At 40.1% G+C, this 203,784-nt stretch overlaps 3 protein-coding genes across 4 annotated transcripts; 2 read left to right on the top strand and 1 right to left on the bottom strand.

Annotated features, from left to right (window-relative positions):
* Positions 1-1,235: 1,235 nt before the first annotated feature.
* LOC120536016 (hamartin-like) lies at positions 1,236-65,239 on the bottom strand. Its single transcript, XM_039764301.1, has 20 exons — positions 65,154-65,239; positions 28,354-28,675; positions 23,838-23,941; positions 23,374-23,526; positions 17,872-18,016; positions 17,372-17,526; positions 17,152-17,225; positions 16,250-16,413; positions 15,900-16,000; positions 15,676-15,811; positions 15,354-15,469; positions 14,597-14,660; positions 14,402-14,497; positions 10,955-11,537; positions 9,826-9,869; positions 9,082-9,248; positions 8,043-8,225; positions 4,347-4,457; positions 2,916-3,038; positions 1,236-1,442 (listed from the first exon to the last, which is right to left on the bottom strand). The coding sequence occupies exons 2-20, from the start codon at positions 28,460-28,462 to the stop codon at positions 1,251-1,253; spliced, it is 2,820 nt and encodes a 939-aa protein (XP_039620235.1). The 5' UTR covers positions 28,463-28,675; positions 65,154-65,239; the 3' UTR covers positions 1,236-1,250.
* Positions 65,240-84,835: 19,596 nt separating this feature from the next.
* Positions 84,836-130,416, top strand: gfi1b (growth factor independent 1B transcription repressor). 2 transcript variants are annotated; one of them, XM_039764302.1, is made up of 7 exons: positions 84,839-85,020; positions 95,335-95,457; positions 108,997-109,167; positions 117,185-117,411; positions 117,542-117,679; positions 129,579-129,744; positions 129,858-130,416. In XM_039764302.1, exons 2-7 carry the CDS (start codon positions 95,358-95,360, stop codon positions 130,034-130,036), a joined length of 981 nt encoding a protein of 326 aa, XP_039620236.1. In that variant the 5' UTR covers positions 84,839-85,020; positions 95,335-95,357; the 3' UTR covers positions 130,037-130,416. The 2 variants fall into 2 exon arrangements, with proteins under 2 accessions (XP_039620237.1, XP_039620236.1); XM_039764303.1 differs by lacking the exons at positions 129,579-129,744; positions 129,858-130,416 and adding an exon at positions 125,642-126,652 and having other exon boundaries at positions 84,836-85,020.
* Positions 130,417-177,552: 47,136 nt separating this feature from the next.
* On the top strand, positions 177,553-201,930 carry gtf3c5 (general transcription factor IIIC, polypeptide 5). The gene is made up of 11 exons (XM_039764304.1): positions 177,553-177,817; positions 184,638-184,872; positions 190,341-190,536; positions 190,668-190,863; positions 193,847-193,951; positions 196,737-196,851; positions 197,807-197,887; positions 198,015-198,112; positions 198,359-198,441; positions 200,950-201,092; positions 201,365-201,930. Exons 1-11 carry the CDS (start codon positions 177,638-177,640, stop codon positions 201,523-201,525), a joined length of 1,593 nt encoding a protein of 530 aa, XP_039620238.1. The 5' UTR covers positions 177,553-177,637; the 3' UTR covers positions 201,526-201,930.
* The last annotated feature ends 1,854 nt before the right edge of the window (positions 201,931-203,784 follow it).

Here is a 203,784-nt window from a genome sequence, read left to right on the forward strand (position 1 = left end):
CTTTAAACTGACACATTTACCACAAAAGGAATACTTTAATAAACAGAACATAATAATTCACTCTTAGCATAAATTTTAACAACACACTGGTAAATAAGGTACCTGCTGTATTAGTTATTCAAAGTTACATTATGCTAGGTTCCCCGTGGGAGCAAAATGACAGATGCACCACCAAAGCTAATATGGGTGTGTAATGTCTTGCCAGTATTTAGCTTTAAGGTGTCATTTTACTCCTGCTAATCTTACCTTTTTAATCACCGACTTTGACTCGGTGCCTGCTGCACTAAAATATGTAAAAACCAGAAACTTGAAGCTACAATATAGGGGGGCAGACGTTTGTGGACACCTGACCATCACACCTATGCGAGCTTTCAGAACTCCAGATTCCATAACATGGGCATTAATATGAAGTTGGCTTCCTATAATAGCCTTCATTCTTCTTCCCACAATATTTGTGGAAATTTCTGCTCATTTAGCCAAAAGAGCATTTCTGAAATTTGGCTCTCAATCGGCATTCCAATTCATCCCAAAGGTGTTCCGAGTCAAATTGCATTAGCCGTTAACTGAGAAATTGATTCGTGTTCTTAGTTATTTTTTTCTGGGAAAAAAATGAAGGAAACATTTCTAACCACCACCAAATCAAGAATCCAAGCAGTTATTTCAGCTCAAGTCCTCAGGAACCCCATTGACTACATGCTGAAATCCTGAAACTTTAAAGGACTATAAATAAAATTCCGGCCAATTTCAAAATTATCAGCTCATTCTTACTTTTATCTCACTGTTTAGTAAACTATCCTTTTAAATTCTTAAATTTAAAAAATGTGCTTTTGCCAAAACTTAACCATTTCAAATTTTCCTCTGACATTATCTTTTTAATTCATCAGTTTCTAGAATTTGCTCCCCTAATTGTATCCAAACACTGACAGAACTTAAAGGTGAGGAGTTTTTTCAGTGCCAGATTTACTTGTCTACTTACTGGTAAGAAATATTTCTTAAAGGACAAAAAAATGGGTCCTCAATAGCATTCAATAACTTATGCACCCGTGTCTGCACAGTCCAAAGCTCAGTGCTAAGAACAATGTATGATCAAGACTGAAATTTATATATTTTTTTTCAGTTCATTCACGAAAATCCCATAACAGGAGTTAACTTTTATTGGGGGGGCCACTGTTGACGGTGAGCGAATCTCTCTCTCTCTCTCACATTCAAAGTATGCCATGATACTTCACGAAGGACTACAGAGTCGAGTACTACCTGGCCTGACTCTTGAAGTCCTCTAGGTATTTCTTCTGCTCCATTAAAAGATGTTCTTTCTTTGTGAACTGTGTCTCAAGTTCCACAATACGCCTCTGTGAAGCTTCCAGCCTTTGGCTCTGCTGTATAGCATTGAACCTCAACTTTTCATTTTCCTTTTCATAGGCTATTTTTAGCATTTCTTCTTCCTGTTATAAAAATGAAAAAGAAAGAAGACTTCAGTCATTCACTCTTTCAAGACAGATATTACAGGGCACATAATGCAATGAAGGAAAGCCTTTGTTAGGCAGCTAAGGTTTTGCAAAAAATTTGACCATCACTAAGCCCCCTGCTAGTCTAAACAATTTACCGAGTTTTAAATGTATTAAGCTTCTTCAGTCTTCAAATAGGTAAGCTCAACGAATTCATCAGGAGAGGTGAATGACAAAAAGCACAGGGTAAACTGGTTCACTATCACAGACAACTTTACTAGATGGATGGAAAAAAAGATTTCAACCAATACTTTAAAAAACTTTATGACCAACACCCTCCTAACCCCACCTCTTTACCCCCCCCAAGCACACACTCACCTAAACCCCCACCACCCTCCTATCTAATTTTGCTATATATTGCCTTTGATTCTTGTATGTCTATTCATTATCCTCTGATGACGGCTCCTGGAAGGAGCTGAAAACTCAGGAATAAAAACTACTTTATTATACGTGATTCATTTTCTCCCTTTGTGGATCTCCAACTACAAATAAATAAATATATTTTTTTCTTTTTTGCCCGCACCTTTGCAGAGTGAATTCAAAACAATGATAATACATAAAGATTCTAAAACATATTCACCTTCATTGGACTTTTTCATCTTTAAATTGTTTTACAACACTCAATCACCGTAGATTGAATTGGTCTTTTGGCAACAATGATCATCAGAAAAAGCCTCTAAAATGTCAATGTAAAAACAAATTTCTACAAATAAACGTGTTCCATTTAGACAAAAACAGAACATAATTGTCTACCTGTTCAACCTCTTCTAGTCACTATTTATTGTGTATTTAGATCATGAGCAGTGCCACTTAGGACTAGGCAATTGAAGATCATCAAATTTCTGTCAAGTAAAATATTACTTCAGATTTCTGCTTTTGAGGCTGATCTCCAATATACGCTCCTATAATTATGCAGGCATGTATTTCTTGTTCATTAGATACCATTGTTGCACTGATGAATTTAACTTTTTGCCCTACCTTTGATTGGTCAGTCACCTGGATCAGGCATACACACAAAATGCTCACACAATATATGTATGATTTATTGCTTTTATGGATTATCAGCTACTTGCATTTATATACCTGTGCTTACCTTTTATAAGCTATTTAGATTAAAGAGGTCTACTAAAATGTAAAGGTAAAGTACTTGTTTTCAGTTTAAGACACAAAAAGAAAAAAATAAATAAAAAGCGGCCTGACCTGAAGAATTTTTTCAGTGCCACCCGATACAATTTGATCTAACCAGATGTGGTTCGCAATTGAAGAATAATTTAAAAAGTTTTCACACAAATGTAACAAAATGCACTGCAATGGAAACCCCCCGACAATTCCGCCTCCTCAAAACACACACCATGTCAATACCACCACTCAAAAATTTACAAGCGGTTATTTGATCACAAGGTGCCTAACCTTGCTGTTATCAGGAGACGACTGCCTCAGCTCTTCCATGTATAGTTCATTCACTTCACCCAGGAGAAGCAGCTGCTTGTTGAGGAATTCCATCTGCTGCTGAACCGTCTCACTGTTGGTCAGCTGGACAATACATAACATTTGTGACATTCACAGTTAAAATTTCAAGGCCGTGGACACTTTAGACAACTGTAAAGATGCTGACAGGGCAGATGCAAAAATGACACAATCCAAGGTCAAGGACAGCAACTGTGGAACTTATTTATCTTGTTAAATTACAGTACGACCACAGCTTCTGCATTTAATCAAAGCAAAATACAGAAAGTAACTAGATAGGAATAATATGATAATATTGGCATTTGACTTTAAGTAAGCCATAGCAGAAAAAAAAAAAATCTGGCACTTGAAAGCAAAGTTTAAAAATGAGTGTACAGTATTAAAGAACACATCCTAAAAGTTGTTTTAATCTAGACTAAAATTTCTAAGTGACCTTTCAAAAATACTATGTTAAATGCACTGATTTCTGCCTCTGTGAGTCTTGCTACATAACGGGTCACTCATACATTGATCTGGTAGGATGAATTCCTCTAAAGTAACAACTAAAGACTTCTCTCTCTTAAATTCTTTCCCTCTCATACCCTCGACTTCACCACCAAACCTTTGCCACCTTACCACTTAACTTCAGTTTCAACAAACTAACAGAAAAGAGCCTTTTTAAACTACACACTGGGGTTACTTGCAGCACGAACACTGGCCTTTAAATCCCAGGGCCATGTGGTCAGCACTGGCCTCGGGCAGTCTGCAATACAACCAATCCCGAATACCCTTTCTTGCAAAGGAGTCTTATTTGTTCTCAGTAAAACGCTCCCTTTCTTCTGTGAGGCCTGCCTATTGTCATCTAGTCTACTCGTCAAAAAAAAAAAATCACAAATCCTCCCACTCGGCCATGACCTAGTTCATGGTGCAATGAATACAGACCCCCTCTTTTCCAAAGTAAACTTTACAGGTGCATGGCTTACCACCCTTTTGGTAGAACCTGCCTCACCACAATGACTTGTAGAAAAGTTTCAGTAAGGATTTGTTATTCTTAATGTCCCACTTACCAACAAGAACCACTTGTTGCCAGACAATCACTAACAACATGTGAGGCAAATATGTTATGACAAATATTAGGAGTACAAAAATTTTGGGAAGATAGTTATGTTGCCTTACACACCCAAAAAGATTAAAAAAAAAAAAAAACTGCACAAAGTTTACAACAGTTCAGCAAGGCTGGGTATAAACTTTGATTAGATTCAATTGGTGCAAGACTTTTCTATTCAGATTCCTTGTTTATATACAAACATTTGCTGAGGATTTAGTTTTAAATGAGTAGTCACAATCACAAAAACTGACATAAGATACAAATGCAAGAGTCTGTAGAGATCTGACCTTTTGCCGCAGCTGGTTGAGGAGATGGCCAGTGTTACAGATTTTGTTATTAGCCTTCTGGAGCTCAACCCTTAGGTCACCAGCTGCCTTCTTGTACTCCATTAGCTTGCTCTATTACAAAATCCAAAACAGAAACAAAGTGTTATTAAAAAAAAAAAACTTTTTTCTTCTAAATGTACTGTAATATACTCACAAAAGACTCATTTTTTTTAATAGCTGCAGTCTTCCAGGATGAATGGGAACATTTCTCATTTACAAAAGCTAGTGGATACTTTCCAAACGACATTACTGGATGGTATTTGTGAACGAAAGGGATGCCACATATAACTTCTTTAGTTTTCTTAGAGAGAGCTAGATGAGGCTCTGCCATGAATACTTTTTCTTTCATGCTTGAAGCTAAGCTAGACCATTGCAATATACTGTACTGTATAGCTAATATGTAGATAACATGTAATACCATACATAACTAAAGAAAGTAACACAAACCATTTAACGTGCAATACAGTGGCATCACATGGCTAAAATGTTGGCTTACAAAATACAAAGTATTAGGTTGTGCTGTGATCACATGTTATGGGACAGATGTGGAATGCAAAAACTTCTCAGTGGCAAAATTCAAATGAAGACTCTCATTTAGTAGGACTATTTGGAAATAACATTATTACTCAAATTAGCTAAGTTATGACCAAATGCTAACCTCGGAGTTCATTTAATTATATGGAGGAATTTAAAAAACGCAACAACAGGTCAACCAGAAATGGGATGTCTGTAGTCAGTTTGTACTGGGACCTAAGTGGTACATGGGGACACAAATGGAAACTTATGGGTAAATTTCACACAAACATTAGGAAGTTTGTCTTTACACAAAGAACAGGCACATGGAATAAGCTACTACGGTAAGTAGTGCAGTAGACAATAAGACTTTAGGAACTTTCAAAACTAGACTTGATGCTATTTTGGATGACTTAAGTGGATAGGACAGGCGAAATTTGTTTGGCTGAATGGCCCGCTCATGTCTTGATTGTTCCAATGATAAACATGTTTAACACACTTTGTTGCCTTTTATTGTCACAAATAAAATTGCAGCTAAGTATTGATTTTCGTACAGACAGAGCACACAATCGACAGCAACATGGTGCTTCTCCCAAAACACCGATATGAAATTAAAATTAACACAATGGAGTGGTTGCTTTGAAAATTTCCTTAGTATATTAGTACAGTATTAAATGCCATTTCATCAGAATGGGACACTGAACAAGTTGCTTCAACTGTTCAAACTGTAGAAATATTTATGCAAAAGTGTTATACAGGCAGTCCCCGGGTTATGTACGAGATAGGGACTGTAGGTTTGTACTTAAGTTGAATTTGTATGCAAGTCAGAACAGGTACATACATTTAATAAATGTTATTGTTGACCGACTTGTAACCTATCTGACCTTTTTATTATTTCTACTTTATTTTCAATGGTGATGGTTTTTCTCTTCTTTACTGTATCACCAGCACTTGCATCAGATTTGTTGAAGGGTGAAGACAAAAGATTAAGATGAGCTCTTCTGCACAGCACTGTACCCGCTATCACAGCAAGGCGGCACCGGTCGTCAACACGTCTGATGTACTGTCAAGAGACAAGTTCCTGCTATGTACGTAACAGTACAAGCAGGCTTGCTATCGAGAATGACTGGGGACATCGACGGGCGGTTCATCACCAGCCCACCTCACAGTCACCTCCACTACAGTATGCTGCCTGCAACGTCCGCCCACTGAGAACGTACACAGTGCGTTCAAAGGCAGGTAGCGAATCGCACCCATTCAATAGGCAGTCATCCGATGTACACTACAATGCTACCCCAAGCCGCCCCGTTCACCCTCAATGGCCTCCGTTTAGCCACAACCAGGTCACCGCTTGCAGCATTACCGACTGCCCCGATCATTCTCGGTGGGTGGGCAGTGAAACCGCTTGCCACAGGGAGCCGCCTGAGGGACACTACACTACATGAGCAGCGAAATCGCCCACCTCCAGCCTCCGTCCAGCCACCGCTTGCTGCATTACCAGCCACCCACCGAGAACGAACAGGGCAGCCGTGTGTAGTGGGCGGCCAGTGAAACCGCTTGCCTCCAGGAGCTGCCCGAGGAACACTACACTGAGCGGGCAGCGAAATCACCCCCTCCAGCCTCCGTCCAGCCACCACTTGCAGCATCCCCAGGCCGAAGATGACAGAGCGGCAGATACTGAGGCGCATGCATTGCAGTTGAGGCCCTACATAAGTCGTAGGTCGGATGTCCGTAACCTGGGGACTACCTGTACTTATAAAGCACTTTTGTTTCAACTATGAAAAGAATGCTCCAATGAGAATTAAATTTTTTTTTTTTAAAAAGATATTTTAAATAGAAAAAAGGAAAATCAGAATGTGCAAGCAATCAATTTCACCATGTGTCAGAACACACTCTTCCAAGACCATTATACTACTATTTCTTTCAGCTGCTCCCGTTAGGGGTTGCCACAGCGGATCATCTTCTTCCATATCTTCCTGTCCTTTACATCTCGTTCTGTCACACCCACCTTCATGTCCTCTCTCACTACCATCCATAAACCTTTTCTACGGCCTTCCTCTTTTCATCTTGCCTATCAACTCTATCCTTAACATACTCCTCTCCCAATATACCCAACATCACTCCTCTGCACATGCCCAAACCAACGCAATCTTGCCTCTCTGGGTTTGTCTCTCAACTGTTCAATCTGAGCTGACCCTCTAATGTCCTCATTTCAAATCCTGTCCATCCTCGTCACACCCAATGCAAATCTTAGCATCTTTAACTTTGCCACCTCCAGCTCTGTCTCCTGCTTTCTGGTCAGTGCCACCGTCTCCGACCCATATAACAAAGCTGGTCTCACTACTGTCCTGCAGATCTTCCCTTTCACTCTTGCTGATAACAGTCTGACACAAATTACTCCCGACAGCCACTCCTCCCTGCCTGCATTCTCTTTTACACTTCTCTTCCACAATCCCCGTTACTTTGTTCTGTTGATCCCAAGTATTTAAACTCATCCACCTTCGCCAACTCTACTCCCTGCAACCTCACCATTCCACTGACCTCCCTCTCATTCACACACATGTATTCTGTCTTGGTGTTCCTACTGACCTTCATTCCTCTCCTCACCTCTCCAGTGTCTCCTCCACCTGCTCCCTACAGATCACAATGTCATCAGCAAACATCATAATCCAAGGGAAATCCTGTCTAATTTCATCTGTCAACTTGTCCATCACCATTGCAAATAAGGGCTCAGAGCCGATGTCTGATGCAATCCCACCTCCACGTTGAATGCATCCGTCACTCCTACCGCAGACCTCCAAAACCATCATACTACAATGACATAATTGATTACAGTAGCCTCATTTTAGTCCATATTGTATAGTGGCCTTTATGGAATGCCGTGTAGTAATCATATTTCAGTGATATACATCTTACTCTCATGTAATAAGTGAGCTTTGGTAACAGTAATCAATGCTGATCAATAGAAATATTTTTCTAATTTCACTCAGAGAAGCTTGTGGAAGAAATAGGTGAGATTTTGGAAGACCAACAAAACTCCTGTTTTAAACAAAAACCACCCATTTTAAAATCTCAATTAATAAAGTAAATATCACTGTATTCTTTTATACTTTATATAAAATAAAAACAATCCCAGTCCATTACCTGTAACTCCTGATTTGCTGTAGAATACTTATCACATCCCTGCTGGAGCTGGCGGATCTGAGTGTGCAGTTGAGACACCATGGTTTCATGTTCTTCACGGAGTTTTTTGTTTCGGGCCTGTTCCTCCGACAGACTGGCTTTTAAAGACTGAATGTCATCCTCTTGCAGTTTAAGCTGATCTTTCTGTGTTGATTCAAAAAGAAAAAAAATGAAAGAAGTCAGAAAGTGGTTTTAGTTAATCCAAACATCTTAAACCTAATTTAGGATTTAAATTTAGAATGATAGTACTCAAGGATGTCACAGAAAAATAATGTTGGCAGGTTTTTAATCATGATCATATTTTAAGTCAGAGATCAACCTCTCCTATTTACTAAAATCTAATAAAGCTTCTATATCTGGTTTTGCACCCCATGTGAATTTAGACCTTCGAAATCTTATGTTGAGTTAGAAAATATTAATTACTACTATTATATACCTGACTGATTAAAATATTTTTACAGAATAGTCTTTTTCTCATGGTCACCATTTGTCCCATTTCTGTTAACACAGCAAGTGACGATGAGTTAGAAGGTATGAATCGAAATTTACAATTGCTCTTTCCCAAGGCAAAACAGGTTACAGAAATGAGTGGTGGTCTAAAGGGTCCAATAAAGTGCAAGACACTAATTTGCCACATCTGATCACTTTGCAGTAGTTATTTAGAAAGAAAGGAGGACAGCACAAATAGTCATTATCTGAGAATATGGAGAGGGCAAAAAAAAAAAAAAATCAAGGCTACACACCTAAATCATTAGTAAAGCACCTTCTTCAGATAAGACTATTAGTTGGGATGTCAGGTCCCCACAGACCAAATTATCCCCAAAAATCAACGAAGAATTGGCAAAAACATGATCCCTCTTAAATATACAACTCTTTAACAGATCAAAAATCAAAGACAAAAATTATTCGACTAACTACAAAATAAGCAAAGCTATAGTTCTTTAAAATACACCAAATATCTCCTGACCCTCATGCAAGAATCTAGCAGAAAAGATGGTACCATAGCATTGTTCTGCTCTTCCAAAGCAGTAGCATTGATGATGCGGCGGAGCAGACGTCTGTTTCGGACTGCATGCTGTTCCCGTTTGTAGCGTTCATATAATAATTGATTGTGCAGCAGCAGTAACTGGCTGCGCAGGGTCTGAATTTCATCTGATGGGGGAGAACCTAGAAAGAAATAAGAACATGGCGTTAACAGGACTGGTGTGGAAGTTATAACTTGCCTCAACAACAAAAAAAAAAAAAAAGGTAGTATGGTAAAGACAAGTGAAAGCTAGAGAATAAACTGGTTTAAAATGTACCCTTATAGAGGTGGGGGACAAACGAGAAAGAAGTCCAAGAAGAGATTTTAAAGCAAATGTTGGAAAATTGTGCAAAAATAATGAATTTGTCACACAAGCTAGAGCAAAAACATAGCAAGTGGAGAAAGGAAATTTGGGGAGCAAACAGAAATCTAGTAAGCTCAGACATGATCTTTTAATGAAGAGATGCTCGTTAATGTTTGTGCAATACCACTTATCTTCCTGATCAGTTCTCATAATATTTAGGCAACTTTAAGCAGCACACAAATTGACTGAACATCTTAACTAATTAAATTGGTAAGCCCGTGAAGTGAACTAGGAACAGGAACAAAAACACACAACCTGTGGATTTCCTCTTCAGAACTACTTTAGTAAAAGCAATAATGTAAGAAAATAAGAAAATTTATAGGCCCCTGAGATGAGAAATTGTAACAACATTCTACCTCCATAATGCGTCCAATCTGCAGACTTGCTTGGCAAAGGCAACCTGCCCAAAAAAAAACAACAAAAAAAACACATTAAATAAGAAAGCCTTAAACTTCTTAAATAAAGAATAAATACAGCTAAAAACTAAGGTCTCCAAATAGAACAGGACAAGGAAAAAAAAACAGCATCTCTCCTTGGACGGCAGCTATAGTTTTTAGTTGTAATGAACTCCATTAGTCCTGTTAATTATATTTAAAATGTTACACTGGATCTGTGCTATTATTATTATACACTATTACATTTATTCATTACTAAGCAGAGACAGAAATCACACTTCCTTAACAATGTATAGATCAGGTCAAATTACCAGCTGTAGAGCCTTTAGTGTGGAGCTGTTTTTCCCGATGCTCTCATGATTTCTCACTCAACATTAAACACAAGTTAGTTAGTTAGTTAATTATGAAGATTGAGTAATCTAAATTGGTCTGCCATTAGTTAAGGGTAAGTGTGAACAGGAGTGTGCTCAATGATGGACCAGTATACTTCCTAGGTTAGCACCAGCCTGAATATACAGGGATATACTACAGCTCTAAGCAGGTATTTACAAGATAAGTAAATTATAGAAAATAGGGGTCTTTATACAGATAATCGAAAAAAAAAAAACTGATCATAGAATTCTTCAAACTGAACTCTGGTACGGGCAGGGCCATGCACAAAGTGATTTGGTGTTGAAGACTGTCACTAGAGACACCACATTAACTACTGTCAGTTCAAGTAAAGTGTGATTATTCTATTTACCGCACCTCTGAATAAGGCTGTCATGTTTACCCTGTAGTTTTACATAAATTGCTTGTAATTGTTAAAATGAATTTGTACAATTGGTACAATTTTGAAAATACATGTAGCTTTTATAAAAGTAGCTTTAAAAAAAAAAAAACAAACAAGTTTTTCAAAACCTCCCTCTCACTGGAGCAGCTATCAATGACTCCACTATGGATTTAAAAAGGCCATAACCGATATATTCCATTTAGTCAACCAACAAGACCACCCCACTTGCACAAGGCCTGACGTTTTTTACTAACATGTTAAGTATTCTGTTCTGATTTCAATGCTCTACTTGCAACATTTATTCAGGAAGTTAGTTACCTGTTAAGCTCCCGAACATGAGCATCCTTGCCCTGCTGGATCAGACAATCCAACACTTCCAGGGGAGAGGTTGAGACGTGCCCCTTGCCATCATCTTCAATTGGGTACTTTGCACCAACCCTCTGTGCTGCTTCTGCTGTCTTTCTGGCCACAAAAAGAGCAGCAGCCTTAGGTAATGCCAATTCAAACAGTGCCTCATAGGGGGCAGTTTGCGCCTTACACGGACTGGGGGTGAATAAGGGTTTTTGTCTCTCTTCTGAAGCAACGCCAAAATGACCTTCTGATATCTGGAGGACAGGCCGGTCAATTGGGGTGAACACAGGTTTGAAAGGGAAAGCCCCCTGGTTATCGGTCCTTGTTGTTGCTGCAGGGACCAGTTTGTCAGGTGTGCAAAGGGCATTGTCAGATGACGGCCCACAGCTGGATGCTGCTATCAAGGCTGGATGTGCTGGAATTGCGTGCTTTCTCTCACCATCAGTGAGGGTCTCTGTGGTTCTGTAGAAAGGAGAGTCAAAGCCACCGCGTGGACCTGGCGATTCAGACTTTCCTTCAGTGATATTGTAAAGTTCCTCCCTGATAGCATCTGTAAGGAAAAGCATCAATACTCTGCAGATACCAGCAACGTCAGAAGCCAATAAAAGAAAACTGGTACGATTCTCAATTTAAACATACTGTATCATTCTTCACTTTAGAAAATTCCATGTTATTGTTTTAAAAATCAAACCAAATGCAGTAGGGCTAACAAGCAGATTATAATCTTTTTAAACCAGCAGCATATTACATGATTCTAGTTGGAAAACATGTCAGACTTAACGACTGAATTTTCTGGATTTTGTCATCTTGAGAATGTCAAGAGATGTCTCCAAAGTATTGCAAGAGCTCATGACATTCTGAAAGGCAATTAAAGGAATACTCCACTGAAAAATTGCAATTTTTTTAAATGTTACTTACACCATTAACTTTGTAGTGATGGCTGATAAATTAAGCTCATGTTTTCATGCAAAATACAGAGGAAAAAAAAATTATAATAGAAGCCCCTGCTGACCAATGACAAATGTGAAAAACATCTATGGGGAAAATTTGGGGTGGGGGTGGGGGGCGGGGGCTGTAGAATCCTGTTCCTGGTGTCAAATAATCCATATATCTGTTACCCAGTTGTATGCACAGCATTATGAAAAGGCATTTCCCATTTCTGATGAGTGATGAAATATTTAATACACAACATGCGCACATTTTTCAAAGTTTGAGCATATGGGTTCCATTATAATATACAGTGCATCCGGAAAGTATTCACAGCGCATCACTTTTTCCACATTTTGTTATGTTAAAGCCTTATTCCAAAATGGATTAAATTCATTTTTTTCCCCTAAGACTTCTACACACAGCACCCCATTAATGACAATGTGAAAAAAGTTTACTTGAGGTTTTTGCAAATGTATTAAAAATAAAAAAACTGAGAAATCACATGTACATAAGTATTCACAGCCTTTGCCATTAAGCTCAAAATTGAGCTCAGGTGCATCCTGTTTCCCCTGATCATCCTTGAGATGTTTCTGCAGCTTGATTGGAGTCCACCTGTGGTAAATTCAGTTGATTGGACATGATTTGGAAAGGCACACACCTGTCTATAGAAGGTCCTACAGTTGAAAGTTCATGTCAGAGCATAAACCAAGCATGAAGTCAAAGGAATTGTCTGTAGACCTCCAAGACAGGATTGTCTCGTGGCACAAATCTGGGGAAGGTTACAGAAACATTTCTGCTGCTTTGAAGTTCCCAATGAGCCCAGTGGCCTCCATCATCTGTAAGTGGAAGAAGTTCGAAACCACCAGGACTCTTCCTAGAGCTGGCCGGCCATCTAAACTGAGCGATCGAGGGAGAAGGGCCTTTAGTCAGGGAGGTGACCAAGAACCTGATGGTCACTCTGTCTGAGCTGCAGAGGTCCTCTGTGGAGAGAGGAGAACCTTCCAGAAGGACATCCATATCTTTAGCAATCCACCAATCAGGCCTGTATGGTAGAGTGGCCAGACGGAAGCCACTCCTTAGTAAAAAGCACATGGCAGCCCACCTAGAGTTTGCCAAAAGGCACCTGAAGGACTCTCAGACCAGGAGAAACAAAATTCTCTGGTCTGAGGAGACAAAGATTGAACTCTTTGGTGTGAATGCCAGGCGTCATGTTTGGAGGAAACCAGGCACCGCTCATCACCAGGCCAATACCATCCCTACAGTGAAGCATGATGGTGGCAGCATCATGCTGTGGGGATGTTTTTCAGCGGCAGGAACTGGGAGACTAGTCAGGATAAAGGGAAAGATGACTGCAGCAATGTACAGAGACATCCTGGATGAAAACCTGCTCCAGAGCGCTCTTGACCTCAGACTGGGGCGACGGTTCATCTTTCAGCAGGACAACGACCCTAAGCACAAAGCCAAGATATCAAAGGAGTGACTTCAGGACAACTCTGTGAATGTCCTTGAGTGGCCCAGCCAGAGCCCAGACTTGAATCCGATTGAACATCTCTGGAGAGATCTTAAAATGGCTGTGCACCGGCGCTTCCCATCCAACCCGATAAAGCTTGAGAGGTGCTGCAAAGAGGAATGGTGAAACTGGCCAAGGATAGGTGTGCCAAGCTTGTGGCATCATATTCAAAAAGACTTGAGGCTGTAATTGCTGGCAAAGGTGCATTGACAAAGTATTGAGCAAAGGCTGTGAATACTTATGTACATGTGATTTCTCAGTTTTTTTTATTTTTTATAAATTTGCAAAAACCTCAAACTTTTTTCATGTTGTCATTATGGGGTGTTGTGTGTAGAATTCGGAGGAAAGAAATGAATTTGATCCATTTTGGAATAAGGCTGCAACATAAAATGTGGAAAAAGTGATGCGCTGTGAATACTTTCTGGATGCACTGTATATCAGAATGCCCAATGAACAAAAGCTTGCATTTGAGTGTCCAGGGTTCAAGCTGTCCATAAAAGGGCTGACGAAGAAAGGCCGTAAGAAGCACAAAGACAGACATAAGAGTTGGAATATCCATTTAACAGAGATTCATAAAATGCAGGAAGCAAAAAAAACAGACAGGACTTACGAGTTTACCATTAAGCCCATTTTAGTAATGAAATTATGCTAGTATGTATGTAAGCGTGTACATACACATATACATGTGTGTGTATGTACTGTATATCTGTTATTCTATTTCAAACTTTTCTCTTTGGCATTAAAAAAAAAAAATCACTTTTAGGTGGAGTATTCCTTTAACGTACTGTAGCCTACAGTACACCATGCAACAAATGTACCACAATTGAAATAATCAGTTCTTACAAAAGGTGCTATAAAAGGTGCTCCATCCAGGTACCATCGATACAATGCAGATGCAAGAAATTTTTTTGTGGACTTAACAAGTATTTTTAATCTGAACTACTAAAAACTTTTGGAACTTAAGAGCCACTAACCATCTTCTCGCTCCTTCTGATCCTGTTGTTCAAGCTCTTTGATGAATTGGGGAAGGTCATCCAAAGTCATGGTGGTCTTGCTTTCAATTGCATCACCTAGCAGCAATAAAAACAGATATATGAAAAAGACCTACAGGATTTTTTTTTTTTTTTAAAAAGGGGGGATAAAACATCAAATAGAGTCCATCAACCGACCTGAGCCTCCAATCACCTCTGAAGATGCCCCATCATAGTCATGGCTGTGTCCTGGCCTCATATCCTGAAAGTAAATGCCTCAGTAACTCTAGGAATACCACCACATACAGCGCCACAATTCTAAAGCACATTACAACAAACAAACAATCAATCACCTCAACCCTGGTAGGGTGCCCCTCATTTGTGGTTAAATTAGTTAAAAATACAAGACACGTCTTTAAGGAAAATGTGAGACTAATAACTAAAGCCTGTATGAGCATCAATAACATTTTACATATGTCCCATAGTAAAACAAATGACAAATATGTAAACATATGTATGATTAAAAGTTGCATAACTCCTATAAAGTATTAAAGTATTTTATAAAGATAACGATGCTGGGGTGGTTGGGGGTTTATTGTAAAACGAATACTCCAGAATAAGGAGAAGTATTAAATTTGTCAAAAAATGATTCAAGGTGCAAGCAGCAGTTCAAAAAATGTAAGGAAACTGGATCAATAAAAACAGGAACAGATTCTGCAGATCATCTATAACAATTCAGTGAATCAAAACTGAGTCTTTTCTTAATGATAATCTTTGTAGAAGACCAAAAATTTAAAGGCAAAAGACGTCAACCTTGTTATTATTTTTCATTGATCAAATGTTTGCAGCCAAACAGCATGTCACAGTTGACCAAAAATTTATTTAAGAAGAAAAGTGATGCACATAACTGTAAAACTGATTTAAGAATCTAGAAGAATGTGGCCTGGTGTCTTACCTTGTGGGTTGGGGTGATGGCCTGTGGTTGGACAGAAATGTTCACATATTCATCTGAGCAAAAATGAGGAGGAGAAGAGGTGGCAGGTGTATTGGAAATGGTACATTTGCTCCCAACTTTATATTTAAAAAAAAAAAACAACACACAGCAGGTTAGACTTTAAAAAGGGTGAAACATCACCATGGCAAACAAATGAAGAATATTCTGCGCTTTTAACCACAGCACTTTTAAACTCAAAGTGGAAATCAAAATATATGCACTACAAAACATAGGCTACAAGTATGAGCTTTTTGTACATGTACAGAAAGGTGCAATGGCATACCAGGTGTGTTATGAAGCCTGCATGGTAGATTGGGAGCACTGTGAGACAGCTCTGATGCAACATTTGTAGGGGAAATTCCACGTGATGATGGGGGTGTGGACATCCCACACACTGTGGAAGGGCTCCAAAATACATCCTATGGAGGCGACAGGAATGCAGTGTTCAGGAAAGATCATCATAATACAGAACAGGAAATTCAATTAAATGAAAAATATTTTTCTTACCCGATTGGGATCATTGGAACACCGTAATGTCTGAGGACTGCGACAAGATGGCTGTGCCATGGTTTGGCGGGGTGTGGTGAATGGGGTGGATGAGGCACTCGCTGCAAAACAGCAAATCGTCAGGATACAATATGCTATCTGGCATTTATTTGAAAAGCTGTATAAGAGAATGATAACTGATAAGGTGGACATGCATTTTTAGGTATGGCACACAAAAGCTGCCATCATACAAGAGTAACAGTATAATGCTAAGATGACTCAAAATGAAGAATGGAAGGAAGTACTCAAGATGCAAACCAATACCAGTGTTTATGAGTAGGGTACTTAGCAACATGTCTGGGTTGACTTACTGTAACAGCTGTGGGGGTCAGTAATGTCAGTCTGTCGGTGCTGGAGATGCGTAGTGAAATGCTCTGGAATGGAGGAATACCCCTCCTCACAGGAAGCTTCTTTTGGGTCCAGAGACACTTTGGCACATTCAATTACAATGTCATGTATTTCAAACCTTTTCCATCTTTAGCAAAAAAAAAAAAAAAGGTCTTATCACTCATCTGAGTTTACAGAGGTCTCAAAACAGACCACTCCATTATCACCAGTATCAAGACTACCTTCAAACAAGCTAAACTACACACATTTTAAGGGAAGACCTAATTGAAACAATCTCATTACCCCTTCTTCAAATGTTCTTTCATGTATTACAGTAGTCCTTGTGAGGATTATGCATCCAAGAACACACAGAATGAGCTTGGGACAGACATATATTCCAAAAGCAGTATTTGCATAGATGATAGATGGATAGAGACTTTATTAATTCCAAGGGGAAATTCATAGCATAGTAATTATGAAGTCCCATTGGATATTTTTATTGACATTCTATGCAATCCTCATTTTTGTTTACTGCATGCACTAGGACGCGGTCTTATTTTATTAAACCTTACAGCAGACACCTTCAATGATGTTGCTGCATTTTGTTCAACTGGACATTAAATATTGTTTTCCAGAATAGAGTGTTTCACAACACATCCATTAAGAGAACAGATCATAAATGTGAACTGAATGATCTCATTCTGCACTGCCATAGAATTCACTGTAGTAAAAGGCAGTCTGCTCCACATTTGAACTGTACAGTGCACTCAGCACAGAGTTAAAAATCATACCATAATATTGCCCCAGGCTCACAGCAGTTACAGATAATACATACCATATATTCTTTAATAATGTTTTTTTTGTTTTTAATATGTAGTTGAAGTACCTGGTTGGGTCCAGCTCATGGTCTTTGGTCCCTGTCACTAGTTCAGGGTGGATCCTTACATGCTCCAACATTGGCTAAAAATGTGAAAACACATAATGACTCCACACCGAAATCATGACTCTTGAATACATACTTGACTAACAAAGGCAACCTACAAAAACAAAACCTGCAACACATCCCCCATTTTTGGTTCTACCACCAATAAAACTTCAAAGCTCACCTTCACCACCTCCTCAAAAGTCTCCATGTTCTCTTTCATGCTATAGTGTGAGCGAAGGTATGACACAAAGTTGCAAGGGTACATCCCATAAAGCCGATGAAAGAGTGCATAAACGCTTACGTGTAAATGGATTAAATAAATCTCAGGCGTATTCCCTGTTACAAGCAGAAAACACAAGTTAATCCTATTTGCAAGTGAAATAAGTTTGTTTTAGTGTGTTATTAGCTTAAAAATAATAATGTACTCTCTCCAATTAGAATGAGACTCATTTAAATGCATTTCAAAAACTGTTGTCCAGCATTTTATTAGTGACATTTGTCTCATTTTATTTACATTTGGAATTTGATGTAATGTCCTGCTAAATTTTAACCACAACCTGCTGATCTCGGATTAAGTGCGTACAGTGAAGTCTTATAGCTGATTCAGCAAGGGCTTTGTGGTGTGGCTCACAATTGAAAATGGATACACTTCTGACAAGTTTATTTTAATAAGGCATTTACCTGGAGTTTTCAGGTTCCAGGAAGCTAAGCGACCAAAGATGTCAAAAAACTCGTAGAGGTTTTGTTTGCCGGGCTGTGGGATCATCGGTAGAAGGATAATTAACACAAGGACTCCCGTTATTAGAACCACAATGTTGGTATCAGTCTGGAAAGAAAATTAAACTGGTAAAACTCATAAGTTTTTAATACACAAAAAAACAACAACTCTTACCTAATGAATATGAAGCTACTTTACATTTCAGTTAAATGCATACAAGGTAGCAATCACTAAAAATTACAGCCCATTCTGGAGGATTTAAATGAATACAAGAAATCCTTCATCTATGAACACAGAATATCAGCTTACTTGAAAACCATCCTCACTTTTTAAAGAAAATGTATATAGTTAAACCTTCACCTTCAAATCAAATACGTGGACTTAAATTGTTTAGGAAATTGAATTGAAATCAACTTTATTTATAATCTGTCTAAATGTCTGTACAACATGAAAATAAATGTGATTTATAAACAGAGACAGACTGAAGTCTACTGTGGGTTCAAGTACCACTTCATGGCCTCCAAAGATCAAGCAAGACGACAATTTCACCTCTGGGATTAATAAAATACATCCAAAAAATAAATAAAAAGCAAACAAACAATACAAAGGCAGAGTCAGCAAGCAATTGAACAATTTGATAGATAAAGGAATACATTTTTTTCAAATTTTTCTTAAATTTAAAAACAAAAAACTAGTAAGGACCAAAGAGTGATCAGAGTGTTGAGCACTTTCAGGTGCAACTCTTGTGCATAAGTACCCTTCATTACAAAGTATTTTATAGCACAGGTTTTTACAGGTGCTGGACTTTCACTAAATAAGTCCCACAGGCCCTGTGGCAAGCTGAAGAACATAATAATCCAGGAGGAACTTACAAAAGATCTGCGGCATTTGTGGGTTGAGTGTGATCATTTAATGGCTTTGAAAATCTAGAGAGGGTGCACCTTGTCAAATTATCCATGGTAGGTGCACGGGAAGAACAGCACACAGTAAGAAGACACAGCACAGTTTGTAAAGATCCTCACTTTTCTTGGGTCTGAGAACAGCAACATTCAAACGAGCTGAAAGTGTTGCCCTAGTTAGAGAACTCTTAACTGAGCAATAGTCTGTTGTCACCTCTGCTCTCCTAAGGAAATAAACTGAAAATGAAGCAAATTATATTCTTCTGAATGCTATGAATTTTCAGTCTAGTGGAAGCTCTACAAAGAGGAGATCAGTTCTTGGCATATGAGACATACTAGACTAGACTCCATTAAAGATGTAGTATTCCCAATTACAAGACATGGGCAATGTCGACTTCATCTTTTATTTGTCTGAAGTATTTGTTCCATACAAACAAGCAGGTTCACTTTATTCAGTAACCTTTTAAAGTAAAACTCAAACTGGTAACCTGCAATTTTCAAAACAATGTCCATATGAAAGACAATCAAAAAGGCTACAGATTAACAGGTATCTGTTTTATTCATTGTACAAAAGTGTTACTTTGTTAAAATTTCACCTTTTCACTTCAACAATGAGGCTCCTTACTTTCAAGTAATTAACAAATCATGTATAATTTATATTGGAGTTGCATGTGTGTCTCTATAGATTAAAGCCCAGCTCCAATACCCCTGAGACACAAAAATTAAACGGCTGAAAATACCAGAGGTTGCACTGTGAGATTCTTTAAGTATTTCCTCCTCACTTTAACTGTTTATATTTTGAATAGTTAGTTTATATTGTCATTAGTAATAAACAGGCTTAATCTAGAAGTGACAAGGATTTTTAATTGATTTTATTAAAAACGAGTACAATTCCATACAGTCAAGCTTAACCAAACTAAATTAAACCCCCCACCCAAGAGAAACAGGGTAAGGCCAACAGCCAGAGTAAAACTTTAAAAGTAGAAAAGAGGAAAGAGAATCCTTTTCTCAATATAAATGCTTATTCTAACATGTTATTGAACAGATCCTGTTAGGTTCTAAAAAAAACTTTTGAACAGACTGACTAAGTGAGAAATTGATTTTTTCCAATTTGAAATAGTATAGAACATCAGTTACCCACCGACTTAAAAGTGAGCTAGGATTCTACCAGTTGAGCAAAATAAGTTTACGTGCTAGTAGTGAAGTAAAGGGAATAACAATTTGTTTGTTCTTCTCCACTTTATGACACAAAACACAGCTTTAATGGATTAGGAGTGATTGAAACACCAAGACTGTCTGATAGGCATTTAAAGATTTTGGTCCAGAATGATGTTAATTTGATACACGACCAAAACATCTGACCCAGTGAGGCTGGAGCTTGAGTGCAATGTTCACAGGTTGGATCTTGCCCTGGAAACATTTTGGACAATTTTAAACTAGACAGATGTGCTCAATGAAAGATAAGTTGAACAATTGTATCCTTTGTGCATATGGACTTAGAATAAATTCTAATGATGGTTGCCTTCCACTCCTTTTCTGAAATGTTGAGTAAGATCTTTTTCCCACTGTACTCTGGGATCTTTGAAAGGAAGGGACTTTAAAATTTTTTTATATATATAATAGAAATGCTGTCCGAGTCTCCAAGACTGATCAATATTTCTTTTGGAATGGAGCGAAGTAGGAGGTTTGGGAAATTGGGCAGATTCCATTGAGCAAAGTTTCTAATTTGAAAGCAGTGGAAAAATTGTGTTGAGATGAATTTGAAGAATGCTTTTCGTGAGATGCAAAGACATTATCTATATACAAATCTGTGAATGAAGGAATATTGGGATGTTAGTATATTGATGATAACTCGTATGTATTGGGGTACAAAGCAAGGAATATAAATAAAGTACTACAGGATTTTAGATCTTTTGTGGACCAAGCTTGTGTGGTTTATCAACTTGTGTCAATATCCAGGTTTTTTATTTGCTTCTGCTTTAGATTGTTGTAAGGTTGCTCTTTGGATGCATGGATGTTTCGAATCCAGATAAATGAGGTTATGGTTGAATCTAATGTCTTAAAATCTGATTTGAGAATGTATATGGGGATGCTTTGAAATGGAAAAATCAGCTTGGGAAGGATATTCATCTTGACAGTGTGGATTATCCCTGCTAATGTGAGTTGGAGGGTAGAGCATCTATGCACATCTTGTTTTAAGTTTTTCTATCCAAACAGCAAAAATTTGTTGAGAAACAGCTTTATATTTTCTTGTCATGTTTACCGCCAAGTATTTAAACTGATCTGCAATGACAAATGGGAAGGTTTCCAATCTAATATTGTATGCTTGTGAGCTCACTGGAAAAAGCACACTTTTATTCAAATTAATTTAAAGTCCAGATATCTTGAAATTCTGCTAATGCTTTAAGGACTGTTGCCACAGAATTTTGTGGGTCTGACATATACAGTACCATATCATCTACATCGACAGCTCAAGTACTCTAATAATCCTCTTTATCTCAGAGGCATTTTGAAAGTGAACAGTCAGTGGCTCAATTGTGATTACAAAGAGCAGTGGTGACACGGGGAAATCCTTGTCTAGTATCACATTCTAGTATGAAGCAGTCTGAAATAATGTAAATAAACAGAAGCTTCTGGACTGTTACACAATAGTCTGATCCATGCACATATGTTTGGGCCAAACCCAAATTTGTACAATGTGGTAAACGGGTATTCCCATTCAACAATATCAAATGGTTTTTCTGCATCCAATGAAGATCTCCAGAGTGTTACAACTTTATGGGTGAATACATTACATCACACAGACATTGAAGATTGGAAGTTAAGGGTCTACCTGTAATAAATCCACTTTAGTCTTGTGATGTCACCGAAGGAAGCACTTTCTCAGTCCTTCTAGCTAGAACTGTGAAGAGTATCTTAACATCATTATTCAGAAGCGAGATTGGTCTGTAGGATGCACATTGTAATAAGCCCACTTTTCTTACAAAAGATGGTAATTAATGCTTGACCAAAAGTTTGGGGCAGAATTTTATTGCCTTTGGCTTCTATAAATATCAATAGTAAGGGAGCTAACTTAATTGAATTTGTTTATAAAATTCAGCAGGGCAGCAATCAGGACCTGCTGCATTCCCACTATGAAGTGAGTTTAGAGCATCTAGTAATTCTGAGAGTGTCAGAGGTTCATCCAGTCCTACTGCACTCAACGTATCTAGCTGTGGTACCTGTAATGTGTGTGTGTGTGTATAAAAAACGCATTAGATTGTGTCTTATCTTCTTTAAGCTGAGTAGACTATAAGGACTTATAGTACTCTCTAAATGTGTGCATTATATTTTTATGGTCAATGACTTTCTCTCTCTGTGCTGGTAATTACTGATAGTGCACTATTAACTTCCTGCTTGTGGATCTGTTGAGCTAAGACCTCATTAGCCTTCTCTCCATGTTCATAGTAATGATGCCACAATTTGTCATCAAGAGATTGAATTTTGATTTCAAAGGTTGTCTTTCCTATAAAGTGCCTCATTTGGAGACCTGGCTTGTTCTTGGTCAATTCTGGTAATTTCACCGATTAACTCGGATGCCTTCCTGGTTTCCAATTTATTTTTGTGGGAGAGAGATGAAATAATCTGTCCTCTTAAAAATGCCTTCAGAGTTCCCCAGTATATTCCTGTAGATACCATTGAGGATGCATTTGTCTCTAAAAATTAATCAGTCTGCTTAAATGTAAATTCTTCTGATGTTTAAATCATGAGTGTTAACATTTACAAAACAGGAATCTACACTGAGGATTTCTCTATCACACACAATATACAGTATTTGTGATGGCGACTGTGTTATATTTTTTGTATCTCAAAACCCACCAAACAGCAGATGTGGCTTATTTGCACGTGAGCTACATTTTGAAATCCAGCGAATCTGAAGTGCAACCGACAGAGAATTAAAAGGTGGAGCAAACAAACTTATACAAAATATAAACTTGACTGAAATAAACTTTGTACCCAGAGTGACCCTGCACAAACACAAAGATGAAACACATAACGAAATTGATCTGGTACTCAAGCACCATGTATTTAACAGGGATTGTTTTACACAGAAAGTGTCCTTATTTCTTAAAAAAAAAAAAAAGGAACTCTTTAGCTCCACTACAACTATACGCTTTCTGTCTTTTACAGGAGAAGATTATAGTAACATACCGATTTACTTTCAGTCACCTTGCAACTTGGCAATTTTTTTACATTTTTTTTTATCCCGTCCTAGTTTAGATTTTCTGTCACCTTCAATTCAAGTCCAGTATTAATTTATTACTCTTAATAAGCCACAGGACAAAGCTGATGCCTAGGGGACTGTATTGGACTTATTCTTCAAGTAGGATTGGTGCACCCCTAATATAAATCCAGTTTACATTCTCAATTTGTAGCTGAACTAAATGCTTGGGGAACTCTGCCTCCAAATGATAGAAAGAGCAGACATCAACAAGCAACACATACCAGGTCGCCCTAGCCTAAAATCTAAGTCCACACAAGCATTAAACATACATTTTAAATAAGCCCTTATATCCCAATGCATACCTTTAAACATTTCAATAAAGCTTGGAGGATTGGGGCACGAGATACTTTGTGTATCCAAGGTGGTTGTTTCCGGATGACATGTTCTAGTAGTGTGAGAGTAGCCAGACGGCAGGCAGACTTGGTCATACAATCATTCAATTTATCAAGAAGGTGCTATGAGAGAGAGAGCAGAGGCAGATTTAATAAATAAAAATAAATAAATAAATAAATAAGTTTTTTTTTTTAAATTAACAAAAAACATCGATACTACTCATTTTTATATTCTGTTGCATACAATTCACAACATCTACTATGCATACTGAGATGACCGATGGTATGCATATCACTTTTTTACATACATACACATTCATATAATTATATTAAAATATATATATATTTTACACACACACATTCTTTTTTTCTCAAAAGCATTTTTCACAATGCCTTAAAATAACCTCCACTTCTTAAGCCTGCTAGTTCCTTACCTTATCATGTGGCTCCCTGACAGAGGATAGGATGTGCAAAGCCTGCCTGGAGCTGGTTTCTAGGTAATAGTCCACCAAGCTGTTTAGGAAAATTGACCCTCGATCTGAAAGGCCAAAAAAAAAAAAAATTATTCAGATAGTGTGGGAGATAAAGGAAAGCACTGGCTCTCAAAGCTTTACCTTTCTATCACAGTTTAAAAAGAAAAAAAATTTTGGGGGAGGTCTGCCACCTTTCACATGAACCCGAACCCGAACCCAAGCCCAAGAACCCCTCCAAATCATCTTGGACTTGCATTTAAATCTTTTAGGAGGCTATTAAGAGATTTCTTAACACTTTACATAGATTCTGTGAAGAGGAAAAGCAGAAACACACACATTATCAAGCCACATTGCAAATGAACGTAAGTGGTAGTGAATGTATTTGCAGCCACCACAACACCATTATTATCAAATATATAGTATATTTATGGATAATTGAGAGGAATTACAAATTCAGTACCCTGAAGTTTGATTAGCTGGATGTCTTAAATGTAAATGCCAAAATTAATGAGAACAAACAAAATAAAACAGATTCAATTACTGATTCTCTCCTTAATTGCCTTTTTCTTAAATACAGAAAACATTGTGCAAATAGTTTAATGATAGTGGCTGCTGTGAAAGGCATTATGTATAATTTACACAGAAGTTTACAGTTAATTTCATAAAAGTGTTTCTGGTCAAACAGCAACTGCCAAAAAACAAAACCGAGTTGAATATACTCTGAAATATTCTACTGCTGACGGTTCATTTTTTTCAATGGATGATCTGAGCAGCCATATAAGCTAAACAGAGAATTGTAACTGAAAATGGCATGTATGAGAACCAGGATCCATGTGCATTTTTTTGGTAGTTTTACTTATGTTGGCTATTCCTTACAAAAAAAGGAATGATGAGACTAACGGTTTAAATATCTTTTGACCATAGCACTATAACATAGCACAGGGGTCGGCAACCTTTCAGTAGTGTTGTGCCGAACCTAAGTTACAATGTTATTCTGTGTGCCAACATAATTCTATCAATTTTGTTATATATAGTATCAAAATTGGTCTGGTTTTAATGGGCTTCAAAAGTATATACTTTTGAAACCCATAAAAACCAGACCTTATATTATTGCTCATTCAACATTTTAAAAATACACAGGATATGTGAAAAGAATGTTTTGTCTAATTTTTTATAACTACATTCAGTGGCTTTATTTTTAGTTCTAATTAGTTGAATAAAATAAGTAGTTTTTTTCTTAAAGTGTGAAACAGCCCTTTTTATAGATTCACTTTTCTCAGAGTTTTTAAACGTGGACTGATGTTTAGTTTGATAATGTCCTTGTACACTTGACATATAACACACGACACTTTCACAGCATAATGTACACACAGCACTAAACATGCTTTCCCTTTACATGCAAGTCACATATGTAAAACATAGGTGGGGACGTGGAGCACAAATGCATGCACTGTAATTAAAGTATAACAACAACAGGTTGGTTTTAATGTTCCATGGCCTGCACTGAAAACATGGTTTCCATTTACATGTGAGTCGCAGACACAAAACGTAGATGAGGGCGCAAGTGCATGCTCTGTGATTACATTTTTTTTTTTTTTTACTATATTCAATTCAATCAGAGTGCCATTGAAAATCGTTCTGTATGCCATGCTTGCCTACCCCTAATATAGCACATAACAGCTCTATAATATGTAGTCTGAAATAGCAGCTTAGTTTGACGGGCTCAAAATGCAGATGATTTTTGTAGCATATGATCAGAGTTCAAGCTTCAACTTTAGTTTTTCCACTAAACTGAAGTAGTAATGCTATCTAGCAAGCAATCTTGACTTTTTGCAAATTAAATAATATAAAATCAAAAATGCAAACACTGAATTCTGATTGAGGAAAAAAAATTACTTTTGTGCCATTTTCTTCTTTGCTATTGTAACATTACATTTATGTCCACCAGGCAAGTAATATGTATTTAAGAAACTTTCTAATCTAACTTGGGTAGAGGCATTACCTTTAGCTATAGGTCACACAAACTATAGCATAATCTACTAATCAATATCAGAAAAGCCCCATTCTTAGAATTTACGTATATCAAGGCTGAAGACTCTTGTTTTGACATATACAATTGCTAGAGGATCTCCTGAGGTGGTTTCATATTACTCACTTATAATGCTTTTTAAATCTGCTGGAGTAATCATTTTTAATTTATTGTTTACCAAGTCTTCTATCTAAATGAAAATTTCACTATTTACACATGGAATGAGCGTTTTCTGAATTCTGCTGACCAAAGACTGTTGTAATATAGTACTAAAAGTATCCTCCATATGTAAATGTGTAAGCCCAGAAAATTTGTAAAAACATTTTTATTGCTAATATTTTAATTCAGTATTCTTTAAACATATGCATGAGAACTTGGTTTTTCTACCGTCCTCTTTTTTATTTATTTATTTTATATATATATATATATATATATATATATATATATATATATATATATATATATATATATATATGTGTGTATATATGTGTATATATATATATATATATACAGTCATGTGAAAACATTAGGACACCCTTTGAAAGCATGTGGTTTTTTGTAACATTTTTAATAAATGGTTATTTCATCTCCGTTTCAACAATACAGAGATTAAAGTAATCCAACTAAACAAAGAAAACTGAAGAAAAGTCTTTTCAAGATCTTCTGTAAATGTCATTCTACAAAAATGCCTATTCTAACTGAGGAAAAGATAGGACACCCTTGCCCCTAATAGCGAGTGTTACCTCCTTTGGCTGAAATAACTGCAGTGAGCGGTTCTTGTAGCCATCTACCAGTCTTCGACATCGGTCTGAGGAAATTTTACCCCACTCCTCAATGCAGAACTTTTTCAGCTGTGAGATGTTTGAGGGTTTCTTGCGTACAGCCCTTTTCAAGTCACCCCACAGCATCTCAATGGGATTCAAATCTGGACTTTGACTTGGCCATTCCAGGACTCTCCATTTCTTCTTTTTCAGCCAATCTTTGGTTGATTTACTAGTATGTTTTGGGTCATTGTCATGTTGCATGGTCCAGTTCCGCTTCAGCTTTAATTTTCTAACTGATGGTCTCACATGTTCTTCAAGCACCTTCTGATACACAGTAGAATTCATCGTGGATTCTATGATGGTGAGCTGACCAGGTCCTGCTGCAGCAAAGCAGCCCCAAACCATGACACTTCCACCTCCATGCTTCACAGTTGGTATGAGGTTCTTTTCTTGGAATGCTGTGTTTGGTTTACGCCAAACATGTCCTCTGCTGTTGTGTCCAAATAATTCAATTTTGGACTCATCTGTCCAAAGAACATTATTCCAGAAGTCCTGGTCTTTGTCAACTTTATCTCTGGCAAATGTCAGTCTGGCCTCGATGTTTCTCTTGGAAAGCAAAGGTTTCCTCCTTGCACACCTCCCATGCAAGTTAAACTTGTACAGTCTCTTTCTGATTGTAGAGGCATGTACTTCTACATCAACAGTAGCCAGAGCCTGCTGTAGTTCTCGAGATGACACTTTAGGGTTTTGGAGACCTCTTTTAGCATCTTGCGGTCTGCTCTTGGGGTGAACTTGCTGGGGCGACCAGTCCTGGGCATGTTGGCAGTTGTTTTGAAAGCCCTCCACTTGTAGACTATCTTCCGGACAGTGGAATGGCTGATTTCAAAATCTTTTGAGATCTTTTAAATCCCTTCCCAGACTCATAGGCTGCTACAATCTTTTTTCTGAAGTCCTCTGACAGCTCTTTTGTTCTCACCATGGTGCTCACTCTCACTTCAACAGTCAGGAGCACACCAAACTAAATGTCTGAGGTTTAAATAGGGCAAGCCTCATTCAACATGCAGAGTAACGATCTACTAATTATGTGCACCTGGTGTGATATACCTGTGTGAGATCTGAGCCAATTTAAGAGGGAATACATGTGAGGGTGTCCTATCTTTTCCTCAGTTAGAATAGGCATTTTTGTAGAATGACATTTACAGAAGATCTTGAAAAGACTTTTCTTCAGTTTTCTTTGTTTAGTTGGATTACTTTAATCTCTGTATTGTTGAAACGGAGATGAAATAACCATTTATTAAAAATGTTACAAAAAACCACATGCTTTCAAAGGGTGTCCTAATGTTTTCACATGACTGTATATATATATATATATACATATACATATATATATATATACATACATATATATACACACACACATACATACACACACACAATTTTTACCAAATATACAGTATATAATCGCGGACAAAGTACAGCAGAAAGTCAAAAAGAAAAGTTTTAACTAGTCTTCTCCAGTACTTGATCTTTAACTGAGTAAACATGCAAATTTATCTAAAAAATTCATCTCCAAAGAAGAAAAATGAAAACAAATAGCTGAAGAAAGTAGATTTATCTTAACTGCCAATTGATCTTTTATTACAGAAACTAATCATTTCATTTTAATAATGCCAAAACATTAAACCTGTGTTAAGGTGCTCATTTATAGCAGCCCTGACTTCTTCCAGTTCATGTAGGTCAGACGTCTCTAGAAGATGGAGGAGATCCCCCACATTGGGCTGTTCCTTCGCCATCCTCTTTGAGGTGTCTTAAGTGTGGCAGGTGGGTTTATTGGGGTGGGTAGTGGGGAAGGGGGTGTTTTCTAAGGGAGCAGCTGCAAGGGTATGACACACCAGGAGAACTGGTTTCCGTCACCTGCTAGGGTGGGGAGGGGAAGGGAAGGGGGGAGGGAGGGCCACTCTTGCTGTTCACTCCAACAGCTTCCAGCCTGAACCAAGCAACACAACCTGCAGAAAGAGAAACAAAGAATAATTAGAAATGCATTTTAGCAGTTTTACTTCAAACACCAACAAATTAATCTAAAGAAAGCACCTCCATGATGAAGAAAATATTAAAATTTCAGCCATAAGGTGGCAGTAGCAGAAATGATTAGTTTGGAGAAGACCTTCACAAGGCATACATAGGTGTGAAACAGTGGACAGATGGAATGACCACAAATGAGCAACGCTGTATTTAATACTGTTGGCCCAACACATTAAGAACTGGGTTTAAATACTGGCACTTTCACGATCATCTGGCATTTTCAACACCTTTCCAAGTATTTATTGCCTTTCTTCCATATCACAAAGATGTGTGCATTATATTAATTACTACTTTAAACTGGCCAAGCACAAGTGTGTGTATAGGTGACGGTGCTGCTGATAAAGAGTGGTGCCCATGTCTAGCTATGCTCTGCCTCTGTTCAGTGTTGCTGAGACATGTTCTCCGCAAACTATAATTGGAACAACTGGGTTTAATACATGGATAGATATATGTAGGAAAGTCACATCTACTTAACCTTTTGAGAGAAAAAAAAAAAAAAACTAAAATATGAAAAAGCAATAATGAAAATCAGCTCTCTTACAATTTATAAAACATGATTCTGAAGAAGAGCAGAAAATTGAAATAAGTAACTGAAGAGTCATATTACAACTTTGTTAACGATTTGGAATGTAATATCAACACCACAACATTTCTGAGACAGTTAAAATTTAATACAAATGCATTCTTCGGACTATTCATTCAGTAAAGGTGTTCTACCAGCTAAAACTGAAGCACAGTATTATAGGAATGCTTTAGTTTCCTGTTTATGATGTATGCCGATTTTTCCCAAAAGTAGCTATTAATATTTTAGGAAAAAAAAACGTGTTTCACAGGTTTTCAGAATAAGACTGGATAATAGACATGAAAATTATACAAGACAAGTAACAAAGGGGATTTTTTTTGTCTTTTCCATGGATGTTTGTCTGTAGTTGTACAGCATTTGTCTCCTCTGGGTTCTATTACATCTTAAAACTCGCTCTCATTCTGCAAGAAAACTATTTTTCTTGGCCATCACCACAAACTACACTGGGGTAAGACTAAAAAAAATACTTTTGGATGGAGTATTCATTTAACAGCAATTAAATCACTTTTTGCTACTCTCCTGCATCTCTATGTTTTTTTCAGTCATAAATTAAGAACATGTGGAATGAATCACCTATTACATACAGTGCATTTTACAAGTCCAGCAGAATATTGGCTTGGCTTTGAAAGCTCTAGTAAAATGTAAAAATAAAAAAAGGTTATTTAAATGTAGCAAAGGAAAGAAGGTTAAAGACATAACATTTCGCCTATATAGCCTTCAGGCAGAGCACAGATATACTGCAACAGAAAAAGTGCCTGATTTTTCAGGGACAGTCCCTAAGTGAAAGTGGTCAAATAACACTGGTGCTATTAATAATTTCAGACTGCCAGTCTCCTAAAGACATATGAACAGGTAAGCACAGGTATTCATCTTTACAGCATTTTATGTTTAATAAGTATTGTGAATGGAAACCATCACCTTTTAAAAGAAAGCAACATCGTAATTTTTTTTTTTTTTATACCTGATCCTGCTCAGGAAAGGTTTTGTTTCCAGTGACAGCATATTGGACTTGAGAAAATATATATTTTTGACTTATTTGCCTATACATTATAATCAAACATTTTGCAAGCTACCATTTATGCATTTACACTATTGTTTTGTGTTAATTAGCTAATTTAGACGAACAGGTGATTGACAGCACTTGAAAAACTTGTAAAAGATTTTTAAAGAAACTATAGGAAGGATGCAAAAGAAATAAGTAGCTAATTGAATCATTAGAGGAACACAGTCACTTCCTTAAAACAGCTCTATATCAAGTAAAAAATACCTGAATTATCCACCACAAAAATACAGTGGAGTATTGCATTAGGCTCAATGATTTCACTTTAATTTCAGTTTTTCACTTTGCCATCTCATTATTAGATGACTTGCCTTATTTACCAGATCCGTGTCTAAAAAAATTGTCTTAAAAATAACTTGGTTATTGCAATGTGTGCACAGATGAAGAACTGGCAGGTTAAAAAGACAGTGCTGGATTCACATACGCTTTCCAGTTTACCACCTTAGTCTCAAATGAGCACGACTAAACTTTTGCTTGGCAACAGTCTCCTAAATATGGGAGATCAGCAGTGATGTCTACAGATATGTGATCCTGAATGCATCTATCCACTTGCTAATTGACTTATGCAGTTTAAAAAAGATGATTCACCTTGCACCGTATGCTGTCAGGCCATGTTGTGGACCTGGACAGGTCACCAGGCCATCAAAGGGTTGCTCCTCAATAGTCTGTCTGTATATATATATATATATATATATATATATATATATATATATATATATATATATATATATATATATATATATATATATAAATATAAATGGCTGCTCTCACTGTTGCCAAGGCAGGTATCATACCAAACAATGGAGTCAGAGAACTGTCATACTTAACGACTTAAGTTTACCGGATCTCACTGTACAACCTGGAATCACAGGGGATAACAAATTACACTTCTTGCTCACAACTACTCAGCACAGTCTCAGCTTTCTCATTTTGCCACAAATGTATCAAAGTGGTTAACACAACTGGTAGCCAGCCAACATGCAGATATTTTTTTTCTGTTTTTTGCTATTTCGACATTCTGTAGCAGTTACTACAAAGATGAAACTCTCCTCGGGTTTATATATTCGTCAATTTTCACCCATTTTTAAAATGCTGCTTAATTATTAAAATGTAATGATTAAAATCATCCTTGATCATCACGCGAGTACTTGACATAGTTCTTTTTTTTTTTTTTTTTTTTTTTTAATAAAAAGCCTCTCTTGCAACACCTGCATGCAATATACAGATCGACTAGATAGCATTTACTCAATAAGTGAAATGGACTGCATCCCTCCATCATCCCTGATAGCTAAAGTAAAACTCAGGCGGCAGCTTAACCAAGAAACATAAAAGCAAACTTTCCCCAAAACATACATTGTATACGTATTATATGCACAAAACTGAATAAACACATGTTTACATGTTAATTTACACTATTTTCTAAAGCAAGTAAAACTTCACCTCCTACTGCAGAGTGAGAGATTCCTTAGAATTGTGCATATGCAGCTTGCCTGAGCAAGTGAAGCCCACCTCCAAAAAGCACATGACACATGGATGACTGAACTAACTGACTGACCGACAAGGCCAGCTGAAACCAGTTACAGATACACTTTCCAGGAAATAATCTGCACCAATACCTGGCAAAGTTACAGAATGTTAGGGGTTATTCTTTTTCTTTCCAAGATAGCCGCCACACTTGATTACTTTTATTCAAACACTGGAAAAGAGGCACACAAAACAAGCAAGTTCTAGAAGGAACAAAGTGCAATAATTTAAAGCATTGGAAAAAGAACATTTGTCTGTCAAGCTACTGTTAGTCTTTCCCCAATTACGGTACCTCAAAAGTCTTAAGCACTCTAGATTTCTAAATAAAGTTTGTCTTAAATGTTTATTTTGCCTTCTGCGTTAGTGTCAGTAGAAAATAGCAAATCCAGATTTCCAAATATTTTATGACGAGTATTTTTATTTCCTTAAAATAGTAACAAATAGTTGCTTTCCAGATAAATCGGATTACTTTGTAGATATATAGCTCAGTGCCTAACAAAAGTAATATTTATATATTAAACCATTTATGCATTAAATCATTTATTATTTATTTATTAAGAACATAATTTAACAAAAGAGATCAGACCATTAAGTCCATCAAGCCCATTTGTTTAGCTAATAACTAAGCTGTCCCAATATTACATCATCCCTCAAGCTGTGTATTGCCTTTGTTTTGCACTGTATATGTTACTGTTGTGCTTTGGTAAATTATGCTTGGTTATGTTGATTTTAGTACATGATTGCTCTTACACAGTACTGCTTGTCTGGGTGATTATTGTCTTGTTTCACATACTGCAGAACAGGAACCCAGCTTAAAAAAAAATACTAGTATATTATGAAGGCCAATAAAACTGTAATGGTCTTTGAAATGTCTCTATTATCAAAAAAAATCTTGGGCGGAGACGAGACGTGATTTTCTCAGAGACACTTCTACGTCCAACGAGACGACTCCACAAATGGGGCCGAAAATAAAGGACAAAGAGTAGGATGACAAAGTAGAACGTCGTAAAGAATTCAAAAATGTTGGGGCAGTACACATGCAGAGCAGGTTAGAGTTAATGGAAGTACGAAAATTTGAAAGTCTCAAAAAAAGGATAGTAAAGATTGCATCAGTGCAAACAAATGGAAATTATTACTCTGAAATAACGGAACAGCGAAAAGAGATCAATATGTTGTTCGATTTAAAGTTTAAGTAGGAGACTTGTAGATCGTCTAACTTGTGTTGCCAGCAAGAAATAAAAGATTCCATAAACGCTGGCGCGGTATGAAGTCCCATGAGACAGAGACTTTTAACGTGAGATTCTTTCAAGTCACCCCCTACATACAACTATTTTCAAACAAGACCACGGTTATCTAACCTCAGTCATGTGAATGCTTCTTTCAGACACACTTCCTGCGCTCTTAGCTCTTATAAATTTTATCAGGACAATCATTTTATACATTGTAGATGACATGTCAACGACAAAGTGAAGAAGAAAGAGCATGGACAAACATTCGAAAAAGTCGTTTTATCAATTAGAGAGAAAGAAATGATATTCACTCACACATTGTGTTGTCACGATGCAAGTCCAAACACAGAATCAAAATTCAATGCGATCTTGAAGAAAAGTTCATTCCAAATATTGTTTTTACTAAAGTTTTAACGTAAAAATGAAAATAATGCATATGTAACAATTTCCATGAAAATAATCTCTTAACATTGTATATCCGGTTAACCAAACCCGGGGGTGGGCGAGCGAAGCGCGCAGTGGGCAGAGCCCCCTAGTTACTTTAGACTTTTTCTGTATTAAAAATACACAAGCAGAGTTCATATTGAAGGACATACTGAGTTCATTGAACCAAAGTGATTAACTGAAACAAGAAACCTGTATAGAAGGAAGCCAACTGGACAAGAAACAAACCAGAAGAAGAAAGTCTGGAAGCTGGGTCAGTCAAACCTTCAATTCTTACACCACAGCACGAGTGAGCATAGTAACAAGATACAAGGTGGTCATCCTGCCTCAACAAGTTCTATCCTTAGCAGGAATTTCACAGCAGAACTTTCAAAATGTGCAATCCAAGCTCTTCGGAGGAAGGACAAGTAAACCGGTGTGATAGGTTGCATATAATTTGATAAATATTCTGCATATCTTTGTTTGTAAGCTAGACAAAGAAAATGTCATATTAGTGTTTCAGGAAACATGCTTTACTTCACTGATAAGAACAGTAGTGCTCTGATGCTTACCTAACCAAATCTCGCAAATCTTTAGGACTAAATCAGGATGTGAAATTTATGGTGAGGGGTTGGAGCATCAGACCAGTCTGGACACATAGCTTATAAGCCATTGCCCACAGGAAGGCCATAAACTAACTAAACAAAGCAACTGGGGGATGAGCTGTACCTGAGCACTTTCATTGGTGAATGACCCAGGAAGGGACAGACAAACTAATTGTATTGGTCTAGAGTATAGCTGTTTATGAACACCATCCTGTACTAGGACACCCCATTGGTCTGTATTTTGTTGAAGTGTTGAAGAGTTGACCATGCTGAAGACAACTCTATCTCGGTAACCATATTGAGACAGGCATGTATTCTGTTTTAACACACCTTTTCAAAGGCCATGTGGTAATAAAGCAAGCAAGTCTGAAGACAAGCCAAGAGCTGCCTATGGACACAATATGCACTATTAATTAAGCTGTAAGGGTATGGTTTACCAATATTCACATAGTATTCTGCTTCCTTAATACTTTTGTGCATTTTTATCAATAATACATTATTATATACAGTATGTAACTTAACTTCTTCCTGTTTTTTTTTTATTCTGTCTAATTACCTGAGGTTACAGATGTAGAAGGGAAGGGGGCAGGAAGTGCTAAAGTACCTAATCACAGAGTGGTAAGTGTATGGGAATTTAGACATTTTATTAAGATCTACACAGTATAAAAAAAGGGCCAACATAGGAACTTACACAATAATACAATCAACAATGCAGTAGTCGACCATATAAATGGAGTGCAGCAGATAACAGAGGCATTAAACTGTCATCCCCTTCAAAATGGAAGTATGTCACTACTATCAGCTTTGAACTGACAGAAATCAATGGAACCCCAAGTCCACCCCCCTCTACGGGTCTGAGCTCTCGTCAGATGTGGTCTCAATAGAATAGCTGTTGTCAAAAATCCAAAGCTCCAAAGTTGAAACAAGGTCAAAACACTCACCTACGCACACAAACGCCACTTTCCTTTCTGACTTTTTCTTATTAGACTGCATGCAAGGTCTCACAAGTAGCAGACCACCAAAAGAAAAAAAAATTCTAAATAATATTAATCATTCACCCAAAAAATTCAAAATAAATCTTTCATTTCAATTTTCTGGAAAAAAGAAAGCATTGATGAAAGAAGCTGGAAGATCTGGATGCCTCGCGAAAAGCTAATCATGTGCATTCAACATGAGGCTCACTCAAAATTGGATTAGTCACATAGTTATTTGGCAATTTCTGATTTCTTTATAGAAACAGAAAGCCGCTTCATAAACCAAAAATGTGCATCTGCAAAACACGTCTGTTTTACATGTCGAGCCTTTAACGTTTATTAAAATATGCAAGTGTCACGTTCCTGTACTGAATGATTCAAACACCATTGCAAATTTTGAAATATTTAATTTTACTTAACAGTCTGTGCCAGCACCACCCTGACAGCTGCCTATGTGGGTTTAGTGCCTTCACAGTGGAGTTCCATGTAAGAACAAGACTTACAAATTGCAATCTATTAACTTTTTTACGAGCTTCTACAGCGAAGAATGTGCATTTGACTTAAATAGAACTTTTTATCATCTACTGCCTCAAGCATTTACTCCACCAAAATGTTTTTGCATTTCCCTGGTACTTACTCTATTTGATAGTAGTGATGGTTGAACACACTTTTAATCTCATCTGTTTTTAAGAAGTGAGATCATTAAATTTCTGATACAATTGATTTCAATGGACATGCAGCCTGAACAGTAGCAAAGAATATGAAAAAGTTCATGAATGAAATCTCCATTTACTCACGTCACAATTAAAATGTCGAGTTAGATGCAAGAAATGTTTCAGAGAGATGCATTTTTGGCTAAAGCATTGTTAAATAAACTGCTTCTTGAAAATTCACAAGCTAGAAATGCATCCAAACAGGACTATGCGTTTAAACATAAGACCTTTCTGCTCTTATTTTAAAACAAGTTATTAAAAAACATCACTTCAGTAATTTTCCAAATTTACTGATTGAATTATGTGTTGTTGAATTGAATAATTTACTCAGATTGATTACAGTGCAGATTTACAATACATCCAAGATGAAGGACAGAATCAGAAGTTACTTATGATCATTATTTTATCCATTATACTGTACTTTGCGATACAAAAACCAGGTAGGTGAAACTACATTCAAATTTCATGAAGAACCAAAAGGCATAAAACTCCAAATCTCCAGATAATTGAGCAAAGGGTTTAACACTGATGTTAGCGATCGATTATTTGATACTATCCACCCACGATAAATTCCCTTCCATATACAGTCACGTTGTCAATTTACAGCCAACCAAGTTGAGGCAAGTCATGCTCTCAACTCAGGGCGGGAAGAAAATAATGTTCTAGAAATTGGCAAAACCAGCCACAGTAATAAATGTTTCATTTTTAAAAATATTTCACAGGGTCTCTAGTGTTTTCTGACTCTTGAGGGCCCTTTAATGTTTGTTCTGATCGACATTGTTCCACAAGGCACATTCTTGTGTATTCGTCTCAAACTGCCTTCTTTAAACACCAGTACTTCTAAACCTTTACAGCCCCACAACCCACTTTTACCTTTTTAAATTCAATGACAACCCACTAGCACACAACTGCAAACTACACCACTGGTGAAACAAGCTCACTTGGAAATCTGGAAACATACTGCTAACTGTCAATCACTTAAGACAGCCTAGTGGTGAACCAACAATGGAAACCTGTGGCACACCAGCAGCAATTGGGATCACAACCCAGTGGTTGAGAAACACTAGATTAGACAACCCATCGCAACCCATGTGTGAACGATGGCAATGCATGACACACCAGCTGCATGATTTAGTGGTTGAGAAACGAGAAGACTAGTATGCACTACTCCATGCTGTCAGTTAAAGTATATGTGCCATCCTATACTTTGGAATGTCTGTCCACTTACACTCCAAGACGTAACCTCAGATCTTCAAATGAGTCAACCTGAAAGAAGCGGTGAGGCAGCCTTTGGCTGTTATGCACCCAAAATCTGGAATACTTTACCAAAAGAAATCCGGCTGGCTAAATACTGTAGAACAATTTAAGAAACTGTTTTTAAAAAAAGAAATTTAAATGCCTTTTTCATAGCTACATTTTAGTTTTATCCCTATATGGGCAAGGAATTGTTTTCTTCTGGGTTCTGCCATTTCATACTAACTTGTAATATTCTCCACTGTCTTTTTCCCCGTTCTAATCTGTGCCACCACCACCTGATCAAGGCAAAATGCTGAACCTGCGTTTATAGATTGAATGACAGGTGTTCCAGATGTCCACATGACCACCACCATCATCATCACCACATTCTTCCATGTGAAGCCTATAAACCATGAGGACTGATTTAATGCCGAGAGGGGGCTGGGAGGTCTTTTGGCCTTGGAACCCCTGCATATTTTGTTTTTTTCTCCAGCCTCACTGGAGTTTGTCTTTTCTGTCTCCCTGGCCATTTGACATTACCTTTTTCTTTGTTGCATGCTGTATAGTATTATTACCTAATCTTGTTTATGTTTTACTAGCAGAATACCCGCGCTTCGCAGCGGAGAAGTAGTGTTTTAAAGAAGGTACGAAAAAGAAAATGAAAAATTTTTAAAATAACGTAACATGATTGTTAATGTAATTGTTTTGTCATTGATATGAGTGTTGTTCTCCTCTCTCTCTCTCTCTCTATATATATATATATCTATATCTGATATATATATATAATCTAGATAGGGGTGTGTATATTATATATATATATATATACACATACATACATATATATACACATACATACATATATATACACATACATACATATATATACACATACATACATATATATACACATACATACATATATATACACATACATACATATATATACACATACATATACTTGTGTGTATGTTTGTATGTGTCTATATGTGTGTGTATAGCTTTGGTCACTGAGTGCAAGGGAAAAATAATGAAATATAGTCTATAAGTTATTAAACAGTAAAACATTAACGTTTTAAGAAGTACAGGTACATTGAGCACTACTGGAGTGGTTTGGGTAAACTACATTTTAAAGACTGTGTAACACAACAGGTAAGTAACTAACAGCAGCTAAAATGTATATGGATCATCTCTGGTAGTAGATCCCTTTTGAAAGCGCTACACGACAGCTGTGGTATAGAAATTAAATTTTCTATGTGAACGTTCAAATTTGTGCCTCTGGTAATGTGCCTTACCGGCAATTAAAGAAAATTAGTTTTGTGTCCTCTGCAGTGTTAAGAGAAAGGCTTTGGTTTGGGATAAAAGGAAAAAGGTGTAAAGAAAGGAAAGTTGCCTTTTCTTTTATATAGTATAGAGATGTGTTAAGCTGGCGTTATGATCGCCTTTTGGGGACAGTCGCGTGGGTCTTGTGTAGACTGGTGAGGCGTCCCGCCATTAATCGGCTGTGATGGCACTGTCAGTCCTCCACTCGTATGCGTGTGTTCATAATCCGAGCTGAGGACCTGATAATCGTATACGTGCAAAACAAAGTGTGAATCGCCTTAATATTATTTTGCCGTGGTGTAGAAAATGGGTTCCGTGTTTGCACTTGTCTGGGCTATAGCTCAGGGGGCGGATGAAAAAAATTAAAAGTGCTCACTTTGACTTAAGGCAGAAGCGCAGTCAGCGTCTCAAAGGCGGCACAGCTATGCCGCACGCGCTGACTGCTCGACTTTTGCTGGGCAGGAGACCCCTTTTGTACACACGTTCATGATATCAAAAGTCTCAGCGCTCTTTGGAGGTAATTCATATATTATATATATAGCAAAATACCAGCGCCTCGCAGCGGAGAAGTAGTGTGTTAAAGAAGTAATGAAAAAGAAAACATTTTAATAATAACGTAACATGATTGACATTGTCATGAGTGTTGCTGTCATATATATTCCTGCCTAAATAAGTCACCTCGCTTGCTCTTACTTTTTACCGTTCATTTAATCATGGCTAGTGACGGAAAAATTATAAAATGGAAGGAGGATGGCTTTACCAAAACAATTATTGATGGCGAATCGATTATTCATAAAGCTTGAATTGGTGATCTGTTTTCTGTGTTAACCTCATATTTTTCATACTTCTTCTCAAACTAAGGTGGTGCGAGGGTAAAATGAATCGGGATCGCTGATCAATGTAATCGTGTACCAGGAAATCATGCATTGACAAAAGCTCCCTTTGCTTGTAATGCAAAGTGTGATTAAATGCATTATTTTTCAGCGTTATGGAGCACATGCATCGAAGCTTCTCAGCTGTGCTTGTGCTAAGAAAAGGAAAGATTTTAAAAATAGCGTAACACGATTGTCAATGTGACCTTTTGTAAGTAGTGCCTGGAGGATTCAGTGTGGAGAAACTCTAGAGACAGCGTGTGTATTAACTTGTGGATTTTTCTGTGAGTATTTGGTGGCAGTGTGAAGTTGCTTCGGATGACGGCGTTAGCTGCGGAGCTCAGCTCAGAGCGAAATGAGGTGGGAGGGGAGATGGCGTGACTCCCCCACCCGCCTTAACTGTCAATCCCCCACAAACACAGTCTCTCGGAATTTGCATAAGCACACCCCTTCACCTACAATTTTAACTTAGTTACAAAGTGATCAAAACTCTCATTTATATCCTGCATCCTCTCATTAAACTTGTATCCCGCATTACCTGTGGGCATGTGAAACACCAGCGGTAGCCTGTCTATGAACTTAATTTAAAGTTTAGGTTTACACCTTGCTTTCTTTCCGAGGTAGCAGCACTCATGAATATGGTAGTATATGCCACTCGCTCGCTTCTTATTGTTTCGCTGCCTTCTCAATTATATAATGCATGTTTTCTTAAGCGCTTTTTGGAGGTCTTCCTGGTTTTCTACGTACTGCGTTGACAGTCAGTTCACGTGATTACGTGGGAGGCGTGATGATGTCACACGAAACTCCGCCCCCGTCTTTCAGCTCAACTCCATTACAGTTAATGGAGAAAAATACCTTCCAGTTATGACCATTAGGCGTAGAATTTCGAAATGAAACCTGTCCAACTTTTGTAAGTAAGCTGTAAGGAATGAGCCTGACAAATTTCAGCCTTCTACCTACACAGGAAGTTGGAGAATTAGTGATGAGTGAGTGAGTGAGTGAGGGCTTTGCCTTTTATTAGTATAGATATATTAACTTCCTTTTTTACTTCACCATGTAAAGCACTTTGAGCAACATTGTTTGTATGAAAATGTGCTATATGAATAAACATTTTTGTCAACACACACCAGATCTGCAAAGCCTCAATTGCCATGATCTTCACACTTTGTACACAAATGGCAGGTCCCAAATGAAGCTGTAAACTGGCACATGACTATACATACATTTAGTGCTTCTGGCTGTGAGAGCATATCAAGTGTCTTTTAATAATGTATTTTAGCACTTGTATGGCCACCCTGGTATTTCTCTTATGATCAGCAAGTTCTTTTGGATAAAAGGCTAAGTAACACAATGGAGCAATGATACCATTGGCCAATAATCTTAAATATCAGCATCCAAAAAAACCTGTCACTGTACTGTAGTTTAAAGTGTACCTCCCACAAAAACACTTTAGAAATAAGTGACATATTCCTTGTCATGCTCACTGCATTTATGAAAGATACTGCCCTACAATTTTGCAGGAAACATAAAAAAAATTCTAGCAGTATGTTTAAAAAGCTTGCGTTAATGCAGACTCAGCTGCCAGGAATTAATCAATCAATCGATAGATCGAGACTTTATTCACAGGACAAAGATGGTAGAGAGATAGCCAACCCTGCTGTTTGTTGAGACACCTTTCATGCAAGCCAGTGACCCTCAGAAATTTGTGTCCAGGCTTTAAATGGGACTGTTGCTTGTTGGTTTGTGTGTGTTGAACATGATGGCGAAAAGGTTGAGACATTCATGTAAATTATCTTACATATATGAAGTATGTTTTGTGAATAAATTGTTTCGGCCATTCAAATGTTAACAGAATTTTGACTCACCCTGTGTGTGTCTGTGTGTATAAATAGAGAGATAGATAGATATAAATGAGAGAGAGAATATTCCTTTAAGGTTTTCCATGATACATTTCCCAATTGACTTGTATCAGCTTTCAATTACAGATAACCCTAATTCACATTATAAATAATCAAACACTGTATAAAAACTGTAGATATCGCAATATTTGAATTCTGCGAAGTAAATCGGATATGCCAGAAGAACATATTAAATGAACAGCTTCCCATTTATACTAACTTACTGTGTTCAAAAGGAAAACGGAAACTGTAGTTAAAGCAGAAGCAAACTTAAGAGCAAAAAGTGAAGGATGGCAGCTTAAAACTGAACCTAGACGCTAAAATACAGTTGCTATAATCAGTTTAATAAAATGGATGAGAAACTATTAATCATTAAAAAAATAAAATAAGCACAACTAGTCCTCCGGGGGAGAAAAAGTGAATCACAACAACATATGTAAACATCCTTCAGTTGCTTGTTTAACTACCTGTAAAATTTTCCCAGACAATCTTAAAGGTGAAACAATTATTCAATAGCCTCTCAAAACTAGATTAAAGTGTTACCACCACAGTCCTGATATTAGCAGACAAAGCTAAGGATCCATCCATAAAAGAGGAGCACTTAAGGGCTCAGACTTAAACTTGTAGCAACAATAAGCAAGCACAGATGCACTGGCTGTATGTTAAAAGCAACTTCCAAATGTCAATATTCCGAGCCATACTGTCATTTTAAAATTAAGATAGAGCCACATCATGTAGCTCGGCACATGTGCACAACCAAAGTCAAGCCTCGCCCACAGTCTTGTGTGGATTTTCATACCACCTTCCCATCAGTCCTACTCCTCCAAGGAGAACTTCATAAAGGGTATATACTAATAACAGCATAGGGATTTTCATAGAACCATCATCCAAAGTTGTTAAAATGCAAAATCCAAGTAGTCTGACTATTAAGACTGGTAAAAGTACTAGTCAAACAGGAAATTGTGTACAAGCAAACTGATCCCAATACCATGGCTTGTGCATCTATGGGAGATGTGGGAGTAAAACTGGGGAATCTAGATAAAAACCTACAAAGAAATGGGTAGAATTTGTAAACTCAAATTTAATTTAACCCAAAAACTATACTGTCCTATCCCTCTGTGTGCTGTGTTGTTAACTGAACAAACAAGCTATATCTCAGTCAACACATCTGAAAATGAAAAGAATTTTAAAGTCTGAGTCACAAAAGCAAATCAAAATGTCAATAAAAGCAAATGTTTTCAGTTCAAAACCTCATCTGACACAAAAAGCCAGAAGCAAGGTAATGTGAATATAGATCCCTATAAAACGGATACATAAAGAGATAAAAAGATTCAAATCACTTTCAAAATATTTATCCTCATTACACTAGACTAACTCAAACATCTGGAGGCATTTTAATGGAAAGCAATAAAACTCTCAGCATCCATCCTTGTCCCACTCTCAGCCATCAAGCCCTACAGCTATTATTATGACATAGTAATCTATTCTAATAGCTGGAAGCTTAGTGGTGCTAACCTTGAGAAACAGGAATCCAAACTGTAGCTGCTTGTGATCCAATTGCCTGCAGCAGTCAATGGTTTTCTTTTTTAAAATAAATTTGACACATGTAGCACCTGTTTAAACACTTGCTCATGTCAGTTTCTTCCCTGTGTTGCACTGATGGATGAAGAGTAATCATGCTGCCTGACAGTAAAGCGGTTGTGTTCTGCTTCCAAATTCACCTGCCACAACTGATGTGTGTCGCAGTAAAAAAAAAAAAAAAAAAGCTATGATTAAAGAGAGGCAGCAAGTGAATAAAAGGAAAAAAAAATGTGGCCAATGCTACAACAGTGCTGTCTTGCAAATCTAATTCGTAATCATGGTGCATACTGCTGTAAGCTGAATGGTCAACTACAGGGACTCCTTACAGTTTCCCCAAACACAAGTAGAGCATTTTGACCAGTTTCGAAATGTGCATTGGGTTGACAAGTACCTATATAAAAAGTTTCAGGGAAAACAGTTTGACATCTTCGTCACTTCTGGTAACAGTTGGTAAATTTGAGTACCACTGATATTTTCATTTTTCATTGCACTTCCTTCTGCCAATTCACAAACACATCTGCATTTCCTGACTTTGTACTATGCAGTTACAAGCTGCAGCAGCTTTAAGCTCTATTGCTCTTACTCTAAATTGTATGATCGGCCAGTCGGTTTTACAAGATCGCAGCACAGATATGGAGGTAAAAAAAGAAATTTTTCACCTAAGAGGTAAAAAGCGCCTGAAGTATCCCAATTCATTGTATCAATGACAGTCTTTAACACAAGGACATTTAAAAATGGTTTCAAAAGATTAATTAAAAACAACATAAACAGATAAATGCAAAGATGACCTTACACTGTCCCAGAATTAGCCTAGGTGAGCAAGGGTGCTCTAAAATTGACCGACGCTCTAATCAGGGTTAATTCCTAACTTTGGCACAATGCTGACGGACTTGGCTGAGGTTCTTCATAACCAAATTGAATAAACAGGCTCAGAAAAATAAATGGAATGTACTGGTTATATACATCCTGGAATTTGGACGGCCTAAATTTTATATTAATACATTGTTGTTTATTGGCTTTAATTTGATTTCAGTTGACTGTTTTAGAAAACAGGTAGTCAAGAATTTGAATGTACATTTCATTTTCCCACTACTGAACACAATCACACATTCTTTATTGTTCATTTCTTTTTGCATGTATTCAGGTTGAGGAGGAGGAGGTTAGGAGCATGCGCTGATACAGCACATTGCCGCACCCAGCACATGACAAACTCAGGATACCAGATTAGGACCCGAATGCAGCCATACAACGGGTGACACCTCAGCACCACACTTGTTCAGATGGAATGGACCAGTGTGAGGTTTTTTAATGGTGGCTGGAATGCCAATTCTGCCACCAACCCCCAGATTTTTCCCTGCAGGTTGGAGGGCCTACATGCAAGGCTGGATGCAGATTAACGTCATACCCAGGACGGAGCAATTGTAGGTCGAGTTATTTAATAAATGCAAAAAAAATCATTCTAAAATTTGAGACAGCATAATTAGTTAGTTAATACTGCTTTCTCACAGCTCCAGAACCTTGGGTTGAAAACTCCTGCCTGACTACACCACACGTAGAATTTGCACATTTTCCCCCATCAATGTGTGCATTATTTTCTGGGCGTTTCAGTTTTCTTCCACAGTAGTTATATTAAATGGCAATAACACAACGGCTCCATACAGGCAGGTATGGATGTCTTTGCCTTACTTTCTAAGTTCCCCAACCCGAAGCTGCTTTCTGCCTTATGAACGATGCTGCCAGAATACACGGTCACCCACAACTCAAACGGGCAAAAAGGGTTTCGTGGATGGATGGAAGTGATCAATGACTCAAAATACCCTGGAAGTCACCTTAAGCATGCAATAATGCCTGGTGTCTTAGTAACCAATTCAATAAATAAACATCAAGTTTGATAATACATATAAAAAGGATATACAGTAACTGATTTAAGTAATTCCACTTCCGTGCTAAAAATGCAAAAGAAAATTTAAAATTTGCCTGCATATATACTAGAGGGCTTCCACAAATGTTTGGCATTCTTGATAAAGGGTTAACATAGTTGGAAACATGAGCTTTATTCTCAGCCCAATAAAACTATACATTCTAATTATGACAGTCCTTATATATAATATTATATATATATATAAAAATCGCTAGTTTCACTGACCAATATTTAACTTTTTCCTCTAACATGTCACATATACATTTATATACACACGTAAAGTTAAGATACTCAAAAATATGGCAATGCAATCAAGGATACCAACCTAAGACATAATTTTCACACAAGGACTAATTAACCAAATTAAATCTTAGTAAATGTTACATTTTCGAATTTTGCACAAACTGTCTTAGCTCTTTCACTCTCGCTCCTTTGACACCAACTACTCATGCCTATCTGAACTTAGGCATGTGTCCTAGAATGCAGACCACTTAAGAGTCCTGCTTGAGCGATTGTAATACTGTTGCTGGTTGCATGCTTGTCAGCCTTCTGCACTAAAGTGTCTGGAACAGACAACTGCCTGGCTGTCTTGTTTTTCCATTGCTGCAAAACCTGATCAGCCTGTCACACACTGCAAACACAGATGGTAGACAGGAAGGCAAGTCGAGAATCATGAGGCCTGAGCAGCACACACCAAATAAAGAGACAAGTTTAATCATAACTTTCAACAATTACAAAGCCAACAAAGTGACCTTTGTTTTTACAGTCTTGTGACTCTAAACCAAACAAGCATTGCTATGCTATTGAAAGCAACATTAACACTTCTTTCTGAACACAAACTACAAAACTTAGTAGTATAAGAAGTAAACCACACACAATTTTGCATGTAATGCACAGAATTCCTTGATCTCTCTATAAAAAGTTGAAATGCTGACATTAAAATTTTACAATTTTCTATACTGACAACCTCAAGATATTTGATCCGATTCACAACAAAGCTAAGCAGTACCTCAAATTCAGGGGTGTCAAACTCGGATCCTGGAAGGCCACAGTGGCTATTGGTTCTCTTTGTGGCCCTTTTCTTAATTAGAACCAAATTACTGCCACTAAGGCAACAGATTTTTTTTTTTTATCTTAATTTTAACTGACTTGTTTTTAAAGATTCAGAACTGGTTTCTTTTTTCCCCAGCAGCCAAACAATAATGAGATGCAAAGCTGGCAAACAGAACAACCTGGCCTTATCCATTTTGCATCAATGCGCCCATCATGCATGTCCTAATAAAACAAAACAAAAAAAAATAAGGTCTGAGACAATTATCCGCACTGCCCAGCTCCATAAAAAATTAACAGTGTTCTCAGGAGACAGAAAAAAAAGAAAAGAAAAAAAAAGAAAGCAAGCTTTGGAAAGGCCTGGTGTGACAGATTGAGAGCACCAACAAACCAAAGAATTAAATGTGTTTCATTAACAGCAAGAATTGGCTTTAAACAAAATAATAATAATAATAATAATAATAATGTTGAACCAAAAATGGTGTCCCTCTAGGAAGTGAGTTGCAGATCCCAGACTTAGCTGGACATCTGTTGACTGAATTTGCATCTTTATTGTTAGGGCAGCACGGTGGAGACCTGAGTTCTCTTCCTGGGTTCTCCCTGTGTGGAGTTTGCATGTTCTCCCAGTGTCTGCGTGGGTTTCCTCCGGGTGCTCCGGTTTCCTCCCACGGTCCAAAGACATGCAGGTTTGGTGCACTGGCGATCCTAAATTGTCCCTAGTGTGTGCTTGATGTGTGCCCTGCAGTGGGCTGGCGCCCTGCCCGGGGATTTGTTCCTGCCTTGCACCCTGTGTTGGCTGGGATTGACTCCGGCAGACCCTCCCGTGATTCTGTGTTAGGATATAGTGGGTTGGACAATGACTGACTGACTGTGACTGCCAGTTAAGGAGAAAACTATTACAGGTTTTTACTTTTATGAACAGAAAGCCATTAAAATTAAGGTAAAAGAAGTCTGTTCCATTAGCCACAGTAACTGATAACCGATTTAAGCTGCATCTGAATTTGACACCTGTGCTTTAATTCCATCCAGCAACTTTTTCAAACCTCTTTTTCTGTTACAGGTTTGTGGGCTCCTGACAATATCATTAAAAGCAGCAGTAGCACTGTCGTGCATACAGAATACAACAAAGCTTATTTGCACACCCAACATGCATGCAGCATTCACTCTCTAGAACTGGGTGCAAAGCAGGTCAGTAAGGCAACACAAGACACAATTAGCCTAGCAGATTAATGGATATCCTCTGCCGTTTTAATTTAAAAATTGATGGCAAAAATAAAACTGACAACCACAGGTTAAATGATGCACATCTAATGCTGGCATGAGGTGTGAAATATGTCTGTTAAGGTCAATAATACACAGAGATAGATTTACTTTAACTACATGTTTACAGATTAGGCAGTTACTTCAAGGTTAAATAAATGCACAAATCCAAGTTTTTCATTTTAAAATTATCCAAGATTTTAAGCTTTTCAAGTCAGTAACACTCATGGATCTTTCAATGTAGCTTATCTGCCTACTGCACAAGAAATGCTCATCTTGATACGGACAGACTTTTTTCACAAAGTAAAAAGTAAGGGGCCTTATCAGTACCAGTGAAAACAGAGGACAATGCTATTAAAGGCCTACCACTGCCAAAAAAACCTTAACCAAAATGGCAGATTAGCTGACAAAACACAAAAGTGGTGGGTCAACACAGAGCAAACTAAAAACAGAAGACAAAACAAAACCCTTTTGCCACTCTGTGCAGTGGTAGAAGACTTTCATATGTAAACCCAATTACCCACATAAAAAAGGAGCACTCGTGTCTAAAACATTTTACTGACTGTACTACTACATAGTTTCAAGTGGCAATAAATAAGACTGAATAAAAAAAAAAAAAAAAATAGAATAGGACTACTGATTTTAGCTTTAAGAATTTGTCCTTATGGAGTAATCACGGCTACAGAAGTCTAAAGAGAAATTCAAACAGGATCAGACTAATTGCTATCTTTAATAGCACAGTAAAAGTAACAGTTGAATGTTAGCAAGTCAGCGGTTAAAAACAAGTACAGTGGTACCTTTGGTCACGACCGTAATTCATTCCAAAACTCTGGACACGACCCGATTTTGTCGCGACCCAAATGTAATTTCCCCATAAGATTGTATGTAAATACAATTAATCCGTTCCACACTGTACGAACTGTATGTAAATATATATTTTTTTCAGCACACAAAGAGTTAATTATACCATAGAATGCACAGTATAATAGTAAACTAAATGTAAAAACTTCGAATAAGACTGAGAAACCCTTGAACAACAGAGAAAACTAACATTGTAAGTGTTCACACTAGACCCTTATGAACCGCTCACTGTAAACACTTTTTTTTTTTAATGAGTTTTAAGCACAGGGAAAAATAAATTAAATGCCACTTCTCTTGGGCAAACAAAAGAAAATGGGAAACGGAGAATGGGAGATCATTGGCATGTATGAACGCATGTAGTGAAACTGGCCGCCAGTGTTTTTGTTCGCCACCAGAGCGTGTGGTCGTGAACAGATGCAAAATTTTGGCAAACTTTTTGATCATAGCCCGATTTTTACATGTTCGGAAACGTTCGTGAGCAGAGGTTCTACTATATTCCTATATAGGATGTACCAAAGACTAAAGGAGCGTGGAAAAAAAATGAAAACTTGCTGCTGAACACCTTCATCAAGATCTGTAGCTAATTATACAGGCAAGGAGACAACTAGAAAAGAATAAAGGGAATGTGGGAAACTGAACAGATGAGTAGCCTACTATAATGTGGAAAACAAACAAAAAAAAAAAAAACTCACATTGAAGTCTTGTATTTTTCCTCCAATCAGCAATAAACACCAGGTATCCATCTATTAGGTCTCAAATGGACATTCTACAAAGTAATTGTACTCCACAGAGGCAATCATGAAATACAAAGGTATAGTCCAGGGCTGGGCACCAGTCTATCACAGAGCACACTTTTTCACTCAGTCACTAGGCCATCAATCTAATACACGTGTTTGGGTCATGGGAGGATAGCCAGACTACCTAGACAACCACGTATACTTACACAAGGAGAATATGCAAAGCTCCCCCAAATCCTGACAATGAGTCACAGGATTCAAAAACGTCGCATTAGCGGTGAAAAGTTTAGTGATATTTCTGGTTTTTGCTTCTTCCAAAATGACTAAACACCACTGCAGCAGTTGAAGTCAGCAGCTAATTTCTCTAGTTTTAACTTGATCAGACAACCCTGCAAGGTATCAAAGCATTTCTCTCCTTTAAAGTCTCCTCACAAGTTCACCCCCTTTGGATGCATAAATTCAGTCATCTAAAACATGTGCTGTCATGCAAATTTAAATATTACCAGAAAAAGGGATGTGGGAATTGTGGCCTGGATTCATCACAACATCTAGGCAAGTCACTTTGTTTTGAGGTTTCAATACTGTACTGTACTGGCACAGGGCAGTATTTTGGCACAGAGGTGGAGGCTGGGTAATCAAAAGATCAAATATTAAAGTTTAGGCCTGAAATCAAATGAAATGTGCACTGCACTGATGCCTGCAAGGATCCCAACAACTATTTGCACTGCACATTTGGAAGTGTGAATATTTTGCAAAAAAGCAAAATAGACACAGCACTGCAGGGTCATGACCTTCATACATTTTGACAATGTTTGGCCCTTTAAACTACTATAAGAATTTAAATTGTAATTTGCCACCATTTAGTGTACATAAAAATACAACACTTCTAATTACCGTATATACTGATTTATATACAATATACTTTATTATCCTATACTACCCTTACACTGGCTGCTTTGAAATACACCTTTTTTAAAGGTGCAAAGACAAGTCAAGCAAGCAAAGTGACACCTTTTATTGGCTAACTAAAAAGATTACAATATGCAAGCTTTTGAGGCAATTCAGGCTCCTTTAGGCAAGAAGGGTTAGGGTTATGGTTACATCCAAAATGGCTAACGCGGTACCCTAGTACTACAGACTTTATAGGTGCAATAAATTCATCTTTTAAGTTTTGTACTTGCACATAAAGAAGCCCATTGTGCAATCTATGGATATTTTTGGGCTGAATTATATAGAGCACAAAAAAAAAAAAAACCTGTTGAATATTTATTTAAAACGCCACAACAAATCTGAGAGTTCCAGCCAAAGTCCAAAGAAATTGTCAGTTTGAATGAAGTTTTACAATTGCTTCTGTTCAAATGACTATATGACATGAAATGCATCACAATTCCATTGAAGCTGTAACTATCGAATTAGACTATCAAATTAGACCCCATCGGCTCAAAACTTGAAAGGGATAAGCTAGCAAGAAAACCGCTGGAGTTAAAGAATTTATTCATTCAAAAGGTAAGAACAAAATAATTTACAATTTGCATTTTGTTTGTTTGGCAAACATTTTACAGGCATTTCTGACAGAGCAGATAAAACGCACCCATGTTTCAAACAAATCAGAAGGTTTTCTCCCCCCACTGAACCAAACAAACAATACTAAATATTATCTGGCTGATGCCTTTATCCAGAGGGGACTTATAACTAATTATATCTCAAATGTTGCACTTCTATTATGTTTCAACTCCCAATGTGCAGTTGGAGCACAGACAAGTGAAGAGACTTGCTCATGGTCATACAGTATTAGAGGCGGCAATGGGATTTCAATCCACACCATCAAGTTTTGACAGCCAAAGCCTTAACTACAACACCCATTGCAGTTGTGATTATTCTGCTACACTTAAAATCAACACCCATGTGTTTCAGATCGCCTTGGTGCAAAATACTTGTGCTTTTTATCCCCAGAACACTTCTGTCTACAAAGAGGTTAGGCAAAATTTTACTTATATCTATATTGCTATTTATATAGAGATGTCTCTCTCTCTCAACATATACATACACATATATATATATATACATACACACACACATACACACACACACACACACACACACACACACACACACACACACAGTCAATGGCTTTAGGCCATCACCATTTTTTCAGTTTTTAATTGAAATTTAAGCAGCTTAAGTCCAGTGAATAAACTGAAATAGTTCAAAACTAAGTGGTAAAATACCAGAGGTTTAAAAAAAAATAAAAAATTAGGACACCAACAGTTAAAAAAATATATAACTTTCAGATAAGTAATGAGTTAACAACTTACAGCTTTGCTGCAGCAAGTTAATAAGCCTTGAAAGTTAATGTAAAAAATTTCTACAGGTGTCCCCACTTTTGTTGATTACTTACAGACACTATCTCTCTCTTTCTGTAATTAAAAACAGTGTTGGAATAAACCATGTATTTGAGTTTTTAGCAAACTATATTACACACACATACACACAGAACAATTTCCACAAAAAAAAAAAATCTTTCAACCAGTTAAATAAGCAAGCAAAATAAGGGTGGAAATGTAATTACTTGGTATAAACCAAGATATTAGGTCGTTCTACAAAAAGTAAAACAAAATGCGTGCCGTGAATACAATGTACTGGACAATTGCACCTTACGGCATCATTTATCCTGTGTACTACATTTTCACTTAGGAAATAAGCACTGTGATTTCTGGATTTGTAGTGAACACCAAGAAGAGACACAAAATGATACTTACTTGGGTTTGGACAATATTTAACAGAGGTCATACTGTCAACAAAAGCAATCAAAAGGCAGACACACCTGATGAAGGCTACACAGCCAAAACAAAACCTTGCATCTTTAACCTCACCTTTAACATTTTCCCTATAAAGAGAAATGCAATATAGTTCTATATTGTTAATGCATGTGGAGATGCTGCGCACTGCGAAAATGTGCTGCCAAAAATACATACACACCAAGCAGTAATGAATTTTATATAGCGTAATTACCATGACAAGCGCTTAGACAAAAATATTAAGACACAGCATGAAGTTAAATTCCTCACGTGAAATATAATTGTAATATACATATTTTAACTTTTTAAATAAAGCACCAATTAATGTTATGGGCATATAACCTATCCATTCATTCATTCATTCATTTTGTCAAGCCCTTATGCAGTTCAGTGTCTGGACAGAAGTGGATGCAGGGTGTGAACTAACAATGGCAGGGACACTCCTACTGGGCTTTTTTAGAGTTATCGATTAATTTAATACTCATGTGTTTTTGGCATGCGGGGAAAAAAAAAAAAAAACCTGCAACACTGTGGTGGGCTTTGCAATACACGGACTGTGGGAATATATAGAAAATCCACACAAAGCTGTGACAATTCAAATTCAGGACTCTAAAGTTGTGAGGGAGAAGGTCAAATCAGTAATCCACCACCCTTGCCTCCATATAAGTACTAACAGAAGCCATGACCCATGTGCAGCCCAAGGGCCATTAAGTTTTACTTTACATCAAACCTTTTGGGTAAGTTATATATCAAACACCTTGAGCCATAATTTAAAATGTGTTCTCTGTTGATTAAGTTTGTATTTTTATATAATTTACAAGTATATGTTTAGATATACTGTAGTATGAATCATACCAGAGTGGCAGTTAGTCAATTCCACTATAACACAGCACCAACACCAATATATGCTATCATACCGAGCTTTACAAAGTAAGTAATATTGCGATATAGTGCTAAACTAAAACGGATCTAAAATTTCCTATACATTACCAAATTGGCCCATTGCTTGCTGGGATGGGCTCCAGCTTCCCCATAACCTTACTCAGCATAAGCATAAAGCAGGTTTAGAAGATAGAAATATGGATGGACAGATGGATGACACTGGGTTTGAGACAGTAACAAACCCTAGATGAGACACCAGTCCATCACAGCACACACTTTCACCGAGTCAATTTTAAGTCAATAATTATACCTAATGCATATCTTTCAACTGTATGAGTGAACTGAAATGAAATACATACTGAGAACACTGCAACTGAAATGTCACAAACAAACAACACCAACTGTTGCATCAAAAAGGTGCCCTCTAATTCTACAGCTTTCTTCCTGCAGGTTATTGTGTTAACCTCTTTTTATCAGCTACAGATCATCTGTTTCTGCACAGTCTGTCAAGTTTGAAGTACCAAACTGTGTGTGATGCATTTTAAAGTCTATGTTCTGTACATCTGAAAAAATCACTTTCAATTTTGCATATATTATACTCAAAACTTTTTTTTAACAATCTGCTATATTTCTGATTAACAACCAGAGGTAGAACTAAAACAACAAACTGGTAAAAAGTACATTTAGTCTTGGTTGACAGAGCCTTTGGAAGAGAGTATCAAAACAAATAGAAATGGACAGGACTCTGCATTCAAAGCTATAGCAAAAACACTGAGCCACATGCTGCAGATTATATCTGATCTTGCATCTTTATACTGCAAAATGTGCCACAGCCAAAGTACATCGGGGTACACAATACTCTATTCAAAAGATGCCCAGGGAACTTATGACCACAGAGAGTAAGAGCCTCTGTTTTCATAGGAATGCACTGCACTGGGTTACCAACCTCACTCTCAGGAGTGGCATCAGTGGCATGTGTAAAATTAAGCTACCATCTCCTTCACAAGACTGTCACACCTTTGGCATCACTCTAAAACACTAAACTTCTTTAAGGCAGTTTGGCGTGTCACCCTCTTTTCTCTTTATCTTGTTGGGTCAGTTTCCATTCTAAGTACAGGTTAGTAGCAAAACAGATAAATGAAAACATGCACTGGAGACTAAGTTTTAAATGGAAGGCGTATCATCTAGATAAATTATACAGATTAATTATCCCAGAGGGAAATTTGATTGCAGAAGAACAAAACATAGGCGCTGTTACAAAGATACAATAAAATAAGCCAAGACACAACAGCTGACAATCAGTGCTATCATATACACACACTATATTATATATATATATATATATATATATATATATATATATATAGATATATGAATATATATATATAGATATATATAGATATATAGATATATATATATATATATTTCCAACCTTTCCCCAAAATAAAAGGCCCCCAATTTTAAAACCTTTTTTTTTTTTTTTCCTGAAAAGGGGTTTGGAATGTTAAAAAAACCCCCCTTTTTTTAAAAACAACAAAAAAAATTTTTTTCTTTTAAAAGGGGGAATTAATTTTGGTATTTTTTTTAATCAATATTTTTTAAAATTCCCAATTTTCAAATTTTTAAACTTTTTAAATCTATTTTTACACCAAAAAAACCAAAAATTTAATAAAATATTTTTAAAAAATTTTTAAACCTTTAAATTTCTATACAACCCAATAAATAAAACAAAAATTTTAAAAATCTTTATCTCTAAACCCTAAAATTAAAAACAATAAAATGCAGATTAAAAATTTTCAAAACATCAATTTAAATTTCATATTCATCTATATAAAATTAAACACCCAAAACTTAAAACCCCTTATCAAAACCTTAATCAACAAAATTTTGATTTTTTCCCTTTAAAACATTTCATTTAAAATTATTTAAAAAATTAACTAAACTGTAAATTTTATATTAAAAAATTTTATATTTTTCCCCCTTTTTTTTCGAAACCTCCTTTAAAAAATTTTAGTACAAAAAAATAAATAAACATATAATAATTAAATAATAAATAAAATTATAATTAATTTAAAATTATAAAAAAATAAAAATAAAAAATTAAGAACCCTGATTATAAAATATATACAACCATAATATAAAATATAAATATATATATATATAAAAACACATATATATATAAATACAACAAATAAATAAATACATAAATAAATTATTAATAATACAATATATATAATAATACATAAACACATATATATATATAAAAAATATTATACATACATATTATATAATATACATACATATAAATAATATTCATAATAATATAATAATAACAATATAATATATAAAATATATATATATATATATATAAAAATTTAAAAAAAAAAAATAATATATATATTCAAAAAAATATATATATAAAATTTTAAAAAAAATATTTTAAAAAAAAATTAAAAACTTTAAAATAATATTTTATAAAAAATAAATATAATATAAAAAAAAATATAATAACAAAAAAATATAAAAAATAAAATATATATAAAATATATACATATATATATTTTATTATTACATATTATTTTATATAATATAAATTATATAATAAAAATATATATATAATAATAATAATATACATATATATATATATATAAAAAAATATATATATATATATATATATATATATAAAATATATATATATATATATCACTATATATAATAAAAAAACCCTATAATATATATATAATTTAATTTTTAAATAAATTCAAATTTTAATTTAATACATTTTAAAAACAAAATTTTTAAATTTTATAAAAAACCCCAAAAATTAAAACAAACTTTTTTAAAAAAAAAAACCCAAAAAAACAAAAACAAAAAAAAAAAAAAAAAAAACCCCAAAAAAAAACCCAAAAAAAAAAAAAAAAATTTTTAAAAAATTTTTAAAAATTAAACTTTTAAAAAAATAATTTTTTTAAAAATAAATAAAAATTTTAAAATAATAATAAATTAAATAAATAATATAATATTTCCAATAACAAAAATAAAATTTTATAATTTAAATTTTAAAAAAAAAATTATAAAAAATTTTTAAATTAAAAAAAATTTTAAATTTCTAAAATTTTACTTTGGGAAACAAACCTAAAATTTCAATTCCCCAAACCCCCCGGGGAAAAAAAAAGGCACATTCAGTCCTTAAAAAAGGGGAGGGGAAAAAAAAGGGAAGGGCATAAAAGGGGCCCCCAAAAATTTATGAATGAAATTTCCTTTTGGGGGTTTTTGGGAAAACCCCCCCGAAAACCCCCAACGAACCAAAAGACTCCCAAAAGCGCCCAAGAAAAAATAAATATAAATTTTGAGAACAAAACAATAAAAAAAATTTTATGCCGGCAAAAGGTATTAAAAATTCCCCTTTTTCTTTCTACCCTTTTTAAACCTCCCCCGCCGTCGGGATACAAAAAAGAAATATTAAAACGTCACTTCTTTGGGAAAAATGGGGTTTTGTGTTTCCAAAGTTGGGAAAAAGCCACCGGGGACCATAAAACATTAAAAAAAAGGGCAAAAGAAGGATGAAAGAGGCTGGGGGCGAAAGCCCAAAAAAGTGGGCCTATTTTTACACATTTGAAATTAGCCAAAAAAAGTTTGTTGGGGAAAAATCCCTTCCTTTAAAAACTAGGCCCCAAAACCAATCCGGGGGTTTTAAAAAATTTTTGGTCTTTTCTTTTATTTTTAAAATTTTTTTTGGGGCCCCGTGGAAAAAATTTGAATAAATTTCCTTAAAACTGGGGTTTTCCCACAAAATTTTGGGAAAAAAAACTTGATGGCCCCGGGAAAAATAAAAAACAAAAGTCCGTCTAATGCTTATTTTAAAAACCTTTTTCTTTTTAACCCCACAATCGGGGCCCCCCAATTTTAAAGTAAAAAACGGCCCAAAATAAATTTAACTTAGTTTTGTAAACCCGGATTCCCAAAAAAAACTAAAAAATAAAGCGGGGGCCCCCGGGCCCCGGTTTAAAAGGCCCTTTTGAGCCAAAGAAAAAAAATTTTTTTTTTTTTCCCTTTGGGGGAAACCCGGGTAAATAAAAAACGGGTTAATACTGGGAAAATATTTTTAAAAAGAATTGGGGAAAAAAATTAAAATGGGGTTGGAATTTTATAAAAAAAAAAATTTTTGGGATTTTTTGGGTTTTAAAGAAAAAGTTAAAAAATATACAACCCTTTAAAATTTTTAAATATAAAATAAAAAAAAATAATTTTAATTTAATTTGAAATTTAAAAAAATTAAAAAAAAAATTTTAAAATTAATTAAAAACATAAAAACAACTATATTAATTTATCACTAAATATAATTTAACCCACATATACAAATATTTTTTATATATAATATGAAAATATATATTTTATATATTGTTTTTTAAAAAATATAAAATATATATATAAATATAACAAAATTTTATATATACACATATATAATATATATAAAACAAAACATATTATATAAACATACAATATATATATATATACACAATATAAAATTAAAAATAATAAAATATATTTTAAAAATATACATATATTTTAATAAATATAACAATATATATATAATAATATAAATATATATATAAATATATATATATTTTAAAATTAAAAATATATATATTATTATATATATATTTAAAATATATTATAAATAAATATTTATATAATTATATTATATTATTTTTGTTATTTTATATATATTATATTATAATATATATATTATATATGTATAATAATGTAATAATGTATATTTAAAATTGTTTTATGTTGTATATATTTTTAATAAAATTTTAATTTTAATGTGTTTATTTTATAAAATATTTATTATATTTTAATTATAATATATATATTTATTAAATATATATATATATATATATTTAATAATATATATATATAATATTTATTATTAATAATATATTAAATATATAAATATATTATAATATTATTTTTAACAATAAAACATAATAATATAATATATATTTTATAAAATTAATATATATCAATATATAAATATTTATAATATATATAATAAAAATATATACAATATAAAAAAACATATATTATTACATATATATCACTATTATATATATATTAATATATAATAAATATATATTATATATATCATAATATACACATATATATATATCTATTTCAATATATTATTTTACATTATTAACAATATTTTTAATAAATAATTTTAAAAATATATATAATAAATTTTAAATTTTTATTAATATAATATCATATATATATATACATATATTTTACATATATATATATATATTACACATATATATAAAAAACATATATATCCCAAATATATATATATACATATATATACAATATATATATATACATATATATACATTTTTTTTTACTATATATAAATATATATATATATATACAATATATATATATCCTTTTCCTTAATATATTAACAATATAAAAAATATATAATATATAAACATATATATAACATATATAAAACATATATATACACTATATATCATATATATACAATATTTTAAATATATATACATATATATACATATATATACACATATTATATTATATATTATACATATATACATATATTTTTATTTTATACATAATATACACATATATATATATATATATACAATATATACACAATAATAAAATATATATACAATATAAAATAAAAAAAAACACTTTAAAAATCATTAATACACAAAAAAATTACAAAATTACAAAAAACAAAAAACAAATTTAATCCCAAAAAACACAAAAAAAACAAAACAAAAAATTTTAAAAAAAAAAATTAAACAAAAACAAAAAAACAAAAACAAAAAAAAAAACCAAAATTTAACAAAAACCCCCAAAACAAAAACAAAAAAAAAAAAAAAAAAAAATATACATATAAAACACATATATATATATATATACATATATATACAATATATATATATATAATATATAAAAATATATATATATACATATATATACACATATATATTATACATATATAAATATATATATACATTATAAAACAATATTATATACATATATATACACATATATATATATAACATTTTAACACATAATATATATACATTAATTATATATCATATTAATATAACTATATACACATATATACCATATATTAAAAACCATTATAACATATAATAATAGTACTTATTTACTATATATATACATTTTAAAAACAAATATATAACATATATACATATATAAAAAATAAAACATATTATATATATATATATATATATATATAATATACATATTGAAAACATTAGGACACCCTTTAAAGCATGTTTTTTTGTAACATTTTAATAAATGGTTATTTCACCCTTTCAACAATAAAGTTAAAGTAATCCCAAACAAAAAACGAAGAAAAGTCTTTTCAAGATCTTTTAAAATGTCATTCTAAAAAATCCTATTCTAACTAAAAAAGGGACACCCCACATTAACCCCCTCTTAAATTGGCTCAGATCTCACACAGGTTTTCCACCGGTGCACATAATTTGTAGATCGTTACTCTGCATTTGAATGAGGTTCCTATTTAAATTTGGGCATTTTGTTTGGTGTGCTCCCGACTGTTTGGTGAGGGAGCACCTGGGGGGAAAAAAAAGGGTTCAGAGGACTTCAGAAAGATTTAGGCCTATGATCTGGGAAGGGATCTCAAAAAATTTTGAAACAGCCCCCCCTTCGGGAAATAGTCTCAAGTGGGGGCCAAAACCCCCCATGCCCGGACTGGGAGGAAATTCACCCCAAGACAGACCCAAGATGCAAAAATTCCAAACCCCAAAGTGTCATCTAAAAAATACAGGCTCTGGCTACTGTTTTGAAAATCATGCCTCTACAATCAAAAAAGACTGGCCGTTTCTTGATGGGGGGTGTAAGGAGGAAAACCTTTTCTTTTAAAAAACCGGGCCGACGTTTTTCCCGAATAAAGTTTAAAAAACCGGACTTCGGAAAGCTTTGGGCAGATGAGTCAAAAAATTATTTTGGGCCAACAGAGAGGACATGTTTCGAAAACCAAAACATTCCCAAAAAAAGAACCCAAACCCTTGAAACATGGAGGTGGAAATTCATTTTGGGGGGCTTTTCGCACAGGGCCGTCAGCTCACCATCGCCCGGGAATTTACTGTATCGAAAGGGGCAAAAACAAGGACCATGTTGAAAATTAAAATGAAGGGAACTGGACCCTGCAACGACAAACCCAAAAATTTTTAAATCAACCAAAAATTTGGGGAAAAAAAGAAATGGGGGTCCTGGAATGGCCAAGTCAAAGTCAATTTGAATCCCCTTGGATGCTTGGGTGATTGAAAAAGGGGTTGCGGGGAAACCCCCAAAATCTCACGAAAAGTTCCCCGAGGAGGTAAAAAATTTTTGACCCTGTAAGACTGGTAGATGGCTACAAGAACCGTCTCCTGCAGTTATTTTTTACCCAAAGGGGAAGACTCCTATTAGGGGAATGTCTTCTTTTTTTTTCAGTTAGAATAGGCTTTTGAGAATGCATTTACAGAAGATCTTGAAAGACTTTTCCCCAGTTTTTTTTTTTGTTGGATTCTTTAATTTTCTGTATTTTGAAACGGAGATGAAAAAAACCCTTTATTAAAAAAAAAAAACCCATTTTTCAAAGGGGGGTCAATTTTTACATGACTGATATATATATATATAACCCCACAAAATATATATATATATATATATATAAAAAATATATATATATACACATATATATTAATAATACACTTTTTTTATATTAAAAAATATATATATATATATAAACACATATATTATATTATATACACACAAAATATATATATATACACACAATATATATATATATACACACAAATAATAATATAAACACACAATATTATATAACACACATATATATAATAATATAAACACATATAATATATATTAACACCATATATATATATATATACACCCAAATAATAATATTAACCCCACACACTTATAATATTTAAACACACCCAAAAAAATAATAATATTAAAAAACTTATATTTATATATACACACCCAAAATATATATATATACACACACACATATATTATATTAATAATAATATTTTTATAATAATAATAATAATAATAATAATAAAAATTTTTATATATATATATATATTTTATATAATAAAATAAATATATATAATACAAAATACATCATACATATATAATATAATATAATAATAATATAATATACATAATAATAATAAAAAAAAAAAAACTAAATAATAATATTATTATTATATTAAAATTTTAAAAAAAAAATATTATTCAAAAATAAAAATTTAAAATTTTTAAAATTATTATTTAAAAATATAAAAATAATATATAATAATACAACAATTTTAATAATAAAAAAATATAATATATAATAATATATTACTAAAATTTATATATACAATATATATATAAACATATACATCATATTATAATTTTACACATAAAAATATATTAAAACCCCAAAAATATAATAATATAAACCCCATATTAATATATACAAATATATATATACATACATATTATTATTAATAAAAAAATTATACACAAAATATAATATTATTAATTTTATACAATAAATTTTTAACAAAAATATATATCAAAAATATAATTTAAACCCCCAAAAATAATAAATAACACATATTATTATATAAAAAAAAAATTTTTTAAAAAAAAACACCAAAAAAATAATAACACAAAAATTTTATTTCCCCATATATTTAATAATAAACCCCTATATATATTATATTACAAATATATTATATATACCACATATATATTATATATTAAAAATTATATAATATAAAATAATTATAATAAAAAATTAAAAAAATTTTCTATTAATAATAATAATAATATAATATAATATTAAAAATATAATACCCAAAAATTTAAAATTATTAATAATATAATAATAATTATTATATCCTATAATTAATATTAAATAATAATTTAAAAATATATACAAAAAAAATTATTTAATATATAATAAATTAAATATAATAATAATAATAATACATATTAATATAAAATAATATAAATATATATAAATATTAATACATTTATTACATAATAATAATATAATATAATAATATATAAAATTTTAAAAATAATATTACAATATATAAATATATAAAATAAATATAAAAATATATATATTACAAAAAAACAAAATATATATATATATATATACATAAAAATAAAAAAAAAAAATTTAAAAAAAAAAAAAAAAATTTTAAAAAAAAAAAAAAAAAAAAAATTATTAAAAAAAATTTTAAAAAAAAAAAAAAAAAAAAAAAAAAAAAAAAAAAAAAAAAACAACAAAAAAAAAAATTTACAAAAAAAAAAAAAAAAAAAAAACAAAAAAAAAAAAAAACAAAAAATTTATTATAAAAAAAATAAAAAATAAAATAAAAAAAAAAATAAAAAATTACAATTAAAATAAAAATATAATTTAATTTATTAAATTTACCCGGGGTTGTTCAAAAAAATTAAAAAATTAAAAAATTTCCCCCTTAAAAAATCTTTTAAATACATTTTTTTTAAAACTGGGTTTGCAAAAAAATTAAGTTAAAAATAATTTTTTTAAATTTAAAAAAATAATTAAATAATTTTTCCCAACAATTTTCATTTAATTTTAAAATTAATTTTGATTTTAAAAGTTAAAAAATTAAATAAAAGAAATTTACAAAAAAAAAAAATTGTTATGTTAACTAAATTAACCCTATCAATATTTGCTGTATTTATATGCCCAAAATTTACTTAATTAAATAAAAAGGAACCTAGGCCCCCTTTAAGGGAAAAAATTTTAAAAAAATTTTAAAAAAAGTAACAATCACATTATTGGACAAACTCATCAGCAACAGTTCCATGGCCTTCCTCCTTGTCTTGTCTATGACTCACAATGACAAGACTACTACTACTACCTAAGATGCTTACAGCTGTAAAAATAAGAGCTCTTAAATGTGTGGCTCTTTACCCTCAGGAACCTAAATATTCAACCCAATGGCAACAGTTGAAATTTAGGATAAAGAGAATGGCTACTGACTGACTGGTGTGTGTGAAGAAGCAAGAAAAGGTTGAAATCAAGATTGATGGGCAGACAGTGAGACGGGCTGCAAGCTTCATTTATCTGGGATCCACCTTTTGTGAGGATGTAGTCAGCAAATCAAAAAGCACCTAGCAATGGGTCGGTCAAAGATGACATCACTGAATACAATCTGGAGAAGTAGACATATCTAACAGTTCAAAAGTCAGGCTGGATAAAGTTCTTATCTGGCAAATTGCAAAATATGGATGAAAAGGATGGACCCTCAAGCAGGCAGACTCAAAGAACATAGAAGCTTACGAAATGTGATGCTCCAAGCGTCACTGAAAGAAAACCGTACTAACAGATGGGTTCTCAAGAAGCTAAATGAAACCCAAGAACTACTTTATAAAGTAAGAAAGTTAAAACTTTGTACATTACAAGGAAAACTAGCTGTATGGAGAAAGAAATCATTCAGGGATGCAGAGAAGAGAGGGCGATAGAGGAGGAGTGGACCAGGATTGGAATCGACAAAGCAATCCAGGGCAGACCCTAGTCGCCACCAACCCTTCCACAGAAGGACAGCATTGAACAACAACTATCTGACCGAATCCAGTCCGCCTTCTTTCTAACCCGACTGTGATACAGCCATAGTGACAGAGGTCTGCTGCAAACCAAGAATTTCACTGCTAGTTTTCACAATGATGTTAAGACGGTTTATATTCTTAGTCCAGAGGTTTCCAAACCTACAGGCATGTGTAAAAGTTAACAAAAATCAAAATTGCATGTGTAATATATATATAAACACACAATACAGTAGGGCTAAAACGATTTCTAGTTTACTAAAAATCATCAAAGTTTCCATTACTCCATATACACCTCAGCGAGCTCACCATGTCTCGCACAGATAATTATCACTATCGAACAACACGCTTACGCTGTGGATACAAGACGTGATTTGATGGCACAGACTGCAAAACAGAGGAAAACAGAGAGAAAACAAATGCAGCACACTATCCAACGCTGGCAAGCTTAACAAAGTCCTTTTTGTGTATTCCAGCAGCATCTAAGCCATCACAGTGTCTCTTTTCCATAGCAGGAAACGTATCAAAGCTAACAGCAAGCCCCTGTTACAAGCATGTTAATATTTTCTCCCGTTTCTTTAAACTTTATTGCAACCACCATATGCTCCTTTACAGGCTTACACACACACCATATCTACCTCATCCAGGGGATACTACTTTTTTTGTGTGTGTCCTTCAAATGATAGAAAGCCTTCCAAGAAGACAGTAAAGGCTTACACTATGCCTGAGCTGTAGTTAGGTGTAAAGGCAATTATGTGTTATTATTAATGATTTATGCCTTAGTTTTAGGCTGTAGGTATACCTTTTTTTAAAAGTACTTTGTAATTAACAATAATAATACATTTTATTTGAGTACCTTTCCCATGCTCAAGTCACTTAATTGATATATTATTTTCGTATTTATTAGTTTTGGTGTTTCAAACGGTTTTCTTTAAAACCTGGAAAGTAACACGGCACTTAAATGTGTTTAGTTTTGACAAATAATTTTATGCAATAAAAATATCTCTATAAAGGAAATCAATTAGCTGTTAATTTTAAGAGATATTTTCTCTTTTATAATTACTTTAGCTCTATATAGAATACTAGAGTGTTGTACCACGTTAGTCATTAAGGATGTAGTAAGAAGTCAAGCCAAAAATTACATCTTTCATTGGTTCAATAAAAAGATTACAACATGCAAGCTTTTGAGGCAACTCCGGCCCCTTCTTGATTGCCTGAAGGGGCCCTAGTTGCCTCCAAAGCCAGCATATTGCAATCTTTTAGTGAGCCAAATAAAAGGAGTCATTTTGCTTGACTTCTCACTACTATTGATCTTAAATAGGGCAAAAGTATTTCTTATCCAATTACTCGATTAATCGGTGGAATAATCAGTAGAATGCTCGATTACTTAATCGATTGCTGTAGCCCTACAACAGTGTGCAACTACATTTTATATGTATTATCTATATATCCGTACACACACATCTCTATACTGTATATATCTATGTCTGTCTACAGCAATATGTATAGATAGATAGAATAGATCTCTATATCAATATTGACAGGCAGATAGAATATACCTATTAAGATCGATCGATAGATATGATTAACAGAAAGGCAGACGCAGTTAACACGAGTCCGATTCTTTCGGTAACTGGACGGAGAGTCGACGCCACTGACGTGCACACGGACGGATTTAAGAGTCAACCAGGCGGACAGGCAAATTTCGGACCCATGCAAATCGGTAAGAGGGACGATTAAACTGCACCCAGATTTATGAGGACAACTGGGGAACAAAGAAACTGCCTGACAGACGCGTGATACTAAAAAAAAACAGGAGCGAGTAAAGAATCGAGAACAGAACAAAATAACAGCAAACTCGTCGAGCATCGAGTGACACAAGCGGGCACCATGCCTGCTCCCCTCTCTCTCCCCTCTACAAAAAAGGATTTACTTGAAGGACTCTGGCTATTCGAGGCTCTTTTTAAACCCTGAACCGTTTACCTGCGACCGCTCATCCAACAACCGAAGACTTCTTTTTATTTTTTGACGTGTTGTTTTCCTACTCAAACAAGCAAAAACACGCAACACTTAACTGTGCTACCCGGGAGAGTGCAGCGTGTTGAAAGTCGCCGTCATGTCGCTGCTTTTCTTCATTACATTCAAAGCATAGCGTCAAGAATTCAACAAACGGAGCCTCTCTTTTTCAAAGGGGGCCTGTTTACCTCTCAGCGTTCCTCCACTCCACAGGGCGCCGCCATCTTGAACACCTCATCACCCCTCCCACTGCCGTCCGCCTGAGGGCAAGCAAAAATAGTCCGCGTCGCCCCTCGGATCGGCAATAAAGCGACGGGGACGAATGATCGGGACACTTACCGACAGCGTCGTCTTCCTTTTGTGTAGAAATGGCTAGTTGTCGTATTTTAGCTCTTCTTTTTCAAACGTTAAAGTCTACCATTGAAGTTGCTAGTCTTTTTTTTTTTTTTTTAGAGCGGAGGGATACAAATGAGGCCACTTTCGCGTGACTCGAGCTGCGCGCGCAGGCGTTCAATAGAAAAGTAAAAAAAAAATTGTTTTGTTTGTCAGTACCGAGACCTTTGCACTGGAGGGCCTGCGAGCTCGCGGTTAATCATTTTTTTTTTGTTTAACATTCATGAAAAAGACTCCTCGAGTAACCTGAATTACTCATCCGACTCTTTTACTTGTCAAGTGGTTCGAAATATAGCGCCTTTAGCGGATGTTTGTCCGCCCGGCTCGTTCAGCAAGCAAACATCTAGGGTTAGGGTTTACACCCCTTCTTTGTTTTGCGGAATCGTCCCGTATTTGTAGCTGACAAGTTGTGTTCTGAAAATGGAACGCTATTTGTTCTGCATTTTATACAGTGACAAAATTCCAAGTGGGACTAGGGACCACCTGGCAACCCCCATTCCAAGCACCCATCCTCACAAAGTCACCCAAACCAGGCGTTGGAAATCCTAGCCAGGGTGCTCCTGATTGTCAAAACTTCTTAACTTAGGTCCGTCGTTCTTCACGGTTGAAGCCTCCAGGCAATTCCCTTCTTTACTCTTCTATCTGGCAAAGCCCTGAAATGGACACGAGGCTGAAGCCTGGTGCTGATTCACTTCAAGTCAGCTACTCATTCAAGCATCTGGTGCAAATCAGTTACTTATTCAACGTTAACAACAAGACAACATTAAACATAGATATTCTAGCAACGTATAAGTTAATTTGCAGACGTGAAAAGTGGGGCGGAGCTGGATGATGGCTTCAGTCCACATCAGACATTCAGTGGCTTAGAGCTGTGGAAGGTCATCCCCATTAATTTTACAAGCATTACAGATAGCTTACAGTCCTGGCAGGGTGCTGTCAGTAGTGCAGTGGGAGAAGTTCAACAAGGATTTGGGGTTCCTGCCCCAAAGCTCTTTAGTGTCCTTAGAAAGAAGAGCCTTTTTCAGGATGTAGGTGGTGCTGACAGACCATCAGGACACCCAGGAACCTGAAGCTGCAAGCTGACTGGACAGGATAGCTGTTGATGTGGAGTGGAGTGTGACTGCCTTTGTTCTTATTGATGTCAACAAACTGGACCTCCTTTGAACTGTCGACATTCAGGGAGAGGTTGTTGTCAAGGCACCATATGGTCAAGTCTTTCACCTCCCTTCTGTAGGAAGCATTGTCATCGTTGCTGATGAGGCCAGTTACATTGGTATCAGACTCAATATCTTGTTCCCCTTTTGCTTTGCTACACACTCCTAGGTGAACTGACTGTGCAGCAGTGAGCTGAGGAAGAAGTCAGGTCAGTTTGGGAAGCGTGCACAGGTACAACACGTTGCCACATCTACCACATGACAAAACCGCTCAGGACCCTGATTGCCAAACCCTGAAACTCCCCCAGGCAGACATGCGGTCCAGTTCCACCCTCCGGAAATGACTATCTATGTGCTACAGCCAGGTGTTATGTGGGCATCCCCTTGTCCTTGTCCAGCCACTTGGGTCTTCAACAATGAGGATCCTGCAAGTCAGATCACCCTCAGGGAATCCCACCACATGGCCGTAGTGCCATAGCTGACACTCCTTCACAATGCGGATAATGTGCCTCATTCAGGACTTGGTGAGCAACCGCTCATTTGACACAAAGTCAAACTAGCAGTACCCAAGGATTCTCTGAAGAGATACAGTACCGAAGGAGTCCAATCTTCATCTCAGGTCACCGGATAGCATCCATGTCTAGCAACCATATAGCAAGACAGGAAGCACCAGGACTTTAAAGACTTGGACCTTTGTCCTTTTGCAGAGATATTGGGAGCACCACACAACCCTTTCCAACAACCTCATGAGCCCCCCATGCTCTCCCAATCCATCTACTGACTTAATAGGAAGAGTCACCAGGGACAAGAACGTCACTGCTGAAGTAAGTAAACCTTTCAACGAGGTCAACATTCTCTCCACAGACAGACATACTGCTGATGGCTGTATCCAAGAGGTCATTAAAGGCCTGGATCTTGGTTTTTATCTGGGTCACTCACAAGCCCAGATACTCAGACTCCTCACTCAGTCTCTCAAGAGCCCCGATCAGAGCCTCCATTGACTCAATGAATATCAGAGAATCATCAGCAAAGTCAAGATCAGTGAATTTCTCTTCACCAACTGATGCCCCACATCCAATGGACCTCACGACCCTGCCCAACACCCAGTCCATGCAAGCTTGAGCAGAGCAGGAGCGAAAACATGCCCCTGATGAACCCCAGAATCAAGTGAGAAAAAACACTGTGGTTCTGCCTCCACTCTGCACAGCACTCACAATACCAGTGTACAGGCTGGCCATGATATCCAGCAAATTCCGCAAAGTCTCAAGATGTCCAACAGGGCAGCTCGTTCAACTGAGTTAAACACTTTATGAAAATCAACCAAGGCTGCAAAGAAACTCTGGCGATATTCACGGATCCTATTGAGGACGACCCTAGCAAGGACCTTACCCGGGACCGAGAGCAGTGTTATCCCTCTGTAGTTGCCGCAATCCAGGCGATCACCCTTCCCTTTTCAGATAGAGACGACAAGTCCTGTTTTCCAGTCAGTTGGGATGATGCCCGTCTCCCAAATAGGAAGCAACAGCCTTGTGGAAATCACATATTGGTAAAGAGCATGGAAGAGTTCTTGTTGCCAGTCATCCATGACTATTGGCCAGGAACTTAAATACCAATCCACAGATGAAGCTGATCAGACTAAGGTCTCTGAGGTTCACACCAGGTTGGTGGGCACAATAGTGCTAGAGGAAGAGAGCTGTCGTCATTGAATAGCATCCTGACATAGGTGTTTTTCCTTTCCTTTAAAGAGTTAAATACCCTAATTTTTACAGTTTTCATAAACTACAGATGTGTCTCTTAAATTGCCGTTGTGTTTTGCCCAGCCCCATGTGGATAAATGGCTGAAATTAAATCACAGCTTGTAAACACCCATATTTAATGAATGGGACTGTGCCAATTTTTCCAGACAATTTCACCAATGTACCCATATTGTGCCAGTCAAAACTCAAGTGGAGTTTAAAGAATGCATCTGTTTTGTCACAAATTTGATGGCCCAACATGGTGTAACTCATTTGTACCAGTGCCAGTTTCAAATATGGAATATAATAATTCTTTACATTTATATAGCGCTTTTCTCACTACTCAAAGTGGTTAATATAGGGAGTGGGAAGCCACTTCAACCCCTATCAATGTGCAGCATCCGCATTGATGATGTGATGGCAGCCATATTTGTACCAGTACTCTCACCACAGCTTAGCTATTAGGTGCAGACGAGGTTAGAGACAGGGGATGCTTAGGGGGCCAGAATGACTAGACTGTGAAGTGCAATTTAGCCAGGACATTGGGATACACCCTACTGTTTTTGAAAGAGTGCCTAGAGATCTTTTATGACCATAGAGAGTCAGGACCTCAGCGTTTCATCTCATCTGAAGGACGGCACCATTTTTACAGCACAGTGTTCCCATCTCTGCACTGTGGCATTGGGATCTACATTCAGACCACAGGGTAAGCTCCCACTGCTTGCCTCACCAACATCTCTTCTTGAGATGTAAAACCGAGGTCCTGACTCAATAAAAATCCCTGGACATCCTTCATAAAGAGTAGGGTGTATCTTGATGTCCAGGCTAAATTGTCCACTATGGCCTGTACCACAATTGGAAGAACAAAAGAAATGTAACTAATTACATTTGAAATGTTGGATGAAGGGGTCTACCAAATAATCAGTAAGAGTAATGTGACATTTGAGTATATATTATGAGATGTTTACGAGTTTCTTTTGTTTACGCCGTTCACTCAAGTACACTTTTTCTTTTTGTGTTTTTTTTGTCGGCTGTACATAGTCCCCTTTAAAAGTCAGCAGATATAAGTGTAAATGTACAGCAGTACTTGAAATGGAGATACATCATGTGCCAGTACTCTATGTGTTACATACACTCACCTAAAAGATTATTAGGAACACCATACTAATACGATGTTTGACCCCCTTTCGCCTTCAGAACTGCCTTGATTCTACGTGGCATTGATTCAACAAGGTGCTGAAAGCATTCTTTAGAAATGTTGGCCCATATTGATAGGATAGCATCTTGCAGTTGATGGAGATTTGTGGGATGCACATCCAGGGCACGAAGCTCCCGTTCCACCACATCCCAAAGATGCTCTATTGGGTTGAGATCTGGTGACTGTGGGGCCATTTTAGTACAGTGAACTCATTGTCATGTTCAAGAAACCAATTTGAAATGATTCGAGCTTTGTGACATGGTGCATTATCCTGCTGGAAGTAGCCATCAGAGGATGGGTACATGGTGGTCATGAAGGGATGGACATGGTCAGAAACAATGCTCAGGTAGCCCGTGGCATTTAAATGATGCCCAATTGGCACTAAGGGGCCTAAAGTGTGCCAAGAAAACATCCCCACACCATTACACCACCACCACCAGCCTGCACAGTGGTAACAAGGCATGATGGATCCATGTTCTCATTCTGTTTACGCCAAATTCTGACTCTACCATTTGAATGTCTCAACAGAAATCGAGACTCATCAGACCAGGCAACATTTTTCCAGTCTTCAACTGTCCAATTTTGGTGAGCTTGTGCAAATTGTAGCCTCTTTTTCCTATTTGTAGTGGAGATGAGTGGTACCCGGTGGGGTCTTCTGCTGTTGTAGCCCATCCGCCTCAAGGTTGTGCGTGTTGTGGCTTCACAAATGCTTTGCTGCATACCTCGGTTGTAACGAGTGGTTATTTCAGTCAAAGTTGCTCTTCTATCAGCTTGAATCAGTCGGCCCATTCATTCTCCTCTGACCTCTAGCATCAACAAGGCATTTTCGCCCACAGGACTGCCGCATACTGGATGTTTTTCCCTTTTCACACCATTCTTTGTAAACCCTAGAAATGGTTGTGCGTGAAAATCCCAGTAACTGAGCAGATTGTGAAATACTCAGACCGGCCCGTCTGGCACCAACAACCATGCCACGCTCAAAATTGCTTAAATCACCTTTCTTTCCCATTCTGACATTCAGTTTGGAGTTCAGGAGATTGTCTTGACCAGGACCACACCCCTAAATGCATTGAAGCAACTGCCATGTGATTGGTTGATTAGATAATTGCATTAATGAGAAAATGAACAGGTGTTCCTAATAATCCTTTAGGTGAGTGTATCTATTAACACGAAACGTGAGGAGCAAGGAACAGTGTCAGTCAACTGTTGCAGCAGAATTTCTGTGGCTTCCGCATTAGAAATTCAAGCGCCACCATCTAAAATAGACTCTGTGGTGTTGTGTGAATTAAGCATAGGTGGAGGAGTGGGGGGATTTCCTACCCTCTCGTTTCTACCTTGGAGTTTGCAGCACCATGATTGGAGAGCATTGTCAATCCCCTGTAGCTTTCAGCACCACGACTGTGGTCTGGAGGTTGACAGAGTATGACAGATAACCAAGACGAGAGTCGGTATGCATCTAATAGTGCCGGCAATCATCAGCAAAAAAAAAAAAAGCAAAACACCTCTTGCTGACCATTGAGCTTCCTTGATCTTTTTCCATTCCACAACATGATCCCGTCTCTTTTCCCTGTCCAGGACAGCTCCCCGTCTTTAGTCATCTCTTCTCCCTATTGGTTAGTGCTGCTGTTCATGTGGCCTACCAATCGCTTCTGCAATGCCCTTCATTTGCATAAAGCATAGTGTCAGCACAGTGCAGAGCATGTAAGTTAAAATAATTTTAATAAAAATTGACAAATCAAAATAACACATGTTGGATAGTCTTCTATAACTACCAAATTTCAATCAAATCCGTAAAAGCATTTATGAAATTATGGGGTATTTAGGTTTTTTATTGTTTTTACATCTTGTCACACATGTGCGATTAAGAGGGACATGAGTGGACCAAGCAGAGGTAATTACCCACCAGGCCAGGGGGTGGTGTGTGCACTAAATCTACCTCTGTTATCTCTGCAGGCCAAATATGGGAAAACCTGCCTGACTGAACATCAACAACGTCACTTCTGGCTCCATCACTCAGACTGACGTCACTTTCGATTCCGGCACCCAGAACAACATCACTTCCAGTTCCGGCCCTAGACGACATCACTTCCGGTTTCGGCTTATAAAACCGCCATCTTTTCAATACCGAATCAGTTCAGTTTGGAACTCAACAAGAGCACATCCTTGCTTATCTCTTTATCCTTTTTCAGCCAGGGAGTACATACGGGTGGCTGCCCCAAACCTTTATTCGTGTGTTGAGACTGCTTCTTTCACAATCCAAATATTGAATACTGTATGTCCTTTCTTAGAGTTAACCTACTGGTCTAGACATACTGTACCATCCTGCCAAATTTCAAGTTTTCAATTAAATGGGAAATAGTCAGTGAATGAGTCAGTCAGTCAACTTTACATTATATATTGTGATAAAAAATCAGGCAGCAGACAGAAAAGATTTGGGGATGGCTGCCCTGTATACTGAAAAACCAGTAAATGAAAAGAACCACATTTTTACAGGGGCGGAGTTCACAACTGAACTGACTAAAAGATTGAGACTGCTCTATAAATATGGTGGGTAAGGTAGAAGAGGTGGAGTCAGGACAGCTGGAACAGGAACTGATTTGGCAGACAGGGGAATTCTGGGTAGCGAAAATGATGCCATTAGTGTTGGCCGGAAATGAAGTCGACAATGGGTGGGTCAATGGTGATGTCATTAAGAGTAAGGCTTTTTGGCTGGGCTGCAGTGGAATAAGAGGAGAGAGGATCAAGTGAGAGTTCCAACCCCTGGTCTGGCTGACAAATAACACTATTTGAGCCTTAAACTGTCCCTCATGCATATCTGTGTAACAATATAAACAGTATATATATACATTTACTGTATATACTATATATATATATATATATATATAAAATCCTGCAACGAGACAAGACTGTTTTAAAGAGATTTTTTCAAGTCCCGCGAGATGAGACTTTTGACATGAGATTGTTTTAAGTCCCGCCCGACTCTCAATAGTCAAACATGCACATGGTCCTCTCACCTTTCATTCGTATGAATGCTTTTGACAGAGCTTTCCTCCTCTCTCAGCTCTTATTGAAGAATTTCATCCCAAAGGGTTATCAACAGAAGAAATGAGTACACGGGCAATCCTAGCACGGAGAAACGATGAAGTCAGTCGAATTAACGCGAAAATTGACGATCGGTTACACAGCAAATTGGTTAAATGCGTATGAATAGACTACACTGAAGCAGTTGGAGGTGATGGTGCAGAAGATGAAAACATCAACTTACAAATATCACGAAGAATATCTACAATCGTTTACACCGTCTGGTCTTCCACCAGCCGAATTACTGTTGAAAGAAGGATGTATCCAAGAAAGGTCATGTAGTACATCTTCAGGAGATAACATGAGACACCAAAGGAGATCTTGATATGCCATTCATATGAAAACATTTACAGTTTCTCGTTAGAATAGCTTTTCCAAAGACAATTAACAAATCACAGGGACAAACATTCGAAAAAGTCAGTTTATTTAATAGAGAGAAAAAAAAGAAATTCTCTCACGGGCAGTTATACGTTGCGTTGTCACGATGTAAGTCCAAACACAGAATCAAAATTCAATGTGATAGTGATGAAAATGTAATTCAAAAAACTGTTTTTACAGTAAAAGTGTAAGTTTAAAAAATATTTGCGTGTTAATTTCAAAGCCAAACAGAACAAAATCGTATAACGCAACATAATCAGTCAGTCATTATCCAACCCACTATATCCTAACTAAAGGGTCACACTGGAGCCAATCCCAGGGCACAAGGCAGGAACAAACCCCTTGCCAGCCCACACACACCCGGGACAATGTAGGATCGTCAATGCACATAACCTGCATGTCTTTGGGAGGAAACCCACACAGACACGGGGAGAAAATGCAAACTCCACACATGGAGGACCCGGGAAGCGAACCCAGGTCTCCTAACTGAGAGGCAGCACTATGAAACATAATTTTCTTTTAAATTATTACATTTTACTATTTTTCACTATGGTTAATTACTCGCTGTAATATAAAATAGTTCTATTATGCATATGTAACAATTCACATGAAAATAACAATCTGTTTAAATTGTTGGCGAGTGAAGCAAGCAGGGGAAAAAGCCCCCTAGTATATGTATATATACAACGGTTGAAATAGTTTTACTGTCAAATAATGCAAAGAGTACGCAACACGTGTTTAGCCCTAATTCTGGGCTCATCAGGCGTACACACTTACTGCACCCCCCTCTTACCTGGTAGGTAACCACCCATACAATCAGATTGTGATTCAGACTACGAATGCTATGAATGTAATTACCCCCGATCTACATGCTGTCAAATGAACGAACCACACGCCATGGCGCAACGTTAGAGGCTTCGCCTCTGGCACTGACGTCCGAGGTTTGGTTCCCCGAGAGTGGGTGCTGTAAGTGTGTACGCCTGATGAGCCCAGAATTAGGGCTAAATACGTGTTGCGTACTCTTTGCATTATTTGACAGTAAAACTATTTCAACCATTCTATGATCTGCTTCTCGCAACTGAAAGACGGCACCGTGGCAGATGTTAGCTGATTTGCTGACCAGCCACAAGCGTTACCTGGTAGGTAACCACTCAGACAATCAGGTTGTGATTCAGACTACGAATGCTATGTGTGTATATATATATATATATATATATATATATATATATATATATATATATATATATATATATATATATATATACAGGGTTTCTTCTTAGTATTTTGTATATGTTGTCATTTTTTTCTGGTTTATAGTCCAGTTATACTAGTTTAAATCTTTGTGATTTCCTGTCTTCTTCTTCCTCCTCTTCATCTTTTCCCTCCTCTATTTGGGGATCAATATGCTTGCTCATCCTTCTCCCAACCAGTTACCCCCTCGCCTTTCCTTCAGACTTTCTTTTCCTTTATCCATCCACCTCCACTTCCTCTTATCTTGTATTCCCATTCCCGATTCCCCCGGTTCCCCAATGTTGTTTATGCCCCGTTGTTCATTTTGAATTTCCGTGTAGCACTTTGAGCAGGCCTACCGTATATAAATTGTCCCCCGTGTGCACATTGGAGGCAGCTGTGGTGATGGTAAAAACCCGCTGAACCAGGGGGTGGCGCTGTTGTCTCATGCCTTCTCTCTTCCTCCCTCTGAAGATTGACAGCCACTCCCACCACTGACGTCACTTACACTTTCTGCCCTCCTGGACCCGTCCCTTCCTGCCTGGGATTATTTAAAACCATCGCCACCGCCATTGTGAAAATGTTCTCTTCTGGAAAGATGTCCTGTCATTATTGTTGACCACTGTCTTGTTTTTTTTCTTTACCAATATATGGGGTCACCGGGTGGGTATTGTTGTTTGTGTTTCTATTTCAAAATGCATTATTATTGTTATTATTATTATTATTATTATCCATCAGTTTTTAATGATGCAAATTAACATTTACATTGCAGAATATGTTGTCTTGCTGTTAACACTGAATAAGTAACCATCTGGCACAAGATGCTGTGAAAATGAAGCTGACCAGAAGCAAATAAGCATCTAAAAGCTGTTAGAACCAGGGTCACGTACAGCCACCCCAACCCCGTCACAGGCAGGCAGAGACACAAGAGTAACACACAACACTCTTTATTTAGAGTTGGGGAAGCGCTTTTTCCTCAGTCCTCAGAGCACAGCACAGTACACAAAGCACCAAATATATCAAGAGGGTCCTTTTCTTCCCTTCCTTTTCCCAGTCTTTCCATCTCCACTCCTCCTCACAAGCCTTCATCCTTCTTCTTCCCGACTCTGGCCTCCTGAGTAGTGGCGGCTGGCCCCTTCTATAGGACACCCAGAAGGACTCTAGGTGTCCAATGACCTTCTTCCGACACCCAGAAGTGCAGCCAAACAGGGCTGAGTGAACATCCAGTTGGCCCCTGGTGGTGGACGTGGGGCCCAGCAGGGTTGACCTTCCATTCTCCAAACCCATGGACAGGCTCTCTCCCCAGGTCCTTCCATTGTCAAAGCGTCTCGGCCAGATGAGTGCCCCGGCTGTCCGTCACAAAGCGAATAACTAGCCGGCCAAATATTATAAGTAGTTGTGAATTACTAGCTAACTTCAGCCACGTGAAAAGGACTGTAATAGTGGAACTTTAAATATATCCATCTCTCTGTTTTAAAATCCACTTAACCTGATGCCAGTCCCGGCTGGATTGAGTGATGTACAGTACCTCAGATGAAGTGCCAGTCCATCTTGGGCAAGCTCATGAACACATGAGTGGCATCAAACCTTCCACCGAGAGCAACTTCTCCCAGCCATCCAAGAACAGTTTGGTGACCAACAAATGAACAATCCAGCATGACGGAGCACCGGGCCATAACGCAAAAGGCAGAACTAAGTGGCTTGGGGAACAAAACTTTGAAATTTGGGGTCCATGGCCAGGAAACTTCCCATTGAGAACTTGTGGTCAACCCTCAAACAAAAACCCACCGATTCTGACAAACTCCAAGCATTGATTATGTAAGAATGAGCTGCCATCAGTCAGGATTTGGCCCAGAAGTTGATTCCCAGCCTGCCAGGGTGAACTGCAGAGGTCTTGAAAAAGAAAGAAGGGCCAACACTGCAAATATGGACTCTTTGCATAAACTTCGTGTCATTGTCAGTAAAAGCCTTTGAAACTTAGGAAATGTTTATAATTCTACCTCAGTCTACCATAGGAACATCTGACAAAAAGATCTAAAAACACTGAAGCAGCAAACTTTGTGACAACCAACACTTGAGTCATTCTCAAAGCATTTGGCTACAACTGACTGTACGCCCTCTTTAGATCAGAACATTGGCTCCCTGTAAAGGCACACATTAAGTTCAAATCCGTGATGCTTAAGAACGGGTCAGCACCTATATATACTGTATGTATATATGGAGACACTTGGGACGTCCGCACAGGTCTGCTAATGAACAATGTCTACAGAGGCCACGTCTGCATGTCATCAAACCTCAATTCAGACATTTCATGCGTAGCTCCCAGCTAGTGGAACGAGCTGCCCACCTCCATTCAAAATGAAACCTCCCTAAATGTTTAAGTGGCATTTGAAGACTCTCTTGTTTGGTGAATTTCTGTCTAACTTGCCCCAAAACATGGTTCCCCTATGCCACATGGCATCACCCCAAAGAACCATTTTGGCACCTTTATTTTTCAGAGTGTATGCTAAGGGTTTCTTCAAGTATTCGATGTGTATTGTACAACAGCTAAGGATTTGGACTTTAAAACCTACGGTTATCTTTGACAACTTCTGGCATCACTTTGAAGAAACAGTTGGCACCTTTGACTGCAGGGCACTGGAGTTGACACAAAAATAAAAATGTGAACACTGCCTCAAATTTTATGGCAGGAGCTTTTCAAAAGTGGCTAAAAAAATTCAATTTACAGCAGCTGCGTTTGCTTCAAAAATTGCAACAGCCTTTAAGATTAAGTATCTCTGCACATATCTTCCTTTGCATGTGAGAGCTTTATCAGTAATTGTGAAGCAGAACATAGATAGATAGATAGATAGATAGATAGATAGATAGATAGATATGAAAGGCACTATATAATAGATTGATAGATAGATAGATAGATAGATAGATAGATAGATAGATAGATAGATAGATAGATAGATAGATAGATATCTGAAAGGCACTAAATAAAGGATAGATAGATAGATAGATAGATAGATAGATAGATAGATAGATAGATAGATAGATATGAAAGGCACTATATAATAGATAGATAGATAGATAGATAGATAGATAGATAGATAGATAGATAGATAGATAGATATCTGAAAGGCATTATAAAAAGGATAGATAGATAGATAGATAGATAGATAGATAGATAGATAGATAGATAGATATGAAAGGCACTATATAACTGAAAGATATATACAGTATGTGAAAAGCGCTCTATAACTGATAAATAGATTTACATTTATTTATTTGGCTGATGTATTTTTTTCAATGTGTCTTATAACATTTATGATACAATTGGTTCTATTTCCATTGGTTTTCCCAATTGGAGCACAGGCAGGTCAGGCGACTTGTTCTTAGTCACATTGTGAACCCACAACCTCAGGGTTTAAAGTCCACACTAGATAGATAGATAGATAGATAGATAGATAGATAGATAGATAGATAGATAGATAGATAGATAGATAGATAGATAGATAGACTGGTGATATCGAAAACCAGGATTTAGAAAGATAAATTTCATGAGAGAAGTCGAACTCGCCAGGACGCACCCAGCTGACCCCGTGTTTATCTTTATAACTGCTAAATTCCCCGATCGAACGTTTTATCCGCAGGCATCAGTGCGATGATAATACCGGATACAGGGAGTGTGTGAGAAATGTAGAAAAGCTAACGCCCAAGTTTTCTTCACTTTCCAAAATTCCGGATATAAAACTACTTTTAAGAACACTGATTTGTCTTGCTCCGGCAATGTGAAGATTCGCCGCGAGATGGGGTAGCGAGCTAACAAAGCGTGCCTGCCCTGTCAAAACCAAACACATTACCAGTTCGCAAATAATTGGCTCTTACAGTACTTTGTTTTTTTCACAACAATTCTTACGAGTAGTGATATTACTTTTGCAGATTTCGTTTTGATAGAAAATATAGTAAACAAAGTTTAAACGCTTCATTTGGTAATCGTAGATGCTGTCCTGTTGGTCGAGGAAGCTCTGCAGAGCTCACAGGTGTTTACTTTCCAACCTGTTCCTCGTGTTTTCCCAAAGAGCTGACTTGTTTTACTTTAACTGATTTTTTTTTTCAAATCATATTTACATTATGTTCATAATTGTTTGTTTTCTATGTCAAATAAATATTTTATGCATTCTCATTATTTTAGTTTCAACTGATTTGACTTTAGGCGGCACGGTGGCGCAGTGGGTAGCTCTGCTGCCTCGCCAGTTAGGAGACCTGGGTTTGCTTCCCTGCGTGGAGTTCTCCCCGTGTCTATGTGGGCTTCCTTTGGGTACTCCGGTTTCCTCCCACAGTCCAAAGACATGCAGGTTTGGTGCATTGGCGATTCTAAATTGTCCCTACTGTGTGCTTGGTGGGCTGGCGACCTGCCCGGGGTTTATTTCCTGCCTTGCGCCCTGTGTTGCCTGGGATTGGCACCAGCAGACCCCCGTGACCGTGTAGTTAGCATATAGCGGGTTGGATAATGGATGGATGATTTGACTTTAACCACTATGAGTGTGCGTTAACAAAGACGAGTCTGGGGAGAGCAGAAGCCCTGGAGTCGCCGGCTGTTTCTTTTTCTCACTGCGCCTTATTTTCATGAGGTTTTTTTTTCCCAGTTCACGGTTGCGGGTTACCTGGGCTTATCCTGGCAGTACAGGGCGTAAGGCAGGACCCAGCCCTGGACGGGGCATCAGTTGTTTTCCGTGGGTGGATTTACAGGTTCAATAGCAACTGGGAACACTTTACTAAAGCCTTTTATACTAGGTGCAATCGAATTCATTATATATCTCATAATTCAAAGTGAGTTCTTTCACAGAGCGCACCAAGTAGAAAATGAAATAGGATTCAGCGTTATCAGACTGACAGTAAAGAACGACTAATGAATGATAAGTTTAGGAACTTTTTCAAAGCACAAAGAACCAACTTCATATGCAGAGAAACCTTCCCAAAATGAAGTGGTGCTTGGTCAAGTAATACTGTAGTTCTGTAAGGGACCACACAACCCAGTAAAGAACCATAAAGCTCCATTAAAGAACCAGCATTTTTAAGGGTGTAGGAAAAAAATGCATGGAAAGTTTATACATTTGATTATCAGTTAAATAAAGATGTAGATAGATAGATAGATAGATAGATAGATAGATAGATAGATAGATAGATAGATAGATAGATAGATAGATAGATAGATAGATAGAAAGATAGATAGATAGATAGATAGATAGATAGAAATTAAAATTACAAATCAAACCATTCAGACATGAATAAAGCACATATTGAACACTTTCATTTAAGGGGATTTGCAGACATTTCAGTCACACCACACTTTTTCTACATGGTGCCCCCCATTTCAGAGTACCGTGATGTTTGAAACATGGCAATGGCAGGTCTCTTAAAGCTGCTGCCACATTAGTCCTTTGTCACATGTCCCTCACATGCAATGGCTGCTTGAAGTCTGTGATTCACAGACATCACCAGGTGCTGAGGATCTTCTCAGGTGATGCTCTGCCAAGCCTCCCATGCAGCCATCTTCAGCTCCTGCTTGTTTTGAATGGCTTGTCTCCATCAATTTTCTCCTCAGCAGATGGAAGGACTGCTCAGTTGGATTTAAACTGAGCGTCTCTCTTGGCCATTCTAGAATTTTCCATTTTTTGTCTTTGATAAACTCCTGTATTGCCTCAGCAGTAGGTTTGGCTCATTATCTTGTTGTAGGATGAACAGCCGTCCAGGGAGTTTGGAGGCTTTTACTGGAACTCGAGCAGATCAGATGTTTCTACACACTTCAAATTTCATTGTGCCATCAGCAGTCACATCATCACTGAAGAGAGTGTGCCTGGACCCGTGGCAGCCATCCATGCCCAGAATATAACACCCCCAGTACCGCCATGTTTAACAGATGAGGTGGTCTGCATTTGATCTCAGGCAGTTCCTTCTCATCTCCACACTTTGCTCTCGCCATCGCTCATCTTTCTCTCGTCTGTCCACAAGACCTTTTCCCAGAATTCTGCAGGCTCTGTTACGTCCTTTGTCACAAACTGTAATCTGGCCATCCTGTTTTTTGTGGCCTCAGTGTTTCTGTTCATGAAGTCTTCTGCAGATAGTCACCTCTGACGTGTCCTCATCTTCCTCCTGAACTCTGTTTCTGATCTGTCAGACAGGCATTTGAGGCTTTTTCTTGATCATTGTGAGGATTCTTCTGTCATCAGCAGTGCAGGTCTTCCTTGGCCTACCTTGCGATTCCTGAGCCCACCAGTGTGTTCTTTCTTCTTCAGGATATTCCATTCAGTTGATTTGGGTCATCCTAAGGTGTTATTGATGTCTCTAATTGTTTAATTCTTGTTGTTCAACCTCATAATGGCTTCTTTGAATTTCATTGGCACAGCATTGTTGAACAATGGCTACCACAGACTCCAAAGCGTAGAAGCAGGCAGAGGTATCTTACAAAGCCATGAAGCCCTCCTGAGGAATCACAAACACCGGTGACACTAAATGCCCCAAACATTTGGGAGGGGGGGCATTACATTCTGAAATGTCTGCAAATCCCCTTAAATGAAAGTCGCGCAAAGGGGGAAATCAAAGATAAATGTGTCTTTGACCCACACGTTATGATGGGCACTGTACACTTAAAAAAATCAAAGGTGCCAGAGTGCCTCTTTGGTACTGATGCCATGGGGGAGTCCTTTTAAAATCAGGAGCCATTGGGATTTCTCAAATCTGTTTACCACCCATTTTTGGTTCATAAGAAGACCCACCCCACATGAAATTTCCAGAAAGAACCATTTTGTTTCTTTAAATCTTCAACAGGCTCCATATGGTGAATAACCATAAATAGGTGGTAACAGATTTGAGAAAACCCAATGGCTCCTGATTTTAAAAGGACTCCTGCTGCATACAAGCCCAGGTTTTCTTAGTTTTCTTGTTAGGTACGTTAGAAATTTCATGTTTCCTCTGCATATATTAGGAGGTTTTTCAAAGCACAAAGAATCAACTTTGTATATGCAAAGAACCCATCCCAGAATGAAATGGGCGTCATATTGGGGGAGATTACCCAGGGCCCACTGGGTGGCGTGGCCCTCTAACACACAAAAAAAAACCACATGTGACAGACATGAAGGGACCCTCAGAGCCTGCTTATGATCGGGCCCAGAAATGGAGCTACAAGAAACCCATGAAGAACCATACAGTGTCATTAAAGAACCAGGACTTTAAAGAGTGCTAGGTCTGCATGATATAAAAAATATTGCATATTAACTTGCATGTGTCCCACTTAACTTCTAGATTATTATTATTATTTTGAATTTGTATTTGAATTTCACCATTTTTGTTTGATATTGTACAGAGGCGGCCTTAGGGGTGTGCGGGGCCTCAGGCTGACCCACAGTTACATCAAATGCTGTTACCGCTATATATCACTGTAAAAAAAATAATGTGAACTTTACGGTAAAATACTGGCAGTTGGGTTGCCAGAATTTTACTGTAAAAAAGAAGGTGACAATATTTTAAGGTCTACGGTACACTTTAAAAAAATTTTACGTTTACGGTAAAGTACTGGCAGCTGGGTTGCCAGAATTTTACCGTAAAAAACTGACAGTATGTTATTTTTACGATAAAAAACTGGCAGCTGGGTTGGTAAAAGTTTACTGTAATAAATAAGGTGACAATATTTTTAGGTCTATGGTATAACTTTGTAGTAAAAACTGTTTTTTCTTTGCAACACATTCCAACAGAAGGGAATGTTTAACCATAACCAGACATTTATGTACAGGGTGGTCCAGATCTGTTAATGCAGATCCAGATCGTCTGGATGACATTGATTTATGCGGGGACAATTCCAGTTCGGCGCAAAGACGATTGTTCATGTCGTCAGTTTGCGCACTTCTCCATGGTCCGGGATTTGTTGGGTGATTTTCTATGTAATAAACTTATGTTATAGCGTAATGAAAATTGCATAATTAGATCTGGACCACACTGTAGTATAATAAATAGGCCAGTCAATAAACCATTAGAAAGTATTGTCAGGGTCAAACCCCAGGACACAGCTTGCATCAGTAAAATAACAACAGCCAATAGCAAACAGGTACCATTTAATTATACACATTGAAAACAATTCAATGTTTAAGGAAGCTATGGCACATTGTCTGGTGGGGAAGTAAAGTTTGTTTTTGTGGTGCATCATGTCCTGCAGGTGTGCCAGCTTATTGAACAAAACTCACCATAAATCAGCTTCCATAACCTCAAAAAACCTTCAGCACACAGGGAAAAATACATCTGCTAGTTAGTTTAAGTTTTTTTTCTCTGCTATTCAAAGGTACGCGGTTCACCAGGAACACTATGGTAAAGGGGGCGTGTCCTTATGCAAATTTCGTGACTTCGGTTCTACTGAAACAGCGCTTTACTGTTTTACCTTTCGCTATTTAAAAACAGTTTTACACTGTAAAATTAACAGATTTTTTTCAGTGTAATTGTAATGCAGCAGTAAACGATATTTAGCATATTTTGAAGGTAGAACAATATCGATTTTACAGAACTTGGCTGTAAAAAATAATGAAATGTAAGATATACCGGTAATTTTCAGTAGAACATAAGGTAACTTTCCTTTTTTCAAAAAAGGTCATTTACTTTCACCATTTACAGTATTTTTACCATTAAATTTACTGACTTTTTTTACAGTGTTGGGGACTGTATAAACTTGCACATGAATTTAATAAAAATAATGTTAACATACACTAGATTTTCTCATTACAGTATTCAACTAAAGTTTTGCAAGATAATACACGGACTTTACCAAAATATAACGATATAATCCAATCCAATCTCTTCCACTCCTGGCGTTGGCAGCGCGATACGGCTAAACCAGAAATCAAACGTTGCGGCGCGTTCCTCTACCAAAGTCTTCCCGCATTGTTTCGACGAAGAAACGATGGTGGGCTCTCTGGACACGAATGAGTCGTAAGTGACAAGCCGTCAGTTGTTCCCAAGTCAAAACAGAAGCCAACCCAGCGACTAATGGGCTACACCTATTTTTGGAAGGGATTATACTGGGGACCCTTTTCGGGCGATGAAGGTGGACTATACGAAATGTTTTCAAAGATGGATGGAATTTGACCTTAAGGGATTTTAAAAGAGTTCCTCTTGGAAGCATCTCAAATATATATATAGTGGAGAATATAAGTGGACAAATCTGCTCGAATGGGACAGGCAGACCTCAAAAGCATTCGGGAAATCAATCATTGGATGACAGATCTTTTTTTACAACTCAATCCTGATAAAAGAGAAATCTTATTAGTTAGTACTTAATCTGTCCTCTCTAACATAAGTGAGCTAAAAATTGACGTCGATGGGATCCTGGTTGAACCCTCAGATCAGTCCGTTGTGTGTCATCTTAAATCAGCTTCTTACTTTTCAACCACACATTAATTAGCTCAGTAGTACAGCTTTTTTACATTTTTGTAACATTGCTCATCCGCATTCTTTCCTCAGTGCGAAGGATACTGAGTCACTCATTCACGGTTTCATCACTACCCTTCTGGACGATTGCAATGCATTGTTTTATGGCCTCCCGACTAAATACATCAATAGATTACAGTATGTTCAGAATTCTGCTGCTCGTTTGCTTACACACACTAAAAAAAAATCTGCTCACATCACTTCTGTCCTCTATGATTTGCATTGGTTACCAGTTTCTTCAAGAATCAAATATCAAATTATTCCTCTCACCTTTAAAGCCCTTCATGGTTTAGCCCCTCATTATCTGACTGCGCTGCTGCTTCCTTTCACTCCAGCCCGTGCATTACGATCATCGGACGCTAACTTACTCACTGTACCTAAACACAGGTTAGTAACTATGGGTGGAAGAGCTTTCAGTGTGATAGCCCCTAAAATTTGGAAGGATCTTCCTCTCGGCCTTCGCAGAGGAAAAATCTATTATTCATTTTAAACTCCTGTTAAAAACACATCTTTTCAATGAGCACTGTTCATTTTCTTGTAATTTCTATTGTCTTGTTAATGTGTTTATTGAATTGTAAAGTGTCATTGAGTGTATGAAAGGCGCTACATAAATAAAACTATTATTATTATTATTAATTATTATTAAAAGCAGGACCACCTTAGGCGCGGGGCTCCACTTGTTACCCCTAAACGCCACTCCTGATATTGTAGATACTGCTCAATAGTAATTTGAGGGTCGTACGTCGTCTTTTTCAATGCACTGCACGTGTAAAGTGCCTTATGATGGTGGCTGCTTTAGAAAGGCAATAACAATTCTTTTTTTGTCTTCGTGTTTAAGTTAGACAGTAGGTCGAGCGACTGTGCAAGTACTTTTATTTATTTATTTTCCTAAAGGCCATTTTTAACAGCACAGCACCGGCGTGTATTTTCCTTGTTCTCCTGCCACTGTTTTCACTTTGGATGCGGCGAGGCGCAGGTGAGTCACTTCAGAGTCGCCAAACGGAGCTGCAGAGCGCAGCGCCTGAGGGTCAAAGAGCTGCAACTCACAAACTTTGTGCACTGCTCCAAAATTGCGTCGATATTCGAGACTTTATCTGGCCGCTTTTGTAACTGTTTGTCTAGTTTTAAATAGGCAAATCTCAAAGTGCTGCGCGATCAGCCATTGGCCGTTTCACCAGAGCGAGATTGGGCCGCAAAAAAAAAAAAAATTATCAGATTGAGAATCAGGGTGGAGGAAAAGAAATTAGGCAGCGGGAGAGAAAGCCACAGAGAAAGAGAAAGAGGCAGGGACTGACGGCTAGCCCGCTTCATTAAATATCAAAAACATCCAAGAAAGAGCGCAATTTGGGAAACCATAAACTCACATAGAAAAGAGGGAAAAGGATCATCCGTCATTTCACCTCAAATATTTTAAAATCTGCTGCGGGTAAGTAGCATTGGAGATGTGCGCTATAGAATATTGTAAAGTTTCCACCTTTGTATCGCTGAAACGATGTGTCTATTGGTTAGAAAAAAAATAATAATTCACAGCTGATTTTTTTATCCACCTGTGCAGCCAAAGTTAAGAGAACTCGACTTTGACATTTCAGATTAGTTTCATGTTCCTGATGTTTTCTCGAGTCTATAGCCGAACAAGCACTGAAGTCAAAGTTTGAAATAGCAAAAGAAAGAAAGAAAGAAAGAAAGAAAGAAAGAAAACCTGCAGACGAGCCGGGGGAGTTAAGAAATGAAGTTCAATATGCTAGATACGCAAAAACGAGAAAAATCTGCAACTCCCCCCCCCTCCACTCCCCCCTCTGCCGCTACCCCCACGCGCAACAACACATATGTCAGCGTGTGTGTTTGTCTAATGGCAAAAAAAAATGAAACCTTATTTATTATTGAAGACGTATGCATGTAGAGCAGCAATGTGGAGCTGTCTAATGAAAGGAAATCAAAATCCACAAGTCAGTACAGCCCAACAGTTCCTCTTTTTAGATACACAGATAAAAAAAAAACGAGCAAAGTTTCTGAAGATTTTTTTTTTGACATAATGTCCAAATGATAATAAACCTACATTTTTGCTGAAATAGTTTGAAACCAAAAAAAAAGTTTAAAATGGAGCACAATATTGGTTTATTTACTCGAAACTAAATAATATCGATCAGGAGAAATATAAAAAGGCAACTACGAAAGCAATAATAAATATGAAGTCATTCAGAAGTAAGATGGCGAGGATGTGTCATGTTTTTAAATTAATTGACTTCTTATACAAGAAACTCTGGAAAACTTCAGGGCCGTGAGAGAGAAAACCGGCAATGAGAAAGAAGCCACATAGCTTCCGTTATAGTCCACGGAATTAGCGCATTATTAGAAAAATCGACATCAAATAATAATAATAATAATAATAATAATAATAATAATAATAATAATAATAACATGTGGGCTATGCTAACGATTACATGAATACTCTACATGGAGCATCTGATGAAAGGTAGAGAGAAATATTGCTAATAGTATACACTCTTGAAAATGAACGTGCCAAAGTGCTTCAACAGAGCGCTGTCATAGAATCATCCGCATGAAGTTTCCAGAAAGAAACTTTTATTTGTTCAGATCTGTAGCAGGTTCCATTAACCAGCATGTAACAGATTTGTGACCTGTCAATGGGCTCCTGATTTCCAAATGACTCTCGCTGCCTAGACAATCACGCAGGCGCAGTTCAGGCTTTCTTGATGGCGCCGTACTGTGCTAGATTACTAAACACTGAAGATTTCCGTTTTCACAACATATTTGCAATCTTTTCAAAACCCAAAGAATACATTTAATATGCAAAGAATCTTTCCCAGAATGAAACGGTGCTTGGTCAAGCAATGGAGCTACGGGGAACCACACCCAAGTAAAAGTGCCATTTTAGTGTTTGTTGGGTTTTCTACTACGACAACAAGATTAAAATAATAATAATAACATGAAGGAACTGGGAGGTAAACTGAGTGATGTGCTGTCCATTCTGCAAAGATATCAGCTGTGCATATAAATAGATAGAAGTATTCGGGGGCATATTTTCTTAAAAACAGAACAAAAAAAAAAGTTCAGTAACAGGTGCTTATACGTGCAAACATTACAAAATGGCAATACATTCACAGTCCTTTGCTGATTTTTAATTTCTGTGGAGACGCCGAAAACTTCGTTAACAGTCTTGCCTCTCCTTGTAGCCATTGATCTTTTGCTTTTTATGTTTAATTTTGTATTATCCAATTGAATTCCTTCTTGAGTTAAAAAAAAATCTCTTTAGCAAATGACGCTGTGAGCAGTTAAAGACTTTCTGTTTATTAAACAAATAGCAGATGTACGATGACTTAAAGCGTTATCCTAAGGAAAAAATGTCTATTGTTCTGCAGTCTACTCGTTCATAGTATATATAGGCAGGCAAAATATTGTTACAGTCAGACACATTTTGTAAATGACACTATCTGCTTTTCCGCTACTGGATCCGTTTATTCTACCGCAGAGCTGATAAAAGCTGGATCACGGCACTAGATTATAATATAATATAATATAATATAATATAATATAATATAATATAATATTAAATAATATAATATAATATAATAGCTGCAGTGATTGGCACTGTTTTATAAAAACTCCAGGGATTTACTCTCAGTTCCCATGTAGTCCCAAACAATCCTAGTGTAGCGTTTTTGTTTTGTTTTATTTTTTGTCACGTGACGTGTTTAATATCGTACATTCTGAATGTAACGATTAATACTATTATTTAAAAACGTCAGGGACTTACTTTCAATTTGCAGCCCAAACGATATCTGTGTAGAGTTTTCAGACCTCCCTGTGCGTGTGTCAGGTGTTTTGGTTTCGGGATGTGGTTGATATAATCTCATTCAATAAAAGCAGTAAATAGCACTGTTTTTATAACAACTCCAGGAAGTTACCTTTAATTCCAGGCCAAAACAATAGATGTGTAAAATCTGAAAGATTCCCTTTCTGCACACGCTGGGTTTTGTTTTTTGGCATGTCATGTGGTTAATATAATATAATATAATATAATATAATATAATATAATATAATATAATATAATATAATAGTAATAATAATTACTAATATAATAATAATAATAATAACTGTAGTGATTAGCGCTGTTTTATAAAAGTCCACAAACTTACTGTACCTCCAATTTCCAGCCCAAACAATATTTGTGCAGAATGTGCAAAACATCCCTGTGTGCGCGTTTTTTTGATTGTCTAGTCATGTGGTTAATATGTTATAAATTATATGAATGTAATGATTGATGCTGTTTTATAAAGATTCCAGGGACTTGCATTCAATTTGCAGCCCAAACAATATCTGTGTGGAGTTTTCCAAGTTTTCCCTGCGCATATTTAACATAATATAACGTAATAAATGCTTTGATTAGTACTGTTTTATAACAACTTTTTTGACTTCTGTTCCCAGCCCAAGCAATATCTGTGTAGGATCTGGAAGATCTCCTTGTGCACACCATTTTTTGTCATACCATGTGGTTAATATAATATAATATAATATAATATAATATAATATAATATAATATAATATATAATATAATATAGGTGGCGCAGTGGTAGCGCTGCTGCCTCGCAGTTAGGAGACCCGGATTAGCTTCCCACGTCCTCACTGGGTGGAGTTTGTATGTTCTCCCCGTGTCTGCGTGGGTTTCCTCCCACAGTCCAAAGACATGCAGGTTAGGTGGATCTAAATTGGCCCTAGTGTGTGTTTGTGTGTGTCCTGCGGTGGGTTGGCACCCTGCTCGGGATTGGTTCCTGCCCTGTGTTGGCTGGGATTGGCTTCAGCAGACCCCCGTGACCCTGTGTTCGGATTCAGCGGGTTGGAAAATGGATGGATGGATAATATAATGGATGTGGTGATTAGCGCTGTTTTATAAAAACTCCAGGGATTTAATTCCCAGCCCAAACAATATCAGTGTAGAATTTGTAAGATCTCCCTGTGCGTGTCTCATTTTCTTTTTTCCTCATGTCCTGTCATTTCCTTCTACACCCTGAATTCCAGCATGCAGTTTATGTACTAAATTGTTAATATCGACTGCTCAGTAAGTGCGGCTATGTGCGGTGGGCGAGGGATGATGGCGACCGATGATTACTGCATGTCTAAATGAGTTGCCATTTATGTGTATTTATCAAATAACTGTTATATCATTTCACTGTTATATATTTCGAAACACAACAGATGCATTCTTTAAAACGGAATACGTAAGAAAAAATGCACCCCTTCTCGTGCTAGACTTCATGTAATTAAGTAAGCAGGCTGCATAAATCAGCAGCTACCACAGAGCCGTTAATAATTACAGTTAGTAGAAATATGCAAAACAGAAACTACCCTTCTAAAATTCAAGGCGCCATAGCGGTTCTTCAGAGAGATGTCATAAAAGATCCGGTTTTGATATCTAAAAACAGCCCCCGTAAAGAATCAATGAATAAACCTTTTCTTTAGATCTGTAACAGGTTCCATAACAGCCATGAATAATTGATAACAGATTTATTAAATACCGCTGGGTTCTTGGTTTTATCTAGCTGCCTATATTGTATATTGTAACACCAGTTCAGTTTTTCTTGATTTATGTTATAACCTGTTAGATCGTCAGACATTAAAGATTTATGTTTATTTCCGCATATCAGGAAACCTTTCCAAAGACCAAAGATCTAACTTCATATGCAAAGAACCCTCACAGAATGAAGTGGTTCTTTGTCAAGCAAGAGTTATAGGAGGAACCACATAACCATGTGAAGTGCCCATTATTTGTAAGCGTGTACACACTTTTAAATTAACTTCTTGTCAGGGGATATTCATTTCGATTTTCATTTAAAATCTAAAATTAATTTAGATTTTCTAAACGACGTGTGTGACCCTGCGGTGGGTTGGCACCCTGCCCAGGATTGGTTCCTGCCTTGTGCCCTGTGTTGGCTGGGATTGGCTCCAGCAGACCCCCGTGACCCTGTATTCGGATTCAGCGGGTTAGAAAATGGATGGACGTGTGTGACCACCGCCGATATTTCTACCTGCCCTGCAGTCACGTGGCCGTCTCTCATTCATTCCTATTGGTGCGCGCCTCTAATCAATAAAAAGTTGACTTCAGCCGCGTTGGTGCTCGATGCGACATATTAATTTATACAGGATACAGTATGATGTAAAAGGTAGAGGGTACCGACTTTCGTTTTTTTATTTGTTTGTTTGTTTTGTTTTGTTACTGTTTGTACGTCTAATAAGTACTTCGTTTTCCAGGAATTCAAAGAGAACGAAAGCTGCGACATTTTATCCTTGATATCAGATGTAACAGCGTGTTTTCTAATGGAACTGACAATTCTGAAAACAGTTGCCTACAATACTTTCCATCCAATTCAGGGTCTCTTGCACGTTCAGAACGCCTTGCAGGGGCAAGGATGGTGTCCTCTCGAGTTTCCAGCTACACGTTCCTTAACCACCTCCCCTTTAAAATCGAGTCTTTGTAAGAATGGGGGACCCTGCACGTAAAGAACGTGCAGACCCCACACAGACATGGCACGTTTATCCGCGAGACACGCACACGAATAACACGTGCGGATGCGTGATTGTCCTTGCGGGATCGCGTGCCTGTGCGAGGAGCGACAATGCGCCGTCGCTCCAATCAGTCCCTGTTTAAAACGATTTCTTTTTCTTTTTTATTTCCTTGTTTCCTGAATTCTGTTGAGATTTGAAAGATTGCTCTGTTTGCTCCCTCACAGCAGAGTTGTTAAATTTGAATAAGTACAAAAGTAGCGTCATTTGAATGAGGGTTAAGTCACTGCGTCCGACGTGAAATTTGAATCGCGCTCAATAGTAGGAACCAGTCGCCCGAAGCAGACTACTTCTGGCTCACTGCGACTTTATCTTTACATTTGAAGCTAAAACGACAACCTAGCCTAGTAAATGTTAAGGTCTGGTGAAATACTTACACAGGACCAATGAGACGTTTACTTGAAAGTTTACGTTTTAATATCATTTTTTTTTTGTTATTATGCTTAAACGAATTCGAATATTTGGGAATCCAAGCACCAAAGATAACGCCGAAATCTATAATCAGGTTTAAAGCACATTTTGGGTTGGGTGGCCTGTCTCTGATAAGCTTCAAAGCTTATTAAAGGAATGAGGTAATGTGATATGAGGCGGCAAGGAGGCGCAGCAGTTAGCGCCGCGACCTCTGTTATTATAAGTATTGGTTCTTTAAGGGCGCTTTACTGGGTTGTGTGTTTCCTCGAAGAGCATTGGCTTGACACAGAACCAGTTCGTTCTGGGAGGTTTTATTGGCGTATGACGTTGATTCTTTGGGTTTTGAGAAGGTCCCTAACGTGTGGACAAAACAGAAATGCTCACTTTGTAGTAGGCTACCTAGCATGCAGGTCACAAAGAAAACCCAAACTTAGTGTGTGTTACTGTATGCAGTAAGAGGCGTTTTAACATCAAGAACCCATTGGGGTTTTACCAATCTTCTATCTGCTCCTATTATGGACCTAAAAAAAAAATAGGGGTTCTTTCCGATGGTTGGCTCTTTTGGAAACCAAAAAATGGTACAGAAAGTTTTAAGAGTGTACTTCACATCCCAGAGGTGTTGCCACCTTTAGCCGTGATTAGGGGCTTATAGCCCCTCCTCTGATAATGCTGTTGGGTTTTCAGGCATGTTAGATGGAGAAGGTAGGAGGTCTCCTGTGGGTTTTCACACAGCCATCCATGCATGTCACTTTCGAATGCTGAACGGGAGAAAGTTGAATCTGAGCACCAGAAGACCAGGGTGGGTTGTACACCATAGATCATAGAATGGGGGTGTGTGGTTCTCAAATACTGGAAGTTGGGTGTCAGAGATCAGACTCTAAACAGCCTCCTGTCATGGGTTTTCACACAGTCTTCATGAACGCATGACACTGAAGGGGAAGAAGTTGAGTCTGGGCTCTAGAAGACCAAGGTGGGTTGTACACCTTAGATTCTTAAAGATTGGAAGCTGGACACCGGAGATCAGGGACTAAAGCCCTGACCCCCTGCCCAATCTCAACGACGCCACTGGAAAATCATCAATGTTTTTGGAGTCGAAATCACTGAGCGTCCCCCGCAGCACCCCAGAACAAACCCTGCCTGATAGCACCCTGTCTCCTGCTATGGTATCTAATTATGCCAAACTCCCAACAATCCTGAACATGGCGCAGCAGGTAGACAATGCACGAGTGGCTGCATCATACAGTAAATGGAAGATTTTAATCAGAAAAAGATTTGCAATTTTTTCACTGACTGTTGCTGCAAGATCTTAGATGTCAAATTCAAGTATAAAAAAGATAGTGAGAGCCATATTAGCTATGGGTACTATCAAAAATGGATGCAACGATGTTTAAGAAAGCGCTGCTGCCTCGCAGTTAGGAGACCCGTGTTCGCTTCTCAGGTCCTCCCTGCGTAGAGTTTGCATGTTCTCTCCGTGTCCGTGTGGGTTTCCTCCGGGTGCTCCGGTTTCCTCCCACAGTCTAAGGACATGCAGGTTAGGTGCATTGGTGATCCTAAATTGTCCCTAGTGTGTGCTTGGTGTGTGGGCATGTGTGTGTGTGTGCCCTGTGGTGGGCTGACGCCCTGCTCGAGTTTGTTTCCTACCTTGCTCCCTGTGTTGGCTGGGATTGGCTCCAGCAGACCCCCGTGACCCTGTAGTTAGGATATAGCAGGTTGGATAATGGATGGATGGATGGATGTTCCCGGGTCCTCCCTGCGTGGAGTTTGCATGTTCTCCCCGTGTCTACGTGGGTTTCCTCCGGGCGCTCCGGTTTCCTCCCACAGTCCAAAGACATGCCGGTTAGGTGGATTGCCGATTCCAAATTGGCTGTAGTGTGTGGCGGGTGTGTTTGTGTGTGTCCTGCCGTGGGTTGGCACCCTGCCCAGGATTGGTTCCTGCCTTGCTCCCTGTGTTGGCTGGGATTGGCTCCAGCAGACCCCTGTGACCCTGTGTTCGGATTCAGCGGGTTGGAAAATGGATGGATGGATGGATGGATGTTTAAGAATTCATAGACAGCATTCCAGAATGTCAGCTCATAAAGAAATGGTGGGCATCAGGAAGGACACTGGAAAGTGCACACAATTCTTTAATTCTAGCCATTTTTGTGTAAATACAAATTGGTTCATCCATTTTTCCAAATTTGGAAAAGTCTGTTTTTTGGCAGCTCCGAAGAGGACAAGTTAACTAATGCAGAATTTACCTTCCACCCATATTGTATAGTTAATTCAAGGAACAAACCCTAAATGTGAAATCCCAAAACAAATGGTGTACTTCACCTGCCCCGTGTGCCAGTGTCAGAACCGATGTGTGCTGTGTCAACATTCATTTCTGGATGGGACATCTGATTGTCAGCATTCTCCCACTTGGCTGTGATGTCCTTCGGTTTCTTTCCGGCTTGAATATGTATGTATACAGGACTATGTGTTGCAATCTGGGAATGAATGTTATCTCTGAAAGCAAGTTAAATACATATATCTCTTTTTGTACCATATTTCTCTCTCTCGTAATTATTTCCACCATGGCTGCAAAAGGGATGACATTGGTCCTAGTCAGTTAGAACATTAGAACAATTTAGACGAAAACAGGCCATTCAGCCCAACAAAGCTCGCCAGTCCTATCCACTTAATTCTTCTGAAAAAGTCGAGTTACTGTCTACCACACTACTTGGTTTCTTATTCCAAGTGTCTATGGTCCTCTGTGCAAAGAAACAATTTCTAATGTTTGTGCGAAATTTACCCTTAACAAGTTTCCAACTGTGTCCCCGTGTTCTTGATGAACTCATTTTAAAATAAAAGTTTCGACCCACTGGACTGATTCCCTTCATAATTTTAAACACTCCAATCATGTTACTATTTATTCTTCTTTTGCTCTTTTAATCTTTCCTCATAATACAACCCCTGTAGCCCTGAGATAGCCCAGTTGCTCTTCTCTGGACCTTCTCTAGTGCTGCTATGTCCTTTTTGTGCCATGGAGACCCAAACTGCCCCCAGTACTCCAGATGAAGCCTCACCAGTGTGTTATAAAGCTGAGCAGAACCTCCTGTGACTTGTACTCCACACATCAAGGCGCTATATAACCTGTCAGTCTGTTAGCCTTCTTAATGGCTTCTGAACCCTGTCGGGAAGTCGATAACTTAGAGTCCACTACGACTCCTAAATCCTTGTCATGAGGTGTACTCTCCATTTTCCCGACTTTTACATTAGTGGTTCTCAACCTGTGGGACGGGCCCTCCTAGGGGAGCGTGAAGTAACAAAAAGGGGGGCGCGAAGATGTGAAAAAAAGAAAACAAGAATCGAAAATATGAAAAATACATCTATTGAAACCAACACAAATTAACTTAAACTACATTCTGATACTAGAAAAATTAATATAGAGTTAGATAAATGTCGATAAAAGTTAAGTAGGTATAATAAAATATGCATCTATGATATATCATTCATTAAAAAAGAACAAATTGGTATTAGTGGGCTCCTTTCAAAAAAACATTAAGGGGGCGCGATTAAAACTGTTATGAAAACTCGGGTCGCAAATACTTAAAGGTTGAGACATGCTGCTTTACATTTACTGACATTAAATTTCATCATGCACAAATCTGCCCGAACCTGTATGCTGTACAAGCACTTTTTTACGAATTTAACGGGTTCCAAATTATCCGCCGATCCACCTATCTTGGTATCATCTGCAAACCTAACCAGCCTGTTGTTTATATTCCTATCTAAATAAGGGCGGAGTGGTGGCTCTGAGGCTAAGGATCTGTGCTGGTATCCCGAAGGTTGCCGGTTTGAATCCCCGTCACTTGTCAAAAGAGATCCTACTCTGCTGGGCCCTTGAGCAAGGCCCGTAACCTTCAATTTCGGTAGGGGCACTGTACAATGGCTGACCCCACGCTCTGACCCTAAGGGGTATGCGAAAACTAACAAATTCCTAATATGAGAACTTGTATAAGGCGAAATAACAAGCAAAAAAAAAAAAAAAATTTCCATATATTAAAAACAGAAGAGCCCCAGCACTGCCCCCTGCTGGTCACCACTCTTAACGCCAGCCAGTTCTGATGAGGTTCCTCACACCGTCACTCTTTGCTTCCTGTGTCTGAGCCAATTCTGCACCCATCTACAAACATCACCTTGAATTGCCACCTCTTTTAGTTTGATGCCCAACCTCTCATGTAGCACCTTATCAAAGGCTTTCTGAAAGTCCAGATAAATAATATCATGTGCTCCGTTTGCTCGTATCCTTTTGTTGCCTCCTCATAGAATTCCAGCATGTTATTAAAACACGATCTCCCTCTTCTGACCCCACGCTAACTTTTCAGAAAAACTCCTGTCCTTGCCATGTGCTGCACAATCTTATCCTTATGAATTCCTTCCATTAATTCTTCCGTGATGCACGTTAGGCTTACTGGCCTATAGTTGCTTGGATCTGCCCGGTCACCCTGTTTATATAATAGTATAATATTTGCAATTTTCCAGTCTTTCGTAATCTCTCCAGTACGCACTGACTTCCTAAAATATGCGTCAAACATTTTAAGAATATGAATCAATCCTAAAATTGTGCATCTCTTCTGCATCAAGAAACACACCCAGGGGAAAAAGAGAGCCCCCTGCTGGTATACAGCTGCCGCCTCAGCCTTTGCCATGCCCACTGTGTCTGCTTGTCTTTCATAGTTTTTCCTTATTCTAGTTTCTCTCTTACCTTGTCCATGTCTCTTTACAGCTACCCCTGTCACCTGTCCTGCCATGCCCCGCTCATTTCTCGTCAAGAGTAAGAAGGTTCACACCTACAGTCAATACCAGCGCTTTGCTGAGGACGAGTGCATCATGCCACCCACCTGTACAGGTAAGTCAGGCACCTGTATACCCTTCTTTATGTGTGTCTCCAGCTGGCATCCAGCATTACTGACAACAACAGGTTTGAGAGGAATAGAATTTCACACCTCACAGACATAATCTACTCAAGGTTAAGACCAAGGTCAAAGATCTTGAGGTGTCCTCAGGATGACGTACCCCGGAATCAATGAGGAATCAAACAGGAGAAACACAACATGATGGGTCTGGTGTGTGAACAGTGATTGTCCAGATGGATTTTAGAGAATTAAAATTTCTAGTAAGGCTGGTGATGGTGACACATGGAGTAAATGGAGGCTCTGATTGGGAGAATCGAGAGACGGAACGAGGAGTCCGAGTGACTAGGCTTGCGAGTGTCCTGGTAAAAAACCAAAGAGCTAGGCCTTTAATGACCTATTAGGCACATCAACTGTGTGACTGCCTGTGGAGAGAATGTGGACCTTGTAGAGAGGTTTACTTACCTCAGTGGTGACGTTCATGTCTCTGGTGACTCTTCCTATGAAGTCAGTAGATGGACTGGGAGAGCATGGGGGGGGGTCATGAGGTCGCTGGAAAGGGTGTGTGGGCTCCTGATATCTCTGCAAAAGAACGAAGGTCTAAGTCTTTAGAGTCCTGGTGCGTCCTGTTTTACGAGACATGGACGCTATCCATTGACCTGAGATGAAGACTGGACTCCTTCAGTACCGTGTCTCTTCAGGTAATCCTTGGGTACTGCTGGCTTGATTTTGTGTTGCTCATGGAGTCCCGAATGAGGCACATTACCTGCATTGTGAGGGAGAGTCAGTTACGGCATTACGGCCACGTGGCGCGATCACCTGAGGTGAACCAGCTCACAGGACCCTCATTGTTGAGGACCCGAATGGCTGGACCAGGCTACAGGGTTGCCCACATAACAACTGGCTGCGGCAGATAGAGGGTCATTTCCGGAGGGTGGGACTGGACCACATGTCTGCCTGGGGGTGCTGCCAACTGGCATTCTGAGCTGTTTCGTCATGTTGTGGGTGCGGCTGTGAGTGCATGCTTCCCAAACTGACCTGACCTGCTGGCGTTGAAGTGCTAAAGCTGATCGTCAAGCAATAGAGAGGGACTTCTGTGAGTCGTTGCTGGGTGGAGCTGACGTGATTAAAGGAGGTTCTTGTTGATCAGTGCCTAGAAGGTACAAGTGTAGATGGAGCTGAGGAATTAAAGCTGTGGTCAGTTGCTGGAAGAGTAATCTCAGCAAAGTGTTAACCTTCACACGGCCACTCACTCTCTTTCAATATGTGTGTGTGTGAGTGTGTATACTTGCATCCATCTCGATCATCCATAACATTCAACGCACAGGCAGGTGAAGTGGCTAACATTGATTATCTTGTTACCATGGCAACTGACAAGTGGTGGGAAGTATCAGGCAGCGAATGAACAGTCAAGTCTTAAAGGTGATGTGTGGGAAGCAGGAAAAATGGGCAAGCGTGAGGATCTGAGCAGCTTTGACAAGGGCCATCTGTGTTAGAACATTTCCAAAAACAGCAGGTTCTGTAGGGTGTTCCTGGTATGCCTGGTGGTTAGTGCCTACAAAAAGTGGTCCAAGGAAGGACAACCAGGTCATGGGCTCATTGATGTGTGTGAGGAGCAAAGGCTTGCTCCATTGTCCATGTAGTTTCGTCCTGTCAGAACTCACAGCACATCGCAGCTTGCTGCATAGCCACCGACTGGTCAGAGAGCCCAATGGTCATGTGAGCATCAGAACTGGACTATGGAGCAAAGGAAAAAGGCGGCCTGGTCTGATGAATCATGTTTTCTTTTAGATCATGTGGACCGTTGTATGTGTGTGTGCCATTGACCTGGTTGAGAGATGGCAGCAGGGTGCACCATGGGAAGAAGGAAAGGTAGTGTGATGCTTAGGGTGATGTTCTGCTGGGAAACCATGGGTCCCAGCATTTGTGCGGATGTTACTTTGACATGTGGCACCTATCTAAAGACTGTTGCAGACCCTGTATGCCCCGTCATGGTAGTAGTATTCCCTGAAGACAGTGTCCTCCTTCATAATGCACCCTGCCACAGTGCTAAAGTTGTTCAGGAATGCTTTGAGGAATATGAAAAAGTATTCAAGTGTTGACTCGAGCTTTGAATTCCCCAGATCTCAATCCGGTCGAGGGTCTGTAAAACCTGCTGGAGAAACAAACCCGATTCGTGGAGGCTCCACCTCACAACTTACAAGACTTGAAGGATCTGCTGCTAACTTCTTGGTGCAGATACCACAGGACACCTTCAGAGGTCTGGTGGAGTCCCTGCCTCAATGGGTCAGATCTATTTTGGCCGCATGAGGGGGACCCACACAATATTAGGCAGGTGGTTTTAATGTTGTGGCTGATCGGTGTTAATAATATGTGCAGATTTATAAAATTGAGTCACTGCCCGCAGCCCTTCTTTAGAGCAAATGGCCATGTTTACCCCCTTTGCAAATCTACTGATAAAAGTCAAACCTTTGCCATTTTTTGGCAAACTTTGCCATGTGTCCACATGTGGACAGGGAAAGCTGTACAGACAATTCAAATGAAATGATTACAAAAGTGTGGATAACCATGACCTACCTTCTTAGATAGATGTGAAAGACATTATACGAGGTAGGCACAGAATCGATTAAAGGTTTTACAGCACTTCAGTTTTATCAGTTTTTATGGGAATGCATGCAGTTTAATGTCTTAATGTTTCATGAAATCAGTGCATAGAACAAAAAACAATGACAAAAAATAATAAGGAATCATTAAGTGTACAAAATTGTATTCCAATTTTTCATTCCTCAAAGTAGCCTGCACCTTTTTCTGATATAAGAGTCAAACCCTTTTAATTCAGAATGCCAGTCACTCTGTGCCAGTCACCAACTCTTCCTCCAACAAAAGAACACCAGACCATCACACTTCATCCTCCATGTCTGACAGTTGGTGTCTCGCACTGAGGAACCATCACCAGCACAACGTCCTACAAACACCCTGCATGATGAACTGAAGATTTCAAATTTGGATTCAAGACTGCAGTGGTCCACAGCTGGTATTTCAAGGCCATGTTTTGCCCTTTAGGGAATGGCTTTCTTTCTGCCACTCACCCTGTGAAACCTGCAGCACAAAGTCTCCTCTTCACAGGGGAAACTGAGATTTGCTTTATGTCAACCTGCATTGTTAAGCTGTGCTTGAAGTTGTTCTGCTGTGGGGCACCTGTCAGGTGACCCTCAGAAACATGTCTTCTGATTGGCTGGTGACTTTGGCTCTGCCAGATCTCTTCCTATTAAAGTTTCCTTCAGTTTGCAATTGCCTTTGGATTGTGTAGGACACCACTGGACTCGCGGACACTTTGATCTTTTTTGTAGTTTCTCTAATGAAAGGCCTACACTTCTAAGGGTAGTGATGCTCTATCACATTTTCATTTGTTAATTGCCTTTTCATGCCATTATCACTGGACTTTTGTCCAAGTCACACTTCAGAAGGTGTCTGAAAGGGAGGGGTGATCACCTGGATTGCGGCAACTACAGGGAGATAACACTGCTCTCAGTGCCGGGTAAGGTCCTTGCTAGGGTCATCCTCAATAGGATCCATGATTACTTGCTCACCTACCAACGACCTGAACGGTCTGGTTTTACACCTAAGAAGTCTACCAACGACCGCGTCCTGGCACTGAGGGTTCTCATGGAGTGCAAACGTGAATATCGACTCAGTTGATCGAGCTGCCCTGTGGGACATACTGAGGGTTCATGGGATCCCCTCGAGATTGCTGGATGTCATGGCCGGCCTGTACACTGGTACTGTGAGTGCTGTGTAAACTGGAGACAGAACCTCTGTGTTTTTCCCAGTTGATTCTGGGGTTTGTCAGGGGTGTGTTTTTGCTCCTACACTGTTCAATGCTTGTATGGACTGGGTGTTGGGTAGGGTCATGGGGTCCGGTGGCTGTGGGGCATCTGCTGGTGAAGAAAGATTCATGGATCTTGACTTTGTTGATGATGCTGTGATCTTCATGGAGTCAATGGAGGCTCTGATTGGGCCACTCGAGAGACTGAGTGAGGAGTTTGAGTGTCTGGGCTTGCAAGTGTCCTGATTAAAACCAACATCCAAGCCTTTAATGACTTTATGGGCATGGCCATCATCAGGGTGTCTGTCTGTGGAGAGAGTGTTGACCTTGTCGAGAGGTTTACTTACCTCAGCAGTGAAATTCATGTCTCTGATGACTCTTCCTATGAAGTCAGTAGACTGATTGGGAGAGCATGGGGGGGTCATGAGGTCACTGGAAAGGGGTGTGTGGCGCTCCTGATATCTCTGCAAAAGGATGAAGGTCCAAGTCTTTAGTGTCCTGGTGCTTCCTGTTTGCGAGACATGGCCACTATCCAGTGACCTGAGATGAAGACTGGACTCCTGAGGTATTATGTCTATCTGGAAAATCCTTGGGTACCGTTGGTTTAACTTTGTATCAAATGAGCTGTTGCTCACGGAGTCCTGAATGAGTCACATGACCTGCACTGTGAGGGACCGTCAGCTACGGCACTATGGCCATGTGGCGCATTTCCGTAAGATCCTCATTATTGGGGAACCAAGTGGCTGGACCAGGCCAAGGGTTTGCCCATGTAACACCTGGCAGAGGCAGATAAAGGACCATTTCCGGAGGGTGGGTCTGCCTGAGGGGTTACCCACCGGGATCCCGAGTTGTTTCATTGTGTAGTGGGTATGGCAACGCGCTGTACCAGTGCATGCTCCCAAACTTGACTTGATTTGGTAGTTTACTGCTTACCTTTTCACCATTTTAGGTCACTCAATGCATTTCAACGGATTCAATTTGACAGGAAACTAGAAAAACTGAGGTGTTGTAAAACATTTGACAGGCACCATATATAGATAGAAATGGTACAGTTTACATGAGGAAAATGTTAGAAGACTGGTTCACAACTTCAGACGATAAATAGAAAGGCAGCTGCAATTGAAGCCCACAAGACAGATGTTGTATGGCCACACTTGTGTTCCACAGGTGCACACACACACACGCATACATACACACATTTATCGTGATATGCCACACTCCTTTGTGTTTTTAGTCTAATGGTCAGCGAGTTTGGATTATACCTGTGACTGAGGTGTGTTCACTCTCAGATGCTTTAAGATGGCTCTTAAAAGTAATCAAGACAAAGAATCCGTGGTGTTCACCATCATCAGATTTATGGTGATGACTGAAGCGACCCTCATCCCGGAAGTGGATACACTTTGATGAGTGACGGATGTGATTCAAACTGCACAAACATGACCTCAAAATAAACACGACTAATCTGTTATGCACAAGCATGTACTGTACATACGAATGAGATTTTATTTGAACAGTGAGGAGATCAACATGGACTCCAGAAGGCCTCGCCCAGCTGCTGTGGATTTCAGGTGTCTGTGTGTGTGTGTGTGTGTCTCGGGAGTTGTCTGTACCTTCTGCGGATCCTGGACTGTGAGAACTGTGCAGTTAGAAGGGAATGTTCTGGTATGGAAATGAGGAGCATTCAAACAAGTGACGACAGGGCTACAGAATCCCCCAAACCATAGCAAGAATAAAGAGAGTAAACAGAAATGAACCGGTCGCAAATTGAGACTTTGAGGACAGCTGTGTTAGTTCTGACTTATTGTTTCTTATCTTGTCAAGTTTTCCTCTTTGATTTGCATTATGAAAAGTGCTGCAAGGAGTTGGCAAGCAGGTTTTGGTTCATCCGTCAACTACTGACTAAGAAAAAGATCACAATCAACCCACGAGAGTGGAAAAAGTCTTTAGTCTCCTTTCATTCACTTATTTTTGATTTTTGAACTCTTAACAGTTACTCTGTTTATTTCGTTATCGCTGAAATGTGTTGTGGGGGTGTTTAGTAGGACAATCTGGACGAGAAGAGTCCATTCGGCCCAACAAAGACTGCCAGCCCTATCCATTTAATCCCTCTAAAGAAACATCAAGTCGAGTTTTGAAGGTCCCTAAAGTCTTACTGTCTACCACACTACTTGGTCACTTATTCCATGTGTCTGAGGTTCTTTGTGTAAAGCAAAACTTCCTAATGTTTGTGTGAAATTTACCCTTAAGTTTCCAACTGGGTCCTTGTGTTCTTGATGAACTTGTTTTAAAGTCCCAGTCTCAATCCACTGGACTAATTCCAGTCAGGTCTCCTCTCAATCTTTTTTTGATTAAACTGAAATTACTAACTAAACTAACTAACTTTTTTTTTTGTATCAGTATACTGCTGCTGGATTATGTGAATTTCCCCTTGGGATTAATAAAGTATCTATCTATCTATCTATCTATCTATCTATCTATCTATCTATCTATCTATCTATCTATCTATCTATCTATCTATCTATCTATCTATCTATCTATCTATAATATAGTGCCTATCTATCTATCTATCTATCTATCTATCTATCTATCTATCTATCTATCTATCTATCTATCTATCTATCTATCTATCTATTATATAGTGCCTATCTATCTATCTATCTATCTATCTATCTATCTATCTATCTATCTATCTTGGCCCTTGTATGTATGTGTATGTGTGTGTGTGTGTGTGTGTGTGTGTTCATTCTGATTTAACAGAACATGCAACCAAAGAAAGCAAAGACAGGCAAAGTAAAGTCAAAGGACTTGTCTATAAAGGCAATTCTAGGCGACAATTCCAAATCCGCAAAACAAGAGCAAAATCTCAGGACAAAAGCAATAATCTGATTAATCCAGAAAAATCAGTGGAGAAAACACAATCCAAAGGTCGATGAAACACTGAAGGACCTGCTCTCAGTTTTGGAACATTAAGGCCGAGGATGACCATTCGGCAATGACATCATTGTGGCCCCGCTTCCTGGGGTCCCACCAATAAAACACAGGGATCATATGATAACATAGCACAATACATGTATGCTAAAAAATAAACAGAATGATATTAATCAATACAAATATATATGTGATGCAGTACTTGCGAAGTAATACAAAGTAATGCACATGTTTCGCCCTTATGGATGCTCATCCGGTGTTCGCATCCACATACGGGGATCGAACCTCTGCAGTCAGCCCCTGACGTGAAGTCTCCGACATTGCACCATGGCGGCTGGTTTGCTTACTTGACATGGTGAAGAGTGGAGTATTACATTCATGGGTCTGAATCGCAATCTGATTATCTGGATGGTTACCTACCAGGTAACGCTTGTGGTTGGTCGGCCATTCGGCAAACATCCGCCACGTCCTCTCAGTTGCGAGAAGCAGATCATAGACATGTCATACAGTACCTCCCTAATAATACAAAGAGTACACGACACGTGTTTCACCCTTATGGATACTCGTCAGGTGTACACACCTTTGCTTCCCCTTACGGGGATCGAACCTCGGACATCAGCGCCTGACATGAAGCCTCTAACGTTGAGTAATGGCAGTTGGTTTGCTTATTTGAGAGGGTGAAGAGTGAAGTTTTATATTCATACGTCTGTTCACAGTCTAATTATTTAGGTGGTTACTTACCAGGTAACGCTTGTGGTTGGTCAGTCAGTTGGCAAACATCCACCACGTCCTCTCAGTTGCACGAAGCAGATCATAGACATGTGATACAGTACCTGCCAAATAATACAAAGAGTACAAAACACATGTTTCACCCTAATTGGGATTCATCAGGTGTACACACTTTTAAGCAAATAAAATGCACAATGTATGCACAAAAAGAAAAATAAGCATAAGACTGCAATATAACACACTTCTCTCCTAAGAAAAAAATGCATACGTGGCCACCTGACACCAAAGCTCCAATCAGCACTTACCTCAGAAAAATCCAGCCAACCAGCTATCACCTGACTCAAAAGCTAGTGGTCTCCGTCATTTGGCACTAAGTTTCATTTTTAAATTTGCAGCAGGTTTGGTTCCAAGGCTCCAGCTTTCTGCTCTGCCGTAGTGAGTGTGTCAGTAAGCCAATCTGCTCCAGCCGACAGTGAAGACGGCATAAAATGGTGAGGTATGCAGGAGGCAGAGGATTCTATGTAAAGCCCTTCCTTCCCACCAGACTGTAAACTGTAAACCCTTATGTTTCAGCCCTGTGTGTTTGTCAGTCTTCAATGGCTGCATGTGTTCCCTGTGCCTCGCTCACCACCCCCGTCACCAATATCTGCTTCTGCAGTATTCATTAGTCAGCTGACTGAATGACAGCAAAGATCAGGAAGAGAAAAATGTATATCGCCAAAGAAGAGTTGGTGATTAGTGACAAAGTGAAACAGGGCGCCTCGAGGGACACTTAATTCCAGGAGACGTGAAGCCTGGGATGCTGACAGTAGAACTGAAGCTCAGTTCAGGTATTGATCATGTAAGACAAGAAGAAAAAGCTGGCAAAGGAAAGGAAGACGTGTTCATGAAATGGCTGGTATTGGCCAATTGTGTGAAGGAACATGTGTGTTTATATGTGTGTGTAAATGTGGGCACATATGTGCAAAATACGGGAATCTGACTGTTTGCTCAGAGATCAGTGGTCAGAATTATTGTGGAGATAATTTTGGGCATTTGTGCCTTGCGATAGGCTGGTATGTCTTACGTATCGTCAAGAGGTTGGCCAGAAAAGTGATCTCCACCATTTGTAAGTGGCCGTTTATGTTGGTATGACTGGACTTCTGAACTGTTTTTAAAATGAATGTTTATTTAACATGGGTGGTGCAGTGGTAGTGTTGCTGCCTCTCAGTTAGGAGACCCGGGTTCGCTTTCTGGGTCCTCCCTGCGTAGAGTTTGCATGTTCTCCCCATATCTGCATGGGTTTCCTCCCACACTCCAAAGACATGCAGGTTAGGTGCATTGGCCATCCTAAATTGTCCCAAGTGTGTGCTTGGTGTGTTTGTGTGTGCACCCTGCGGTGGGCTGGTGCCCTGCCCAGGATTTGGTCCTGCCTTGCACCCTGTGCTGGCTGGGATTGGTTCCAGCAGACCCCTGTTGACCCTGTGTTAGGATATAGCGGGTTGGATAATGACTGACTGACTGTTTATTTAACAGTAATAAAAATAACATTATGCTGCGTTCCATTTGAACTGGGAAGTTGGAATTTCTGAGTTTTCAACTGGAACACCTCCACAAGTCTGATTCCTTACTCAGAAACTTCCACCAGGTCTGTCAAGTCTGAGTTTGTCCAACTTCAGATTATGACATCAGTCCAAAATGGTGACATACACCATGAACTTTAGTGAAAGCTGTAGAATTATACTGTTTGTTAGCATGTCTGTCTATTATTATATATATTAGCATCAGCATATATTAGCATATATATATTGTGAAGGACAGCCGGGTCCCATGTCCGGCAGGGACGCCCCTGCTGTTTTTGTTCCGGGGTAGCCACCATGGGCAGTCCAGTACCTCCCCCGGGATGCTTGGTGGCAGCCTCCATGGCTGACAGTGATTCCCCAACCACCCGCAGGGCTCCATGGGAAATGGAGTCCTCCACAACCTGGTTGGGGTCTTGGATGGCCACTAGGGGGAGCTGCATGGACTTGGCAGCCTGGCTGGACGAATCTTCAGCCCCACACGGAGGTGCAATTAGGACCAGGTGGTCAAGCACCTGGAACACTTCCAGGTGGGTTATAAAAAGGGCCAGCCACCACCACTCAGAGAGCCAGAGTTGGGAGGAAGGAGACGTAGCTTGAGGAGGAGTGGTGGTAGAGGAAGACGAGTGTGTTGTGGTTACAGTGTGTGCTTTGGGACTGTGTTTGGGCTCTGTGGCACGGGGAAGACGTGTCCCACAGCTGAAGCAAAATAAAAGTCTTTGTACTTTTTATACGAGCCTCTGTGTCGGGTCAGGTGCCTATATAGCGCCTTTGTTACAATATATATATATATATATATATAATCATAGCATTTGTACTCTGAGTCCCGATCTGATTGTAGGGGTGGTTACCTACCAGGTAACGCATGTGGTTGGTCTGCCAGTCGGCAAACATCCGCCACGGGCCCTCTTTAGTTGCGAGAAGCAGTTCATAGAATGTTACATAGTTTACTGTCAAATAATGCAAAGAGTACGCAACACATGTTTCGCTTGATTATTTGCGCTCATCAGGTATACACACCCCACTGTGCCCCTTGCAGGGATCGAACCTCGGACGTCTGCGTCAAAGCCTCTATACGCTGTGCCACGGTGTGTGTTTCATTTATTTGACAGCCTGGAGATCGGAGTAATTACATTCATAGCATTCGTAGTCTGAGTCCCGATCTGATTGTATGGGTGGTTGACGTCCAAGGTTTGATCCCCACGAGGGGTGCAGTGGAGTGTGTACACCTGACGAGCCAAAATAAGGGTAAAACACGTGTTGCTTACTCTTTGAATTATTTGACAAGAAACTATGTAACATACATATATATATATTAGCATGTCTGTCATACCCACAGTCCTGTCCATCTTGCATCTGCGGACATGTCGATACGGTGTTAGGTAGTAATGCATAATGCAATGTTATTAACTGATGGTTATTAAGAAAAAGCAAGTCCAGCAATTGTATTCCTGGAGGCATCCATATTGTTTTTACAAATGGGGAGTGTCAGGCAGACATCCCATCCAAGATGGATATGAGACCCTTACTCAGACAGTACGACAATACAAAGGAGCAAGGCTCCTATTTTAGAATGTTTATATCCCGCATCCACTAAATGACAGTATCACAGGACCTCAGTAACCATGTGGACACCTGCAGGGCATGATGGGAGATGTAGTGCTATGAGTCAGCCCTGCTGGGTTCCATGGGTGCTGCCAGGGTGTGCCACAGTGAATCACGATCACTTCTTTTCAGGACTTCCTCTTGACACAGAAATGCTTCCATCAGGCTATGCCATGACATTAGAAGCAATCCCTGTTCTGACATAAAAGGAAACCATTTAACCTCCCCTAGGAAGGAAGGCAACATTCACTGGAGGGAAGTGGAAGGAGAGAAAAGAGTAGGAAGAATCATTTGATTGGAACTTTCCAGAAACCTTTTTGAGGTATTGGAATAATAAAAACCTCTGTTTTGGACCCATGACTGCATTTGGGTTGGTTGTGTCTAGGGTTTGGGGCTCTGTGGCATCCCCCCTATCTGTCACAGAATGTTTTACACATCTAGCTTGGGTGTGACGTCATTCCCAGCTCCGACATCCGACTACAGATGTAAACGGAATGGAGCATTAGACCCACTCGTGACAGAATTGTGAAATCCCTGCACTGCCACTGATGTCTACCAACAAGAAACAGCAAATGTTAGTTGCAAAGTCTTCTGTCCTTCTCTTTTATTCCATATTCTGAACAATGGCACACACTACAAATCACGTTTCATTCCACTGGCTTTTTTTTAAATGTACAGTTGTGCTCTGATAACAAATTGTCATCGGTTAATATCAGATTTATTCTCACGTATATACAATGGGATGGGATTCCTTTCTACACCTTAAACCGTCACACTCCTGGCTGCTGCTGTCCTTGTTATGTGTCCAATGGTTCTTGTTGTGTATTTTCTGCTTAATTTAAAGTGCCCTTTACATGTTCATGATAGTTACAATAAATATTTTATGTTCATAACATTTGAGTTTTGTATAATTATATTTCCATGTGGAAGTTTCTGCTCTGTTATGTTCCTTTTATTTTTTGTGAGTGGTTCCCCAAGAGGCGGGGCCACCTGTCAGTCTCCATCGAAGGCCTGCCCCCCTGCCTTATAAAGGCTGTGGAGACCAGCAGTTCGATGGCACACATTGCTCCGGCTTGGCGTAGGCGAGTGCTCTCTGTGTTTTGTTATTACTTAATTTGAATTACTGGATTACGACCTTCTTGGTTCTTGTTTGTGACAATTGTGCTTTGGGACATTGCTTGCTGCTGGATTGTCTATTTCAGGTGTGTCCATTTGTGCTCTTGGTGCTTCTCGAGTTCTTGTTTGTTGAGAGTATTTTTGAAAAGTAAATCTTTTTATTTATAAAATAATGAGCCAAAGATTTATACTCAGCCTTCCACTTGGAAAGCTTCTCAGATACTTTTTTGGACTTTACTAGTCATTTTGCCAGCTTCCCATTATTGGGGCCTGCTTCAGTGGAAGCCAGCAGGTTGCCTTGGGGCCTGGCTGAAATTAAGGTTGCTTTGCTGGGCCAGCCAGGTAGGTTTCTGGACTGCTTCTTTTTGGAGGGCTCACCTTAACCGAGATCAAAACATTTCATGTCTGGAGGTCCGAATCTCATACGGTAGGTCATGTAAAATATACTGTCAAAAAATTAAATAAGCTGTAATGAGCAAAACAGTCGAGCTTCCCTTAATATACAGTTTCGTGAAATTGACACTTAAATTTATTTCACATGAGATTTTGCAACTGCAAAACTGAATAAAAAGAGTTTTTTGGGTCTGGAAAGAAAAATGCATTCTATTCTTTAAGGATTTGGCAACACTGAAGATTCCATTCAGCCCCATAAATTTCTCAGAAGAAGGTCCAAATGAAAATAATTGAGAAGTAAGTGTCTGTTGGGAATTGAACATGGCTAAACATAATGTACGTGGAAACAAACTGGCTTAGGTTCTCCTAGACAAAAGACGTAATCCAAATTAGATGAAAGGAAAATGCCGCAGCGGCGGTCTAGGATGAGATCCTGCTCTTTCAAGTGCTATGGAAACTTTGCACATGAAAATGAAGCTTCCTCCCATCAGCCCCAGCACACTCCTACTATTAATGTGATTATTATTTGTATGAGTAGAGTGGAGGAAAGGGTGCTTTGTGCACTGTGCAGAAGTAATAAAGTCAACATTTGAACTTTTACTTAGTGTCTGGAGTCTTGGACAGGGGTTCAAGGGAACGATAGCGCACCCTATCTGTCACACAACCTTTTCCTTAGTATCTTCTTCTTCATTCTTGGCCTTGATGTATGGTTTTCTTTGATCTCCTGTTTTTTTTTATTTGTTTTACTCAGATATGCTTTCACATCCTTTCCTGGTCACTCCAAATCTGATCTACCACCTCACACACACCACATACAATAACACCACCATTTTGGGCCTGTGCAGGCTGTAGTCTGATTCTTGAGTTTTGGAGTCTGGCTGCCTGAGGTGAGGCCTGATTCTGAGCCTGACTAGTGAGGTCCTGTTTATTTTGATGTCTGTTTACCATTTTCATCATTTTGTGTCGCTAATTCACAAACCACAGGTCAGAAAATGGAGAACTGAAACTGGGGTATGAATGACAGGATACAGAATAGGAACCAATACCAATCTGAAGATTAACGGTACAACCAAGACATTTAATAGGATAACGAGTAGAATTAGAATGCAGGACATAGGTCACAGGATACAGAATTGGACTAGATTGTGAATGACAGACTATAGAATGAGTTCTAATGAAAGTCAAGCAGTTGTTAAATTTAAGTAAGCATCGGTCCCTCGATTACAGAATTGGATTAGGCTGCAATTCACAGGCCACCAGCAGAGGTCCACACAAGCATCACAATGTCCACAATTGCCATGCAAGTGCTGCTTGGAGGAATGAGCCATCTGCTTTCATTTTATTCTTTGTCATAGACTCACAATGTTCTCGCCCCACAGATGTGATGCTGTTGCCATCAGAGGAGGTGAAGGGCCCAGAAAACGCTAAGCAGACCCACTACTCAGGATTCACCTTCATTAAGCAGGAGCACAATCCAATGAGTCTGATTAAGACCGAAGAGCAATCAAGAGATGGGAACCCTTATGATCGTGATGTCACATGCAGTCCAGGTAAGGTGCAAAATGTCTGCATGCTAATTTAGGAAGATGAATGAGGAACACCATGCTTATTATCTAGCTGGGGTGACTTTACATGGTGGAAACCTTTCTGTTTCCCTGGGGTGGATCTACCATCAGGGTATTCTGTGGGTGTGTCCAGGGGCACATGACACCAAAGGGCCTTTTCTCCAAACCACCTCCACCTTGATAAAACAATTGAACACCCGAAATCACCAAAAGGGGACCCCTCACTGCCATCAGTGAGAAGATCGAGTGTCCATTTGACAAAATAACCACTGGGGAAGATGAAACAATCAGGTGTCCATATACACCAATATCAATAATGAGTGTCCGCGTGATGAAACCTCCAATGAGTATACAAACCGAAGTAGCCGCTCTCAAGGTAAAATTGACACAGTAAACAAATTCATATTTGAAAACAGTTTTAAGACAGATAAGTTTGCAGATTTGCCAGCATACCTCAAAAGGAGATTTTGAAATTTCGTAAATGCGTACGGCGTGCTGCGTTCGAGATGTCTCAACAGAATAGTGAACTATCCCAACAGATTTCCTCGATGAAGAAATGTGCTATGTTTCAACAAGATAGGTCCATTCGTGACTAAGCGTGTGCTCAGTATTTCCGTTACATTAGAAACAAGAACCGCGCATAAAATAAGACGTGACGCACAGAAACAGAGGGTGAACATCCTGCCTGACTGGACTCGTATCGCTGTCAGCATTCCCCACTGAAGAACAAATGGCGGCCGTACATTTCATTGCCTCCTCTCCGGCCTGGATATGTATGTATGAATAGTTATGCATTGTATTTTGGGGGGTGGAATTTACATTTTAAAGCAAGTTAAATACATATATCTCTTTCTCTGCCATATTTCTCTCATATGATTTTTTCTGTTGTGGTTACAAAAGGGATGGGTATGGCTTGAGTCTGCTTCTGCACTGAGAAATAGCAAAATCCCAGGAAGTGAGCGGTTATGTAAGAAGACACATACACCAGGTGATGCGTGCAAAACAACTAGGGTGTCAGTAAATTCGAACAAGTGATGTACAAAAAATACAATGCAATACAATTTATTTTTGTATAGCCCAAAATCACACAAGAAGTGCCGCAATGGGCTTTAACAGGCCCTGCCTCTTGACAGCCCCCCAGCCTTGACTCTCTAAGAAGAAAAAGAAAAACTCTCAAAAAAACCCTTGTTGGGAAAAAATGGAGGAAACATTGGGAAAGGCAGAGAGACCCCTGTCCAGGTAGGTTGGGCATGCAGTGGGTGTCAGAAAGAAGGGGGTCAACACAATACAATACACAGAACAGAACAAATTCTCAATACAGTTTAAAAATAAAAATATTACAAGTACGGAGCAGATTTTAACAGTAGATGATATCACATAATATGTTTTGGATTTCTTCAGAGTCCTGGAGACCCCCAACTGGCCATTCCACAGCTGAGGAAGCCAATCCGATGAAAGGACCCCTCTTTCCCACAATTCCCGCAATCCTCCATCAGGGATGACTTTACCTTAGGCAAGCAAAACAATTCGGCAGGTGGGCTGTGGCACCAAGTGCCACATTTGAGTACCGAGAAGAGAAACAGAATAGGTTTAGAATGAGGGTTAGTAACAAATTAGAACTATCATGTTACTTATGTTATGGGTGGCACGGTGGCGCAGTGGTAGCGCTGCTGCCTCGCAGTTAGGAGACCTGGGTTTGCTTCCCGGGTCCTGCGTGGAGTTTGCATGTTCTCCCCGTGTCTGCGTGGGTTTCCTCTGGGCACTCCGGTTGCCTCCCACAGTCCAAAGACGTGCAGGTTAGGTGGATTGGCGGTTCTAAAATTGGCCCTGGTGTGTTTGTGTGTGTCCTGCGGTGGGTTGTCACCCTGCCCAGGATTGGTTCCTGCCTTGTGCTCTGGGATTGGCTCCAGCAGACCCCTGTGTTCAGATTCAGCAGGTTGGACGATGGATGTTCTAGTGCTAATGACTAACAACAGAGATGCAGTCTGTACAGTTAATAAGCTCTAGTCAGGGTGTGCTAAACTGAAGTTGTGAGTCTTCAGCTGGGATTTGAAAGTTGAGACTGAAGGGGCATCTCTTATGGAAGCAGGAAGACCATTCCACAGTTTAGGGGCCCTGTAACTAAAAGCTCAACATCCCACTGTTATTTTATTAATTCTTGGACTCATAAGCAGACCAGCATCTTGAGATCTTAATGTGCATTCTGGTTTGTAAGTCATGACAAGATCAGATATAAGTAAGCCGGACCTTGACCATTTAAGGCTCTATATGTTAAAAGGAGAATTTTGAAATCTGCCCTAAACTTAACTGGGAGCCAGTGTAAGGATTTAACAACTGGAGTTATGTGTTTGTATTTTCTTGTTCCTGTAATAATTATTGCAGCAGCATTTTGGATTAACTGGAGGCTGTATAAAGAACAGTTTGAACATCCAGTGAACACCGCATTGCAGTAGTCAATCCTACCAGAAATAAATGCATGAATTAATTTCTCAGAATTCTGTTTATTTAGAAAGCGCCTTAATTTCCCAACATTGTTAAGATGGAAAAAAAAATGTTTTGGACGACTGTGTATTGTGCATTTTAAATGACATGCTAGAGTCCAAGAGAACTCCTAGATTGTGATTCCAACTGAGTTAAATGATGACAGAATATTGTTGTGATCAGCGTCATTCCCTCCAACAATTAACATCTCTGTTTTATTTGTGTTTAAAGACAAGTAGTTCTCATTCATCCACTCTTTTCATTCACTAACACAACTAATTAAAAACAACATTGGAGAAACTTCATTTGATCTAAATAGAAGGTATAACTGGGTGTCATCTGCATATGAATGAAAATTAACTTTATGTTTCTGATCCCAGTAGAGGCATGTAAAGTGAAAACAGTAAAGGTTCGAGTAGTGAGTCCTGCAGGACACCATATTGAACTTCTGTGTATAATGATGGAGTCGTGTCTGCACATTTCTGTACATTTTAGAATCAATTTGATAAATAAGACCTAAAGCAAGCGAGCACAGTGCCTGTAAGCCCAACGCCATTTTCTAGCCTGTGCAGTAAAACAGAATGATCAATGGTGTCAAACGCTGTGCTTAAATCTAACAACGTAATTACAGTGGAGTTTCCTTCATCAGAGGATATCAAAATGTCGCTTACTACCCGCGTTAGTGCTGTTTCTGTACTATGACCAGTGCGGAAACCAGACTGGAATTTCTCAAATAAATTGTAATCTGTAAGGTGTGACTGAAGCTGATTGGCGACTACTTTTTCTAGTATTTTAGACAGAAAGGGTAAATTTGAAATAGGTCTATAATTATATAGTATGTGATGGTCTAGGTCTGACTTTTTAAGTAATGGTTTAATAACTGACACTTTTAGTTCATCAGGTACTGTGCCATCAGGGCCGTTCTTAGGTTTTTGGGGGCCCTAGGCATGGAGCGTAAGTAGAGGGCCCCGGAAGGGGGGGCCCGCCCCGCCCCGCCCCGCCCCCCAGAGCTGAGGATAAAACTGAATTGTGAAGTTGCAAAATGGACCTCAGACGAGAGATTTATGTCCCACTACCTCTTTTCCTTTCTCGACGGAGAAGATAGCCTACATGTATAATTATAACAGAGCAGACGGAGGGACGGAGCAAACCACTTACTGTCGAGTCGCTTTGTGGAATGGTTTTTATCTTCCCAGCTTCCGCTATTTATAACGTGATCGATTTGTTGCACAGACGCTTGGAGGGAGGTGAGGTGGATGATCAGTGCCCTCCCACTGGGGCACCAACCACTCCGTCACCTCGATTCTGCCTGTCGTCATCGCTGTTTCCTCTTTGTTCGCGCGTACCCATATTGATAATTCCGCTACCTGAGAAAATTTGTACTTCTGAAATATATGGACCTGTAAGTTGTAGACTATTTGGTTAAAAAAATAGTGCCTGGTGGGGCCCCCTTGGCAGTGGGGGCCCTAGGCGGTCGCCTAGTTTGCCTTTGCCTAAGAGCGGTCCTGGTGCCATGCAATAATGAACTAAAATAAGAATACTGTCAACAAATTCAGGCAGGTGCCGCGCGTAAAACTGTAGTTTAGTGTATGAGAAAAGGTAGGTCCAAATTCAAAACGTAAGAACTACCAAGCAGTTCTGAGTCAACGTGATGACAGCGGCGAGCAGGCCATATTACAGTATAGGTCAATTACAAAAAGCTATATATCAACTGTCATCACGTTTACTCGTAAGTAATTGACAGTACTTTCCACCAACCAGCATCCTCCTTTTGTTCTGAATTTCTACCTACCAATTTTGTGCGCGGTACTTGAGTTTGCTGGCACCTTTTTTATTTTGGGTGCGCAAACCTCTTGTTTGTGTGCGTCACGTTTTATTTTGAATGCAACATGTATTGTTTGTGCACATCACATCTTCTTTTACACATAGCATCTCTTGTTTCGATGCATCATGTTTTATCTTATGTGTGACACTTCTCATTTATGCACATCCCCTCTTATTTTGCGAGGGTCGTCTCTTGTTTGTGCACGTCACAGTGTCACGTCTTATTTTGCTTGTTTCTGCACGTTTCGTCTTATTTTGAGCGCGGCTCTTCTTGTTTGTGCGTATCGTGTCTTATTTTGCACACAACACCTCTTGTTTGTGGGGGTCACGGAGTCACATCTTATTCTGCTTGTACCACCTCTTGTTTGTCCGTGTTACATCTTATTTTGAGTTTTGACGTCGCCACTTCTTGTTTGTGCGTGTCGCATCTTATTTTGCATGCGGCACCTCTTGTTTGTAAGTGTCACGGAGTCACATCTCAATTTGCACACGGCTCCTCTTGTTTGTGCGCATTACATCTTCTTTTTATCTGCGGCTCTTCTTCTTTGTGTGTGTGTCGCTCTTATTCTGTATGCAACACCTCTTTTTTCTTATTTTCCACTCGGCACCTCTTGTTTGTGAGCATTACGCCTTATTTTGCACGTTACGTCTTATTTTGAGTGCGGCTCTTCTTGTTCGTGCGTGTCGCGTCTTTTTTTGCACGCAGCACCTCCTGTTTGTCCGCGTTACATCTTATTTTAAGTTATGAGGGCACCACTTCTTATTTGTGTGTTTCACATCTTATTTTGCACTCAGCACCTCTTGTTTGTGCGCATTACGTCTTATTTTGAGTGCGGCTCTTCTTGTCTGTGTGCGTCTGTCTTATTTTGCACACAACGCCTCTTGTTTGTGGGGGGGTCACGGAGTCACATTTTATTCTGCTTGCGCCACCTCTTGTTTGTCCATGTTACATCTTATTTTGAGTTTGCCACTTCTTGTTCGTTTGTGCGTGTCGCATCTTATTTTGCACGCGGCACCTCTTGTTTGTGCGCATTACGTCTTATTTTTTTTTATCTGCGGCTCTTCTTGTTTGCATGTGTGCCGCTCTTATTTTGTATGTAACACCTCTTTTTTTCTTATTTTGAATTCTGAGGGTACCACTTCTTATTTGTGTGTTTCACATCTTATTTTGATCGTGGCCCCTCTTGTTTGTGAGCATTACGCCTTATTTTGCACGTTACGTCTTATTATGAGTGTGGCTCTTCTTATTTGTGTGCGTTGCTCTTATTTTGCATGCAGCACCTCTTGTTTGTACGTGTTACATCTTATTTTGATTGTAGCCCCTCTTGTTTTTTGTACGTCACAGCGTCACATCTTATTTTGCACACGGCACCTCTTAATAATAATAATAGATTTTATTTATAACGCACTTTTCATTGACAAAATCTCAAAGTGCTACAACAAGAGCAATAACCACAAAGTTTAAAAGTTTAAAAGACTAGATTAGATTTACAATCTCAGCAGTAATATGCTTTCCTAAATGAAAAAGTCTTCAAATTTGCTTTAAAAGTGTCCAGGTTTTGTGTAGTTCTCAGTTCAACAGGGAGCTGATTCCAGAGCTGTGTGGCAGCAGAGCAAAAAGCTCGACCCCCCATAGTACGGAGCTTAGTAAGGGGAGTCTGAAGCTGCATGCTGCTGGAAGTTTGTAAGTGAATCAAATCTTGAAGGTAAGAAGGTGCCTGGCCATAGATACATTTATGAGTTAATAGAAGAATTTTGTACTCAATCCGGGAGGAAACAGGGAGCCAATGAAGTGATTTGAGGATGGGAGTAATATGTTCGAATTTCCTTACTCTTAGTAGGATTCTTGGTGCACTGTTTTGGATATATTGAAGCTTTTGTATGTCCTTGGTATGAATAACCGCAAAAAGTGCGTTGCAGTAGTCCAGCCTTGAGGAGATAAAGGCGTGGACAAGTTTCTCTGCATCTGGGAGGGTTAAGAGGGGGCGGAGTTTGGAGATTTTTCGTAGATGGTAAAACGATTCCTTACGTTTTATGTGGTCACTGAAGGTCAACTGTGGATCAAACCGAACCCCCAGATTAGTGACTGAGGAAGAAAGAGTAATGACCTGGCTGTCAAAAGTGAACTGGAGTATTGGAAAAGAATGAATCTGGTGGGGGGTGCCAACAAGGAGTCCCTCAGTTTTATCGCTATTCAGCTGTAGAAAATTGCTGTTCATCCAAGCCTTTATATCCTCCAGGGTGTAATGTGGCCTCTGAAGGGTTTGGGGCAGTTTTAATGTAGAGCTGCGTGTCGTCGGCATAACAATGAAAAGATAGTCCGTGTCTGGCAATGACATGCCCAAGAGGTAACATATAGATAGTGAAAAGAATAGGACCGAGAACTGACCCCTGCGGGACCCCACATAAGACCTCTTGTTTGTACACGTCACGTATCCGACACTGCAGGATATCTGCAAAGTGCCACAACGCTCCACTATCCATCAAATTTGGATGCAGCCAATAATTATAGCTTGAGACTTCAGCAGAGGTTTTAAATCGCCTTTGGGTACTTTTTGTGAAACATTTTGCGTGTAAGAAATTTATTTATTTATTTATTTATTTATTTTTAAAATTAATTTTATTGCACTCCATACAAAGCAATCAAGTTTTTACAAAGAGAAAAATAGAGTTAAGAACAGATCGATCCCCACCCTTGAGAGAGAGAGCAAGCGTGTAAGAAATGTAAACACAAAAGCCACAGATGTTCCACGTCCAACAACTTCTAACAATAGCTTTGGAATCTTTGCATCCACTTGAGTTGGAATCTGCCATCTATGAAAGTGATTTCAGCCCCATGATATTGTAAACGATAGTAAACCATATTTTATGTGTACTGCTAATACACATTATTGCTGTTATTTTTGAATATGACTCACTGTTATGAGAATATGTAATAAACAAAATGACAAAGTTCTTTGATGAAGTGACTCGAAAATTTGAAAACGCTTCCACTTTCAAACCAGCTGACCGAGTCTGTGAAGGCACCTGAATAGGATGCCATGCATATTGTGTTTGTACTTGTTTGGGATTTCATTACCTTGCACTCACTGAAGGGAGTTAAATAAAATAAAGCTTAAATTAAATTAAAAAAAAACATTCAATTAAAATAAAGGTCCCTGTGTTTGTGAGGAGTTTCCCCTCATTTTCTGAAGATGTTAAACTGGCTCTTGTTTGAGAGCGGTCACCTTCTGCTGGACTACTGACCCATCTGCCGATTGTTCCCTTCTTGTGCCTACTGCCCACATAGGCAGTTCCTGCATTGGACTAATTGATTGTTCCCAGGATGGACTACTGACCCATCTGCTGATTGATCCCAGGATGGACTACTGACCCATCTGCTGATTGTTCCTGGGGTTGGACTATTGCCCCATCTGCTGATTGTTCCTGGGGTTGGACTATTGCTCCATCCTCGGATTGTTCTTCTGATGGACTACTGACCCATCCCCTCTTGTACCTAAACCCCTGGGCTATGATTTAAACCTTGTTTTAACATCAGCACCATATATGTCAAGTTTGACTCCTAGAAATGTGTTCCTTATTCTGTTCCAAGATGGCTCATAAAACACACCGCGGCCAGCTTAATTGCCCAGATCAGTCTGCTGTTAAAATGACATGAAGCCTGACTGATTGTCCTTCTGTTCTTCTGGTCCTACAGGCCATCCCTCCCAACTATACTACAAGCCATCCTTCCCTTGGGAGTCTTTGCAGTCCGCCTATGATTTTCATCAGCTTTCCTGCAACTTTCAGTCTGGTCTCCTTCAACACGCCAGCAGCTTCTACCAGAGCCACCACAAAGGGGAACAAAGTGCCCAGTCACCTCTGGATTTTAGCACCCGCTACTCCCCAAGCTCGGAGACATATCACTGTATCACCTGCAGCAAGGTATCCTATTTTTTTGTTTTTCATTTGAATGCCGTTCTTCCAAGCATTTGGATGTGGCCATTTAGAAACAGGTGACATGGGTATTGTAACCACTTCTGAGTCCACTTTCCCTTCTCTGTGACTTTTCTAGATGTTCTCAACACCACACGGGCTAGAGGTCCACGTGCGGAGGTCACACAATGGCTCTCGACCTTTCAGCTGCAGCATCTGTCGGAAGACTTTTGGCCACACGGTGAGCCTGGAGCAGCATATGAATGTCCATTCACAGGTAAGGTGACCACTGCATGATCACCGTGTATATGGCTGCTGGTCATTCTTCTTCTTCTTCTTTCAGCTGCTCCCATTTAGGGGTTGCCACAGTAGATCCTCCGTCTCTATTTATTTCTGTTTTCACATTATTTTCTGCCACACTGACCACCTTCATGTCCTCACTCACCACATCCATAAACCCCCTTTTTGACCTTCATCCTTTCCTCTTAGCAGTTCCATCCTTGACATTCTTTTCCCGATGTACCCCTCATCTCTACTCTGCACGTCATCTCAATCCATCCACTCTCAACTGGTCACGAAACCATCGTACCTGTGTTGTCCCTCTAATGTACTCACTCCTAATCCTGTGTACCCTCGTTACTCCAAGCAAAAATCGTAGCATCTTCATCTCTGCCACTTCCAGCTCTGCCTCCTGTCTTTTCATCAGTGCCATCTCCAAACCGTACAACATAGCTGCTGGAATATTATTTGATTTGTAACAGTGAGTTATTTATTTGGCTGATTTCAGTGCAGGCTTTGGTCTGCTCACCTCTGTGTCACGAGGGACTAACAGGTTTTGAGTCATTTAAAGCCAGACTGTGGACTTCCATGCTTTCCATTTTGTAAAGACGTTCACTTTTTAAAAGAGTGGTCTCAAAAGGGTAAAGCCAAACTCATATCCAGTCTCCCAACAAAAGGACTCTTGACCCTGTGGAGATCCACAAATCTGTAACCAAGAAGGGCCCATTTCTCCTGAAGGGAGCACCCTGCTATCCCAGGAAAGAGACTGAAAGGACCGCCGTTGTTTCAATGTGTCCTTCGGTAAATACCATGTGGATCATCTCCCTGGTCAACTATAGATCTGTGAGATGAGCTTTCTCACTTTCTAGTGTCTCTCAGAAGTAGGGGCCTGCTGTGGAGCCACTGGGTTATTTACGTCTTTACCTCATGATGCCCTTAGACATGGCAGACCACCGAGTGGAATGAGTTAGAAACCAGTAAGCTTTGCACTGCCAGCAAGTCTCCAAAGTTTCTTCATCCCTTTTGTATCTTCTTGTACCTTTGGGGTTGTCATAAAGGTTACTTTGTTGTGTTACACAATGACAGGAAAGTGCTTGAACTTGACCTTGTATCTCACCCCTTTATCCCTTCACTCGAAAGAGGCACCGGAATATTCTGTTGTAACTCCCTTTAGGATGAAGCAATCCATCCATCCATCCATTATCCAACCCGCCATATCCTAACTACAGGGTCACGGGGGTCTGCTGGAGCCAATCCCAGCCAACACAGGGCGCAAGGCAGGAAACAAACCCTGGGCGGGGCGCCAGCCCACCCCCGGGCAACACACACACACCAATGACACACTAGGGACAATTTAGAATCGCCAATGCACCTAACCTGCATGTCTTTGGACTGTGGGAGGAAACCCACGCAGACACGGGGAGAACATGCAAACTCCTCGCAAGGAGGACCCGGGAAGCAAACTTAGGTCTCCTAACTGCGAGGCAGCAGCACTACCCACTGCGCCACCATGCCTCCCTGAAGCAATCTGAACCCAAAAATACACTACTTAAGTTGACGTTGGTGTAATCGATTGCATTACATGCGATGCTGGACGTGGTTTCCGTTTTCTGCAAGACACATTTCGACACGGCGCTTCATGTCACTGAACATATCGGACAAGCATCTTGGGGGGGAAATAGCAACAATTTCATGTTCGATGTTTTCCTTCAAATCTTCCAAAGTGCAAGGCTTGTTCTGATAGACTTTTCCTTTGAGCAGACTCCAAAGGAAGAAGTCTGGTGGTGTCAGATCCGGCAACCGTTGTTGCCAAAGCCCCTTTGAAATTACCCTGTTGCCCGAAGAAAGGACTCGATTTCTGCCATGCTCCTTGCTGATGTGTGACACGTTGCTCCATCTTGCCGGAAGTAACCATCAGTTAACTCGCGATCAACCAGTTGATTCTGACATTGCTTAAATGAATTGGTGACCCAATAGGTTAGCACCATGAAGACATGCTGCTCAATACTGTACATCACCATGAGAAGTCGATTGACTGAGTGAAGGGATAGTGGCAGTATGGGTGGTATGCACTCAGAGATCGCAAATGGAGATTAAACGTCACAACGGCTCTCCGGTGCCTACCTCATCGCTCCGACGCAGGGGCATTCCAGCTTGTTCAAAGCTCCATATACTGAGGAGCACATTGCAATTTGTTTTGTCCTGGCAAGAGTCATTACAGAATATTCAGGGCCTCTTTCAAGTGAATCTCTCTGTATCTCTCAGATGAAATGCCTGACCCAACAACAGATCAGAAACTGATAACCTCCCTTTCATAATCCCACCTTACATGTGGACGTCTGATATCCTCCTGAACAAAATCCGTTCACTGGGTTTTGATTATCAGGTCGACCCTCAGTATAGTATGTTATAGAGCCGGACACCAGCATGTCTCCTGTTCTAATGCCAGCTGGGTGCCTGAGACCAGTTCCTTCACCATCTTGTGTCACGTTGTTTAGAGATTAATGCCAGCAGACCCCCAATTCTAATCCCATCCAAGCAACTGAATCTTTCTGGGCCTCTACAACCTGCTTTTTCACCGCTTTGATTGCTTCAGGAGACATCATGCTGCTCGTTGGTTGATGAGGGTTGAAGAGAAGCCCCATATGAGGCTTGGAGAGGCTTGCTTGAGCCTGTAGCCTCCAGGTTAGCATTCACGTCATATGTTTGTGCCCACGTCATCCTGTTGTAGAATCAGAATCCAGAAGGCTATTGTGTTCCTGTAGTTTCAAAGTGGAGCTTCCTCACCTCCCATTTTGTTTCATAGGGATGGCCATGTGGCCTAAGGGTTGAACATTAGCAAAGCAGGTAAAGTAAAGCGAGTTTATTTATATAGCACATTTTGTACCATTAGGCAATTCAAAGTGTTTTACATTAGAATATTTAGCGAGACAGTCAAATGACAGAAAGTTAAAACAATACGTTAAAAGAAGAAAATAAAAGGGTGACACAGCAGCATTCCAGTTCAGTAATAGCACAGTACAGTACATAATCAGTCAAATGCACAGAAAACTCGCTTCCCAGGTTCTCCTTGTGTGGAGTTTGCATGTTCTCCCCGTGTCCCTGCATGGGTTTCCTCCCACAGTCCAAAGACATGCAGATTAGGTGCATTGGTGGTCCTAAATTATCCCTGGTGTGTGTGTGTGTGTGCCCTGCGGTGGGCTGGCACCCTGCCTGGGGTTTGTTCCTGTCTTACGTCCTATGTTGGCTGGGATTGGCTCCAGAAGACCCCCATGACCCTGTGTTGGGATATAGCAGGTTGGATAATGGATGGATGGATGGATGGATGGAAGTTTCTACTGTTGGGGCATCTCTAACAAGTTTTGGCAGATTATTCCATTTTTGTGTTGCATAATGGCTAAAAGTCATTTCTGTATCTGTTGGTGAAGAGAGATTCACTGATCTTGACTTTGTTGACGATGCTGTGAACTTCAATGGAGGCTCTGATTGGGACTCTCGACAGATTTAGTGAGGAGTCCGAGTGTCTGGGCTTGCGAGGGTCCTGATAAAAACCAACATCCAGGCCTTTAATGACCCCTTGGGCACGGCCATCAGCAGTGTGTCTGTCTGCGGAGAGAGTATCGACCTTGTCGAGAGGTTTACTTACCTCAGCAGTGACATTCATGTCTCTGGTGACTTTTCCTATGAAGTCAGTAGACAGACTGGGAGACCATGGGGGGCTCATGAGGTCGCTGGAAAGGGGTGTGTATCGGTTAGGACAATCAGAAGAAGAATAGAACAACATAATATAAGGCAAGCATAACACATTATTTAGCCAACTTCACATTAGGGGAAACTTTTTCCACAAGACCCAAAATATCCTTCATACCGTTTCGGTTGATCACTCTATATTGACCAAGCTTATGCTTGCCACCAGAACGCAGAAATGTTTAGAAGAGGGATGCCTTTTATCTCAACTGTTGCCCCACCCCTTGCCCCACCTGATGCTGATTGCTCATTTGATTACGTTCAGTTTTGAAATGATTAATGTGTGGTCTTCAATTGAAATGCAATATACTCGGAGACTCTGCTAAGCGAAATCCAATACGGTTTCTTTGCTTTTAGTTACGACACATGAGATCTATGGACATGACTTAAAGTGCAAATTGCTTTTGTATTGCATTTTAAACCGACACAAAAACTCCATGCCATAGGGAAAAACAATCGATCACTTTTTTAATTATGACATGCCAAAATTGAAATACTCCACATGCACAGGCATTGAATTGTAGTTTGCACAGATTTCTAAAATCCAGTTTTCGCTTTGTCGTGCTCAGGTATTGAGTGGGGAATAAATTAATTTCAATGATTTTAGCACAAGGCTGCAACACAATAAAATATGTTGAAAATGAAGGGGTGAGTCCACTGGATCATATGGACTCCTCACTAGACTCAAGAAAGAGAAGCATAATGAGTGTATATGAATGTCAAATTGGGAGTCCACTGGGCCACAGAAACTCAAAGGTACAGAAACTCCACCTCTCACCTAACCAGGCCAGTCTCGAGCTCGGCATCTGTATGCCTTTATGAACATTAGGAGGCTCTTCCACAATTCTTCTGCTCAGCACACGCGCAAGTTCTTTTTATTATTATTTTTATTTAAATTGCCTTTCATTTTGGCACAGGAACCCATCCACACCTCTGAGGACCTATTTGCTGTCTAACAAAACTGATGAGGGTCTACAGTGACCGGTGCAATGCTCTGGATGTAAGTCATGACCGGTCTTTAGAAGCACTTCTTCACAATAGGAGTCAGAGCAACGGGTTGATAGTCAATGATACAAGTCACTTTGCTCTTCTTCACCGTGGGCACAATAGTCATTGTTGTGAAGCAAGTGGGGTGAGGCTGGTACAAGGAACAGATTAAATAGGCATCCGCCAACACTGAGGAACAAACCCAGAGTTCATGCCCAGGAATTTTATCTGGACCCACAGCTTCCCGTGGGTTTTTTTTGCTCAGAGTATCGCCCACATCCACTGCTGAGGCCGTGAATGTTGGATTCTGCATGTCCCTCTGCAGAAGCACCCATGTTTGCAAGTAAAACATATTTGTCCCACTTTGGAGTGTTCCCACGTTGTCCACCTTCAGTCGCACCTGGCCTATAGGGACAGGCCATCTCCTTCATGACACTGTTGAGACCCTCAGCCTGGCTTTGTCGCTTGCCTCCCCAGCACCCAATTTGTGTTCTCACTGTCACACGCAGCATAATGAGGCCTAGACTCCTGTGAATGTATTGTACGTGCAGCAGCGGTGGCGTTTCCTTGTTCAGGTACAGCAGGTGACAGGATGCCATGCTTGCTTTGCATTGTCTGCACAGTCTGTCACTCTGATGCGTTTAATTAGGTGGAGAGGAAGGCTGGCAGGCAGCAACACAGAAGTCAGCTGCCCTGTCGACACGCAACCCGTTAAACTGTGACAGCAGACCTCCGTGCCGAGCGACGCGGGCCTACGCCGTCGCTTTAATGAAGCAAACTGTAACCTTGGTCTCCCTGTTGTAGTACACCTGTGAAGATCGGTGCGCGCCAACTGCTGACAAGGCCTGCCAGCTTTTGACGGCCTGAGTTCACGTCTTCCTCTCTGAGGGACGATAATGATCTGCCAAACCTATCAAGCCAGACCACACAGACGTGGCCTGCCAACAAGTCACTTTCAAGCCCACCGGAGGAAAGATGCTTTAAACTTAAATTTTCTCAAAAAAAATAATAATAAAAAGAACTTGTATGTGTGCTGAGCAGAAGAATTGTGGAAGAGGCTCCTAATGTTCATAAAGGCATACAGACGCCGGGCTACAAACTGGCCTGGTTGGGTGAGAGTTGGGGTTTCTGTACCTTTGAGTTCCTGTTGGCCCAGTGGACTCCCAGTTTGACACTAATATACATCCATTATGGTCCTCTGTGCCCTTGGCCTTCTCTTTCTTGAGTCTAGTGAGGAGTCCGTATGGTCCAGTGGACTCACCACTTCACTGTCTACACATTGTATTGTGTTGCAGCCTTGTGCTAAAATCATTGAAATTCATTTATTCCCCACTCAATACCCGAGCACAACAAAGCGATAACTGGATTTTAGAAATCTGTGCAATTTATTAAAAGTAAAGAAACTGAAATATTATATTGATATGGGTATTTAGACCCTTTCCTCAGGACTTCACTGAACTTCAGTGTACAAAATTTTAGAGGGAAAAGCTAATGTTGCACACAATGAAAATTTTGGGAAAGATTTATAGAGAGAAGGCTTAGGAAGAAGACCACCATAGAAGAGGAGCAGTTTGGTTTTATGCCCGAGAAAGAAACATCCGATGCCATCTTTGCATGAGGGAACACATAAAGAAGCATCGTGAAAAACATAAAGGTTTACTTGTGGTGTTTATTGATTTGGAGAAGGCTTATGACAGAGTGTAACGTCAAGAGATGTGAAGGTGCACGAGAGAGAAAGGAGGACCGGAGAAGTGTGAGAGGATTGTTGAGAACATGTATGAAGGAGTGAGGACTCTGGTTAGAAGTAGTGTTGGGGTACCAGACAAGATCCCAGTTAGAGGAGCTCTGTACCAGGGATATATCAAGAGAACAAAGACTGGACTCCTTTGGGACTGTGTCTCTTCGGAGAATCCTTGGTTACCGTTGGTTTGACTTTGTGTTGCTCATGGAGTCCCAAATGAGGCACATGGCCTTCACTGTCAGTTACGGCACTACGGCCATGTGGCACAATTACCCAAGGGTGGTCTGGCTCACAGGACCCTCATTGTTGAGGACCAGAGTGGATGGACCAGGCCAAGGGGATGCCTACGTAACACCTGGCTGTGTCCTTGGACTGGCCCGCGTGTCTGCCTGGAGGATTGCCAACTGGGATCATCCTAAGCTATTTCGTTGTGTGGTGGATGCGGCAATGTGCTGTACAAGTGCATGCTCCCCAACCGGACTTGACATGACCTGCACCAGGGATCTTTTTGAAGTTCTTACCTCTTTGATCTGGTTATGGATGTGTTGAATCATGGGATTTAAAACCAATCTCCCTGGTCAATACTTTTTGCTGATGACTTTGCGTTGTGTAGCACCAGAGAGAAGGAAGTGGAGAGGAAGTTGAAAGAATGGTTTTAGAAGATAGAGAACTGAATATAAATAGGAAGAGGACAGAATATATGAGGTTTAATGATGATCAGGATTTAGAAGTTAGCCTGCAGGGAGAGCGATTTGAAAAGAGTGGAGAAGTTGAAATATCTAGGACCAGTGGTACCTGAAGATGGAAAACTAGGCGCAGATATAACCCATAGAGTGCAGGATGGGTGGAACAATTGGAAGAAGGTATCAGAAGTATTATGTGATTGAAGAATTAAGGTGAAGGTTAAAGATGAGGTTTTTAAAACATTAATAAGACAAGCAATGATGTATGGAGCTGAGACACGGGTGGTAAAGGGAGAACAGCAGGAGAAGAAGTTGCAGGTGGCAGAAATGAGAATGTGGAGATGGATGTGTGGAGTTACAAAGAGGGACAGAATAAGAAAATCAGAGACAAGCAGAAGTGGAACAAAATATTGGGAGAGAAATCTCAGAAAGTACGAGAGAGTAAGGTTGAAGAGGTATGGACATGTGATGAAGAAAGACAATGAATATGTGGGAAAAAGAATGATGGGAATGGAAGTCCCAGGGAAGAGAAAGAGAGGGAAGCCAAAGTAGAGGTAGACACATAAAATAAAAAAAAGATCTGTAGGAAAAGGGCATAACAGGACCAAGCTTTATGGAGAAGGCTGATGAGGCACAACGACTTCACGTACAAGTAGGAAAAGATGAAGAGGAAGAAGAAAAACACTGAACACTTTGTTGAAGCACCTTTGGCAGCGATTCCAGCTGGGCGTCTTCTTGGGTTTGACATGATAAGCTTCACACGACTGGATTTTCATGGATTTCCTGTCATTCTTCTCTGCAGATCCTCTCAAGCACTATCAGGTTGGATGGATACCATCAGTGCACAGCTGTTTTCAAGTCTCTCTGGACATGTTTGATTGAGTTTATGTCAAGAACCTTCACTGAGTTGACCATGAGCCACCCCTGTGTTGTCTTTGCTTTGTGCTTAGGGTTATTGTCCTGTTGGAAGGTGAACCTTTGTTCCAGTTTGGTGTCCAGTACTCTAAAGAGCAAGTTCCAATTAAGGATTAATATCTCTGCACTTTCTGACATTAACTGGAAGAAGGTTCTGTTGCCTGCTGAGGCTTTTGGCCATTAAGCTAAATGCCATGTTACACTGCACACTATCACAAACACACCATCCCCACTGTAGAGCATGATAGTGACAGCATCAGGCTGTTGGGATTGCTTCTCTGCATCTGGCCATGAAAGGCCCATGAGGGGAAAAAGTAAAAGCATCAAAATACGGGGAAATCCTGGAGGAAAACCCAATGATGTGTTTTTAGCTTGAAGGCAACAACCCCAAGTTACACAGAAATGGCTTCAAAACAACAATGTGAATGTCCTGGAATGGTCACATCTCAATACAACTGAGAATCTGTGGCTGGAATTGACAAAGGCTTCTTGCTCTCCATGACACCTGACAGAGCTTGAGCAGTTTACAAAGAAGAATGGAGAAGAATGGCAAAGCTGATAGAGAAAGAGACCTAAGCACAGACTCAAGGCTGTCATGGCTGTCAAAGGGCCGTCTACTAAATACTGACTGGAAGGCGTGAATTCTTATGCAGTCAACTATTTGGTGTATTTTATTTGTAACTAACCGTTTCCCCGCGTAGTAGTGAAACAGGACAAAGTTTATAAATATCAGAGGCAAGGTGGTGAGAGGTAGAACAGCTCGAACGGAGGCTGGCGCGTGAGTGAGGAGGGCCCCACCTGGCTCCCTACTCCTGAGTCATGTTCCCCACTCCCCTCAGCCCACCGCATGTTACATGAATAAATCAATCCTGTAAGCGAACTATGATTCTTATCTCAATGAGAGAAGTTGCAAAATCAACTGGAATGTTCATATAATTATAGAAAAAAACCCATTCTAAATCTGTTAAGTAGTTCTCTCATATGTCAGACAGACAGACAGACAGACGTTGGATTTTATATATACTGTATGCTAGCCGTCCCCTGTGGCTTCACCCACTTAGTAGTAAAACAGGACAAACTTTAATAATCAGTAAACAAACAGGTACCGCTAGCTAAGTATAGGCAAAACGTGGTGAAAGGTACACCAAATTGAACAAAGGCTGGCACGTGAGTGAGGAGGGCCCTGCCCGGCTCCCCACTCCTGACATCATGCTATCCCCTCCCATCAGCCCGCAGCCTCTGTCTCGGATTAGCACAAATATATCGCACCTGCAAGCGAACTATGACTCTTAGCAGAATGAGAGAAGTCGCAAAATCAACCAGAATATTCAAGCAAATTATAGAAAAAAAAATGATTTAAATCCATTAAGTAGTTCACTTGTGAAAAGCAGACAGATAGAAAGGCAAACATTGGAATTTATATATAGAGAGATTACGTTAGACCGCATTGCAGGTGTCAGTTTCTACCTTGACATTAAAGAGTCCCTTTCTGTTTGTTAAAGTCTAATAAGCCAGATTAAGTCCACTATAATTCCACATGGCTTGCTAATAAAATAAAAGTTTCGAGGTAACTTTTCATAGCCATTGTACAGGGTGGTCCAGATCTAATTATGCAGATCCAGATCGTCTGGATGACTTTGATTTATGCGGGAACAATTCCAGTTTGGCACGAAGACGATTCTTCATGTCGTCAGTTTGCACACTTCTCGAAGGTCTGGTATTTTTCGGGTGATTTTCTATGTAATAAACTTAATAAGTTATAGTGTAATGAAAATTACATAATTAGATCTGGACCACCCTATATATGTGGTTTTCACCTTTTTCTCTGTATCAACCTCAAATAGCAGTGTGACCTAACAAGACTCCTGACGTGACACTAACACCATTGCCATCTTCTGTCTCACTGAGCTCTCTGTGTTGGTTTTGTGTATAGTAAACAATCCCCCATGCCTCCTCCAAAATATTAACATTTTGTTGCTTTGTAGCCTCAAATGAAGACACATCCATCCATCCATCCATCCATCCATCCATCATCCAACCCGCTATATCCTAACTACAGGGTCACAGGAGTCTGCTGGAGCCAATCCCAGCCAACACAGGGCGCAATGCAGGAAACAAATCTTGGGCAGGGTGCCAGCCCACCGCAGGGCACACACACACACACAAACACTCACACACCAAGCACACACTAGGGACAATTTAGAATCGCCAGTGCATCTAACTTGCATGTCTTTGGAGTGTAGAAGGAAACCAGAGTACCTGGCGGAAACCCACGCAGACACGAGGAGAACATGCAAACTCCATGCAAACAGAAAGCAAACCCGGGTTTAACAAAAATAATTTATCCAGCTGTATTTGCTCAATGCAGCGTATAACAGCCAAGTGAAAGATATAATAGGAACAGTTCAGAAAAATAATAAATAAAAAACAGTAATCACCGAGAATGATGAAGGATCACCTCCTCCCAAACAATCCCCCTAAACCCAATCCGGTGTTGACTACTCATCTTCTCATTGCACACCAAGCTAATTGTCTTCCACCAGTGGTCAGTTGTAATCATTCTGATTCATTCTGCTATCCCGGGAGTATCCGAGTGCTTGGAAGTGCAACTCAAAGCAAACCATCAACTATGGTGGCCAGGCACCGTCAAAAGATCTCCAGGATAAAGTTGTAGAGAGGCACAAGTGAGGAGATGGATACAAAGAAAATCTCAAAAGGCTTTATCAATCGGTAGGAACACACAGTAAAGTCCACAATCAAGAAGTGGAAAGTGTCTGGTACTACTAGGACCCTCCCCGGTTCAGGCCATCCCTTCAAACTGGAGCTAAGAGGCAAGGAAGAAACTGACCAGGGATGCTACCAAGAGGCCAATAGCAACTTTGAAGGAGTTACAGGAATGAAAAAGTGGTCATTGTGTGCATGTGACAACAATGTGGCTTGTATTAGAAGGACACATAAAAGCCACTCCTCAAGAAAGGTCACATAAAGTCTCGACTGAGCTTCCCAAATTGCACCTTGAAGACCCTGAAGCCAAATGGAAAGTGGTGTTATGGGCAGGTGAGATCAAAATCAAGCTATTTGACCTCAATGCCAAATGGTCTCTCTGCAGAAAGCATCCAAAGAGCACACCAGGCCTACAGTAAAGCATGAAGGTGACAACGTCCAGTTGTGAGGGTGTCTCTCTGTAGCAGGGACTGGGGCACTTGTCAATATAGAAGGGAAAAATAGAAAATTCTTGAGAAAAACCTGCTGCCCTCTGCTCGAAAGTTGAAGATGGGAAGAAGGTTCACCTTCCAACATGACAATGACCCGAAGCACACAGCCAAGCTGACCACACAGTGGGTGAAGGAGAAGAACAAGAAGGTGAATGTCCTTGTGTGACTTAAACTCTACTGAATATGTGGCCTGACTTGAGGATCTGCAGTCCACCAACGGTCACCATCCAGTCTGACTGAGCTTGAACAGGCCTGTAAAGACGAGCGGGCAGACAGGACTCAGTCTAGATGTGCAAAGGTGGGAGAGAAGAATCCCAACAGACTCAATTCTGTAATTAAAGGGGGATCCACCAAGTACTGACATGAGAGGCAATCCTTTGATCCACCAAGTACTGATTCTGAATCCATCACACTGATTCTGTGTTTTAATTTTTTTCTGAGTTGTTGCTATTATATCTTTCACTTTGCTCTTATAAGTTGCATTGAGTAAATACAGCTGTCCTCATCTCAGGCTACAGAGCAACAATGTGTGAATATTTTGAAGGGCGGTGAGTCTTTTCTGTTCACGCTGTATATATAAGTGTCTACTGTTTGATTGTCTACACACAGGAGAGGAGCTTTGAGTGCAAAATGTGCGGCAAGACCTTCAAGCGTTCGTCCACTCTGTCCACCCACCTGCTGATTCACTCGGACACTCGGCCCTACCCCTGTCAGTACTGCGGCAAGCGATTCCACCAGAAGTCCGACATGAAGAAGCACACGTTCATCCACACTGGTAAGGATTATCACCCCATTTGTGTGTGTGTGTGTGTGTTGCAGTTGAAGGGTATTGCCATACTTTGCCCGCATTTCATTCTTGAACTTCCTTGCCTTGTCTGTGTCTTTCAGGTGAGAAACCCCACAAATGCCAGGTGTGTGGAAAAGCCTTCAGCCAAAGCTCAAACCTCATTACTCACAGCCGCAAGCATACTGGATTCAAGCCTTTTGGCTGTGAACTGTGTGGCAAAGGCTTCCAGCGTAAGGTGGACCTGCGGCGGCACCATGAGAGCCAGCACAGCCTCAAGTGAGGGGTGGCAGGCACGATAAGGTGGTGATGGTGGTTTTTTTTTGGGAGGGGGGTTTGTATTTGGCTGGTCACTGAACAAGATGGACAGCTTGGACTCTCCCCAACACCAGAATCCCACAGGACTAGAGACTGCGTGCCAGCCTTGAAACCAGGCTGCCAGGTAGTGGTGCCAGTTTGTAGGCATGTTTAATGGGTTCTCCAAGAATAGGATGGTGCCCAAGTGGAGTCACGTAAGGATGTGAAAGACTATTTTAACTTAAATAAGCAAAGTCGTGTGCTTTGAACTTTGTTAAGAGGGGCAAAGTGCCCAAAAGCAACCTCTATTGAATGTAGACAACTTCAGCTCTGCACATGAAAATTGTAATAAACTCTGTTCTGATACATGCGTGTATTCATTGTGATGGACAAGCAAATGTTTTCAGATTTACACAACAGTTCAGGGGCAGTACTATGCCACTCTGATATCCATCCATTTTCTACTGCTTATTCAGAAAAGATGCCCCGACGTCCATTTTCCTAACCACCTCTACCAACCCCTTCAGGAAAACATCAAGACGTTCCTAGATCAGCTGGGAGACCTACTTTCTCCATCGTGTCCTCCGTCTGCCATGAGGTCTCCTTCCAGTTGGACATGCATCTGCAGGGAGACATCAAGGAGGCTTCCTAATCAGATGCCCAAACCACCTCAGCTGGCACAATTCAATGCAGAGGAGAAATCGCACTACTTTGAACCCGAATGTCTGTGCTTCTCACCCCTAGTTCTAAGGCTGAGCCCGGACCCTATGTGAGGAGAGCTCATTTCCACTATTTGTAACCGTAATATTGTCCTGTCAGTCACTACCCACAGTTCATGGCCATTGGTGAGAATAGAAACATAGATCAACTGGTTAACAGCAATCAATAGGCTGCACCGTCCCCAGGCACTTTATAACCTTTTAAAAAATTGTTTATATGGTGTGTCATTTTTACCACTGGGGAAGTGCCATGGGGGTGTCACAGAGGGACCCCATTTCACCTATACATACATATACATATATATATTGTGAAAAGATAAGCCTCAACACGAGACAAAGGTTTGGGGCAGCCACTCATGTACTTGATCTTGGCTGCAAAAGACAAAGTTTCAATACAATTGTGTACAGATCTGAGTCCAAAACAGAACTGCTCAACGAAGGAAGGAAGTTGGGTTTTATAGGCAGGTTTAAGGAAGTGATGTTGTCATCTGGGCCGGGACAGGAAGTGATGCCCTCTGAACCGAAGTGGAAGTGACAACGTCACTCTCAGGTAGAATTTCCCGTGCCTGGTCTTTTGGTCCCTGTGGCTGGCTCCTTTGTGCACATATGTGACAATATATATATATATATATATATATATATATATATATATATATATATATATATATATATATATATACATATATATATATATATATATATATATATATATATATATACAGCGTGATAATGGACTCTGTGTAGTGCCCGACCTGGCACAGACTCACACTGAGGCATGTGTTAAAAGACACAAAGACATTTATTTTCTTCAGCTGGAGGGCACGTCTTCCCCATGAATCCCCCAGTCACAACACAGTCCCAAAGCACTTAAAGTAATTCACACCTCTCCCGTTTGGCACTACCACTCCTCCCTGGCAAATTTCGTCCTCTTCCTCCCGATTCTGGCTCCTGAGTGGTGGTTACTGGCCCTTTTTATAGCCCACCCGGAAGTGCTCCAGGTGCTTGATCACCTCTTTCTGATTGCACTTCCGGGCGGGGCTGTAGAGTTGTCCAGGCCGGCTCAGGGACTCATGCAGCACCCCCTGACGACCACCCCAGATCCCAACAGGGCTGTGGAGAACTCCATCTCCCTTGGAGCCCTGCGGGAAACTGAGGCACCATCGTCAGCCAGGGAGGCTGCCACCAAGCGTCCCGGGGGAGGTACTGAGACTCCCATGGATGCTCCCCTGGAACATATGTAGAAGGGGTGTCCCGGCCGGGTCCCACAACAGTGTAAGTCAAAATTCTGTTAACACTAATGGTACTGCTATGTATATACTTATATACAATTTTTGTGGACAATTTATGTGCTACATATGGAGAACAGGTTGAGACATTCCTGTAAATCATCTTGCACATATGAAGTATGTTTTGTGAATAAATTGCTTCTGGCATTCAAATGTTAACATAATTTTGACTCACCCTGTATATACATATATATATAATATATATATTGTGACAGATAGGGGGCGCTATCGCTCTCTTGAACCCATGTCCAATACGCCAGACACCAGATGAAAGTCCAAAAGTAGACTTTATTCATACAGCACAGTGCACAAAGCACCCTCTCCTCCACAATACTCATTAAACAAACCAATAATCACAATAATAAACTCTCCACCACTCCCAGATACGTTGCCCTCCTACCACCCAGCTCAGCTCGCCGTCTGGGAGCGCCCACAATCCTTTTATGGTCCCTGACTCGGAAGTGTTCCAATCCCCAGTCCATGTGATCTTCTATCACTTCCGGGTCAGATCAAAAGTCCCCGGAAGTACGTCATTCCCCTTGTCCATGTGACTTGGACGTATTTCCGGGGCGTAGGGTAAATAAACACTGTTCCTCCCTGCAGTGTCTCATAGTGATCCCCATGGTATCCAGCAGGGCTGTGTATAAAAACTCCAATGTCCATGATGCCCTGCTGGTCTTCAGGGAACCTCCATACTGCAGGGAGGGCTCCACCTGGCGGCTTGGGGGTATTGGCTGGGATGAACAGCCGGCCATACACCCCTATATATATATATATATATTTATATATTGCTGGCTTATCAGGTGTACAAAGTGAAAGGTGAAAGGTGAAACACATGTCATGTACTCTTTGTATTATTTGGCAGATACTATATAACATGTCTAAGACCAGCATCTCGTTATTAAGAGGGCATGGTGGATGTTTGCCGAATGGCCGACCAACTACACTCATTACCTGGTAGGTAACCATCCAAATAATCAGGTTGTGAACAAACCTATATATATGATACAGTATCTGCCAAATAATGCAAACAGTACATGACATGTGTTTCACCCTATTTGGGGCTCATCAGGTGTACGCACTTTTGCATCCTCTTATGAGGATCAAACCTCGGACGTCAGTGCCTGAGGCAAAGCCTCTGATGTTACGCCATGTTCATTTATTTGACAGGGTGATGATCGAAGTATTACATTCTTAGGTCTGAATCTCAATCTGATCTCTTGGGTGGTTATCTACCAGGTAACGCTTGTGTTTGATTGGCCAGTTGGTAAACATCCACCACGTCCTGTCAGTTGCTGAAGCAGATCATAGGTATGTGATACAGTACCTGTCAAATAATACAAAGAGCACACAACACAAATTTCGCCCTTATTGGGGCTCGTCAGGTGTACGGACCTTTGCTTATCCTTACGGGGATTGAACATCGTATGTCAACTCCTGAGGTGAAGCCTCTGACACTGTGCCACGGCAGTTGATTCACTTATTTGACAGGGTGAAGATCGGAGTATTATATTGACCTGAGATTGGTCTGAATCATAGCCTGATTATTTGGGTGGTTACCTACCAGGTAACGCTTGTGGTTGATCGATATATATATACCCTCAAATTAACCTTTGTTCCATTTTAGTCAGTTGTCTGACCTCAATATCTTTGACTGACTCTGATCACTGACAGGCCAAACCAGGATTGACTGCAAGTGTCATTCATCAGTAACATACTCAGTGACAATACAGAACTCAAGCAACAGAGCAGGTACAATGTTTAATTCACTCATTATATATCAGAAGCATAAGTGTCCTCAGTTCCTAAATGTGTCTAAAGCACAAGCACAGCTATTATAAACGGGTGCAGCATCTACCCCAAATATAACCTGGATGGTGAGCAGCACTTTCTGCCCCAGGCCAGACACCCAATGTGTCTAATGCTCAAGTGGAAGGTCTTCTTGAGTTATGCAATGACTTGGTCATTCTTTCTGGCTGCAATGGCTGGGGTGGAGCCTAAGACAGTCAATTTGCCCTGGCATTTATACCTTTTTCCCACTTCCCTGTGGCATTTTTGGCCCAATGGGATGTCAGCAAGTAAGGGTTCAGGCCTTTGCCATGGTGGCCTCTTTTTGAAAGATGCCTGGGGGTGTTTTATGACTACAGAGAATCAGAACCCTCAGTTTTCCATCTCATCCAAAGCATGGCACCAATTTTTACAGCACAGTGTCTTTAGTGGGGCATTGGGATCCACACACAGACCACAGGGTGAGTACCCCCTTGCTGGCCATGCCAACATCTCTTCCAGTAGCAATCCAAACTTCTCCTAGATGGTCTCCTATTGGCCGGGTTTTCTGAAGTGCAGGTGTTATGGCGGCTGGCTATGATAACCAACCCCTCCCCCACCCTACCTAAATGACTGCCAACTCAGGATGCCAGGCGCACAGATTCGCTTGCAGCATAGCACAGCTGCAAATCTCCGAGAGAGGGATAGAGCTTCATTCAAATAGTTACCTGGAAGTTGATGCAAATATCTTGTCAAGTGAGTTTGCAAATGTTAAAGATGACCTTCTTCCAGCCAGGCTGATAAGAAATCTGGAAGCCATGGAGACATAACTTCAGAGTTTAAATGGCAAATAACTCTGTAGGTGGATCCACGTTAACGTCTGCATTTGGATATGGTGGCGCATGCGGCCTGGCCATGCTTTGCAGGAGGCCAAAAGCTGAATATACAACAAGGGGGCTTTGAAGGCAGGATGGCAGCTTATCTAAGGGGTATAAGGTTTGGGTGATTTGTCTAGAAATGGAAATGTCAAGGCTACCCAGGATTGTCCATATCATTCGAGATAACCTGAGATGGACCCACCATCACAAGTGGACCTGTACACATCAGATCAAAGCTCTGGGCAAATCTCACCACTGGCTCACTATGTGCCACTGAACTGCCCCGTCCTCAAATTGTAAGCATGTATACTTCTACAGTATATGGTTTTGCGCCGGGCACTGAATTGTATTTTCTTGGAGTTTAGGATTCAAACATATATGGAATAAAGATTAATTTATTTATACAAGTCAAGTCAAGTCAAGTCAGGGAGCATGCACTGGTACAACGTGTTGCCGCACCCACTACACAACGAAACAGCTCAGGATCCAGGTTGGCAACCCCCCACCCCAGGCAAACACGCAGCCCAGTCCCACCCTCCCGAAATGACCCTCTGTCTGCCGCAGCCAGGTGTTACGTAGGTGACCCCTTGGCCTGGTCCAGCCACTTGGGTCCTTCAACAATGAGGGTTCTGTTAGCCGGATCACCCTCGGGTAATCACGCCACATGGCCGTAGTGCCGTAATAACTGACATTCCCCCTCACAATGCCCAGACTCTATGAGCAACACAATGGTACCCAAGGATTTTCCAGAGACACAGTACCAAAGGAGTTGGATTAATTTTCCAAACGTACTTATTGTAACACAAGCGTGTCCGGGCTGAAGCTTACCCTGGCAGTATCAGGTGCAGGGTGAGGACCAGCCCAGCTTGATGTTCCAGTTCACTGCACCGAAGGGCTGATAGTTAATATGTATAGTGAGTGTCTTTTATGGTTCACTAGTGTCATGTTCGCTGGAAATGACCATACACACCTGCAGAAGAGGCTTATGAGCCACCCATTGCTTAACCTTAATTATACGAGTCAATAAATGTGTGATGGGAATCCCATACACAGTGGAAAACAGACAATGGGAGAAAAAGAGGAAGCAGCAAGCAGACAGAAAAAGCAAAGAAATCTGTGGTGACAGAGCCGACTGCAAGTCTGTTAGGGCAGCTAAACAAATCCGAGGCATTTATGCAAATTTCTGTTTGGGCTTAGGTTTACAGTTAGGGTGAGGTGCAGAAATTCAAATCAAGCGCGTCGTCCCAGTGACTCCCAGCACTCCCAGTGAGTACAGAGGGATCGACACTGACAGAGTCCATCAGATCTGCCGACTCGTTCTGTGACTATGATACTGTGGACCAGAGGGTCTTTCTCACCTTGTTCACCAATGCCAGCTTCTAACAATGTTCACCACTGATCTTGTCACATTCTGCCTTGGGCAGACAGTCCACATCTCCACATAAAGGAAAATTCATCAGAAATTTAACTAAAGAGAGGAGGCCATTCAGTCCATCAGGTTCATGGTAATGCTCATTAATTCCACTCTGTCATCCTGCCCATCAGCTCTGCCCTCTATCAGTGTCCACCAGCTGTCTTCTGACATCCTCCACTAGATACCCCCTTGGACAGTCCACATTTTCACTTAAAGGAACACACATGAGAAATTGGTCTAAAGAATGGAGGCCTTTAAGTCCATCAAGCTCATGGCATTGCCAATTAATTCCACTCTGTCTGCCCATCAGTTCTACCCTCTATCAGTGTGCACCAGCTGCCTTCTAACAGCACCAGCCAGTTCTGCCCTGTGATATTGACAGTGTCTACAGCTGCCCCTTCTGACATCACCATATGAGCTCTGTCCTCAGATATTGCCGATCCAATGATGTCCACGATGTCTTTATGACATCCTCCACCAGATATTCCCCTGACGAAATCCACCAGTTCCACCTACTGCTGCTTTCCACCATTGGGTAGTCATTGATCCTGCATAATATGTCTACTCTATAAAAGTTTCCACTCATATTATCCATCAGGCCCACTCTCTGACTGTGTCCACATCTGCCTTTTTGACCAGCTCCATCTGCTCAAATTCACCTGTTAGCTCTCCTTCATGAAACCAACAAGAAAATTGCCCCTCTGACAATGTCCTCCTATGTCTTCCGATATTCTCCATCAGAAATTTCATCTCACAGTGTCCAAAAGATCTCTGCCCTGACAGTGACCACCATTCAGCTCTGCCTACTGGCATAACCCACCCGCTCTGCCCTCTGATACTGTAGACCACCAGAAGCAGATGAGCACTGTGACACTCGCCAGTAACTATCTTGAGACATTTTCCAGCAGGTGACATTGTCCACCAACTGTCTTCTGAAAACAGTTATCAGTTATGCAGTTTGATACTGCACCCCATAACTGTCCTCTAACAGTGGCCACCATCTCCCCGTAGTGACATTGGAGACTATTTAGTCCATCAGGATCATTTTTCCCAGCCAACACAGGGCACAAGGCAGGGTGCCAACCCACCGCAGGACATACACACACCCACACACCAAGCACACACTAGGGCCAATTTAGAATTGCCAATCCGCATGTCTTTGGACTGTGGGAGGAAACTGGAGCACCCAGAGGAAACCCACGCAGACACAGGGAGAACATGCAGACTCCACGCAGGGAGGACCTGGGAAGCGAACCCGGGTCTCCTTCCTGCAAGGCAGCAGCACTATCACTGCACCACCGTGCCACCCCAGAAACTATATAGATATAATACAAAAAGGCGATACCCCTTCCTTAGTGATACGGCGGTAAGAAATCACATAGCAGAAACAACTTAACTTTGTTTGATGACAGCTTATGCTGCATAGCAGTAGGACGAAGTCAGTGGCAAGAACCCAGATCGGGAGTGGGGGCCTGATGTGTAGAGTCTGCCATTTTCACCGTTGCGGTGGAAGGATTTTCAGGATCGGGTGACGTTATCTCTCATCCGTCCATTGGCTTCAAAGGTGTGCCGGGCAATGTTCCAAGGCTTGTACTCTTTCTCCATGTGCAGGCCCTCACTTAGGTGAATCATGCCATTCCAAACAAGGCAAAAGAGGATACAGTTTCCTGCTGACTTTGACAGACAAAAAATAGTAGACAACAGTCCTCAGTCTGACTGCACATTTCTCAGTTGTCTGTATCTGTCTTCTATTATAATGCTTGCCCAGCAATTCTATATGGTGAACCCCTGCACTAAATCTGGCACTGTGTCAACTCTGCATGTGAGTAGAAAAAGGCAGATTTATAAGATCTATTTGCACAGAGTACAGTGACACATTAAACTTATATACTTAGTACAATCCGTAAATCGGATCAAGTTACGTTTGAGATCATCAATGTCGTCAGTTCGTCTCAGCAACTTGTCTATCTCGTCATTTGAACGCAATCTTGCTGAAAATCTAGATTTCAATTCAATCTAAAGCCCCGACGCCTGCATCTGCCATAAAAATTGACAGGAGAGGTAGGGACTGATTGTGTGTGTGTGTGTGTCTCTGCCGTGGCACAACAACATTTGATTGCCTTGATAATTTTTGCTCAAGTTTTGCCTGGACTAAATAGTTCAGTTATGTGAATGCACCACCATATAGATGAATTGCCCTTACATGATGAGGTGTGATCAAAAAATATGGTGAATGTTGAAATTAAAAAAATAAAAATTATAGTAAAAGACACACTGCCATTAACCCTCCCTGCTTATCCCATCATTCTTGCCCTTTTCTGAAGCAGTTCTGGAAGTCCTCCTTCATGAGTTTCTTCAGTTGCGCATCAATCAAAACCCCCACATGAAGGTGATGATGATTGAGTTTTCTGACCTTGATGGAATTGTGCGAGGTGAGTTTGTACCCAGAAACTCTAAATATTATAAGGGCGTTTAAGAAACGATGTGCGTGGAAAATGACTTGAGAAATGGGAAAACGGTTTCATCCTCCAGCATGATGCTCCATGTCACAACATTGCTTCTGGTACGGCAATTTCTGTCAAATAAAAACATTACTGTGTGTCCTCAACCACCTTATTAGAACATTATTATCCTATTATATAAAAAGGGTAATTGGCAGATCCAAACAACTACAGGCCAGTAACCTTAACGTGCATCATAGAAAAATGAATGAAAGGAATTATTAAGATAAGATTGAGCGGCACATGCAGGAGTTTAACTGAACAGTCAGCATGGGGTCAGACGAGGGAGGACGTGTTTTAATAACAGGCTGGAATTCTATGAGGAAGCAACAAAAGAATACGATCAGAGTGGAGCAGATGAGATTATTTATCTGGACTTTCAGAAAGCTTTTGATAAGATGCCACATGAGAAGCTGGGCATCAAACTGAGAGAAGGAGATAGGTGCTGAATTAATTGTGCGGCACCTCGTTTGAATGTGCGCTTCGCCTTAAGTGTGCGCATCTCCTTGTTTAATTTTGCATGGCACACTTTTAAATGTTTTGTCACTTGTGTTTCGGGGCCACTGTAAGAGGGTGATGGTGCAAGGAACCTTATCAGAAGTGGGTGAAGTTAAGAGTGGTGTCCAGCAGGGGGCAGTGGTAGGGCATTGCTATTTTTAATCTATTTATAAATGACTAGGGGGTTCCCACCTGCTCGCTTTGATCGCCAACCCCCCCGGCCTGCGCTATGCGCCAGCCACTTCACGTCTCTGCCACTGGTGTTGTGAAGAGGGGGGCTGAATGCACCCCAAGGAGACGTGGTCGCTCCTCCTAAACCCCCTCTTAAAGGGTGATACAATGGGAAACAAATATAGTTTTTTTTTTTTTACCTCCTCTTTGCTCAATCAGCTGCCGGCTTGCTGCATGATCTGCATCTCGCATGACGCTTCAAATGTTTAAAAGCCTGTACAGCAGCTGTCCTACTCCTTGTTTTTTTATTTCCGGCCCCAGCCGTGGTTAAATCTCTTGGCACAAAGTCTAGTCTCGCGGGACGCAAGTTCTTGATATTTTTTTAGTTTATAATTTAAAAACGGAATACGAATCTGAAATTCTAACATATTAAAGTTCGATAAATTCTGAAAATAATGATACCAAACATATATATGTAGGTTTTAAAATAAGCATGATTTGAAGCGTGACAAAAAACATCACACAAAAACATCATATAAAATTGTTGCACTTTTAGGGTTAGGATTTTATATATAGAGAGAGTAGATTTAGGTAGGAATATAAGTAACAAGATGGTTAAGTTTGAAGATGATACCAAGATAGCTGGATCGGCAGATAATTTGGAATCAGTGAAATCATCACAGAAAGATTTAGACAGCAGACAGGTTTGGGCAGATTTGCGGACGATGAAAATTAATGTCTGCAAATGTAAAGAATTACACACAGGAAGTCAAAATGTGAGGTTTGAATACACAATGGGAGGTCAGAAAATCGAGAGTCCACCTTATGAGAAGGATTTAGAGGTCGTAGTGGACTCTAAGCTATCAACTTCCCATCAGTGTTCAGAAGCCATTAAGAAGGCTAACAGAATGTCAGGTTATATAGCGCCTTGATCTGTGGAGTACAAGTCACAGGAGGTTCTGCTCAACCTTTATAACTCACTGGTGAGATCTCATCTGGAGTACTGGGGGCAGTTTTGGTCTCCAGGCTACAAAAATGACATAACAGCACTAGATGGGGTCCAGAGAAGAGCAACTGGGCTGATTCAGGGCTACAGGGGCTGAATTATGAGGAAAGATTAAAACAGCTGAGCCATTAAAGGAGATGAAGAGGAGACCAGACTGGAGTGTTTAGAATGAGTTCATCAAGAATACGGGGACACAATTGGACACAATCCCTGTTGTGGGGCATCCAGTAAATTTAGTCTTGAAACAAACCATAAATTAATTGATAACCAAAAAATAAGGTGTATAATTAGACCAAGGGATAAAACCAGACACTCCACCAGGGGCATCTGTAATAGAAATTTAATTCAAATTAAAACAAAAAATATATCAGCAGTTCAGAAAGAACCATGCAGTTTTAAATGCTGTTTATTGAACATTCGCTCTCTTGGCACTAAAGCTGTTTTGGTAAATGATATAATATTAAGTTCAAAATCTGATCTGTGTCTTCTTACTGAAACCTGGCTTAGTAAATATGACACTGTTCCCCTAGCTGAGGCGTCACCAGATGGATACTCGTTCCTTCATAAGTCTAGAGATTCTGGTCGAGGAGGAGGCCTTGGAATAATTCATTGTAACAAAATGCAAATCACTCCTAAAAATTTAGGCAACTTTACATCCTTTGAGGCATTCATTTTAAATATTAAAACAGATTCCAACACAATTATAGTGCTAGTCTACAGACCACCAGGGCCATATTCATTGTTCATGACTGAATTTAGCAACCTTCTGTCTGATTTGGCTATAAATTATGATCACGTAGTTCTGATGGGGGATTTTAATGTACACATTGATGTGGAAACTGACACTTTTAGCAAATGTTTTACTTATTTGTTAAATTCAGTAGGATTTTGTCAGATTGTCAAAGGTCCAACTCATAATCATAACCATACATTAGATTTAATTATAACTTACAAAGTTGAAATTCAAAATTTAAATATTACTCCATTAAATGTAGTTATTTCCGATCACTTCTTAATTACGTTTGATTTAGTTCTGCCCATGCCAGCACTCGCAGATTAAAACAAAGACAGTGCGACATCTAGATTGTAATTCTGCTTCAAAATTTATAGATACCTTGAGTAAGTCGAGTGTAATTGTGGAAAACCATTTAGATCAGTTAACATCAAATGTAAACGTGGAAAACAATTTAGATCAGCTAATATCACATTATAATGTGACCTTGAGAGATGCTCTGGACACAGTGGCTCCCCTAAAACAAAAGTGATCAAAGCACATAGAAACTCTCCCTGGTTTAATGAAAACACTCGAGCTCTTAAATTAGAGTGTCGAAAACTGGAGCGCAGATGGAGAACAACAAAGCTACATGTCTTTCAAATTGCATGGACAGAGAGTGTTAATAAATATAAAAGGCCCTCTTTAAAGCTCGCTCAGAATACTATTCTACATTAATAGATAGCAATAATAAAAATCCTAGGGTACTTTTTAGAGCAGTGGCTAAATTAACAAATGGGAATTCAGATCAACAGTGCAAAATACCAACAGATATTAGCAGTACAGACTTTATGAACTTCTTCAATGAGAAAATTAAAAATATAAGATCCCAGATCTCAGCATCACAGTACAAACCAAATACTAGCTTAGCAGACCCTGTCTCACATTGCATTCAGCACTTTAATAATTTTAATCCTGTAACTGAGCAGGAAGTCTTAACTTTAATTTAAAATGAAGCCCACTACTTGTTCCCTAGATCCAGTGCCAACAAAACTAGTAAAAGTGCAATGGATGTTCTTGCAGCACCATTCTAAACATTATCAATAGTTCATTATGCATGGCACAGTACCTGATGCACTAAAAGTGTCAGTCATTAAACCTTTACTTAAAAAGTCAGACCTAGACCCACACATACTAAATAACTATAGGCCTATTTCAAATTTACCATTTCTCTCTAAAATACTAGAGAAAGTAGTCGCCAGTCAGCTTCAGTCACACCTTACGCATTACAATTTATTTGAGAAATTCCAGTCTGGCTTTCGCACTGGTCATAGTACAGAAACGGCACTAACACGGGTTGTAAATGACATTCTGATATCCTCTGATGAAGGAAATTCCACTGTAATTATGTTGTTGGACTTAAGTGCAGCATTTGACACCATTGACCATTCTATTTTACTGCACAGGCTAGAAAAGATGTTGGGCTTACAGGCCCGTGCTCGCTTGGTTCAGTTCTTATTTATCAAATCGATTCCAGTATGTACAGAAATGTGCTGACAGTACTCCATCATTATACACAGAAGTTCAATATGTGTCCCAGGGCTCAGTACTGGGACCTTTACTGTTTTCACTTTACATGCTTCCACTGGGATCTCTCATTAGGAAACATAATGTTAATTTTCACTCGTATGCAGATGACACCCAGTTATACCTTTCATTTAAATCAAATGAAGTTTCTCCGATGTTGTCTTTAATTAGTTGTGTTAGTGAATTAAAGGAATGGATGAATGAGAACTACTTGTCTTTAAATACAGATAAAACAGAGATGTTAATTGTTGGAGGGAATGACGCTGATCACAGCAATATTTTGTCGTCATTTAACTCAGTTGGAATCCCAATTAATTTTACTGAATCAGCCCGCAATCTAGGAGTTATCTTTGACTCTAGCATGTCATTTAAAGCACATTACAAAGTCGTCCAAAACATGTTTTTCCATCTTAAAAATATTAGGAAATTAAGGCTTTCTAAATAAACAGGATTGTGAGAAATTAATTCATGCATTTATCTCTAGTAGGATTGACTACTGCAATGCGGTGTTCACTGGCTGTTCAAACTGTTCTCTATACAGCCTCCAGTTAATCCAAAATGCGCTGCAAGAATTATTACAAGAACAAGAAAATATGAACACATAACCCCAGTTCTTAAATCTTTACACTGGCTCCCAGTTAAATTTAGGGCAGATTTCAAAATCCTCCTTTTAACATATAAAGCATTAAATGGCCAAGGTCCGCTTACTTGTCTGAACTTATCATGACTTACAAACCTGAGCACATTAAGATCTCAAGATGCCGGTCTGCTTAGGATTCCAAGGATTAATAAAATAACAGTGGGAGGTCGAGCTTTTAGTTACAGGGCCCCTAAACTGTGGAATGGTCTTCCTGCTTCCATAAGAGATGCCCCTCGGTCTCAGCCTTTAAATCCCGGCTGAAGACTCACTACTTCAGTTTAGCATATCCTGACTAGAGCTGCTGATTAACTGTACATACTGCATCTCTGTTGTTAGTCATTAGCACTATAACATAAGTAACATGATAATTATATTTGAATACTAACCCTCACCTATTCTGTTTCTTTTCTCGGTACCCAAATGTGGCCATTGGTGCCACGGCCCACCTGCCAAGTTGTTTGCCTGCCTATGGTAAAGTCATCCCTGATGGAGGATCACAGGAATCATGGGAAAGAGGGGTCCTTTCATCGGAGCAATGTTTCAGCCGTGGCATGGCCAAATGGAGATGCAGCTAGATGGATGAGGTCTCCAGGACTCTAAAAATATCCAAACCTAATTATGTCATATCATCTACTGTTAAACCGTAATTCTAAAATTTTTATTATGCTGTCTTAAGGAATTGTTCTGTTGTGTATATTGTATTGTATTGACCCCCTACTTTTGACACCTACTGCACGCCCAACCTACCTGGAAAGGGGTCTCTCTTTGAACTGCCTTTCCGAGGTTTCTTCCATTTTCCTACAAGGTTTTATTGGGAGTTTTTCCTTGTCTTCTCAGAGAGTCAAGGCTGGGGGGCTGTCAAAAGGCAGGGCCTGTTAAAGCCCATTGCGGCACTTCCTGTGTGATTTTGGGCTATACAAAAATAAACTGTATTGTATTGTATTGTATTAGGAAGTTTTTCTTTACACAGAGAACCACAGACAAGTAGTGTGGTGGACATTAGGGGCTTTCAAAACTCGACTTGATGTTTTTTTAGAAGAATTAAATAGACAGGCCTGGCAAGCTTTGTTGGGCTGAATGGCCTGTTCTCATCTAAAATGTTCAGAAAGTGTCAAGAATGATGGGATAAGTGGAATTTTGAGGGGGATTAATGTCAATGTGTCTTTTACTGCAATCATTTTTTTTTTTTACTTAAACATTCACCGTGTTTTTTGATCACGCCTTACATGTCCTACTAAGAACTAGAGCACCCATTTCTTCACAGGCCCACCCTAAAAACTATTCCTGGCTACACCCCTGCTCCAGCCGTCTTCTTCTGCCCAGTCTGTTCCCAGATTGTAGATACCTCCTCTAACCCCCACCTTTTTTCCCTACAGCTCACCTCTTCAGCTCAGCATTGAAAGGGTTACCACAATCCACCAGGCAGCTCAGTGTAGGAAAAGCAAAGCTGCTGGAGTTACAGTTAGACGTGAGCGCCAGTGTTTGTGTTTCCAGCCGCCCCCAGGCTCTGCCTGATGCAAATCATTTCACAAGTCAGGCAGGGAAGCAGAGGAACCTGTCCGCTCACCCCAGAGCCGCAGCTGACGGTCCCGAGATGGAGCACTCAGGGCTACCCACAATTCCGAGGTGCACAGATTACTCACCATTGCTCGAGTCCCCCATGGCAGAAATCCCACTGCTAGAGTCCTGACTGTCATTAAGGGAAAGGACGGAGTGTCGCTGCTTGGGGTTCTTTCTCTGTGAGGACAGGGATGTCCAATGTGCCCAGTGTGCCCGATTTCAGAGCAGACCCAAAATCATCAGGCCTGGCAGCTCATTGAAATTTTGCTTAGCAAATAAGATGCATGCAAATGACCTGCTCCTCACACACAGGGCCCGGTATCTCATCTCTCGGCTCTCGAGTCCGTGCCCAAGGTGGGATGAAGAGACCGAGGAACACGCACACCCTGAAATTCACACATAGACATTTACTCACAAACATGGGTTCATGCGTGTACAGCACATGCTCCCACACAGATACACTCAAGTTCACAGACATACTGAAGACTACGCTTTTGTAGACACACAAAGTCGGGTCCAAATGTGTACAGTGTGACCTGTAGTTGGGGGTCTCAGAGCCATAACCGCATAGACAACGGTCCCGGCTTTAAATGACCTTTTGTTCACAATAATACCTTCACAGGTTTACTTCTAACCAAAGTTCTCGTTCTTCCTCTCCTCCACGCCTTCCAAGCAAACTTTGTCCACCGCCTTCTTGGGTGAGATGAGGAGGCCCCTTTTATGTCACACCTGGGAGTATTTCCAGGGTCAGGACGTTGCATGAGGGAGGCACTTCCAGGTCAGGCCAAAAATCCTTCAAAGTAGAGAATGTCCTTCATCCAGCAGGCATGGCCAGAAATCAGAGGTGAATGGCCAGACTGGTTTGACCCGATGGAAAGGCAGCAGGAACTCAAATAAGCACTCGTTACAACCAAGGTGTGCAGAAGAGCATCTCTGACCACACAACACGTCAAACCTTGGAACAAGAGGGCTACAGCAGCAGGAGACCACAGAGGGTGACACTCCTGTCACAAAATTGGACAATAGAGGATTGGAAAAAATGTCGCCTGGTCTGATGAGTCTCAACATTCAGATGGTGGGGTCAGAATTTGGAGTCAACAACATGAAAGCAGGGATCCATCCTGCCTTGTATCAACGGCTCAGGCTGGTACTGGTGGTGTGATGGTGTGCTTGATATTTTCTTGGCTCTCTTTGGGCCTCTTAGTACCAACTGAGCATCGTTTAAATGCCACAGCCTACCTGAGTATTGTTGCTGAAATTTCCAGCCCTTTATGACCGCAGTGTCTCCATCTTCTGATGGCTCCTTCCAGCAGGATAACACGCCATGGCACAAAGCTCAGATCATCTCAAACTGGTTTTTTGAACATGACAAGGAGTTTACTGGACTCAGATGGCCTCCACAGTCACCAAGTCTCAATCCTGTAGAGCATCTTTGGGCAGGGCCGTCTTAACTGCATTATGGGCCCCCAGGGCAAAGCAGTGCACTGGGACCCCTACCTACACAACCACTCACAGGAATAACAATGTAAATATATACATAGATTGGCACGGGGCCCCTATGCTCGTGGGACACCCAGGCACCTGCCCAGTGTGCCCATACATTAAGGTGGCCCTGCCTTTGGGATGTGCTGGAACGGGAGATTCGCATCATGGATGTGCAGCCAACAAATCTACAGCAACTGCGTGATGCTGTCATGTTAATATGGACCATCACCCCTGAGGAATGTTTCCAGCACCTTGTTGAACCCATGCCATGAAGAGTTATGGCAGTTCTGAAAGCAAAAGGGGGTCCAACCCGATATTAGCAAGGTGCACTGCCCCACTGCCTCCTAATCAAAGCACCATGATGACCCTACATTGATGGATTAAAAGCCAGAAGTCCACATGACCATCATCATCAAGTCCTTCCATGAGAACCCTGAATACAATGAGGACTGATCATTTATGTTAGGTAGAATGCCTAGAGGGGGCTGCCTGGGTGGTCTCATGGCCTGGAACCCCTGCAGATTTTATTTCTTCTCCAGCCATCTGGAGTTTTTTTTGTTTTTGTTTTTTCTGTCCTCCCTGGCCATTGGACCTTACTTTTATTCTATGTTAATTAGTGTTTTCTGAATTTTAATTCTTACTTTGTCTTTTTTCTCTTTCTAAATCATGTAAAGCACTTAGAGTTACATTATGTGTATGAAAATGTGCTCTAGAAATAAATGTTGTTGCTGTTGTTGTACCTAATAAAGTGGCCGGTGAGTGTATACATGCAGTCAGAGGAAGAAATACACTGTCTGTGCAAACAGATGTCCTCACATATACTGAAGATAGACACATGTGTACACTCAGCATTAACACACCCTCACATTTATAAAGGCCATTGCACACACACGCAGACAAGCAAGCATACAGAGGCCCTATGATACACACACAGGAATAGAGTGGACCTTGTAAATATAAAACAAACATAAAAGAATGCTGGATATACAATACAACACAATACAATACAATACAATACAGTATATTTTTGTAGAGCCTAAAATCACACAAGGAGTGCTGCAATGGGCTTTAACTGACCCTGCCTTTTGACAGCCCCCCAGCCTTTACTTTCCAAGAAGACAAGAAAAATCTCTCAAAAAATTCCAAGTAGGGAAAAAACGGAAGAAACCTTGGGAAAGGCAGTTCAAAGAGAGACCCCCGTTTAGGTAGGTTGGGCATGCAGTGGGTGTTAAAAAGAAAGGAGTTAATGCAATACAATACACAGAACAGAACACAAGTGATCCTCAATACAGTATAGTAGTGCAATAGAAATATTGCAGATATGGAGCAGAATTCAACAATAGATGATATCACAGAATAAGATTTGATTTGTTCTGAGTCCTGGAGACCTCGGCCATCAAGCTGCCTCCCCCTATTGGCTATTCTACAGCTGAGTCAGTGCTGGGCCAGCCAATCCAATGTTAGGAATCCCCCTAAACGATGATTCCTGCATGATGAATATATCGATATATAAACACACTACAAACACAAATACACCTGCGTATAGAGGACCTTGTCCACAGTACACATGCGCCCTTCCACAAGCAGTACTCACACAGACAGAGGCTATATGTCAGGGCCCAGAACCTCACACACACACACATACACACATACACACACATTTGAAGCGCAGTCCTGATCAGGATTTCCCATTAACCCACCACTTACAGTAATGATCATACAAAGCAGCCTCCTTTGGCGCCATCCGACTTATTAAAGAATCTGCAAAAAATGAAAATCTAAGCAAGTGGAAAAGTATTTATACAGGGTGGCGCCGAGAAACGGGACTTTGCAATTGACGTTCGATGCACGAATAAACACATTACAAAATACATTTAATGATGAAATGTATTGTACAGGATTAATGATGATAATCAATATGCATTCAATATTCATTTTATGTTTTGAAGAAAACATCATGAAGGAGTCGTCCATTTCTCTGTACACATTCAGCCTTGTGGCATTCCAGTATGTCAAGAGGAATGCCAACAATTTCCTTTTCAGTCCTCCTTTTTTAGTTCAGCAATGGTTGCAGTACGCGTGGCTTTTAAGATGTCCCGACAGAAAGAAAAATCACAAACGGTGAGATCTCGGGATCTCGGAGGCCATGGAATGTCACCGTTGCGTGAAACGACGCGCCTTCCATATAATCGTCGAGTAGCTGCCATCGCTTGTCGGGCAGTATGCGAAAGTGTTGGCTCCACCTGGGGACTTTTTTTTAAGGCTGAACCGTATTTACGTACTCACGCTGTAATCGCCTAAGAGGTCGGGATACGATCGTGACGTCCTAACTGGTAATGACGGCGCAGTCTCACTATCGCCATTCTTATAAAAGGCTTTCCCAGCGAACGCTGGTTGCGCACCACTCCACTGTTCCATTAGAACTAACGGCAAGGGGTTAGTTGGTCCCAAACAACCTACGCCCCAGAGTCGCCAACACCTAGTTATTAGTTCCACCCTGTATCATGACATTAAATGTTGTTTTGCTTATTGCAAGATTTATTGACTTGTCAAAAAATGTGTATTTTTACGATTATTTAGCTTACATTAAGAAATCATGTCAAGTAAATTTTGCTTATTGTTATCCCTATTGTCAGATTTGTTTGCTAAATAATTGCAGAACAATTCCCATTTAAAGTTTTTTCTGACTGGTTATTGCATATGCAATTTTTCTTCTTTCATACTGTATATGACCCAATGGCTCTTGGCCTATGAGTCAGAAGGATGACGGTTCATCTGGTTGTGTGACCTCAGGTGGTCCTCTTTAGCGCCTGAAGCTCTCATTGTACAAACAGGGTAACTGCAACTCGGTTTGGATAAAACTCATTTACGTTTCCTTCTTTGGAGGACGCCTTTATCCAAGGCGACTTACAACATTTATGATGCAATTGGTTCCATTTCTTTTTTTTTTTTTTTTATTTATTTATTAATTTTATTACAATCAATACATAGCAATCAAGTTTTACAAAAAAGAATTATGTTAAGGACAGATCGATCCCCACCCCTGAGAGAGAGAGCAAGCCAAACGGTGTAAAATTTAAGGCTTGTAAAAATACCTAAATTAATAAATTCTCTGTGCTTTATAAACTTATTTTAACAATTGGTTCCATTTCTTTTTGGTTTTCCAGATGGAGCACAGGCAGGTCAGGTGATTTCCTCAGGGTCACATGGTGTCAGCAAGAGAGGTGTTTGGGGGTGGCAAGTGGGGCGACTGCCCCAGACCCTGCGTCTAAGGGGGCCCCGCTTTTGAGGTCCCATGTCCCGTTCCAGCGGATTTGTCAAGTTATATTCTCCAGTTATATTTTGATAAAGTCCGCATGTTATTTTGCAAAAATTTAGGTGAATACTGTAATGAGAAAATCCGGTGTATGTTAACATTAATTTTTTTTAATTCGTGCACAAGTTTATGCAGTCCACACATACCAGTAACCGGCCCTGCATGGGGTTGGTCAGCCCGAGGCCCTGCACACCCCTAAGGCCACCTCTGGGTGTCAGTAGTGGGATCTGAACCCACAACCTCAGGGTATGAGGTCCAAAGCCTTAACCACTACACCAACAAACTAATCGAAATGACAAAGTAATATAAATGTTAAATGGAACAAAGGTGGGGGGTAGGGGATCGGCACTCCCACAGCCGCAAACTCCACCTGATCGCATTATACCCCCAAAAAGCGTGCACTCTGCCACACATCCAATGCACATGTGTAGCCTAATTGGGTGGTGGGACAGACCTGGAACCCTCAGGGTGAGTGAGGCCCACTCACTGATTTGTACAATGGGACTCAGTGGTGCTATCTCAGCAGGCCTCAAGACCGCAGGCACAGAAGCCCTACAAGCGTCCCTTGAAATCTGAGGCCGATGCAGTGGCAGGACCTCGGCTCCTCTGATAAGCTTATCACGCCCGGCCTGCTCCTAACGGTCAGCCCTTTTGAGTGGCAGGGCGGGGAGAAGCAAGGCTGGTAGCGCTGGTGGGGTGGGCACTGATAACAGTCACCCTGCTGTAATCAGGACAGTGCAGGCCCAGTAGGCTGAAAAAAGAGCCGACTGCCCCTCCGACGTGAAGGACAGATTGTCAACACAGGGATCAGTCAAACCCTGAAAAAAGCACAGGCTGCCGGAAGCGGATTCCTAATGCGGACCCCCTCCATAATCTTGTGCTGGACTGTGTAATCTGTGAGTGGCATCCTGTCACTCCTCACTGCCATCCTGGATTGAGGGACTCTGTTTTAAAAGGGTCAAAATAAATCATCTTCAGTTAGTCCAAATGAGTTTAATATAGCGCCTTTCAAAGGAAGTGATGTCACAAAGTGTTTTTAAAAACCAAAAGGGAACGCAGAAACAAAATATCTTTATGGAAAAGGGGCGAAATAAAGGAGATGGAAAACAGCGGGGCACTCCGGAAGGTCAGAAAGGGGGCAAATGGAGTGAACCTCAATATTCATTTCAGCTGTGTGGGTTTCTAGTGTTCTCCTTGAGTTCCTGTTAGTTTTCTTTGCACATTCGGGTTTTCTGCCACAGGTGTGCACCCAGGTGTGTGCATTAATGTACCCAGTGATACATGGGCATCCCATCCAGTGCTGGTTCTTATCATGCCTAATGCTGCCAGAGCCCTGCCAGTACTCCGGTTCACCAACCCCAATACCAAAGGCATGCATGTTAGCTACTTGAATTTGGAGGACCCTCAGTCATTGGGCTTCTCATGGCTAAATTAAACTGTGTATTGTTTTGTTTTTTATTTCAACCCAGTGTCATGAATGGGGTGGCATCCCGATAGTAATGACAGGTATTTCCATACCTGGATGAGTATGGAAGGTAAGTTATGGAAGTGCATCCCAATACAGGAGTTCAATGTCCTTCCTCACAGCCAGGAGGCTTTTATGGAAGGACAAAATAATGAATGGGAAGGCATTCTGTCCAGTTTCAATGATGCCCCCACCCCTTGCCTGGCCCAGTGGCCATATCAGAAGAAGCGCAACAACAAGGGATGGATGGGCATCCTGATCTGGATGGGTGCTGCTCCCTGCCTCAACAGGGAGGCAGCAATAATGGATGGACAGAGGGAGGCCACATTCCAAAAATATTTGCTTCACCCGTACACTAGGTGGCTGTGTTCATCTGGTGTGGCTCACCTTTGGATATGTGCAGGGATGTCTGGGACTGGTAGTCCTGCAGGGCAGCCCTGTTTGGGTTCCTCAGGTGCCCACCAGAGGGCACTATCAGGAGAGGACTCCCTTAATTTAAGACCGTTCCACCTGATGCCGAAGTGCTTCCTGAGTGCAATGATCGGGCAGTGGAGGTTCTGTCAGGTCCAGCATAAAAAGCAGCTGGGAGAGGAGGAGGATGAAGATGAGGACCTTGACGAGGAGGAGGAGGATGAGGATGAAGATGAGAATAATGATGATAGCGATGATGATGATGATGATGTTGATGATGAAGTTTCCACATTCTCCTGGTGTTCATGTGGATATTTCTACAGGTTTTCCACCCAAATCCCAAAGAAATCCACTTCAACTTTGGGAACTATGGAAAGTCTAAGCCCATCCTAACAACAGCAGGCACAATCTCTGAATGGGATGCCAGTCTATAGCATGGCACATTCACTCCCTTTAGGTCCATTTATTTATTTTTGAGATGCCCTTGATTTCCAAAGATATTTGCTTCACCCGTACACTAGGTGGCTGTGTTCCTCTGGTGTGGCTCACCTTTAGATATGTGCAGGGATGTCTGGGACTGGTAGTCCTGCAGGGCAGCCCTGTTTGGGTTCCTCAGGTGCCCACCAGAGGGCACTATCAGGAGAGGACTCCCTTAATTTAAGACCGTTCCACCTGATGCCGAAGTGCTTCCTGAGTGCAATGATCGGGCACTGGAGGTTCTGTCAGGTCCAGCATAAAAAGCAGCTGGGAGAGGAGGAGGATGAAGATGAGGACCTTGACGAGGAGGAGGAGGATGAGGATGAAGATGAGAATAATGATGATAGCGATGATGATGATGATGATGTTGATGATGAGGACAACAACAACACTCGCATGGGAAGGAGTGGAAGAGAAGAGAAGAGATTTTCCAGTGATTGAAAAGCCTGTAAAGAGGTACTTGGCACGATTAAAATACATCTCTTGAACCCGAGACTTATGTTTTGTGTACTTGTGTCTGGGGTTTGAGGTCTGTGACACCTCCTACTGGCCACAACAGGAATGAAAGCATCTGATTTTGACTGTGGATTGACAATATTAACATCACAAAGAGTAACAACAACTTAGTATGCCACTGCAAACCCCACTGAATCCAGTTCAGGGTTGCTGGGGGCTGAAGGTTATCCCAGAAGCAACGGGCACAAGGCAGAAATACATTTTGGACGAGGAATTAGCTTATTGTAGAGCTTGGTAATCACACATATATTCATTAGGGTAACTCATCAACCTAAATCATGCAAATTTGGGACGCAGGAAGAAAAGTGGAGTGTCTGGTGAAACATCCACACACAGACTGGAGCTGTGAGTCAGCAATGCAAAGCACTTACCTTGTCATAATCAGGGCAGTATTATTATTATTATTATTATTACTATTATTATTTTCTGAATGCACTTAAGTAAAATTTGGATTACAAAATCAAACCCCATACTCATAGCAAAGACTACCTACATCTTGACAGTAGGTCATAGATAATAATAATCATAATACAACTTAGGTATGCAGTGGAGCTCCCTCACAGATTCAGTGTCCTGATTTCTAATGATGACCCAGCTGTTACTTCTGAGAAGTTTCCACGTTCTCCTGGTGTTCATGTGGATATTTCTACAGGTTTTCCACCCAAATCCCAAAGAAATCCACTTCAACTTTGGGAACTATGGAAAGTCTAAGCCCATCCTAACAACAGCAGGCTCAATCTCTGAATGGGATGCCAGTCTATGGCATGGCACACTCACTCCCATGAGGTCCATTTATTTATTTTTGAGATGCCCTTGATTTTGGACAGTAGGAGAAAACGAGAATCTGCAAACTTCACAAAGGTGACTACCCAGCCAGGAGTCAAATCAGTGTCCAAAACTGGCCAGACAGCAGTCCTGCTCGCTGTGCAATGAGGAAGGTGGTGAACAGTGAAGACATCAGTGTAACTGTTGTGAAATTCAGACAAGCTACCCTTAGAGCTGACTGAATTAAACAATCGGCTTAACTCAGGGTGGCACTGACAAGTAGATTCGACGCAAGGCTCATGCATAGATAGATAGATAGATAGATAGATAGATAGATAGATAGATAGATAGATAGATAGATAGATAGATAGGAAAGGAACTAGTATAAGATCCACCTTAATAAAAGGATGTGTCTGTATCTCTGTCTTTGTGTCCATTCAGTTTCTCTGTCTTTATCATTCCAGAAGATGGCAAATCATGAACGTTTTAATAAGAAAATGCATTGCATACTTCATTCCATCAGATGGCGCATCACAAATATTTACACTGCTTTTACAAACTCCATTTCCCCATTTTATCTATCTATCTATCTATCTATCTATCTATCTATCTATCTATCTATCTATCTCTATTATATATTGTCTTTCATATCTATCTATCTATCTATCTATACCAAATGGCATATCCTCAGCATCTGTTATATGCCATTTGGTACAGCTGGTTTTGATAGATAGATAGATAGATAGATAGATAGATAGATAGATAGATAGATAGATAGATAGATAGATAGATAGATAGATAGATAGATAGATAGATAGATAGATAGATAGATGAGGGGCGCTATATGATTGGTAGATGTATATTCAAATCAAATCAAATTTTATTAGTCACTTAGTATTATATACACAGTACAGTATGTAGTGAAATGCTTACTTGGTGAGACTGTACATTAAGTAGAACATAACAGGGCAATAAACAATTAAAAATAGAAGAATTTATAAATATGTATCATTAAATAACATTATGTTAAATGGCAACAAAAGCATACAGTACCTTATATTAAAATGATTAAAATATATAGTAATAAATAAGTCACTGATAAATAAACATCTTAAACTTAAATGGCTTCTCACAAGAGAATTAACGTCACGCATCTCTAGTCCTCCTTTAGGAATATGGTTGCATTATGGACCGAAGCTCCTCACCAGTATCCCTGAACTGGTCATCAGGCAGCCATTGTGTTTCCCTGACCACAGCCTTTTGATCTTTTGATGGGATGGCTGTATCTTTGATAATATTCTTTGCTCTGGTCCCAGCATCACTAGGTGTGGATGTCCATGAAGCTGGAGAGTGTTCAACCAAGTGATGCGTCCAGTGCAGTCTGGCTGTGTGCCACTCCCAAACCAGGTATTAATGGTTCCTGTCAGGAGACTTTCCATGGTGGAGTTACTGAAATGTGTTAGTAGCCAGTATGCATCTGAGGTGGTAAAGATGATGCTGTGTCTTTTTCACCAAGGTGTCAATGTGATTGGGCCAGGTCAGGTCCTCTGTGATGTGGCCACCGAGGTATCTGAACTGAAACAGTCCACCTTGTCCACCTGAGGGGTGGTCGTGCCTCTGCTGTTTTCTGTCAACGTCCACAATCAGCTCCTTTGCCTTGCTGACTTTCATGAGAAGACTGTTGTCCTCACACCAGTGTGACGGACTCTCCACCTCGTCCAGGTAAGCCTGTTCATTGTTGTCAGAGATCAGGCCCACCATGGCTGTGTCATCATCAAACATGACAACGATGTTAGAGTCGTGTGCAGCCATGCAGGGACAAGAGCAGAGGACTTAGAACACAGCCCTGTGGAGCTTCTGAATTGAGGGTACGGGATGATGAAGTGTGGCCCCCCGTTCTGATGATAGTTCAGGGATTAAGAACTCAGTTAGACTTAAAGTCAGAGGTGATGTGGTTTTGCCAAGACAATGCACACCACTCTTTTATGATCTTATAAAGCTTTCTGTGTGCCCCCAACACATTAAAGAGTGAAGAGCTGACGGGACAATATAATGAAACTACCAACTAAAGTGGAAAGATTAAGTTCTTCTTTCTCTCCGTCCCCATCGCAGAATATCCATAGCCGTCCAGTGCTTTTTTTCAGCTGGGTGTTACCACTGCATGGCTGTCGGAGAGGGCGGGCCTCGTAATAATCAGTGCCCTGCAGCTGTGGGGTGAGTCAGCGAATCTTCTAAACCCCCACCCTGCCCTGCCACCAAACGTAAGAATGAAGAGCAGTGCAACAAATCAGGCTGTCAGTGGATTGTTTGCTCATCCTTCCTTGGACTAAAGATGTACAGCATATGAAGCCATAGAACTCTCAGATGGGAGCGACGTGCCTTCACTTTTTAAATGAGACATTCTCTCAAGATATTGAGGACTCCATGTTTCCAGTGGCATGAAGTTTCTAAGGTGTCCATTAGCTCAAATAGCATGACGTCCCTAAGGTGCCTAGCTGCTCAGTGGCATGAAGTTTGTACAGGTGTCAATTTGTGCAGAGCCGTGGCATCTGTGACTTTGCCATTACTGTAGTTTCTAAGATGCCTCTTAGCTCAAGTAGCACAAAGTTCTTAAGGTGCCTATTTGCTCAGTGGCATGACGTTTCACTCATTTTGGCATATTTGCTAAGTGACAGGGTTGCTCTCTTGACATTTCTGAGGTGCCCATTTGCTCCGTGGGTTGACGTTTCTGCAGTTCCCATTGTTCCAGTAGCATGCACTCTTTGAGGTATTGGTTTGTTCCTCTGCGTGCCTTTTTTGAAATGCCCATTTCTTTAGTGACCTGAAGCTTTGGAGAAGGTTATTTCAATTCAGGTACCTCCTTAAAAGTAACATATGGTGCTTATAAATGTAGCCTAACTTGTGCTAACCTGTGCCATCTGGGCACATTGGTCCAAAATCTTTTGATAAAGTTGTTGGAATCTGCGTCCTGAGTCTGTTGCTGCCACCTTTCAGTTTTCTGAATAGGCAGTGGCAAGTGGGCGCAGGGCTGCCCATGAATGATGTCAGCGCTGTCTTCTTCCATGTAGCATATAAAGTTTTTAGGCTTTAACTTTTTGCCCTGGCTACACTGGTTGAACATTTCTTTCTTTTCTCCTAAAGTGGATCAACTGTTTTGCCAATCTGTCCACAATCGGGTTTGCCCCATTTGACCCTCTTGAGTTATGTGATGGGCTGACATGCAGCATCTGTGTTTACATCAATTCCAGCTGTTTGGAGAAGCTTTGGAGGCAACAAGGAATCAGAGATGTCTTACTGGATGGTCTCTTAAGTTAAGGAGCCCACTACAGACCAACCTCCCCCCAATCCCAACAATCCAACCCACCCAACAAGCTCAAAGTGAATAATCAACGCTCGGTGCACACAGTTAAGACCAACAGCAATTAAGAACTGTTCTGTATGCAAATGACCTCCTCCGGACTGTAGGCTTACATTGCACAGGCGCAGATTTACATATGCAAATCAGGGCAGGATATTTGCATTGGGATTGGCAGCAGAGAATCAATCTGTCAGGGGAGCCGCAAGCTTTCCACACTGAGGATGAGTCACCCAGGTCTGCCTCCACCCAACCTCTGGCTGGGTAACACAGTTCCCTCTTACCCTTTGACGCCATATTATTCTTGAAATGCCAGGTGGTCATAGTGGTACGCCATGCTGAGCTCAGTAGCCCTTTCCCATTGGCTGCTCGGACAAGAGATGTCTCAGTTTTGTAAACACCTGGTTAGCTGTAACTCCTGCTCTACAGACGTGCTGAACTTGCCCTACAGATGCAAACCTGCAAATTCAGGAGAAGTTAAAATGGACACTAATGATTAAATGGACAGCAGTGCATTTTGTCTTAGTGCCTAAAGAAAAGACAATCCTACCGCTGGCTCACAACTTACCAGAAACTCAGACTGCTGTTCTACTGCACAGTTTGTGGGGGATTTCTGGGTGCAAGGTGCTATATAACCTGATCAGCATTGAGAAATTGCAAAACCCATATATTATATATAAAATGCTTAGGTCTGCCTTTCTGTCACATGATTACTTGCGAAATGCTGTGACTAAAACCTTAATCTTGACCTTAATCGAAAGATTATGACCTGACATATTGAGATGTATCGACCTGCACAGCCGCAGCACCATACATCACAGCAGGAAGGGCGGAAGGGACATCAACATATGTGTAGACCAGCACTTTGGTAATAAACGTTTAAAGATCATCACAAATTAATTTGATTGACACCCTAACAACACCAAACCCTAACCTTAACAAAACCTAACTCCTAACATTAAATAACCCCTAATCTTAACCATTTATCCTACACGCTAACCTTAACTTCTGTCCTCAAACTGCTGGCACAGACATACGGTGACATATGGTGTGCTCTGGCTCTGTAGTTGGATATTATTGGACATGTTCTGGAAATTTGAAAAATTTGAGGTAGCAGTCAACACAACAAAGTGACCTGTGGTTTTTTGCTTCTTATGGCGCAATGATTCACAGACCAAGTGATATGGCAGAAAATCATCTGCTTAGCGTCAGGCAAAGCCAATTATGTGATGAAGAGTGCCATTAGGTGCAAGATACATCTTTAGGATGTGCTGGGTGCATCATTTGTGATGTTTCTGGTGTTATTGGGGGTTTGGGGTCTTTCAACATCAGACCTCCACACCCAGGTGAAGCAGCTGGGGGTGGGGTGGGGGTTTAACAGACTCCGATTTCTATCCCAGCAGCAGCCACCCACTGATCAGACCTCTTAATTCATAGCCATCTACTAGTTCTCTCTTTGTCTTCTATTATGGTTCTTATGGCCTTCCTTTTGGCAGCCTCCATGATGTCCAGCATGTTAAATGCTTTGAAGATTGACTGTCCTACAAAACTCCAACAGCCCACCTCTGCTGGCTCACAGTGAGTCTTTCACCAACACTTCTCCACCAGTTCCTGGTGCCTGCTGTGCCGTCTTTTGTTAGCTTCCTCCATTCAAACTTTTCCAAGGCATGGTGAGCTCTAACATGATCACCTACTTGGTGGTGTCACATACGTGCGAGTAGGAGTCAACTAAAGGGCCTGAATAATGGCAATTCCACATTCGACCAGGGGGTGGTGGGGAGCGCTAACTGTCTTTCTCAATCCCTTGCAGACCATTCTCGGGAAATCCCGATGTATTCCACCGCCTCTGATGACATCACTTTCGGGTCCCGCCTCTGATTACATCACCTTTTCTGTTTCCACCTGTGATGATGTCACTTCCAGTCCCACCTCTGAGAACGGCACTTCTGGTCTTGCCTATGATGACGTCACTTCCTATACTGGCCTTTAAGGCAGCCATCTTGTCTCTGTACCAGGAGTTCAGTTGTGGACTCTGATCTGGAAAGATCTATATATCAATTCTCACATCCATTTTTGTAGCCAGGTCATATTATACAGATGGCTGCCCCAAACCTTCTTAATGTTTCATGGTGGTTTATGTGACAGAGAAATCTGAGAAGATGATCATGTCTGGCCACAGCATTGTCAATCCAGGTCTACTTTTAGCCGTCAGTCAGAAACTGTGGAACAGGAAGAAAGAAAGAAGATCCGCTACATTTGCAGAGCGTCAAGCACATCGCAAAAGGCGATTAAGACGCAAAGAACAAGAAACATAAGCAGACAGGATGCTGAAGCACGCAGTAGAGCAAGGACTAATTCTGAATATAGCCTGATATGTTCTGAAAGGCAAAAGATTTTAGGTCACAGCAACCTGCTGGCCACTTTACTGGTGGGAGACAGAAAAGTTTATCATAATAAAAGCATAGCCCCCGTGAGTCCCTCTTCAGGTGGAGTGGTGGCTCTGAGGCTAAGGATCTGTGCTGGTATCCAGAAGGTTGCCGGTTCGAATCTCCGTCACTGCCAAAAGAGATCCTACTCTGCTGGGCCCTTGAGCAAGACCCTTAACCTGTAATTGCTCCAGGGCCATGTACAATGGCTGACCCTGTGCTCTGACCCCAAGAGGTAGGTGAAAACTAACAAATTCCTTATGCAAGAAGTTGTATAAGCCGAAATAAAGAACAAAAAAAAATCCCTGAGAACATGGTACATACGTGTTCAAAATTCATAATCAAGTGTAAGTATTATGTTTATTGGTCATCAGCCTTTATTACAAGTCAATAAAGAACGAATGACACGGTCATATTAAACGTACTGTAGACCAAGTGACATTACAGAGAGAAAAAGAAGAGAGGCGACATCTGCTAAGCATCATGCAGATAAAATGAGCCATCACAAGTGATGTATTAACCCTCACCTATTCTGTTTCTCTGCTCGGTACTCAAATGTGGCACTTGGTGCCACGGCCCACCTGCCTAAGGTAAAGTCATCCCTGATAGAGGATCACAGGAATCATGGGGTAGAGGGGAACTTTAATCGGATTGGATGGCCCAGTGCTGTTTCAGCTGTGGAATGGCTAATTGGGGGAGGCAGCTTGAAGGCCGAGGTCTCCAGGACTATAAACAAATCCAAATCCTATTATGTGATATCATCTACTTTTAAATTCTGCTCCGTACTTGTAAAAGTTTTATTTTTATACTGTATTGAGGATTTGTTCTGTTCTGTGTATTGTATTGTATTGACCCCCTTCTTTTTGACACCCACTGCACGCCCAGTTTACCTGGTAAGGGGTCTCTCTTTGAACTGCCTTTCCCAAGGTTTCTTCCATTTTTTTCCCTACAAGGGTGTTTTTGGGAGTTTTTCTTTGTCTTCTTAGAGAGTCAAGGCTGGGGGGCTGTCAAGAGGCAGGTCCTGTTAAAGCCCATTGCGCCACTTCTTGTGTGATTTTGGGCTACACAAAAATAAATTGCATTGTATTGTAAATTGTATTTAATTTTAGGACCGTGGGTCTGCATGTTTCAATAGTAAATAAATTATTTTTAAAACTAATAAAGTTTGAGGGCTCTTTCTGATCTGTCATGTAGTAGCCTTGTGTCATACACCATGAAGTCACCTGAGGTTTAGTGAACGGGCTCTAGGTGATTGGTAACAGTCTTCATGTATTGCCTCACAGTGTGACCAGTAACAAATAACCAGTTGTAGTCAGGTGCATTAATAACAGACCTGAACATGGTGAACCTTTGGGACGCCAACTGGGTCGTCCCCTCTTTTCATCCAAAGATGATCAAAAAATAAAAGTAAGCAGAACGAAAAAGACGCCTCTTTGCACTTCTCTCCAGTTTGGGGTTTCTCAAAATTAAGTTGGGTCTGGCACGATAGAGCTCCATCTCACAGCTTGCTAGGGCCAAAGGTGAAACCTCTGCTTGGAATGCCCGGGATTTATAGCAGTCAGACTAGAAGGGGAAGGGGCTAGATGCCACTTCTAGTCTGGCAGCTTCTTGGTACTGAAAAGCAAAAAAAAAGAAGAAAGTGTTAGCGGCAGCGCCCCCTCTCGTTCTGGCGGGTTGTTACATACCTGGACAAAGCCCATGCGGGAGTCCTTCAATGCACAGGCATGACCCCTTACGTGCTGTGCATGATTACTTTACAGTATATAACGCCTTGATTTATACAGCTTGAGTCCAAAAAGGTTCAAAGTGCCACAGCACAGTGCGAGGACTGCATCTGCAGGCTTGTCTGGTATTCCAAATGATAAGCCATACTGCCACCTCACTATATACACATAATGGAAATGTGACACAATGTTTAGTGCCCCTTTCTCAGCACCCCACGAAACTGAGAATGGTCACTCCTAGTGGACTGCAACTGCATGGTTTCTCATATCTGTGCAGCTTCCCCCCCCCATTTTTGTTTTACCATTCTTTGGCAACCATTTTGTATATTTGCATGTTGTCACACATGTGCGATTAGGAGGAAGCTATAGGGCCTGAATACTAGTGGTACCAAACCAGACCAGGGGGTGGTGAGCTGCAGTAACTGTCTCTCTCAATCCTCTGCAGACCATCGATGGGATATCTCGCTAGGTACGGGCACCATTTCTGGTACTGGCCCCATTGATGACATCACTTCTGGAACTGGCGTCGTTAAAGATGTCACTTCCGGTCCCGATAACATCACTTCCTCTACTGACCTTCAAAGCCGCCATGTTCTCACTATCAAATCAGTTCTACTTTGGATGTTGTACCATTCACTACTCATGAAAAAATAACGATTTTGCAGCCAGGGATATTATACAGGTGGCTGCCCCCAAATCTTTGATGTTTTCTGTGTCTTATTGTGACAATGTATTGTTCACTCTTAGAATGGTAGATTATTTTTTATTTAATTTATACAAAACTATTCAGAATGTTTTTAGACTTATTTTTTTGCCATGGGCACCGTCATTTTATGGGATCGCGTTTATTCATCTTCATTGAAATTTCTGGCAGGTCTCTATGAATGATATCAATGATGCAATGGAATTAAAGGTTACCATTTCCTTCAGTTGTGGATATCAAAATGTAAAGCAACTTCTAAAGACCATTTGAGTTTAACGAGATTCCTAATAGCGTTTGACCTTTTTGGGGCGTCTTTGGCTTCATTTACTGATTCTTGTTTCGGCTTTGATTACCTTTTTGTTTCTCAGTTTTGATTTTTTCTTCTACATCTCTTCTCTCTTCACTTCACAGCACACTAATATGGATTTAGTGGACTAAGTAGACAAATAGCCTGTAATGGACTGGCCCTCCATTAGCGGATGTCTATCGTCTGTAACTATGTAATGATGAAGGCGTTTGCATTTTTTAACCTGCACTGCATTTTTATTACTCTTTAATTAAAATTGTTTTCATTTTTTTATCATTATGCTGCTGCTGGAGTATGTGAATTTCCCCTTGGGGATTAATAAAGTATCTATCTATCTATCTATCTATCTATCTATTATATAGTGCCTTTCACATCTATCTATCTATCTATCTATCTATCTATCTATCTGTCTCTTTAGTTTTGTGTGTTTATTTTTATTGCTTTGATTCCATTTTGGGGGGTTTTCCGTTCATGTTGAATTATACAGGGCTATTCAAAATGAAAAAGCAGATTTCAAAAATGACGGCACAGTGGCGCAGTAGGTAGCGCTGCTGCCTCGCAGTTAGGAGACCTGAGTTCGCTTCCCGGGTCCTCACTGTGTGGAGTTTGTATGTTCTCCCCGTGTTTGCGTGGGTTTCTTCCGGGTGCTCCGGTTTCCTCCCCACAGTCCAAAGGCTTGAAGGCCTGAAGACATGAAGGTTAGGTGCACTGGCGATTCTAAATTGTGCTTGGTGTGTGTGTGTGCCCTGCGGTAGGCTGGCGCCCTGCCCAGGGTTTGTTTCCTGCCTTGTGCCCTGTGTTGGCTGGGATTGGCTCCAGCAGACCCCCGTGACCCTGTAGTTAGGATGTAGCGGGTTGGATAATGGATGGATTTCAAAAATTTATTTCAAACAAACTGTATAAGACAGAAACACTGGATAGCAACGTCAAAATATAGGGTCCATGACCAGGAAACTCCCCAGATCTTAAATCCCATTGAGAACTTGTGATCAATCCTCAAGAGGCGGGTGGGCAAACAAAAACCCACAAATTCTGACAAACTCCAAGCATTGATTCTGCAAGAATGTGCTGCCATCAGTCAGGATTTGGCCCAGAAGTTGATGGACAGCCTGCCAGAGCGAATTGCAGAGGTCTTGAAAAAGAAAGAAGGGCCAACACTGCAAATATTGACTCTGTGCATAAACTTAATGTCACTGTCAATAAAAGCCTTTGGAACTTTTGAAATGCTTGTAATTCTACTTCACTAAACCATAGCAACATCTGACAAAAAGATCTAAAAACACTGAAGCTGCTAACTTTGTGAAAACCAACACTCGGCCAAGACTGTACTTTCTCATCATTTTACCTTAGCATGCAGCACCATCTAGTGGCCAAATGTATCTATTCATATGTACTGGATATGTAAGTACACATGCGGTATATTTAGTTAGGTAGAATTTGTTATCTCAGAAGGAAATGTGTTTGCACCATGAAAATACAACAATATAAGAGATTGTTACACAGATACAAGAAAGTAAGCAAAGACATAACGTGATCCAAGATAAGAATTGCGAGGCATGGAAAGACATATGAGGATCGCTGAGAGTCACCTTCAAGCACAGGAAGTATTTACATGAATGCAAAAGATCTTTTCTTAGCAGTTAATTAGGGCTTGTCTACCTTTGCTGATGGTCAAAAACTCTGAGTCTGAGAAGCAGACTTTAAGGGAACCCGATCCAGAAAGGCAAGAGAGGATGAGATACATGAGATTATCAAGGAGAGGCACAGAAGGAACACTGAGGGCACACGTAGAGCATCCATCCATCCATCCATCCTCTTCCGCTTATCCGAGGTCGGGTCGCGGGGGTAGCAGCTTTAGCAGAGAAGCCCAGACTTCCCTCTCCCCGGCCACTTCTTCCAGCTCTTCCGGGAGAATCCCAATGCGTTCCCAGGCCAGCCAGGAGACATAGTCCCTACAGCGTGTCCTGGGTCTTCCCCGGGGCCTCCTCCCGGTTGGACGTGCCAAGGAGGAGGCATCCTGATCAGATGCCCGAGCCACCTCATCTGACTCCTCTCGATGCGGAGGAGCAGCGGCTCTACTCTGAGCTCCTCACCCTATCTTTAAGGGAAAGCCCAGACACCCTGCGGAGGAAACTCATTTCAGCCGCTTGTATTCGCGATCTCGTTCTTTTGCTCAATACCCATAGATCATGACCATAGGTGCGGGTAGGAGTGTAGATCGACTGGTAAATTGAGAGCTTTGCCTTACGGCTCAGCTCCTTTTTTACCACGACAGACCGATGCAGAGCCCGCATCACTGCGGATGCCGCACCGATCCGCCTGTCAATCTCACGATCCATTCTTCCCTCACTCGTGAACAAGACCCCGAGATACTTGAACTCCTCCCAGTGGCGGCTCTACATTAAATTGCTCCCCGGGCGAGACTCCCTTCCGGCGCCCAATTAAAAAAATAACATGACAAAACTACACATTTTGTACACACCACATGTTTTAATGTAGTAATTCCGTCATTCCGTAACAGACCAATTTTTGCAAAAAAAAATAAATAAATAAATAAACTGCACATAACTTAAATATACTCTGTACAAACCAATATTATTTAAGAAAAAATATTTTAAATTATTAAGAATAATATACAAATAAAATATAGAATAAATCACACTAAAGAAAATTAAATTATTTCACTGCAGAACAGAAAACACAAACTGAAACTAAAATCTGACATTTCTGACCTTTCTAGATGCAAAGTCATCAATAATGGCATCATATGAGATATGCTCCCCTACTGAATGATTAATGCTTATGACAGCAAGGCCAGTGAGCCGTTCCTGAGACATGGTTGACCTCAGGTATGTCTTGATTAACTTCAGTTTGGAAAAGCTCCTCTCTGCTTGAGCCACAGTCACTGGCAGGGTAAGTGCAATCCTGAGAGCAGTCCAAAAGTTGGGGTAGATCTCAGATAGATCCTTATCGTGCATGAAAGTGATAAAGCTCAAGGAGGCTCATAGTTTTTGATGGCAGGTGAGGGAAGTTCTTGATTTCCTGCAAAAGCTCTCTACTGTCCAAATCAGAATGCCCTTCGAAGTGCAGTGTGGTACCTAGTGCATTGCACTGCTCTGCCAGCACCTCATCTGCAAGACTAGGGAAATTTTCAAACCCCCAAATTTGTTTTCCACATTTTCCAATGTGGTAAATCTCTCCGTGATGGCTGACAGGGCTGCATCAAGAACAACATTGAAGAATCCAATCTCCAACTTCCTAAGGGCATCACTGAAAGGCTCATCATGTGATTCATATGACAAGTGGCGCTTTGTGGACCTCAGCCTTTTTTGTTTCAAAACAGCTTCCACATTCAGGTGGCTCATCCTGACAAGTGGCAGAGGATGCTCCAAAATATTTTAGAAGTGCCCCTAAAACAGGACGCAGTTGAAATTGACATCAAAAGACTGTTGGCTACAATATTACTCTTAAAATTGCAAATTTAAATAAACATGCCCTAACATGTATACAATATAATCTAATCTAAGGGAGGAACAATTAGCTCCTTGGTTAATTTACTGCCTCAAATTATATGCTTTGTCACGTAACAGAGTTATAGCAAATGGAAAATATTTGTCTTTTACACTATCTACACATATTTAAATTACACTGGCTATTTACAGTAGCCAACACAAACAATGGAAATAAATAATAACTGTACTTGCAACAGTTTTGTTGCAAAGCATAATTTTGTGTTTAAATTTAATTAGATCTCGTGTTGTATACACTGCTGAAAAAACAATAGAACCCTGCCCAAAAATAACAGAAAATGTAATGGATTTAATGGTTATAATGGGAATTGTATTGGTTTTAATGGTAAGTATAACAGTGTCTGCTGGTATATGATGGATTCTATGGGTGGGATGGTAAATCCTATTGGAAAAGTGCCCAAAACACACTACAATAAGGAATTTTGTAATAGTTTCACGGGAAAAAAGTTAATGGTTCACAATGGTATTTAATAGAAACCATTAAAATTTCTGTGATGGTTTGTATATTAGGCTTTTACTGTGTTTTTTTTTTAGCAAGGTAAGCATAGCATGCATCATAAGCAAGAAGGCTAACAAAGTAAGAGTTAACGTTATACCACTAATTAACACAATGACATGAATACCTTAATCATACAGAGAATATTGTTGCATACCTTTATCTTTTGCCCGTTTCTCCTCATCATCTTTTCTTTTTTTCCTAAATTGGGCACCTGACAGCTTTGGCCTTTTTCTCTCCATCGTTGTGTTTACTAAGTAATCGGCAATCAACAGATTTCCCATCATCCCCCAACGCTGTCACTCACGACCAGAAGTCAAGACTAAACCAATTCACCTCCACATCATAATCGTTTTTTATTACCTATTTTTATTAGCCATTTCACACAATTAAATAAATAAATAAAAATGTGCCAATTATTGGTCTGTGTTTAAAATATTTTGAATGAAATGTGCGTTATTTGTAAGAAAGTCAGGTGTCACTGACATAGTTTAGCCCCCCTCCTTGTCCGCTTCATTTGGGAGAGGTGAACTGTACTCTGCGCCTCCTTCCCCCCAACCCCCCACCGCCCCTCATCCCCTCTCCTCTCCGCTCGCTCAGCTTCTGTGCGGCTCCTTCAGCAGCAGGGGCGGCGCAGGTATCATAGATAATAGAAAACCGCTTAGCGGCACAGATGATTTTTTTTTTCCTCCAAGTTCGTGTGCCGCCCCCCACGTGTCATGAAAAAATGCCGCCCCGGGCGGCTGCCCCGTTCGCCCATGCCTAAAACCACCACTGACTCCTCCACTTGGGGCAGGATCTCGCCCCCAACCCTGAGAGGGCACTCCACCCTTTTCCGGCTGAGGACCATGCTCTCGGATTTGGAGGTGCTGATTCTCATCCCAGCCGCTTCACACTCAGCTCCGAACCGCTCCATAGAGAGCTGAAGATCACGGCCTGATGAAACAAACAGGACAACATCATCTGCAAAAAGCAGCGACCCAATCCTGAGTCCACCAAACCGGACCCCTTCAACACCCTGGCTGCGCCTAGAAATTATGTCCATAAAAGTTATGAACAGAATCGGTGACGGCAGCCCTGGCGGAGTCCAACTCTCACTGGAAACGGGCTCGACTTACTGCCGGCAATGCGGACCAAGCTCTGACATCGGTTGTACAGGGACCGAACAGCCCTTATCAGGGGGTCCGGTACCCCATACACGTAGAGCAAGAGGTGTCAAATATCAAATATCATATCAAGATATCATCAAGTGTTATTATATACCTGAATACAGACACTTAAGATCTGCACAAGGAAGAATCATTACCTTTACAAATTCAGCAGCATTCCTACAACTAACAGAATTCAAAATGGGAAGAAAAAGAGTTCTTAAATCTGATGCTTTTTACTTCTAGGGAACCTTAATCTGCAACCCGATAGCAACAACTGAAATTTGGTTCTAGAAAGTTGATTCAGTTCATCTGGATATAGTTCTTTTCCAGGGAGATACGTTACAGCACTCGTCCATGTGACTTCCTCAGTCTCAGTCTACTGTATGTCCAGATGAACTGAATCATCCATCCAACCATCTATTATCCAACCTGTTATATCCTAACTACAGGGTCACGGGGGTCGGCTGGAGCCAATCCCAGCCAACACAGGGTGCAAGGCAGGAAACAAACCCCAGGCAGGGCGTCAGCCCACCACAGGGCACACACACACACACACACGCAAAGCACACACTAGGGATCAACTTTCTAGAATTTCCTTACCTGGATTATTGAACATGCATCGAGACAACTGAAATTTAGGAAAAAGAAGATGGCTACTGTCTGACAGAATCCATTCGGCTTTCCTTCTTGTCTGTTTGTAATACAGCTCAGTGATGGAGGTCTGCTGCTAACCTATCATTGTAATGCTAATTTTATAATGTTGTTAAGATAGTGGGTTAATGCCGAGGTTGCCAGACCAACATATAAAAGCAAATGCAACAATAGATGCAATAAAAGAGGTATAAAAAGTGGCTTTGTCCACTTTAAAACAACTGAGTCTCTTAAGAATGAATAGCCGTGTCTGCCCCCTTTACAAATGTGTTCTGTGTTGTGATCAAAGTGCCTCTTATTGATGATTGTCACTTCATTGTATTGCTCCACCACGTCCTCCATATTCATAGTGTATACAAAAATACATATGGTGGACTGGTGGAAGAAAGAGTTGTAGCTCTTGTGAAGTCTTGGGGTGCCAACCGGATCACCCCCTTTATTCTTGTAGCATACAAAGTTAATTAGCACTTGATGGAACTGAAATAAACTACAATTGCCTCTCTGGTTATAGCAGTCAAAAACTGTCTGGGGAGCTCCTTCCTTCTCAAAGGTCCAGATCTAAATGAGATGTCGATATTCTGGGGTGTCTGTCTTTTATACCGGTTCCACCGGAAAGGGTGTGTGGTTAGTAAACCTCAGCAGGAGGTGATGTCTCTGGAAGGACAAAGGAGAAAGAGACAAGTCTGGCACCCTCTTATCTCAGTGGGGTATTACCTGTGATGAGCCTTTGAAGATATACTATATATATATATATATATATACTGCTCACAAAAATTAAAGGAACACTTTAAAGAAACACATTAGATACATCAGATCTCAATATGAAGTTGGATATTTATACAAATAATGACAGGGTAATGTCTTAGGAACAAAAGGATGCCAAGTCTTTTAATGGAAATAAAAGTTTTCTGCCTACAGAGGGCTCAATTGTGTAGACACCCTAAAATCAGAGTGAAATGAAGATGTGGCAGGCTAGTCCATTTTTTCAAAAACTCAAAATGCTTTTCAGTATCTTGTGTGGCCCCCACGAGCTTGTATGCATGCTTGACAACGTCGGGCATGCTCCTAATGAGACGACGGATGGTGTCTTGTGGCATTTCCTCCCAGATCTGTATGAGGGCATCCCTGAGCTGTTGTACAGTCTGAGGAGCAACCTGGCGGCGCCTAATGGACCGAAACATAATGTCTCACAGATGTTCTATTGGGTTTAAGTCAGGGGATTGTGAAGGCCATTCAATTGTTTCAATTCCTTAATCCTCCAGGTACTGCCTGCATACTCTTGCCACATGAGGCCGGGCATTGTCGTGCATTAGGAGGAAACCAGGACCAACTGCACCAGCGTAGGTTCTGACAATGGGTTCAAGGATTTCATCTCGATACCTTATGGCAGTCAGAGCACCATTTCCTACGCAGTAGATGTCTGTGCGTCCCTCCATGGATATGCCTCCCCAGACCATCACTGACCCACCACCAAACCTGTCATGTTGAACGGCGTTGCAGGCAGCATATCGTTCTCCTTGTCTTCTCCAGACTCTTTCACGTCTATCACAGCTGCTCAGGGTGAACCTGCTCTCGTCTGTAAAAAGTACAGGGCTCCAGTGGCGGACTTGCCAATTCTGGTGTTCTTGAGCAAATGCCAGTCGAGCTCCATGGTGCTGGGCAGTGAGCACAGGGCCCACTACAGGACGTCGGGCCCTCAGGCCATCTTCATGAAGTCTGTTTCTGATTGTTTGGGTAGAGACATTCACACCAATGGCCCTCTGGAGGTCATTCTGTAGGGCACGAGCAGTGCTCAGCCTGTTCCGCCTTGCACAAAGGACCAGGTATCGGTCCTGCTGATGGGTTGAGGACCTTCTACGGCCCTGTCCAGCTCTCTGAGAATAACAGCCAGTCTCCTGAAATCTCCTCCATGTTCTGGAGATTGTGCTGGGAGACACATTAAACCTTCTTACTGCAGCACGTGTGGATGTGCCATCCTGGAGAAGTTGGACAACCTGTGCAACTTCTGTAGGGTTAAGGAATCGCCTCATACTGCCAGTAGAGATGATTACTCAAGCCAAAACTAGCACGAGTGGAAAACCAGCCAAAAAAGATCAAGAGGGAGAAACTTGAAATGACCTCCACATGTAAAACCAGTCCTGTTTTGAGGGTTTTCTAATTGTTGCCACTTTAGTGTACCTGTCGTTAAGTCCATGAACACCAATACAGCTGAAAGTGATTAACAATGACCTCAGCTGCTTAACCAACCAGAAAATTATCAGACAGGTTTAATTGATTTCATGCCAGGCCCAATAAAAAAAGTGTTCCTTTAATTTTTGTGAACAGTATATATATATACTAGGGGGCTGTGCCCCCTACTCGCTTCGCTCGCCCACCCCACAACCCCCATCCCCAGGAGCGCGCTTCACGCTAGCCATTTCGCGTCTCTGCCGCTCAAGTTGTGAATGGTGGGGCTGAACACACGCTAAGGAGATGCGGTCGGATCAGCTGCTAGCTGTCTGTTAGCTGCTACCGAGCTGCACGTTGATCATTTAAAAGCCTGTACAGCAGCTGGCCTTTTGTCTCAGTTTCTTGTCTTGTGGGACATTATAGTGTCTCTGAGAAATTGTTTGTAAGTGGGGCGTGACGTGCAAGAAGTCTTGCGGGACTTCAAAGTCTCTCTCCGAGATGATCACGTCTCAACTCAAAATTTTATTATATGATAGGTAAACATATTAAAAAATCATGCTTGCAAAAATTTTGCAAGAATAAAAGCATTAATGAAACAATGGTAAGGGAGAGGCACAGTGGGTGGTGCTGCTGCCTCACAGTTAGGAGACCCAGATTCGCTTCCCGGGTCCCCCCTGCATGGAGTTTGCATGTTCTCCCCGTGTCTGCATGATTTCCTCCGGGCGCTCCGGTTTCCTCCCACAGTACAAAGACATACAGGTTAGGTGCATTGGCGATTCTAAATTGTCCCTAGTGTGTGCTTGGTGTGTGTGTGTGTGTGCCCTGCAGTGGGCTGGTGCACTGACCAGGGTTTGCTTCCCGCCTTGTGCCCTGTGTTGGCTGGGATTGGCTCCAGCAGACCCCCGTGACCCTGTAGTTAGGATATAGCGTGTTGGATGATGGATGGATGATAAGGGAGAGAAGAACATCACACATTGCAGTAAGAAAGGTGATTATTTTAATAAGTAGTGACTTGTGAGAGGACTCGATATTAGAATAGTCACATGATTCTTATAGGATGTTATTATAGTCACTTAGAACAACGTGAATATTTACAATATAAAGTGTAACATGAGCAGGTTAACAGAACATTCTGGATAAGAAGGGAAATGCAGGACACGCATAAGTCAGTATGTTTGAGAAGTGTGGCCATCAGGTCATGTAGTATACCAGTGTCTATAATAATTGTTGGAAAACGCAATTTGTTACATAAATATTATTGTCAGTAAAAATATATCCCTCTGTGTGTAACCTGCAAGGATCTGTACATTTAACTCAGGTTTCAATGTAACCCTAGAAAATGTAGTGTACAACTGGCCATGGGTAAAAACAGGGCCTGGCAAATAAATTCCAACGTTATTAAAAGGTTGTCGTTGTGACTTGGTGATAGTCATACAATAACGAACGGGGAATTACCTATGCCATAATATAAAGGGAACATCTTGTTTTGAGCTGTAATGTGTTATGAAATCCCTGTAGTTTTTCCGTTGTAATGTTTCTTGTTGTTTGCCAGTTTGCCGCAGCCCTTCAGAAAGGTTGTGTGTGTAATTTGTTTTTCGTTTACTGTCTAGGTTCAAGACTTGCTGCAACTGATCTTTGGATAATGTCGCTCTGTGGTTTGTCATACATTGTCTTTCTTTTTCTAAGATGTTTCTGCTTCTGTGCGTTGGTGTGAGTATGAAGGCCGGCGAAAGTGTTTCTGCTGGTCACAGCTATGCTGTATGTGCCTTTTTTATTTTATCAGGAGGCTTAGGTTGAAGTGAAGGACAAAGGAGGTGTAAAATGGTAGTGTAATAATGCAGTTTCGGTCAGTAACGAAGTATGCACCGAATAAACAGTCAAATACCACAGTCGATAATTGGTCACATTGAAGAACTGAAGACTTGAGCCTAAGACCAAAACCTCTGTCAGGAACACGGATTCCTCGCTATCATTGTGGAGGGATGTAGTAGTTGTGGTAACCATTGTTTATATTCAGTACTAGAGGACACCAGTGAAATAATATAAGGATATTATATATATGGCAAATGCATGTGTGTCCATTTGGTTGCCATGTCTCTGTTATATGTATTTGGTGTGAGATTCATAAAAGCAGTACTAATATTTGTGATGTGTCTTCTCTTGGAATGACATTACAAAATACATTCCAAATGATGCCACACTGTAAACATTAATGTTAAGGTATACATTGATTACTTAGATTTAAACCTGTACAGCTATTACTCATACACACACAAACATTTTATATATAAACGTCTACATATGGAAGTGTGTGTGTCTGTACGGCCCAGAAGTAAGAGGTGGAGACCTGGTAAGGGCTCCACCTCCGAGGATACACAAGTGAGGCCAGCATGTCAACAAAGTGAAACGTCCAAAGAAAGAGTCACTCGCTTAGCGGCTAATACAGAAGCGAGGTGAGCACATCGGCAACATGAATCCTTCTAGGAGAGAGATGACCAGGGTAGTTCCTTTCAATTACCTAACATCTCTACATTTCAAATTTTTTTTTGATGACATCAATAGTTTCTAGGACCTTACACAGCTAGTGTACACTCACCTAAAGGATTATTAGGACCACCATACTAATACGGTGTTTGACCCCCTTTCGCCTTCAGAACTGCCTTAATTCTATGTGGCATTGATTCAACAAGTTGCTGAAAGCATTCTTTAGAAATGTTGGCCCATATTGATAGGATAGCATCTTGCAGTTGATGGAGATTTGTGGGATGCACATCCAGGGCACGAAGCTCCCGTTCCACCACATCCCAAAGATGTTCTATTGGGTTGAGATCTGGTGACTGTGGGGGCCATTTTAGTACAGTGAACTCATTGTCATGTTCAAGAAACCAATTTGAAATGATTCGAGCTTTGTGACATGGTGCATTATCCTGCTGGAAGTAGCCATCAGAGGATGGGTACATGGTGGTCATGAAGGGATGGACATGGTCAGAAACAATGCTTGGGTAGCCCGTGGCATTTAAACGATGCCCAATTGGCACTAAGGGGTCTAAAGTGTGCCAAGAAAACATCCCCCACACCATTACACCACCACCACCACCAGCCTACACAGTGGTAACAAGGCATGATGGATCCATGTTCTCATTCTGTTTACGCCAAATTCTGACTCTACCATTTGAATGTCTCAACAGAAATCGAGACTCATCAGACCAGGCAACATTTTTCCAGCCTTCAACTGTCCAATTCTGGTAAGCTCATGCAAATTGTAGCCTCTTTTTCCTATTTGTAGTGGAGATGAGTGGTACCCGGTGGGTCTTCTGCTGTTGTAGCCCATCCACCTCAAGGTTGTGCGTGTTGTGGCTTCACAAATGCTTTGCTGCATACCTCGGTTGTAATGAGTGGTTATTTCAGTCAAAGTTGCTCATCTATCAGCTTGAATCAATCGGCCCATTCTCCTCTGACCTCTAGCATGAACAAGGCATTTTTGCCCACAGGACTGCCGCATGCTGGATGTTTTTCCCTTTTCACACCATTCTTTGTAAACCCTAGAAATGGTTGTGCGTGAAAATCCCAGTAACTGAGCAGATTGTGAAATACTCAGACCGGCCCGTCTGGCACCAACAACCATGCCACGCTCAAAATTGCTTAAATCACTTTTCTTTCCCATTCTGACATTCAGTTTGGAGTTCAGGAGATTGTCTTGACTAGGACCACACCCCTAAATGCAGTGAAGCAACTGCCATGTGATTGGTTGATTAGATAATTGCATTAATGAGAAATTGAACAGGTGTTCCTAATAATCCTTTAGGTGAGTGTATATCTCTATATATAATCTTCATTTGGATCTTGATCTTTGTTTGTCCACGAATGAATTAGAAGCAGAAGCACTAGATGGCAGTAGAGACACAGCTAAAACAGGCTTATACTACTGAAGACTGTAGTACTCCAGTCACACCTCAAAACACAGACATTCAAACTAAACAAATTGTTGTGCTTTAAATTAACTAATCTTTATAGATAATCTTCATTTAGATCTTGATCTTTGTTTGTCTGCAAATTCCACGCATGCGTAGACCACCTTTCAGTTTAGTACGTTGTTGTTACTCACGGTGCCAGAATAACGAAAGGGGTGGTGGACAGTGTTACGCTGGTTAGCTCCTGAGGCCTGGTTAGAGGATGAGATTGCCGAAGATAAAAGGTACGTGCCTACGTAACATATGAATGAAAGAAAGACAGTGGGGTAAAATGAATGACAATGTAACAGCATGTTCCGGAAATTATTATTGTTACGTTGTAGCCTGCGAGTGCTGTGCGTCTCACAGTTGTACCGTGGCTTGCTCACATGTCAGTGAAGTGTTTCCTATTTATGCTTTAAAGAGCCTGGATACCTATGTGTCCCCCTTTTATAACCATTGCTCCGTGTATATTGCCTTACTCTTTGGATTGCCACAAAGCAACCTGCGAGATTGGAGAAAGGTTGAGAAGTGATCGTGAGAGGAAACGACAGCGTCGTGAAAACGAGACGGACTGTGAACGGACAGAAGCAGAAATGCTCCTACACCACCACATAATTACGATTCGGACAGTGATTCCGAGTAGGCCATTCCTATCAAATCAATGTCCAAGGGTTTTTTTTTGTAATTTTGTTTCCCTTATAAAAAATCATAATGCTGTGCAACGAAGGGCCCAGTTCACGACTGGCAGCCGCGTTTAAACAGGGAGCCTTTCACAGACAACTTTAACATGCGCAACGTAGTTGGGCGCACATGGCTGGAGTACTATAGTCTTCAGTAGTATAAGCCTGGAGGAGATTCTTAATGCAATGCTTATGTTTTAGCTGTCTCTCTACTGCCATCTAGTGCTTCTTCTTCTAATTTATTCACGGACAAACAAAGATCAAGATCCAAATGAAGATTATATATAGATTATATATATATATATATACTGCTCAAAAGAATTAAAGGAACACTTTTTAATCAGAGTATAGCATAAAGTCAATGAAACTTATGGGATATTAATCTGGTCAGTTAAGTAGCAGAGGGGGTTGTTAATCAGTTTCAGCTGCTGTGGTGTTAATGAAATTAGAGGGGCACTAGAGGGGCAACAATGAGATGACCCCCAAAACAGGAATGGTTTAACAGGTGGAGGCCACTGACATTTTTCCCTCCTCATCTTTTCTGACTGTTTCTTCACTAGTTTTGCATTTGGCTACAGTCAGTGTCACTACTGGTAGCACGAGGTGATACCTGGACCCTACAGAGGTTGCACAGGTAGTCCAACTTCTCCAGGATGGCACATCAATACGTGTCATTGCCAGAAGGTTTGCTGTGTCTCCCTGCACAGTCTCAAGGGCATGGAGGAAATTCTAGGAGACAAGCAGTTACTCTAGGAGAGCTGGAGAGGGCCATAGAAGGTCCATAACTCATCAGCAGGACCAGTATCTGCTCCTTTGGGCAAGGAGGAACAGGATGAGCACTGCCAGAGCCCTACAAAATGACCTCCAGCAGGCCACTGGTGTGAATGTCTCTGACCAAACAATCAGAAACAGACTTCATGAGGGTTGCCTGAGAGCCCAAATGTCTACTGCGCCCTGTGCTCACTGCACAGCACCGGGGAGCTCAATTGGCATTTGCCATAGAATACCAGAATTGGCAGGTCCACCACTGGCGTCCTGTGCTTTTCACAGATGAGAGCAGGTTCACCCTGAGTATATGTGAAAGACGTGAAAGGGTCAAGAGAAGCCATGGAGAATATTATGCTGCCTGTAACATCGTTTAGCATGACTGGTTTGGTGGTGGGTCAGTGATGGTCTGGGGAGGCATATCCATGAAGCGACTCACAGACCTCTACAGGCTAGACAACGGCATCTTGACTGCCATTAGGTATCAGGATGAAATCCTTGGACCCATTGTCAGACCCTACGCTGGTGCAGTTGGTCCTGGTTTCCTCCTAATGCACGACAATGCCCGGCCTCATGTGGCAAGAGTATGCAGGCAGTACCTGGAGGATGAAGGAATTGAAACAATTGAATGGCCTTCACGATCCCCTGACTTAAACCCAATAGAACATCTGTGGGACATTAGGTTTCGGTCCATTAGGCGCGCCAGGTTGCTCCTCAGACTGTACAACAGCTCAGGGATGCCCTCATACAGATCTGGGAGGAAATGCCACAAGACACCATCCATCGTCTCATTAGGAGCGTGCCCCGACGTTGTCAAGCATACATACAAGCTCGTGGGGGCCACACAAGATACTGAAAAGCATTTTGAGTAGCAGAAATTAAGTTTTTGAAAAAATGGACTAGCCTGCCACATCTTCATTTCACTCTGATTTTAGGGTGTCTACACAATTGAGCCCTCTGTAGGCAGAAAACTTTTATTTCCATTAAAAGACTTGGCATCCTTTTGTTCCTAAGACATTGCCCTGTCGTTATTTGTATAGATATCCAACTTCATATTGAGATCTGATGTATCTAATGTGTTTCTTTAATGTGTTCCTTTAATTTTTGTGAGCAGTGTATATATACACACATTATGGCGGACAGCTGGGACCCTTACCTAGCTGGGACTCCTGGAGAAGGGAAGATACCGGGAGAGAAACAATATCTCCCCCAGGACACAAGAGGGCAGCCGCCCTGGTTGGTGTCAGGGCCAATGGAACAGAGCCTGGAAGCTCAACCCTGTGGGGGCCCATAGCCACTACCAGGGGGCACCTAGACATTTATTAAACCGTTGTGTCAACATGAACCCCTAAATCATGCTCTGAGGTTGCTTCCTAGAGTCTGTCAACTTGTCTTTATATCTAATTGGCTACAGTGGCTGTCCGTTTGTCTGTCCAGGATTTTAAATCACCTGTAGCTTGCAAACCGTTGTACCTATTGACCTTAAATTTGGTACACATATACTACGTGACGTCTACTATCCGCTTTCGGGTGATGATTGACCTCCAAGGTTATTTTTTATTTTATTATAGAATCAACTCTCGGCAACTGTTCTCATCCCTACCACCTTCATCATCACTTCCCCTACCTCTTCATATCTCAAATCATTCTTGAGGCAGACTGAAAAATTAAGGAAAACGTACTAAATAATCGCAACACAAACACTGACTAATAAGTTTTAACGCGAAAAGATGTCGACGGAAGAAGAGAAGAAGCAGACCGCTAGGGTGGAGAAAAGAAGAGCTGCTCAGGAAGCAGCAAACGAAAGCTAAACGTACAGAGAAAGAGTCTGAAAATTATGAATGCTCAAGTCAAGTGGATTCACTGAGCGCGGTTACTGGTAACTTATAATGGAGGTTCCTGTTGCCCATGGGTAGCACTTTGCACATTTCTACAATAAGCTGCAATACTTAATTGATTAGAATGTGAACTAAAATGCATTTTAGTTGGAAGACTAAGAGTAAAGCTAAGTCAAAATGTATTATCAAAATTAACACTGGAACAGAGGAGCTGGAGAGGTCTGAGAGCCGTTGAAAGAAGACCCTCCAGGAGAGGGCTTGCAGATGTCCAATCGAGAGAGAACCAGTGCCTGAGCAAGGAGTTACATGGCGTAATTAATGAGGAAAAGCCGATTCCTCTAACTATTATGAATAAGGAAACGATACCACAATGTTGCTGAAAAATATATACGCAATAATCGTATGTTATGCTATCGCCCGCACCAAAAAAATCGAAATAATGATTACAGCCTGAGCCAGTCAATCCGTTTACCCTCCGGCCGTCGAACTCTAAAACATCCCCCCCAACACACCAGGCTCCAATCAACCTTCGATCAGCAGTGTTATGTTATGTTAAAAGCGTTTTAAGAGCGCTGTGACGGGAACTAAAACAGCGTGGTGCGGATGTCGCTCCGATTGGTTTTTGAATGCTGGACCGGAAATACAAGTGAGCGCGCGCACGCTTGATGATGGAGTCGGGACCCATGGACTGCACAATTAAGGACCGCTCTGCAGCCGACCATAGTTCTGTCTCTATACCGCTTCAGCAGCCATTTAACCGATTGGTGTGCATCGAGTACCCTTGTCGAATTCGAAATGAAAAGGCCATGCTGGAGACTCTGGGAGGCGAGGATGGTATGAGCAAGGTGCGTGTCTGTGTTGTTGTCGGTCCGTACGTGGAAAGGAGAAGCGAGACAAATTGTGCGATCAGTTCAAGCTTGGGACGAAGGAGTGAGTTTGTTTATTGTAGTCCAGGAGGAGGCGATCGGAGACGCCTCCTTCATCAGAGTGTGTTGTCGCTTTGTATTCAAAGGTGTGTCACTGAGTGAAAGAGTGTTACTATGTCAAGTTCGGCAAATAGCTAGCAGTATATAAACTGTACGTCCAAAAGTGTTTGGACGGCCCTCCAAAGGATTGAATTCAGGTGTTTCATCGTTGCCAGGTGCATAAAATAAAGACGTAGCCTTGCAGTATTCATTAGTAGTAGAATCGGTCGTACAGATGAGTGTCATTAGACGGCAACTTTGTCACAAGCCGGTACGTGACATTTCTGATCTGGTAGATCTGCTACTGTAAGCGCTATTATTGTGACGGGGAAGCGTCGAAGAGAAACAACCGCTCACCCAGCAAGTAGCAGACCAGCAAACTCGCAGAGCGGGGCCGCCGAGTGGTGAAATAGGTGATGCCGTTTAGGACTTCATTCATTATTTACCGCTGATATCGAGCATCTTAAAACGCATTCACAATATACTAAAGCACAATACACTGTATAGATAGGTAGAACTATATTTATTCATTGGGGAAAATTTGACTGTTTATAATAATGATAAATACTAAAATTTTGTCTCATGCAATACAATATTCCCATACATCCATCCATCCATTTTCCAACCCGCTGAATCCAAACGCAGGGTCACGGGGGTCTGCTGGAGCCAATCCCAGCCAACACAGGGCACAAGGCAGGAACCAATCCTGGGCAGGGTGCCAACCCACCGCAGGACACACACCAAGCACACACTAGGACCAATTTAGAATCGCCAATCCACCTAACTGGCATATACTGAAATGTCACCATATACTGAAACACATGGATTTTATAGAAATACATACTGTATATAGTGAGATTTCGTCACATGCTGTACACTGTATACTGAATCTCATACATTTTTTAATGAACCTCGTACACTATATAGTGCAATGTTATCTCATACACAACATACTGAAATGCTTAAACTCAATTGTGAAACCTGTACTGTACATGGTATAACTTATTTTCAGCAGGATAGGGCGCCAGTCGCACAAGTAAGATGGTGAAGGCATGGTTTGTATTGGCTGGGTAACGCTTATTAGATACGTGGCCTGGCAGCTCACCAGACCTTAACCCAATCGAAAATGCTTGGGTGAAAATGAAGAAAGCCATTGCTGAAATGCACCCACCATCTATGGATGACCTAAAACACAAAATCAAGCAAGTTTGGGTGTCACAGATCATAGAAGACTACAGTCGTCAACTCTGCCATTCCATGCCAGCTCAGATCCAAGCTGTACTCGATAATAATGGATGACATACAAAATGCTAAAAACAGTTCTAGTAGTGCCAACAGTCCACTGATTTCACTGTGCAAAATTAAAGAATTACCAGTAGCTGCGTATATTTGACTTGCTTTTTTGTTTTGATTTAGAATACTTGTGTATATGTGCACCTCAATGCTGAGTTCACATACTTTTGCACATGACTGTATGTTGTGTAGTTAGATTTTTGTCTTCTACATTATATATCATATACAATGTATGTTGATAATTTATCTTGTATACTACCAGCTTTTATTGACTTGACTGCATCAGACATGTAAGAACAGAAAAAATCAAGAAGGTTGTGAATTTGTGTGTTTCATGCTGTAAATTTCCTGCTGAGCAGTATCATCTCTGTGTGCACCAGTGCATTACTCCCACTGACAACTGTGGTGTGATGTTGTACGGAAAAGCTAAACGGACATATTCTCTGATAAGGTGCCACATGAGAGGTTGGGCATCAAGTTAAAAGAAGTGGCAGTTCAGGGTGATGTTTGTAGATGGGTGCAGAATTGGCTCAGACACAGGAAGCAGAGGGTGATGGTGCAAGGAACCTCATCAGAATTGGCCGATGTTAAGAGTGGTGACCAGCAGGGGTCAGTGCTAGGGCCGCTGCTATTTTTAATATATATATATATATATATATATATATATATATTATGATTTAGATAGGAATGTAAGAAATAAGCTGGTTAAGTTTGCAGATAATACCAAGATAGGTGGATTAGCAGATAATTTGGAATCCGTTATATCATCACAGAAGGACTTGGATAGCAGACAGGCTTGGGCAGATTTGTGGCAGATGAAATTTAATGTCAGTAAATGTAAAGGATTACACATAGGAATTAAAAATATTAGGTTTGAATACCCAATGGGCGGTCGGAAAATCGAGAGTCCACCTTATGAGAAAGCTTTGAGTCCACTATGACTCCTAAATCCATCAACTTCCCAACAGTGTTCAGAAGCCATTAAGAAGGCTAACAGAATGTCAGGTTATATAGCGCCTTGATGTGTGGAGTACAAGTCACAGGAGGTTCTGCTCAACCTTTATAACACACTGGTGAGGCCTCATCTTGAGTACCGTGTGCAGTTTTGGTCTTCAGGCTACAAAAAGGACATAGCAGCACTAGAAAAGGTCCAGAGAAGAGCGACCAGGCTGATTCCAGGTCTACAGGGGTTGAATTATGAGGGAAGATTAAAAGAGCTGAGCCTTTACAGTTTAAGCAAAAGAAGATTAAGAGGTGAAATGATTGAAGTGTTTAAAATTATGAAGGGAATTAGTCCAGCGGATCGAGACTTGTATTTTAAAATGAGTTCATCAAGAACACGGGGACACAGTTGGAAACTTGTTAAGGGTAAATTTCGCACAAACGTTAGGAAGTTTTTCTTTACACAAAGAACGATAGACACTTGGAATAAGCGACCAAGTAGTGTGGTAGACAGTAAGACGTTAGGGACTTTCAAAACTCGACTTGATGTTTTCTTGGAGGAAACAAGTGGATAGGACTGGCGAGCTTTGTTGGGCTGAATGGCCTGTTCTCGTCTGGAGTGTTCTAATGTTCTATGTGACACAATCTTTTCATTGATATTTAACAGAAACTACATTAGAAAATACTGTAGACTTGTATTCCTTTTTTTAAACATGTTAATTACATTCAAAACCACTTAATCCAATTCCAGGCCTCCTGGATCCAAGGAGGAGTGGAATCTGTTTTGGCGGTATTTTGTGCAAATCATGAAACGACTTATAAATTCCTAGAAAACCTGTTAGTTTAATTTTAATGTGTTTAGCATGAATGATACATGCTTCAAAATGGAGTTGCTGTATTTCATTGTGGATTGCATGCTTTTCAGTTTGATCTGCATGTGTTTCATCATATACTTCATGTCTTTGAGGGTTTCAGAATATTTATTGCACTATAGAGTGTATGCATTTCAGTATATAGTATGAGCATTTCAGTGTATAATGTACAGTGGTGTGAAAAACTGTTTGCCCCCTTCCTGATTTCTTATTCTTTTGCATGTTTGTCACACAAAATGTTTCTGATCATCAAACACATTTAACCATTAGTCAAATATAACACAAGTAAACACAAAATGCAGTTTTAAATGATGGTTTTTATTATTTAGGGAGAAAAAAAATCCAAACCTACATGGCCCTGTGTGAAAAAGTAATTGCCCCCTTGTTAAAAAATCACCTAACTGTGGTGTATCACACCTGAGCTCAATTTCCGTAGCCACCCCCAGGCCTGATTACTGCCACACCTGTTTCAATCCAGAAATCACTTCAATAAGAGCTGCCTGACACAGAGAAGTAGACCAAAAGCACCTCAAAAGCTAGACATCATGCCAAGATCCAAAGAAATTCAGGAACAAATGAGAACAGAAGTAATTGAGATCTATCAGTCTGGTAAAGGTTATAAAGCCATTTCTAAAGCTTTGGGACTCCAGCGAACCACAGTGAGAGCCATTATCCACAAATGGCAAAAACATGGAACAGTGGTGAACCTTCCCAGGAGTGGCCGGCCGACCAAAATTAACCCAAGAGCGCAGAGACAACTCATTCAAGAGGTCACAAAAGACCCCAGGACAACGTCTAAAGAACTGCAGGCCTCACTTGCCTCAATTAAGGTCAGTGTTCACGACTCCACCATAAGAAAGAGACTGGGCAAAACGGCCTGCATGGCAGATTTCCAAGACGCAAACCACTGTTAAGCAAAAGAACATTAGGGCTCGTCTCAATTTAGCTAAGAAACATCTCAATGATTGCCAAGACTTTTGGAAAATACCTTGTGGACTGATGAGACAAAAGTTGAACTTTTTGGAAGGCAAATGTCCCGTTACATCTGGCGTAAAAGGAACACAGCATTTCAGAAAAAGAACATCATACCAACAGTCAAATATGGTGGTGGTAGTGTGATGGTCTGGGGTTGTTTTGCTGCTTCAGGCCTGGAAGGCTTGCTGTGATAGATGGAACCATGAATTCTACTGTCTACCAAAAAATCCTGAAGGAGAATGTCCGGCCATCTGTTCGTCAACTCAAGCTGAAGCGATCTTGGGTGCTGCAACAGGACAATGACCCAAAACACACCAGCAAATCCACCTCTGAATGGCTGAAGAAAAACAAAATGAAGACTTTGGAGTGGCCTAGTCAAAGTCCTGACCTGAATCCAATTGAGATGCTATGGCATGACCTTAAAAAGGCGGTTCATGCTAGAAAACCCTCAAATAAAGCTGAATTACAACAATTCTGCAAAGATGAGTGGGCCAAAAGTCCTCCAGAGCGCTGTAAAAGACTCATTGCAAGTTATCGCAAACGCTTGATTGCAGTTATTGCTGCTAAGGGTGGCCCAACCAGTTATTAGGTTCAGGGGGCAATTACTTTTTCACACAGGGCCATGTAGGTTTGGATTTTTTCTCCCTAAATAATAAAACCATCATTTAAAAACTGCATTTTGTGTTTACTTGTGTTATATTTGACTAATGGTTAAATGTGTTTGATGATCAGAAACATTTTGTGTGACAAACATGCAAAAGAATAAGAAATCAGGAAGGGGGCAAATAGTTTTTCACACCACTGTATGTGTTACCACTATAGAGTGTATACACCTCAGTATATAATGTTAGTGTTTCATTATGCCTTGTAAGCATTTCAGTAATTTCTGTATGAGACAGAATCTCACTGTATAGTAGTGGAATCGTTTTCAGTATACAATGTTAGCACATTCAAGAATGATTGATTTATGTCCTAAACAGCACATCATACCAAATCACATAGCACATACAAATAGCTTCTATTCTGTTGCATCACTCGCATCCAAACTGCCTCTGCAAACAATATTAAAAAGACACGTTCTGATAAGCTTGGTGTGTAGGAGCCTGAGTGGCCAGTAGAGAGCCCCGACCTCGGCCTCTTTGAGCTGGTACTCTGATTTCAAGCCAGGTCTTCTTTTCCAGCATTAGCATCTGAACCCCATAAATGCACTTTGGACTGAATTGGGTGCAAATTCGCATAGATACGCTGCTAAGTAGGGGCCATGGGAGGGACAGGACGCCATACTAATGTCCTGTTCTAGAATAATGTGTCCAACGAGCTGATAAAGGTGTCAGGTTTCCTCAAACTTCTGGCCATATTGTGAATTTGCATAAAGGTAGAGAGGCATCTTCGTTGTGTGTTGGGTAGTGGACAGTGCAGGTTTGTGTTCAGCTCACCATCAAGACTTTGTCCATATCCGTGTTATTGCATTGGGTCTGTGGAATAAGGAATCTCAGAGCTATTTAATGTCAGGTAGCCCTAGAAGTAAAGAGCAAAGTCACTGCAGTACTGTGTCTCCAGAAGTGGTAGCCGTGTCTTTGCATTAAGCTTATTCATTCAGAAAGGTAGGTTTATGCATAGAAGAGGAAGAGAATCAGGCCTGTGTGTCCCAACAGAGTCAAGATCTAGACAAGGGGTGTCAAACTCGGATCATGGCTCCAGGTTTTTATTCCAGCCCTTACTTATTTAGTAATCAATTACTGCCGCTAATACAACACCCTTCATTTGCCTTAATTGTAACTAACTTGCTTTTTTTAGATTCAGAATGCTTGATTTCTCTTTTTTTTTTTTTTCTTAAACTGGACACCAAACAATAATACCATGCAAAACAAGAGCCAAGCTCATTTCCTGATCCATTTTAAAAGCCAATTCTCCCAGTTAATAAACACATTTAATTATTTGGCATGTTGTTGCCCTCATTCTGCCACGCTAGACTTTTCTAACACAGCTGAAATTTTTTTTTTCTGAGATTGCTATTAAAATGTATTATGGTATAAATATGTTCTCAAACCGTCACTTTTCATATACTTTATTGATGCAGATACTGTATGATGGACACAGACAAGGTAATCTGTTTTCTAACTTCACAGCTTATTATCGTGTAGGTGCTGGTGAAGGAGGCAATAAACCAAATAAACAACTCAAATACATGTACAATTAAGAGAAATGAAAAAAGTTCCACTAGCAGCATTAATTAATTAATTCCCAGTTTCGAGAGTGGTGCAAATGAACATCTGCAGCCATTGCAGCCCTCTAGACAGACATCCTAGCAAGCACTTCCACACAGGACAGTGTCGCAGTTTATTACTCAGTTGTGTGCCTGCGAGGAAGTTCTGGGTCCGATTGTTTCTGTTTGTCTTTAGAGAGCCACGTTATGTCTGTGTGCTGGGTGGTACTTAATGTGTCTTTATAATTTGGGAACCAATCTGTCTGTGGACTGGTGGAGCTCTGAGTTATATCATGGTTAGTGTCCAAGAATTGTGTGTCCAGTTTTAAAATGGATAACAAGCACTTCAACTTCCATCTAGTAATATCTAAGTCTTCTAATACTATTTTATGTTATATATGCTTGTTTACAGACCTTTGCTGACCCCTCCAAGCGTCTGGAACTGTATTTCCGGCCACAGGACCCATATTGCCATCCTGTGTGTGGTAATCGATACACCTCCATGAGTCTGCTGTTGAGGGTCCGTAGAAGAATGCAAAAGTCGAATACTGAAGCAAAAACAGAATCCTCCGAACAAATTCCTACCCAAACAGGCCAATGTCACATGGAAATACTGGGGTTTATTGGTACAACATACAAATTTCAAGGTATACGCTTTATCTCATTGCATGAACTAACCTGTACAGGAAGAGTTATATTTTTGTTAACTTGGATTAGTCCTGGATTCAAATCCTGGCATGGATAAGACATGCTTGTTGGGTGAATTACCAACTTGAAAGCGGCCCAGGATTTGAACGTGAATCTGTGTGTGTGACCCCTGACTAAATTGGACCAAGCCCAGATTTGGTTTCTGCAATTCTGCCTAAATATTTTTTTTTTTAGCTATTGGTGATCCCATCGAAGAAAAAGTTGATTCAGAAAATAGATGGACATCCTCTGAAGTTGTTTATTAGCTTTTTTTTATGCAACACATTTGAAATGATGCTTTAGCAGCAAAGGCCTGGATTCTAATCTTAAATCTGGTTATCATCAATATGGAGTTTGTGTGTGCTGTGCATCTTGATTTACATTAGCAGCTATACCACATGCACTTTAGAAGAGCTCATCCACTTGAAACTAAGAATGTTTGGGCCCGGCCAGTAACTTGGATGGGAGACCACCTAGGAGAAGCCTGGGTTTCTACTGGAAGAGGTGTTGGTGAGGCCAACAGGGGATGTTTACCCTGAGGTCTGAATGTGGATCCCAGGGCATTGCAGGGAACACTGTGCTGTAAAAATCGTACTATTCTTTGTATAAGACATAAAAACCAAGGTCCTGACCAGGGCTGTGGTGTCGGAGTTGAGGAGTCGGAGACAATTTTGGGTACCTGGAGTCGGAGTTGGCAAAAAGTTAACCGACTCCGACTCCTACTAAATTTAAATGGGAATTAAAAAAGTAAGTTGAAATGTCCCAATTCACAAACAGTCATAATGAACTACTTCTCTGCTGTAAGAATAAAGCCCAATGCATGCAGTGCATAATGTTACCACAAAACGAACATGTCAAGTAACCATGAAGCATGCTTTTCATTGACTGTATGCGTCACTATATGGGATGTAATGCACAGGTAAGGTTCGACACCGCTTTCCATTGTGTCGTGTTCCACTGTTACAGGGAACTGTGAACCTAGCCTAAAGCCCCCCATACATTTACAGATGCACTGCCGATTTTTCGGCCGTTCAACGAGTCATCACGCGTCAAACGCCTGAAAAATCATCTGATGTGTTCTCAGCTCCGCCGGCTCCCTTCGCTATGCGCTAGTGAAGGGGCAAGGAGCCGAGAACACAGATCTCTACCTGTCTCCAGCAGAGGCTCGCTCTGCTGATCAGCTGGCCGGTGAGTGACACAATGCACTAAACTTCCGGCTGGCTGACAGAGGAGACAGCCACTGCAGCAGACAGAGGCATCACATTACTTTGGATGGGGGCGGTGGTCGAGATTTTCGGCAAGCTGGATCTGCCCGTCCATTTGGACACCCTCGACTCGCGCCGCCAATCAATTGTGTTTGTCTTTAATCTGGCATTATAGTAGAGTGTTGGCTTCCTAGCCAGTAGTTCTGTGGTGAAATGACATGTATGTTGCCTTCCTTTCCTTGAATGGATGTAGAAAATACATTAGCATAGTATATACATACAGAGGAGTCGGAAGATTTAGAAACTGAGGAGTCGGAGTTGGAGCATTTATCTACCGACTCCACAGCCCTGGTCCTGACTCTCTGTGGTCATTACAGGTCCCTGGGAATCCTTCGTAAAGAGTAGAGTGTATCCCAATGTCCAGGCTAAATTGCACGCCATGGCTTAGTCATTCTGACCCCCTAATCATCCCCTGTCTCTTAATTGGCTATCTCTTTGTCTCAAAGCTTCATCACCTAATAGCTAATGTGTGATTAGTGTACTGGCGCAAAAAAAATGGCTTCTGTCGCATCATCCAGGTAGATAGATAGATGTATGGATACTTTATTAATCCCTTAAATTAATAATTAATGTGAATTAAGTTCACATTAGTGGTGGCTTCTTGCTCACTATGAAAAAGCGCTTTCAGTAGTGAGAAAAGTGCTATATAAATATAAAGAATTATGGTACTTGTGTATTAAACGGACGGCAGTGAAACCTCCCCCACGGATCACAATACTAGAATGGGTAGGAGGAAACCTTATGCAACCTCCTACGTATGTATTTCTATAGTAATACAATTTCTGTAAATTTCTATATATATTTTTTTATCCCAATAAATGTTATGAATTCGTCAAAACACTTCTGTTTTCCTTTTTCATGCCATCCGTTTGGTACCCAAGTACCAGAATTATTAGTATTTCATTTTCTTCAACCATTCTAGAACTTTTCTCCAGTCCAAAGAAATTGTATTGGGATTATTGACTGCACTAAGTTGGTCTGATGTAAATGTATTTTGTGGTGGACAGGATTATTTCCTGTATTGCACTCAATGCTCTTGGCCAAGGCTCTGTCGCCTCACAGCTCAGTAACAGAACAGCTGGACTTAAATTGCGTGCATGGAATGGTAATAGCTTGAGTGTCAGTTTTGTGCTATGTGGTGGTCATTAGATTAGATCAACTTTATTCATCCATTGGGGAAATTCAGATGCATACAGAAGTGAAAACACACGCTAACAAGGGTACAGACTCGCAAGACAGACAATACAGCCGATCAATCCATTAATAACTAATAAATGCATAAAAATAAACATAATGAGTACATCATGTGGATTGAATTGCCTGATAGCAGTGGGCAGAAAAAAACCCCTAGAAGCGCTTCTTGGCACACCTTGGTCGAATGAGCCTGTGGCTAAAAGTGCTTCAAGAGAGCACCTCCTGGAGGGGATTTTTCATGATGGCATCCAATTTTGCCATCATCTTTTTTTACCCCAACAGCTTCCAGTGTTCATCCAGTGATGGGGCAGGCTTTCCTCATAAGTTTGTTCAGGCTTTATGTAGATTGTTTACCCAGCATCAAACACCACACTGGCTACTATGTACTTAGAGAATATTTCCGGCAGTTTACTGCACACATCAAAACACCCGAGTCTCCTTTCAAGTACAGTCTGCTTTGGCCCTTCTTGTACTGCGCCAATGTGGTGTTAGATCAGTGTGAGCCATTTTTTGTATGTACAGTAGTTTTTATTCTCATTTTTGTACGATGGGCGATCTATCCATTTGAAGTTATGCATGGGTACAGTACCGACTTTCACTTGGTACTACCAACATTGTTAAAAGGATAGTACTGTTCTGTTTTCAGAAGTTTATCAATTAGGTACTAATGCATCAGTTCTAGTGACTCCTTTATATGTATATATTTATACGTGTGTGCCTAATATAATGCTGTATATGCTTGTGTTTGGTTGTTTTTTGTTGGCATTGTATTATTGTAAACGATTTAAGGAGACCTACAAGTAAGATTTTAATGTACTATGTATATTCATATGACTTAAATTGTCAACACTTCCTACATTCACTTAATGTGATGTCATTTCACATGCCTACATTCAGTATTTCAGTATAGAATATATTGTCGGAGATGGCTGGGGGGGCAACCCGGCCGGGACGCCCAGGAGGACCAGAGGAGGACTTGCGCCTTCCCCAGGCCATGTGGGGGCAACTGCCCTGGTACCTTTGGGGGCCACGGATACAGAGCTTTGAAGCTCAACCCTGTAGGGTCACTGCCAGGGGGTGCCCCAATGCCTTTGGAGCCCTGGACCTCAGCACTTCTGCCACACCTGGATGTGTTGGGGGCAAGAGGAGCAGGGACATCCGGAGTGCTTCCAGGTATGTAGCCGGCACTTCCACCACACTGGGGCGTGTCGGTGGAAGATTGCCAGTAAGCACCTGGAGCACAACTGGGGGATTATAAAAGGTGCCGCCTCCCTTCATACAATGGCTGGAGTCGGGAGAGAAGGAGACCTGAAGAGTGAGAAGGCATTGTGTTGTGGCCAGGACTTTGGGGACTTTAGGGGTTTGTGGCACTATTGTAAATAAACGTGTGTTGGGTGATTGCAACGTGTCTGCGTGTCTGTGTCCGGGCCAGCGGCCACAATATATGAGTGGTGGCTCTGAGTCTAAGGATCTGTGCTGGTATCCAAAAGGTTGCCAGTTTGAAGCCCCATCACTGCCAAAAGAGATCCTACTCTGCTGGGCCCTTGAGCAAGACCCTTAACCTGTAATTGCTCCAGGGGTGCTATACAATGGCTGACCCTGCGCTCTGACCCCAAGGGGTATTACGAAAACTAACAAATTCCTAATACAAGAAATTGTATAAGGTGAAATAAAGAACAAAAAATAACCCCTAACAGTTTGGTTTACTTTATTTATTCAATTTATAACCTATTTTATTTGCAATGGATTTGTTTCTGTAAGCTCGCTTGTTAATATTTTGCTTATCGTTTGTCATTTCCTATCATTTGTCTTTGATATTACAAAGTACAGGAGTGTAAATAGGGGTGTAGGATCATCTCTGATTGAAAGCACATTGACACTTTGACTTGTGGTCACTGTTAGTTAATTTTTATTAATCACTGGCTCTGTGTCTAGGTTTCTGTCTGTCCAGTGCTCAGTGCTACCAGTGTAGGGTCTGTAAATTCATTACTCTAAATGGGATTAAGCAGGATTCAGAATGGAAATCTGTTTTTAGAAGCAAGTCACTTTTAACCTGATAGTTAATTCAAGATAGGGACCAACCCCAAACAATACGACATAGCCACTAGCATCCAGGGCACTCTTAATGTGTCATTAATTTTTCGTTTCATTTTTAGAATTGAGTGCTGCAAAGAACAACTGGCCACTCATTTGCCTGTTGTGAAAAATTTGCTTTGGAAAAATGAGACGGTTGTGTGTAAGCTTACCCTAATCAGAGCAGTGGAACAAAAACTAAGAGTTCTTAATTTTATTTGAAATTGATTCATGTTCTGGGATTTATTTCAGGGTATTCAGCTAAAAAATGGCCAGTTAGAGACGTAATGCAATGATGTCTTGCCCAGGATTACTTTATGCCTCGTATTTCTAACCATATACAGTTGGGCCACCTTAAATGTGGGTTTTGGCAACCACAGTTTTGAGCCACTCTGGTTTTATTTTATATATATATATATATATATATACACACACAGAGTATATTTTTGTGAAAAAGAGCATTTCAAATTCCCATGTGCAGCACTGGCCACTAAATATGCAGTAGAAGCAACATGTTCAGGCTAATGCAACACACCCAAGTCCAGCCAATCCTCAGAGCCACTGTGTTGGCTCTTTTGTTCACTTTGTGCATGCAATTGTCTTTATGCTTTAATGTAAGTCCTGAGTATCCACAGTTTTTGCAGTTCCACAGGAGTGGGGCGCCTGGAACCACATACCTGCAGATATGGCAGGCCAACGTGTTACTGAGTTAGGTAGGAGCTGACCTTTAAATTACAAGATTACTTCAGTGAAAGCCAGCACGTTCAGGTTTAGGAACTCCTGACTGAATAATTCATAAGGGCAGAGTAGCTTCTGTGTTATTTTAAAATGGGAACTGTACAGTATGAGTAGTATTGAAACATCTTTAGTCAAACTAACCAGGTCTTTATTTGCAGGTCTTGCAGATTTTCAGTACTTGGCTTTTTACAACAAGGAAGGAAAGTGCACCTCCCTGTACGACAAGATCATATTGCAGCGTCCAGAGAAAAAGGAGTTTTTTGATCAGGACCTGCCGCTATTCATCCCTCCACCCCTATTTTCACGCCTTGATAATCCAACAGACTACTTCTACCGACCAGAAATTCAGCACAGGTTAGATTTTTGTCATGAATTCTGGAGTTAACACGTAGTCACCTTTTTAAGGGTTGAAGATGTTTTCCCATATGAGCCGTGTTGTTATTCTGTTGTTTTCTCTTTCTTTCTGTCTCTGTCCATTAAATCAGAGAAGGATATACTCCACCCCAGTTGTCCAGTGAAAATTTGATCGGACTGAGCCGTGCTCGGCGTCCACATAATGCAATCTTTGTGAATTTTGAAGATAAAGAGGTACCCAATGAACCAATGAAGGCTGCTGTTTTGAAATGGAAACGCCTGCATGGCCACACAAATGACTTCAAGTTAGAAGAAGCAATAAAGCAAGTAAGACCTCTATTTCTTAAAAAGCACCTTAACAAAGTGAATATCATAATAGCTACATTCAAACAGCAGGCAGAAGTGACTCCCTTCTGTTTTTCAGCCCATTTACATTTTTCTGACAGTTCAAATTAGTGTTGCAAGTGATCTGAATTCATTATGTATATTCTGTACAGATTATCTGTCCTGACTGTGCCCTTCATGTTCAGAAGTCATAATTATAAATTAGTCAGACAAATAAGACCTAATAGACCACACAAACCGCAGCATGCTGGCCGCTGTGTTACTTCATATTTTTCTTTGGTACAAGAGTTCCGTAAATTCATTCACTTGTAATGGCAAGAAGGAGAAATATATTTTATCGCTAGTGCATCTGAGGAAATGTGTAGACCCAAGACTGGTGGGAGGGAGTGATGTGAAGGGTTTGATGGAAAAACCATGGTTTGATAATTTTCATAATGTCAGAAGGGATGTCTCCATAGGTCAAATTTTGTTGGGCTACAAGACTGTCTTGAAAAAATAGGCTTTTAATGTGCACCATTTCCATCAGGAATAACATAGTAATTTAACTGGGTTGGCTGGTGGCATTCACCCCAAATTCTTAAGTCCGCCACCTTGCTTTCTTCCTATTTGTACACAATAAGTCTGTAGTGTAATCCATGTTGATTTTCAACACATAGATATAACATACTGTAAATTGACAAATTAGCTGGGGAGTATATTTTTCCAAACTACTCTGTTTCGTTCAAATATCGGACACATTCATGTTGCGTATGCCTGCTTCAGATTCAGTACTACATAGGAAAGTGGTATAAATCTGAAATGTTTTGATTCCATGTGTATTTTTGCTGTTCACACTTCCCTAAAAAGATGTCACATGAGTGAACAAATCACAATTAAGCTTCAATGTGAATGTGGACAATGGGCACTCTTGTAATAAAATGCTCTGTAAATGACTGTTTTGGTTTTTTTTTTTTACTTTCTTGTATACGAAGTATAGGGAAAGAATTGTAATTGTCCAAAAATTCGACCTTGAGATTTTGATGAATCTCGACGTTGGAGTTGTGTGTGCATGCGGGCGCATTTGTAAACACAATAACTTGAGTACGCTTTCTCTTCGGTCGTCCAAATTTTGCATACAAGTATTAGGTACAAAATGTAGATTTATATCAACTTTTTAGCTATTTCCTGCTAACCTGAAGTGGTACTTTACCTGAAACGTTTCCCCAATAATATTAAAAATGTGATAATTTTGCATCATACTGTGATAAAGCACCACATTCTAAGTGTTTTTTGTATCTTTGCATCTTTTTGGAAAATGACCGGTTTTCCAGATAATCACAATTTTTCGCTTGACATTCAATTGGTAATGCATATACATTTGAGAATGTTTTTGCTTTATTTAAATGAAATTTTATTACATTATACACATTACTAAAGTCTCTTGCAACCTTTGACCCACTTCCACTTACTGAAAGTGGTAATTTACCTAAATTGTTGCCAAAATAAAATAATCATGTCAAATTTTTTATTCATGCAGCTGCAGAGTCTGCTTTATTCAACTTTACGTTTATAATAATTATTCAATATATTATTCATTTGATTTGTTGTTGATGGTTCTTTAATGTTCATATAAAATGTATAAAAATATAATCATTGTCTTATGGTTTACTCCTCAAATATTCATCCCCATATCTGAATATACAAGAGAGTCTAGGGGAGACCACTCCTGATTTTTATATAATTATACTAGGGGGCTTCGCTCGCCCACCCCTGAGTTTGGTTTACCGGATATACAATTTAAAGAGATTGTTATTTTCATGGGAATTGTTACGTATTCATTATTTTCACTTTAAAACGTTTGTAAAAACAATACTTGTCCTTTATTTCCGGTCCCGGGCATGGTTAAATCTCTTTCTCGCAGGACGTATAACGCTGCTCGTGTTGTGAAGGGGGGGGTGCTGGGGGCGGCTGAACGCACGCGAAGGAGATGCCGTCTGATCATCTGTTGTCTTTCTGCTGTTGGCGAGCTGTGTGTTGTTTCTGTCTCGCCGCATGTCGATCATTCAAAAGCCTGTACAGCAGCTGTCCTTTTGCCGCTTCGTGTCTCTGCCGCTCGCGTTGTGAAGGGGGGGCTGAACGCACGCTAAGGAGCTGCAGTTGGATCATATGCTGGCTTGTTGCTGCTGGCGAGCTGCGTGTTCTTTTTGTCTCGCTGCACGTCGATCATTTCAATGCCTGTACAGCAGCTGACCTTTTGCCACTTCGTGTCTGCCGCTCGCTTTGTGAAAGGGGTGGGGAGGATGACTGAACGCAAGCTAAGGAGAAACGTTCGGATCATCTGCTGGCTTCCTGCTGCTGCTGGCAAGCTGCATGTTCTGTGTGTCGCTTGTTGTTGTTTTAAGAGCTGGGAACACATGATGTCTATCTGCCAAAAGCAACTGCTTGGTTAGATGCCCGTGAACTTTTTTTAAATGTTGTCTCGCTTGATGTTAAAGTGTCTCTCATGGTACATCAAATTGTCTTCCGAGAAGATCACGTCTCGTCTCCCTCCCAGGATTTTTTTTTATATAATAGAGAGATCATTTTAGTGGTCATTAAGTAAATTAAGATATAAGTTAATTAAAGATGAATGTGATGCAAGGTAGAGAAACTTTGGACAAATTCATTGTTATCCGATGTTGATGTTTTACGCTTTCTTGCAGAGACATTTGAAGTTGCAGTTTGTCAGCTTGTTTTCTTAACCAATGCACATATTCATGCTTTTCTGTCCTACAGGGCACCAGCACAACAATGAACAGAGCTGCCAATTATTGTGAAGTTTATAACTGAAACATTTTAGGGTAGTAGATTGGTTCTGTCCCTTTTAAAAAGGAAGTGATTAAACATTTGCTCACATTTATTCACTATGGGCATGTGATATTTTTTGATAAATAATATATTACTAATATTTTCCCTATTTTAAATAATTAATTTTGTTTCTGTTCAGATGTTTGACGTGCGCCCCATATGGTCTAGAAATGCAGTGAAGGCCAACTTAGACATTCATCCAGACAAGCTAAAGCTGCTGCTGCCTTTTGTGGCCTATTACATGGTGAGTGGTGTGTTATTGAAATCTTCAGCTACTGGGATTGTATAGCTGAATAGAGGATGAGAGTTCTAACAATTGTGGAAGAGACTTTCTAAAGTTGCACAATTCCCATTAAAATTTTTCAAATGATTAACAGTTATAATAGTTCAGTCAAAACACTGGGAATCATTGTATTTTCACTTACAGATAAATTATAGTTGTATCTATCCATTCATAGAGTGCATTTACATGCACTTTAATAACCCAGTTATTAACTGAAACTTGATTTCTAAAATGCCATGTAAACCCTTATTCTTGTTATGGAAACTGGAATATTCACCTCTAAGAAACCAGGGTAACACAATAGACGTCTCTCATAGTATGCCAGTTATGTGGCCATTAACCGGGTTACAGTTAAGGATTTTAAATTCTGCGCGTGTCTAGATAGATAGATAGATAGATACTTTATTAATCCCAAGGGGAAATTCACATAATCCAGCAGCAGTATACTGATACAAAGAAACAATATTAAATTAAATAGTAATAAAAATGAAAAAAAAATTAAAATAAAATTAATGTCCGCATTTACTCCCCCGGGTGGAATTGAAGAGTCGCATAGTGTGGGGGAGGAACGATCTCGTCAGTCTGTCAGTGGAGCAGGACGGTGACAAAAGTCTGTCACTGAAGCTACTCCTCTGCCTGGAGATGACACTGTTAAGTCTGTTGCACTCTCTTACATTGTGTATGTGTTAGCTTCACATGTGTCCAATATCCATAGGTAGAAAGCAGTGGAAGTGTCCGCAAAGATGAATTTCCTGAGACATATGCTTGGATGATCATTTTATTCCTTCTCCTAGGTGAAATAACCTGTCACAATATTTCAGAAACTGCTAAAATTAATATATGTTGATGAGCTGAACGTACAGTACCAAACTCAGCAGCACATTCATGGGAGCAATGTTGGGGATAACACTTTAAAAGTAACTTGTGTTATCTTCTCCAATTATTGTTTTAAACAAATGAACAACCTAGTGAAATACTTTTTTTTTAATTGAAGTAAAAATACCTACATTATACTATCTCGACAACACTGGGTATAAAGCAAGAAATGAAACATGCCGGTAAGCTGTTCCTTTGTAAAGCTGAATTGCACAGCAAAACAGAAAAAGGTGTGCTGCGTGCAATCTGGTAACAGAAACATGACTGGTAACTGATAATGTGTCAGTTTAGTTTTAATCCACCTATTTGCTATAGATGTGTTTAAACAGTGTGATCAGGTGACACAGTGGCCACTGTCCATATGTTGAATCTTTAGGGGCTCAGGTTGGGAATGTAAAAGGAGGAGGAATGTTATTTAGTTAGTTATTTTCACAGTACATGAAGGACTAAACCTATTTATGAAACAAGAAAATTATGACGGGCTCCGGTGCTTGATTTCGGATTCATGGGGGCCAATGATGACATTGAACACTTTTTTTGCAAAGTTTAATACTTTTGGAGCATTATGCAAAAGGAAATTCCTTTAGTGAACTTGCGTGTGTAAATGGTGGTTTTTAAGAAACCAGGTTTCTACCTTATCCCAGTTTTGTGTGTGCATTTTAACGCACTCATGTTCTTTTATGTGTCTGCACTCCTTCAGGTAATTGTGTCTTATTTTATCCTCTTCAGATCTTTAGTGTTGCTAGCTGCAAGTCATTTTTCAGGTGAGACAGTTAGAGAGTTGTCTGACCATTTAAGATCATGTGATATAGGCCTGCACAAGTAGATGGTTAACTAACTGCCTTACCAATATGGGTTTATGTATTTGTTTTTTGGACTGTTTAATTTGAACAATAAATCGGAGCACCCTGCACTGATAAAACGTAATCAAGCAGTGTCAACTTAAAATATGAATTATAAAAATGAGCAAACACTTCAACACTAATGAACAAATAGGCTGGACCAAAGCTCCTAAACTTGACTTCATTGGATAACATTCTGTCAAGTGGAGATTAGGCAGTTTCTGCTCTTACCCTCAATTACAATACCCTGGGGATAAAGGGTGCTTCCCAGTTAGTGACCTTCGGTAGGAATAATTAAAAAGGACTGATAAATATTTATTTTGAAACCAAGCATACCTTCAGAAGTTTTAGACACATTTTGGTTTCAATTCAAATGGTAAAAGACAACCTGTAAACTTAAAGGCAGGAATTTGCCAGAATTGTTGCAAAAAGTTATCATTAATTTGTCAATTCAAGCAATTGGCAAACACACGCTTAAAACCTGATCACCCTGCTTCTTTGCTCGATTGATGCTTTCCTGCTTCTTTGCCCTGCCTTTTGGTTTTTAAAAATGTCTTATTGTACTTATGTTATGATTCCTTTTTGTAAAGAGTTATAACTTGTAGCCTTTTATTTATATGTTACCTATGGACTATTGTGAAATGTTTGTTTAAATTAAATACAAAAAAAAAGTGTCTTGTACTTCTGCCTACTCGATATGTTACCATTGGCAGTGAAGTAGTATATGGTTTTAATGTAATATTTTGCTTTGTTTATATAAAAATATTTACATTACCTACTACCCCTGCAAAAGGCTGGTATAACTGTTTACCATTGAGGTACACAAATTATTTTATTTCATACAAACTATTTTTCTTTTTTTGTTGTTAGTTACACAAATAAGGTAACTGACCTGCTTGGCACACCCATAATGTGAGATACCGTTTGGCTGTTTCAGGGTGGCTCTTGGTGTCCAGAGTTCTTTTTTGGGGAGATTTTTTTTTTTGTATTTGTGTCCATTTGTCTTCAGGTGATCTCTGTCATTGCAGCTGACTGGACCATGGAGAAGTATGTGGGTCCGTTTTGGCTATGATCCTAGGAAGGATCCCAAGGCCAAGGTATACCAGGTGCTGGACTTCCGGATCCGCTGTGGAATGAAACATGGTATGTAAATGTTAGTGTGTATTTGTAATTCATTGCTGGGTAATTCAGTAGAGCTTTTAAGTAAATGAAGTTAACAGCCTGTACACATTACCACATTTACACCATGCTCGCATCTTAACTTATAAATACAAAGCAAGGTTGTGGTCAAAATGCAGTTCCACACTCAGCTAGGCTTACATGTTCAAAACCTTCCCTTATTGAGTTTTTCTCCTGGTCACCCTTTTTCATATAAATATTTCAGCACAGTAATGCACCATGTCACAAATCATCCTTTATTTCCAGCTGATGATGAGTGCCTTTAGTTCACTCTACTGGTCTGCAGTGTCACCAGATCATCATTTCCATTTGTGCACCTTTGGTATGAGGTGCTGAAGGACATTTGTGGTGTAAATGTGCAGCTAAAAAAAATATGCAAAAACTGAATGATGCTGTCAAGTCCACATGTATTTAAACCCGTAAACACTGTTTCCATAATCCACAAGACAAAGAATTCAGGCTCACTATGGATTTTAAAGAGGGCTTTACCAAACCACTGCAGAGGTGGGCCTGATAAAGGTGTCTGCGCAAAGTATTCTGAATATGTGTCTTAGAACTCCACTAATCCATTCCATTCCTCCATACTCTCTGTATATGCAAGCTATTATGAGAAATGTCCTTTGGCAATAATGACTTGTGATTGATGGTATCCCTTAAGCTTTGATGTTGGGATTTTATTAAAGATATGGCCACTGTTTCCTAAATTCAGAATGACCGTACCGTACATTGCATCATCCCAGTAAGTTTAAATAAACGCCAACATTTTGGCCTAAATTGTTGTATCTTGCCATTTCCAAAGGTGATTACCATGTGAGAACAGTTTTGAACCACAGAATCCAGGAGTATAAAGAACTTTGGGGACAGGGAACAGATTTAGTTGATCACTTTCTGAATGCAGTGCGACTTGCCTCTCTTACAGGCTATACTCCCAGTGACATTCCAGTGAAAGCAAAGAGGAGCGCTTATGATTATAAGTTGCCTATAACTGTGAATAAAACAGGTGGGTAGTTTAACTTTGATTCCCTGAACTGCAGACTCCTTTTTTTTTATTCTTTTTTCTTCTTCATATCATGCCATACAGCATTTTCATCTACTGGCAGCAAGTAACACATAGATTCTACTTCCAGGTTCCCAACCAGCCAGCCTGCAGGAGTTCACCCAGGGCCCAGCTGCAGAAAGCTCTTCCGGTGGCCGAAGGCCAGCTCCTTCTAGGTATCGGCTGAAGGTTGGTAGTTCTCCTGAGGACAGATGCTCTAAGTAATATTATTTATCAAGGAATGTATTTTTGCTTTAATTTAGTTTCTTACTAATCCATTTTGGACATTATTGGATGTTCATGTACCTTCCTCCACTCTCTGCCATGTTGTATTCACAGTCTTTGAGAAAGCTTGCTAAACAGTTGAGATTAGAAGGGAGTGCAACGTCTGTCATTCCATAATAAAACTTTTTTTATTTGTTTATTTGTTCTTAGGAGTCCGTGTATATTTTCTGTGAGGGGACCCTGCCACCCTATAGGCAAATGTTCTACCAGCTGTGTGACTTACAAGTCGACAGGTAAGCTGATGTCTCATCAGAACCTGTGATGTGGTTTCCTAAAAGTCTTAAACAATTTTCTATGGCTTTTTCTTTTGCCTTTTCCTTTAGTTAGTGATCACTCTTCCATAAATCTTTCCCATTAGTGCTTGGAAGGATCCTTAAGAAATCTGAATGGAATAATTTTATTGTGCAAGGGTATAAACATAACATTTTATTTTACTGGAATAAATAACAATTATCCCTTTTTAGTTTTAAAGGGAGTGGTTGTAAAGTGACAAGAAAAAGCATTTCGCTGGAAACTAAAATGCAGGTGCTCAGATGATTAGATGCAGGTGAATGCCAAATTGATATTGGCACTGCTTTAAATTTGTCAACTTTGACAATGCGGACAATTTTAAAAAATAAAGAGAAAATTGTATCATCAGCAACTACAACCACAGCAACTTCTGCAACAAAAATTACATGTTCCAGATGTAATGTGAGTGAGCAATTAGAAAAAGGACTTTCCATCTGGATTGACGATGAAGTTGAACGCAATATGCCATTAAGTCAAGCAATCATAATGGAAAAAGCGAAATCAATTTTTAACCACATTCGGAATGAAAAAGGCGACACCAGTGAAAATTTCATAGCTAGTCAAGGGTGGTTCCATCGATTTTTAAAAACAGAAACAATCTTCATAACATACAGATTACTGGAGAAGCGACAAGTGGAGATACAGAAGCAGCTGCTGCATTTCCAGTGACACTAAGAGCCACTATTGAATGAGGAAATTATCCTGCTGAATTGGTTTTGAAAAATAACTTTTCAGTGTTGATGAAATGGGCCTTTATTTGGAAGAGAATGCAAAAACACACATTTTTATCCTGCAAAGAAAAGTGAGCACGAGGATTTAAAGCTGCAAAAAAACATTTAACATTTCTTCTGGTCGGTAACACTAATGGAGTCTTTCAATTAAAACAATCCAAATTTTGCTAGAAGTTCAAAGGCAACACGCAGTGTCATTGATGCAATGTCTTGCTATCGACAATTGAAATTGAAAAAGGCAAATGATGTTAGATGACTTCTTCACAAAAAAGACAAAGTGTCAAATTCCTCATCACAAACATAAATTATGTATTTACTCAAATTTTTGATTTTTATGAATTAAAATTGATATTAGCAATAAAAAAAATATTTAATACTGTATAATAAAAGTATTGTACATGTTACAAAATAAAACAAAAAAAAGAAACTTTTATTCTCGATCCTGTTTCACCTACCCCCATTATTTACATATTAAGATGACCTCGTGTAACACTGGGATTTCTTGGAACGTATCCCCCGCGTTAAGCGGGGTCTTACTTTACTAGGATAATTAGCAGCTCTAAATTTTAAGTTAATGTGAATGCATGTACAGTATATATGTTATTGTATCCCCTATCCAGGTTTGATTCCTACATTTTGTCCACTGCTGCTTGATGTTCCATAAGTCCTCTCTTTAGCTACAATTCCCTTAACTACTTAATTAGATGGCTTAATGGGCAACCTAGGTCAGGCAGTTGTGGTCAGCAGTTCCAGGGTTGAAGCAGACCAATGAGAAGACATTCTATCGATGACGGTTGCTTGGAGGAGGCAGAGGAAGGCTCTGGTTGGTTCTGCTAATTGTGATGGGTTTGTGGAGCAGTGTTGCACCGTTATAATAATGTTATTAGGCCCACTGTGCACGGATAGAAATTGACTTACTGAAATCAAAATGATCATTTAGTAACAAGTTCAAAACTTTTTGATTTTGTGATATTTTTTGTATTGTCCAAAGGCCATAATTTTAATAAATCAAGCATCGTGCTTTCAGTAAAATTTGAATATGACCATTTATGGCCCCTTTCAAATAGGTACAGTGGAAGGTAACTTAGAGGGCACCTGTCACATAGCCAGCACGTTTTAAAAGTCCGTGTCTGCAACGTGAAAATTATTTTCAGAAGACCATCAATCATTTTGCTGAGTTCTCAAGAATTCAGACACCTCCTTATGCAGCTCTAAATTTTAAGTTAATGTGAATGTATGTACAGTATATATCTTATTGTATCCCCTATCCAGGTTTGATTCCTACATTTTTTACTTAGCATAAAGCTTTGCAGCATTTTAAGTCAACTTACATAAGACTTCTTGCCAACTACAGCTTTGCGAGTCCAGATCTGGGACTTCTCTCCCCCAACTCTGCCAGTGACACCTGACTGATTATAACCTTCAAACAAGATGGAAACTAAGCCCTGCTTTGTCTTGTATTCATGTTTTTAAATTATTTTTGGATCATCAGTACAGCACTGTAGCACTGGTGACATTTCATTGATTTTAGGTTGGGCAGCACATTGTTGAGTGCAAATGATAAAGTGTTTTGAAAATCTGGCAGCTGCTAGATGTGTGGGACACGAAAGCAGAAATTACTACGCAGATTTTTTTGTTTTTGTTTTGGAGAAATCATCATGGGTTGACTCTTTATTTTTGTTTTTTTTTGTTTTTTGTTTTTTTTCCCTCACCCTGCAGTCTACAGAAAATCATCCATCAGAACGACTCCAAGGAGACAGAATGTACAGAACGGGATGGCTGGTGTGTTCCCAAAACAAATGATGAGCTCAGAAATATTATGTCAAACATGATCATGCAAGTTGTTCGCTCAAAGAATCCAGGTAACATCACATTTTCTCTCCATTTAACCTCACCTCCAACATTTTGGCTCTAGGTGTCATATTTTGAGTTATGCTAACTTGTAAACCTCCCAGGTGATGGTCTGGCTGTATACCAACTTCAGCTTTCTACCATTTACAGGGGCAATGTTTAAATCTAAACTATGACATCTCCTTTCTAGTCCTCCTTCAGTAGCTGTGCTTCTGCCTCTTTGTGGCCGACATTGTGATACAATTAATTCTTATGCTTAACGATTTTTTTTTTTCCTCATCAGCTCTGCTTCCAGGCAAGAAAGCTCACTCATCCTCAAAAGAGGGACAAGAATCGATTGACATGGAGAGTGCAGAAGAAGATAATGGTGATGATGAAGAAGAATTCCATCCTTCAGATGGCAGTGAGAATGAGATGGAGACAGAAATCCTAGATTTCATGTGACTTTTGTTGAAATGTGTGCACATGATGCATGGTGGGAGTATGCATAGCAGGCGTCCTGGGACTGAACTACTCCTTTCTCAATAAAGGGGAAAAAAAGTCAGTATAACATTAGATATATTGTCAGGAATCTATGCTCATGTTGCCAAATGAAATATTATACACACAGGAAGAAAAACAAGCTTCTGCACATTAGAAGAAAGCTGCTGCTGTGATGTACTTTTATTTTGCTGCGTCTCAACCTAAAATAAATTACAGATCTCTACAGAAACAGAAATGTTTGGTCAGGCAAAAGTTTTGCTTATACTTGTTGCCACCCATTTGCTCAAGACATTGGCATCCATGATTTGTGAAGCTAAACAATATAGTTGTATATTTGAACTAAAATAAAATATTTTGTGAAATGTCTGCTGCCTTTTTTCAAGACTTTCTGGGACAGCATGGTGGGAAGGGAAGTATTGTAAAATTGTGTGAGTGGATCCAATGCATCCTTGACTGACGAAGAGATTTCGTGACATAATATCCGGTCAGAAACATTTTGATGCTTCCTTTGTGATACATTGCATTTTCTTCTTTAATACTTCCTTTTTCCCTCAATTGTGCTACCATAGCCCAAACTGCAGTTCATGAAATTAGACTCATTCCTTCCTTTCTGTTACCCTTGCATTCATCATTTGGATTTCTTGATGGGTACTTCTATATAATTCTGGAAGTACAGTGTGTACTAAGGATTATTCAGCTTTTCATTTCTTTAACTTGTTTTTTCTTTCTGCTACAGGTTATGGAGAACTGGTGCCTACCAGGCAACGTCAAGCACAAGACGGAAACTAAGCGTGGATGAGACAACAGTCCATAATAGAACGCACACCCACATTTACTCGCATAAGGTCAGTTTAGCATCTCTGTAAACTGAACAGGTTGTCTTTAAACTGTGAAACAAGATCAGAGTCCCCAGAGAGAAAGCTGTGAGAAAATGTCGGGTCTCCACAGAAGGCATTCACTGAAGTCTTAGTGCTGTCAATAAACAGTAAACCTCACATCACTGCTCTCTCCCTGAGCAGGTGTATTTATTTAACAGTTGTTAATTTATAACTAAAGCAATGCTTCTGGTTTGGCCTTGTATGTAGTAACCGCTCTTATTAGGCTTGATTTGCTGGCTACAAAACTAAAAACAAATGAATGAGAACAAAGAACGAAAAGCATGGAAATTGCGTATTATCTGCACAGCTGCACATTTCTCGGGCCGTGTGCGCTTCTAGATTTTGGTTTACTGTGGAGAAGAGCAATGGATGGAATTGTAAACAAGTTTAGCACAGAAAATTCAGTGCTGCCCTCCAGTATAAAGGTAACGTAGAGCACAAATGAGGTCTAGTTAGGTGGTCATCTTAAATCACAAATGAGTGATGGCAGCTGTTTCCATATTCCCACTACAAGCAGGAACGGTGATCAAATGTAGCAGGTCCTTCATGCTTTTTAGTACTGCAGCAGCTGTATATGTTTTTTAGATGCTGTGTGCAGGAAGGTAACTATGTGAGTAGTGGTTTGACTTTTAGGTTTATAGTTCTACATGCAGGGAAAGACATTTTTAAAAGCAACCAGTCCATTATGCCTAGTGATTTGTAAAAAGAAGAATTTTGTGCAAAAAAATTCTTAAGTGGTTACTCTTTATTTTGTATTTTATGTTGCATGTTGTAGTACTAGGGTGTTGTACCGCATGTTGGAAAATCGCTATTGAATGTAGAAATTCTGTCTTTTGTGGTTTATCTTAATGCAGGCAGGAATTACTGTACCATGCTGCTGAACCTTCCATGTGAGCTGGGCAGTCTCTGACTGGTGATTCTCTATTTCTAAAAGTAGACTCCTGCCTTGTTTTAATGTGTTTGGCAGTGCCAAAGATTCGGGTCTGAGAGTCTTCTTGCCGTTTTTACTTTAGAATTGCACCCATCTCCCCTACTCCAGCATTTCTAAAAGAAAATAACTCCTAAAAGCTTGTGGTGCTGCGCTTCAAAACGTAGTGTGGCAAGTGACTGGTGCTGCTACCCAGCCGGGATGCCCAGAAGGACTGAAGCAGGGCTTGTGCCTCCCCCAGACCACGAGGGACCAACCGCCCTGGTTGCTTTGGGGACCATGGGTAGAGAGCTTGGAAGCTCAACCCTATAGGGGCCCGTGGTCACCGCCAGGGGGCGCCCCAATGCCTAGAGAGCCCTGGAACTCGGCACTTCCGCCACACCCGGAAGTGCTGGGGGGAAGAGGATCAGGAAC

The sequence above is a fragment of the Polypterus senegalus genome, chromosome 9, assembly GCF_016835505.1.
Source record: "Polypterus senegalus isolate Bchr_013 chromosome 9, ASM1683550v1, whole genome shotgun sequence".
NCBI classification, from domain to species: Eukaryota; Metazoa; Chordata; class Cladistia; order Polypteriformes; family Polypteridae; genus Polypterus; species Polypterus senegalus.

Bases quoted from the DNA above. Each gene is read 5' to 3' on its own strand.
- LOC120536016 (XM_039764301.1), bottom strand. From the start codon at position 28,462: ATGGCGAAGGAACAGCCCAATGTGGGGGATCTCCTCCATCTTCTAGAG. The intron at 15,812-15,899 runs GTAAGAAAAATA...TCGCCTCCATAG, and splicing joins GTTCCAATGATCCCAATCGG to GATGTATTTTGGAGCCCTTC. The intron at 8,226-9,081 runs GTACCATCTTTT...GAATCAACACAG, and splicing joins AAGAGCAGAACAATGCTATG to AAAGATCAGCTTAAACTGCA.
- gfi1b (XM_039764302.1), top strand. From the start codon at position 95,358: ATGCCCCGCTCATTTCTCGTCAAGAGTAAGAAGGTTCACACCTACAGT. The intron at 95,458-108,996 runs GTAAGTCAGGCA...CTCGCCCCACAG, and splicing joins CATGCCACCCACCTGTACAG to ATGTGATGCTGTTGCCATCA. The intron at 117,412-117,541 runs GTATCCTATTTT...TGACTTTTCTAG, and splicing joins ACTGTATCACCTGCAGCAAG to ATGTTCTCAACACCACACGG.
- gtf3c5 (XM_039764304.1), top strand. From the start codon at position 177,638: ATGATGGAGTCGGGACCCATGGACTGCACAATTAAGGACCGCTCTGCA. The intron at 190,864-193,846 runs GTAAGACCTCTA...GTTTCTGTTCAG, and splicing joins TAGAAGAAGCAATAAAGCAA to ATGTTTGACGTGCGCCCCAT. The intron at 198,113-198,358 runs GTTGGTAGTTCT...ATTTGTTCTTAG, and splicing joins CTTCTAGGTATCGGCTGAAG to GAGTCCGTGTATATTTTCTG.